The sequence below is a fragment of the Dermacentor silvarum genome, chromosome 1, assembly GCF_013339745.2.
Source record: "Dermacentor silvarum isolate Dsil-2018 chromosome 1, BIME_Dsil_1.4, whole genome shotgun sequence".
Lineage (NCBI taxonomy): Eukaryota > Metazoa > Arthropoda > Arachnida > Ixodida > Ixodidae > Dermacentor > Dermacentor silvarum.
Genome location: NC_051154.1, coordinates 46020494 through 46282735, shown reverse-complemented (window position 1 = coordinate 46282735; position 262242 = coordinate 46020494). Strand labels below are relative to the sequence as shown.

General features: G+C 45.9%; 2 protein-coding genes across 9 annotated transcripts; both read right to left on the bottom strand.

The window, feature by feature from the left end:
• Positions 1-108647: 108647 nt before the first annotated feature.
• Positions 108648-167627, bottom strand: LOC119462045 (armadillo segment polarity protein-like). Its single transcript, XM_037723400.2, has 15 exons — positions 167474-167627; positions 166597-166662; positions 166149-166270; positions 164434-164539; positions 163561-163748; positions 163178-163482; positions 160443-160644; positions 160036-160180; positions 141505-141815; positions 136935-137189; positions 133740-133907; positions 133515-133665; positions 123971-124095; positions 120203-120302; positions 108648-109775 (listed from the first exon to the last, which is right to left on the bottom strand). The coding sequence occupies exons 2-15, from the start codon at positions 166640-166642 to the stop codon at positions 109567-109569; spliced, it is 2433 nt and encodes an 810-aa protein (XP_037579328.1). The 5' UTR covers positions 166643-166662; positions 167474-167627; the 3' UTR covers positions 108648-109566.
• Positions 167628-179468: 11841 nt separating this feature from the next.
• On the bottom strand, positions 179469-223147 carry LOC119462014 (spermatogenesis-associated serine-rich protein 2-like). Of its 8 annotated transcripts, none has more exons than XM_049667428.1 (16): positions 223030-223147; positions 219266-219345; positions 218634-218742; positions 215383-215435; positions 214529-214703; positions 212725-212878; positions 212208-212335; positions 206164-206181; positions 205943-206072; positions 202307-202365; positions 197390-197499; positions 195365-195445; positions 191985-192006; positions 191777-191902; positions 190964-191013; positions 179469-181323 (listed from the first exon to the last, which is right to left on the bottom strand). In XM_049667428.1, exons 1-16 carry the CDS (start codon positions 223046-223048, stop codon positions 180952-180954), a joined length of 1686 nt encoding a protein of 561 aa, XP_049523385.1. In that variant the 5' UTR covers positions 223049-223147; the 3' UTR covers positions 179469-180951. The 8 variants fall into 8 exon arrangements, with proteins under 8 accessions (XP_049523385.1, XP_049523386.1, XP_049523399.1 ...); XM_049667429.1 differs by having other exon boundaries at positions 212208-212332; XM_049667442.1 differs by having other exon boundaries at positions 212208-212239.
• Between the last annotated feature and the right edge of the window lie 39095 nt (positions 223148-262242).

Genomic DNA, 262242 nt, shown 5'->3' with positions numbered 1-262242 from the left:
AATTGATAAATATTCCAATCAGCAAGCCGAGGTCTCTCTGTTCATTGTTATTGTTTTTCTATTTACGATCGTTGCTTACGTATGGCACCTCGTTGCCCCCACATAGAGTCGTGAGCTCTTTTCGACGAAGATGGCCAACTAGACGCCGAGCGCAGGAATTTAATACCGTTTTTTTTTAAATATCCTGCTGATAACTTTGGAAAATGTACGAAGTTAGCGCCAATGATACGAAATTGTATAATGCTCATTTATTATCCTGTAAATGTTAAAATCAAAGACGAGCATGGTCACAGTGCATTAATTAACTCTCGATTTTCAAGTGGTGTACGAGACACGTCCTGCTCAGCCGTTGCCTGTGTGTTGGTCATTGCAAGGCAATCAGGGGAGTTTGCCCAGCTAATACATTGTATTCTTGCTCAAGAAATGTGTCACTTTGGTCATGCTCACGCATGATACAGCCGGTGAAGTATATGCACGGAAGCCTGCGCAGTACTACAGCTCCATTTGAGCAGATAATTCGTACACTTTGTTTGGTTGGTTAATTAACTGATAGATCTTAATTAATTAGTCTATTTCTTGGTGTTATTGTTAGAAAACCACGTATTAAATTATTTGCGTACATCTTATGGTTCGTGCAGCGCTCACACGTACCAAAAGATGAACCCGCTCCGAATCGCTCAGTTTTCAATACTAATATGCAATTTGCATACATCTTTTACTGACGCTATCCTACCGCTTACAGGAACTGTTCAAGTTAATTTCAAAACTTGTTGCGCTGCAATGCATAAGGATGGCACAAAGTTTGCTATCGTGTTGTGTCGTCGTGACTTTAGTGTTCCACGTGTCATCCGTGCCACTGCAGCCCCCCCCCCCCCCCCCCCAAAAAAAAAAAAAATGGTTAGGCAACTTGTCCCTTGTTAGCGAGTTCAAGCAAGAAGTTACACATAAGAAGTATTTATTTCACATTATGTGCGACACGGCTTCAAGGAAAAACTAGCAAGGCGCTTTTACGGGTACTTCTTTTCTATTACTAAAGCCAGCGGCAATATGAAACAAGGTTCTCAAAGTTATAAGTTTGCAGCCAAATGCGTTATAAGTCCTAGAAAATTTTAATTCCACCTTTGAAAAGAATCGAGAAATAACACTTTTCACGTTTCGCTCACTTCTAGTCAGCCAAATTTATATATACCAATGAGATTCAGTGGTGTATAAGTGACCTCGCAATCGCACGGCAGAATTAGGTTATATTTTGGGTATTCTCGTCATTGCGCGTGTTTCTCTGAGAATAACAGATCGGTACAACGTCACGTGTCTGCCCTCTGTGCATTGAACTTTACGCATACGTTATACAATCCCAAGACAGCGTATAGAGTGACCTTGCGAATGATTCGTAGGTATTTTTCTTTTATTTTGATACAACTGGACATTCGCCAGCAATCTTATCGACCTGCGTACGTATGGATAATTAATAACCTGACGTTGGGTGGGCCTGTGTGGTCAACTTACTTCACACGGACACGCCCTCAAGCAAATGAAAGCTGGCTCACGTGAACCTTCGGCTTCACAATTAGCGCGAATTCGAAACGTAAAATTAGACGCAGACAAATCCATTTTCCACCAGCGTTAGCTCCAACGTTTCGTAACCTCAAAAGATATCGAAACTCTCTGAAGCAGCATAAGAACCGTTATTCGGTGAGTCAGTTATATCTCAAACTATACTGCAGGTAATAGTTGTTATTATTATTATATTATTATTATTTATTATTTTTTGTCAGCGAAATACTTTGTGAATCCAGCAATGTAGCTGAACACAACGGATAGCGATCGTGTTATTCAGCTAAAGTTCAGAAACAGTGTTCATACGAACCACTGAATATACGCAAAATCTTTCGATCAGAAAGCTGTGCATCGAAGAGACTGTATAGCGCTCTTGAGTACGAAATGATTGTACGTACATCCAGGTTGTGGTATCTCTTTCTGCACATTCTTCCTGCCCATTCCAGATTGCGGTATCTCCTTCTTTTTTTCTTTTTTTTTTATTTTTAATGCGGGCCGACATCGGTGTAGGTCAACAGGAATCGTTGCGATATTGTTCGTACGAGATCGGACTAGACGGATACTGCCACCGGGCGGCCAATGGCGAGTATAGCACGGGGGCGCTCGATGAGCAGAGCCGCAAGCGCGCGGATCGCAGGCCGCATTTTGGCCGCCTCTGAGACTTCATGCTCTGACCAACTAAAACAGTTCAGCTTCGTGGAAGCTGCAGCAGGCGTTGACTAATCACGTACTGACTTTGCAAAAGTGTTATCGCGTAAGAATGGTTCGCGATTGGACTGCGAGTCCTGGCTATTGCATTTCCGGCAATCACGGTACGCCAGCGCACAGGCGCCGACCGGCAACGAATCGCTATTACGCACTAAAAGCACGCGCGAATTCAGTGCCTGAGTGGCATGACGCCTGCCCGACATCGCATGCACGCGGTGAGCGCACGGCTCGTTCGGCCTGGGCAGATCCGTCTCCAGAAAGCGTCTGGTCAGAGTCTGCGCTTGGAGCACAATCTCGCGCCGACGAGCCTATAACTTGAAAGCGCTGTCATTTTCGGGGTTCTTTTTAGGAGCGAAACACCAACGCAAAAAAGCGTGTGCGGCCACACCGAGGCGCGGCTTTCCGGCTAGGAACAGACACGATCTGTGGCCGCCCTCTGAAACCCGACACGTCGTGCACCGCGGCTGTACCCTGCCGCGGGCCGTGGAATAGCCGCGGGCCCGTTGCTCGCGCGGCCGCTCTGCGCTCCTCCCGCGCACACAGTCCCACGCCATCGGCTCACTCACGGCCATTCCGAGAAGCGGTGTGGTGTGCGGCGGACACTCCTTGTTTCCCGCTTTGAAGCTGCGCAGCCGAGGACTGTCGTAGGCGGCGCGGTGCCGCTAAAGAAATTGGCTCCTCCAGTCCGGGGGTTTGTTGACCACTTTCAGTCACCGGAGACCAGCCCGCCTGTGTCCAATAAAGAGGAGACCCCTGGGGCTCTGCTATGCGGTCCACTTGTGTCAGGACCTGTTGCGTTGACTCGGTATCGATATGTGGCGAGTGACGAGCCTCTGGCAGCTTCGAATGCACTAACTGAGTGTAGTTTCGCTGGGCGCTGAGCGCAAAAACGCCGACGCTCTCTGAAGGCTTCAGCAGATGACACGAAAATCCAAAGCATCGACATTAATGCGAAGCTGTCCAGAACGGCAACTCAGAAATCGGCGAATTGATTAATCACCTTTTCTTTTTCTTCGCGCAGCGTCGAGATGTGACTACTAAACCGAAGGAGATATAGACACATACTAACCGCTGCAGCTTTTCGATCGGCTACACAGATGTAAACTTTCAGGACACAGTCCAACAGAATCATGCAATATATTAACTGCAAACTCCAATTATTTGTGTAATTTCAATCCCGTCTAGAAATTTTCAGTATGTTATATGCAGTACTAAGGTCATAATATTAATTACAGCTTACAATAAATATTTACCTCGTACGGTTATGTAGCATTTTGCATTTATACTGAAATTTTCAACGAAGATTCACTGACCTTGACGGTGAGGAGGTTAACGAAGTCAACCTGGCATTGTGTGGCTTGACGGCATGGACGAATATATTGAAGCCAAGATGCTGAAGAAGAAAGAAATCAGTATGACAGGACGAAAAAAAAATGTTATAGAGAAACAGTCACGTCATATAAGTATATATAAGAAGTGGACACAGCTGTTATCAATATTGTATTAATTAACAATGTATATGTTTATTATTCATTTCGGCCTTCGGCATTGTCGCGGGCCAAAGTTAAACAGCGAAAGAGCAGGAGCAATACTATAGCAACTCACCGCAAACTGACAGCCACTCTCGCTTCTATAAATCAAGCGACTTATAGTCCTGTAGTGTTGCCCCTGTGCAAACATGTGCCGTTAAAGTACCGCGCCATAATTTTTACCAGCTCAGTAATGTGCCACAGCACTGCGTGTTTCCAATGTTCCTAAAGGCTCCAGAAGTGCGCTAACAGCTCCAATCGAGATAAAGTATGTTCTATACTAATGTACACGGACGTAATTAATTGACCTTGTTTTCACACCAATACAGAGTCTGCCTTATGTGTGCATTGTAAAAGCAATAGCGTAGCGGGCATTGTGACTTTATTATTGTGTATAGTGGGGAATGAGGGAGTTCAACGAATTGTTTATTTCGTGATGTTGCTATGACAAAAACATAAAAAATCAGGAGGTATTCCGGCACCGAATTGGCTTTTCGTTACTGTGTGCTGTTCGCCATTGGCTGGCTACCTTCACTAATCATAAATAATACAGCCCGACGATTGGCTAGAATCTGCTCTTACGAACATTTATAGCGTAAGTTATTTTTTTGTGAATGCGGGCGCTGGCACCGAAACAAGGCCAATGGCCCCAGCCAATGGCGAATTACGAACCAAAAGCTTTGTGAATTCGGCCCTGAGCTCTGGATCAGGGGCCGAAGTCACAAGGGTTTCACAGCGAAACTGACTCCCGAGCAGGAGGCGTTGCCATATACGCAAAGGACAAGAGAGAAAGAACGAGAGAGGAAAGGCAGGGAGGTTAACCAGAGGTGAGTTTCCGGTTTGCTACCCTGCACTGGGGTGCGGGAAATAGGGGTTGGAAAGAGGGCAAAGAAAGAGAGAGAGAGAGAGAGAGCGAGAGAAAAAAAAAACAGAAGGAAAAACAGGAACAGGTAAGAGAAAAGGCGTGCCAATCAGAGGCGTTCACACAGGCCGGTCGATCGCAAGAAGCGTTTAGTAGCGCTTGCACGGTCTTATGATGCGATGTTAAGTCGTGTAGATGTTGCAGAATTCTTTCGATAGAGGCTGGTCGTCCAACTGGTTCAGTACCGGAAATCGATTGTCTCTGCACACTATGTTGTGGGCGCTGACAAAGAACATGCTGAATAGTTTCCGCGTCCCCGTAATCGACACATGTTGCGCTGTCGGCCATCCCTATGCGGAACGCGTAGGCATTGGTCAACGCGACGCCCAACCATATATAACCTACACAGAAGGGTCGCGTTTCTTCGGGGAAGTCTTGGTGGAAGTCGAAGGCTTAGAGTTGGATCAAATGTGTATAATCGGGCGTGAAAAGGACAAAATGTATGTACATCCATACACCCTTGACTCGCAAGAGGACAATGCCACCGACTTTGGGGATGTCTGTGCCGTATACAAACTAAACACGGAATTGTGATATCCACTGCGTATATATCTCCAGGCACACCCAAGTGTGATATCTCATGACCACGCACTTTGCATGGGTTAGCCGTGATGACACTGCCCCCGTGATCATCGTTGGAGACTTCATTGTGGACATTTCAAAACCAGACACGGTTGAACCAGAAATGGTTCACTTAGCTTGTGCTAGAAGAGTTTGGTTTGACGTGCTACACCAATGCAAGTCACTCAACTACTCAACATCGGTCGTGTATAGATTTAACTTTGGCCAAGAGTCTGTCTATGGTTGTAACCGAACGAATCAGTGCAACTACAGCTTTCAATTTATCTGCTGTACCTCGTTCCATATCTCAATGGAATGGTCTTCCCGATGAAATCGTCTCGATAACCGATCGTAAAATATTTTGTGAACGTCTGTGTGCGCTTTTTACTTAATCTCCTTTCTTTTATTTGCTGTTATGCTTGGGAATCCAGTGCTTGTTTGGTTTTTTAGTTCAGCCACTGTACAGTTGTGTTAGATTTATTTTTGAGTTGTTTCCATTGTACTTAAAAGCTCATTGTTATATTGCCCCCCTTAATGCCCGACAGGGACTGTAAGGTGTTTTCTAAATAAATAAATAAATAAATAAATAAATAAATAAATAAATAAATAAATAAATAAATAAATAAATAAATAAATAAATAAATAAATAAATAAATAAATAAATAAATAAATAAATAAATAAATATCACAGTAATCACAAAGCTATCGTCAGTCCCATGACCAAATGATGAAAATAAATACATGTACAATTGTATAACCCTGTGTGATGTGCTACAGCTTCGCTGGTCATCCACCTTCACATAGTGGAATAGCTCCTCAATTTCTGTTCGTAAGTTCTCTTCGCCAGTGACCGACCGCATTGGCTAGTAATATGTCCAGCAACACCATTTTATTAGATCTGCTCTTACGAGCAGTTTTAGCGTAAGAACGTTCTTGTGAATTCACAAATATTTTCGTTCGAAAGGGGTCTTTGAGATTGACCGGACGCTCAGCGTCGGGGTTTGTTGCAATTCGATCTTACGATAACTTCTAACGTAAGAGCTTTTTGTGAATACAGACCCAGTTTTGATAATATGCGTGGGGTTCGAAGATGCATCTCAGCAAAACGCAGCAGCGCGGCCACCGCGATATGCTGCAGTGCAAGCGACACATATTAAAAAATAATAATAATAAAGTACCGTTCAGCGCAGCAGAGCGCGTGATTGTTGAGCGAGCGCAAATATATATATATATATATATCGATTTCTATGGCTTTTAAATAATCGTAATAACAAGACATTTAATTTTACAGACTAGTGGCAACGACTGCGTTCTGGAGCAACTAAACACAGAAAATGTATTCCAAGTTCCGTGCAAGTGGCGAACTTCTCTCAAGAGAATTAACGTTTCTTTAGCGAAGATGGCTGATCACGCAATGTCACAGTTCTTAGGAAAGAGTATGCGATTTCAGGCTCATCTCCTTCAAGATTGTGTCAGTATACAGTCCATCAGAGGGCGCGACACGTCACCCACGACATCATATAAGAGTATATGCAGTACAATTCGGCGACAAAGCACGGTTGTCTTGAAGCGGGTCACGTTGATGAGACCTGCCTCTGGACCAGAGATTTACGGAATAAGCTAACCCTTGGGTGCTTATATAGAGTAAAGGGTTCGGTCCCTAAATTATGGCGATCCGTCCACGCCACCTCAGTAAGCGGTCGGCACCTAAATTTTCTGAACAGCCTATATACGTACGATGGGATCGATTCGGAAGTTTCAAATTGAACCCATTCCCCTTTCGATAATTTAAGGGGAGAAGTGGGTTTTAGAAAGAAAAAAGTTATTCTTCAAGATATGGTGCTGAAATATTGTACACAAATGGTATGAGCTTACTTTGAATATGCAGTCCACTTTTTTATTTTTTAATCTCCTCTTGTTCTAGCTTTATGCGAGCTTCCTTTAAATAATTTTGTGCAAAGATTTGCAAAATATCAGTTCCTGCAATTTCGCTAAACAGGGTATCAATGGCTTTTGTGTGATTTAAGGAATGCCGTAAGACCAACTTTATTGCTCTACCTTACCTAGAACAAGAGTTGCGAGATTTCAAAGTTATGCACCAGAAAAACACTATTCCGAGTTTCAACTTCAAAACCTCGCAACTCGTGTTCTAGGTAAGGCAGAGTGATAAGAATGGCTTTACGACATGTCTTGAATCATTCAGAAGCCATTGATACCCTATTTATAAAAATCTAAGGAACACATATTTTGCAAATCTACGCAAAAAAATAACTAAAGGAAGCTTGCGTAAAATTGCGTAACCAAAGTAGATAAACAAAAATGGACCTATATTCGAAATAAGCACATAACATTACACGTATATACAGGTTTTCAGCACCATACCTCAAAGAATAAAGATTTAAAAATATTTCATCTAAGACCTACATCTCCCCTTAATGATCCATCGCCTTCTGGAAGAACACACCGACTAGAGCATATTCAGACTGTAGTCTGTGGGGTCAGCCCGTGGCCATCAAGGGAGCAGCGATTGCTAGCACATTACTTCATGTACGTACTACACATTTTTTGTCAAAATTCAGAAACGTGCTGTAAGGATCATTGCATCAGTCACCAAGGACGCGCCTAATGCACAGCTTTTGCAGAGTTAGAAATAATGCCATTTATCCAAGTTCGGGACTACAACATAGCTGTCTTCATCTACAGAAGACTAACCGTGAACAAACCAGGTCTCACGTTCACAAAAAGCTCTTACGCTATAATTGAGCCCAAGTGCAAATTCCAGCCAATTCTGATGATGGACATGTTATTAGCGAAGGCGGCCAGCAATGGCGAAAGTCAATTACGAACGAAAAGCTTTGTGAATTATCCGCCCAGACCTTTCCTCAATGTTGTTTCTCATGCCTACACAAGATATTAGGCAAAATGAACTTAACAAATTCATCTTAGTAAAAGCTCACAACGCATACGATCAACGTTCCCAATCATTTGCCGGTGCAAAATTTGGAATGAAATACCTTGCTTAAAAAAGAAAGAAAAAAAAAAGACTGCCAAATATGGTATCATCACTAAAACATCGCTTTCAATCACGCATATACGATAATCAATTTCTTTTTTGCTTTGGATTGCATTTTATGCTGACATTTATGTTAGGAATCCAAAACTAGCCACATTGGCTATATATAGAATTCAGATGATACTGTCAACGAAATTATATTGCACTACGCCCGAATAAAGTGTATTCTTACCTAGAAATAACCATCTTAACCATCTACCTAGACATGTCAAGTAGTTAATAACTAATTGGTATCTCTAGGTAGACGATTAAGTGCAAATAAATTAAGTTAAATGTGGCAAAGACAACGTATGTTATTTTCCAGTCATGCAGCAAAAAAAAAAAAAAAAACTTACGCTCGAATTAAACATTGCTTCATGAGGGTACACCACTAAAAAGAGTTGCCAACCAGAAGTTCTTAAGAGCATGGTTGAACGAAGAGCATTCTTGCAACACGCATTTTAATAATGTTAGCCCTCGAGCTCTCCAAAACTACTTCTACTAGCACATACCTACTGCACTGTTAACTGTTTCCTCGACTTCTTCAGCCATCTATTGCGTGGTGAAGCCCACTCTGACTGTGAATTTCATTTATTTCTGTTTTTGAGGTGTTTTGAGCACTTGTGTACTTGGCAATGGGAGCCGCTGCGTAGTTTTTGATTTAGCAGTCGTCTCGGACTTGCTCGGTCGCTTGATTCAGCCGGACAATGGCAACGTAAGGAGCCCAGAATCGCTGCTCGCCGAGAACACCATTTGATCTCGAGACCGTCAACTCGAAGCTGGCGTGTACGTCAAGGTCTGCCTTTTCTTCTCTCGTCTGATGCGATGTCAGGGACAACAGTAGGCCGGATCAGACACCGCTGTCGCTCTGCGGACTTTGAATGGCCCGGATTGTTCGCGTTGACCTTAGGCGCCGACTCTGAGCGCTATACAAAACAGGGCGCGTCCCGAACGCGGAAGCAATTACGACGAAATACAGTGGCAAACATTTGGAACAGAACTCATGTCAACTCAAAGGGATACGTAATATGCTTGAAGGAATAAAAAAAATGCATGAGCAAAACATTTTGAACTTATGTGAACAAGAGGCTGTGTAATTTTAGGACACGTGCAATGTGTTCCACTAGTTTTTTTTTTTTCTTTTTTTTTTTTTTTGTATCCGTAAGCATTTCTATGGTTACCCAACGAGAAAACTGTTTGTGCGTGCTTCCGTCCGTCCATCCGTCCGCCCGTCCTTCGCGTAAGATGATCGCTTTCGAGATAGAGCCAGCATGTTAGCAGCAATTTTTTCGCCAGCTGTGGAAGAAGACGACGACGAACGTGCGAGCAGTGGCACGAGCGCCTCTCTGTGACCACGTGGCGTGTGCAATCAGGCACGCAATATATGCACACATTTAGTAAACCAGAACTGTGAAGCAGCCGTGACTTCGTATCGGAACGTCATCAGCGCACCTGGCGCCGCCGCCTGCAGTGGTTTGCTTGCCTCATCAGTTCACGTTGCGTCGTCTTCAGCAGCAGTTCGTGTCGCCGCAGCGCTGTCGCATTTACCGTAATGGCGCCAAGACAACCGCAGCCGCTGAGCAGTGCTAGAATTGCCAGCAGTGTTCGCTTACCCCCATTTTCTCGACAAGGGAAGGGCTGGTGATTTCTTTTTTTTTTAGCCACTCTCGAATGCGAAAGTAACTGGCAAAATCTTTCTTTTGATTGTTATTTTTGTGCTCTTAACGGCACATCATTTATCTCACAGAACGACCTTTGGTTAATGGGTGAAGAAGAAGAGTGTTTACAAAAGTTGTTCACCTCTGCACGCGGCGCTCCATTTAAGCATTTCCTCAACCAAAAGTTATGATGGTGTGCAGTCGCTCTGCCCCTACGGATAACGTTGGAGCCGGTGGCATCTGTCACGCGCCGGCACGTGACTTGGCTGGCGGTTTGCTGAAAACGACTCGCACACCATCAGAACTGTTCCTTGAGAAAGCTCTCGCTTGCAATCTCGCTTTTGATTAAATACCAAAGCTAAAGGATGCAGAAAACAGAAAGAAAATACACAGAACACGATGAGTTTCTTTTCTTTATTTTGTCTTTTTTATGTGACTGTAACGCTTGTCTTGAGTCCTTGCTTTTCGTCCCCGTCGTTTTTAGCACTTAATAGTTGGCTATAATATAGCGTGTAGCAGCCAAAACAAGGATTTAGATTTAGCAGTGCGCAGTCTCGCGAGTGACGTCACGGCCAGGACGCCGCTCGCTCGGCTGCCGGCCACGCTCGTTCGCTTCGTGTATGCTCGAGGTTTAGATCGCACCAACCGTAGTTACTGAAGGATATATTTACGCGATAGCGTTAGGGGCCTCGTGTCGCAGAAAATTCGGTGTCGGCGTCGTAGCCGGCGTAGACGGCCCCGTACCGTGAGCGAAAAATGTTCTTACGGCACTAAAGTTCTTCTAACACTTAAGCTGCTCATAGCTTGTCTTACATTCATTACAAAGTTATTCCTCGGAATTTTGAGAATGGCAACCCACAAACAAATGACATGAAACAAAACACCGACCGCGGATGCCTTCTCATATTGAAATATTAAACGTTCTAAACAATAACAGATGATCGGCTCACGCAAGAGGCCGCGTTTCTACCGGAACGCTCGCCTCCGTGCATAGCATTCGCCGTCAGCGTTTCACCGGTAAACATTACAGTTACATAAGTAGCAGTTGCCGGGAAGCGTGAGATGGATGGATGGAAAACTTTATTTGGTCCTGCAAGGCTATGGGGTGACCCATAGAAGGGCTAATCCCTCGTCGTGACCGGTAGACGGAGCTTCGCGCCGCATCGTGAGCTTGCTGGACTGCCCAAAGCTGTTCAACCAGATCCGGACTGCGAATGGCAGCCTCTAACCTGGCCAGGTCCTGAGTGTAATCGGCATTGGTGGTTCGGTCGCATGGCCGGAGCATATGTTTGAGGTCAGGTGGTTCCTTACAGTTCGCGCACTGTGTTAGGAGAATCGTTCCGCCATGTAGTAGTGTAGGCGTTTAGGTGGGGGGTATGTATTGGTTTGAAGTAGTCTCAAAGTGAGTGCTTGTGGTCTGTTGAGTGTGGGATGTGATGTGGCAAATTCTCTTCGGCTGAGGTAGAAGTGTTTAGTGAGCTCGTTATACGTGAGTGGGGCGTCCCTGTTCTCTCGGAGATGAACCGGACCCGTGAGGGCGGCTTTGCGGAGGGTTAGTTCTCACGCGCTCTTATGGACCATCTCGTTAAGAGGGAAGCGTGAGAAGCAGTCAGGGATCTTTGAATGCTATCGCGTTCCGCCCTTAAAGGCGAAGCTTAAAAGCGTCGTCAAATTTTTTTCGGCTGCTTTCTGCTGTCACGCCTAAACTGTTTCTTTTCGAAACTGCGGGAATCGTGCAAATTTGCGACTTGGATATCGCAAGCTATGTAAAGTTGAAGGGGTCTGTTGCTTTTGCACTGCAGAGGTGTGCCGTGTCTGATTTTAGGACACGCGGAATGTGCTGCACAATTTTTTTTTTTACAACGAAGCTGTTATAGGCTAGATTCCAAGAGATCGCGTCCGGCAACAGACGTAAGTAGATCAACAATTTCAGACGCGTCGCGTGGCGTCCTATGAAAACGTCGGGATGGCGGCGTTTTTAAACTTCGGGATCGCAAAAAAAAAAAAACACAAACTAGTGCACCACACCGCGCTTTCTGTAGGACCTTATGTTTTCTTCTTCATTACGTGATGCAGCTCACGCTGGCGGCCACGTGAGCGCGTCAGCGCTAGTACGCGCGCTGCGATTGGCATATCCGTCTTTAATAATAAAAAAAAAACGTCATGGTCTCTTCTATATCGTGCGTAGGTTCTTTGTCTTGCGTTAGCGCACATCGCTCCGGAGCGCCGCGCCCCCTTGCGGCGCCGGCTGAAAGTTGCATCGCTCCAAAGGTCGTGTCGTGCTAGTACGCTCGCCGCGATTGGGCAGCCGAACTGTAAAATAAAACTTAATCTCTCATCTACAATCCTGTGGGTGACTTTGTATGTGAAAGTTTGCGTTTAGCGCCGTTGTACATGATGATGATGGTGGTGGTGGTTTAATGGCATCCGCTTTGAAACGGGGCGGTGATAAATAGTCACCTAGCCTGCTTGATTTAATCAGGTATGCTATACATTCTCTTTATCTAGCATTTTTGTATACAGTCCAATAACGTTGGATTAACGTTGCAATAACTGGAGCGTAGGGCCACCTTGCTGCGTCGGCTGAAACGTACACGATGATTTAATGGCATCTCCTTTGAAATGGAGCGGTGACAAATAGTCACTTAGCCTGCTTGATTTAATCAGGTATACTATACATGTTCTTTATCTCGCATTTTTGTATACCTCTAATTAATTTTTTTGCTTTCCCCCCCCAAAATCTACCTTGTACCGCTACCTGTGATTTCAAGAGATCAGGTCGTATCAACCTCTTCCCGGCTTTTTTTTCCCACCCGTACATCGCTCCAAAGCGTAGCGCCACCTTGTGGAGCCCACTGAAATCTCCGGGGTTTCGCGGAGAAAAGAAAATGGGCGCGACGGCGGCGGAAGGAGACCAGCGACGACGAGCGGGCCGCGGACGCCAAGCGTAGTGTACTGCTCGCCAGGACCGCGAGGCGGAAAGAAATGCGAACCGTCCATGTGGCCCCGATTTCGTAAACTTGGAACGTTTCGCCGGAGCAATGGTCAATCACCACATGCACAGCTTCGCCGGTCATCCACCTTCACAGAATGGAATGGCACTGAATGTTTTTGTAGGCCTTTCGTGTGTGTGCGTTTTTAATTTTTTTAGAAACTGAGAGTTTGTTCGAATGAGTAAAGACGTCCACTATATATATACGCCTGTCAGTCAAGTCAGTCCAGTCAAAATAAGTCAAGGCAAGTCAAGTTAGGTCAAGTCAGCCAGTCAGTCCGTCAGTCAGTCCGTCAGTCCGTCCGTCGGTGCGTCCGTCGGTGCGTCCTATTATGCTGGTGCAGTGGACCAAGTTTTCTAGTAGCCTGGGGCCTGTCCCACTAGGTAAGTACTCGTGGTCGCTTCATCATTGTCATTCAAGAGTTTTGTGATCTGACTTTCGTCATGCCATCGTCGTCATGTAGTCATGATTTCGTTGTCACACCGCCGTCGTGATGCCATCGTGGTCATTCCATCGTCACTCCGCATCCGTCATCCGACTCTCGTCAAGCCATAGTTGTCTACAGGCTTCGCAATGCAGTCGTCATCACGTTAATGTCGTCATACACTCTTCGTCAACCCATTCCTCTCATACCGTTGTTGCATTCAGTTTATGACTGAATTTTTTATCAGCTATCAAAGATGTCGCAGAGTGTTCGAGTTGGGGGAGGCGCTATTACTTTTGCACACGCCTGTAAATTATTTCTGCTTGCGTTGCATCTGATTAGTATATTCTAGGGTGGCGTTGCCAAAGTAACCCAGTTTAGTCATTTTTGCGTAGTTCACAGCTCTCATGCACCCCACCGCCGTCACTAAATAGAAAGCATTAGCACGAGGACGGGTTTGAACGTTCTCTTTCATTCACGACATATGTCACTTTCTTCATCGACATATTTTTCTTCCCAACACAAACAGACCGATTTTTTTCTTCAAACAGACATATTTTCTGCCTGTTTCAAACCAATCCGCAAGAGGCATCTGTGATGATGTAGAAATTGCGACACAGATCGAAATGGTAACCTTTGCTTTGCTTGGCTGGAAAAGAACCAGACAGGCTTTATCCTTGTGGCACTTCCATGCATGTGGTTCAATTTGCTCACTGGTGATGACGACAATCCAAGCAGGAAAGGACCACAAGACATCAAATTTATAATTTTAGCCACTGTGCCACTTCTGTTGTTTCTATTATCAAGTGGATGCGCATTATCGATTACATATTTCCATTTAATTCACGTTTTCGTCCTTCTTATGGAGAATTGGTAATTGTCATTCGCGTGCGTGCGAGAGCTCCACGTGAGATGTGCGGTCGGGAGTAGAAAACGACGAAGTTTATTGGAACGCCGACGCTGGACTTATACCTATCCCCCTCAGTGGGTGCGAGCCATGATAAAGGATCATCATCATCATCATCATCATACAGATGGCTAGTAGGAGAGCGACGATCAATCCATGCCGTGACAGGAAGACTGATAATGAAAAGAGTAGTCGACAAACTTCCGGCCCGTCGCGTGGCTTCAAGCAAGAACTCCTACCCATTGGGAGCTATGAAAACGTTCGTGAACTTTCCGTCGTCTATCAAGGCACAGACTCAGCTGAATAAGTGGATGCTACAGGTTCAGAATCAGCGAATGGAAACAGCCAAGAGGGGAAGCCGAAGGCTGGTGACGCGTCCATCCTTCGTCACTGAAGAGCAGCGCCGTCCGCTCAACGCGGGAGACTTTCGGGTGAGAGCACAAGCGCCATGGTTGTCACTGTCGGTTCACTATCGGCACCGCCGTCAGCGCGGTCATCGTTAACGTGCATCAAGTCAGAACAGCTAGATGACTAACCGCAACCACAGGCAAGCATGACCTCACCTTCTGTAACACCGTTTTCACCGCTATCACCGATTCGAACCGTGTCGCATACCACAACATCAGAGGAGAAGAGGCGTAAGCCGAAACAGCAAGTGAGCAGCCCGGTGCCTGCTGTGTCAGCGCTACCAGCTTCTGTGCAGATTTTTGCAACACCAAGAGCGAGAACTACGACTTTCGCGTCTACTTCTGCATTTGCGGGGATTTCGCAGTTTTCTGCAGTGGCCTGCAGCGATGGATTGTCACTTCCTTCCGAGACGACTCCAGTTCCTCTAACCAGCATCATGAATCATGGCATGGGGAACCTTGTGGGGCAGCCGACAAACGCACAATCCTCGACGTGAGCAGTCATCTCTAAGCCCACTTTTCCGTTTGAAACGTCAGGACCAAGCACGATGACTTACGCGTCTACTACATCATTTCTGACTAATGCGCCATCGTCGCATGCAGCCGGCAACAATGAATCATCGCTCCTTTTCCAGAATGATCCACTTCCTCTAACCAGTATGATGGCTTCTATCATGGAGAGCATGGTGGGACTTCCAACATCAAACGCGCAAGCCCCGACGTCCGCGGTAATTTCCAGTTCCGAACCGCCCGTGATGCTGACGCAAGCCCCTACGTCAGCGTTCATCTCAAATCCTCATCCACCCTCGATGCCGTTAACAAACACCATACTTGCGACCAGTCCACTTCAACACCTAGTGAACAATCTAGCGCTCCAGTACCAGCAAGAGGATGCTATTCGGGCACGGATGTGGAACTAGACGAGAGCATCACTTCGACACTTGCCACTTTGCACGAGCTGAAGAGAGAGCGGGAAGAACTACACGTCAAAGAGACAGATACGAGGAAAAGGCGGCTGGAAATACTGCAGTGCCTTCAAGGGGCTACGTTCGGAGTGCAGGAAAGCCCTCCGGAGCTGATGCTGCCAGGACAAAATACTGCCTATGGCGCCATCCCGCCGTATGTCATGGCCAACGCAAATCCAGTCTTTGTGGCCCCACAACTTCCACAAGGCGCTCCCCCATTCGCTTTCGGTCAAGTGATCATAGTGCAACCCCAAGGCTCAGAATTATCCGCCAGTCTTGCCGCCGGAGCTCCAGCTACTCGGATGTAGTGTTACATTCGAGATATCCTACAGCAGCAATCCTACAACACCAATGATCAGGCCAGTGGTGCAGGTGGGAGTAGTGTCGTTAAAAGGGAGTTGCAGACCATCGAAAAGTAAGGTCAGAGGAAAGAAGAAAATCGCAAAGGGTGGAAACCTAACCTCATGAAAGAGAATCCAGTGGCAACTAGATCACTTACGGGTGGGGAAAGGCGACGCGTCAAGGCTGAATTAAATGCTGTCTTTTCAAGGAACTTCCGCCTATGACTCAACTACTACTGCCCTGAAATTCCGTTGGAACTTAATCTATGGCCTGTTGGGCATCGTGTTTCCAGTGTGGGATGAAGAATGGACTCGAAGTTTAATCGCTGAAAGTTTAAAGGTAGAAAAACCATTCTCCGGTGCTCTGCACCACATCTCCGGACGCATTCTTAAGTTTAATGCTGTGCTTTTCACCCTGCTGTCTTTCATGATGTTTTTGCTGTAATAAAAGTCAAGTAGACAAGTTTTACGAGAAAAGACCTTCATTCACTTACAGCAGATGCACCCATCGTCTCCTACCTGCCTTTCCCGTTTTCCTTTCCTCTCTCATCTTTCATGCAATTAGCATTCTTTGCGTCGTGTGTCTTGTCCGTCCGTCCGTCTGTCCGTCCGTCTGTCTGTCTGTCTGTCTGTCTGTCTGTCTGTCTGTCTGTCTGTCTGTCTGTCTGTCTGTCTGTCTGTCTGTCTGTCTGTCTGTCTGTCTGTCTGTCTGTCTGTCTGTCTGTTACATTTTGGGTGAGAGTCTTATCGCCTTCTGTGTGGTACGTACGGGGTGTAGTTCGCGCGAGAAGTGTGAAAGGTTGTGCTTACTCCGCGTTTTATTGCGATAGCAATTATATGGACACTTCAACCGGATTTCTGCCGTCGCCGTCGCCGTGAGGTTCCGTATAAAGTCCAAGGGCGATCAAATCGCCGCCGCGCGCCGTATGCGCGAGCGAAAGTGCGCGGGGGACGCGCGCTATCACGGAGAGCGAACGCACGGGGGAAACCCCGTGTTTCCCCGTGGGGAAACGACCGTCGCGCGAAAGGCCGTGGGTGTATGGGAGGGAGGGAGGCGGGGCGACGCTGTGCGGTGGCACCAAAGGCGTATCTTGCAACCGGGCTCAAGGGGAACTGGCCACTCAATCTCCCACGCGAAAGCATGAAAGCGGGAAGGCGGCGCGAGAGGGAGGGGGGGGGGCGCAGCTTCTACTCTGCCAACAATTTCGCTCGTACTTTGCCCGGCTATGGCGGTCGCCCGCACCGTCTCTTATCTCCACACGGCTCTGACCTTTGTATGCGCTGTGCATTCGCCGCTCAGTTTCCGTTGAAGCGATAGACCGCACGGACCTTCGCCCGCTGCGGCGGCTGCGCTTGCTGCCAGCGTTTCGACAGTCGTTGTCTGCGGTCATTCAGTGTGATATATTCATGTTTACTTGTGCGCGCTGACACCACGCTTGCCAATTCAGTTAGTAAGCGAATGTGTCCAAGTTTATGCAGCCGATAAAACTACTATCCCTACTCCGAATAGCTCTCTACTAATTTGCTATCGCAATTGATGCTTCGCCTTTCGGGCGCAACTGCGACATTTTTTTTCTTTTTCATATGCTCTTTATTTTTCTTCTGTTTCTTCTTTCTCTCTCTCTCTTGCCGAAACACCGCTGAATGGTATTGGATGAAGTTTTACGCCTAAAAGCAGCCCCAAGACTATATTTCAGATGTTGTAGTGCATGCCAGCTTAATTTAGACTGCATGGTGTTTAAGCTGTGCCGAAGTGTGGGTACACGCATGTTGTAACCAGTCGCTGCCGAACAGCTGGCTTTCTTATTATCGCAGTTACATAAGTTTAGGAGGGCAGAAAAAAATAAAACGAACCTGAGTGATTGTTTGCAAAGCCTGCACTGTCCTCGACTGCAGTGCTGTCTTCGCGAAACGGACTGTTTAACCGGTTATGGCGAGTATTGAAACATATCCTAGGTGGTCTCTTTCTCAGGTAACGTCCGAGCTAAATGCTGTATAGCTTCTGTAATTTGACGCAATATAATGTAATAATTCCGTTCGCTCGACTGTATTCTTTTCGTATCATGATCACCGTTCACGGCCGGGCTATCCCAGTGATAATGTTGCTGGAGCGCCACTCTAATCAATGGCGGTGCGCGAAAAGAATAGCGTTGAAATCGAATCGTTACTTTATCCCTCCCGAGAGAGATAATGTAACGATTCGGTGGCGTAAGTGTCGTCTAAAAGTTTAGGACGATATCTATACTTTTCTCTGAGAAAATCGTCGGGCACCTCCATGCTTTTGTAAACTTCTGCTCGTGCACTTGATGTCTCTTTCGTTTCAAGTGGAATCGCCAATCGTCCCGTGTCTCTACGAACACTTCATATAGTTAAGCCTGATTTCTTGACGAAGTTGGCCGCCGTGCATCATCACTGGCAAGCCGTAATTGAAAGTTAAGAACTGGACATTTTATCCGACCAAAATTGTGTCTATTTCATCCAACTTTTCCGAGCACAGTCAGCTCGATCCAGCAGTGGCGACTGACGACGGCCTGGAAGAGCACGGCCTCTGTGACACGTCGTGTTAAATAAACCAGGGGTTGAATTCACAAATGTTGCAATTAGTAAGTGCTTTTTGCTATTGGCCAGCTTATTTCGCCAATAATATGTCGAACGTCATGATAGGTTGGCATCTGCTCTTACGAACAATTCTATCGCAAGAACATTTTTGTGAATACTGGCCCACTGTCGGTTGGTGACAATGTTGAGCTCCTAATGAACGGAACAGGTACTTCTGCCTAAATGTTCCGTTTCTATGCTTGTCAAGCGATTTTTTATCCGCATACGGCTTCTTCGACGGGGATTATAAAATCGCATCCGATGCGCGCCTAGGAAAGATTGCAAATCCCGCTATGATTCGACGGAGTATTAGCGCCGAGGTTTTTTACTTGGAATTGCCTCAGAGACCACCATCATACACGCGTAAGCACAGCTGAGGAAAACTGGGGTAATTGCTCCTTTGCTTCCCACGTTCTATAGAACGCTGAGTGGGAAGTGCTAGCTTTCTCATACCAAAAGTGAGGGATGAAATAACGAAAGTGCGGGACGACGAAATAGGAGTGAATGGGAGGCTCTGTCTATCAACTGCAAGTGATATTGCACGGAAGCGGGTAATACACCTTGGACCAAGGCGTGATCAAAAAAAAAAAGTCGCAATTTCACCCGAAAGGCGAAGCATCGATTGCGATAGCAAATTAGTAGAGAGCTATTTGAAGCAAGGAATAGCAGTTTAATGGGCCGTATAAAGTTGTGAACATTCGCTTACTAACTAAATAGACAAGCACGGTGTCACGCGCGCAGAGGTAAACATGAACACATCTCGCTCGATGACCGCGGAAACTCGCTGTGGAAACGCCGGAGTGAGAAAGCGCGCCAGCAGCAGCGAGCAAATTGACCTTCGCGCTGGAACTCGCTTCAACGCGAACTAAACGTCGAAAGCACAGCGCATACGAAGCTACCGGCACTCGGCGCGTGGAGTTCGTCCCCATCGCAGATCGCTATGAAGGTGAGGCGCGCGCGGGCGCGCACTTCGCCCACATCGCAGATCGCTTTCAAGATACGGCGCCCGCGCGGCCGCACTGTGAGCATCAGCTGACGGAGCAGAACGCACCCCTCCCTCCGAGCTCTCTCTCTCTCCGTCGCCTCGCTCCCGTGCCTCGCGCGCGAAAGAACCCGCGCTTCCGGCCTGCCTTCCGCCGTCGCGTGCGGTGCATTGAGCCCCGATTGCCGGCTCACCCTCGTACGTACGCGTTCACTCGCATACACAACGTACGGCGCGCGGCGACGATTTTATCGCCGTTGGACTTTAAACAGAACCTCATGGCGGCGACGACGACGGCGACGACCACGGCAGAAATGCGCTTAGAGTGTCCATATAATTGATATCGCAATAAAATATTAAGCCTAACGTTAAGAGCCGCGAAGAGAGCGGTGTGGATCAGAAAACAAACGGGGATAGCCGATATTCTAATTGACATTAAGAGAAAAAGATGGAGCTGGGCAGGCCATGTTGTGCGTAGGATGGATAACCGGTGGACCATTAGAGAAGGGAAGCGCAGTCGAGGACGTCAGAAAACGAGGTGGGGTGATGAAGTTAGGAAATTTGGAATCGGCATGCGCACCACAGGGGTAATTGGAGATCGCGCATGCAGGGAGAGGCCTTCGTCCTGCAGTGGACATAAATATAGGCTGATGATGATGATGATTGCATTGTGGATGTGGTTTGATCCCGGGATTCATTCAATTAAAAAAGAAGTGCGTCTCTTTTCACAAGACAGCAGTAGCACGTAGCTACCACGGTCAGGAAAGCTCTCAAGGTTTCGCAAATAAAGCAAATTTTTGCGGCCGTCGATGATTGGAAGTTTTGTAGTGCCTCTCCGCCGAGTTATAGCATGGGCTGAACGCAGTCGACAAAGGTGCAGCTGTTGTCGAGCTGAAACCTGCTTGCAAAGGATCAAGTAATCTGAACGAACTCGGCTTGCTTGCGTAGGTGATGACTCCATGTGACAGGAATGAAGCGGCAGTGGTATTTCAGGCTCAATAACCGAGGCCGATAGAACTTCAGTGCAGACGCGCATTTCGTCTGAAATCGCCGAGTTACCGGATCCCGATGTAACGGCGGCACTATTAAGCCGCATTATGCGATCGCGCCATTCATATCGGAGGCAGCGCACGTCTATAGCTTCCAGCCGCGCTCAACGTGTGGGGGAGAGCGAACGCACAGGGGCCGCCGGCAATCCACCCAATTTCCCTGTATACCGAGAGCGAAAGTTTTGCGACGAGCACGGCCAACGCGCGCGGCCGATGCGCCCGCGGCCACGAGGGTTTCTCGCGCTTGGTTGCCGTCGGCGACTAATCCGCGCGGCTCCTCTTCGCACAGCTCGGCGATTCCGGAGTACTGGCCCATTTCAGAGAATTCTGCCGCGATGCGATGGCCGGAATGAAATAGCCTTGGGGAAGCCTGCTTGCCCGCAGGGCCGATAGGGCGTCGATAGAGCATGCAGCGCGCTGCACGTACCAGCAGCGAAGGCATGCGCGACAGATCTCTCGTAAGCGGGCGTGGATGAAAGAAAGAAAAGCGCCACCAGGCGAACTGATCAGATATCGGAAAACTAGGCAGTCCGTGCGACGGAACTGTAGTATCCATTTAGTGTAACAGGGAGGAAAAAGAGGAAGATTATCAGCGAAAGTTCCACGACGTTTGTAACAAGTCGATCGCGTTACGTCGATCGACCTTGACTCGTTCACGGCCGACGAAAGGCATTGGTAAAATTAGGTTAATGTGAAAAGATCTGTTATCCAACCCTTTCGTTATAGGAGAGCCTTTCGTTAGAAGCAGAGTTTGCCTAACGAATTGGGAATCCTGTCACGGGGCCTCTCCAACTTATACCCGGAATTATCTCCAAGCCCAGGGAGAGCGGTTGCCCCAAATTTTATAGTATGGTGTGCGTACGTGTGGCCGCCATTGCATTTTGCATATTTGTAGACTTAAGAATACCACGGGACCTATTTCTGCACCGGAGCCTGAATACCTAGCCTAAACCACCGGTGACCCTAATATATATAGGCGCTGGGAGTCGTGTCCTTTTTTCCGAACTTTACCTACTTCGTGTTGTAATGTGTCTAAGGGTTTGTTTTCTTTATTTATTATTCTTTTATTTGTGCCACTGTCATCACGTAGTGACAAAACCTCCGTTTTCGTGAGAAAAAAAAATACGAACGAAAAGAAAGAAAGAAAACGCGCAGCAATGCCGCTCAGAAGACGGCGACGCAACGGCAGCCAGTGAGCCACAACCCGCCAGCGCACAGATTGTGGCTCTTCATTGAAATGACAGTTTACGTGAAAGAGAACTGCACGTTGCGGAAACTTTGCCACAAGTGATGACACTTCAACCGCTCAATGCAGGGAAGCGGAGAAAAGAATGATGGCGTAGAAGGTATCACGACTAGAAATGAGGGTGTGATAAGCATCATTGAGTTTTGCTGTTGTTTATTCAGCGAGAGAAGCACAAGGGGCAAAGTTCACCAAAGTGCTGGCTACTACCCCTGCATCAGTAATGATACGCCAACACTGAGGAGCAAAAGAGACAAGAAAGAAAAATAAATTACGCAATCATTCGCATTGTAGGCGCGAATGAAGACATAGCTGGCGTTAGCCAACGTATACGACACCGCTCTGTTAGGACAGTGTGGCAACGTTTGACAAGAATCGGGAAACCTGTCCACTTAACTGAATGACTGACCCGTGCCCTCATCCGTACATCAGTCGACATAACTGAATGAATGGAGTTCGAAGTGAAATTAAGTGCTCGACGAATTATTGAGTGGGCGGCGTGGAGTAGATGTATAGAGCAAGGTGTTTCCGTACTCAATACAAGACCCTCCACAGCCACTATAGGTATTTTTTCAGGCTTTCCGGAAAAAAAGACTCCCGAGAGCTCGTGGGAGCGGATGAAGCATTGCCCTTGCAAACTTTTATACAGCGTAGAGTTGTTTCATGTCCTACTTCGGATATGCAGTTCGTAAGTCTTTTTTTGTAGTTGTTGGAACATGCTGGTCGTCTTTCATTATTCAAAATATTGTACACACTAGAATGCTGGCAGGGGCCAAAAGAAACTAGACTAACTTCATGTCTTCTGGCTACTTTCTTTTAATTGTGAGACAGCTCATGAATGAATGAACGAAGACATCAATTAATTAATTAATTAAAATCATCTTTTCACAAAAAATAAAGGGACTGCAGGCGAAAAACTTCAGTGTTGCAGCTTGAGTGTGCCTGTGGCCATATACATAAACTTGGCGCGACGGAATATATGCAAACACAATATCATAAATGAAGCAGCAGCCCCCCCCCCCCCTCCCCCCCTTCCCCACAAGTACACTTCTGATGTACACTTCTAATACACAATATGACAGAAAGCAAAGCGCGCAATCTATGAACTAGCGTTTACAAAGTGATTCTTAAATTCAGTTAGTTATAATGTAAGCGCATTGGATTTACTTCTGCAGTATTTATTTAAGAGAAGTGGAATGAGAAACTGTCAAGTTTGCTCACAATAATTGGTTCTGTTACGAGGGACTGCCCATTCCTCTGCGTTTTTTTTTCTTTTTTCTTAAGACAAGCCTTACTTTACGTTTAAGTCTTGCAACAGAATTGAAATAACTGGCCCCCTATTCAGTCCCCTTCAACCTAGGATGATATTTCAGAACAGAGATGATCTTATAGTGAAGAAAGAATTCATGTACATGTGCTGTGTAGGCAATTCTAGCGATAAGCCTGATTGCTTTCGTTTGAAGTACAAGTAGTCTATTCAGGTTTTGTTTTTGATGTTTGCTCTAAATCCGATGGCAGTAATTTAAGTAAGGGTTAAACAGCGCGTCGTAAGTAGTTCGAGACGCGTAGGGAAATCAGACCGGCATCTCGAGTGTAAACCGAGAAAGGTTAGTAACGATGTAATTTATATGCCCGTCCAATTTACATTTGCATTTGCATTTACATTCATGCACTCGTACCTTTTTCTTCTTGGCTTGTATGATTGCTGATGTTATTAAATTTTTGTATCACACACGGATGTGATATGAGAATTCGGATACCCAGCGTCTAATAGTCACCTTATCCGTGTCGTTAAATTACGCTCAAGCTGCTGCTCAGACGTTTTTTTTTTCTGTTTTCTGCTTCTTTTTTTTTTTTTTTTGTATGTGCTGCCTAAAGAAATTCTTCGTTTAATCGACTTGGAATGGGCACTGGCACAGGGGAGTATAACAGTCATTTTAGTTCTGGATTTATATGGCAAACGCACGTGTCTACTCGGAGAGAAAGGTAGATGAAGGTCTAGAAACTGAATTCTATTATTCTGTGGCATTTAGTGCGCGTACTTAAGGACCCCAAGAAAGGTTAGTGATGTTTGCCAGTTTATTAGCTATTAAGAGGTCAAAATAAATGTTTGATCTTGCCTTAGCCAGTAGTCATTTATGTGCTGGTACATACGAACAATTGTTAAGGCAAGCTTTCGCGGATTCGGCTGTGAAATAAGAATAAAAGGACAGTAGCATAAAATGGGAGGAGAAGGACGTAAGGAGAAGCAAGCTTTAATGAAGAGAAAGGAGAGAATATCGGCTGAAAGAGCACGTCCCTAGCCTTAAAATTAAATTATGGGGTTTTACGTGCCAAAACTATGATTTGATTATGAGGCACGCCGTAGTGGGGGAGTCTGGATTAATTTAGACCACTTGGGGTTCTTAACGTGGGCCTAAATCTAACCACACGGGTGTTCTCGCATTTCGCCCCCGTCGAAATGCGGCCGCCGTGGCCCGGATTCAATCCCGCGACCTCGTGCTTAGCAGCCCAACACCATAGCCACTAAGCAACCACTGTGGGTGTCCCTAGCCTGCTAATCCTCACCGGGGTAAGAGGAGAGACAGGGAAACGGGAGATGTAGGTGGCAGGAAACGATGCTATAGTACAATGCACTACATGCACATATTGTCCAATATCTACAGTGATAAAATTCAGGATACCGCACTTGACATCAACGATGGCTGTCGAACTTGCAGCTCTGCATGCAGCAATTCAACTGATCGATCGGAAAACGCCCCAGAAATGGTCCATCTTCTGCGATTCTAAGGCCGCCCTCTAGCGTTTGTTCTCTGCATTACGCCGTGAACCCCACGAACGACTTATCGAGGATCACACGGGAAATTCACCATCGCGGGCAGTTGACAAAGGACATGACATCGTATTTCAATGGTTGCCAAGTTATTGCGGTATCCTTGGAAACGAGCAAGCAGACGCAGCCGCTCGATCTTCACATACCAGTGCCGATTGCGTCGCTATCCCTATAGTATATGTGTCCAGAACAGACGCAGCGGGACAGCTCCGTGTGCTTGCTCACGAGCTTACGTTAGCCCACTGGAATTCAACGGACATTAAAAACCAGCGCCTCTGGATCCTAATCTGAAGCTCCGCCTTCCACATGGCTTACCACGACGGGAGGTAACTCTCATTTGTTGCCTATGGCTTGAAGTAGCTTTTACCAACGCGTACTCCTACCTTATCGGAATGGCCACAAGTCCGGATTGCGAAGTTTGCGGGTGCAAAGAGACGATAGAGCATCTTCTGTGTGAATGTCGTCGTTTTAGTGCACAAAGAAGAGTCCTCAGCACCACGTTCGACAAGATTGACAACCGTCCCCTTACGGAAGCCAGAATTCTTGCTCCCTGGTCCCAGCCGACGTCAGCACGAACTGCTTTAAAAGCGCTAGTACGCTTTTTAAAAGAAACAGTACTCATTGAAAAACTATAGAATGTGCGAACTGATGCGTTCCTTTTTTTTTAATCTTCTCTCGTTTTCTTATCTTTCCTGCCCTTACGCCATCCCCTGTGCAGAGTGGCCAACCGGATGCTTAACCTGGTGAACCTCTCCGCCTTTCACCTCTTGTTTTCCTGCTTCCTTCCTATATTGTCCAATACCGCGGTATTTGCACTATACGCACACTACACGCAGGCCTAATGCATCCACACGAAACGTTCTCACGCGAACACATTTTGCACATTCGCATTCACACCGCACAAAACGGGAGCTATGGAAGGACTTATGTAAATGCCAGACCGTTGGATGTAAAAGTGGCCGCCATGACTGATGACTCTTGATTGAAAGTAAAATTCTAAAGGAATCATGAAATTGTCAGAGCAGATGCCTCTCGAGTATTGAAAATATCGCTCTCCCATTCATTCTACTATATTTATTCGAGAACAGCGGGAAGAAGCCCGCCAGTGGTAAAAGAGTAACACAGATTTTCAACGTGTATATGCCGCGTGTATAGGACGCTGTCCATATATCTCATTGTACTGTTTTATTATATTGTCACGAGCGGCGATCCTGTGGTCGGTGCTTGGACGATGACGACGACGGGTGGTTTTTCTGGTGTGCACGCGCTCCCCTGAACGATTGCTGCAGCGTTGTGCGCCTTACCCTGTAAATATATCCATTCTATTTATATTCTCCCCGTAACAATATTATAAGCAAAGGCGACTCGTCAATGGCAAAAAACACTTGGGAACGGAGAGCTTTGTGGATTTGTCTTTTGCAGCAGAAAAACACTCAGGAAACCATTATTTGCTTTGTTTGTAAGATTTTTCAGTTGTTCGAGATTCGTGTCCTAGTGACAGTAAACAGCGCGAAAAAACACGGAGATGAAACGCAACCCACGGGACAAGTGCTAGAACAACTCAGCTAGAACGCTAGAAGTGTCTTAGAACAACTTGAGGGCAGTTTCCCTTTACTGTTCAGGGGTAAACTTGCCAGGTTTGAAATTCTTTGCACTTGTACGTTCTGTTTTCCTGCGCATAAGAGGTTGAGGCAGTACAACAAATTCCCGTTCTTTGTCCACTTGAACTATGTCAAGCCTTGGAGCCTCTTTGCTGCTCGCATTTCTTAAGAAACAGTTTACTGTTTTCAGTCTTGACAACTACAATTAGAGCTTCATCTTTACATGTACCTTTCCTCAACAACAATAGCAGATTGATATAAATAAATAAATAAATAAATAAATAAATAAATAAATAAATAAATAAATAAATAAATAAATAAATAAATAAATAAATAAATAAATAAATAAATCTATCTATCTATCTATCTATCTATCTGTCTATCTATCTATCAGTGAGTCAGTCAATGAGTCAGTCAGTCGGTCGGTTGGTCGGTCTGTCGGTCGGTCGGTCAGTGTCTGCATCATCTTGTTTCATTCGTAACGGGTTTTTATAGTTTCTAACTGCCTACGGATGTGCTGGACGATGGCAGTGTGGGAGTCGCAGTACGTCAGGCCGCTTCTCGAATATATATATGGACTGTGTGTCAGAGAGGTGAACACTTCGCATCGTTCTTTGCCTTCTTTGTGCGGATATTTAGTTTGCTTATAGACGGCGAGACCCGTTCGCGTCTATATGCAGCAGCGCGCTACTCAAGATTAGGTGCGCATACGCTACTGTGTTTCTTCTTCTTTTCTTCTTTCCCCATTCCGTGCAGTGTAAACCTTTAGGTTTGCGAGATCTATAAAATGTAAGTGATCGTAACGAGCATTTCTGTACAACACGATGTGCTTGTATAGACGTATAAATCTCTACACTGTACTCATCCTATATCTGAGTGCTTCCCATTCTAACACCAGTATAAAGCCGAAAGAAATAGTTCGTGCACACAATATGCATTCTTTCTTTTCCTTTTTGCACGTGACCGCATTCCAAGTTCTCGCAGTTCGCAAAGACTTAATTGTCTCTGCTGGGAGACCGAAAGCCTCATCGGGAAAACGAAACACGCCGCCGCACTTAGCGCTTTCTTTACTTCTATACATCTACTTTTTTTTTTCTGACCACGATACAAAAAAAAAAAAAAAATAATGCAACGGATTTCTCAGTTTGCGCTCATGGGAAAGAAAAAAACGTGAAGGCACGCTTTGTCCGACTGAGCTCGTCTCTAGCGCCTTTCTACGCATTTTCTTTTCTCACTCCGCAAACAACCTTGACTCAAACAGCGCTCTCAGTGTCGTGAACGGGGCGCGAAAAACGGCGCGAATGTCATTGTTTCGCTGAGCAGATATAGTGCGGTGGTGGCGGCTAATTTGGCTCTGCCTTTTTTTTCTGAAAGCGCAACGCCGGAAACTTGCGTAAACTGCTTTGTGGTTTCAGTCGTTTCTCTCCGTTTCTTTCCTTTTTTTGAAAGTCGCTTAAAGAACGTCGGAACAACTCTCACGATCGACAAACTCGGTGATCATCGGTACAGCGCGCGCCATGCACTGAAACAATAGGTGTCCCCCGTTTGTTTCCTGCGGTGACCTTGCGGAGAGCGCCACTGAATGGACGCAAAACAGCCCTTTCGGTTCTCGCTACAGATATCATTTGTCGGAGGTCTGTATGCGTTCAGGAGATATTTCTTCCCCTGCATGTCGAGTTTAACTTCCGCGGATGGAAGCCAAGGAGCGATCAATATATTTGCTATTCACGCAAATAAGCAAAAGCATGATTACATAGTTCCCTGCAAGCCTGACTTGGCGTTGATGATTGTTACACTTTAATCGCTATCAGCTTTGCAAGATCCTTCAGGTTGCATGTTTATAGGTTTATTTATTTTTTTTCTAAAGGCGTCTAGCGCTCCTTTGGAAATTGGAACCCCGGTTCCTACTTTTGAGATTTAAAATTCAGTGCATGCTGCGGAGAAAAACTATTGGTTAATTTTTACCGATCATAAAAAGGGTAACAAGGCCGAAAACGTCACTGCGCCTGTTCTGTCGGTGCAGTTATATTTAAGACTCTGTCCCGATTGCGTGCAACACGCCGTCCCTGACAGCTTTCATGGTGAGATCGACAATCTAAACATTACCGGAACTGCTGAATGATCTACAGGTTCTCACTTCTCGAGAAATGGGGGGTGCGCGACGCGTAGCGCAGTGACCATCACGGAGAAGAACGCGCATAAAGTCTATATTTGCCAGCAGCAGCCGACACTTGACAGCAGAAGTGAGCGCGGCGGGCACCTGCAGAGTGTGGCACATCTGACAGGCAGCTGTTATAAACAATGGCCCCGCCTCGGGGCGGCTGACCGCGCCGTGGGCAGCACCGTTGCAAGGGGTTGCAGAGGTCACTGGTGCGGCCTCGTTCGCGCCGGCCTTGACGGTGCTGCGCCCGGGCTCTGGGGACCCCGGCGGCGAAGGCTGGCCAGCCGCTTCGCGCCCCGATGAGCGAGCGAGCCTCCATTGTCTCCGCGCGCGCACGGGAGCCCGCGGTTAATTTGCCAGCTCCCGAGATCAAACGTAATCGCGCACTCCGGCCGCTTTTAATCGCGCTTTTGTCTCGCGGTGCCGAATCTGGGACGCTCGGGGGCCGGCCGGCCGGGCTTGGGGCCATTTTCACTCAGGCCTGGGAACATTCCGCGCACGGCCCTTGTCGCTTTTCAAAAGCGGCGGCGGCGGCGGCGACAAGGCGCGGAAGGACTTGTCCCACGCGCCGCGGCCGGCGGAAACAAAGGCCTCTTCCGTCTTCTTCTTCCAGGTGCCCAACAAGTGGCGGCTCCTCCCGGGACCGCGCGTTCCGCTTTCCGGCGTCCCGATCCTTGTCCGCCGCCGCATCCTCGCGAGGAACACCTCTCGCGGAAAGGCGGCCGCGTTGCAGAAACCGCACCATGTAGCGCGCCCGACACCGCCCGCCCCGCGTCGCTATTATATTGTTAATGGGCCGCGCTGCGGACCATTAGGTCCTCGGCGTATTACCCCCTTCGCGATGCTCTCGTGTTTTCCTGCAGCGCCTCATCGCACGGCTCCAATGCCGCGTTTCTCCTCCGGTGCTCTCTCAAGTTCACGCAACGGCGACTTCTCGTTTCACTTCTCGCGCGAGTTCCCAGCACCTCGCGGTGAAGTTGGCTTTTCCGGCTCACTCGCCGTTCGTGCGTAACGTGTCGCAAAAGCGGGAACGACGAGCTGAGCTCCGTATAGTTCCGCGTCGTTATGACGATAGCCCACACTTGTCACCGCAACTTAGGACCGCGCGCAAGCGAGACGCGACGCGAGTCTACTTAGGAAGACTGACTTGAAGCCATTTACTTGCCTTAACTTTGAATTGTGTTCTAAATCTCGAGACAGCTGGCTCTACCGTCTTCGCCAGCACTTAAGATGGTGGCCGCCTTCCACAGCCATCATCTAAAGTATACTGTTCTAATCCTGACGTGTATGGTGGCACGGAAAACGCTTTTGACTGTCTTGGCGCTCTTTGGCCATATCATGTCATTGCGCCATAAAAATCCTTACATCATTATCAAAATAGCTTAGAGGATACAACATCGAAGTCTACAACGATGCAGGCTACTTTGTTGTCTAGAGACTATACGAAATAGACGAACTACACAACGATGAGCTACGGGATGGAGTGATGTCACCTATAGCGTGTCAGAGGCGACAGATCTGAATGTTGTTGAAGCGAGATCACCAGACTTGGGAAAACGCCGGCTTCGGAAAACAACGTGCGCGAGCCGTCAAACAGTAGTAGACTGTAAGCAGTCATGTCGTGACACAGATTAAACAACACGAGCCTGAAATAAAATATGAGAATGATTAGCGAACTTCTTGTTTCAGTGATTTTTTTGAAGATGAATGGTCCCAAATGTCAAACTTTTGGATGCCAAGGGGTGAACGATGTCATGGTGGTCATAGTATGTTCAACATTCCAATACGCATAAATTTTGTCACTTCGGCGTCAAGTTAGACAGCTCTGACTTTTGAAACGAAGTGGAACAAGGCTTGGTTTTACTTCATCAGGTAATGCAAAGTAAGGTCACAGCAACGCCCGCAGATTATTGGACGTCGTAGCTTCTGTCTGTTGGCTTAACAATCATGACCCGCATTCACAAAACGCTCTTACGCTACGATTGTTCGTAAGAGCGAATTCCTGCCAATCCTGATGCTGTACATATCATTAGCGAAGGCGGCAGACCATATGGCAAAGACCACTTATGGACGAAAAGCCTTGTGAATTCGGCCCCATATATTTCAGATGCAAGAAGAAATACGGTTGTTGCACAATCATGTCGCGTATATACACATAATTTATACAAGTTATACAGCTGGCGTCAACCATTCAAGAGCGCGATCATTCGAATGCACGTGTCCCTACGCTCCTTGCCCCTTTCCACGTTATAATTGTCCTTTTCGGCATCAGACACACTATGAACACTCATGCAGTCTTTCGCAGTCACGAGCGCAGTATTTGGCGCCATGGCATGCTATATACGAGTATACTTCGCAGTTTTTTATTCAGTGCTCAATTGTCTAAAAGCATGTCTCAACTTGCCGTCAGTTTCATAAATGCTAAAAACCATACCGCATGGTCTGGTGTTAAGCAGGGTACGCACGGTAGGATTCAGAGTATGATCCGACATATACACGACTACGGCAAATCAGTTCTGCGGAATCCCGAAAGCTGGTGGAAGTGTCATGAAGGGGAAGAATTGTCATCCATCCGAATGTAGCACGAAACTACAAAGGCGTTCGACAAAGGCGCTCTTTCTGAGAAACCCGTATGGGTTTCCGTTGTAGTTTCGTGCTATATTCAGGTGGATGACAATTTTCCCCTTTCATATACACGACTGGTCGCTATACTAACCTCCGCGTCGGGAATTTTTAAAAAATCTTCTTCTTCTTTCTGGGGTTTTACGTACCAAAACCAGTTCTGATTATGCGGCACGCCGTAGTGGAGGGCTCCGGATTAGTTTTGACCACCTGGGGTTCTTTAACGTGCACTACAACGCAAGCACGCGGATGTTTTTGCATTTATCCTCCAATTTAATACGATTCAATAAATACCATCTCATTCCAACTGTTGAAGCAGCCACCTTTCAGACATGTCGCACGCCGTATCGGACGTTTTATCACGCCATATGTGCCGCTTGCTTTAGCCTTCCAGCGTGCGAAGTCTGCGGAAGATATTATCTTAGGCACGTTCCTCAGAGCAGGACCTGTTTCCTCAGTCGAGTCATAGCCAAGCGAAAACAATGCCAACTTCGCCCACAAACAAATTCTTGCATACTTAAACACTATGGCGTACAGCGTTACAAAAAAACAAGGACAATGCGAATAATACAATTAGGCGCTTGAGTTGTGCGTGCGGCTCTTGTCGATCAGTTGTCCAGATCTTAGCTGTACCACATCTTCAAGGACCATTGTCGTTCGCGCACAGTCAGTGCAGCATCATGATGTCGTGTTTGTCTCAAGGATCTCGCCGTGCAAACAGCTTTATTATATATATATATATATATATATATATATATATATATATAGATATATGTGTGTGTGTGTGTGTGTGTGTGTGTGTGTGAAAGAAGGAACATTCAGCATTGGCTGACACCATCTCTTATAAGGCTATCCTAATTTTTTTGCTTCATGCGTGGCCTATGCATTTGCCTCCTGCAGGTGAGACGCCATCTATCCGCCATGAACAAGTTTTACAAAAAGGAGCAAGCGCGACAAGCTTATACCCCTGTCAAGCGGGCAAGTTAAGTGCACTTACGGAGAGTGTCACTCGGTTTAAGTGCACTTTGCCCAATCTAAACGTCGCAAGTGGAGTGTCACTCACTGCAGAGTGTACTCCGGTCGAAGTGCGTTCACGGAACGCACTTTGCTGGCCGAGTGCGTAGCCTCGTCGCCAGCGGTTTCAATGGTATAAAATGTAATGCATAAAAAAAGGACAAAGAAGTTCATTTTAGTGGTTGAACAGCTCTTGCGCACAAATAATAGCCTAAAACGCGTTCATATTCTGTTCGAGCAGGATAAAATGCCGCCTCGTCGCACGCCGCTATGTCGTTCTGGATTGGCTAGGCATTTTTCTTGGCCGGCATTGACTTGCCACACTCTTAAATAAAAAACATTTTCGTTTTTTGTTGAAAAAACATAGATTAAGTTTGTTTTAATTAATTATACAACGTAAGACAATCACTTTTTAGAAGTACTTTTCTTTTTATCTACGTTTTCACAAAACGCGCTCGTAGTCTGTCGCCATGTTTTTTACTGCGAGTGCACTCTGTTTTCCCGTTTAGAACCGCGTAGCCTAAAGTGTCACTCAAGGTCCCGAAGTGCACTCCCCGTAAGTGCACTTAACTTGCCCGCTTGACAGGGTTATTATACTGGAGCACGCGAAAGCGCAGCTCAAGGTCTGCGCTATTCCATGTTACGAGTGTCGGCGGCAGCTTTGTTGAGAACACTTGACGAACTAGAAGTACGTGCAACAAGTTCTTTTTACAGTGAAGCTGTATATGCGGAGGCGAAATGCTCCTGCAGCCCGACCACAGAAACCCTCCGGCGGAAATAAACCTATCGAAAACCTACCGAAAACGCGAGTCTCGTTCACTTGGCATATACCAAAATTGGCATGGAAGGGTACGAATGTATGACTAACATGACTGGTATAGGTCATGACATCAATAACATCGCATGCTCGTCATTTACGTCAGAATTAACGGTAATAAAACCACGTGTGGCGCATACCCGCCTTGGATATGTGGGTATATGAGCCAGGGATATGCGGGCATAAGCCAGGCCTGTGTGTGCGGCCGGAAACAATAACTTAGCAGAACAGGAAATCAGAACGTTTGGAGTATAGCTTCGGGAAGCAGGCGACCCACTTGGGAAGGAAAGCTGATTTCTATTTGATGACGGTACGATGGTAGCGGTAGAAGAAGGTATACAACTTATTTCTTTCCGTACTCATCGGCTTACTGGAAAATTGTCAAGCGCGGTTAAACTTTATTTTTATGTATATGAGGTCTGCCAGAAAATTCCGCGCAGTATACGTTTAAAAAGGTTCATTTCGCAAAATTTCTACCTCTTCTTCCATTGCTGGAAGCACCCACTTGGACCTAATCAATACAGCTTCAGCAACGATGCCGTTTCCTTTTGAATTGTCATCACATCCCCAAAATGCCGCCTCCAGCTGATCAGTTTGCTTTTATGGTAGGAAAAAAAAAGAAACAAGCCGCAGGGGGCTAAACCCGTTGACTAGGAAGGATGTTCCGGCTCAGTGATGGAATCGCCTGCCAGAAATTCACGCAATATGAATGCACACTCCGCAGAGGCATTATCGTGGTGCAGAATCCACCACCCCTCTTCCAACAAATTTGGTCGCACGCGGCGCACACGATCTTTCAGATGTTTCTGGACCTCCAATTAGAAAGTTGCATTGACAGTTTGACCTTCAAGTACAAATTCATGGCAGTCAAAAAATACGATCAATATGAGTGATTTTTGGTATACTCTTCCACGCTTTCTTTCTTTCTTTTCTCTTTTTTTTTTTTTGCCTTGGCTGATCTTTCTTTTTTCATTCCTTGCTCTGCGACTTCAGCTGGATGTCGTATTTGTAAATTGAATTTTCGTCGTCGATGACGAGCCTTTGTTAGAATTCATCGCTGTTTATCCCCCGCCGTCGTATACATCTATAGTTTTGCTTACGTTCGTTTAAGTCTTAATGTCTGTTGCCATTTATATGGTTGAGTGCCGCCACACAGACACCACTCAGGTGCGAACGTTGCGCGTGTCCATCTGCCGCGTGCGTGCATGTGCCTGTCCACGTATCCACCTTTTGTACGTGTCCACATGCACGTGGAATTAACTTTCTGTTGCGAGCCAGTGCCCGTGTTGTATCCTCCTGTACTCAATACCGTCATTGAGTCTCTAAACATGTTCCTCCTCCTTACTGTACGTACAGCCTCCCCCATTTTTAGCTAAATCACGCGACCGTCCATCACGCGTGATTTTAGCGCCTTTAAGCGGCGATAATCAGCGGGACCGGCAGAAGTACTCTCAAATGAACTAAGCACTCTCCTGTGCAAGAGTCGTCTATGCGATGGTCCCTTCAGGGCGACGTACGACCGTATTATAGTGTTCTCGCGCAATATAGGTAAAAATGCGGGAGGCTGTTCATATTTATACCGAGGCCTGACAAAGTAGGGGCGAGTCGACTTGCCCGGCCGAAACTCACTTGCTGGGTTCGTGTAAACATGCTCGGATCAGCCTGCCTGGCTCACAGCCCGACTCCGGACTCGACCCGCTCACGTCGAATTCATTGTATTATTATTATTATTATTATTATTATTATTATTATTATTATTATTATTATTATTATTATTGCGATAGCAATTATATGGACACTTCCACCGGATTTCTGCCGTCGGCGTCGCCGTCGTCGTCGCCGTCGCCGTGAGGTTCCGTATAGATAAAATCTTCGCCGCGCGCCGTATGCCCGAGCGGAAGCGTGCGGGGACGCACGCTGTCACGGAGAGCGAACGCACTCAATCTTCCACGCGCAAGCAAGGAAGCGAGAAGCGAGCGCCGGAGGGAGCATAGGGGGGCGGGGGGGGGGGGGGGGGCGCATTTCTACTCTGCCAACAACCGCGCTCGTCGCTCGCTCGCACCGTCTCTTATCTCCACACGGCTCTGACCTTTACATTCGCCGCTCAGTTTCCGTTGAAGCGATAGACCGCACGTACCTTCCCCGTTGCGGCGTATATGCGCTTGCTGCCAGCGTTTTGACAGTCGTTGTCTGCAGTCATTCAGTGTGATCTATTCATGTTTGTTTGTGCGCGCTCACACCACAGTTAGTAATAGTCGGGCCACATTTTCCAACGCACGCTACACATGCAATGCTGCCCGGATCGGCAGTGCAGCGCTACAGGTGTGTCCCTTCGCACGCGCTGCCCACGGGCAGCGCTTCTCATCAACACCACCGTTTCACACGCGCCTTCTCGTGGTCATCGAGTCTCTCTTCATGTCGGTCTACTTACGCCGCAGCACACCTGCTATACTTAATCAGCTCATGTTTACTACAATTCACATTGCTACCAAAGCCGCTCACCTTACTTCGTATGACATTGATGTGTTGCTATCGCATTCATTGCTTCGCCCTTAGGGCGAAACTGTGACATTATTTTATTATTATTATTATTATTATTGTTGATGTTGTTGTTGTTGTTGCGATAGCAATTATATGGACACTTCAACCGGATTTCTGCCGTCGCCGTCGTCGTCGCCGTCGCCGTGAGGTTCCCTATAGATAAAATCTTCGCCGCGCGCCGTATGCCCGAGCGGCAGCGTGCGGGGACGCGCGCTATCACGGAGAGGAACGCACTCAATCATGACGCGCAAGCAAGGAAGCGGCCGGGAAGCCAGCGCCGGAGGGAGCGCGGGGGGGGGGGGGGGGGCACTTCTACTCTGCCAACAACCGCGCTCGTCGGTCGCTCGCCCGCACCGTCTCTTATCTCCACACGACTCTGACCTTTGTATGCGCCGTGCATTCGCCGCTAAGTTTCCGTTGTAGCGATAGACCGCACGTACCTTCGCCCGCGGCGGCGTATGCGCTCGCTGCCAGCGTTTTGACGGTCGTTGTCTGCAGTCATTCAATGTGATCTATTCATGTTTGTTTGTGCGCGCTCACACCACGCTTGTTCATTCAGTTAGTAATAGTCGGGCCACATTTTCCAACGCACGCTACACATGCAATGCTGCCCGGATCGGCAGTGCAGCACTACAGGTGTGTCCCTTCGCACGCGCTGCCCACGGGAAGCGCTTCTCATCAACACCACCGTTTCACACGCGCCTTCTCGTGGTCATCGAGTCTCTCTTCATGTCGGTCTACTTACGCCGCAGCACACCTGCTGCGGCGTAATCACAGCACACCTGCTCACCTGCTTAATCAGCTCATGTTTACTACAATTTATATTGCTACCAAAGCCGCTCACCTTACTTCGTATGACATTGCTGTGTTGCTATCGCATTCATTGCTTGGCCCTTAGGGCGAAACTGTGACATTATTATTATTATTATTATTATTATTATTATTATTATTATTATTATTATTATTATTATTATTATTATTATTATTATTATTATTATTATTATTATTGCGATAGCAATTATATGGACCCTTCAACCGGATTTCTGCCGTTGGCATCGCCGTCGCCGTCGCCGTGAGGTTCCCTATAGATAAAATCTTCGCCGCGCGCCGTATGCCCGAGCGGAAGCGTTCGGGGGCGCGCGCTATCACGGAGAGCGAACGCACTCATCTCCCACGCGCAAGCAAGGAAGCAGGAAGCCAGCGCCGGAGGGAGCGGGGGGGGGGGGGGGGGGGATGGCGCACTTCTATTCTGCCAACAACCGCGCTCGTCGCTCGTCCGCACCGTCTCTTATCTCTACACGGCTCTGACCTTTATGCGCCGTGCATTCGCCGCTCAGTTTCCGTTGAAGCGATAGACCGCACGTACCTTCGCCCGCTGCGGCGTATGCTTGCTGCCAGCGTTTTGACAGTCGTTGTCTGCAGTCATTCAGTGTGATCTATTCATGTTTGTTTGTGCGCGCTCACACCACGCTTGTTCATTCAGTTAGTAATAGTCGGGCCACATTTTCCAACGCACGCTACACATGCAATGCTGCCCGGATCGGCAGTGCAGCGCTCCAGGTGTGTCCCTTCGCACGCGCTGCCCACGGGAAGCGCTTCTCATCAACACCACCGTTTCACACGCGCCTTCTCGTGGTCATCGAGTCTCTCTTCATGTCGGTCTAACGCCGCAGCACACCTGCTTACTTAATCAGCTCATGTTTACTACAATTTATATTGCTACCAAAGCCGCTCACCTTACTTCGTATGACATTGCTGTGTTGCTATCGTATTCATTGCTTCGCCCTTAGGGCGAAACTGTGACATTTATTATTATTATTATTATTATTATTATTATTATTATTATTATTATTATTATTGCGATAGCAATTATAGGACACTGCAAGCGCATTTCTGCCATCACCGCCGTCAACGCCGTCGTCGTCGCCGTGAGGTTCCGTATAAAGTCCAACGGCGATAAAACCGTCGCCGCGCGCCGTATGCTGTGTGTGCGAGTGAAAGCGTGCGAGGGTGAGCCGGCAACTGAGCTTAATCTCGCGCACGCGAGTCAGGAAGGCGACCGGAAGCGCGCGCGGTCTTCGTTCGCATGGGGAGGAGGCGACGAAGACGGTAGGGGGGGGGGGTGCGTTCTACTCTTGCGGCTGCTGCTCACGGAGCTGCCGCGCGGGCGCCTGTCTTGAAAGCGATCTGCGACGCGGCTGAAGTGTGCGCCCGCGGAGCCTTCAAAGCGATCTGCGATGGGTACAAAGTGCGTGTGCCGAGTGCCGGTAGCTTCGTATGCGCAGTGCTTTCCACGTTTAGTTCGCGTTGAAGCGAGAGCCAGCGCGAAGCGAGAGCCAGCGCTCGCTGCCGCTGGCACACTTTCTCACTCCAGCGTTTTGACGAGTTGCCGCGGTCATCGAGCGAGATGTGTTCATGTTTACCTGCGCGCGTGACACCGTGCTTGTTTATTTAGTTAGTAAGCGAATGTTTACAACATTATACGGCCGATAAAACTATCCTGACTTCGTATAGCTGTCAACTAATTTCCCATCGCCATCGATACTTCTCCTTTGGGGCGAAACTGCGACTTTTCATTATGTTTATTATTATTATTGTTATTATTATTATTACACTCATCTCGTATGCTCAAGTTTTAGATGTCTCTCGTTCTGACATGTCCCTTGTGCGTCCCGATAAGTTTCATCCGCCACTAAAGATAACTGCCTCTGTGCCAGCCCTGAGGCGCAGCTCCTCTAGTGGCATAAATGAACCCTCTCGCTTTGCTTTCGAGTGTGGTGATTATCTTGGTTTATATAGTTTCTTGTCCACCACCGATAGGTCACTGGTTGCAGACAAAACCAATGTTGATGACCAAGTAGGTCAGTTTACGGAGCTTGTTTCGAGCAGTATGGGTAAATACATTCCCCAGTACAGACCTAAACGCTCTAAATATCCCCACTGGTTTTCATCTGAACTCATAATTGCTCTAAAGCATAAAGATCGCGCTCACCGAAAATCTAGAATTCCTGTGCCCAACGAATGCAGAGAAGCATTCCACTTTTTTGGGGCTCTCTGTAAACGCCTTTGTAAGTAGGCTCAAGACTCTCATATTGTATTCTTGAAAAAGAGCGCCTCCGACCGGCCGGCGGAATTTACTTTGGTTTCCGCAGAAGGCTACCAGGAAACATGGACCCTGCCACTTTCCTGCCTCTTTCAGCAGACCCTCGCCTCTCCACAGAATGAAAAGTCAATACAGCTCTCATTTTCTCCATCTTGATATCTTCAAAAACACGTTGTCTTCTTTCTGTTCCGAGCTTCGCACTTTCTCTTGGGCCTTCTTTCTCGCTGCACTCCTCTCCTGTCTTCTTATAGTTTATCTCTCCTTCTGCATATGTCACCTCATGGAATGTGCACTCCTGACTATCGACTGGTGTTCAAGCTCCGTCATTCGTTGTGTGACCTATTGTGTATGTCGGCACTCGGTCTGTCATTTTTGTATTATTGCAGCATTTTTGCTCACTAGGAACCTGTTTATCTTGTTCTTTTCTTTTCGTTATATTTTTGTGGTCGTAGTTGTTTTAATTTATTTTTATTTCTCTATGCACCAGTAGACCACCGGTTATTCCTGGGCACGTTGATTGATTGAATGATTGATTGGCGGAAACACGCAGGGCGTGCCGGCGACGGCAATACACGCCATGCCCGGCACGATCGCATCTGGCCAGTGCCTCTTCCGTTGCGGCCGGTGATCACGTGATAGCTTCGGTACTCGGTGCTCACTAGCTCTCTAAAGCGTACGCGCCTGCCGAGATGAAGACTGAACCTTCCACATCTTTCAGCTGTTCCACTCGGCTCTCATGCGCAGAAGGCAGTGGAGACAGAATAGCTTTTTCTTCTGCTCTAGCTTCGACAGAAAGCTGTAGCTCTTTCTACAGCCCTCCTCTTCTGCTGGAGTGACTCTCTTTGAGCGAAAGCTCCGTCGTTGAGAATTCCATCAACGCAATGCCTGCCCTCACAAATCTCATCACCCAAGAGGCTCTTCAAACTGCACTGCAATTTTTTGAAGACTGGAGCGATCAGATTTTGTCGAATTACACTGTTCAGTGCAATGCGCTGAAAGAAACTTTATTTGCAGCGCGTTTCCTTTTTTTTTCACCCTTTTTCCTAATAAATGTTCGTTGTTCTCCTTAGGATAGAATAGGAATAAAATTTATTTGTCCAACGGTTATTGCTCTTGGTGCCCGGGGATAGGCTGCCAGGGGTCCATCGCCCGAGGAAAATCTTCCGAGATCCTCAGCAATGGCACAGGCCCGCTGGACGGCCCACTCCTTAAAGATTCGTTATTATAGAGGTTTAATTGCTTTATTGACAGCGTTGGTCGAGAACCAAAGTGTATTAAAGGAACGACAGTAAACACCCCACAAAGAATACATATTGGCTAGCATATGCGTCCTAATAGGGAGACCACACCCACTCCGTTGGAGAGGAGGAAAGAGAGAAGACGAACAAGTACAGCACAACACATCACACATAGCTAGAGTAGGAGGACTACAGACGACAGCCGAATTCCACATAGCTGAAAAATAATTCTAGGGCAGCTTATGGACCTGGACATGAAGCTTGACCTTCTGAGTCACTGAGCGAAGATCGTGAAAGACCAAGCTACTGGAAGCATGGCTTCAGAACGGCGCAACAAGGAAGACGAAAAGGACGAAAGAACACACGAAGCTACTGGAACTTGCTGCAGCGGCACACAGGAACTGAACCGGAACCGAAGCAAGAAGGGCTCTGCAATAGTGATGCAAAACTATCGGTAAATTGACTATCGATAGCATCGATAGTTTTCTTTTTAAACTATCGATATTGTAAATAGAATATCAATAGTATTACTATCGACAAACTATAGATATTATTATCGATAGTATACTATCGATTGTGCAATCGATAGTGTTACCATCAATAGTGCAATCGGTGTTCCATCGGTAGTCCCTTGTACGTCCTTGCATGTACGTATATGTACATTCGTGAGCAGACTTGTTTAGACCGCTGAAGTGGTGTGCTGCCCAACAAGCAGTAGTGCGCATGCTGCTGTGACAAGGGCAACGTGCTCGTTCATTGCTTGTATGGCTATGCATCTTTCGATTCAGTTCAAGCACTGACCTTAAGACGCAGCAAGCATACGTGCTGAAGTAATTATTCCGCTCGAATGCAGCTCATAAGCAGGTGAGCCAAGCGGTGCACCTCGGGTCGCTGTGGCCAGCACAACAAGGACATTTGCGACACGTAACATTTTATCCAGCAGCTGTACGTAGGGCACATCTGCAGAGCTCGGTGACGGGTATAGACTGTGATAACGAAGAGTCCTGCCATAATTACCACCCCCACCATATACCACGCACACGGGGAACCAAGTTTATGCTGCAATGAGCTTGCGCGGTTGGTTTCATACTATCGCTAGTGCCATCGATAGTTTATTTTTACCATCGATATAGTTCGATAGTGACTCAATTATCGATATTATCGATAGTACTATCGATAGTTCTGCATCACTACTCTGCACACGTCCTTGCCGCCATGCCAGTAAATCAGTTCTGTAGCAATGCGCAAGGTTGAGCAAGTTTTATGAAAGGCAAAAACTCAAACTTTCAGCACCTTGCGGATTTCTGCAAAACCGATTTGTCATATTCTGCGTCCATGCGCTTCGAGTTGTCACTTAATTCGGCCTCGCCCAGCGATCTGCTAGCCTCCCGGTTAGCTAAGATGCTGGAGTCGCCTCCCCGGAAAGTCCCAAGTTCGATCCGACAATACGGGACGATTTTTTTGTTCTTTCGTTCTGATAAACCGGAGTAGGTTTCTCTTGTAGCTTCGTGGATGATAGTCCTTGCCGGTGCAGGCGATGGGCCACATTAATGCACGCTGCGTACGTTGAGCAGACATCTTGTGCGGCGGGTTAAAACACGGCTATGGATTGGTGCATAGGTATACGATCTCTTAGCGACGCCTTCATGTAAACGAAGCTGTTCTTCGCAGTTTCGCTTTCCTGGCAGTACTGTGCGCCGCATAGAGAAGCAAATCTCTGTTGCTTGACAAAAGAGGTTTTCCCTCCATTTCCTTGTTGCTATCGCACCTATATATATGCGAAGTTCACCGTGCACAAAGAATGCCAAGCCGCCAGTGCGCGCAGACCGCACTCCCGGAACCTCGGTCTTTTTAACCACGTTCTTTCTGAGCATGCGGGTCGCCTTTGTAAAAGAAAAATAGAAATACGTACAGGATGCTATAGCAAAAACGGACACTTCTTCAAACAATGAAACTGTGGGCGCTCGAGGAGGACGTCGCTGAGTGTCACGCAGACGAAAGCCAAGGATAGCGGCACCGTCCGAGGATCTAATCTCCGATCTTTGCGCATTGGACTTAAGCAGTAATTGGAAAGGAAAAGTTGGCGCAAGCCGTAACAATGGGACTATTCTCAGCCTTTATAGCCCTCAAGTAGCTCAAGAATTCTCAAGGCAATGCGTCAGTGCATGCTTGCCAAGAATATGTCGTTAAGAATGCGGCATCTGATTTACTGGTGCCGCCACTGTACGGTGCCTTAAGTTTCATCTCGTAGAATTTTGGGCTCAATTGCAAACTGATTTCCATCCAGCTCCAACGCGAGTAGCTCGCTCAGTGAAAACGTGTATGCGCTTGTGTAGATTAAGAAGTAAAATGAACGATAACGCAATTGGAACATTAGCTGTATGGTCATCGGGAAGTATAGCATTAAATAAGGCCGCCTCGTGACAGACTACGGCATGGCGCTGTATGCTTCTTCCTCCAGGACCGTCTTCTACACTATGCTATTATATATATATATATATATATATATATATATATATATGTTAACCAAGAGTTCAAAAATATACTATAAGTCCATCGAGAGAGCGCTAGAGAAAGCAAAGAGTCGAAAGGTGACATGACCATTAATCTTTTGCTGTATGAATTTTTATTTTCTCGTGAAAAAAATTGGGCCAGTCATTTGTTTAGGTGAGAAACACTCAAACAAACCTCAGTTTTTCAAGAAAACAGTATGGTTGTGGCTTCATAAGCCTAAATTATAACGTGTCAAATACGGTACACGATGCGCAGTTGCAGGTATACTTCATCATCATCATCATCAGCCTATATTTTATGTCTACTGCAGGACGAAGGCCTCTCCCTGCGATCTCCAATTACCCCTGTCTTGCGCTAGCGTATTCCAACTTGCGCCTGCAAATTTCCTAACTTCATCATCCCATCTGGTTTTCTGCCGACCTCGACAGCGCTTCCCTTTTCTTGGTGTCCATTCTGTAACCCTAATGGTCCACCGGTTATCCATCCTACCCATTACATAGCCTGCCCAGCTCCATTTCTTCCGCTTAATGTCAACTAGAATATCGGCTATCCCCGTTTGTTCTCTGATCCACACCGCTCTCTTCCTGCCTCTTAACGTTAGTCCTAAGATTTTATTGCGATAGCAATTATATGGACACTCGAAAGCAGATTTCTGCCGTCGCCGTCGCCGTGAGGTTCCGTATGACGTCAATGGAGATGAAGTCGTCGCCGCGCGCCGCCGAACGCTGTATGTGCGAGTGAAAGGGCGCGAGGGACGCGCGCTTTCACGGGGAGTGAACGCATGGCGGAGAACAAACGCGCGTTCTGTGCCGTGCTCCCTTAAGGGCTGCAGAAGTAGGCGTCTGTTTCCTCCTTTACAATCACCATATATGTAGAGCAAACGCGCCTTCTTCTGACGCACGAAAGGCCGTGAGGGGGGAGGGGGGGGGGGGGAGGCGACGTTTAGCTGCGGCACCAAGTGCCTATTTATATCAGAGGCTCCGGCAACAGTCACCAACGCCGCACGCATTTTGTGCGAACGCGGGCAAAACGCCGACGGCGTCAACAACAGTTCTGCGTGTTGCCGGTGCTGCTGCATGTCCAAGTTTATACAGCTCATAAAGCTACTATCATTACTCCGTATAGCTCTCTACAAATTTGCTATCGCAATTGACGCTTCGCCTTTCAGGTGAAACTGCGACTTTTTTTCGTTCCATCGCTCTTTGTGCGGTCCTTAACTTGTTCTCGAGCTTCTTTGTTAACCTCCAAGTTTCTGCCCCATATGTTAGCACCGGTAGAATGCAATGATTGTAAACTTTTCTTTTCAACGACAGTGGATAAGCTCCCGGTCAGGATTTTGTAATGCCTGCCGTATGCACTCCAACCCAATTTTATTTTTCTGTAAATTTCTTTCTCGTGATCAGGGTCTCCTGTGAGTAATTGACCTAGATAAGCGTACTCCTTTACAGACTCTAGAGGCTGACTGGCGATCCTGAATTCTTGTTCCCTTGCCAGGCTATTGAACATTATCTTTGTCTTCTGCATATTCATCTTCAACCCAATTCTTACACTTTCTCGATTAAGGTCCTCAATCATTTGTTGTAATTCCTCTCCATTGTTGCTGAATAGGACAATGTCATCTGCAAACCGAAGGTTGCTGAGATATTCGCCGTTGATCCTCACTCCTATGCCTTCCCAGTCTAAGAGCTTGAATACTTCTTCTAAGCATGCAGTGAATAGCATTGGAGAGATTGTGTCTCCTTGCCTGACCCCTTTCTTGATAGGTAACTTTCTACTTTTCTTGTGGAGAACCAAAGTAGCTGTGCAATCCTTGTAGATGTTTGCTAAGATATTCACGTATGCCTCCTGTACTCCTTGATTACGCAACGCCTCTATGGCTGCTGGTATCTCTACTGAATCAAATGTCTTTTCATAATCTATGAAAGCCATATAGAGAGATTGATTGTACTCCGCAGATTTCTCGATTACCTGATTTATGACATGGATATGATCCATCGTAGAATATCCCTTCCTGAAGCCATCCTGTTCTCTTGGTTGGCTGAAGTATACTTAATGAACGTGTAAAAAATACTTGAAGTTATATAACATGCGAAAAATATTCGCTATAAAGTATGAGAGGGGGAGGAATTTGTTTCTCACGGCTCAAGCTACTGAAAGGCTGTGAGCAATATGACGCGGCCACCCTTGCTTGCTTAGATGATGGCTTAAATATTAGAGCTGCGTCTCTCAACAAGTTTGCATTCGTGTGCCTTTCCTCCCATGCATATTCTTCTAGAAGGCTGGACACAGACAGAACGTATTTTGATGCGAAAGCATCAAATGGCCCAGGCCCAATGAGCGAAAAGGCCGGAGTCTGTCATCTGGACAAGCGAAAAACGGCACCTAAATTCCCATTGGCTACGACGCCAGATCAGGTGCGCGCCTCGACGGAGCAGAGCGGGCAAAAGGGAACACCTGCTGCCGCAATAGCGCGCCAGGTATTGCGGCGACGCCACGTCACCCACGCGTTCGCTCTCGGCAGCCTGTGTTAGCCAGTTCCTTGTCCGTGCAAGCTCTCGCCTGCGTTCTAACTGCATCTCGGTAATCGCTATAAAGAATTGAAGTATAAAAACACACAATAATTTCCCAAGGAAAAACCTTGACAGTATAGTGAGTTTCGAGCCTACGACCCCACGCTCAGAAGACGAGTGTTTTACCGACTGGGATACACCAGCGCCTCCTAGACAGCATGCCTGTGCACTCTGCTTGATGACATCATTCTACATGGACCGAAATTCCCATTGTCAAGCCCGGCGTGACGAAAGAGGTGACGTCAAAATCACCGCGGCTTACTCCGGAGCGTTCCTATTAGATTCTATGGCAGTAGAGCAAGGTAGCATGACGTCACGATTCCAAGTGCACCGGCCGTGTGCTATCTAGGAGGCGCTGGTCAAGCGTCTCAACTAAAGTCCCTATATAAGTACCGCCATCCTTTGATCAACGCCGCTTCTCTCTCTCTCTCCTGTATCTCCGATTGGACGATGATAGCGCGCGCTTTATATATATATATATATATATATATATATATATTTCCGCCTCAGAGCCATGTTGAAAGTCCTCTGCGCAGCCGCAGTCGCCGCCGGCGGCGGCAGCGCGCGCCCGGCGCTGAAAGCTTCAACGTGGACTTTCTCGGTGCGCCACCGTCGACTTGCTTTCGCAAGCAAAAAGTAAAGAAAAGAACAAACGCTTTAGGAGAGGAGACGGCGGAGGAAAGAGTAGATGGCGGTACATTTCTTATATAGGGACTTTAGTCTCAAAGCGCTCGCTTGCCCGCGAGGAGTTCATAACGCTAAGGACCGCTGAGCGTCGTTGAATTGGGCATTAATGCTTTCGCATTCACAATTAAGTCATAAGTGCTGTAGGTGTGCTCGGATTTTTTTAAAGTGAAGTTTTCTATGGCTCACTGAGTCGTCCGTGAACGCCGAAAACATACTGCAGGAAAGCCAACTTACACAATGGAACTATCTGCGCATCTGCGCACACAATCGTAGAACACTACAGTTTACATTCGCAATTGTACGGATAAGAACAATGGGAACTACAACGCCACGCTATCTAGACGAACTGTATATATCTGCATTGCATTACGCGCGTCACGCAATGCATTCCCGACCGTCACCATGGCTAGGCCGCGGGTGCAGCGCACGGCATAAGAAGAGGCTGCCGTACGCGAACGTAAGCGCGAGCGCGATCGTGCCCGTAAGGCCGATCCCGTGTATCGGCAACGGCATGCAGTCCGTGAAAGTGTGAGTGAGTGTGTGTAATCAACGGCTACATGATCTAAAATAACTTAACGAAATGTGTCTTCATTCAACTTCAGTGTTCAAGAAATATAATCCTAAACAAGCAATCAAATCACATATGAATCGCATTGGGTCGCTCAGCATTTCTTGGGTTAGTTGCGTGGTCCTTGGCTTTGGACATTGACTTTGATTCGGTTTGCATGGGCGAAAGCTTCGCGTTCAACCATCTTTCTTTAAAAGGGCTTTGATTTTTTCCCCTCTTCTTCTGTGCTGCTGTTATCAGGGCTTGGGATATTGGTCACACACACACATACACGCGCGCGCGCTCCGCGTGTTTCTGCGACGACAGTCTCAGATTATTAAATATAGAACATTTGAGACAATGTACAACCATTTTTACACTACACGCTTCACAGGAGCGACGGCAGGAGAGCCTCGACACGACGGGCGAAGGCAACGAAATCGCGCCTCATCACGGGCCTCCCGTTCGGAATTTCACGAGAGTGCGCGCACAAGTGACACGCGCGGGACCCGAAGGCTCTGACTGGTATCTTTATAGGCCAGACTCTAAAATAAAGTGCTAGAGGCATATTACCTCGGGTCCTTGCACAAATGGTGACTTGGGTGGGATTCTAACACGCAACCCCCTTATTATTAATTAAAAAATGTCGCAGTTTCGCATTTAAGTCTGGGCTAGCTGTTATAAATGCATCGTTACAAAAGTTAAAAAACAACAATAAGCAAAAGCTACCATTGTATTATAAAACAGTGAGCTACACGCAGGAGCCCCTCAAGTATACCGTATAAGAAGTGGCGTGCAAAACTGCAGCGAAGAGAGTTTGAGACTGAAAGCGAGACAAGCTCAATGAGGCCTCGTGAGACCCCCTTGCGCACAGTTGGTTCTCGATTCATATTGTGAACTTAATTGGTAGTGTTCAGAATGTCTTTCTCTTTATGTACACGCCCCCAGAATGGCCCTGATGGAGAAGGTATATATACTGCATCTAAATATATATGTAAAAAAAAGTCGATAAGACTAACTTTCTAGGCCAGAGTGGTCGTCAACATCATTTTATTTATTTATTTATTTCGTAAGGATATCAAGTTAATGAAATGCGAATGGGCACGCAGTCAGTTATATACCAATAGGTTTTTATTGAATTAGTGCTTTCGGCACCAAATTTTGCGCAAGCTAGAATCAATTCGGCAGTCTGCATTTTGATATACCGGGTGTTTCAGCGAACACTTTAAAAAAATTTTAAGTTTACCTGTGGCAAATAGCACAGTTCTAGTTCATGAGCTGGTCTACTCGAAGAGGCGGACATTACTTGCACAAAAAATCGAAATGCATAATCGACTAATTAACAAAGATTCACTAATTAAGTTTTGAATGCGTAAGCATTTCTATGGTTACGCAACGAGAAAACTGTCCGTGCGTCCGCCCGTCCTTCGCATAAGACGAACGCTTTCAAGATAGAGCCATCAGCAATGTTTTCGCCAGTGTGGAAGAAGACCACGACGAACGTGCGAGCAGTGGCCACGTGACGTGTGCATCAGGCACGCACTAGGCGCACCTATAGTGAACTAGAAGACTTCTAGTTCACTATAGGCGCACCTTAAGTAAGCGGGATCTGTGGAGCAGCCGTGGCTTCGGATCGGAACGTCATCAGCGCACCTGGCGCCGCCGCCTGCAGTGGTTTGCTTGCCTCATCAGTTCACGTTGCGTCGCCTTCAGCAGCAGTTCGTGTCGCCGCAGCGCTGTCGGATTTACCGTAATGGCGCCAAGACAACCGCAGCCGCTGAGCAGTGCTAGGATTGCCAGCAGTGTTCGCTTACCCCCATTTTCTCGACAAGGGAAGGGCTGGTGATTTTCTTTTTTTTTTTTTAGCCACTCTCGAATGCGAAAGCACGGCTGCTGGATAAAAAAAAAAAAAAAGGTGCGGCCTGCCGCGTGCACCGAAAACGGTGTGATCCACCGCGGCGCCACACGCCGGGGTCTGTTGTCTGGTATCGGCATAGCAAATGCGTCAGGAACGCGCTTGGAACGCCGTCGCACGCGCAAGCCGAAGCGTTCCATCCCCCTCATATGATGATGATGATGATTGATGATGATTTATTGGCATCCCCTTTGAAACGGGGTGGCGACAAATAGTCACCTAGCCTGCTTGATTTAATCAGGTATACTACACATGTTCTTTATCTCGCATTTTTGTATACCTTTTTCAAAAATTTAGCTTGTACCGCTGCCTATGATTTTAAGAGATCAGGTCGTATCCATCTTTTCCCTGCTTTTTTTCCACCAGTACTCTAATCGTCTCTTGCTGATCTCTACGGCTGATCTGTTTATGTTTCCTTCCACTTTAAACCCAAGCGCTTCTGGGAGTTGCACGTTATCTACGGTTCTCGCTGGGTGGATCCCGTCGCATTCCATTAGGATGTGCTCAGTGGTCTCTGGATCTTTACTGCAGCATACACATGTCTCATCTAGTTCCGAATATTTGTTCCGATATGTTTTCGTCCTTAGGCAACCGGCTCGAGCCTCAAATAGCAAGGCACTGCTAGCTAGCGCCGTTCGGCACAGCCAAGCGGCCGACAATGCAACTACGGCCGTCACGTTCGCTCCCATAGCAGCGGGAAGGGAGGGGACGTTTAGCTGCAGAACCAAGTGCCTATTTATATCTGAGCCGTGCTCCCTTCTGGGCAGCAGAAAAAAGCATCCTTTCCCCTCTATCTGAACCACTATATATATCAGAAGCTCCGGCAACAGTCACCAACGCCGCACGCGTTTCGTGCGAACGCGGGCAAAACGCCGACGGCGTCGACAACAGTTCTGCGTGTTGCCGGTGCTGCTGCATGTCCAAGTTTATACAGCTGATAAAGCTACTATCATTACTCCGTATATATCTCTACAAATTTGCTATCGCAATTGATGCTTCGCCTTTCAGGTGAAACTGCGACAACTTTTTTTTATCCAGCGGCCGTGGCGAAAGTAACTGGCAAAATCTTTCTTTTGATTCTTATTTTTGTGCTCTTAACGGTACATCATTTATCTCACAGAACGACCTTTGGTTAATAGGTGAAGAAGAAGAGTGTTTACAAAAGTTGTTCACCTCTGCACGCGGCGCTGCATTTAAGCATTTCCTCAACCAAAAGTTATGATGGTGTGCAGTCGCTCTGCCCCTACGGATAACGTTGGAGCCGGTGGCATCTGTCACGCGCCGGCACGTGACTTGGCTGGCGGTTTGCTGAAAACGACTCGCACACCATCAGAACTGTTCCCTGAGAAAGCTCTCGCTCGCAATCTCGCTTTTGATTAAATACCAAAGCTAAAGGATGCAGAAAAAAAATGCAGGCTGATCCCACGCACTGTGGGAATCGACGTTATGCGAAGCAGTGCAGGCAGCCAGCCTACGAAGTTAACGAAACGACCATGAGAGCACCAATACATAGGCGGCTCTTTCATGACATACATGACACGCATGTCATGATTCACGTCATGAGTCCCTTTAGCTACACCTGAGACCTTAGGGCAAAAGGCTTAGTCATACTCGTGACTATGACTTCTACCACTATCCTTTAGTGTTTACTTAGTGCCCGCGTCCGAAGGCATTTCAGTGTTCTTGGCTTGTTATTGTTATTTTTGTTGTTATTTATATATGATTGTTATTTTTGTGCTCTTAACGGTACATCATTTATCTCACAGAACGACCTTTGGTTAATAGGTGAAGAAGAAGAGTGTTTACAAAAGTTGTTCACCTCTGCACGCGGCGCTGCATTTAAGCATTTCCTCAACCAAAAGTTATGATGGTGTGCAGTCGCTCTGCCCCTACGGATAACGTTGGAGCCGGTGGCATCTGTCACGCGCCGGCACGTGACTTGGCTGGCGGTTTGCTGAAAACGACTCGCACACCATCAGAACTGTTCCCTGAGAATGCTCTCGCTCGCAATCTCGCTTTTGATTTAATACCAAAGCTAAAGGATGAAGAAAAAAAATGCAGGCTGATCCCACGCACTGTGGGAATCGACGTTATGCGAAGCAGTGTGCAGGGAGCGTACGAAGTTAAAGAAACGACCATGAGAGCACCAAGACGTAGGCGGCTCTTTCATGACATACATGACACGCATGTCATGATTCACGTCATGAGTCCTCAGAAGTCCCTTTAGCTACACCTAAGAGACCTTAGGGCAAAAGGCTTAGTCATACTCGTGACTATGACTTCTACCACTATCCTTTAGTGTTTACTTAGTGCCCGCGTCCGAAGGCATTTCAGTGTTTTGGGCTGTTAATGTTTTTTCGCTGAGTCATTGTGATTTTTGCTCAGTCATGGTCATGACTATGACTTCTACCACCATTTTTAAGCGTTTCCTTCACTTAGTACCGACGTCCGACGTCCACCATCTTTAAGTGTTTCCTTCACTTAGTACCGACGTCCAAGAATTGTACTAAATGGCTGCGAGAATTGTAACCGTAACCTCGGTGCTATGGTTTCTTGTCGCATAAAATTCAGTAGTTGGCGTATTTAAAAAAAAAAAAAAAAAACTTGTCGTTTCACTGAAAGGCAGGCATTTCTTTTGGACACAGGCCTCGATCTGCATGTCAAACTGATCAAATGTATACTACCTCAGCGTAAATGGCAAATATTTGACAAAATATAAATCGAACGCACCTGATTACACAATTAAATTTAACCCGGCTTATAGACGGCCACCCCTAACGGTATGCCGCGCAGCTGCGCGATATATATTGACACATATACATGTTTATCTTTCACCGGTGGCCGCCTTCCACCGGCTAACAAATGTTAAACGTTATCGCTCGGCGCAGGACGCGCCTGTATCGGAAGTTTCTAGAACGTTATCGATGCTTCTTTCCATTGCCTGTTTTCACCGACGCTTCTGTTATCTGATTGCATGACTGACGCGAATTGTCTAGAACTTTCTGGAAGACACGCGGGCATCAGGGATTAATCTAGAACCTTCGATGACTCAGGTATAAAAGCCGACGCGTTTCGCCGCTGATCAGATTTTCGACGATCGCCGACTGTGTTCGCCGCTATCGTTGTGCTTTGAGTGTACCTTGCTTTTGTGGGCACAGGTTCGCCCAATAAACAACCAGTTTCGTTGTACACAGTTTTACGACTGTTTTCTTCAGCGTCACTACTACGTGACATCTGTACCTTGCTTTTGTGGGCACAGGTTCGCCCAATAAACAACCAGTTTCGTTGTACACAGTTTTACGACTGTTTTCTTCAGCGTCACTACTACGTGACATCTGGTGGAGGTGCTAGTTCGTTCATGCACCGAACGCCCCCGCAAAGCCGCGACCCAAGCCCGAAACCGGAGAACGAGACCAACGTCGCCAAGGACCAGCGAGCTAGCCGTAGGCAGCAAGGACTTGTGCCGGAGTTCGGACTTCTTCCCGAAAAGACCACTGCAATCAAGGCCAAGTCAACGACCAAAATGGCAGCACCAGCGTCCCCCATCCTGCTGCAGCAACCTCGGGAGCCACCGACTTTTCGTGGATCATCCGCTGAAGACCCTGAAACCTGGCTGGAGACATACGAGAGGACCGCGACGTTCAACAAATGGAGCGACGACGACAAGCTGCGCCATGTTTATTTTTCATTGGATGATGCTGCTCGGACCTGGTTTGAGAACAGAGAGACCACCCTGGTGACGTGGGACCTATTTCGTGAGAACTTCATGAGGACTTTCACGAATGTCGTGCGAAAAGAAAGGGCCGAAGTTTTATTAGAAACCAGAGTGCAATTGCCGAACGAGAACATCGCAATCTTCACGGAGGAGATGACTCGCCTCTTCCGCCACGCCGACCCCGATATGTCCGAGGAAAAGAAAGTTCGGTTCTTGATGCGGGGCGTCAAAGAGCATCTATTCACTGGATTGATGCGCAACCCGCCCAAGACTGTGGCAGAATTTGTTTCGGAGGCCACAACGATCGAGAAGACGCTTGAAATGCGAGCCAGGCAATACAACCGCCGTGCACTGACAAACTACGCCGAAGCTCAAGCTCTAAGCGCCGACGACCTGCACGAGACGATCAGAGCGGTTGTACGGGAAGAACTACAGAAATTATTCCCGAGATCGCATCCTCAGGTGACTTCGATCGCTGACATAGTTAAAGAAGAGGTTCAGCGATCATAGGAAGTGCCACAAGTTCCGGCATCGCCTCAGCCACAGCCGCAAGCGATGACCTACGCCGCCGTCGCCCGTCGTCAAGGCCCCCCTCCGCGCTCGCGCCAGGGCCCCGTAACACCGCAGTTCCGTCGTCCACCGCCGCCGCCGCCAGCACGCCCGCCCGTCGCCCAGCGCAGCTCCCAGCGGAAGACAGACATTTGGCGCGCCCCCGACCACCGCCCGCTCTGCTATCACTGCGGGGAAGCCGGCCATGTCTACCGCCGATGCCCATACCGCGAGATGGGCCTACGAGGGTTCGCCGTCAACGCGCCGCGTCCACAGCTTGGCGAGAGACCACGTGACATCGCCGACTACCTCGCCGGAGCCCAGTGGCAACCACGACGACCCTCACGCTCGCCGTCACCGGGCCGCTACATCTCGCCGCATCGCCGTCAGTACACCGGTCCCACCCGGGACCGATCTCCGAGCCCTTACCCGGGAAACTAAAGGCAGCAACCGATGGAGGTGCGGTTGCTGTACGACGCAATGCCGAAGATCCTCCGCCGCCGACGACGACGACGATTCGCGAATCATCACGACGAGATATCAGCATGCCGCCTAGCAACAGCCTTGACAGCACTTCGCCGCAGAAAGAAGACCTGCCGACGCGACGTAGCAGCAGCAGAGCAAGCCGACGCAGCCGTGATCCGACGCCACGAATTAACCGCAACGCCAGACGCCGGTCTACCGATCTAGACGTGCTCATCGATGGCCATAACGTCACCGCTCTCGTCGACACTGGAGCCGACTATTCCGTCTTCAGTGGCCCGTTCGCCGCCAAGTTGAAGAAGGTGAAAACAGCCTGGCAAGGACCCGATATCCGGACAGCGGGAGGCCACCTAATAACGCCGACTGGAATCTGCACAGCGCGAGTCACGGTAAACAACCGCACTTACCCGGCGAGCTTCGTAATCCTGCAGCACTGCTCCAGGGATGTCATCCTAGGCATGGACTTTCTAAATCAACACGGTGCAGTCATCGACTTAAGGTCCAAGTCGATAACGCTTTCAACGCACAACGCGATACCACCGGATACAAGCATAAGTTACCATGCCTTGAATGTGCTTGAAGAACAAGTCACCGTTCCGCCTCGCTCCAGCGTAATCATTTCCGTCGGTACCGTAGTGCCTGCAGACATGGAGGGCGTCATCGAGGGCGATCATCACTTACTGCTCGACCGTGAAATTTGCGTCGCTAGAGGCATAGCTGAGCTACGTGCAGGGAAAGCAAGGGTGATGCTCACGAACTTCAGCCCCGAATACAAGCACATTAACAAAGGCACCACGGTCGCCTACATCGACGAAATAGTACAAGCCAGCAGTGCGTTCGCCTTCACGGATTCCAGTGCACCTGCAACGACGACTATAGTACCTGAACCAACTTTCGACGTCAATCAGAACCTTCCCAGGCACAAGAAAGAACAACTAAAAGCTCTGCTCCTGCAATACGAGGACTGCTTCTCGTCGTCGTCATATAGTGGTTATGACTTCGATCTCAGAATCGCACGCGGCGTGCTGAAAAAGTGTTCGAATGGTATTTCCTCCATAAGATACACGAAAACGTCTGGGAAGTGCACTAGCACTCAGCAGACACTGTACATGTGAAGTAACAAACTGGAACGTCGGTTCGGGTCCCGACGGCTCTGGGTTCTGCGTCACTACCGTTGTTTGTAATCCACGTGTTCGCATCTCTTCGCACAGAAATATTTGCGATGAGCCTTCTGTGTATAAACACTATCGCTGCAAATACCATCTACTTGAAGCCAAATCTCGCTGAACCTGGACCGCATGTTGTTTCATGCAACGTGCAGACTTTTCCGAACTTGACACGAACGTAATGAAACAAAATTACGCATATTTCTCTGGAATATGGTTAGCACAATAACCACGTACAGCAGTTGTAACTGAGGAGGAGACCCTCGGGTGATTCCTTTTTTTTTTTTTTTTAATGGTCTTGGTGGCATCGCAGTGTCGATACGCGCACAAAGTTCGGGGAATGAACTGCTTACTTTTAGAATTCGTATAGATTTAGAAACATTCAGAATACAATATGGCGTGCATTTGCTATGTATCATTCAAGTTTGAAGTTAATTCAATAGGGTAGAGCTCAGGCTGTCGCTGTGAGGGCAGAGTTTGTTGTTGCATCATCTATGATATACAATGCAGTTATGAGTGCCCTTGTGAGGTACAGCACAAATAAATTTCACTTCGAAAGAAGACATTTAGTGGCGCAATTTAATGTTTTTAGAAGCTGCAACGTTTCTAGCATAATGTGCCGTGAACTGCGTTGCTGTTCCAGGTAACAGTTTTCTTGCACTGCATATTTTCACAGTGCCGAAAGATATTAACTAGAACATCTATACATTCGCGGCAGATATTGAGTGCTTATTTCTCGAAACTGTGGGCAAGGCAGTGGTACAGAGATTTTAGAAAAACGTTATATGCACACTTTGAGAACCACTTGACCTAAATTCTGCAACTACAACATGCATATTTAAATGATTAATTAGAAGGGTTACTAGTGCAAATATTTGGTTGCGATAGCAATTATAGACACTCCAGGAGCATTTTGCCGTCGCCGTGAGGTTCCGTATAAAGTCCAAGGGCGATAATATTGTCGCCGCACGCCGTATGCTGTATGCTGTTCCAGTCGCGCTCAACGCTCCGGAGGGAGGGTAGGGAGAAGGGGGGGGGGGAGACGTTCTACTTCGGGCAGAGGGTGGGAGGAGGGGGGCGCGTTCTACGCCGTGCGCGCCCGCCTGGGCCGCAGTATCTTGAAAGCCATCTGCGGCGGGGACAGAGTCCGCCCTGCACTGTGTTTTCGCGGCTTAGTTCGCGTTGATGCGAGCGGCAGCAAGAAGGTCAATTCGCTCGGTGCTGCTGCCGCGCTTACGCACCCAGCGTTTTGACAGAGAGCTTCCGTGATCATCCAGTGAGATGCGTTCATGTTTGACTGTGCGCGCGGGACACCATGCTTCTTAATTTAGTTCGTATGCCTATGTTTACAAGTTTATACGACCGATAAAACTACTATCCTTACTTCGAATAGCTGTCCACTAATTTGTTATCGCAATCGAAATATTCTCACTAGTAAACTTTCTAATTAATCATTTAAAGATGCATGTTGTAGTTGCAGAATTTAGGTCAAACGGTTCTCAAAGTGTGCATATAACGTTTTTCTAAAATATCTGTGCCGCTGCCTTGCCCACAGTTTCGAGAAATAAGCACTCAATATCTGCCGCGAATGTATAGATGTTCTAGTTAATATCTTTCGGCACTGTGAAAATATGCAGTGCAATAAAACTGTTAACTGGAACAGCAATGCAGTTCACGGCACATTATGCTAGAAACGTTGCAGCTTCTAAAAACATTAAATTGCGCCACTAAATGTCTTCTTTCGAAGTGAAATTTATTTGTGCTCTACCTCACAAAGGCACTCATAACTGCATTGTATATCATAGATGAAGCAACAACAAACTCTTCCCTCACAGCGACAGCCTGAGCTCTACCCTATTGAATTAACTTCAGACTTAAAGGATACATAGCAAATGCACGCCATATTGTATTATATTGTATTCTGAATGTTTCTAAATGTATACGAATTCTAAAAGTAAGCAGTTCATTCCCAAACTTTGTGCGCGTATCGACACTGCGATGCCACCAAGACCATTAAAAAAAAATCACCCGAGGATCTCCTCCACAGTTACAACTGCTGTGGTTATTGTGCTAACCATATTCCAGAGAAATATGCGTAATTCTGTTTCATTACGTTCGTGTCAAGTTCGGAAAAGTCTGCATGATGCATGAAACAACATGCGGTCCAGGTTCAGCGAGATTGGGCTTCACGTAGAAGGTATTTGCAGCGATAGTGTTTATACACAGAAGGCTCATCGCAAATATTTGTGTGCGAAGAGATGCGAACACGTGGATTACAAACAACGGTAGTGACGCAGAACCCAGAGCCGTCGTGACCCAAACCGGCGTTCCAGTTTGTTACTTCACATGTACAGTGTCTGCTGAGTGCTACACTCTTAGAAAAAAGGTAGTAGTACTTGCTACCTTTGGGGTAGTAACTGCTTGTCACATATGTTACTACCCTGTTAGTAACTGCAGGTAGTAACGGCAAGGGTAGTAACCGTTACTACCCTTGCTATTACTAACTAGAGTAGTAACTGTTGCTGCCCTTGCTATTACTAACTACGGTAGTAACTGTTGCTACCCTTGCCGGTACTAACAGGGTAGTAACATGCGAGCAGTTACTACCCAAAAGCTAGCAAGTACTGCTACCTTTTTTTTCTGTTACCAACACAATGAGTTAGTAACAGTTACTACGACCTAACTGCAGTTAGTAATGGGAGGAATCAATGGATGCCTGCAGCAGATACCATATGGTGTCGTCTCCTTTCTGTCATCCGCTGGCACTAAATTTGCTTTTTAAGTCAGTTTACCCACACGTCCAAGAAATGGCAATGCAGATAGCATAGTCTTGCATGCCTCTTCAGCTGTATTATATACAAAAGTGGCCATATTTTGCTCAGAAGATAGCCGTAATCTAGATAATTAACAAAAATGCCGCTCTCTGAATTATGAACGTCATGAGCCCTCAGGAGTCCCTTTAGCTACACCTAAGAGACCTTAGGGCAAAAGCCTTAGTCATACTCGTGACTATGACTTCTACCACTATCCTTTAGTGTTTACTTAGTGCCCGCGTCCGAAGGCATTTCAGTGTTCTTGGCTTGTTATTGTTATTTTTGTTGTTATTTATATATGATTGTTATTTTTGTGCTCTTAACGGCACATCATTTATCTCAAAGAACGACCTTTGGTTAATAGGTGAAGAAGAAGAGTGCTTACAAAAGTTGTCCACCCTTGCGCGCGGCGCTCCATTTAGGCATTTCCTCAACCAAAAGTTATGATGGTGTGCAGTCGCTCTGCCCCTACGGATAACGTTGGAGCCGGTGGCATCTGTCACGCGCCGGCACGTGACTTGGCTGGCGGTTTGCTGAAAACGACTCGCACACCATCAGAACAGTTCCTTGAGAAAGCTCTCGCTCGCAATCTCGCTTTTGATTAAATACCAAAGCTAAAGGATGCAGAAAAAAAATGCAGGCTGATCCCACGCACTGTGGGAATCGACGTTATGCGAAGCAGTGCAGGCAGCCAGCCTACGAAGTTAACGAAACGACCATGAGAGCACCAAGACGTAGGCGGCTCTTTCATGACATACATGACACGCATGTCATGATTCACGTCATGAGTCCTCAGGAGTCCCTTTAGCTACACCTAAGAGACCTTAGGGCAAAAGGCTTAGTCATACTCGTGACTATGACTTCTACCACTATCCTTTAGTGTTTACTTAGTGCCCGCGTCCGAAGGCATTTCAGTGTTTTTGGCTTGTTATTGTTATTTTTGTTGTTATTTATATATGATTGTTATTTTTGTGCTCTTAACGGCACATCATTTATCTCAAAGAACGACCTTTGGTTAATAGGTGAAGAAGAAGAGTGCTTCCAAAAGTTGTTCACCTCTGCACGCGGCGCTGCATTTAAGCATTTCCTCAACCAAAAGTTATGATGGTGTGCAGTCGCTCTGCCCCTACGGATAACGTTGGAGCCGGTGGCATCTGTCACGCGCCGGCACGTGACTTGGCTGGCGGTTTGCTGAAAACGACTCGCACACCATCAGAACTGTTCCTTGAGAAAGCTCTCGCTCGCAATCTCGCTTTTGATTAAATACCAAAGCTAAAGGATGCAGAAAAAAAATGCAGGCTGATCCCACGCACTGTGGGAATCGACGTTATGCGAAGCAGTGCAGGCAGCCAGCCTACGAAGTTAACGAAACGACCATGAGAGCACCAAGACGTAGGCGGCTCTTTCATGACATACATGACACGCATGTCATGATTCACGTCATGAGCCCTCAGGAGTCCCTTTAGCGTGTTACACCTAAGAGACCTTAGGGCAAAAGCCTGAGTCATACTCGTGACTATGACTTCTACCACTATCCTTTAGTGTTTACTTAGTGCCCGCGTCCGAAGGCATTTCAGTGTTTTTGGCTGTTAATGTTTTTTCGCTGAGTCATTGTCATTTCTGCTCAGTCATGGTCATGACTACGACTTCTACCACCATTTTTAAGTGTTTCCTTCACTTAGTACCGACGTCCAAGAATTGTACTAAATGGCTGCGAGAATTGTAACCGTAACCCCGGTGCTATGGTTTCTTGTCGCATAGAATTTAGTAGTTGGCGTATTTAAAAAAAAAAAAAACAATTTGTCGTTTCACTGAAAGGCAGGCATTTCTTTTGGACACAGACCTCGATCTGCATGTCAAACTGATCAAATGTATACTACCTCAGCGTAAATGGCAAATATTTGACAAAATATAAATCGAACGCACCTGATTACACAATTAAATTTACCCCGGCTTATAGACGGCCACCCCTAGCGGTATTGCCGCGCAGCTGCGCGATATATATGGTGGTTATGACATAAGATACACGAAAACGTCTGGGAAGTGCACTGTGCACTTCCCAGATGTTTTCGTGTATCTTATGGAGGAAATACCATTCGAACACTTTTTCAGCATGCTGCGTGCGATTCTGAGATCGAAGTCATAACCATCATATATCGCGCAGCTGCGCGGCATACCGCTAGGGACCCCGCCCGTCTATAAGCCGGGTTAAATTTAATTTTGTAATCAGGTGCGTTCGATTTATATTTTGTCAAATATTTGCCATTTACGCTGAGGTAGTATACATTTGATCAGTTTGACATGCAGATCGAGGCCTGTGTCCAAAAGAAATGCCTGCCTTTCAGTGAAACGACAAATTGTTGTTGTTGTTTTTTTAAGTACGCCAACTACTGAATTCTATGCGACAAGAAACTATAGCACCGGGGTTACGGTTACAATTCTCGCAGCCATTTAGTACAATTCTTGGACGTCGGTACTAAGTGAAGGAAACACTTAAAAATGGTGGTAGAAGTCGTAGTCATGACCATGACTGAGCAGAAATGACAATGACTCAGCGAAAAAACATTAACAGCCAAAAACACTGAAATGCCTTCGGACGCGGGCACTATAGTAAACACTAAAGGATAGTGGTAGAAGTCATAGTCACGAGTATGACTAAGGCTTTTGCCCTAAGGTCTCTTAGGTGTAGCTAAAGGGACTCCTGAGGACTCATGACGTGAATCATGACATGCGTGTCATGTATGTCATGAAAGAGCCGCCTATGTATTGGGGCTCTCATGGTCGTTTCGTTAACTTCGTAGGCTCCCTGCACACTGCTTCGCATAACATCGATTCCCACAGTGCGTGGGATCAGCCTGCATTTTTTTTTCTGCATCCTTTAGCTTTGGTATTTAATCAAAAGCGAGATTGCAAGCGAGAGCTTTCTCAAGGAACTGTTCTGATGGTGTGCGAGTCGTTTTCAGCAAACCGCCAGCCAAGTCACGTGCCGGCGCGTGACAGATGCCACCGGCTCCAACGTTATCCGTAGGGGCAGAGCGACTGCACACCATCATAACTTTTGGTTGAGGAAATGCCTAAATGGAGCGCCGCGCGCAAGGGTGGACAACTTTTGGAAGCACTCTTCTTCTTCACCTATTAACCAAAGGTCGTTCTGTGAGATAAATGATGTGCCGTTAAGAGCACAAAAATAACAATCAAAAGAAAGATTTTGCCAGTTACTTTCGCATTCGAGAGTGGCTAAAAAAAAAAAAAAAAGAAAATCACCAGCCCTTCCCTTGTCGAGAAGATGGGGGTCAGCGAACACTGCTGGCAATCCTAGCACTGCTCAGCGGCTGCGGTTGTCTTGGCGCCATTACGGTAAATCCGACAGCGCTGCGGCCACACGAACTGCTGCGGAAGGCGACGCAACGTGAACTGATGAGGCAAGCAAACCACTGCAGGCGGCGGCGCCAGGTGCGCTGATGACGTTCCGATCCGAAGCCACGGCTGCTCCACAGATCCGGCTTACTAAAGGTGCGCCTAGTGCGTGCCTGATGCACACGTCACGTGGTCACAGAGAGGCGCTCGTGCCACTGCTCGCGCGTCGTCGTGCTCTTCTTCCACACTGGCGAAAACATTGCTGATGGCTCTATCTTGAAAGCGTTCGTCTTATGCGAAGGGCGGGCGGACGCACGGACGGTTTTCTCGTTGCGTAACCATAGAAATGCTTACGCATTCAAAACTTAATTAGTGAATCTTTGTTAATTAGTCGATTATGCATTTCGATTTTTTGTGCAAGTAATGTCCGCCTCTTCGAGTGGACCAGCTCATGAACTAGAACTGTGCGATTTGCCACAGGTAATCTTAACAATTTTTGAAAGTGTTCGCTGAAACACCCGGTATATGAAAATGCAGGCTGCCGAATTGATTCTAGCTTGCGCAAAATTTGGTGCCTAAAGCACTAAGTCAATGAAAAACGTATTGGTATATGACTGACTGCGCGCCCATTCGCATTCCATTAACTTGATATCCTTCCGAAATCAATAAATAAATAAAATGATGTTGACGACCACTCTGGCCAAGAAAGTTAGTCTTATTGACTTTTGTTTTACATATATATTTAGATGGAGTATATATACCTTCTCCATCAGGGCCATTCCGGGGGCGTGTACATAAAGAGAAAGACATTCTGAACACTACCAATTCAGTTCACAATATGAATCGAAAACCAACTGTGCTCAAGGAGGTCTCACGTGGCCTCATTGACCTTGTCTCGCTTTCAGTCTCAAACTCTCTCCGCTGCAGTTTTGCACGCCACTTCTTATACGGTATCCTTGAGGGGCTCCTGCGTGTAGCTCACTGTTTTAAAATACAATGGTAGCTTTAGCTTGTTGTTGTTTTTTAACTTCTGTGACGATGCATTTATAACAGCCCAGACTTAAATGGTCGAAAATTACGCTTATAATTACAACAAAGTACGGTGGGAACGAGGCGATATTTGTACGTTGGAACTTACAACTTTACAAATTGGCACATTGCCATAAAGAGGGCGTTATTTTTAAATGTATTAAAGATGTATGCCTCATTTTAAAAAAGTTATTAAATTCTGGGGTTTTACGTGCCAAAACCGTATGATTATGAGGCACGCCGTAGTAGGGGACTCCGGAAATTTCGACCAGCTTGGGATCATTACCATGCCGATGCACAATGCATGGGACGCGGGAGTTCTTGCATTTGTTCTTGCATTGTTCGTGCGCAGAGCGTGGCGTACCACGTGACTGACTCTACGCGCTGCCCGAGCGCGCTCGTTCCCTCCGCGGGCGCCCGTGAAGTGCCGTCAGGCGAGTCGCAGCGCAGCTCGGAAGCAATCATGAGTGGTGCATCGCAGCGTCAGCTCGCGCTTTTACTGCTTGCGGAGAGCGATGATTCTAGCTCTAGTTCTGAATCGACCGGTGAGGACTCAAGCAATGAAGAAGCTAGCGTATGCAAAAAGGTTTTCGACGTCATGTTTCGGCCGCCGGAGAAGAACGCGAAAGTTGCGCGCGAAAGTTGCGCCCTTGTTCTATGAGAAAAAAAAAAAAAAAAAAAAAACTATCCTTACAGATTTCATTCGCATGTACAGTCTGACCGCTTCTTTTGTTTTTCATTTCCACCCTCGTTACTTTCCTTTTTATTTTTGTATAACTGTCTGTGCAAGTACCGTGTGTATGAATGTACACCGCATTACGTGTAAAACATGTGTGAAACTTCCAAGTTTATATTGAAGCTGAAACAAATGTTTAATGAAATCAGTGTTTCAACTTCAACCATTGTTTAATAAAATCATTGCTCCCCGGTCCTCGTTATGCGCATTGTTTTATTGAGATTTTCCGCGCTGCGGACAAACATTTCCTTTTTATTTCTAAATTTTTTCATGGGTCCTACCTGGGGGAAAAATTGCGCATAATAATCAAGCATCAACTTCGTTTCGCCCGCCGTCCATTCGCAGGCTGCACCTGAAAAAGTTCAAGCCACAATTAGGTATGTCATATGAAAATTACCGGCAAATGAGCTTACTGCGGCGGCTGGTCCGCTGGCTTGGCCCCCTGGCTTCATGCAGCTGTAGATCGTCCCCACTGCTTCCAGGATCTCAGACTGAAAATTGAGATATGAAAATGGACGATAATTATGGCTTGACCGTACAGCACTGAGCCACCGGGGGAGACGAGACGACACCGTGACGGCTGCAATCGCAAAACGGCCTCCGTGCCGAGAAATTGCGCATTCACTGTGTACTCACGCCACTCTTCATTTTACTGTTAATAATTAAACAGTTCATTAGTAACCTGAAAAACCGCACCTGTGTTTATTTCAACGAACGTGAACGACAAATCATACATCCTTTTTGACAAACTCTGTATTTTTCGCTGGGGTATCAAGCAAAGTAATCGACTCATGAATATTTATTAATGCCTCGGTTGTTTTTACAGGCACTTGCAAATAAAATTAGAACAAAGCAGCTTCGGCAAGAGTATTGTTACCAGCGAATTACAGGGTACACATCTAAGGAAGGAAAATAAAACTTAAATTATGGGGTTAAATTATGTTTCTAGCTGTTATTCAACAAACGACGTAAAAGGGACTTAGAAGTAAGACAGGACGCATCCGTGCTACCGTTCCACGAACTTCACACACTGCGGCAGAAAGCAATGAAAAACATTGCATGGGCACGCGCACAGCAGGGCACATGCGAGAAAGTTATTTTACGATAGCCAAATCCACTCGCCTTCCGCGTCAGCATGTGCCGGGTTCACCATCGACGACAGGAGGACACTTAAACGCGGTGCGACTTCCATCGGAACACGATATTATCAGTTCAGGAGCACAAACATCTTGGCGTTTATTTCACACCTGTTCTTTCTTGGAGCCGTCACATTGATCATATCACAACTAAAGCATGCCGCGTTCTAGGTTTCCTGCGCAGAAATGCAAGAAAGTTGCCACTTGAGACAAAGGTATCATTGTACAAATCGAATGTCCGATCTGTTCTGGATTATGCTTGTGCTGTGTGGGATCCGTGGTCGGCACGCGACGTGAACAGTTTAGAAAGAATTCAAAGCATAGCCGTTCGTTTTGTTTGTTCAAATTACGCCAGGATTTTCAATGTTTCAACAGCAAAAGAAAGCCTCGGTTGGGAACCACTGCAGCAACGCAGGAAATATCTCAGAATTAAACTCTTTCACAACATATACCACTCTCGAACAGGTATAGACCCCGGGAAATATTTTTCCAAGCCTGATTACGTTTCTCAACGGCTGGACCATGAAAATAAGGTTAAATAAATAGCCTGCAAAACTGAAGCGTTTAAAATGTCATTTATTCCCAGAACCATAATCCAATGGAACAAGTTACCATCCGATGTCGCAACGATTTTCTCAAACGATGTATTTTCAAACTACATACTCCCACTGAAGTAAGATAGTGTTTTTGTGGGTATGTGCGAGTATGAAAGTGTTCCGGGAACATGTTTTGTTTTGCCTGCTTTATTTATTGGTTCTTTGTTTCCTACTCCCCCCCCCCCTTCCGCTGTAATGCCTAGGGGCGCTGTGGGTATTGTGATAAATAAATAAAAAAAAAAAATAACAGGGATGTGAACACCGTTTCATATCAGTTGTGATAACGGCTGTTCATCATTCGAAAACTATTCGATATTCGATTCGATTTGTGTCTGGCACTACTGGATTCTCATTCGATTCGGTCTCAAAAGTCACTATTCGCACACCCCTAGTAATCTCATTACTTTTAGACAGTAAAGTCTTTATGCAATTACTGTCAACGTGAGTCAATCTCTGATGTAATACGAGTTACATCTCGAAAGTACTTCTGCCGAATGTGCACTTCGCCATGGAGTTTCATTAGGTGGCAGGATGGGGACAGGAAACGAACATTACGGTGGCGGTAACAGCGCACAAAGAGGCCTTCATTGCGGCTCTGCCATATAGAACCCATCGTAGTAGAGGAAGGACACTCAATAGAGACAACTAATGGCTTTGCATCCGCTGCATCCACCACTTACATATGGGCACCGTAAATAGACAACAATTGTTATCGCACGCACGCACTCACCTACGCACACTTGGCAGGCATAGACGGACTCATTTTATCACTACCGTGTTTAAATTTACTGGCCATAATGAGAAGCGTGCTGAACGGACTTCCCAGCTACCAAAATATTCAGCAGGCGCTATCGCATTCTTTCGGAAAGAAAGAAAGAAAGAAAGAAAGAAAGAAAGAAAGAAAGAAAGAAAGAAAGAAAGAAAGAAAGAAAGAAAGAAAGAAAGAAAGAAAAGATGCCCACCACTGCCAATGTATATCCTAGTTCGTAGTTGGGATTCTTTCTGCAGGCATTTTAATAAATCATATGATTATCTTGTTTATTAGCTGTGAAAGTATGGAAAGTTTGGATACTAAAGTGTTAGCTGTCTATAAATATTAGCTATGAAAACGCAACTCTAAGGTAGGAGAGAAAAAAACAACCAAAGATAACGAAATAATATCGCAACAAGCACATAGACTACGAAAAAAAAATATTCGTATCAGGCTTGCACGTCAAACAATTACACGTAATTAATTACTCGTAATCAATTACACTTTCTCGCATTTTTGTAATTTAACGATTACTTTATTTACTCGGTAACGTTCGCTGTAATTCAATAACTTTTTTTTCGTTAACCAATTACATGACCACAGTTAAACTTTATTGACGAGACATGCTGTAACAGGCGACGCAGCTTTGAGAACCTGAATTAGGCGGGAACTACAGTAGAACGTCTGGGATCGTGCCAAGTGGCAGCCTCGCGGATGCGTATGTTCAGACAGGCAAACCCTGGAGCTCAGTATTTATTTTTATTTTATTTTATTATACCTCAAGGGTCCCGTTAGGGAAATTACATGAGGGGTGGGTACAGGGGACAGAACATAATTACAGTAAAAATTGGTGAATACAGGTCAAATGAATACAAATCAGTTAGCGAATACAAGGCAGGAATAAATAAAATAATAATGATGCGCAGCAGTGTACACGATAATCCTATGGGTTAGCGTCGATGCGTGTGATTTCTTCGACGGCGGATTTGAATGCTGCATGGTCGGTGATCGTAGCGATATGGCCGGGAAGGCGATTCCAGTCACGCGCAGTACGAATAAAGAATGATTGATGAAATGTTGCGGGTGTGGGCACGTGGAGGGATGACGGCGTTTGGATGGGTGTTGCGTGACATGGCGATGGACGGGAACGATGAGCTCGTTTTTAGGCGGCAAACAGTGAAAGAACTTGTGATAAAGATTTAGTCGAGAATTTCTGCGGCGATGAGCCAGGGCGGGTAGATCAAGTTGCGATTTCAGTGCTGTGATACTATAGAGTTGTAGGAATAATCACTCAAGATGAATCTAGTAGCTTGGTTCTGGACTCCTTCGAGTGTCATAATTAGGTTTAATTGGAAAGGGTCATATATTGCACTTGCATACTCAAGTTTTGGACGGACGAGTGTGTTGTATGCTAAGGGCGTAACAGAGGAAGGTGTAAGGGAGAGATTGCGACGGATGTAGCCCAAGACACGGTTTGCAGAATTAGTAGTTTGATTAACATGGTTGGCCCATGTTAAGTCGGGGGAGACATTAACCCCGAGGTATTTCAACGAGTGTCTGAGACTTGTAGGGCAGTTGTTAATGGTGTATTCAGGAGTTGAAAAGTTGCGACGACGGTGAAATGAAATTAGTATAGTTTTATTAACGTTGAGAGACATCAACCAAATTTTACACCACTCTTCTATATGATGAAGATCGTTCTGGAGGACAGAGATATCGGAAGAGTCTGTTATAGGGCGGTACAGAATACAATCATCGGTGAAGAGGCGCATTTTCGATGACACATGAAGGGGTAAGTCGTTAATATATATTAAAAACAGAAGTGGCCCGAGGACCGTGCCCTGGGGGACACCGGATAAGACTTGCGTAAACGAAGATGAACATGTATTTGCATAGACGAACTGATGACGGTCGGTTAAAAATGCGTGAATCCAATTAAGAACTGATTGGTGCAGATTTAATCGTGAGAGTTTGAGTAGTAAATGAGCATGAGGTACTTTATCGAACGATTTTTCGAAATCAAGGCCAAATGCATGGACTGGTACGTTACTATCAAGCGATTATTGAATGTCGTGCAAGAATAGAGCGAGCTGTGTCTCGCAGGAATGGCCTTTACGGAAACCGTGTTGGTTAGGATGAAAAAAAAAAAAAGTTGATGGACGATAGAAATTTCGCTACACTAGAGAAAATGACATGTTCTATTAATTTGGAGCAGACGCTTGTGATTGAAATAGGGCGATAGTTCTTGGGACAAGACTTAGTACCTTTTTTTAAAAACGGGGATTACCTTGCCAACGCACCAGTCAACATGTATAGTACCCGTGTTAAGTGATTGCTGGAAAATTTTGGAGACAATGATGCTGGAATGATGCTTAGTGTTTTTTTAGTACTTTAGCATTGATTCCATTAATTCCGGTTGACGATGAATTTTTTAGTGAATCAATTATTTTAACAATGCCAGGCGGGTCAAACGTAATGCTATTCATGTGGGCATCAGTGTATGGTAAGATGTCGGGCATATTGTCAGTGGATTGATTAGTAAAAACCGAAGAGAATGTCATGTTTAGGACATTAGCGACTTCGATTTCCGGTATAATACTGCCCATGTCATCACAAAATGAAATGATGCTCTCCTGGTGAGGGTTGATGGCTCGCCAGAAGCGTTTTGGATTGTTGTGTAACATCGAGGGTAGTGTAATGGAAAAGAAATAGCGTTTGGTTATGGTTGTAAGCGAGTTGTAATGCTTCGCTGCAGCGTGATACTTTTGCCATGCTAATGAGGATCTCAAGGATGAACCCAAGGCCTTAGCTGAGCGGAATAGACGTTTTTTCTTATTGTTTAATCTTTTCAAAGTGTTATTGAACCATGGAGAGTTTGCGCGCTCAGTTACTTTTATAGTGGGAATGTGTAGTTTTATCAGACGCAGCATTTCATATTTGAATAGTTGCCAATTTGACTCGACGGTCCGTGAGTGACCGTGAGTGTTTCCTGAACTTAACGGGGCTCCACCAGATGTTGGCCGATGAACTGAATTGGTGCTTGTATGTCTCGATAGCGACGACCACTTAGGACGTTAATGCCAGGAAATCACATACGGACGATTTTTCCAGCTTTTCATTGGCCCAACCGGGAGCGTCGTTTTCCAAGTCCCAGCAACAATGAAGTATGCACTGCACTTCACAGAGGACCCAGATGCTGCATAACGACAATCTCTTGCGTAACATGTCCGTACGTTACGACCACGCCCTACACCCCAGCGCACATATCGAGCGAGTTTTCAGTGTCACTGCTGATGTCTTCACAACAAAAACGAAGAAAGACGACCGACGAATTTTTTTAAAAAAACAATTGTTGTACAGCAATGTGTGAAGGGCTGCAGAGGACGCACTGGAAGGGTCAGGCCAGCTCGTTATGTTTACTGTACGTATCTGTTCAATGGTAATAAAGATGAAAGTAACGTGGAAGTAGTCGATTACTTTTGATTTCTTAGTTACTTTCGTGGGTCAGTAATTGGTAAATGTAATCAATTAAGGGTGCAAGTCTGATTCGTATGCATAAGCATAAAAAACGAGACCACATATCACTCGCGCCAAAACAAACCAGTTCTGTATACCTGCGGTTACGACCTGTTTGTGCCTCTCGGAGTCTGTGTTACTTAAGGGACACCCTTTTATCGCCACTGTGCGCACTCTCTGTTTGACGCATGTTACAATCTAGCGTCTTGTACAAAACACGCGGACACCCACATAAGATTTCGAAATGTTGCGTCTGAGGCTAAGTATTACGCCAGTCGCAGACGCATGTATCCACAAAAAGACAGCGGCCTCCATCGCTTCGATGGGGAAAGCCACCGCCCGCCAGGACTTCATGCGCGACGATTTCCTGCACAGCCTCGCCGGGCAGACGAACCTAGCTGTCAGGAACGACTTCTGAGCGACAGGCACGGAACGACCGTCTTTTCCTGCGCAGCTATACACGGAGAAAGTACGCTGTGCGCTAGCTGCGCTTCGGTCCGGTGCCCCCGAGTGCTGGCCATAGAACACGCTGCTGCGGCTACCTGCTGGCTCCTTTAATCGGTAGTCGTAACGCAGGCCGTACAGCTGCAACTCGCAGCCGTGATGCGTGGTACAGATGCGGAAAATGTGAAGCAGCCAAGGGTACAGAAGGCAAGTTACCGACGAAGAGACAGCTCGCGTAATTATGTGAAGTATGAAATTTATTTCTTTATTTTGAACAAAAACAAAGAGCACACCGAAGCAAAAGGCTGTCGCCTGACGAGGCCTCGGCGCCCTCTATACAGTTGGCGTTGTAAGGACAAAAGATAGTAACATCACACAATCATGTACAAAGTCATAAGATTGAATGAAGTTACAATACCAAATGAATTAAATTACAATCTAAAACAAGTTACATTACATAATTTGTGAGCATGTTAAACAATGAACTTTTTGTGGCGTTAAATAATGAATGTCCTAAATGAACCTAAAGGACCCTGCAACAGGTGCACGTGAGAAGAGCGAACGGAGACCGATAGATTTCAAATGAAGGCCCTCTGGTTACGCCGCGCCATAACTCGCGTTCAACCTCCGATAATGCCCAAGACTCCAAAGCACTAGCGTATACAGCGTAGAGGAACCGCCAATCTGCTTCTGCTTCCAGCAGTCTTTAATGCACGTGTTTTGACGTCAGAATGTAATCATATTAAGAAAGCATCAGCGTAGGAAAGGGTCACACGTAGTCGGAAATATTGTGCTAGACTATTCAGCGGCACATCATACGAATGGCTACATGACTGAAAAACCCCTCTTTTATTTAATAATTCTCCACTGCAAATGTGCACAAGCGATGACGTGAGCTCCATTATTTTTTTTCCGGAAGTTAGCGGAAGACTTAGTCATACAAAACGCTGGAGGAACGGGATCCGCAGTTGCTTTGTGCCATCGTCTGCACTTCGCGCTACGTTTTCATAATGACTAATGACGAGCATCGTTAAACACGCGGTGACGGACTTGACAGCAAACGTTGCAAACTGCTTCGTCTGACTCGATGTGCTACTGGCTTCAACCACCTCAGTTATTATTTTAGCGCAGCATAGAACCTTCATCTGCTCCGTTTCCAAGTGTATAAACAAGCTAGCAAGCAAGCATATACAGTATAGATGAAACGCCTCTCCATGTCTGGAAGCATTCCTTTACGTACGGCTGAAGACTGATTGATAGCGCTTAACTGCTGCCAATGTTATAGCATAGCGACGCGCATGAGAATTGAAATGCCCTCCTGTCAACGCGTTAGATGCGTAAAGGGAAGTAATGCTCCGAATAAAGCCACCCTGAGCTGGACAAAGTAACATGCAGCATACTCACGCCGCTTCTTGTAGTCGCGCAAGTATTACGTGCGCGGCTGCTTTCTGTTCCTCCTAATTCCTCACTCAACACAATTTATATTGCACAAAAATGTAGAGAGCGAGAAAAAATTATCTTTTTGTGAATACATTACAGCTTTCGTGTGTCGTGTTTTTCGATTTGTTCTTTTGTTATGGACCTACGCACGAATATCTACACACCAAATAAAAGTGACAGAGGGAAATGTAAAAGTAGTTAGGACGATGGGAGGGGGGGGGGGGGGGCAGAGAACTTCTGTAACAACTTCGATTTGCATGCAGCGGCGACCTAAAGTCACTGCCAGTGTAAGTTAAAGAATTATAGTATAGATGAGCATGTTTAAGAATGCGTCCCACTTCTTATTAAGCACGCTCTACAAACGCGATTCTTGAGTCAGAACAAGTTTAGCAAACTACTACTGGTTCTTTACATATATAAAGGTCCATATATGCACATATATACCTATGATCGTTGCATATATAAAGACTTTGGAGCAACAACACTTATCTTTTCTTGCTCCTTTGCTTTATTTCTTACTTGTTTCATCACATATGGAGAACTAACTTATTGACGGAAAGGCAGATGGTTGTTCCGTCCAGCACCTACAGCGAAATCCGAAATCGGTTTCGGGTGGCGTCTGCCGGCGGCTCGGGGGAGCGGAAGTAAGCCGATACTGCGTCTACGACAGGCGCCTTCGAGTGTACGGGTGCATGCGCAAACACAACGATCCCAACAGCACGCGTGTGTATGCGGTTGCCCGACGCGCTTCGCCGTATAGACCGCCGCTCGCGCACGGCTTCCGTCAGGCTCGTTTGCGTATACCACAGGAGCACGGCTCGCATTCCTCGAAGCGAAGAATGCCACTATAGCAGCTCAGCAGGAAAAGCCAAAGAAGCGGTCGTCGCGCGCTCTGCATGTTACAGCGACGAGCCAACGACATAATGAAGAGGACCTCATTTGCGGTTCAACTCTCATGAATGGTCTTGCGCGGACACACGGAGAATAGACGACGAACGGACCGCACATATGGCGGCGTATACGCACAAAGGAACTCGAGCGCCTTTGAGGCCACTGCAGCGTGCGAGATAACGGGCCACAAAGCGAGGCTTCTCTCTTTCACCGTTTGAACCCTTTCTTATCTTGAAGAACGGCATGCGAGGAGCAGGAAAAGTTTGCTCCCCGAAAAAAAAGAAAAAAGACTGTCCGTGCACGAGCGCCAAGTGCGGCAAACGGAACATGGGATACGACCAAGAAACCATGCTGAATCTTGAGCCTCCGAACGTGCCGACGTCTTTGTGGAGTAGGGATGGTCGATTAAATATTTTAATCGATTAACGATTAATCGTTCGTCGGTTTAGCCTATAATCGATTAATCGCTTTCGATGCGGGGATTTTCGTCGATTAATCGATTAATCGACTTTTTTTCGGGTGCTTTAAAAAGGCTGAAACACAGTTATCTACTCACGTAAGTACCCATTATAACGTTTGGAAGGTGGAACCAGGATAAGAAATACAAGGGTATAACCTTTGATGAAGAATAATGTTTTTTAACTTCTTAAAGGCCAACTATAATTGCCACTAGGGACTAGTGAAGGAATAAACAATGTACAGGGTGTTCATATTTAAGTTTTACGGAAATGTTCAAAATTGCCTGTGGCAGGGGGGAGAGTCTAACGCTGTGTGTACTTGCAACCATGCGACTGCAAAAAGAAAGTTGCCCGATTACGGGATGAGACATTACGCGGTGTACGTACATACGTGTAGCGAGCGATACGGGGCACGCAAGATGACATGAGAAGGCGAACTTATCTGTCACTTAGCGTGCCCAGTTTGAGCTACATATCGCTTCACTTAAGTTCGTAATCTCCTTGGAACGGTTGGAACTATAGGTACTATTGACCAAGAACATGTGGCAGTCCATCAATGACTTGCGCGTTTAATGTGTATCGTTCACTTATGGCTTGCACATGAGTTCCATGTGTCTTCACACTCCACATTTTAAATTTCACACAATTTTCTCAAGAAGAGACACAAAGTGCTGCTTTGCATGTAGTTCAATAGACAGTGCACGAACTTCAAAATATTCACGATTTATAGACAATACGGTTTTCGGCGCACCACTCCACGACAACGGACGAAAACAGCGAAATGTTTGGGGAGTAACTGTTGAGCATAATTCTTATCGTTGAGCTGGGTTATTCGAAGAGGCGGACATTAGTAGCACGAAAAAATCGAAATACATATTTGACTAATTAACAAACATTGAGTAATGAACTTCTTAGTTAATTACTTTACGACACATATTACAATTTATGAATTGTAGCCGATGAGTTTGGAAGACCAACTTAAAAGGAATTTATAGGATGACACCAGTTTCGAGATATTTCGCAAAGTGTGGGACGAAATACATGGGCGTTCCAGTTACTTTTGTTCTTCAATGCATTTCTTTACGCGTTTCTTTACGGCGAGTTTGATGGTGCATATCTTCAAACTGGTGTCATTCTGGAAATTCAGGAAGTTCTTGATGAGGGATAGTTGGTTCATAATTTGGAACTGAGATTTGAACAGCGCGAAGAAAACAAGGACACGAAGAAAGAAATACCCCAAACAAGCGCTTGTTTGTGGTATTTGTTTCTTCGTGTCCTTGTTTTCTTCGCGCATTTCAAACCTCAGTTCCAAAATCGGGAAATTCATTCCAAGTGAATACGCCTGACAAGTGGATACGCCTGTTTTCTAATGTACCAGCAGGTGTTCCTCAAGGCTCAGTCCACGGTCCACTTCTCTTTTACAACGAAAGCTGCATATGGCTAGGCGAAACGATAAACCGTTCGTTCCATGTTTCGATAAACGTCTCCATTGGCTGCGCCGTCAGTTACGTTGTTCTCTACGTCGCACCCAAGCGCGCGCGCCATTGGCAGCTAGCGCCGTTAGTGACATTGTTAGCGAACGCGTTCCCGCCATTGCTACGTTGACGCTGCTGTGCCCGAAACGCCTTCTCCTCGGCTCGCCGTTGTCGCATGCGTTCGATATCTCGAGTTAGCTCGTGTCGTGGTTAGCAGCATCCGCCCGCCATTGGCGCGTGCGTTCCACTTCGTGATTTCAACGTGGACGTTTCGTCGCAGCCGAAGCCAAAGTGCCGCTCGAGAAACTCCTGCCGAAAGCGGGCGTTGCCCCGGCGAACGCGTTCCCGCCAATGCCACGTTGACGCTGCTCTGCCCGCAACGCCGCCTCCTCGGCTCGCCGTTGTCGCATGCGTTCGATATCTCGAGTTAGCTCCGCGTAGTGGTTAGCAGCATCCACCCGCCATTGGCGCTTGCGTTCCACTAGAAACACAAACATGTAGCCAATATTTGAGAAACGCTTCAATACAGCGTCGGGATTAACCACTGCTAAACACCGGGGCCGCACGTTTCAGCTTCGCTGGTTAACCATCTGTACGGAGTGCTTGGGCGGTGTTTTTTTAATCTATATTAACGATCTTCCGAACTGCGTTCCTTGTTCTTCCATTGAGCTATTCGCAGATGACTGTGTTCTCTACTGTAAAATTACGAATCCTTCCGATTCCCAAGAACTGCAGGACGACCTTAACCGCGTAACTGAGTGGTGTTCTAATTGGTGCGTGCAACTAAAATCAAATAAATGCAAGGTCATGCGAATATCTCGTAACACTGTCATGCACACGTACTTTATTAATGGTGCACCTGTGACGTCAGTTACTTCTTACAAGTATCTCGGCCTTCACATATCAAATAACCTTTCTTAGCATTCGCATATTGACTATGTTGCTAATAACGCTAACCGTATGGTTGATTACTCGCGCCGTAAATTTAGCTCTGCCCATTCGTCCCTGAAGCTAACTCTTTACAAAACTTTAGTTCGCTCCAAATTGGAGTATGCTTCAGCCATTTGGGATCCGACTCAGTCTTCATTAGTTTCTACTCTAGAAAGTATTCAAAACCGCGGTGCACGCTTTGTCTTATCTAATTATTCTCGCTATGCAAGTATTTCATCAATGAAATGAACTCTTAACTTACCTGATCTTTCGTCACGCCGCAAATGTTCCCGTCTTTCCCTTTTTCAAAAAGTTTTTTTTATTTGAACCCCCTTTTAAAGGAAACCGGTCTTGCCCCTCCGTCTTATATTTCGTCTCGCACTGACTACAGCCTTAAAGTCGGGGTACCATTGTGCCGCACAAACCGGTACAGTGACTCATTCATCCCTAGGACAAGCACGGACTGGAATCGCCTTACCGCGTCAGTCGCACTCATCACCGACTCTATAGAGTCGGTGATGCATTCGAACAGCATGCATTCGAACAGCATTCGAATGCATTCGAACAGCAGTCTTGAAGTTGGTATACCAACTTCAAGACTGCTGTTCGAATGCATTTTGTTAATATTTTTGGTTTGTACTTTTGCTGCATTATTTTTTGTTTTTGACTCCACTCCTTTCTGTAACGCCTTCGGGCCTGGAAAGTACGTTCAATAAACAAATAACTTCACCGGCTACAATTGGTAAATTACAATATGCGTCGTAAATTATTTAACTACGAAGTTAATTAGTAATTTTTATTAATTAGTTGAATATGTGTTTCGATTTCTCGTACTAATGTCCGCCTCATCAATGATAAGAATTGTGCTACCTGCCACAGGCGATTTCTAAAAATTCTATAAAACTTAAAAATGAACACCCTGTATGTTAAAAATGGCACTTACTGAGGAGGGTGGGCGTGGAGGAAGAAGAAATTAGAAGAGAGCATCGCAGCACGACTGACATCAAGAAGTCGTAGGTTCACCTTGCATAGAAAACGACTTCTAGAAGGTCAGCTTTGCCAACTTGGATTGACCATTACGTTACCTATCATTCTATCTCTGGGGGCGTCGGCACTAGGACACTGTAATAGGAACGTATGTGATGCCATATTTAATTTTGTAATGGAAACAAGGAGACTGCCATGCTAATTTTTTTCACAAGACAACAAAAATATTTGCTTCAAATTTTAAGATGATTAGCATGAAAATTAATATTAACGATTATAATTCATTTATTATCTCATTCTTAAGTAAGAAAATCCCATTTAGGAATCCTTCATTTTTCTTCCCATGGCCGCCCGATTCATGGCCAATCCCCCATAGTGGGTTGTGCTATATCTACAGGCACCAAACCAAATCAAATCAAGAAGTAACGGCGCAACACGTGATCGCCACATCAGAGCGCGCGGTCGGTTAATTTAATGCTACCGGGTGCAGGGCAGCAGCGCAGCTGAACGGGTGCGCACCGATTTGAAACTACTGCGAACCAAACATTATCGGCCAATACGTTGTCTCCCAGGGTCACGTGCTGACCCTATACTGCGAGGTAAACAGCGAAGGAAATGGCTTGTCGATGAGTTCGCTTTCCAAGACTTGCTGCCTCACGTAATGCTCTCTCCTAGTTTATTTGTTCCTCCACGGGGGCGGCCTCTCTCCGGCCCCAGACAGCCTGCGTGACGTGTGCGTAAAGCGGGGAAACGTTTGGCAATCTCGGCAGGACTCGGGGAAAAGAGTTGACAGTCGCTCTCGGTCTTCGCAGCCGCGCTGTCGTTGCTCGTGCTCCGCATTCCATAGTACGATTTCAAAATTTTCACGCCACTTTAGTCACTGTCTGGAAAACGATTAATCGAAGCGGTTTAATCGATTAAACCGATTAAATTAAAGGTAGACATCGATGACGATTAATCGTTTTGCGGCGTACTTTTCGTCGATTAATCGATTAATCGTTCATCGATATTACCATCCCTATTGTGGAGTTGAGAGAGGGCATCTGGCATATGGACGTGAGCATAACGTAGTCGACAGTATTTCGTGGTGGCGTAGTGGTAACATCCATGCAGGTGCCCTGTTGCCGGAGAAGAACAGCAGATCCCGCCGTGCAGGACACATGGTGGGGCGTATAGGTCACAAATATAGGAAGCGGCTGTGCGTATGCATGCCGAGTGCACGGCTCTGATCTCTTGCAACACGAAGCACAGTGACAGGAATTATACGGTCTGTTACCTTAAACACCTTAGCCTGGCGAGGTAACGAGAAGTCATGAACCCTTTACAAAAGAAGAAAAATTGCTTGAAGCGCGTATTGCAGGCATTATACCAAGTCCTGACCGGCAGCCCACCGTTTTCCTTGAAAAGTGCACAATCATCGCATTCTACCAGTCTAACATATGGGGCAAGAACTTTGACGTTAACAAAGAAGCTTGAGAAGAAGTCCACTCTTTTCTTAACGGGCCTATATATATATATATATATATATATATATATATATATCGATCCATTTGATCGATCATGTTGTTAAACATTTTCGTTGGAATACTTCTACTATAGCAACGACCATCTCAGATGATGACTGAACTTTAACTATTGCTCAGATTAGACAAGTTCTGGTAGATTGAGAAATCTGGAAGAATAAAACTTCGACAGAAGATATCATGGAAAGTAGTGTCTAGCATATAGGCACCCACTCCAAGAAGGAGGGGGGTGGGGAAAGCGAGCCCCCCCCCCCCCCCTCGAAAAAAAAAAACAGAAAAAAAAACGGATAGAGAAAAAGATAAGGACAGTTAGAAAGCGCTCAATTTTCTCAGCGCTTCATTTTTTGTGTCCATGTTTTTCCAAGTGCGCTGCTTTTAACTATAAGACACATTTAGAGGCAGTGTTAGGGGCGACGCACAGAAAACATTTTAAGTGTGTCAGTTAATTAAAGCTTAATGACGGTTGCTAAGCCTTCGTTTATTGGCTGTTTAGGGACGTTATTAAAACACTCACAAAATTTCCGCGCTGCACTTAAAGGACCTAAGGGGGCAGCAAATCTATATTTTCAAAGAATAAGGACCATGTGATTTGTACCGAAAGCTTTCCAAGCGTATTTTAGGAACCCCAGCGGAAGTTTGCTTAATGTCCTCAAAGAACTCAACGTGTACACAAAGTTGACATTCTGAGGAATAGGGGGCATCTTATTCGTCAAAGTTTCAAGAGCGTCAGTTAATTGCAGTTTCCGCGAAGCTCTTTCAGCTATAGGTTTCACAGGGCCCCGAGAGAAGTGTAGGTCACATCACGTTTACATTTGGTGTAAATATGGACCATGTTTGGTGTAACATGTGCCGAAACAGCGTTTCTGGCTTAATTATGAGCTTTGGAAATAATTACTGAGCACTCATTTTCTCCCCATTACATGCGTTATACAAGGGTGGGGAGGGTGGTAGACTTTGTATACAATGAGCATGCCGAGTCAAGTCTGCATGCATAAATTACAGGCTTTGTAAAAAGAGGTTTCCACGAATGTGTTATACGGCTCTTATCCGCTGTTTCCGAATATCCAGAGAGAACTCTGCTTCACACTGTGTTCATATTTGGTAAAAAGTGGGAGCGTGTTATATGCAATCTGTGCCTAAACTTGAACGTTTCTGGATTAATTGCGAGCTTTGCAAAAATTATGCGTGGCTCTGCTATCGCAAACACCAGAGACCAGCGGAGCTGGGGAAAGTCTAGCAAAGTAGTGGCAAACCACACACTTAGTCTAACTTTTGCTGGGCTTCCCCCATCTCCGGTCTCTGGCGTTTGCGATAGCAGAGCCACGCATAATTTTTTTTTTTTTTTTTGACAAGCCAGTGCAGATGGAGAATGCTAAGATGTTATCTTCTGTGAAGCTTGGTTTCAGCTTCCCTAGCTCTCGCTTCAGTCTTTCGGAAGCCACGAATGTCCAGTTCTGTGGTCGTAACCTGCCGAGCCGCCGCCAGAAGCATCGGCTGCAGTCACGGACACCGGGCGCGTTCGGCGCGAACGCGGGGAAACGCGGTCGGCGTCGGAAGCAGCTCTACGCGTCCCACTACCACCTGCCTCACTCCTCCTCTCCACCTCGCAGCCGCTATGCTGCGCGATGCTATTTTTATACTCTGCTTTCACTCTCTCTCAGCTCTCTCTCCTCCAGCTCGGCGAAGCTGCGCACGACGGAACTCCCCTCTCCCTCGCCACACGTTCCATAGCTGTTGCTTCCCTTTTCGTCTCACCTAGAATTCCTCCTCTCCACTTCGCTCGGCATTTTCCGATACACGCCTGGCACAGCTGGAGCTCAAGCTTAAACAGCTCCGCTGTTAACAATTACTGAACCGTCGTTTTCTCCATGTTTTCATGCGTTATGTGATACGCCCTGTGGTGTACTCAATGAACTAAACGAGTCGCCTTGTTTATATTTCGTGGATATAGGGGGAAATTTGCTGTGGGTAATGTGTAGGCGAAGTTCAAAGTGTGTCATTCAATCGCAGCGTAGAGTTCAGCCCGCCGCCGTTGAGAAGTATAAACCACCAAGATCAAATTAGGCGAAAAAAGGGGGAACATTATCGCTGACGTACAGGATAAGTTAAGCGAGGGTGCAGTACAGCCTTGGCTAAAAATTTCGTAAGCAACAGTAAGAACAGCTGGGCGAGCTGGTGCGACAACATAATGAAAGCATCGACTTACATAAGAGATCGATGTGAATTAACTGTGTGACTGCTGTTTGTTTTATGCTCCCCGATGGAGATTATGTATGAAAACGTTCCATTCATCAAGCACGTAATTAACTACTGTTCACTAATTAAGCTTGTAAACAACAATATTTTGGGGTATGAAATAGAGAGAGAGAGAGAGAGCTCTTTATTGAAAAGTAGGGAGGTTTGCCCGCGTAGGAGTATTTGCCTACATATGTTATACTCTGCAATGCAAGGGCAGAAGGGAGAAAATGGCCCTAGAAGGACGATGTTGTCATGCAAAATTGAAGCCATCTAGGGCACAAAGTATATCCATTCGCTAGAAATCTCGCTAGCAAGGAAGGGGAGAGAGAAAAGTTCGTAACCCCCCCTCCCCCGCCTGGAAAAATGAAAATTCTCCGCTTATGGCCTGTATAATGCTCTTGGCACTTCCTAAAAAAATGACTTAATATTTGCGCTTTCGTCGACTCGTTGGCGGCATAATTTTTAAATGATAGCAGCAGTGAAGGCACAGAAGCTTCTGTCAGGTTGTCTAATTTTTCGATCCGACGTCTATACGTCAAGGCTGTTTTAACGATGTCTTAAACAACGGTAGTTGGTCATGAGTGCGTGCTATTTTGAAAATTGTGTTGGAGTAATATCAAGTGCAACATTATTTTTCCCACCGTAGGTAGCTTTTATCGATCAGCGTTTCGACAGCGTATGTACAAGTTATTATGAGCAATCTTTCTTGCCATGTCGGATTTTCACTCACACAAGAGCACGCAGTCGATTTCAGAACGACCTCCAACCGAAGCTTGACTAGAAGTCTAATTTCTCTTACATTTTGAACACCGACTGTGCAAGTACCCTTATTCATTACTGTACAATATTGTGCAACACTCCACGTCAATGTGCCGTACTGTACAGGAACTGGACAAAGCACGTGTAGGCTCCAGTGCCAGTTGAACGCACAGTAGACCAGCTCCCACAGAAAAGCTGATTGAGCGCAATATACAAGGATGAGGAGGCTTCTGCGTGGTCCTTCATCTGACAACCATTGCTTCGCGAGCCTAAAGAATGCAGTAAAAAACGAACCCAGGTGCCTGCTGCCATTGCCAAAAACAAGTTCTTCCTGCGCCATAGCAACTTACCGTCTTCACATTTACGAAGGTACTGCTTTCCCGCATAGCATGGGCATCACTATGGCTAGTATTCACGCCAACAAATCGGCATTTTTTTTTTTTTTTTTTTGGGGGGGGGGGGGGGGTCTAACTTACAAAAGTTGGGAACTAAAAGGCAGTCGCATATTTTGTATATTTCATTTTTTTTTTTCAATTCTCAGTACTTATACTCAAAATAGCAAATTATTACTTTCCTTCAGGTTTCTTGAGGTGGTGCATAGAAGTTTCACATAAGAACTCTCAAAAACTGTCAGATCATTTAGTACTGCTTCGCATCCATTCAATACACGTACCACTGATGAGGCTGTAATTTTATGTATCACGGTATATGTCGCGACTATTATGTCTTCAAATAAAACGTCAGAAATTAAAAGGACCGCACACGCGCACATTTCTAGCGGTAAGGAAAGATTTAAGGACCGCGCAACGAGCGATGGAACGAAAAATGTTAGGCGTAACATTAAGAGACAAGAAGAAGCGGAGTGGATCAGAGAGTAAACTGAGATCGCCGATATTCTAGTTAAAAAAAATTGAGCTGGGCGGGCCAGGTAATGCGCAGAGTAGATAACCGGTGGACCATGAGAGTTACAGAATGGGAGAGGCCTTCATCCTTCAGTGGACATAAATATGCTGCTGCTGTTGATAATGATGATGATGAGGACGAGGAGGAGGAGGGGGAGGCCTTAGTCCTCTAGCGGAAATAAATAATCTGATGATGATAACTATGACCTTAAACACAGCCCAGGAGGTGCATTTCACAAAGCACAGCGATGTGTATTTCCGAGGTATAACTGCACCGCGCACGTACCACATTCAGCCAGATGAAAACGCAGTGTGTGGTGCGACTTGCCTTCGCCTTTCATATTTGTATATGTTCGTGTGGGTATGGGACTGTGTGCTGTGGATTATTGGCCCTATGACGTTGTGCCTTTTCTTACTACACAGACACACACACACACACACACACACACACACACACACACACACACACACACACACACACACACACACACACACACACACACACACACACACACACACACACACACACACACACACACACATATATATATATATATATATATATATATATATATATATATCGCTTATGTTCTTGCGAAAAGGAGTAGGCGTCGCCATTATAGGGTGACTATATACATCTCTTTATTTTATTTTCATTTCAATAAAAATAAAGAAAAGGCAAACATTGCTCGGTTTTGTAAGATGAAGATATAAAAAGATGTTAACATGTAGAAAGAATCCACTGCGATGGCTCAGAAGCTAAGCCATTTTGTTGCTTGGCATCAGCACGAAGAAGCGGGAAACCACGTAGACCGGCCTCACACGACGCCTCCCGGAGCCTGCTTGTGGCTTCGGAACGTAAAACCCAACAATTGAGCAAGACTAAAGAAAAAAGGAAACGGTTGCGTCATCAACAACAGCGAAAGAAAAATTACGGCATATCCGTGTTAACGGAATTGCGGAATCAACGTTAAGCGAAGCTTTCTTGACACGCTTCAATTAAATGCCATGCGAGGACACACCCAAAGTACTCGCAATAAACTGTTCAGGTTCCGCTTCCATCGCAGAAGTATTGTGTTCTTTGGCTTGATCATAACGAATACATGCCTGCCCGGCAGGATGTCAAGAGGCGGATACCCCCACCACGCGACTGCGGATTTCAGTGTCTGGGATCGGCCCACTTTACTCGTCGAGAATTAAAGCGACTGAACAGAGGTGCGAAACACCGGGCGAGGGGGAAAGAAAGCTTCTCTTTAATAAAGGAATTGTACATTTGAAGACGTCTACTTGTTGGAGTAAGACTATTTAGGTACCTTGTGTTGTTTCATTCCGCAATTCCGTAGAGAACATGCCGAGGCGGTCACCGGCACAACTGTAGGGGCAGTGCAGACGGCTGTGAAACCTATTCGTTATTATATCTGCTGTCCTGCCTGAGCTGAGCTATTTAGCAAGACAGCAGCAGCCACGGTCAAGCAGCAAAGTCCGGGACGGTTCGCAAGGAAAGCTTGCCTTTAATAAGGACACACGGATCATCTTTCACGTGCGGCTTTTCCGCTCAGCGAAGCGACTGCGAAACCAACGCTAGCCGTGCCAGGGGAAACCTGCGCTTCCTCGTGCGCGGACATCTCGCGAGCGGCGTCCGGAAGCAACGCACAAGCGGGCACGCAGGGCCATCGAGGGGGCGGCCATCAGCGGCGACTCCCGCGTAAACACACAACCGCGCGGACTACCGCAGCGTGAAAGAGGAGCTGGCACCGCGCGGTCCCGGCCAGTCCTCGAGGCAATTATACACAACGCGGCCGCTGATTGCGGCCGGCCATTAGTGCGACGCGCGAGTCGCGAGCGGTCAGGTGAAAGCGTCGGTCCACCGGGCATTGTATTTCGAATCGGGGAAAATGGAACAGAGCCAGCCGAGCGCTCGTCTTCACCCGGAGTTCAGCGCGGCAAACACCGCGGCGTCCCACTCTTGAAAACAAAGGGGGGTTCTCGGGTCGCTGTTTCGTGACACGCATGTGCAGAGTCACTGCGTGCGGGTGTTCTTTTCTCTTTTTCTTTCTCTCTCTTTTTTTTTTTTCACTTCCGTATTTAGAGCCCCTTCGCATCGTTCACGTTCGGGCCCAATCTCGAAACTCAACTTGTGCTCGCCTCTTCCTTTCCTTAGCTGCCATTGTGGCGTTAAATGGACAAAAGAAGAAAAAATGTCGGTGGGAGCAAGAAGGACAGTCGCAAAAGCGCCACTTTTCGCGAGCACGAGGAAGTCGCACGAGGAGCTGAGCTTCTGGTTTCTAATCGTGACAACGTCCGCTGCCAAACGACTCGCTGCCAATAGCCCGTGCACCGCGACACGCCAGACAATGGGGGCGGCGAAGAGAAAAGGGCAGCCAAGAAAGTCAGCCGCTCCAAGAACAAACTGCGCCGAATGAAAGAAGAAGAAGAAGAAGGCGAAATTGTGCGGTCCGGCCGTGTGGGCTTGCGCGATCGAGAAAGCCACAGCCGGCCAGAAACGTACCCGGCACGCACGCCCGCGCGGAGCTATTTTCGAGATTTGAATACCGCGTTAGGGGAATTTGCGCGCAACAGGTCCTCGTTGCCAGCGGCGTATATATATACACCAACGGCGAACGCATTTACTGATCGGGACGGCGATACGAGGCCCACTCGGGACCGTTACACGCCCCTTCTTAATCTGAAAACATTGCGCACTGCATAGTATTGTCGTACGAAAGTTAGCTGTTGAAAGTAACTTGGTCTCTCAAGGCACGTGGCTGTATGCGAAGGAGTCGAATAAATAGGGGCAAAATATGTTCCTTTTTCTTAGACCCAATTTAAAGTAGATATGATAATAATTTCTCGAACTTAAAAAAGAAAAAAGAAACAAAAGAAAACTCATGCGCGATACACAAAACAAAGCTTCTACATTTTTTTTTTTTTTTACGAAGCAGACCCTTCGAACGGCGCAAGCTTACCCGTATACACGCAAATCAGCGTGTTGCCGCGTATCGTGCCCAACATCGTTCTCATATCCGCGGGCCGCCCTTTTCGTTTTCTTCTTCGCGGCGAGTCTGTTAACAGGCGCTACGAGGGTTGAACACAAGCTTTTTATACGCTTTTTTAATTACACATGTGGCTTAGAATCTTCCTGTTTGTATGTAAGCAATCTAGAATTTTTCTTTTACCGTCGTACGTGAATAACGGAGCCGAGGTAAAAGTAACATTCTATCGTGCAGCTTATAAGGAGAAGACGCACACCCACAGGAGGCTACACGGGCTACATAATCGTTGTGGAGACGGCAACCGCTGACTTAAGTGATGTTCGCGGGGACGGATGAAGAAGTTCAGTGAAGAAGAAAGTTTCATAGTGGCAGACGATTAACTGCACCCTCATTGGCAGAACTAAATCGTCAGCAATGGCGAGGCAGACTAATTCGCGGATTTGAAAAATAAATGTACTTACAATGTACTTACAAATAGACAGAGGAAAATGCAAGGCGTAAGCTGGCAGATGCCTCCGGAACGGGCACAACACCTGCCTACTCCGAGTTAAGAAAGTTGGGGGTAGAAACATAGAAACTGAACATAAGGGAAAGGGGAAAGGAAGATAAAAGAAACAAGATGACAGATCATAACGACTGAAGTAATACAACGACAAAGAATAGAGCACGGCAGCACTAACAGAATATGTATATATATATATATATATATATATATATATATATATATATATAAAGCCAACAGACAATGATGCCAAGGAAAGCATTGGGGTAATTGGCTGTGGTTGAAATTGAAATGTAGAAAATGATAAAGAGAAGGGAAATGAAAGTGGACTAAAAGATAACGTGTCGCCGATGGGAGCCGAACCCACAACATCGGCATTACGCGTGCGTTGCACTTGTGCTATACGGCGACGGCTATGAATCCTTCCACTAACTTGGCCGTTTATTTTTCACGAGATCTAGCTCTGGCCCCTGGGAGTGTTAACCAGCGCCACTCAAATACATGGTGGGCGGATGTGGAACATCCTTCTCACCAAATAGCGTCACGTAACACGTGAACTTATAAGGAAAGCAGGCACGTGGCTAAGAAACCCTCGTATGCTACCTATTGACACCACGGCTGCCAGATTCGAGGCCCTCGCTATGAATGAACGAGAGAAGGGAAACCGAGGGGCTCGATTTCGCCCACTTTCATTTTACTTTTCTTTATTATTTCCTACACTCCAATTTCAACCACAGCTAATTTCCCCGATGCTTTCCTTGGCATCTTTGTCTGATGGTTTTATATGGACATGATTGACAAAATCGAGCCCCTCGGTTTCCCTTCTTCTCGCACTAATGCGAAAGCTCTAGTTGAAGGATCGACATCGGCTGTGGACATGCATCAACGTGCGAAGTCAGTACACAGTAATGCGGCGCCAAATTTGGAGCAACTTGTCTCTTAGGATTTGCTGCAACTGTTACAATTAAATTAAATGTTGGATTTTTACGCGTCAGAGACACCATATAATTATGCGGCATGCCGGATTTATTTTGACCACCTGCGGTTCTTTAACGTGCACGCAATACACGGCGTATGCCGTATACGCCGTATGCGCGAGTGAAAGCACGCGGAGGACGCGCGCTATCACGGAGAGCGAACGCACGGCGGAAAGCAAACGCGACTGCCGTCGCGCGATAGGCCGTGGGGATATGGGAGGGAGGGAGGCGGGGCGACGCTGTGCGGCGGCACCAAATGCGTATCTTGCAACCGGGCGCAAGGGGAACTGGCCACTCAACTTCCCACGCGAAAGGAGGAAAGCAGGAGGGAAGGCAGCGCGGGATGGAGGGGGGGGGGGGGGGGGCACAGCGTCTACTCTGCCAACAATGCGGTTGTACTTTGCCCGGCTGTGGCGGTCGCCCGCACCGTCTCTTATCTCCACACGACTCTGATCTTTGTATGCGCTGTGCATTCGCCGCTCAGTTTCCGTTGAAGCGATAGAGCGCACGAACCTTCGCTCGCTGCGGCGGCTGCGCTTGCTGCCAGCGTTTTGAAAGTGGTTGTCTGCGGTTTATTCTTGTGCGCGCTGACACCATGCTTGTTAATTCAGTTAGTAAGCGAACGTGTCCAAGTTATGCAGCCTATAAAACTACTATCCCTACTCCGAAGAGCTCTCTACTAATTTGCTATCGCAATTGATGCTTCGCCTTTCGGGCGAAACTGCGACATTTTTTTGCGACATTTTTTTGCACTTGATCTCAACCCCCACTGCTCTCTGCGCATGCGCTGCGTTGCTATAGCGACGGAGGCGCGAGGTCTGCGGCGGAAGGGCCTGCGACGGTTAGACCAGCTGTTCGGCGCTCCGTCGGCTTAACCTAACCTAACCTAACCTAACTCCGTCGATGCGTACTAAATAAATGATGATGATGATAATAATAATAATAATAATAATAATAATAATAATAATAATAATAATAATAATAAAAGCAAAACAAATAAGCGCAAAAATCTCTCCAACAACGGGAATCGAACCCGGGCTTCCTGGGTGGGAGCCAGGTATCCGAACCGCTAAACCATGCCGCAACGTTTTTTTTTTTTTTCGTTATTACAATGAAGCAGAATCTCAAGAAAAACAAGAAAAACAAAGCGCTACAGAAATGTAAGGTTATAGAAAACACATTCAAAAGTCAGGCAAGCACGTGCAAGCGTCCAATAAAGTCATCCAGTCCGGCGCTGTTTCTTGTGCAGCGTACACACTGCAAACGTATGCAGCAGATTCCCCTAAAAACGACCGAGTGCTTCGGGGTGGTTTAGCGTGCCTGTCACACATTCTACTGCGCCAATGGCTATGTAGGCCTAGTACCACGAACATGTCATATGGAGGGTCACAGGGATCTTTAAAAGGTAGGAAATGAATTGTGTATGGTGTAATATCCAAATATTTTTAAGTGTTCTTTGGAGAATGTCCCAGAAGAACACGGCATCCCTAAAATCTACAAAAGAGTTATCAATCGTTTCAGTATGCCATGGACACAAACGGCAGTTTGTCGACCACGGCACGAAACAGCCCCCTTTTTTCTAACCAGGTTTTGACAGGAAGGGTTGCCGAATGTAACTTTAAAAAATTTTGATCCCTGGAGGAATGGTCATTCGACGGACACGCTTAAGTACATCTAGATAATAACATTCCAAATAAGGCGCACGATAATGGGGAACAGGAAAAAATGGGTCTATGAGTGCAGCAGAAATTTCTTTGCGGGAGGCAGTGAAAATATAATCCATGCTAAAGCGAGCCTTAAGAAAGTGAAAGCTTTCGACAACCTCCTTTAAGAAGCCCCAAAGAGCCAGTGGTGCACCTCTGACAGATGACGACACAACTATTTCATGGAAGGTAATTGATTAATCGAAGTCGTAACACCTCTCTTATAGAAATGGACTGTTTACATCACGAAAGAAGAATAACCAGGAGAAAAGTTGCCTAACAAAAAGAGGGGAAAAAAAAAAAAAAGGTTATCACGCCACATGGCCTCAACACTTGAGCTCCATGCAGAGGTAGCAAGCACACGGTGGAAAGCTTGCAGCCTAAGCCGCGATCAGTGTAACACCTGCAGGACATGCATAAGTGGAGCTGCTATGAACACATTGCAAGCTTCAGCTTGGCTAAATATGACCATGTCGGAGACAAGTCCTGCCGTTTCGTAGGCCCCTCAAATAGGATAACAGCGCCTTAGAATACAACACGGCGCATGCGCAGAGAGCAGTCGGGTGAGATCAAGTGCAAAAACCTCTCCCGAAAGAGCTTTCTTCTTCTCCTTCTTTTTTTTAAAAATAAAGTATTGCAGTCGAGATTAATGATATCTTTATTGCGGCAACAAATCACCAAGGGCGGCGGACATCGGTAATATGTGCTAATCAATGATTATCTAAATAACTAAACAAAATTCGATAACCAACCTTTCAATGAATTACTCTATTGCACATGTTGCACTATAGCAAGATTGAAACTGTCAGTACACACAGCATATACATAGCAGAAATTGTTGCTGTAAAATTAGAATTTTCTAGCGATTAATAGAATATTAGAAGCAACAATTCAAGCCTACAGGAACTGCAATTTCGACAGCTTACATGAACAGTTATATAGTAACATAATTCACTGTTCGAAGGACCGTCTTAAAGGCTTCAACGACAATTGGGAAATGCACTCGTGCTCCCACGACACCCACACAATTGAAGTTTCTCCATCATGTCCCTCCCAACGCATACACTTTATTCCGACAAAGTTTTGTCTCGATACGCCTAGTAGTTCGCAAACGGCAAACATTTTCTTCCTCTAGCTGGCAAGCAACGAAGAGTTCTAATTAGCACGTATTTGATCATTTCTAGAGGCGCCACCGAAGCACGTATACCACATTAAAATATCTCCATCGACACATTTTACTCCTGCCAAGTTTCCTCTTGATGCCCCATATATCTGAAACAAAGTGCTGTTGAGAGTACCAAAGCACAATTAACAAGATTTGGGTAACTTGCCATAACACGCGCCCAATTAAATCCCGCACTTCTAACTTTGCCCACATATCGCTATTGACATACCTAGCATCCCCTCTAAATTTTATTGCGCGAGCTCCAATGGCTCGCTCAGTGAATTTTGGTAGACACTTGGAGCGTCACCCACCGTGGTTGCTTAGTGGCTACAGCGTTACGCTGGAAAGCGCGAGGTCGCGGGATCGAATCCCGGCCACGGAGGCCGCATTTCAATGGGGACGAAATGAAGAAACGCCCGGCCGTGTACCGTGCTTTGGGTGCATGTTAAAGAACCCCAGGTGGTCGAAATTAATCCGGAGCCCCCAGATACGGCGTGCCTCATAATCCTATCGTGGTTTCGGCACGCAAAACCACACGATTTAATTAATTTTAACATTTAGAGCAAACACTCTTCATCGCACCGATATAGTATAATTCACAATAACAGCTTCGATATAATATAGCCCTCAACCGAAGGTTAGAAGTTTGGAAACTTGTTCGCACGAGGAAGGGGCACGAAATGTTTGTTATTAAATCACATGATAAATTGGTCGAACGGAACGCTACATTATTGACTCTGATAAGCAAAAGCACTTTGCATGTCATTGCTTGTTAACTGTATAAGTTGTAGGTCGCTGTCAGTACCCAGAATTCAAACGGTGAATGTCAGGAGCTAAGTGAATAGGCAAAGTGACAGCAACATGTACAATGCTCAAATGCTTTGTAGAGAAATCTTTATTCCACTTTAAGTCAGTAGTCGACAAATTGGGATTATGCTCGTGACTACGTGCGCCAGCCTCCCAATGCGACATGTGCGCGCCACAAGATCGCAAATAAAACACAGGTGTTTGCAGCAGCGCACGAGGGTGCACATCACGTGTACACACTTCACGGAGTGGCCTCCCTCCCATCTTGACGACGACGGTGCTTCTTTATCGAACGTGGACCGTAGCGTGGGACGGGCGAAGAAGACGCCTACGCGGAAAGATTGAGCCCCGGTATTTCCGCTAACTGCGCACATTGTTGGCGGTGAACGGTGCTCGACCAACGCAGTGTGCGCAGATCGGGTCGTTGAGATGAACGGCGCGCTCAGCCAACGCACTGCACTCTGAACGGGTCGTTTGAGAGGACAGGGCTTTTAGGAATAGGTGTGCCCTTGCTGGACATCCCACGGTCGAGAGACGCCTCCATACGACCGCCAGGAACTCATGGGGCAGGCGCAACAGCTGTGCTGAGACAAATGCCAGAGTGAAACGAAAACGCGCGAAGAACAAGATAACTTTAGCAGATCTATATATATATATATATATATATATATATATATATATATATATATATATATATATATGCAAATGCAAACTGATGTGCCCTGATTCGAATATAACCAGGGCAACATTTGACTTCAATCGACCAAGAGAACAGGCTGGCTTCAGGGAAGGATGTTCTACAATGGATCGCGTTCATGCCATCAATCAGGTAATTGAGAAATTTACGAAGTACACTCAACCCGTTTGTATGGCTTTCATAGATTATGAAAAGGCATTTGATTCAGTAGATATACCAGCAGTCATGGAGACATTGATAATCATGGAGTACAGGAGATATTCGTGAATATCTTGGCAAATATTATCAAGATACCACAGCTACCTTGCATCTCCACAATAAAGTATAAAATTACCTATGAAGAAAGGGGTCAGGCAAGGAGACAATCTTTTCATTGCTTCGCTTCACTGTATGGTTATAAGAATTATCCAAGCTATTAGATTGGGAGGGCTTAAGAGTGAGGATCAACGGCGAATATCCCAACAACAGTCTGGAATTCATGATCGCCAGTCAGTCTGTAGAGCATGTGCAGAAATGCGTTCATCTAGGTCAATTACTCACGGGAGACCCTGATCACAAGAATGAAATTTACAGAAGAATAAAAATGGGTTGGAGTGCATATTACAGGCATTACCAAATCCTGACTGGGAGCTTATCACTGACGTTGAAAAGAAAAGTGTACAATCACTGAATTCTACTGGTGCTGATATATCTGGGACAGAAACTTGGGAGATAAACAAAGAAGCTCATGAACAAGTTAAGGACCGCGCAAAGGGCGATGGAAAGAAAAATGTTAGGCGTAACGCTAAAAGACAGGAAGAGATGTGGATCAGAGAGCAAACGGGCATAGCCGATATTCTAGTCGACATTAAGAGGATGCTTTAGCTCCGGCCCAACTCCGATGCCGCCTATTCTAATACATGTAAAACGCAGAGACGCTTTTCTGAGATAACCACTTGGCCGATCTTAATGAAATGTGTTGCGCGAGAGAAAGGTAAAATTGTAGTGACTGTTGAAAGCGGAATTTCGATTTAGGGCCTGAATGTTTTAAAAATAATTTTCAGAAATGGGTAAGTTTGAAAAAAAAAAACAATAGAAGCGCGAAGTTTACAAATTCGTAGCTCTGCACCAAGAACGGATATCGCAGTTCTGTAAACTGCATCCGTTAGAGCATCGAAAGCGGAAAATTTTGATACGTCAATTTATATCTTACGCGGATTTGTTACATAGCTTACAGAGGTTTTGCAAAAGTTCTATTCACATATTAGTAGTGTATTTTAGCGCCATATATAGTATATCAGTTTTGTGCGCTTTAGATGTACTATTAAGTTCAACTTACAGAATTGTGATATCGTTTTTCATTGCTGAGTTACAGAGTTGTAAATTTGATAGTTTCGTTTTCTGAAAGTTTGCGATTTTTGCCAATTTTTACGAGGGAAAGTCAAAAAAGTAAAGGGACTTTTGCAATTTTTCGCACTAGGGCTTGGTAACACTGCTAGTATCCAGCGCTGTGTCGTCTGCAACACTTCTATGGAACGTGTCACTCTTATTTTCTGCGTGAGTCGTTAGAGTGTAGCAGACCGTTAAACATGGCAGCTCCGTTGTCGATCTGCACCATGCAAGGAGGAAATGAGGGCAGTGATTCGCTTTTTGTTTGCGGAAGGTGTTAAACCTGCGGAAATTATACGTTGAATGCAAGCGCAGTATGGCGACAGTAGTTTATCGCGAAGCAAGATCTATGAAAGGATAGAGCGTTTCAAAGAGGGAAGACCTTCTTTATGGGACGAGAAAAGATCGGGCAGGCCGTCGACGTCAACGACTAATGACAATGTCAAAGTCATTGAGGGTATGGTGATGGAAAACAGATGAATCACAGTGGACGAAATCGCCAATACTTTACATATAAGTCACGGTTCAGCGTATTCCATCTTACACGACAGGCTAAATTTTCGGAAAGTGTGTGCAAGGTGGGTCCCGAAAGAATTGTCAGCGCAGCATAAGGCACAAAGGTAGGACATCTCTCGTAAACATTTGGCCCGTTATCGTCGCGAGGGAGATGGTTTTTTACAGCAAATTGTTACTGTAGATGAAACTTTGGTGCATCATCACGAACCGGAAAGAAAGGCTGAGAGCACGGTTTGGAAACACTCATCCTCACCAGAAGTTAAGAAATTTAAACGTCAACCATCAGCTGGCAAGATTATGCTAACACTATTCTGGGACATGGAAGGTGTGGTAGCCGTTCATTTCACCCCAAGAGGCGAAACTGTAAACAGTGAAAACTATGGTGATGTGTTGAGAACTAAACTGAAACCTGCAATCAGATCCAAACGTGGTGGAAAACTACGAAAAGGTGTCATATTGTAGCAAGGTAAGGCTAATCCACATTCTGCCAAACGGACAGCCGAAGCAATAAAGGAGTTGGGATTCGAATTGATGGAACACCCGCCATACAGTCCAGACCTGGCTCCAAGCGATTTTCATATGTTTGGACCATTGAAGGAAGCGCTCAGGGGAAGAAGATTTGCAACCGATGCAGTAGTCATTGATGCGGTGCGAAATTGGTTACAGGTGCAAAAAAAAAAAAAAAAAAAAACTTTTTTTTTCCCGAAGGAATAAAAAAACTTGTGGAACGTCGGGCAAAGTGCGTTGAAGTGCAGGGAGATTATGTAGAAAAATAATGTATGTTTCAGTTCTCTATCATTAGAATAAATGTACCTTTTCTCAAAAGTCCCTTTACTTATTGACTTCCCCTCTTATTTAAAAAAAATGACAACCTAAATCAACAATGCGCCACAAATAGTCACTAGGTGTGATGAAGTTAGGAAATTTGCAGGCGCAAGTTGGATCAGCTAGTGCAAGACAGGGGTAACTGGAGATATGTGGTAGTGGCCTTCGTCCTGCAGTGGACATAAAATATGATGATGATGATGATGATGATGATGATGATGATGATGATGATGATGTGTAACCTATAAGTAGGCATACAACAAGACAAGCTTCAGCTGTAAAGAGCGAATCGTTAAAATCCCGCAAGGATAACCAAACGCAATCTTCAGCTGATGCTGGGGACTACACAGAAATAACTGAAGTCTGTGGTAAATTGAACGAAGACTGTCAGAGAGAGAGAGAGAGAGAGAAAGAGCTCTGCCCCGACTGCCGCGCGGCACCCGCCCACTTAACTAATCTTTCTTGCAACATTGATAATCATAACTACGGCCTTTACGAATTTTTTACAGGACAGTTTACGCTTCTGCAGTGCCAGCCTGCGCTACCAAGGTTCCTTGCAACTTCGTTAATTATGGGCTTTAGGGTTTTACTAGACAGTCTTTGTGTGCCTATACACTGGTTCTACGGGTAACATTATGTTCGAAGTGTGACCTTATTTCACCTTGATACTTCTACTGAACTGCTGTGGAGGTTCGGGCATCACCGGATTGTGTTAATCCGAATGCACCGCATATACCGGGATTCAAAATTAAGCTTTACGGAATTTTTAAAAATCGCCTGTGGCAGGTAGCATAATTCTTATCGTTGAGCTGGGCTATTCGAAGAGGCGGACATTAGTAGCACGAGAAATCGAAAGACATATTCAACTAATTAAGAAAAATTGACTAATGAACTTCTTAGTTGAATACTTTACGACACATATTGCAATTTACGAATTGCAGCCGGCGAGTTTGCAGGACGCATCCACTTGAAATGAATTTCCAGGATGTCACCAGTTTCGAGATATTATTTCCCAATGTGTGGGACGAAATACATGGGCGTTCCAGTTACTTGTGTGCTTCAATGTATAAAACAGCATTCTGGTAAAAAAGTAAGCGGAACAAGAGTACATTTTTACGGCGAGTTTGATGGCGCATATCTCCAAACTTGTGTCATTCTGGAAATTCATTCCGAGTGGATAGGCCTGACAAGCTCACCGGCTACAATTCGTAAATTGCGATATGTGTCGTACAGTAATTAACTAAGAAGTTTATTAGCCAATTTTTGATAATTAGTTGAATATGTGTTTCGATTTCTCGTGCCACTAATGTCCGCCTCTTCGAATAATCCAGCTCAACGATGAGAATTATGTTACCTGCCACGTGCAATTTTCAAAAATTCCTTGAAGCTTAATTTTGAACACTCGGTATAGAAAGACGCGTAAAGGGCTGATGTGTAATATAAACGCGTAGATAGGCTATCATGCATTAGGATTCAGGAAGGCTTATGACAGGGCGAGCTCGATAAGCCCTGCCTCCCACAGCGTGCGCCTACGGTCAATTTGGTTAATTGGTTGACTCATTGAAGTATTGCAATGTGTGCGCATCTGCTTGATTTCTTTCTACTGCTTACCTTTTTTCGTGCTTGTGGAGGATGGCATAGTAAATTTTGTAAGTTGCACGTAGTGCAACATTATACCTTTGTCGAATGTGAGCACTTATGTGTGTTCCTTCTTTGCGCTCTAAGCCTTTTTTGAGGACAGTGGCGTCGACTATAGACACTTTAGCTATATTTGTTACTGTGTGCGCGTGTATATGTTGTGTGCGTGTGTATTACGTATGAATGCGTCACTTTATATGTCACCCTCGTTATCTAGTATAGCATGCTACAGCATGCTACACATAGCAGGCCGAGAGGCCGTGCGGCCAGGAAAACATCTCCAGCATGCATCCATTGATAACAAAGTGTTTCTCCCTTTGTCGTTTGTTTCCGTGTGCTGGTTTTGCCACCTGCTATATTACTGCAATAAATGTCTGTGCGAAATGTGTATCAAGCATTTGTTTTTCTAAGCTTCAACAATCCCTTATATATATATATATATATATATATATATATATATATATATATATATCATACGGAGCGAAATAAAATATAGTGGTTGCGTTCCAAGCCAATGCCTCTGCTCTGACTTCTACTCCAGTTGTACAGCGTGACCATTCGAATACAGAAGGATGTTCAACAGACACTGATATTCAGCAAACCAGAATTTTGGATATATCCCACGATGACCTCTCTCTTACCTTTGCATTTATTTTTCGGGTATTTGTCACGGATAACCCTGAAACATCCCCACCTCCCAGGCTGGACGAGCCTGGGTGAGTGTAAAGGGTATCAGCGCGTTGTCTGGGCAATTAAGTCAAGTGGTGCATGGGTGTTCTCCAAGATGCCGATGCGATGGGACAGTCAATGCAATTTTTAATTTTTTCCTGCATAATGCAATCCTCTCTTCTCTTACTCTACTTCCCGACAATTCGTTGGTAATGAGCCAACGATTAACACCTCCCGCGAAACATCGCAAGCGTTATCGCTCACTCAAAACATCTTAGTCGGAGTGAGCCGTTTCAGACCGCCACTTTGCATTCTCGCGAATGGTGCAATAACGATGGAAAGCCGAAGCCGCAACGGGCTCACTAGCACAGGAAGCGCCAATCGGGCGACTCGCCTCGTTCTTATTTTTGTTTCCTCTATTTCCAGCAGTCTGCAGGGCTGCCGGTTGTGTCGGGCGTTCGCGCCGGTTCGGCGTTTCCGTATGCGCTTCTCAATTTTCACCATCCATCATCTTCGTGAGGGAGCCAAGGCGCCACTAGGATGACACGTAAGGATACGTCGTCGATCACGTGTAGCAACACGAGAAACCAGAACGACTATGTGATCGAGACGCTCCGCGCGGGCGCTTTGGAAGCGCGGCGGAGAGCCAGGACGGCGATGAAGGAAGCCGCGATGCGGCTCCCAGCCGGCACTTCGAACAATGCGGTTCGCCACGAGGAAGAGCTGAGAAAAGCTCGGAGACTTGGAGCGACCGCGCAGAGTGCTGCTGATGTGTACCTGAGAGCGCCGTTCCAGTATACAGACGGACGAGAGCAGCCGCCGAGTATATCCGAAACGTCGAGTTAGAAAACCGAAAAATACACGTGGTGTAGAACACACGGTTGCGCCACCGCGCATATGACTGACGCTCCAGCCAGCGTGGCATGAATAATTGCGTAACGATCGTCCAGTTTCCAACTTCAAGACGTGTTTTAAAGCGGCATGTATATAAGTAACAGCATCAGAGAGGGCGTGTGTTATGCAGCATGCTGTAAGCGCGAAAAAAAAAATAATAATAATAGCGGCACGCATTCTAATGTCAGAGGCCTGTGAAAATAATTGCAGGACACAGCCTGAAAATGATCGACCCTTCGTGATGACTGATGAGCAGTCAATGGCGTCAGAGCTTTACCAGCACTCCATGACGAAATGTACAAATTAGACGCCGACGCAACTCGCTGTCCACGGTACGAATCTATATGTGGCACGAGTTGGGTGCCTGTCTGGCCACAACGCATGCACAAATTTTAAGGACTTTGCCGACAGAATCATGCAGTCACGTTTGTTTTCTCCAATTTTGCCATTGGGTCCAAGATAAAATCGCCTTTTGCTCCACAGAGCAGCAGCGCACTTTTTTTATTTTATTTATTTGTACATACTGCAGCCCTATCGGGCTATGGCAGGAGTGGGTGTGAAAAGCAGAGGAATGACAAATAATAAACAATAAAGGCAATACGAACAATACAAATCAAAACTATTCAATGGCTGCTAAGAATAAGTTTAAAGGAAGAGAACGAGTAGGACCAGGCAAACAATTCCAGTATTCAATTACACGGGGAAATAAACTGTATTTAAAAGTGTCCGTACGGGCAAAATAAGGCGCGATGTTTAGGTGAAGGTAACTTCTAGTGCGAGATGGTTTTGCAGGAGGTAGATAATTATCTGAAGATATACGGCAAGAGGAGTTAATAATGCAATGCAAAAACTTCAGTGATTCCGTGCGTCGGCGGTCTGAGAGCGGTTGCACGGCGGTGATGATTAAACTGAAGCTTCATTTAAATAACTCTACCGGGTTTGCTTGGCGACGGTTGTCTGACGCCTCTCGGAGTGCAGCGCATACAACGCTTACAAAAAAAAAGTAATAATAAATAATAAAAAAAGAAATAAACAACAATATCGAGCATTATTACATCAAACGTGGCGATTCCGGAATGAAGCCGACGGCACTGTTCTTCACCGCACGGTCTACCCCAGACAACTTTAGTCCACGTCCGCAAGCAATAAAAGAAAGAAAATAAAATGAATGACAGAGAGAGAGAGAGAGAGAGAGAGAAAAGAAGAAAAAAATAAAAAAGGAAGCACGCGTCACCAGTTTTGCATCGCGTAATTTATACATACACTGATGTTCTCCGGCACACAATACTACTAATTTGGCTGACAATATGATTGTGGAGGTTCGCGGGAAAAAAAAAATGGCTGTGGCTTAACTCAGTTATGCCTGGGTGTGCATAGCGAGAAGTACGGTTACATCTTTATCGTTTAGCTTCGTACGTCTGAGTGCTTAGGTTTGGTTGTTACCTCTCGTTAAGTTATGGTTATATTAAAGACTAGACATTTTTAAAGTGTAACGCATTTATTTTGAAAGGCTTCATCCTGTTGTTTCTCAATTGCCACAAAGACGGCCCGATGGTCGGTGAGGCGGGAGGATAAGGGGTTGTCGTCCAGTGACTTGAACACGTTTCGGGTGCTATCCTCATGTGAATCCACTCGCCTGGCCGCTTCGTACTTACGACGCTTCTCGAGGCGTGCGGCTCGTTCTTCCTCCGTCTCCTCGGCTCGCTGCCTCCTCTTGGTTTCGTTCCGACGACGAAGCCTGGCTTCTTTCTCCGACTCACTTTCTATATCTGCCGACGAATCCCACCGAGCGGCTCCTTCTATATATATACGAAGCAACACCGGCTCCTCCTCTGACGTCATGACAGATGGCGCGGCGAGCGGCGCTGCCAGCTGCGGCTGTTGCTACGCAACGGCTCAGCTCGTGGTGCGGCCACCGGCCACAGCGAAACGGCGAGAATACGGCCAATGTAGCTCTCGCTACAATAAAGGCGTCCACGTAGCGCTCACTCAAACCAAGCACCGCGCGACTGCATCCCGCGGAGAGCCGGCGGTGGTTGCGTTGTGTCAACCAGGGGCACTGTACGAGCACCGGTGACGTCACCGGCGCTGTGTGACGTGATTCAGGAGAGGTATAGACATTGTTGGCCTCGCAATGCAGGCAGAATTGCAAGTATGGGTGTATGAACTGTGGAGATGGGTTTGGACGAGGCTCACCCAGCGAGAGACGGTTAGAAAAGGGCACGACGCTCCTCTACTCCGCAGCTCTCGAAGGACGCTACGGTTTGTGTACGTTGACTATCCTACACGGCACAGAGAAGGCGCCAGCGTCCAGAGTCAGATCACCATCAAAAGCGGGTTTATTAACCCAAGGTACACCACAGTACGATATTCACGGCTTGCGGGCTTAATGCTCTCGTAAGACCTTCGAGTACGCACGGCCGCTGCTCCAGGCTAACCGGGTCCAGCGAACACGAGAAGTCGCAGGAGCGAAGGTCGTTCATCCAATTGGTAGCGGGCCGGTGGAGCATCTGCCACGGCAAGGAAGCGCTCAGCGGTTCCGAGTTCGGGGACGATCGCAAGGAGGCCACTCAGGGTTCGCCCCTGTGACGTATACGCCCGTGCAATGAGCACGAGAAGTTGAAGGAGCACAGGTGTTCCGTAAAACTCGTGACCGCATTTCTATGGGGGATAAATGCAATAACGCTCATGTACTTACTTACCTCTAGGTGCTTGTGAAAGAACCCCAGGTGGTCGAAATTATTCCGGAGCCCTTCACTACGGCATCCCTCGCAACCCGCTGAGCAGTTTCGGGATGATAAACTCCATAACTTAATGCGAAATCCCAGTGGCAAAATTTAAAGAACGCAAATAGTATATGTACGAAATAATTTCTCAACAACAAATGCAGGCAGGCATGCGCTGTTACGGGCCGGGGTTTGGGGAACCTTCAACAGCGTCTGCTTGGGGCTCGAACCAGGTTGACCATCGGAAAGGGTCCGGAAGGGAAGACGACGCGACGTAAAATCAAGTAACAGAAGTTTAATACATGGTTACGGGTGAGCGGAGTGCTCCAAAGAAAACATACAAGAAACGTTCAGCGTGTATGCACCTACACGCTAGGGCAAATGAAAAGTTTTTCACGTGGCTGCTGGCTGGCCTTCTTATACCCTCCACCATCCGGGCACTTCCTTCCTCCATCTCCCCTACTGCAGGCTAGGGCAATCCAAAGGTTAGCATAAATGGTAGGCAACCGAAGCCGGGTGAACGTCCTCGGCGGGGTAGCAAGGTTGAGGGCTGGACGACAGCTTTTGTCTCTGACCCTCGCGACTGACACGTCTATTCATGTTGACGAGCGAGATCGTTAGGTACGCGATCACCGTGCGTTTGCACGTGGTCCGAGCATGGTCGCTCAACGCAAATCGGAATTCACCACACGTGGTCCGGGCATCGCAGCTCTAAGGGAATCGTAACAGACTGCCCCGCCGCCGAAGGAGATCCCGATGGGCAGGGGACGGCATCCGCTGGCCAGAGGGATGACGCAGGTCGATGCTTGCAGTCGTCGTCGGTTGTCGCACAGCAATCTTGAGCACGAAACACTGTGATGTTCTCCAACGTAGCTCAATGTCCCGGTCAGAGTCTAGATGCCTCAGAAAGGTCCGCAGCAGTTTCTCGTTCCCGCATGCGTCTACAGAACTTCACCGAGACTCAGCCGCTCAGTCAGCAAGCGCGAGACAAATGTCCACTGAGTTCTGAGAGGCTTATTTCCCCGCTCAAAAGTGACAGTTTTACCAACTTACAGCAGCACTAAATACATGCATAAATTTGTTATATGCTTCACAAGACATAATTTAACCCAACTGCGGAAACAAAAATAAAACCATAAAACCCTTCCAATCCTACGTCAGTTAAAAAAAAAAAAAAACGATTTTGCTGAAGCGATCGAGGCTGATTCTTGATCTAGGGGCTTCGACTTAAGCCATCGGCATTGCCATTGAGACTGCAGATGCTTCTTATGCAACAAAAGAACGCGTTCCCGGGTTAGTTCATACTTTGCTCTTGAAACGAGAGTACTGCAACAGGAAAAGACAGAACATACGAGGAGAAATTTAAAAATATTGATAGTCGAGGCTGCCCACCTCGTGAAAGCTAAATGGATGTATACGTAACCGCCTGTAGTGTCCATATCACTATCACCAGCCTATTTTATTGCGATAGCAATTATATGGACACTCCAGGCGCATTTTGCCGTCGTCGTCGTCGCCGTGATGTTCCGTACAAAGTCCAAGGGCCTTAACACCGTCGCCGCACGCCGTATTCTGCATGTGCGAGTGAAAGCGTGCAAAGGGAGCCGACGATAGCGGCTCGATGTCGCGCGTGCAAGGCAGGAAAATGGGGAGGGAGCGCCGTCTTCCGTCGCACGCAAGGCACCGGGAGGAGGGGGCGGGGGGGGGGGGGGCGTTGTACTCGGGCAGCAACTGCGTATTGCGCGCCCTCGCGCTCTCCATCTTGAAAGCGATCTGCCTTGAGGGTAGATTCTCGTACGGCTCGTACCTTTGCGCGTGCTGCGCTCTCGTCGCTCAGTTTGCGTTGAAGACAGCACGACCGGGCGTGCGTCAGCTGCGCTCCGGCGATATGCTGGCGAACAGCGCCGCGAACGGCAGCTGTCAGAGCACTGGCATGTGCAGCAGACTACGGGACGAAGGCGCTCGGTGCTTCCAGTGATTTGGAACTGCGGGTTTTAAGGGTTGACGCATCGGAAAACGCATTTTCGTGTGTCTGCTTTTGAGAAAGGTCGTCATTTGTACGAGGCAGATCACATTCGTGGCATCAGGTAGTATATAAAGCAGAAAACTATCGCGAATTGCGATGCAAATGCACCACGCGAACGGAGCTCACCGCGGCAAGCTAAGACGTGGAACTTCGGCAGTTATATTCCAGATGTTATTTTGCTGTGCGCGTTAACATTCTCGCGTATTTAATCATGCAAATAGGCGAAGAACAAAAAAAAATTATGGACAGAAAAAAAAAGGAGACATACGTCTTCCTTATTCTGTTTCTTGAGCTGCTTCGCCGATCGCACATGTGTCAGTAAGTTCCCGTTCTCTGTCCGTTGTAGTTATTTTATCGTTGCAATGCTTCCCCATTCTTAATTGCGTATAAACTAGGCCAATCTTCAGTCACGGCCCATTTTATAAAGCTTAGCGCGACGGGAGCCGTCGGTGGTGGCGAGTGTGAATACGCCACTACGTTGGCGTTCGCCGTCGATGCGTAGCACGGTCATGTGCCGGACGCAACCAGAGTTGGGAATTGCTAGGAAGGGAAACGCACATTAAAAGGAAGACTGATTCACTGATAAGACGGCAAAATGACTACAAATCTGAGTGTTCGCCTTCGGTGCCCAAGCTCCGGAGCCGTTACACTGGGGAGGCGAAGACAGACAAATGGGACACGAAGCTCTTGCGTATGAACGGCTGTTTTATTAACGTTAGAACAACTAGACCATAGCAAATCAGCGTCGGAAATGTACAGTGCCCAGCGATTGAAGCGCTGGCAGCGCGCGGCTGCCGCCCTTTTTTTTCTTCTTTTCGTGCCACAGGTGAGCGCCATGGGACCAAATGCAGTCATAATGCGTTACGAAGGTTCTCGCTTTCACTCTACACCACAATGCATCAGTTTGGTGTCCCCAGCGCTTACAGTCAGTGCAAAAAGCGCTGGCGACCATGCGATTCGAGTATCGCGTTTCAATTGCTGAGCACTGTACGCGCTGTTGCCTACAGACCGCACATATACAGACCTTCCGCCTGAAAAACGCGATGCCGCGATGAACGATTGAATTAAATGGCCTAAACAGCTTCAGTCATGTTTCAGTAACTGTTGGTGCACCCAAAAAATGTCGCCGTTTCGCCCGAAAGGCGAAGCATCAATTGCGATAGCAAATTAGTAGAGAGCTACTCGGAGTAGGGACAGTTTTATCGGCTGCATAAACTTGGACACATTGGCTTACTAACTGAATGAACAATCGTGGTGTCAGCGCGCACAAGCAAACATGAAAAGATCACACTGAATGACCGCAGCCAACGACTGTCAAAACGCTGGCAGCAAGCGCAGGTTCGCGCGGTCCATCGCTGCAACGGAAACCAGAGCCGTGTGGAGATAAGAGACGGTGCGGGCGACGGGCACCACCGGGCAAACTGCGAAGGAGAAGTTGTTGGCAGAGGAGAAGCTGCCCCCCCCCCCCCCCCCTCTTCCCGCTTTGTTGCTTTCGCGTGGGAGATTGAGTGGCAAGATACGCCTTTGGTGCCGGAGCACAGCGCCGCCCCGCATCCCTCCCTCCCATACCCCCACGCGACGGTCGCGTTTGCTCTCCGCCGAGCGTTCGCTCTCCGTGATAGCGCGCGTCCCCCCGCGCGCTTTCATACGGCGCGCGGCGACGATTTTATCGCCCTTGGAATCTATACGGAACCTCACGGCGACGGCGACGGCAGAAATCCGGTTGAAGTGTCCATATAATTGTTATCGCAATAAAACGCAACATGTTTGATGCAGTGCTTCACGCCAACGTTTTGACAGCGACTGTCCGCGGTCATCGAGTGTGATGTGTTCAAGTTTGCCTGTAAGCGCTGACGCAATGCTTGTTAATTTAGTTAGTAAGCGAATGTTTGCAAGTTACTATGCTTACTTTGTATAGCTGTCTACTAATTTGCTAGCGCAATGCTGCTTCGCCTTAAGGGCGGAACTGCAACTTTATTGCGATAGCAATTATATGGACACTTCAACCGGATTTCTGCCGTCAGCGTCGCCGTCGTCGTGAGGTTCCCTATAGATAAAATCTTCGCCGCGCGCCGTATGCCCGAGCGGAAGCGTGCGGGGACGCCCGCTATCACGGAGAGCGAACGCACTCAATCTCCCACGCGCAAGCAAGGAAGCGGGAAGCCAGCGCCAGAGGGAGCAGGGGGGGGGGGGCGCACTTCTACTCTGCCAACAACCGCGCTGGTCGCTCCGCCCCCGCACCGTCTTGTCTCCCCAGGGCTCTGACCTTTATGCGCCGTGCATTCGCCGCTCAGTTTCCGTTGAAGCGATAGACCGCACGTACCTTCGCCGCTGCGGCGTATGCGCTTGCTGCCACCGTTTTGACCGTCGTTGTCTGCAGTCATTCAGTGTGATCTATTCATGTTTGTTTGTGCGCGCTCACATCACGCTTGTTCATTCAGTTAGTAATAGTCGGGCCACATTTTCCAACGCACGCTACACATGCAATGCTGCCCGGATCGGCAGTGCAGCGCTACAGGTGTGTCCCTTCGCACGCGCTGCCCACGGGAAGCGCTTCTCATCAACACCACCGTTTCACACGCGCCTTCTCGTGGTCATCGAGTCTCTCTCCATGTCGGTCTACTTACGCCGCACACCTGCTTACTTAATCAGCTCATGTTTACTACAATTCATATTGCTACCAAAGACGCTCACCTTACTTCGTATGACATTGCTGTGTTGCTATCGCATTCATTGCTTCGCCCTTAGGGCGAAACTGTGACATTTTTTTGAACACACCTCGTACTTCAGTATAGTGTTGCTAGTGTGGTCATTTTATTTCTGTGATAAAGAAATTAAGTTCTGGTTTTTCACGTGCCAAAACCACGATCTGATATATTCCGAATAATTTCGACTTCCTGGGGTCTGTTTACGTGCGCGCAATAGAATGCAACGTTTGTTTGCATTCCGCCCCAATCGGAATGCGGCCGCCGCGGCAGGGATCGAACGTACGACCTCGTGCTCAACCAGCGCAACGCCATATAGTAGGATACAACTTTTTAAAAAGTTGTCGCAGTTTCACCTGAAAGGCGAAGCATCAATTGCGATAGCAAATTTGTAGAGAGCTATACGGAGTAATGATATTAGCTTTATCAGCTGTATAAACTTGGACATGCAGCAGCACCGGCAACGCGCAGAACTGTTGTCGACGCCGTCGGCGTTTTGCCCGCGTTCGCTCAAAATGCCTGCGGCGTTGGTGACTGTTGCCAGAGCCTCTGATATAAATAGGCACTTGGTGCCGCAGCTAAACGTCGCCTCCCTTCCCTCCCCCTCCCCTCCCCCACGGCCTCTCGCGCGTTGGAAGAAGGCGCGTTTGCTCTACATATATGGTGATTGTAAAGGAGGAAAGAGACGCCTACTTCTGCAGCCCTTAAGGGAAACACGGCGCAGAACGCGCGTTTGTTCACCGCCGTGCGTTCACTCCCCGTGAAAGAGCGCGTCCCTCGCGCCCTTTCACTTGCACATACAGCGTTCGGCGGAGCGCGGCGACGATTTCATCTCCATTGACGTCATACGGAACCTCACGGCGACGGCGACGCCGACGGCAGAAATCTGCTTTTGAGTGTCCATATAATTGCTATCGCAATAAAAAATCAGCAGTTGGCAACAAAGGCATACGGACCGCGCACGGTTGTGTTACTCCGCCAGCCAATCACAGAAGCAAACAAAATCTTCATGCGACCTTTTCAAATAGCGTCGTACTTGTACGTTCCGCTATAATAGACGGGGGAAAAAGTATAAAATTTCGCGCTTATTATTTTATTTTTGTGCTTTCCGCCTTATTTAGGTTAGGTAACAGGGAAAGTTTGAAGTATGAACTCTTTGCAGCTTCGCGGCGGAACAGTGGCTAGCGGTTATCCGACTGTAGCCACTGAGCAATGATATCGGCGGAATACAAACATTCTCGTGCAAGGCGCATTGGGTGCAAGCTGAAATTAACCACACACACACACACACACACACACACACACACACACACACACACACACACACACACACACACACACACACACACACACACACACACACAGGTGGTCGAAATTAATCCGACGTTCCCCCCTAGGCGTGCCTTACAATCAAACGTGGTCTTGGCGCGTAATACACCATATTTTAATTTAAATTGTCTTTTTATTACAGCAAACGCCTTAGAACAAAAAACAACAAAAAAGCGGTACTCCCCTCGAAACAATGGCTCTTACCAACTACAGGGGATAGGCCAAGCAAGTGGTTCACCGTTGTTGTAGCCGTCATGTTGCGCTCCGTGCGCCGTACGCTATGGGTGAGCCGAGGATCTTGATGCGCGCCGTATTACCGGTATTACTGCGCGTCCAATGTTGATCACTTGATCAAGCGCGCGCTAGGAGGGTGCAGGTGCGTATCTCCTACTCGAACCCAGCAATGGCTGCGCATGGCTGTCCGCGCGGCTGAGCGCATACGCGGCGCACGCGCAGTGTTTTCGAGGTAATCTGCGGCGGGTGCAAACGCCGTGGGCTGCCGAGATGGCTGGCGACTTCAAACGCGCTCTGTTCCCGCGCGCCTAGTGTAGGAGGTCACGCAATCTCACGTTTCCGAGACACCGCGGTAAAGGGACAGGCAGCACGAAGGGTTCGCTCGCCGTTACCGGCGCTCATCACCCCAGCGTTGCGACAGCCAGCGTTCGTGCTCATTGGTCCTTTGTCCGAACACTACCTTTTGAGGAATTTTATTTGTCTTTTAATCGAACACTACCTTTTGATGTATTTATTCTTTTCTGCCCTATCCTGTATAAGCTTTATCGAGGCCTGGAGTATTGATAAATAAATGATCCAGCGAGATCTGGTCATGTTGCCCTGTGCACGCGACACCATCCTTGTTAATCATAAAGCAAATGTTTACAATTTATACGTCCAATAAAACTACGGACATTACTTCGTCGAATTCTCTAACACATTGCTTTCATCGCGTTTCGGACGAAGCTAAGATTTCTTTTATGAATATATCCAAATTGAATCTTAGAATATGGGTGAGAGATAAAAATGTCACAGTTTCGCCCGAAATGTGAAGCATCAATTGCGATAGCAAATTAGTAGAGAGCTATTAATTCGGAGTAGGGATAGTAGTTTTATCGGCTGCATAAACTTGGACACATTCGCTAACTGAATTAACAAGCGTGGTGTCAGCGCGCACAAGCAAACATGAATAGATCCCACTGAATGACCGCAGACAGCCGCCGCAGCGGGCGAAGGTTCGTGCGGTTTATCGCTTCAACGGAAACTGAGCAGCGAATGCACAGCACATACAAAGGTCAGAGTCGTGCGGAGATAAGAGACGGTGCGGGCGACCGCCACAGCCAGGCAAAGTACAAGCGCAGTTGTTGGCAGAGTAGAAGCTGCCCCCCTCTCCCTCCCGCGCTGCCTTCCCGCTTTCTTGCTTTGGCGTGGGAGATTGAGTGGCCAGTTCCCCTTGCGCCCGGCTGCAAGATACGCATTTCGTGCCGCAGCACAGCGTCGCCCCGCCTCCCTCCCATAGCCCCACGGCCTCTCGCGCGACGGTCGCGTTTGCTTTCCGCCGTGCATTCGCTCTCCGTGAGAGCACGCGTCCCCCGTGCGCTTTCACTCGCGCATACGGCGCGCGGCGACGATTTTATCGCCCTTTATACGGAACCTCACGGCGACGGCAGAAATCCGGTTGCAGTGTCCATATAATTGCTATCGCAATAAAATGCAGGAATGAGAAGCTACACACAAGTTCGAGATAAAGTAACTTCATTAAGAAATAAAAGAAGCAATAGGCAGTTATGGAATTTTAACAAGGTAGTCTTTATGTGCGCCTAATAAAAGTCAGTTTCGCCCAAAAGGCAAAGCATCGATTGCGATAGCAAATTAGTGGACAGCTATACAAAGTAACGATAGTAGTTTTATTGCACTTATAAACACGTTCAAGACGACCAGCGCTCGCCAAAAATCTCACGGTTTAGCTACGTATACAGTTCAATTCTTTTATGATTTGCGAAGCAGATACTCTTAAAATGCTACTAGGAACGCTGACTGGGAAACAAAAAGTGACTAAATAGAAGTTACCAACACTGATACAGGGCTGAAGCAGAGTGGCCTAGCCGATGCCCAAGAAGACGCCTCAAGGGAGACAATGGCGGGCGAAGTTTGTGAAAGCCCGAGCTATACACAAGCTGAGGAAATATGATGTATGGGGTTTAATGACACAAGGGCCAATAATGCCCAAAGAGCGCTAGAAGACTTGCACCTCGCAGCTGCGCTACGCTGGAGTATCACTTTCGCGTCACACACTCCGATACCGCGTCACGCTAGGGCTTCGTCAAGGCCGGCCATTGAGTAAAGATCAGCTGAGGTTGGCGCACCGCTGTAGTGCCTAAAATATCATCAGCCTATATTTATGTCCACAGCAAGACGAAGGCCTCTCCCTGCGATCTCCAATTACCCCCGTCTTGCGCTAGCCGATTCCAACTTGCATCTACAAATTTCCAAACTTCATCACCACACCTATAGCTTTCTGCCGTCCACGACTGCGCTTCCTTTGGTATCCATTCTGTAACTCTAATGGTCCACCGGTTATCCATCCTGCGCATTACATGGCCTGCCCAGCTCCATTTTTTTTCCTCTTAATGTCCACTAGAATATCGGCTATCCCGTTTGCTCTCCGATCCACACCACTCTCTTCCAGTATTTTAACGTCGTACCTAACATGTTTCATTTTATCGCTCTTTGTGCAGTCCTAACTTGTTCTCGAGCTTCTTTGTTAACCTCCAAGTTTCTGCACCATATGTTAGCACTGGTAGAATGCAATGATTGTACACTTTTCTTTTTAACGACAGTGGTAAGCTCCCAGTCAGGATTTGGCGATGCCTGCCACATGCACTCCAACACAATATTATTCTTCTGAAAATTGCCTGAATATACTTATATATACAGGGTGTTTCAGCGAACAATTTCAAAAATTCTTAAAGGTTGCGTGTGGCAGATAGCACAATTATACTTAATGAGCTGGTCTACTCGAAGAGGCGGACATTACTTGCACAAGACATTGAAATGCACAATTGAATAATTAACAAAAATTCACTAATTAAGTCTAACTAATTACCTGATGGCCCATATTGCTATTTAGAAATTGTAGCCGTGGAGTTCGCAAGACGATCCGGATCCACTTGGAACGAATTCTCGGGATGACACCAGTTTTGAGATAATTCCCGAACTTTGCGGAGAAATGCGTTGACGTTCCAGTTAGTTCCTTAAGAAAACGTTGCTTTATGCATTGAAGCACAAAATTAACTGGAACGCCAATGCATTTCTCCACAAAGTTTGGGAATTATCTAGAAACTGGTGTCATCCTGAGAATTAATTTCAAGTGGATCCGCCTTGCGAACTCCATGGCTACAATTTGTAAATTGCAATAAGGGCCATCAGGTAATTAGTTAAAAACTTAATTAGTGAATTTTTGTTGATTAATCGATTATGCATTTCAATTTTTTGTGCACGTAATGCCCGCCTCTTCAAGTAGACCAGCTCATTAACTAGAATTGGGCTGTCCAACACTTGCAACCTTAAATAAATTTTGAAAGTGTTCGCTGAAACACCCTATATATATTCTAGGCACTATAGCGCTGCTTTCGTGCGTGCGCTGAAGGATGACAACACGCATGCGCATTCAGATGCACTTCACCGACTTTGCTCTACTCCCTCCAGTGGTGTTCCGTCCCTTGCAGAATTCCCATTCCTATGCCCAAAAATTCCCTATTTGAGACAATTTTCCCCACATTACTCTAAAAAAGATCCCGGTAAATTTTCTTGCACATAGACACACACAGGTTAAGTGTGTGTGTAAAGGTGCCTTAGCAACTGCCTGTGAAGTCGTGTTCAAAACATTACCCAGTTTATTCAACATCACGGTCGGACAGCAATATAATGAGAACATTTTGAATTTCGGTTCCTGACGTATCTTTCGTGTAGACATAGCTCTAGCATCAACTAGCACTGGTAGCTCACAGCTTTTGAGAGATTCTGAGCAGGCAAATATCAAATATTGACGCAACAAACTGCAGTTTAAGTTTTACACCCAACAGCACTCACTTTTCAACCAACAAAGACTATTAGAACTTTAAGCTGACCAACTCCAAGTTCTGTCCGTGCACTTAGAAGGATGCGCTGCGAGTTGTCAAAGCGATCTTGCTCACGGCATATTTCTAATATTTACTTCATCAATCTTAAAGGTAACTGCAATATCGCAATGATTCCTTTTTTTCCCTTTCGTCCAAAATTGTGGCAGAATATTTCCTGAGAAAGGGAAAGTTCCCTACACAGAACATCACAGACTTCTTCCCTTGGGCGCCTCGATGCACGTGCCCTCCCCATTACCATGTGCTGCAGTGCACGCACAAAGAGGCACCCTATTCAACTCTAATTCAACTCGGACACTCCATGCCAACTGGTGTAGGGAACTGCAGTTAGGTTAGCTGGGACTTGGTGGCGGCACGAGAGAGGGTGACAGCGACACAGACTTGCTCCCCGCCTGTTTACAGCTACGTGTTTATATTATATTCTTAGTTGCTCACTATTACTACATATTCTTGGCATTATGAGGTATCCAATTAATACCACTGCCACTTTTATACATCTACAAGTCATCTAACCAACTGTTGCTTTCTAGAAGTGGTTACAAGATGCCTAAATACACCAAAACTGCCTGAAGTTGGCTAAAAACACGTCTTCAAAAGAGACTCCCAGCTCACCCTTCCTGCATGAGGCTAAGCAACCAAGCAAGCACACGCGAGTGGTGATAGATGAAAAGGGGAGAAAGATAAGCAAGGAGCAAGGCCCGGCACAGTGTCTGGCTCTGTTAGCAACCTGCTGCCGTGTAAAAAGCGAGTGCAAGCAATGCTGCAGACACTGCCCCATTACCTTTTTCCAGGTATTTTCGAAGTCGAGATTTCAAGATATCCGGATTCCGGCGCATGGGTTAAAACCTTGGCGGGAAAAAAAAAATTAGGACAACCGATATTTGAGATATCAGAGTGAGTTAACGATGGTTTACTGTATGTATTTGCAGTAAGAACTGAAAATACAGGAATGAAACAGAAATGCAGATGTACTGACTGCCTAAACTAAGAGGTTATTTCAGCAGCATACAAATACAATGGACAAGTTTATGCTGTCTACTTTATTCAATACAGTGCACAGACACATACAGAAAATGACATTTCAAGTATACCCACACTGCCTTATGCCACCTAATACAAATGAAAACTTGTTCTATTTTCATGTGGATGTCTCACCAATACATACATGCTGGATAGTAAATACAAGTATGTCTTAGGTAAAGAGTAAAAATGTATCACCTGGTTGATATAAACGTCCGAAATACAAACAATTGGTGGCAAGATTTTGATATTGCAACACAACAGCCACAGCACTTGTGGCAGAAGGAACACAAACGGAATACTACACATTCCTTGTAACTCGACCGTAACAAATGTCAGCATAATTGCCATCTTGAAGGACATTGAATATGAAAAAGTACAAACGCCAAACATGGCACTTAAAGAAACGATGATGCACACTGAACTAAGCCTACACTGCTTCATGAAGCAGCGAAGCACAAATAGATTGGCACAGCATAGACTGCCCAGAACAGGAAAACAAAAAAAGTGGGGAGGACTAACTGCATTACTTAAAAACACAAATGGAGGTAAAGGCAGACCAAGACAAAAATAAAAGCTGCCACCAACCACAGTTAGGGAGATCCCATACGTGTGCCACTATTATGATTAGGGACCTTGGCAGAAACAGTGGCCTTAAATGTTTGACACAGCCAGCATACTCAACTTCTTTGCCTCTACTAGGTGCCTCCTGAACCAAGAGCATTAGGAGCAAAGATTCTCCGCAAAAATTGTCCCCCCTGTGCACCACTCTTAGAGGGATCAAAATCTATGCTTGCCCCAAACGCATGGTTCATGGGAAAAGCACACTCCAGCTGCTCAAGAAATGCATAAAAAAATTTGAGAATGAGGAGGAGGAGAGCCAAAGTTGGCCAAGCCTATGGCCAGCAGCTCCTGGAATCCTATAGATCAGTGTCATACCAAGCTGCCAGCTGGCCACTGGTGTCCTGCTGAGCTGGTGCAGGAAGGGAAGGGTCAAGAGGGTCAAAATTGAGGTCACCCGGGGCATCAAGGTCCATGCCTGTGTCCATCGGGGTGTAATTATGTCCACCTTGTGATGGCCCCAAGTCAAGTCCTTGCATAGAGTCTATGGGGACTTGGTTGTCATAACCTGCACATTTGACATAGCCAAAAGTTAAACAAGCCACATAATCGAGCAATAGCTGCAGCCACACAATACAGGGTGTTTCAGCGAACACTCAAAAATTCTTAAAGGTTGCCTGTGGCAGATAGCACAATTCTAGTTCATGAGCTGGTCTACTCGAAGAGGCGGACATTACTTGCACAAGAAATTGAAATGCATAATCGAATAATTACCAAAAGTTCACTAATTAAGTTTTTAACTAATTGCCTGATAGCCCATATTGCAATTTAGAAATTGTAGCCATGGAGTTCGCAGGGTGGATCCACTTGGAACGAATTCTCGGGATGACACCAGTTTCGGGATATTAATTCCCAAACTTTGCGGAGAAATGCATTGGAGTTCCAGTTAGTTTCTTAACAAAATGTCGCTTTATGCATTGAAGCACAAAATTAACTGGAACGTCAATGCATTTCTCCGCAAAGTTGGGGAATTAATATCTCGAAACTGCTGTCATCCTGAGAATTAATTCCAAGTGGATCCGTCTTGCGAACTCCACGGCTACAATTTGTAAATTGCAATATGCGCCATCAGGTAATTACTTAAAAACTTATTTAGTAAATTTTTGTTAATTATTCGATTATGCATTTCAATTTCTTGAGCTGGTCTACTGGAAGAAGCGGACATTACTTGCACAATAACTAGAATTGAGCTATCTGCCACAGGCAACCTTAAATAAATTTTGAAAGTGTTCGCTGAAACACCCTGTATAGTGGAGTCCACTTATAACAATATATCAATCATAATAATAAGAAACCAGCCACTTTTGCGTTAACTCTTTACACAACAAAACTACATAATATGTAGTGTCTCATCATCGTAACATGAGATACTGAAGCCTTTCCATAGTGTTTTCAACCAAGCCAGGTTAAGTTTCTTTCTCTGATTCTGGCATAGAACAGGTAGCACGTACCTCGTACAGAAGCAGATCTGGCTACAGCTACAACTGCTTCAGATTGTAGAATTGTGCTACTTTTCAAAGCTACTCGTAAAGGTGCCAATGAAGGACTGCTGGACTGCTGTCAGCACATGTGTAGTGCCTGAATCGCGAGGTCCCACCTGCCACAGCATTTTTTCTTTTGCAGTGTGCATAATGCTGAACATGCAATTTTAGCTGCACCTCACATTTTCTATTCAGCGGCTTCCTCTGTTTAAGGATAGAGGGGGGAAAAAAGACTACAGCCCAGATAATGATAATTCGAATTTCTTGTGACTATATTGTGATAAGTGGACTACACTGTACTGTTCAAACACAATCCAGCAGCAGTGCATTGCAGGGTGTTCTGCCCCCATGTGAATTCAGTAGCCTAAAACATGCAGAATCAATAACACTTGCTACATGCTTAACTGAAATCAAGAAATGCAATGAATTCACGCACCTACATAACAAAGACAGGTAGGATTGTATGCCGTAGATGTACATAAAAAACGTGATACGGGCACATACAAACAGAAATAGCATTATAGGAAAGGAACTGAAAACACATGCTTAATGTAGGTATAATTATATACATAATATTCCACCATTCTTAACATACAGTGTGATATTAGTGATACAGTTATGTTAGTGATAGAACCATGGCGAGCTGAACAAATGAAAGCTTGACTTAGATTAAGCTAAATCTGTCAAAAAAAAAAAAAGGCTCCCTTGCTTAGGTTGCCGCCGTTATTGAACACAAAATTAAATATCTTGTCATGCTCAGTAGCTGGTGCCTTTTATTGGGGTACAACAATACTACGCTGATAATCTTTCACGCCAAACTAATGTTTTTACTTTGCTGGCTAATAGCACAAATACATTTAGTAATCCCATATAGTAATTCAGGTATGAGTAAGCTTCCGGACTTTTTTTACTTTAAGCTAAAAAGGCAGGGAACCACCAGCAAAATCAGTGGGGGGATACTATTGGCTATCGTAGCATTACGCACATCCTTGCCATGAGTGTGATGCACCACGGCCATTGCAGCAGATGTGTTTTCTAACACAGAAAAGAAATTATTTTGCTCTCGCGTATCTTTTATGCAAAGTTGCTGAAAGCAGTTCTTATTGTCTGTTTTATATCCAGAGAAATCAGAAAAGCAGAGAAACATTATCAGCTTTTTGATTCTTGAAGAATGCACCTCTTTTTATAATGCAATGAGGTGACTATGTCATAGGCCATCTCATTTACAGCTAAGTATGAGAGGTCAGTTGAGGTAGATCGCTCAAGATGGTGGCCTTTCACTAACTTTCTTTATCGCTAATTTCAGAATTTAAAGAGGGCACCATACCAAAATACACTCGTTCTTGAAAAACAAATATGGAAAAATGTCTGCTAATACCTGCTGAAAGGAAACACTACTTTATCAGAAGCCTAACTAGTTGAAGGCAAACATACCGTTGTACTTTGTAGATATCGGAATGCAATATCATCTTCTCACACATACTACCCAAGGTAATCTCAGCGTCAAATCCAACTACATGAGTCTATTCATTTGAAGTAAGACTGTCCTTATGGACTTTGCATGTTGTGTAGAGAGTTATGTCCACAACTTTGACGTACACCGATGAACATGCCATAACAAAATAACAGTGCCTCAAGCCTTACCTCCAAGTGTTATTAGCATATCTATATTATGTTTAAAGGGTAACGCAAAAACCTAGACAGGACAATAGGTTTCTGCACTACCCTTTAAACATGGATCAGTACTCAACTTGCCAAATTGACTATTCTCTTTAATATGTTACGTGCAAAATGAGACAAAACATACAATAAAAAGCAAGACGCTTGCTACAGTCGAGCCCAAATATATCGAATTCCAAGGGGGATCAAAATAGTTTGGCCTATCAATAATCCAACAAGCCAAATATGAAGAAGTGAAGCAACCTTTATAAGCCTCCTGCCATTCCAAATAACTACCTGTTTGCAGCAGGCTGCATTTTCACTAACACCAATGTCTTGAGTGGTGAAAGTGGATGCACGTCATTTTTTAAAATATACGTCGGCTCTGGGTGCTTGTGAATGCCACGCTGAATGAACCATAATCTGTGTGCCATGTGCACGGTGAATGCCATGTGTACCCAACATGCAGTGGAGAGACATATATGCATAGGCAACTTAGGTGCTCTATTTTTCGATGTCTGCCAAAAAAAAGGAAGAGGCCATCTAGATAGAATGAAAGCATGAAGCATTGATTTTAAGCATGTACAGTAGAACCTTGTTATAATGAAGTTGAAGGGGAGCCAAAATTCCTTCATTACATACGTTACATTGTCAGTGATGCTACTGCGGACTTATGATTTGGCGCAATTTTTGGAGCATCAGAAATTTCATTTTGGAGCATTTTGGAGCAGCTTGGAGCAGCTGATTTTTCACATCCTGAAGTATTTCGAAAAAGCGAGTTGCAATTTGCATTCAATTACCTGAATAATTCTTATGTTCGCACGAGAAGCTTCGTAAACATTTCCATCTATTGCAGATCTCGTGGAGAAAAAAATGCACTTGTGTGCATGCGACACACACAGACACAAATTGATATCATTTCATATATTGCTAGTGTTCCCAGATGTCATCGGTAATATCCAGAAACAGAAATGATGGACACATTGGCGGCACGCAGTTATTATAACCACGTCATGCTGCGCTTCAAACAAGCTACTAGCTGCGTTTCCGGAGTAGATAACGTCCGCCGATGAATCGCCAATTAAGCTTGAAGCCGCGAGCCTCGGCAGAAACCGCACTTTGCCGTCGAGCCGCCTTGCAAGGCAGACGCCGTGTCGGCGCCGTGCGTGGCACTGCTAAAGTCACTGGAACCTGGAACTTTGAAAGTACCACAACCGTCTGAGCGAGCGCAGGCAACACTGCGCGGAAAAGACGAGCAGCTCTTCCTCGGGTTTTCTAGGCTTGCTACAGTGAAGAACAGCACGATGGCTGCCGCAGTGGGCCCTGTGAAATCCACAAACAAAACCGCATTTCGTTTAGCTAGATACGATGTAAATTACAAGTACAGTCGCCGACGGATTTTTCAGACTTCATAGATGTACCGGCAGGATTCCCATAGAGCTAATGCATTTTCGCGAGCAATTTTTCGGACGAATCTAGGAGCCAATGTTCGATTTTCCGGACTAAATCGCTCGCTCCGAGCCACGCTACCCGATCTTGGAGGCCGCCATGTTGGATTTTCCGCTGGCTTGGCTTCCAGTGCCCCCCTGTATAGCCTTCAAGATCAGTAGACGCACGCTATCCCCTCGTCTCCGAGGCCATGCCCGCTCTTCCTTGGCCGACAAAACGTTCTAAAAAGCTGCACTTGCTTTTCTTGTCTTTTTTTTTTTGTTCGGTCCGTACGCTGTGTGCGGGTGAAAGCTTGCGAGGGTCAGCCAGCAACCGCAATATATTCTCACGCACGCGAGAGAGGAAGGCGGCCGGAGGCGCGCTGCGGACGGACTTGGTGCGCTCGCGGGGCACGGGGAGAAGGCGGCGGAGACGGTGGGGAGTTCTGCTCTTGCGGCTGCCGACGGAGCTGCGGCGCAGGCACCGTATCCTGAAAGCGATCTGCTATGTGGCCGAAGTGTGCGCCCGCGATCTGCGATGGGTACAAAGGGCGTGTGCCGAGTGCCACTAGCTTCGTATGCGCCGTTTTTTTTTTTTCATTTTTTTTTTCAATGTTCGCGTTGAAGCGATAGAATAGACAGCGCGAAGGTCAATATGCCCGCGGGCATCGAGCGAGATGTGTTCATGTAACCTGTGCGCGCGTGACACGGTGCTTATTTAGTTAGTAAGCGCATATTTACAACTTTATACGGCCGATAAAACCAACATCCTTACTTCATATCGCTGTCTATTAATTGGCTATCGCAATCGATGCTCCGCCTTTTCGGCAAAAGTGCGACATTTTTCTTAAGCCGCTCTAAGCCTCACAATTTTTTTCTCTTAGGGGGGGGGGGCAAGTTTTTCGGACTGTTCGGTTGTGCGGACTGCTCGATTTTTCAGTCCCCACGAAGTCCGGAAAATCGGTCGGCTACTGCACTCGGAAAGTGAAGCATTCAACTGTGCGCCACCCGTTCTAAATGCAAAGCGATCCCGATGCTCGTGTGTCACACAAGATTTTTTTCTTTTTCAGATGACTAGGCATCAAGCGCTGCCAGAAAATCGTTTATACGCGTGGATATTAGACAGTTTTAGTTACACGCACGTAGAGGCTTTGCGTACGTAGAGCTTCTACGTGTAAGCAGTACGCATCACCGGCACGCATCAATGCACATCACTGGCTTCGCTAAAATACTCATCTTTAATTGAATTGTTCATATTTCCCGATAGATGTAGCTACGTGGTGCGTCGCGTACGTGTAGCTAAAAGCGTTTCAGATGGCGTGCACGTAAGGTACGTAGACTGTTCACGTTTGCGTACGTGAAGTCTCCACGTACGTGTAACTAAAACTGTCCACTATCGCTTTCTAACGTGGCTACTGATTTAACCGCGCACGAAATGTTTCATACAGATCTATTTCTACGAAAATAAACGGTCCCTGACTGCACTACAAGAAAAGGGATGCTAAAACAGAATTAACCAGGTCATATTCGTGTTGTTTTAAACAACACACGAGAAAATCTATATTTTAATTTTCAACATTGACAGGTCGATCGATCTTTATTGCAGTGGTTTTCTCACTACACTTTGTTATTTTTGACACAGCCGCCCGTATTCCGTCGCTCTTCGGGCCACATTTTGCTCGGTTCTGCATATTTCTGAGCATTTCCTCGCTTTGTTTACTCAAGGCAAACCGCAGTCTTCAAAGCAAATGCGCGAAGAAGCTTTTCCATCACATTATGGCATTTAGGGAGTTCGATGAAATACCGGAAGGAGCTTCTCAGCTTTGCGATATCAACAAGTTCACCAAGCGGGAGTGAACTTGTCGCTCTTTCTGCTTAACTGGTATCGCGAAAAGCGCTTTCCCGGACTCCCGGCGGTTGCTGCACCCGAACGTGCAGCACCCGGGCATTCCCTTTCGTTTTGTTTTAAGTCTACGAACGTTACATATACACTAAATTATACAAAATGCAAAATCTGACCTCGTTGATGACTCGTACGCGCGGCGTGTGCGAGCGATGTCTGTCTCCTTATCTCCTCCGGCGCGGCTTAGATCCGCCATCTATAGTGGAAAGTGATCACCTGACGGCAACTGACCAATCGGCGGCGCGGCGGCTAATTAGAGAAAAGGGCTGCGGTACTTTCCAGTGACCTTAATTGGGACGTACGCGCTACAGCTTTCTCGTCTCCTGTTTGCAGCTAAGGTTGCAACTAAGGCTCGCCTTATCGTCACATTGAACGTTTTAATTCCCCGGTGGTGCAATTGGCGATAGACGTCGTCAAATCCGAGACTGTTTGGCGCAGTTAGGCGCAATATTCGTCGATTGTATCAGGATGGCGCAGTAAATCCCAATTGGCACACTTTGGCGCAGTTGGCGCAGGAGTGGAATCACTGCATTGTTATATTCATTATTGCCATTTACTGCAATATATGCCCAATGGGGTGCACAATTTTAAACACGCATAGAAGAAGCCTGCTCTTAGCAGCCTGCATAACTGCTACATGGCCATGTATGCTATGAAATTTTAATAAAGCAGCAAAAGAATCCACGGTGTGCACAGCCCACGACTTCTGGCACCTGACAACTGTTTTTATGATAGCTTCCTTCTGTTCCAATGTTTCCACTTTCGTTTCCACCTCACTCATCTACGGCGTTGCGAAACCGGCAAAATGGCGACGCGGTCGAAGAAACGCTCTACCACACTGCGACACAAACTCCATGGTCAAGCAGCACGAGGTGCACAACACGGTGCGCTAACACAACTGATGCAGGCTTATCCGCAGCTTTCACAGGACTCCACTGTAAATGAAGGCAACGAACCTCGCCACGCTGACTAAGATTGGCAGACTCACGGCCTCCGAGATTGCACCTGCCCCAATGCGATCTCAGTGGCCACGCACACCTAGCTGCAGCCTGCCCAGCGCAAGTGGATGCAGATGCACTGGTCTTTCAGACCATCATGCGCAAGCAGTGGCTCACTGAACTAGGTGCACTACTCTTTCATAGTGAGCTCATCGCACTATTCTTTAATAGTGAGGAGAGCCACGCAGGCTGGCACAGGTGTGCAAGTTGAGCATGGATTCCGAGATTGCCCCTATGCAATCTCAGAGGCTGCACTTAGCCACAGCAACTTACACAGCACCGCAGTGAGCAAGACCAGTGTTACTCGAAGCTCATTAATGCGAGGATTCAAGAGTTTTCAACTTTTGCACTACATGTGTGCCAAACCCTATAGAAAGTGCTACATTTAGTGTGTGAGGGTCACTTTTTTGGGTTTCAGTGACAAATCTAGTACGTTATTCCATTGGCAGGACATCTTTTGTTAAAATCAGGTTTTATACATAAGTAGATTTCTATGGGGATAGCAAGGGGAATTTTATTTACTTCATTAAATCAATTATATCCTTATAATGAGGTTTTACTGTAGACGGCACAGTCAGTTGCGATGCCCATGGCATGTTTCAAGACAACCTTCAATCCCGGATTGCAATGCCTATTCAGGTCGTCGAGTGATTTAGGGAGTTTGACGTCCAAAAGCAGCACCTGGGCTTTGATAGACACAGTAGTGGAGGGCTCCAGATTAAATTTTCATCACGTGGTGATTGACAAGCACCTTTGTCGAGATTGAAACAGCGTCTATCTGTCCACTTGTTTCCTTTCCTAATGTTTTGTTCTTTGTCACTGGAAATTCTCATAATGCACTTATTGTAGAACCAACTAACCCAACTTTCAGCTCAAAAAGAGCACTTTGAAGCAAGTCTCCTCACACAAGTGTTTGTGGCCAATTGAGGCACAACCAGAGCAGTTGTGAGGGGAGTGGCACCTCACTGTGGCAGGGCACTTGCATCACTCAATCCATCACATGTATTTGTCCTAAATATACAGGGTGTTTTTTTTAGCTGCACCAACCTTTTAAGATTAGAAAAATGTAAATCTTGGTCACGTTATGTTTACCATTCGAGTGTACGGATTGGGAGCCTCTAGATACAGTGCAACTTCGGCACTTACATGCATAATTAGCGAAGTTACGCTAATTAACTTTCTAATTATCAACAATAGGTGACTACAGCAAATGAGTATTTTGGGGCTCATCCTCGACACTACCTATCCCAACAATCAAATTTTTAATAGCGGAGTTCATGTGGGAGCTACGCGAACAATTAGTTCCCCTTAGCAGGCTCCTTGAAACCGAAACTGGCCGCAAACAGAGCGTCTGTGTCATCGATGTCGCCGCCCTTCGTCACGTCTCAGACGTCACCGCCGCTTTGGCCCAACGAGCAGCTTGCGTTATCTCCTTGCTGTCTGCGGCGTTGGCCTAGCGCTTCAATGCCAGCGGGCCACCAAATTTACTTCGTCATTCCGTCGGGCGCCACGTTGTGCTATAGCGCCAACACCGCTCCTTGGTCTTTTAGATACTGCAGGCACGGCGTCATATCAGTATGTAGCGTCGACTGCGAACACCGCTGACAGCAAGGAGATAATGCTAGCTGCTTGCGCGGCCGGACTGGCACTTACCTCGGAGACGTGACGAAAGGCAGGGGGCGGCGACATCGACGACACGGACGCTCTTCTTGCGGCCAGTTTCAGTTTCAAGGAGCCTGCCAAGGGGAACTAATTGTTCGCGTAGCTCCCACATGAACTCCGCTATTCAAAATTTGATCGTTGGGATAGGTAGTGTCGAGGACGAGCCTCAAAGTACTCATTTGCTGTCGCCACCTATTGTTGATAATTATAAAGATAATTAGCGTAACTTCGCTAATTACGCACTTAAGTGCTGAAATTGCTCTGTATCTAGAGGCCGCCAATCCGTACACCCGAATGGTAAAGATAAAGAGACCCAAGATATATTTTTCTAATTTTAAAAATTTGGTGCAGGTAAAAAAAAAAAAACGCCCTGTATAGGCACAAAATTGGAGACAGCCCTGAATGTGACTAAGGATGAGGAAGAAGATATAGGCCCACAACTTCCACATACCTTTGCCAATGAATTTCAAGTCACTGTTCGATATAGGCAATTATACGAATTTGATATAAGTGGACTCGGCGGCATAGATAACTTGGCACGTCTAAACTAGCATGCACTAACATGCAGCACACAGGCAGGCATCAGAGTGTGCCTGTTATGCAGGTGATCAGACAAGGCATGCACTGTGCTGCATGCTTAGAGAAGCGAAGTTCATACCACTGCATGATCCTTCCAGATAAAGGACAGCTCAGAGGAAAAGAATGTTTTTGAAGTGATCAGTATCAGACACTCCAACAATAGTTCTTTGAGCTCCAAGGAAAAACAAGTGCATTAAGCACAAAGGCTGTGCGCATGATTTCGTTGGCCTTGAGACCCATGTCGCAGATGTTACGACCAAAACAGCTGTGGTTAACTTGGTTAGTTGAAAACGTGACAAACGCTGAACTATAAGCATAACGCATGCGGTTTCGCATTCGAAACACTGTGCGATGAGCTGCGCACATTTTACGCTTGTCGCGTTCTCGCGAGAAATGTGTTCATGGCTGGGGATGCGCTCACATTAATACACTCACATTTTTAAAATACTGCTCGCTGAGCCCAGCCTGAACCTTGTGGTCTCAAAACCAAGCTCATTCATTTCAGCAAAATTATTCATCATAGGAACTAAAAATCTTTGTTTTAACAAAACTAATGTTGCGGAGCACACAGCATTTGTATACATATACTCAAAAACATCTTACTGTAAACTCTTAAAAGAAGATCACAAATTAAATGTGAGACGTGCCTGCTGTAAATGCTTTTGACAAATTTATCTTTCATAAGGTCTCCCAGAATAACAAAAGTTTACATCAAATAGTTGTGGGAATGTTTAATGATCAAGCCAGCTTGTAAGCCTAACAACATGTGGAAGCAAAAAACTGGCATGTACTCCAGTGTTTAAAGTCCTAACACAGTGATTTGCAAAAGGCTTTGCAATGCATAGCACATTTTAATTAACTTCCTTTTGATCGACTTATTTTATTAAATCATACATATGTATGTTTTTATAAGAAAAACAGCAGCACAACTGTCTTTAGTTACATAAGCCAATTTTCTTGCTTCTAAATACAGGCAACTGTCAGTCAATGTTTTGCACAGTGCAACTTCGGCACATTCAAGAAAGAGCAAGTACATCTGCAGAACTACTGTCGCAAGTGAAGGCAATGTTTCCACACATTCCATCTAAGTACAAGAAGACCGAAGCTCAACCTGTGAACAAAAGCTGTAAAGTCATTTAATTATGGGCGCCTAGCCAAGCTCGTATTCTCTTTGGGCTCAGAGCTCCTGTGGCCTCAAAGGTTGTTGCTGAGCACAAAGGCCTCACCCTGCTGGGAGTAGGGATTGTGACGCCCGCTAGGAGGACCTTGGCTTCCCGAGTACATTTGTTCATGATAGGCATCCAGGTTCATGTCCATGTCTGGCCCCTGAAAGCAACAAGCAGTTGCAGACAAATTACAACAGACAATATGGGCACAATCGCACAGCTTATCAGGGGTACAACTTAAAGAAACAGGAGAGGCCCCCGCCCAGATGACCGAAGCGCAACAGCTGATTGCCTACGCGACTAAAGAAATAGACCCGCTGACGCGACTCGGCCCAGCTCGAAGCGTGGGCTGCTGTCGGCGGGGTCATCAGCCGTCTGGCTCATGACGTCAGTCTAGAGTGCGCGCCCATTGGTGGAAGCTCGTGATCATCCGCCCTTGAGGGCCAAATGCCACTGAGTTCTATAGTTGCACCCGACTATAGTAAACCTGTCTTATTTTTTTAATGACGTAAGCAACAACACTGAAAACTACAAGTTCACTTCAGTACAATTCACACAGCAGAACTCTTGCAACACCAGCAAAATATTCAATTCATAAACATTGGAAAAAAAAATCAGTTTTGAGTGCCAAAACCCTAATCTGATCATAGTGGGACACCCCAGACGAATTTTGAAGGCTTGGGGTTCTTAGTGTGAACTGAAACACATGAACACAAGTGTGTTTGCATTTCAGTTTTACAGTAGCCGACGGATTTTTCGGACTGCAAAAATTCGGACTTGTTGGATATTCCGGACTTCATAGATGCACGATCAGGATTCCCATAGAGCTAATGCATTTTCGCGACCGATTTTTCGGACGAATCTAGGTGCCAATGTTCGATTTTGCGGACTAAATCGCTCGCTCTGAGCCACGCTACCCGATCTTGGGGGCCGCCATGTTGGATTTTCCGCTGGCTTGGCTTCCAGTGCCCCTTTGTATAGCCTTCAAGATTAGTACACGCATGCTATCCTCCAGTCTGAGGCCATGCCAGCTCTTCCTTGGCCGACAAAACATTCCAAAAAGCGGCACTTTCTTTGGGTTTTTTTTTTTTCGGTCAGCTCAGCACCATTATCATAATCACTTAAGCGGAATCCGGGTTTTTTTTTTTTTTTTTTTAAAGTTAGGTTGCGCCGTACGTGCGGGTGAAAGCTTGCGAGGGTCAGCCGGCAACCGCAATTTAATCTCGCGCACGCGGGAGAGGAAGGCGCCCGGAGGCGCAGGCGCGCGGACTTCGTTCGCTCGCGGGTCACGGGGAGAAGGCGACGGAGACGGTGGGGAGTTGCGTTCAGCTCTTGCGGCTGCTGCCAACGGAGCTGCCCCGCAGGCACCGTATCTTGAAAGTGATCTGCGATGGGTACAAAGGGCGTGCGGCCGAGTGCCAATAGCTTGGTATGCGCTGTGTGTGTGTGTGTGTGTGTGTGTGTGTGTGTGTTTGTTTTTCGTTCGCGTTGAAGCGAGAGAATAGACAGCGGGAAGGTCAATTTACCCGCGGTCATCGAGCGAGATGTGTTCATGTAACCTGTGCGCTCGTGACACCGTGCTTTTTTAGTTAGTAAGCGCATATTTACAACTTTATACGGCCGATAAAACTAACATCCTTACTTCGTATCGCTGTCTATTAATTTGCTATCGCAATCGATGCTCCGCCTTTTGGGCGAAACTGCGACATCTTGCCTCAATTTTTTTCTTTGGGAGGGGGGGGGGGGGGGGGCGAGTTTTCCGGGCTGTTCGGTTTTTCGGACTGCTCGATTTTTCGGACTATTTTTCAGTCCCCGCGAAGTCCGGAAAATCGGTCGGCTATTGTATTGAAATGTGACCACCACTGCCAGAATCAAACCCCAAACCTCGAGCTCAGCAGTGCAATGCCACAGCCACCAAGCTACCGCAACAGGTTCGTAAAAAACTTTTTTCGCTCTCCAAACTTTTCTTGCTCACAAAATTGAATGCTACAAACTGTGGGCAAGAAAATTCGGTACTGCACATACTTGAGAGTCTCCTAGCATTGCATAGCAACAATGTAACTAGCTATCAGCAACTTAGGTACACAGAAATCAAGATATACAGTATGACCTACACTTATTAAAGGGAACACCAAATTAGTATGCGAGCACCGACTACAGCTCAGTTCTAGTACATATGAAGGTCTCAAAAATATATTTTTTTGCAATATAATTTCTCTTGAATAGAATCAAGTGCTTTTCTTCCTAGTGAAACTAATGAATTAGCGACTTTCTGTTGAACTGAATACCAATGAGGTTCTCAGTTTAACAGAAGACCTGTGTTTTGCAGCACTCTTATTTATTGCATAGAAAGTTTTGCTTTCAAGTTTTTCTCCAAAATATAGAAGGGCTATCATAACTTTATGGCAGGTGGGTTATCGTAAGGCCAATCTGCCCGACAGACGAAAGGCCCACGCATCACGTGACTCGATCACCGCTACGCGGGTAGCCGGCGCAGATGGTAAAGAGCAGGCGCTATTGCATTGTCAGGTTCGGCATGATTTGCCACCTGTCAAAAATTCTGAAATGTGGAGGGTCATGGGAAGTTCACAGCAGGTTCGCACGACGCTCACTTTCACATCAGCCAGCGCCGAATTTTCATCACGGCCTTATTCATCCACCGTCCGCCTAACTGCATGCAACCGGGACATGACAATGTTGGGCCCGTCATTTGGTGAGCTCGCCTCATCAGTGCTCTCCCAAAGGTAGCTGTCCTTTAATGCTGTCCATTACTATTTGAGATTCCCTTCATATTGAAGCTCTTGACAGCCTTGAATGAAGCCACACACCACGTGTTCAAGATCCACGTGCACACGCCTTGCAGCAATGCCCTGTTAATGAACTCAAAAGCTCTACAGAGCTAAGCCTTCCAAATAATGTGCCTCTGCACAGCCAGGCAGATCCCAGCATGCTGGATCTCTGCCCCGTGACCACACTCTGGCAGGCTATGTTGATAATGACGATGCCATCATCAACAGGACAGTAACCATTGCCATCTAGTAGCGGCTTACTCAAATTAACCAGCCTCCGACTGTGGTCTCTCGAGATCGCCGCGATGGCTCACCGATGCCATCTTGGAGGCTACGCATGGATCCACTACGCCACCTCATTGGGTAACATATAATGAAATGTCGCAATGAACCAAATTCAGATTTTCATTCAATGAGCACACAGGTGCTACATCCGTATTTAATGTCAAACAATACCCACTACAGTACGACACTATTGGCATTCCCTAGTCACGTTGCTTGCTCTCGTCATGTTAACGCTACAGTTATTGCTCCAAGTAGGAAACAAATAGCCCAACAACAAATTTTGACCTCCCGCCTAAAGTTTTAAACTTGTCACATGTGCACAGTAACCAAATTAATGACAAGTGGGTCATAGCTAATGCAAACCTCGGCTGCTATGGCACAGACTTGCCAAGGTTTCTCTAAAATTGCTTGCAAGTGCTGCAGTTCATCACAAATCATGCAGCCCACATTCACGATCATTTTCATAATTCTTGTACAAAATTTTCTGTCCCTAGGGCGATTTTTTTCATTACATTCTAAATGAGTTGATTTTTGCATTGTCCTATTAGACTGCAGTAGCAATTTGCATACTTTTTCCACCTTGCTGTCATGTCAGGTAAGGTCTCATGAGGTTCCACTGCACTTTTTTGCAACTGGTACTTATGAGCAAAGTAACAATGTCATTATGCAAATAAGAAAAACACTGACTAATGTTAAACGGTATGCACTGCACTGATATCAGAAGTGAATTTTGCTTAAAGCACATCATACTTACAGTGCCTCCCCACGGTCCGGCATCCTCGCGGAACAGCGAATTGGTCAGCTCCATCGAGAGCCGCTTCTTATAGTCCTGTGGCTTGTCTTCTGACATGCGGAAGAGGACTGCAGCCGCATATGTGGCTGCAACACAAACGGTAAATTCTCACCACCAGAACAACTTGAACCTAGCATGGTCACCCTGCACCAGCTGGCACCTCTGTGCTTTCCAAATAATACTGTACTTTTATGCGAGCGAGATAATATTCTCCCATTTACGTTCACGAGTTTTGTCCAAGTGAACAGGCAACACGAATAATTGATGCCAATGCAATAAAATACGACACAGCAGTTATTCATGCTAGCATGAAATCTGAGATATGTGACAGGCCAGACACAAATCTCAGAGGCCATAGCCATATGCAACGCACATAGACTACACAAAACAATGTTTTCCTCTTTTCTCCAATAAGAAAACAAGCTACACTTGCAACATGCTAACTTGAACTATGCACCTAAGTGTGGAGTCTATTGGCGTGACGCTTTTGACACTAGCCATACTAAGGGTGCTTGATTAGATCGAAAATGGACAAGATCACACTAACTGTGACAACCTATCTCGCATGTACAGCTCGTTTCACTTCAGCAAAGCAGCAAGTACATAGTTGAAGTTTGCACAAAAAACAAAGGCAATCGTCATCAAGTTTATACAGCAGAACTTTGTTGATATGATCCCATTTCATATAATTTCCCGGCGCCAACGTTTGCGATTGAGAATGAAAAAAATGAGCCAATACAGCTGTGCTTCCCTTTCTACCACTTAATACGAACACCACTGCTTTTGCAGCACTAATGTTCAGTATATCGCCAAATTGCGACTGTATCACATGTTTTCGGGGTGCTAGATCCCACGTGAGCAAGAAAACGCGCAAGGCACGTGCGATCGATAGCAGGAGGTGCCCGCAACGGCAGCTTCCCCGCAGTACTCGCCCACTCGTGTCCCATTAAAATGCCACCACGCACTCCATTTCCTCTTCCGGTACCAGCAAATCTCCTTGCGTGTTATTGCACGTTGCCAGTCACAGCTACCATTGCCAACTCTATTTCACAACTGCAAGTAATTGCTCACCACCTAGTGGCCGTGCCAAGAAGCAGCCGATCAAAGTTTAGACATGAAGCGAAAGAGGGTCTCCTATAACGGTGTACTCTGAATGCCTTGCAGTTTTCAAATTGTCATGGTGCTGTGGTGCACAAGCCCGAAAAAGAAAACAGATGTAGAAAGCTTGTTTCTGTATACCATTGTGCGTGTCATCACGGTGGAAAGACAGCGGTGTATCATTTCATTGTTTCCTGAAAAAGCAGACGCGCATTGGAGAGCTACATGTATAAGAAACTTGCACATTGGGCGAAGGTGACTGACACTATGCTGGTTTGTCCGAAGCATATCACTCGGGACGGCTTCTTTCTTGGTGAGTAGACCATTGTTGTCTTTATATATATATATATATATATATATATATATATATATATATATATATACTGTATATATATACATACATACATACATACATACATACATACAGGGTGTCCCAGCTATCACGCAGCACGCTTTAAAAAAGAGGAACGGCATTATGCGAAGCAAACTTAGTGCGTATTGATTCCAGTGCAGTGGAGTAGCCGCCCGTAACTTTTTCGTTACTGAGATTTAATTAGCTAATTATAATTAATTATCTAACTCGAGAAGTACTGTCCTAATTATCAAAGTGTCAATGAGAAATTGTAGAGCAACAAGAAAAACACCCGATACAGCTTTCTGTTGCTCAATATGTGCTACATAAATTTGTTGTTTTTTTTTTTAGCGTGAAAGAAGCCCGAGAATACATGCAAAGTGCCTCGAGCGACCAGTCACGCGGCAAGCAACCAAGCCAAGCGAGATGAAAAGTCAAAATGGCCGCTCGAGCCGGCGCGGGGTGGCAGTTCACAATGTATGACGCGGGAACGGTCCTACAGTTGCAACGTAACAGCGGGGTTACCAATGCATTGGGTTCTACGGGAGCTGTGCCGGGACCGGCCGAAAACGACGTAACAGCCGGGAAAACGCAGCACCCGGGAACGTAACAGCGGGGTTCTACTGTAGCTAGGCGGATACCAGTCCCTGGTGATATGCTCAGACAAAAAGCAGAGACACTGGCCCTGCACATGAATGCTACCGGCTTTAAACTCAGCATTGGCTGGCTGTGGAACTTCAAAAAAAGGTACGACCTGGCACCTAAACGAATGTGTGGCGAGAGTGGGGTTGTTTACCAAACCTTTGTGTCGAACTACTGTGCTGACAAGCTGTGTGCACTGCTGTGCCAGTACTCTCCAGACAATGTCTTTAACTGCGATGAGACGGGTCTCTTTTATAAGATGTTGCCTGAGAAAACGCTTGCTTTGTCCGGGGAACCCTGCCACGGGGCAAAGCATAGCAAGGAGCGTCTGACAGTTGTCGTGGGAGGCAACATGTCAGGAACGGAGACGCTTCCGCTCCTCGTTATAGGCAAGTCAAAACATCCGAGATGTTTTATAGGGGCGAAGTCACCCGCCTGCCTCGTATGAGGCAAACTCTAAGGCGTGGATAACCCAGGATCTTTTCGAAAAGTACGTACGGAAGCTTCACCGGAAATACGAGCTTCAGAACCACAAGGTGCTCCTGTTCAACAACTGCTATGACCACAGACACACAAACAACCTGACGGCTATTGATTTAGAGTTTTTGCCGCCAAATACTGTACAAGGGTATTGCACCTCATGAACCAGGGCATGATTAGGAACTTGAAGGTTCACTACCGATCGCGCCTTTTGAATTGTGCGCTCTTGCATGTGGACCGCGGAAAGAACTACATTGTGGATGTGCTCTCGGCCATCAGCCTCCAGTGTGATGCCTGGAAGGCAGTGGGCTTCGATTTTCCACCTCTGGCTACCTGCGGGCTACCAGAGCGCCTTCGTTTTTTTCGGGTTGCTCCGCACACCGCATGACGCACTTCCGCCGTGCGTTCGTTGTACTCGGGCTGGAAGCTTCTGGCTACCCGCAGGCTGCCAGAACCAGCCAGGACAATTTCAGTCTGGAAGCTCTCTGGAAGTTCTCTGGTTAGCAGACGACAAAGAAAAGGCGATGAGCGCTCGCCGTGGTCTTTGTGGGAACTTGACAGATTGCAACGCGGGCGCTTGAGGACTTTTACCTTGCTCAGCCAACTGGCTTGCGTTGAACGCTAGCACTCGCCGCCCCTGGCTAGCGTACTTGTCAGAGCGATTCCCGATGTCGGCACAGTGCGTGGATCGCTGATTGCATTACAGTCGAAACCCGCGATAACGAAATCCCGAGGGAACGAAATTCTCACCGCAACGAAATATTTTCGGAGCACCGGCGAACGCCCATAGGAGTCAATGCATTTCGTAACTCGCGACTACGAAAGATATTCGTACCGCAGTCCCTCATTAACGAAATTTTTGAAACACGAGTGCGCAAATAATTTACTCTCGCAACATTAACTACATTCCAAAACTGCTGAAATGCATTCATGCTACACTTAAACTGTGCAAAACTACCGCTACAGCGCACTTGAGAAGCAGCCGCCATCATTGTTTACAAAAAAAAACAAAGCTGGCGACAATGATGATGATAGCTTGCCGAAACACCTGCTCGTTATCGCGGAGTACGTAGCCAAATCGAGGGGAAAATCCACATTCCTTGGCTTGGCTCTGTGCTTGGCTTTGTCGGCTTTGCGCGCACATGGTCGCGTGTGTGGAGCCATTTGTCGAGCGTTTGCTTGGTCGCTTGGTGGCTTGGTGCAACGTGAACTGTGTCTTGCGATTGCTTTGTCCGATTTCGCTGCCTGCGACGATGCCGCCTCCAACGAAAAAGCGGAAGTTCATCACGCTGGAAGATAAGGCTGCAATCATCGGTGAGGTGGAAAAGGGCAGGAAAAAAATGGACATCGCCGAAGAATTCGGCATTGCTTGCAGCTCGCTGTCCACGATTCTCAAGAACAAGGCCTCCATTCTTGGTGCGCTTGAAAACGGCGCGAGTGCAAGAAACAAAACCGTGGCGGCTGCAGCGTTCCCGGACGTGGACAAGGCGGTGTTTGCGTGGTTTTGTGAACAGCGTGCCAACAAGGTGCCTTTATCTGGCAGGATCCTGCAACAGAAGGCGCTGGACTTCGCTTGTATGCTCAGCCACGACAACTTTAAGGCGAGTCCCGGCTGGCTGAGCCGTTTCAAAGCTCGCCACGACATCGTAGCCAAAGTCATCTCCGGGGAGGCAGCAGCCGTCGACTCGGTGACAACGTCGTCGTGGCTGCTGAGCAACAAGGAACTGCTCAGCCAGTACAAGCCCTCAGACATCTATAATGCCGATGAAACGGCACTATTTTATGAAATGCTACCATCCAAGACCTTGGACTTCAAAGGCCAGAAGTGCCATGGTGGCAAACGCAGCAAGCGGCGCGTGACGATTTTATTGTGCGCCAATATGGATGGCACAGATAAACGGCCGCTGCTCGTTATTGGCAGAAGCAAGAAGCCCCGCTGTTTCAAGGGGAATCGCAGGCTGCCAGTAAGCTACACCGCGAACTTGAAGTCATGGATGACGCGGGCCATTTTTAGCAGCTGGCTCCAGTCCTTCGATGCCGACATGCGGAAGGCAAACAGGTCGGTCTGCCTTCTTCTCGACAACTGTAGCGCCCATCACGTCGACGTGCAGCTCGGAAACGTGCGCCTCGTTTTCTTTCCACCAAACTGCACTTCGGTGTTGCAGCCCCTCGATCAGGGTGTTATTCGCAGCGTGAAGTGCGCTTACAGAGAGAGGCTGATTCAGCGTTTGCTGCTAAATCTACAGATGAAGCGCCCCACTGACGTGGACATGTTCATGGCGCTAGAGATGATCGCCGCCGCATGGATTGCGACGAGTCCAGCCGTGATAACCAATTGCTTCACACACGCCGGCCTTGTCACACCGCAGGCATCGTGCGCTGATCCAGCGGAGCCGGAAGAAGGTTCGCCTGTAGGCGCACTTGATGACGGTGACAGCGCAGTGCCGCCGTCACTGACCAGTGCATGGGGCGAACTTTGTGCCGTGGCAAACGAGATTCCCGATGGCCTCAGCGTCCATGAGTTCGTTTACGCGGACGAAGGCGTCGTCGTGCACGAGGAAGTGACTGATGAAGCCATCGTCAGTAGCGTGTGCGAGGCGGGCGATCCCGATGAGCAACGACCGGAGCAGCCAGAGAAAACAACAAGCCCGCAGGATGTGCTGAATGCCTTCGACACAATTCGCTCGTTTTTCGGCGAGCACGACGACGACGTGGCGATGGACCATTTCTTACAGTGTGAGTCGAGAGGCATGAAATTGCTGCATGGTAAGGCCCGCCAAAGCAAACTAACTGACTTTTGGAAATAAAATGTGTTTTTTGTAAATTCCGTGTCTTTTCTGCCGCATTCTCGCGCCAACGAAATTCCCGCAATAGCGAACATTTATGCTTTCCCCGCCGATTTCGTTATTGCGGGTTTCAACTGTACTTGTAGCGTTATCTTACTAGGATTGTAACGCACCGTTTCGCCTTGCGAGGCGGTGAACCCTTTGAAGCTTTCTTTTGTTTGCGTCTCGTGAATGCTTCTTCTCGGATGTGAACAGCGCGCTGCGCTCTCGATCATGCTTGCATGGTATCTTCATCGTGTTCTGCGCAAGTTGTCGAAGTTAATTGTAGACGCTCATTCCCGCATATTGCGGTGCCTTTTCGGTTCATGTCTTTTTCTGGTGGCATCCGTTTTCACATTGCTATGTGGTGATATGTCTTCTTTCTGCAGTTAGCGTAGGCATCGCAGCTAACCCGTGTTCGCTCTGTCTCTCCGTCGTATCTTGGGTGGCAGCTCTAAACCGATGCGTTCTAACCATATATAGGCACTGTTAAAGGAATGCACTGAGTGAGATGAGTAATGACCACACGTACATTAGCTTTATTATTGCTCTCATGATCGACCGATACTATTTTTCGTGTGAAGACATACCCGATATCCTGCTTTTTCGTGTCTTGTCAAATGATGTCAAATGTCGCCCGGTGGCCAACGTGATCGTTATACGAGCAGGCATCCCCGAGCGAGCGATCACTTAGATGCGATTTCGTATCTTGGAATCGGACGCGTCGCACGCCGTTCGTTGCGCTGTGCCAAGTAAGCTGCACAGTGTGTGTACTGTGCCGAGTTGCACGAAATCTTGCAAAAGTGATGGTATTCCTGAATGCAACTATATACTTCCAAGGTGGCAATGCAGAAATTGGCCGACTACGCCTAGCGCGCGCCGCCCACGCTGGTTACTGCTATGCTGGTAGCATGTTTACATATTTCTCCCGCGGCCAGGCAGTCCCGGCGCTCGATTTTGCAAACTTTGGGCAGCTCCGGGTTGTCTTGGGATCCCAGCCCGCGTACGCGACTTCCTATCAGAAGCGGAACTAGCTGGCTGCCGTCTGGCTACCAGCAGGCTGCCAGAACTCCGAAAATCGAAGCCCAGTGACGGTGGACACAATTCGCAACTGCTTTCACCATGTAGAATTTGCCCTTGATAGTGAGGACAATGCCACAGGCCAGGACCCCGCGGCTGAGATGCCGCCTGACGCGGACATTATCGACAACCTCCGTACCAGTGGGGTCGATATCCCCGCTGTTACGTTCGAACAGTTTGCAAACTTCGACAGTGCCGTCCTGCCCTGCGCCGAGTTGGATGAGGAGATCGTCTGTCAGGTTCTGGAGCCGTCGCAAGTGGACAGCGACACTGATGACGCACTGCCCACACCACAGCCATCGAGTGCAGAATTAGCGCAGGCTTTAACGACGCTCTTGTCTACCCATAGCGAAGGTCAGACACTGTCGGATATACAGGCTGACCTGACCGCACGTAAGCGTGCATGTGTACAGTCGCGCATTGATAATTTTTTCATAAAGGTACTTTCAAAAAGGTACCATAAAGGTACTTTTTTCTGGCAAATCCTTTTTTTTCAGACTCTCGATTATTCTGATCTTTGGGGGTTCCCGTGGAGTCCAAATAAACGGTTGGCGAATGTATTGCATTATAAGAATAAAGGAAATGCTACTTGTCCAGTTCTACTTCATTTTTAGAAAAAAGAACTCATTGACATTACCCTTGACAACGACACGGGCAGTAAAAAAGTTTCGTTTTTCCTCGACTGTGCGCCGCCCGCGCTTTTGAGTCTAAGTAGTTTCTTTATTGCATAGTGCTGCGTTGGTTTTGTTGGCTCGCGAAACCCACACAAATTGCAAGTAGCAGAGAATTCCACTTCCATGTGATCTCACAGGATGCCCGAACGGTCTACGCCACTTGACCAAAAGAAGCTGCCGCGGCGAATCCACAGCCCTTGTCTTGGCTTGGTTTCTCCATGGCTGCACAATGGTGCTTTGTGCAAAAAACCGCACCGCCGTCTGTCGGGCACCGTTTTACACTCACTGACGGCAGCAAAGGGCAGTGATAGCGTATGCAACATAACCACTCCCCGGTTGGGTGGTGGGAGATTTGAATTGCGATAAAGGTATTCGGACCCTTCAAATGCAATTTTCTCTAAACTACGAATTTAATCTAATCTAACACGCACTTTTTTTCCAACAAAACAGGTCCAAAAATTGCGTGCACGTTAGAATCGAGTATGACCCTAAATCTGCATTACCATATAGCCGTCGGCATTTCAAAATGGCCGCCTCGCGCGCGCTTTGAGCCTAGCTAAACTCTAGCCTAGCTGTCGTAGCTTCCGCCATGTGCAAGCGCTTCCCGTGGGCAGCGCGTGCGAAGGGACACACCTGTAGCGCTGCACTGCCGATCCGGGCAGCATTGCATGTGTAGCGTGCGTTGGAAAATGTGACCCGACTATTACTAACTGAATGAACAAGCGTGGTGTGAGCGCACACAAACAAACACGAATAGATCACACTGAATGACTGCAGACAACGACTGTCAGAACGCTGGCAGCAAGCATACGCCGCAGCGGCGGAAGGTACGTGCGGTCTATCGCTTCAACGGAAACTGAGCGGCGAATGCATGGCGCATAAAGGTCAGAGCCGTGTGGAGATAAGAGACGGTGCGGATGAGCGACGAGCGCGGTTGTTGGCGGAGTACAAGTGTAGTACACATGCTAAGGCATTAGTCTACCGTCTGTCTTCATATTTTCTGCGTCTGCTCTATCAGCATGAAGTGCTGAGTTCATGATGCTGCATTTAAACGCAAAGTGATCATGTGTGCGGAGACGGATAGAAATCGGGCCGCATCACAGGCGTTCGGAGAATCCGAAACTTGCATGCGGGATTGGTGCAAACAGAAGGAAAGGTTTTTCGCCAGTAAAGAAACGCGAAAGGGTTTCAGTGGACTGAAGCAGGACGTACTCTGCGACAATCCACTTCGGCGATACGATAGTCTTGGCCCAATCTTGAAAGCGATCTGCGACGGGGAAAGTCCGCCGTGCGCCGTGTTTCGCCGAGTCGCGGTTAAGCGAGAGGCATGCTAGCACGAAGGTCAATTCGCTAGCTGCGCTTCGTCACTCCAGCGTTTTGACAGCAAGTTTCCACGGTCAACGAGCGAGAGAGCGAGATGTGTTCATGTTTGCTTGCACGTGCGTGACACCGTGCTTGTTAATTTATTTAGTAAGCGAATGTTTGCAAGTTTATACGGCCGATAAAACTGCTATCCTTACTTCATATAGCGGTCTACTAATTTGCTATCGCAATCGATGCTTTGCCTTTCGGGCGAAACTGACTTTTTTTATTCGTCGCAACTTTAGTGCATTGGGAGTAAATCTTTGTTTTTCCAAACGAGAGAAAGTTGCATTTCTGTATGAAAGCACGAGGTGCACTGTACTGTAAAGGATGTTTTTTTTTGGAAGGGGTCACAAAAGAAGGGTGCGCGTTACAATCGAGGGCACGTTAGAATCGAGTAAATACGGTAAATACGGCACGAAACAAGCGTTGAGAGATTTCTGGAATGGTATTCAAACAGTCCATGTTGACTTAGCATTTGCCTTTAATGTCCCTTTAAGTGTGGCAGCAGCTATCTGTGCAAGGCTGCTACTGCGGATCGAAAACTGGTGGGCTGCGTATTTTATGCACCAACTTTTCAAACGAAATAACGAGTTTGTTTACCCATAGACGCCTATGCTGCGTGGCCGGACCACAACAGTCAGTTCGAATTATCCAAAAGTTCGAATTAATGAAGTGCGAACGAACTAGCTTTTACTGTAGTTTCCGGGCATAAATGAAGGACTCGCAAACAACACATAAATGTTGCATAATGAGTTTGTGCACATAGTGTACTTTCGTGGTGACCTAAACTAAAAAATAGTTTGACTGGATCCATCACAGAGTGATAAGTTTATGACAGCAAAATGTCAATATATAATGCGGCTCGACATATGAATACCATGCATACTAAAGGACCCTGTGCTGAAGAATGGCTCTGCGTTGCTGCAACTGCATTTCACACATTTGTAGCGCAAGGTGGGCACGAAAATAAAGAAAAGACAAAAGCTCACCAACTCCCTCATTTCTGGAATGCAGAAGATCCGTGAGCGGAGCGGTAGCACCGTCTGCTTCAATCATCTCGGCACCTTCTTTGTCGGCTGCCAGCTCACACAGGACTCCAGCGGCAACACGCTGTATATTCTCGATGTCGCTGTACAGGAGCTGAAAACATACCCCCGCAATTTATGCTTCTTACCAGAGTAGACAACATACTGCAGCAGAAGGAAAATACTGACCTGCACAAACACTGGAATGACGTTGAGGCCGCGGATGATGGCTCGGTTATGCGTTTCTCGCGCTAGGATGTGCAGAGCCCCAACCGTGCCTTCTACAATTTCTTCCATGCGCACCCCATCCGAGTACGCTCCCTGCTGACTGCCGTTTGAAGCCACACTGGAACGTTGCTGCACAGAAAATGTCAAGAAACTTGGCACCCTGCAATGTCATTAGTAGACTGGTAATTTGCTCAAACTAAAGGGTCATTTGAGTGCACTCATTCAGAGGAATAGGCGCTCTGTACTGGCCGGCATACAATAACCATTCGTAAAAATGCAATTGTGTAATGGCGATAGATACGGTGATAATGGCGATACGAAACCACTAAGAAAAACGAACTTGTGAAGAATCTGTTACCATTCATTCTGTTTTACAGGAAACTTGCACAAAACTGCACTTTTCTTCATCATTTGCAGATAATAACCATTTGCACTATGCCGAGAGAACATGCGTAAAGGCGGTGGAAAAGGAAGGAAGGAACGTGCATATTATGAAACAGTATTGCGATTTTTTTCACAGAGTGGTGGTGGAAGCAGCAATGACACAAATTTTCATACAAAAACAGTACACTCCCTTTAAATGAAACTCGACGGGGACAAGGAAATGTGTTTCATTTATTAGTAGTTTTATTCAGGGCTCATGACCCCCGAAGTAACTGTACAATGTAGTTTGCTTGAGCTTGGCATGGCACTGCTTCACTAAGTAGGCATTCATCCTGTTTAGGCTGCACACATGCTCCAAGCAGCCCTCTTTCTGGACGTACTGCTGGAGTACTTCTACTGCCTGGCTTGCCTCTTTAGTCGACAGTGGGGGGGCTCTGGTTGTCATGGTAGATCGCCTGTTCACTCATTACCGGTGGCTTCTTCAACTTCCTTCAATATGTCAGCTAAAGTGCCCTCACGGCAGGTGACGTCGTCAATAGCTTCATATAATTTACAGTCCACTGTCACAGTACCAGTGCTGCACCTCTGAGCCACCAGACCAAAAACAGCTTGTGCTTCAGCACCATCGGCGTCAGATTCCTCTTGGTTCGTGGCCACCTCCTTGGAGAAGGCCGCATGACAGAAGCATCTTTGAATTGTCAACGTCATCCCACGAGTGGGCCAAGATGTGAATGGCAGAAAGGTCTATGGCGTACTCTTCGTCCCTGTCCATACACAGCAACATCCTTCCCGAGATGTGGCGACAGAAGAACACTGTTAAATTTTGAATGACACCCTCGATCCATTGGCTGGAGTATTGCTGTTGTATTCGCAGGGAGGAACTCCAGCTGAATTCAGCTCTCGCACGTCACCATGCGTGGGGTAATTGTCCACAATAAACACAACCTTCCTGCCTTTTCTAGTGAAATCTACATCCCTCTGCCTCAACCAGGTTTCAAAAATGGCCTGCATCCAGGCCTTGGTATTCGCTTCGTACAAATACTGGCAGCCCTTTGACATGGTGATTAGAGTTACCCTTACCTATTTTTGAACCAAACTTGATAAAAGTTGGCATGCTTGTTTCATTTCTTCTCCCACCTAAAAATGCATTTAATTTTCTTGTAGGTTATTTCATTACATGATTGGGTCAATATTTATTACTTTATAGTACACTGAACTCCATTGCTTTGAACATAGCCATGCATTGATAATACAAAAGACAAACTTGAAAAACAAACAATAGAAACTTGAAAAGTGCTTCCTATGTTGTGTGCTGCAAACATCTAGCTTCATGCTGCAAAAAGAATTATTCTATCTGTGATAGTTACTGATCTATCTGTTACTATCTGTGATAGTTACCTCCCTCCCCTTTGACGGTCTCTGTGCGCGCGCACCCATCGCCCGGTGCCCCCCCCATCCGGCGCCGTCCGCTCCCTGAAAGTTCATTTGCTACCGTTATAGGGAACCGAGCGTTGGCCGGCGGGGGTGGTTGCGCGCCACGATATTTCACGACTCGCACCGTTCGTGCATTGTGCTATGGTGCTCAAATACTTCAACAATACGTCCTTTCTTTAATTCGAATTTCTTTTAATTCAAACAAATTTCCGGGCCCCTTCGAGTTCGAATTACCGAGATTCGACTGTAGCTTTTTGTGATGTTTTTCACCATCACATGCTTTTCACTAAATCAAAACAGAACAATTGCTTGCTGCAATTGCTACTGTAATCACCACAACGGGTGCAACGGGAACACAGGCATGCTGATAACACTGCATCAGGTACAACGCAAAACACATGGGGATAGAAAGTGCACACATACAAAAAACTGCTCCTGCTGACTCCCCATTATCTCATTCCAAGTGATGATTGCGATAATGTGTACTGCATTTTAATGGGATGGTAGCATCTTTTTTATTCACACATTGGAGTACTCCAGGGCTTTCCAAATTCCATCGATGTGCAGCCAAGTACTTCAATTTTCGCAACAAGCATTTGATGCCAGTGAATAATGTGTGCATTTGCTGGAAGAATAAGGCAAACCACCAATTCTATTTTCAATTAATGGTAATTGAAGTATTCAGCTATTCTACTGTATTATGCTTTGATTCAACCAAACTCCTTCATGGCATTGAGATTCCAAACACGGCCTTGCTGCCATGGCAGCCCCAGTGGAATGCTACCTTGAATGCTACCCAGTGGAATGCTACCCAGTGGAATGCTACCCAGTGGAATGCTACCCAGTGGAATGCTACCCAGTGGAATGCTACCCAGTGGAATGCTACCCAGTGGAATGCTACCCAGTGGAATGCTACCTTGAATGCTACCCAGTGAATGCTACCTTGAATGCTACCTTGAATGCTACACAGGTCATGACCACAAGAAAGTCCACATGCGAACTTTCACTGTACCGTTCACTGCCAAGGTGGCTCTTCCCATCATCAAGGCAAGATCCTAGGCCTTTCAGACAAGCCATTCCACTAGTGAATTTTCTATAAAAAAAAGTGTTTTAGTTGATTGTAGTACTATGCAACAATCAGCTGGAAGGCAACATTTGCTTTCAGAATATTAAGAGCTCCATCTTAACGCACAATTCAGCTGCAACCATACAGCTTGAGCTTTCCAATAGGAGCCCTCTGGGCACTGTCACAAGCTAACCATTGTTAGAGATTGCAAAGTATGTGTTCTAATGCCCAAATTTTACAGTGGGGAGGTCTTTACACCAGCTTTTGCTTACCCTTTGAGTGTCCTGATAGGATTTGTGCAACAGCTGGACAAGACGGGGAATGGCCCCATGCTCGCGCAGCGGTGCATGATTGGCCGGGCACAGGGCCAAGTTACGGATCAACCCAATGACAGCCTTGACCAGGGGCCAGCGGCTTGGAGGGTGCAGAAGCTTGACTATCACTTGCAGGCCATAGTTGAGCCGCACAGAGTTTTGCGCTAGCTCGGCCTCCGGGTGCCTGCATGTCAAGTGCCGCAACGCACACACCTGCAACAATAAAGGAACGCGCTCAATGGCAGAAACATCCACTTCACACTGAGTATCCACAAAGTTGATCTGTAAAAATAAAATGAACAGTATGCCAGTGGTGCTCACCCAGCACCATTGGCTCTTTACCACTGGTTTTAAGCAAGATAAGCTAGCTCCATGGTTCACTTGTGACAGCAGCCAATGCACATAAACAAGAGCCAATCAAGACATGATCATTTGGCTAACGGAAGGCAGTTGACCTCACTTAAAGTTGCCAGGAAATGCAGATATAGCACAAACACTGACCAAACTTTCATCTGGCTACAGTGACTGCATGACCATGGCTGAAGTACATACTGGCTACTTTGCATGAAAGTATGTGTATGCAGCAATGCACTGACGCTTTCCTGGCCAATTGCGGGATGACACTTCTTTCCTGGCAATTTCATTTTGTTTGTTTTTTGGCCTCCAAATTATTTAGATTGTTAGGCTATTCCGGCCAAGTAGAAATATGTCAGCAACAGAACATATTACTCATTAGTACGCTGTGCTTTTCAGCAAACGTTATTTCTTTACCACTAATAAATCTTTTGAATCTTCATATTTCTTTCTTGAACAAATAAAAAAATGACAGTTAAAGGCGAAGTATAGATTGCGATGGCAAATTAGTGGACAGCTATACAAAGTACGGCGAGTAGTTTTATCAGCCGTATAAACTTGTAAACATAGGCATACTAACTAAATTAACAAGCATGGTGTCACGCGTGCACAAGCAAACACGAAGGCCGCGGAAACTGGCTGTCAAAATGCTGGAATGAGTCAAGAGCAGCAGCAGCAGCAGCAGCAGCAGCAGCAGCAGAAGCGAGCGAATTGAGCTTCGTGCCGGCGCTCGCATCAACGCAATCTTAGCCACAAAAAGACAGGGGGGGCAGACTCTGACCCGCCACAGATGGCTTTCAAGAACACCCACACCCCCCAAAGCGTTCCGGCCCGGCAGGAGCACGCAGCCGCAGTAAAGAGTGAAATTCTCGATATGAAATTCTCGATATAATCAAGTATTTCTCTTTTTATAACTTATTCATCCATAGAACACCATGTATTTAGAAACCTCAATATAACTAAGCGTGTTTATACATGATTTCGATATAACGAAATTACACTGCTGTCGCAAAGGAATACCAAGACAAATGGAAACTTCCATGGATGCAGATGGTTCAATTACAAATGGCTGCTTGCAAACACACCTCTCAAATCGCACAGCCGACCACCAAAGTGGCACAGAGTCATGTTCTGTCCAAGTGTGATAAGATCCTATCGCACCCAATGCACTTTGGGTGCCCACAAAAGTGTGCGAGGGTGAGCCAAAGAAGGATGGTAGCTTGACGAATGCAGTCTTCCCACACGAGCAAGAGGAAAGAGGGAGTGAGTGAGAGGCAGGTTGGTGCGAGTCCTTTTCTAGCATGGCCGTGGTTGTACATGGCCGTCAGCGGACGCAATCCTCGTTCTAGAGGCAATGCAATCAGTGGGCGTGCCGAGATGGCATGGCATCATGTGCGCTGCCTTCCCACATGTTTAGCACTCAAGCTTGTGTAATCTTGAGTTTCGGAGACCCGTTAAAGCGTGAAGCAAGCATTGCTCCCCGGTACGGGCGACACTATCAGTCACGGGAGCGAAGTCAACGCGAAAGCGTTGCTACTTTCACTTCACACCGCCGATGTGAAGATATCGACATGACAGGAAACCGCATCTTTCATTGCCGACTCAAATTTAACAAAATGAATTTTTTTTTCTTATCAAATTTTCTGATAACTCGGAAAATTCTGCGGCCCCTTCCATGCAAGAAAAATTGATCGGCTATTATTTGCATAAAAAGTCACATTTTAATACTATAAAGAAATTTAAATACGAGGCAAGCTGCCAATTTTACCGACTGTTATATCGAGGTCTAACTATTTTATGTAGAGAACACAACCAAAAATATTTCATTTAAAAAATTGGCTTTGCTGGACTGCTTGCTATCAATATTTGGAACACTAATGAAGGAAAAGAGAAAGATGTGATTACTGTAATTATCCAATTCTAACACGCACCCTTTTTTCAAGAAAAATAGGCCTAAATATCGCATGCATGTTAGAATAGAGTACAAACCAAAACTTGCCCCATAACTTCCCGTCAAACCATTACAAGGCGGTGGCACCTCCACTCGTTGCTGGCAATCATGGTAGCACGTTTCCACATTTTCCGCAGTTGCAGCAGCCATTTTCAATCTGTTACAGTGCGGCCTTTGTTACAGTGAGCTGCACCTGTGTGAACTACCTGTGTATTCGTTCCAAAGATTTCCGGGTAAATAGATGCAGCGGCCACGAAGATGAGTGTTTCTACTAAGAGAAGGGCAGAAAATATTCCTATGCGTGGAAGAGAGTGGAAACAGAGCTGCAGCATGCAATTTTGGCATCCCAGAGATTTGCGTTCGCGACTAGCCAAAACTGAAGAAGTCCATTTTTGACAACAAAGCATCAAGTAAAGGCCACCACGGTCCATGAACAGAGAGGTTCCCGGATCCTGAAGATATTTCGGAAGATATTTTGGAAGATAGATTTCTGAATAAACAGTTGTGAGTGTAGCGCTCGTCTTTCCTTTCCTCTCGCCTCTTACTGTTATCCTTTATTTCGAGTTTTTGGGCTACAAAGTATCATGGTAAATAAAATATCTAGGATGGTTTCTCGATATATAGTGGTCTCGTCTCCGCAGAACTGACCTGATGCCACCTGATCTACGAGCAAGAATCCATGTGAACCCCATCCCACGTCACACGAACCCTCACTTCCACGTGAAACGGTGACAAGCCCGAGCAGCCATCCTGCGCAAAAGGCAGGAGGACGCAGACACATACTTTACTGACGCGGGCTTATACCCCAGAGGTGAGACAGCGACTCCTACTTATGTGGCTGTCGTGACAAACCGGGGGAGACCGATCGTAGCAGCGTTCGTACGCACGACTTCAAGCACCGCGGCGGAATCCACGGTCATAGCCCTAGCCATCCGAGATGCTAAGGCCAAGAGCCAGTCGGCTTATGTACTCACAGACTCGCAAGACGCCTGCCGGCTCTTCCTCCGGGGAGTTCTACCAGCCGGGGTCCTTCGCATACTAGGACCAAGCCTCCAAATTAACCACGGGATAACCTGGTGCCCCGCGCACACCGGAGTGGAAGGCAACGATTGGGCGGATCGTCTGGTTCGAGGTATAACAGGCCGAGCCGCGATACATACCGCTCGAACGGACGCCTCTCCGACACCCGGCAGCACACCGAGAGACATACTTGAGGCACAACGACTAGGAAGACGAACCAAAGCTCCACCTCACCCCAAGCTCAACAGGCGACAGGCAAGGGACTGGCGCCGAATACAAACACCTACCCACATTTACATAGACCTGCACAAAATATTTCCTAACAAACACAGCGACAGATGTCCATGGTGTGACTCCACCCTGACACTAGAACACATCACTTACCAATGCACACAGCGAGACGCCGTCTCGCTGCTTCTTAACGATACACTTAGCAATTGGTCGTGGGAGGAGCGACTCTCCTAACTGGACTTGGGAAGCCAATTGGCGACCCTCGACCAGGCCCGGCGCGCCGCAATAGCCAGTGGGGCCCTGGAAGAGGGGCTAAACCCAGTGACCAAGCACAATCTTAATTTAAATAAAGTTGTTTCTCTCTCTATATATATATATAGTGTCCATGGCATAGCCCCTATGCTGAGTTTGTTGCACTGATTGTTCAGAAGTCACCCCCAACCCCAGTTTTCAAGGAATTCAAGGAGGAAATTTAATTTCAAGGAGCTTTCAAGGTCCTTGAATCCTTTTATTTTATCAAGTTCAAGGATTTTCAAGGATTTCAAGGAGGTGCACCAACCCCGAAATAATGGTGCTTACAAGAGCTAAAATTACTCCATCTGGTTAAGATTGCGGTGGTAACAATATGGACAGGACCCTTCTACCTGCTGGCAATACCATCGATGCAGGAAGCAAGTCAACTGCTGACACAGGGCAAGTATTCACAATGTGGCAGACTTCCACAGACTAATACACAAGTTTCACAGTGGTTAATATGTATTCTCCTACTCATGTTGGTGAAGAGGGAAGGCACTGAAAGTTGGTGCCTTCCCTCTAAAAATTTCCAGTGACCACACAAATGCCTTTATATGTGACAACAGTGAGGTCTTCCTTAGTGATAGCTTATGGCATGCTGGTGAACACATCGCAGTCAACTGTCATCTCACAATTTAACTGCAAACATGGGTTGTAAACATCAAAAAAGGCACTCACAGCAGGCTCTGTGATCTCCTCTCTGTCTCCTGCCTGGATAACTGTGCGTACAAGGGCCTCAATGCCCCCTACGTGACATAAGGTCACTTTGTTGCGGTGGTTGTTGCAGGTCAAGTTGGAAAGGATGCCCGCAGCGCAAGTCACCACGTTGATGTCACCACTTGCCAGCAGCTGGACCAGACTGGCCAGCAAAGGCTCTAGGCTCTCCTGCTTTAGTGCAGCATCCGAAAGGTTGCGCAACGTCCACAGGCAATTCAGCACCAGCCGCTGGCTTTGATGCCCCAGGTGCATCGACGTGGCCTGCACTCCACCTAATTGGACAACCCCCCCAGAACACCATACAATGAACAAAACCAGAACCCTACAAGGGGTAACAAAGAAAACAAGGCAAATTTTGCAATTAAGGAACACTGGCCATGTCCCGCGACAGTGAAGCCGTTCCACTCTTCATATGCTTCACCACAATATTTTGCTTATGCGTCTTCGCATAAAGCTGCTGTACTTTGGCAAAGCCGACTTGCAAAAAAGAAACAGCCATAACGCAACGCATATTAGACCCTTGCTACATGCGCACTCCTCAACACATTTCTTAAGATGAAGTGAACACAGTTGGACTAGTTAGGCCTACACTGCCCGCCCACAAATGGCTCGTATTTACATCTGATGTCGGCTGCTACCTAGCATATAATTGCAATTATGTTGTTGGGGTGCTGCACGATGCATTTTTTTTTTAAATTGAATACTTTTTAAATATAAATACTATTGGTTTTGCAAAAATGCAACTTCATCACCAACTAGAGGTATGAAAAAAAAAGTATTACACAGCCAACAACATATAGGAAAATGATGCTTTGCAGTAAACAAAATTATCTTGTCAGTAAAACCTTGCTGAATCAACCCTCATTAATTCGGAAAATGAGATAATTCGGGCTTGTCCTCTGGTCCCAGCAGGCTTATGCATTAATTAATGGCAATCAAATTCGGACATATTTGGGAGCACACCAGTTAATTCGGACAACCCTCGGAACACTGGAGATGTGACACACAAAAGAGCAAAAGCGGCACTAGCGTCCAACCGAAACCAAGCGGCGGAGTTCGCATCACCATAGTCATCAGCGAAAACTGTATGGGAGCATCAGGAACAAACACTTCGTGCCCATCTGTGACTCTAAGCGCTTATCGCCGCACATAACACTGCATTGGCCACATGCTTTCAGAACTGCATGGTCACCATCCATGCTCGCGTCAATAGCGACCACGGTTTTGTTCGCAGCGGTTGCGGCAAACAGTAGCTTCGTTTTGACTCGGTGCAGTGCATGCACAAGAAGTTACTGAGGATGAAGAGCGATTCTACCACGACCCGCAGGCTACCCACCGGCTAAATTGTGACGCATGGACGATCTGCTGCCAACCAGCTCAATGGCGAAAAAATAACAGGAATGCACGCATGGTAGTGAAAAGCACGACTACTCAGATGAAAACACCGGTCTCGCACCACGGCCGAACAGGGCGCACTGCGAAGGAAGTTGCAAGGCCCTCACCGCTGCTAGCAATAACCAGTTACAAGATGATAACTACAGCTTCTGCAATGATTACGCACTAAATACCAGTAAGGGTTGGAGATTTATTTATTAAATAAAAGCGGTTTGGTGTAGTAAGCATTTATTGTTTTCTTGATACCCTCGATAATTTGACATTCGGTTAATTGCATCATTTTTTCCAGTCCCGTAAAATCTATGGTTCTACAAGTTCTACTGTACAACACTTTTGCTCGACAGTATAATAACTGCAGTTATTTTATGTTCTCATGAAGGAAGGATAGCTGCTCGACATGTTCGGGGAGCAGCAACGCCCTCCCGCACGTGAATTCTTGCGAACAGCAAAAAGAGCTGCTCACCGGACATACTAGTGTATAGTATCAGTAGGTATCTCTTCGCAAGCCAAGCCAACAATGGGCACCATGCTTACACCACCATTCACATGGATCTTCTTTTTGGACCAAACTTTCATCATGCACATATCTTTCAACCTGTGTGTGTGGCAATGAAAGCTGCAGTCACAAACAAGTGAAAATTACTGCTGGTTGATGAGCTTATCAAAGTATTTCCACTGTACTGATGTGAAAGGAGCCTTTTCATAAGTTTTCATTGAGGACATATCTGGGTTCCTTAGTGTTGAAGTTTTCCTTGCTTCTTCTAAAGCCAGGTTTTCAATCCAGTTTGCCATTTAAGCATCCTGGTAGTACTCAACTACTTTATAACAAGCTGGTTACTTGGTCAAATTTGTAGTTTGGAAACGGTCTTTTTAGGCGCTTAGCCAAATTACTAGCACACAGAGGTTTCTACCTTGTGGCTGGTGTTGTCCACATGTACAAAGAGGCAGCATATTTTGGGTACTTGAGCAGATAGTGTCAAGTAGCCATAAGCACCCAGCAGAGGCCCAGTGACAGAGCTCCCTTCTAACTTTTAATATGCCTCATTGCAATACAGAGTATGCTTTGCCACAAAGGCCAACCTCGATGGAGTGAAAAAGCAACAAACTTTCGGTGTCCGCCGCTCGGCGACAGCCGACCGCTGCCCGAAGTCCAAAAACTGGTCATCTCCAACTTCTCTCCAAATATTCACTGCCCAGCGAACGCTGCCACCGAAAGTGGTTGCACATGCCAATGCGATTGTCACAGCCGTTGGCTTCCGTCGGTCACCCTAGTCGAGCTCGTCTGGCCACAATGATTCCTTGCGGGCTGTGTTGGAGGCGTTCTCCCACTCTTGCTCGCGTGGGGTGTGGGGTGACGAATACGTGGCAGCGCTACACGCTGTATTAGGCGAAGTTGACTTCAAGAACCAACAGCAGCAATTTTTTAGGCTTCGACTATTTCAAAGTAAATGTGTTTTTCTAATCAAAAGTGAATACCAACAGATTCGAATCAAATATTCGAAGTTTTGAATATTCGCACACCACTACCAATAACAAACTTGTGCAGAGTATACCATAAAACCTAACTATAACGAAAATGAAGACGTGGCCCCGAAATTGCTTCATTGTAACTTGGTTTGTGTGAAGATCCAGAAATGTGGCCCATATTGAGTTATATTTTCAATAATCCTATTCAATTCGAAAACTAGGTATTTGAAAATTTTCGAATATTCGGTTGGATACGATATTCAAAACATCTCGAATATACTGCTGGCTGTACAGGAGCAAGCACGGTTCTTAGCGTTTACTTTTATTGAATCTAAGAATGCGTGTCCGATTCTGTGATAAATTTTGTGATAATTGTGTGCTGCTGGCAATATTTCGCCTGTAAAGCACGCTTAGCCACTGGACGTCTAAGCATTGCGGGAAAGCCAGCCTCAGTAGCAAGGCGCACAGGTTTGTGGTTAGCGAGGGTGCACTCTTGCAGCGCCAACCCCAATCCAAGCTAAAAAATGTGATGAGTGACAGCTGTCACAGGGTCAAATGCCTCTTACAGTGATGCTACTAGCCCATGCCATTTTGGAGCAGCTTTTAGAGCAGCCAAAAATGCATTTTGGAGCAGTTTTATAAAAGCTTTTAGAGTGGGCAAGCCATGTATGTAAAAGCAATAAGTAGTCGCTTGTTCATGAACTCAACCTAAGCAATAAAAGTGACCACCCCTCCTTATTGTATGGACTGCGATGAAGCTGTGTTGTGCTAAGATGTGCTTAAAAAGCACGTCACTAGCTTTGAAAAGAACGGAAGCACTCGGACATGCTGCGTGCAGGCTTCGGAAGCTTCTTGAGAACGTTCAGTGTAATCTCGCTGCTAGTATGAATATATCCTTTAACACAGAACTCTGTGAAAAAAAGTTATCTTAATATAGCAGAACCTAATGTAATGGCACTCTCCTTCTTCACTTCCTTAAATGCAATTGCCGATCCTATATATTTTCTCACTTTTGCGTTGGTCTCTCAACGCCATTATCTGCAGATCATACAAGTCCTCTAAAGTTGAAGTATCGGTAATCTTGATAAAACTAATGCTATCTACACAAATAGTTGCTTGATTAGGTAGTTTCAAATATTTGTTATTTCACGATTTAGGGTATACAGTTAAACCTGCTTATAACGAACCTCCATATAACAAATTCCTGGATATAACGTCCGGAAATCTCCAGCCTTACTCTTTCAGCTTGTCCTTGATTGTCTGTACCATCCGTTCGGCTGCACCGTTTGAAGCAGGGTGGTACGGCGGAACCATCATCCGGCAAATTCCGTTCTTTGTCAGCCAGGCCAGGTACTCTGTGCTGGCGAAAGCGGGGCCATTGTCGGACACGATGACGTCCGGTAACCCCTGGGCGGCGAAGACCTGTCGCAGCACCGCAATGGTCGGGTGTGACGATCGTGTGACGTCACCCCAGCCATATTTTTTTTGTTGGCCCGCCGAAGCTCGGTGGGCAACATTGGTTCACCGCATCTAAAAAACATCGCGAGCACAGCTGCTCGGCGATCAGTCATTGTTCACCATCACCGCGTTGCGCGTCGTATCTGGGACGGGGGTTCCTCGGCCCTCCCTTCGTTCACACTGGCGACGAGGATGATGGTTCCGCCGTACCACCCTGCTTCAAATGGCACAGCCGAGCGGGTGGTACAGACAATCAAGGACAAGCTGAAAAAGAGTAAGGCTGGAGATTTCCGGACGCAGGTTGCCCGGGACGGCACCCTCGGTCAGCAGCCAGCTTCTGCTTCAACTGTTTCAGGAGCGCTGTGGACTGGCTTAAGCGTCCAGACTGGTGCACCAGTCTGGATGCAGGACGTCCAAGGGTGTCTTGATCATCCGACCCAGCTGGAGCTCACAGGGGGCCCGGCCAGTGACATCGTGGGGCATGGTCCGGTACTGAAACAGTGCCCGGGCAACCTGCGTCCGGAAATCTCCAGCGTTACTCTTTTCCAGCTTGTCGTTGATTGTCTGTACCAGCCGCTCGGCTGCACCGTTTGAAGCAGGGTGGTACGGCGGAACCATCATCCGGCGAATTCCGTTCTTTGTCAGCCAGGCCAGGTACTCTGTGCTGGCAAAAGCGGGGCCATTGTCGGACACGATGACGTCCGGCAACCCCTGGCCGGCGAAGACCTGTCGCAGCACCGCAATGGTTGCGCCTGCTGAAGGAGTGGCGACACGTAGGACCTCCACCCACTTCGAAAAGGCGTCCACCACTACCAGGAAGTAATAGCCCTTGAAGGGACTCCATAAATCCACATGCAAGCGGGACCAGGGTCTCTTTGGGAACGGCCAGGGGGTAATCTCCACATGACATGAGGCCCGCTGGTGCTCCTGGCAGACCTGGCAGCTCTGCACCATGCAAGTGATGTCCTGGTCCAGGACAGGCCACCAAACGTGGGACCGGGCCACCATCTTCATCTGTTCTACACCAGCATGACCCGCGTGCAGCAACTGCAGGACCCTGGACCGGAGACTTTGAGGGATCACCACCCTGGAACCCCACAGTAGGCAGCTGCTGCAGGCTCAGCTCGGCAGCCTTGTGGCTGTAAGCCTACTGCCCCAACTCCTCCCCTTGGGGCACCGCCTCGACCACCCGGGACAGGACTGGGTCCCAGCTGGTCGCCAGTGACACCGCAGATCTGGAGAGTACCTCCGGGTACGCGTGCTCTAGCATGAACAGTTCTGGAGCAGCAGCTGGCACCACCGGCAGGGGCAGGTGGCTAAGGGCATCAGCAGGTCGCAGGTCCTTTCCCGGATGGTAGACCAGCCGGTAGCTGTAGGCCGCAAGCCTCAAGGCCCAGCGTACCACTCGAGGCGATGCCTGCACGGGAACCGCCTTGTCCGGCCCCACCAGACCCAGCAGCGGCTTGTGGTTCGTGATCGCCTCAAATTCTCTGCCCCACAGGTACTGGTGAAAGTGCTCCACCCCAAACATGAGGGCCAGGCCTTTCTTATCCAGCTGGCTGTAACGTTGCTCTGCAGCAAGAAGCCGACGGGAAGCAAACGACACAGGGCGTTCCTGGCCATCCTTGTCCCGGTGCGCCAGGATGGCTCCCACGCCGTACGGCAACGCATCTACTGTAAGGACGACAGGCTTGTCCGGATTGAAGTGCACCAGCACTGGAGCCTTGGTAATTAGCTCCTTGCTGCGCTGGAATGCCACTTCATGCTCCTTCTTCCAGGTCCACTGCTGACCATCTTGAAGTAGAAGATGGAGGGGCTGTAGATGCGCCGACAGGTTCGGTAAGAAACTCCTGTAGAAGTTGATGAGGCCGAGGTAGCTCTGCAACTCCTTGTTGTGGGGCTTTGGCACCTTGAGCACAGCATCAACTTTGCGGGGGGCTGGGGACAGGCCCCAGCTTGGGAAATGACGTGTCCCAGATACTCAACGCTGGGGGCCAGGAAAATGCACTTTTCCAGCTTGAGCTTGAGACCGGCGTCCTGCAATCGTGCCAGGACGTTGTGCAGGTTCTGCAGGTGGTCCTCGTCGTCGGTGCTAGTAACCAGGATGTCGTCCAAATACACCGCCACGTGCCTCATGCCCCTTAAGAGGTTGTCCATCTCCCTCTGAAAGATGGCCGGGGCTGAGGCCACGCCAAACGGTAAGCACATGTACTGGAAGAGCCCCAATGTTGTCGATATCGTGACATACTTCCGGGAGGCATCCTGGAGCACCAGCTGCTGGTAAGCATCTCTGAGGTCGAGCTTTGTGAACTTCTGTCCCCCGGACAACGCTGACCGGAGATCTTCAATCTGGGGCAGCGGGTACTTCTCGACGGTAGTGACAGGGTTGATGGTAAGGTCTTGATGAGGGCTAGTTGGTTCATGATTTGGTTCACGGGGTTGATGGTAACCTTGAAATCCCCGCAGATCCTGACACTGCCATCTCGCTTGAGGACTGGAACTATGGGAGCGGCCCAATCAGACGTCTTGATGGGCACCAGGATGCCCTCTCGCTGTAACCGTTGCAGCCTGGGTGACCCCGTCCTTCAGGGCGAACGACAGTGGGCGAGGGTTGAAAAAACGAGGCCGGGCTTCCTCAGGAACGTAAATGCTAGCCGTAGTGCCGGCAAATGTGCCCACCCCCGGTTGGAACAGGGACTTGAAATCGGTCAGGAAGCTTGGGACGTCTTTAACCACATGTAAGACGGCCTGGAAACTGAACCTGGCAACGTTCAACACGCGCACCCTCTCTAGTGAGGCTAGTTTAGGAGGACTATTTGAAGAATTATCAGGCATTGCCTGGGATATTATTGGCCTTAGTCAGGTTAGAACTGGTGAGGCTTAAACAGTGCTGACTAATGGCCACGTCCTCTGCTACAGAGGTCTTCCAGATAAGAGAATCCGGGGTAGGATTTCTAGTCCATAACAACATAGCGGGCAACATTGATGAATTCTACAGAATTAATGAGAGGGTAGCAGTCGTCGTAATAAAGCTGAATAGGAGGTACAAAATGAAGGTAGTACAAGCCTACGCCCCAACCTCTAGTCACAAAGAAATAGAACAGTTTTATGAAGATGTTGAATTAGCAATGAGAAAGGTGCAAACTGATACTGTAGTCATGGGCGACTTCAATGCAAAAGTGGGAAAAAAGCAGGATGGTGAGCAAGCAATTGGCAACTACGGCATCGATTCTAGGAATGCAAGAGGAGAGATGTTAGTGGAATTCGCGGAAAGGAATAGGCTCCGAATAATCAATACCTTCTTCAGGAAGCGCAGCAACAGGAAGTGGACCTGGAAAAGCCCTAATGGAGAAACAAGGAATGAAATAGATTTCATACTCTCTGCCGATCCAAGCATAGTGCAGGATGTAGAAGTGTTAGGTAAGGTAAAGTGCAGTGACCATAGGTTAGTGAGGTCTAGGATTTCTCTCAATTTGAAGAGAGAAAGAGCGAAATTAGTCAAGAGGAAACAATCCAACCTAGAGGCAGTAAGGGTAAAAGCAGACCAATTCAGGCTGGTGCTCGCAAACAAATATGCAGCTTTAGAAAAGGATGATGACAACATAGAGGTAATGAATGAAACTAACTAGGTTGATCACAGAAGCAGCAATTGAAGTCGGAGGTAAGGCACCAAGGCAATCAGTAAGTAAGCTCTCCCAGGAAACAAAGGACCTAATAAATAAATGACAAAACATGAAAATGTCCAACTCAAAAGATGAGATAGAATTTGCTGAACTGTCAAAACTGATCAACAAGAAGAAAGTAAGGGATATTCGAAATTATAACGTGGGAAAGATTGAGGAAGCCGTAAAATATGGACGCAGCATTAAATCTGTAAGAAGAAAGCTTGGCATAGGACAAGGCAAGATCAGCAATTTCGATGACATAGTGAAAGCAGCGGAAGAATTCTATACTGACCTGTACAGTTCCCCAGAACAGCCAAGCTACTTTCATTCGAAATAGTGATGAACCGGATACAGAGTCTCCTTCTATAACTAGCGATGAAGTTAGAAGGGCTTTGAAAGACATGACCAGGGGAAAAGCTGCTGGAGAAGATGGAATAACAGTAGATTTAAAATCAAAGATGCAGGAGATATCATGCTTGAAAAGCTTGCGGCCCTTTATACACAATGCCTCACAACTTCAAGTGTACCAGAGAGCTGGAAGACCGCCAACATTATACTAATCCATAAGAAGGGAGACATTAAAGAATTAAAGAATTATAGACCCATTAGCTTGCTTTCAGTATTGTATAAAATATTCACCAAGATAATTTCCAATAGAATCAGGGCAACATTTGACTTCAGCCAACCAAGAGAACAGGCTGGCTTCAGGAAGGGATATTCTACGATGGATCATATCCATGTCATCAACCAGGTAATAGAGAAATCTACAGAGTAAATCAACCTCTCTATATGGCTTTCATAGATTATGAAAAGGCATTTGATTCAGTAGAGATACCAGCAGTCATAGAGGCAATGCGTAATCAAGGAGTACAGGAGGCATACGTGAATATCTTAGCAAACATCTACAAGGATTCCACAGCTACCTTGATCCTCCAGAAGAAAAGTAGAAAGTTACCTATCAAGAAAGGGGTCAGGCAAGGAGACAATCTCTCCAATGCTATTCACTGCATGCTTAGAAGAAGTACTCAAGCTCTTAGACTGGGAAGGCTTAGGAGTGAGGATCAACGGCGAATATCTCGGCAACCTTCGGTTTGCAGATGACATTGTCCTATTCAGCAACAATGGAGACGAATTACAGCAAATGATTGAGGACCTTAATCGAGAAAGTGTAAGAATTGGGTTGAAGATGAATATACAGAAGACATAATGTTCAATAACCTGGCAAGGGAACAAGAATTCAGGATCGCCAGTCAGCCTCTACAGTCTGTAAAGGAGTATGTTTACCTAGGTCAATTATTCACAGGGGACCCTGATCACGAGAAAGAAATTTACAGAAGAATAAAATTGGGTTGGAGTGCATACGGCTGGCATTGCCAAATCCCGACTGGGAGCTTACCACTGTCGTTGAAAAGAAAAGTGTACAATCATTGCATTCTACCGGTGCTAACATACGGGGCAGAAACTTGGAGGTTAACAAAGAAGCTCGAGAACAAGTTAAGGATCGCACAAAGAGCGATGGAACGAAAAATCTTAGGACTGACGTTACAAGACAGGAAGAGAGCGGTGTGGATCAGAGAACAAATGGGGATAGCCGATATTCTAGTTGACATTAAGCGCAAGAAATGGAGCTGGGCAGGCCATGTAATGCGTAGGATGGATAACCGGTGGACCATTAGGGTTACAGAATGGATACCAAGAGAAGGGAAGCGCAGTCGAGGTCGGCAGAAAACCAGATGGGATGATGAAGTTAGGAAATTTGCAGGCGCAAGTTGGAATACGCCAGCGCAAGACAGGGGTAATTGGAGATTGCAGGGAGAGGCCTTCGTCCTGCAGTGGACATAAAATATAGGCTGATGATGATGATGAGGACGGCCTCTTGGTAATCCGGCAACCGAACGCCCAGTGCGTGAATCCAGTTATGGCCCAGCAGCGTCGGTGACGACCCCTTGGTTAAATAACGGGGAAGGGTTGCCTGCCTGTCACCAAAGCGAACGCTGACCTGGCATTGGCTGATATTTTTCGTTGGCCCGCTAGGCTCAGTGGCCCGCCGAAGCTCGGTGGGCAACATTGGTTCAGCGCATCTAATAAACATTGCGAGCATAGCTGCTCGGCGATCAGTCATCGTTCACCACCACCGCGCTGCGCGTCGTATCTGGGACGGGGGTTCCTCGGTCCCCCCTTTGTTCACGGTCTGGGGTGGATCGTGACAACGAAGTTTTTCTATTCGCCGCCGTTACTCCATAGAAGCACGTGTAATTGAGACCTCTACGTAACGAAGTGGCAGCAAATCTTCCCCGCAAACAACCTAGAGATTTTGCCCCAAAATTTGTTATATTTACGCGAGCAGCAACCGGAAGCACTTTCTCCGCCGCGAGGAAATGCGAAGCGGCGGCGTTGCGCTTGGCGCGCTCGAATTCACGGCGACTGCGAGGCGAGAGTAAGTGCACGTGTGCGAGGCAGGCCTGCATCCCTCGACCCGGCGATTTTGCCGCCGCGGGCGTGCCCTTTCCCCCTCCCTCCATTCAAACCTGATCCCGCCGCTTGCTGCAGCTGGCCTAGCCCGCCAAGCCGGCACTCTCCTTTTCCAGTTGATGTTGCCGAAGGGAAAAAAATGTTTTTTTAACGTTCTGGCAGCGACATTCTTTGGTTACTGCGCAAGCCTCTGCGATTCACTTCACTAACCTGACACTAGGTGACACTATACGACGCCATCCTGTCGCTCGCTCTTCGTTTCCGACGCCTCGCGCTTGTGCGAAACGACATGCGTCCACGCATCCAGTACCTGGTGTGACATTCCAAGGATGAGTGCTTCGACCAGAACGGAAAACGGGTGCGCGTTACAATTGAGGGCGCATTAGAATCGAGTAAATACGGTAAGCATTTCTTTTTGGAATTTTCGTGCCGAACCTGCATCTAACGAAATCCTCTCTATAACGAAGTTTTTCGGGAATTTGTCAATTTCTTTATATCCAGGTTTAAATGTATATGTTTATATTAAAAACTTCAGCGATGAATTCGAAGAGAACTTCATAGTGCTTGATTCTTCAAGAATGCTTCCGTTCCAAGATATTCATCATTCAATTTGATACTCTGAAGGATCATTTCACATTCATAGGTAGAAGTCTAAATAGAGCCCCTCCGCCGGCATCCAATTGAGATGCTTACTGCAGAGAAATAGCAGCCAACAGAGGGCATTAGCCCAGCTGTTGCAAGCTTTGCCAGGCGTTTAAGTTGGCATGCTACATAATCACCTACATTCCACGGTGAGTTCCATCTTTCTTGTCGGGTGTTTCGCCTCCGAATGTGAAATTAGCATACCGATCGAGGGTCAAACTTGATGAAAACAGTCACCGACCAGTTTTTCTAATGTCTCACAATAACGTCCAAACAATCGTGCAGACAGTCCAAAAATGCGAGCTTTAGCAGTAAAATAAATTTCAATGCTTTTTACAACACCAGCAGTATGAAAAAATTAATTTTGCCCTGTGCTGTGCTGATATACCATCTACTTGAAATAACGTAATGGTAGACACTGCGGGAGCGATTTGCTTTCATTTGTAGCGTAGCTTGATGTGCGTCACACGCCGCTGTGAAATGCAGGTATATGCACGTCGCGACCTTTGACTGTGCAACGCAGTCAGATTAGGATGTGATGCGTGAATTCAGTTTGGAGCTTTCTGCCTACACACGAGCTTTCGCCATTCCGTCCAGCAAGTGCAAAAACAAACTTTGCGAAAGCATTCGTGGCAGTAGCCGGCATGTCGCCCACGAACCCAATCTCTGCTTTCATCTACCAGTCTATATACAGTGCAGTCCACTTGTGCAACGATATCAAGAAGAACGAAAAATCCTATCTTTATAACCGATCGCTATATCCGGACTGCCGTAAAAAAACTGCCGAATATACCTTTTGTAGTTCCGAAACCAAATTTGCCACTTGCGATAAAAAATGACGTAGAAAGTAGGCTGTGAAAAATGAAAATTTATCTATAGTACTTCTAAACAGCGTTTCAATCGTTAGGCGCGCTGAAATAGAAATCTGCAGTTGCTTTCGCAGAAGTTTCAGGTTCACAACCACGGTGTGCATCGTGTCCAGCTACTGCGCGAATACTGGCGGCTATAATTTACTGTGCATGAAATCAATGAGCGACTCGATTGATGACATCGCATTTTTGTTGAACATCGGGGTCGGTGTCAAAGACGGGCCATTGTCAATCTCGTCGTCACTGCCGCTGCTGTCGTCACCGTCTGTCACGACAACTATCTCTTCACAGAATGAGGCAGCAATATCTGCACTTAGAAACTCCTCCATCGAAGCACCACCTATTTCATCAGTAGCGACGTGCTCCCAGAGTTCAGTAATGTCAGCGGCTTCCACCGTGTTAGTTTATCCCCATGGGGGTTTCGTGCTGGCGCACGAAGCCCGCCTTTTCCGATTATCGGCATGGCCACTGCTTCTAGCCTAAACGATCGTGGCGTTCCCGGTTTTCATAATCGCCGATATCATTGACTGCGCAAGCTCATAGTTCTTGCAAAATTTGCAGCTTCGTCTCCAGCGACACAGCTTTGCGCTTTGTCGGCGCACCTCCCTCTGCTTCCGCGGCGCATTTCCACGCTCGCTGAGAGAGAGAGGACTTCTTAAGGGAGCGCAGGTGCCGCTCGCTTATCGCTTGTGGACGCTCGCACGACCACCAGCGACGCGGACATGAAGCAGCTGGCGCTGTCTTGTCTTATTCGGACTGAACAGTCCGAATAACTGAACAGTCCGAATAACTGAACAGTCCAAATAACTGAACAGTCCAAATAACTGAACAGTCCAAATAACTGAACAGTCTGAAAAACTCACGCCCCTCGCCCCCCAAGAAAAAAAAAAAATTACGAGGCTTAGAGCGGCTTAAGAAAAATGGCGCAGTTTCGCCAAAAAGGCGGAGTATCGATTGCGATAGCAAATTAATAGACAGCTATACGAAGTAAGCATGTTAGTTTTGTTGGCCGTATAAAGTTGTAAATATGTGCTTACTAAGTAAATAAGCACAGTGTCCTGCGCGCACAGGTTACATGACCACATCTCGCTCAACGACTGCGGAAACTCATTGAAACGATAAAGTTAGGAAGCACGCCAGAAGCAGCGGGCAAATTGACCTTCGCGCTGTCTATTCTCTCGCTTCAACGCGAACCATCGAAGAAAAAAAAAACAGTGCATACGAAGCTACTGGCACTCAGCGCAAGCCCTTTGTACCCATCGCAGACCGCTTTGAAGTTGAGTCCCCTGCGGGCGCACACTTCGGCCACATAGCAGACCGCTTTCAAGAGACGGTGCCTGTGTGGCAGCTCCGTCGGCAGCAGCCACAAGAGCTGAACGCAGCTCCCCACCGTCTCCGTCGCATTCTCCCTCGCTCTGCCCCGCGAGCGTTGCCGGCTCACCCTTGCAAGCCTTCACAAGTTTCAGTTGTGTCGCTGTGTAGTAGTAGTAGTGATTTTATTGAAGAAGAAAATGACGCTTATTTTCTTCTTCAATAAAATCACTACTACTACACAACGTACGGCGCAACCGATAGTTTTAAAAAATCAACAAAAAAAAAACTGATTCCGCTTAAGTGACTATGACGATACTGCTGAGCTGACCGATAAAAAAAAAAAGCAAGTGCTTCTTTTTGTAACGTTTTGTCGGCCAAGGCAGAGCGGGCATGGCCTCTGAGACAGGAGGATAGCGTGAGTCTACTAATCTTGAAGGCTATGCAGGGGGCCACTGGAAGCCAAGCTCGGCCAAGCCAGCGGAAAATCCAACATGGCGGCCCCAAGATAGGGTAGTGTGGCTCGGAGCGAGCGATTTAGTCCGGAAAATCGAACACTGGCACCTAGATTCGTCCGAAAAATCGGTCGCGAAAATGCATTAGCTCAATGGGAACCCTAACGGTACATCTATGAAGTCCGGACTATCCAACAAGTCCATTTTTTGGAGTCCAAAAAATCTGTCGGCTAGTGTATCATTATATCATTATATGTGGTATCGTTAAAAGTGGACTGCACTGTCCCCCATGATCTCACACCCATTCACCAATGCAGTTTACTGGTCCGAACATATTGGAGGCCACCTTGCCGCAACAACCTGCTGCCCATCGCGTTGGCTGGCAGTGAATTTTTGTCACGGCCGTACAATGCAGGTAGGTCTAACTAATGGCGTTTCATCAGTATCCAGCGGTGAAAGTTGTTATGGCGCAGAGCTGACCAAAATCTTATATTAGTGACCATACATCATTCTTAAAGCCATGAAATCAAGTGCGATATAGGCGACAAATTGAATATGGAAATAAAATTTGAAAAGTGATAATGCAACAGCCTGCCCCTACTGTCAAAGCACCGCCAAAGAAATTTAAGAGGCCCTGAACCACTCCTTGGGCTTCGCGAAATAACATAGTATGCAGGTAGCATACGCTGCTGTGAACACCTCAGCCAAATTTTGCTGTCGTACGACGTGCGTGAAGCTCGCAAGCCGGAGCGCGAAGTCACCTTTCTCTCAAACGCTCTTTTTTCAAACAGAAGCCTGCTCCTCACTCTCTTCTGGACACTTTATTTCGGAATAAAGCGGATTCCCATACGCGGCTGCGATTGGTAGCTGCAATTAGCTACGCAGCGTAGATACCGCAGCCACCGCGGGGTGCCGCCACAAGTCCGCTAGCTAAGCCCACTGTGGCTTACTGACGATAACTGCGTTTGCCTTACGTTTAGCGCATCGTAGGCACCAAAATCGGAAGTCGTGGCAACATCCAAAATAAAATTTGAACTGCGCACCACGGTGACATTTAGAAGGCGGAGCGTTGTGACCATGCCCCACTCCGCCGTAGCCTTCGCAGTGCAAGGCATTGAAGAAGGAACGGGAGAACAGCGGAGGCCGTGTTTGATCGCCAATAACTCTGCTTCTGCTGAACGCATTGAAGTACTTTTGGCAGCAAAGTATTTCTGAAATAGCTTATTTTCACTTCAAATGCCTTTCTCCACTTCGAAAAAAAGTGATTCGGGCCCCTTTAAAAAGTAGACGTGTCACTTATTCTTCCGGCTAACACCGATAAGCTGATTGCTGTGCTTAGCATTTTATGACTGTGCTGACAAACCAATGGAATCCTACAATTTCGTACCCTTGTCGCTGAATGGGAGTGAATGCACCTAAACAAAAATTTTTTATACTGAAGTTCAGCGATGAGCATTGTAAGAGACTTGCAGTACTCTGCCAGTACAAGGGGGCTTAATTTAGCTCAGGGGTTCTTAACTATATAGGAACGGAGAAATTGTTTTTCTTGGCAACCACCACACAGATTTTGATGATATTTGCTTGCACTGTAAAGACGAACATAAAATGTAATGACTGTAGGAATCAGACTTCTTTTTATGCGGGTCGTCATTTCTAAATTGGAAATTGAAAACAATTCAAATAGGTACTAGTACCAACTTTCTAACTTAGTCTAAGTCAGCAATGAATACAGTCATGACCGATTTTCCTGACACCCGCTTTTTCAGACGTGCCCGATAATTCGGACGCCTTCGCGGCACACCGCCACGTACCCTATAGAGTGAATGTATAAAAACAACAAATTTCAGACGCAAACTTGCTGACGTGACCGCAGGTCCAAAACGGCGTTACCGAAGTCACCACCGCCGCCATTTGATTATATCGCTGCCTCGAAAAGGCGCTCTCGCATGCAGATCTGTAGGCACCACCGCAGCAACGCTAGTTGCTTTGCTTGCTTGCTTGCTAGGCCTACCTGCTTCGGCGTTTGCTAGCAAGCTACTTGCTGTTTAGTGGCATGTTTTTCATTGAAACAATTCGCTGCTGTCAGCAATGGCGCAGACTCCGCATTTGTAATCTTCACCAACGGCTTCGAAGCTCGGAAGATGTGTGCACACGTCTCCTGTCACAGTAGGAGCACCGATACAACTAGAAAGTGTACTGGCAGACCTTCAAAGCTATTTCAGACGTGCCTGCAACAATTTGAGCTCTTGGGGGCAGTAAAAGGCATGCATTCATTTTTTCGGACGTTTTTGCAACCCCTAGGGAGTCCGAAAAATCCGACGTCAACTATATTAATGCAGTCACATCTGAGTAAATCGAACTTCAAGGGGCCTGAAAATTATTACGACTCAAATGAAGTTTGAAGTAAAGAAAGCTTATTGAATGGAGAACTTTCATGCAGGTACTGCATGTGCACTGAGCTAACACTGGTGACGAGTGCTGAAACTGCTCGTGTATACGGCAGCATGGCGCGTGCTGCCACAAAGCCACACGGCAAAATTTTCACTACTGTGAAGCCACACCAGCTCAAGGCGAAATTCGCATATACAGTGGAATCTTGATGATACGATCACGGCTAATACGAATTTCCGGATGATACGAATTTTTCTGCAGTCCCGGCCGAGCATTACTTTGCAACGTGCTAGAAAACGGGTGTTACGAATCGATTTTCGACCCCGCGTTGGTTGATACGAATAAACGCCGCCCCACCAACGGCCGCAAAAGAGAACAGCGCACAGTCACGGACGCGACGCCGTACAGTGCGGAGGCCGTGACTGGGCACTAAGAGTTCGAAGCGGTGGCACTTTTGTTGATTTTGTGCTTTTCCTCCTTTTCCACGTGCCATCGGACGGCGTGGCTGCCGTGCTTCGGGTCGCATTATTTGTGTTTGCGCCATTTTGCCTAGTCGCAGCGAGCTATCTCTACCGAGATACGATCTCGGCTGATTCGCGCGGCTGTACACCGAGGCGCGGGAGCCTCCGTTGGCGCGTCTTCCGTCGGCTGCGTTATCGGTGCCGATGGCACAGGGCGATTGTCGGTTTCGCTGCTGGAGTCACACGGTGCAAGATAGCGCGGCACGTAATCCACGGTGCAAGGTTGCGCTCGTTCAGTCCGGTGCTCCTCCGCTTCTCCCGCTAATCACCGTATTTTTCTTGCCGTAGGAGCGCTTCCGTATTCCGAAGGCGTGCTTCGTCCAAAGTTTATTCGCCATCGTCGCTCCATCACTAACCTTGGAGCTCTCAGTAATCCGAATTCTGTGTGTCAAGTGAAGACGCCGGCGTGGTTTACGAAGCAGACAACTGCGGTTGCCATCTCGCCCCTGTCAGAGCAGTAACCAATGGAGAGACCCTTTCAGCACGACAGCCAATCGGAGGCCCACTTTCATCGGAGGGCCCGTGTGACTACCTATCGCAGACCCGCGCTTATTTTGTGTTTGTGCGTTTGTTACAAGATGGCGACGACAGACGAATTGAGAAGCGGAACGGCGAAACTTTGAGCTTTCGAACGATGCCAAGATGGCGGCGCTCGGTGGCGGGAAATACGATATGGCTCCGTGAACTGCAGTGATTTTGCGCAATTTAAAGCTGTTTTCTCAGCCTGCGCACTGACGAATTAAACTTTTTCGGGCACTTTTAGTGCATTTTCAGCCGTACCATTTTGATGCAGCGTAGATTAGGCGTTGCAGATACCCAAACGCGTGGTTTTCAAAAATCTATTTTTCTCGCGATTTTCGCGATCTGATCCCCGCGTCCCCCCTTAATTTAGCTAGATTTAATTGTGTTTCGATGATACGAATTTCGGCTAATACGAATATTTTTTGTGACCCCGTGAGATTCGGATCATCGAGATTCTACTGTAACCCACACTTTTGCTTTACAACAAAATTTTTTCAATTTTTGGTGTGCCAAAATACGGTACTTGCAATAGGAGACTGCTGGGTCATGGGCACCGCGGCGCGACTTCGCGCTGCTGAGAGCACGGTTGGCAGCGCAATATGTTTGAATTAACTGTCGTAAACCGCTTACGCATTCGAATTACCAGGTGTTATCACACAATAAAATATAATTTTGACAGGTACACAGCATCAGTTTGAACCGGAAACTCAGATTAAGAGAGTTCGAATCAATAAAATTACTATATCACAAATGGGTAAACTGCACTCATTCAGACATCTAAAAAAGACAAAATTAATGTATTATACACTGCTCTGAAATACACCATTAATTTGCGAGTGGATCTTCTGCAAAACCTTCGTAAACATTGTAACAATTTCACGTAAGCTGGAAATTCATCCAACAAATTTGCCCAGTTTAGACGCCCTAATCGATTTTCATAGAACCACGATATCCATTTTTCTTGCGGAGTTGCCGATCTGTAAACTTCATTATGAAAACTTTTTGAAACGTACCAATTTTAAGAACTTTTTCTAAAAATTTCAGGCACTAACTTTTTCAAATTGATCCAGCAGTTGCCTCAAAAAAAGTTTTTGCGTATTACATGTATTTGAACAGGAAAATCGGAGTTGGCCCCGAGCTAATGCTTCCTTTTATATTAAAAAATATAAAACATTTGCTAATTAACTTCTCAGTTTTCAATATTAAAGTTAATTATTTTATTTCAGAGCAGTGCGTCAGTTACATGCTTAAACTGCATGCCAAAATTTTCTGAGTCTGAATGGTGTAAGTTGCAAGCCTGTCATACAACTGCCCAGTTATGTACCTGCTTCAACAATGGCCGGCTTGTTGCTAGAACACACGGACAACACCTTGAGCACCCTTGAAGTGGTCCAAAGAAGTTTTTCATAGGTGTAGGAACGCATGATGCGGACCAATTCTGCTGGTCCACCACTGGCCAGAATGATCAGCTGCACAGAGAACATGCAACCAAACATGAGCCATGCTTTACAATACAAGCAAAATGCTCACAAAATATTCAAAGTTCCAACACTTCTTCCTCCAATACTTGATTTAATCACTTAAGCTCACTTTAATTAAAATTAACATGTCCCCATCACAAGGTTTCATGTAGCGCCTATACTAAATGTAGACTCAGCGCTCACATGTTCCTTTTCATGAAGGCACTGTGTACACTGACAGCAAGGACACTGCGAAGGAGAAAAGCTTTACCTTGCTTTCTTGGTTTCCGTAGGCAAGAATCTGCAAGCAGTCCGTGACAATGGCCAGAAACTTTACATTGTTTCTCTGAAGAAGGGACACCATTTTTTGAAGACCACCGGCAAGACGAACAGCCATTTTGGAGCCTTCTTGATGCAGCAACAAGTTGTGCAAAGTGGTGATCGCATAGAAAAGCACTGACTCCACTGGTGAGCTGCAGATTGAATAAAGCCGAATAGCTCAATTATAAAGCTTGGCCCTAACATGTCATCAATTTCTCTTTGCATAATATGCAAAAGTGGTACACTTATACACAGGAGGAGGTCCCAATGTTAATCCCCACATTTAAATAATGCACATTTACTACAGAATTCTGAGGGAAGTAATAATACAGTTTTATGTATTTAAATGTGGAAGTGCACAAGAACGGGTATTCGTGGCACAGTGGAACCAGAGTTATATAGATACCCCCGATTTTGTGACGTCCCCGATTTTAAGACTGATTAGTACAGTCCTGGCAAACTCCCCATAGAGACAATGCATTAATAAGCTCTATTATACGACGCGGGATAACGCAAGTCCTGTGTCGTACAACAACCCGCACAAAACTACGAACCCAACAGCGAACACGTGAGCACCGTCGCCAGCAACTTTCTCACGGCGCTGTCCCCTCTACATGTAGAACGCTCTGACAGGAGTCCCTAGATATTTTTTCTACAAAAAATGTCTAGGGGCTTTAGCTTCCACTGGTTTTCAGGCTCCCTCCTCGCCTTCTTTATGTGCTCTCATCGTTTGTTTCACCGCCTGCCTTTGTTCTTCGTTGTCTCACTGCACCTTCTCAAATTTGTGTGTTGACTGCCCCTGCCCACGCACCTCCACGTTTTCATTGGAGAGTTTTGCTTTCGCATGACTCTGCATCGGACGCATCCATGTATGCAACGGCAGTGTTTGTGCCACTGTGCAAAGCTCTTTATCTTCATACAGTGCCAGCCTCAATTCTAAGCCGACCCCCAAAATTTGGAAGGTCAGAAAATAAAAGTTTCGTTGAATGCGAGCCAATTGAGATAAACAGTTAACAGCCACAAAACGCAAATAGCAGTTATTACCAGTATCCGGTGCCAGCCACGGAATTCTCATCTCACTCACCGTCGTCGTTACTGAGCTATTTGTTTTGCTTCATGCAGCCTCGCAAATGTGAGGCTATCTGCGAAAGTGATCGCCCAAGAATACCGCCCTAGCACGTATAGAAAGTGCGAAAGGATGTGCAAAGATCGAACCAATTAGCCACCAGAAGGCTTGCATATCGTATCAGATACAGCGAACGTCTGATTTTTCGCACTCCCTAGGGGCCACGAAAACGTCCGAAAAAATGAATGTATGCCTTTTACCGCCTTTAATGGCTCAAATTGCCAGAGGCACGCCCGGAATTGCTATGAAGGTCTGCCAATACACTTATTAGGCGTATCGTAGTTCGTACTGTGCTAGGAGATGGCAGGTGCATGCGTGTATAATTAAGGAATACATACCGTGTCCCGTGACAACTGCCCCTTCCCACTCTTGGTATGCTTCACCATAGTACTTTGCATATGCTTCACTGCGTAACACTGCTGTATTGAGGCGAAGCTGACTTTCGAGAACGGGCATTATGTGATGTGCCATGTTTTCGAGCTTCAAAGCCATTGGCGGGGATTAAAAAGGCGGAGTGGCGGCACCATTGCTAACAACGGCGAATTATTTCAATGAAAAACACGGCACCGAACAGCAAGAAGCTTGGTAGTGAACGTCTTAGTAGCTAGGCCTAGCACTGCCACAGTGGTGGCAACGGCTGCCAGCGGATATGCGTGCGAGAGCACCGCTTCAAGGAGGCGAGATAACATGGCGGCGGTGGTGGTGGCTTCGATTAATGTCATCTCGGGCCTGCGGTCATGACAAAAAGTCTGGAAAATGGGAGGGTGAAGGTTTTTTACGTCCGAAATTTCAGACGTTTTTATACATTCACTCTATGGGATATGTGGTGGTGCCCGAAGGTGTCCGAATTATCGGGCTTGTCCAAAAAAATCGTGCTTCCGGAAAATCGGTCGTTGACTGAAAGCGTGTTTACGCACACAGCTTGGAGCTTGGTTTACGCGTGAGCACTCAAGACTTCCCACGTGTCTGTTTTTGGGTTTTATGTTTCGCGCGGGTCGTCACATGCTGACACTGGTGGCTGTCATCTCGAACGAGGACGACACTGCACCTACGTTCGCAGATGTGCTGCATAGCATCAACAACGTTCAGATATTCGTCTGTGCAGGAAAAGATGCAGTAGGTGACCTCCTTGAGAATGTTGCAGTGCTTGAAAGGCAGCTATTGCTGCGTGGTTAAAAGGGAGTCTAAGTAATTGAGATTTTTTTTTTTAAAGTCAGTAAATGAGATAAGTACGTTTTAGCATGCTGGCGAGAGCGGATCGTGGTACACGGTATGCTAAATTCTTTCAAAAACGTGATAGCGTGCATTAACTTTTTTGGTGGTATTTTTGGTTTACGGGTCCCTGAGAGCGTTACCCTATAACCTAAACTGACGCTCCTCGCAACTCTTTTGTGCAATACAACATATAGTATTCTACAGTCTAACCCGGATATATCGAACCCACATATAACGAATAGCAGTAAAGACACACTAGCTTTTTAAAATGAAGAAACCCAGACAGTCAGCAGGACTGACTAATATTTAGATACATTCATGACACAATCATGAAGCATGCTCACCTGAGCAATTTCACCAGAGCCGGTATCCCTCCAGATTTGAAGATGGCTAATAAACCTTGGCGGTGATGGGACAAGTTGTGCAAGGTCCCTGCAGCGCATCGAGTGGTCTCCAGGTCATTGGACGTGGACATGGCCCTTACCAAAGCCGCTACCATCTGCGGAGAATTCATGATAGCGTGGCGAGAGGCCTCCTTCTTCGACAGCTGGTGGACCATCATCGCTGCTTGACTAACAACAACTTGGTCTTCATCGTTCAGCAATTTTATTAGCTCTGGAATGGCTCGGGTAGCCAGGTCGGCATCATCCTATAAAAGTGTCACAAATTTGATCACTTAGCGCATACACAAAGTGCAGCGCTCAATGCTCAACATACAACATTTTACCTGGTAGTTGATGAGGTTCACGACAGCATGCTTCAACATCTGCGACGGCTCAGACAAACGCTGTACAGCAGTTGGCTGTGCAGGGTCATACTGAGTCGACGGTATCTCGATTCCTTCGTCCAGTGTTTCGGGAAACATTGCGGCGCGCACCCTCTGCGATCGAGTCTGGCTCAGCTGTTGATTCATCTCTGAAACAGGCAAAGAAACACATCGTTAAAATCTTAATTTGACAACTACCATTCATGAATATTAACTATCACGCATGATAGTAGTTCTCGGAAAATGTGTGGGGCCTCCTAGCATGTGGATGAATGTACTAATGATGGACAACAGGAAAATGAGTACAGCGTTTAACCAGGTAATTCATATGCTATGCAGTGGCACTATGTAAAGAAATTTTTCATCACCTGTTTTTCAAACAAGAATATGTGACGATATAGTTTCATGTGTAATGGATTCATAGGTAACACACTATTGGGCCTCTGTACAACCCAAATCTTAGCTTTAAATATGCTTACTGTGATTTAGCGTGAGTTTTCACAGAGTCCTCATACATTACATGCATCCACTGGGGGAAGTGCAATGGTGAGGGAGAGAGAAGACCCTGGTGCGACAGTTAAATCTGCAAATGTCCACTGTAAATATGGATAGTTAGCATAAGCAAAAACCCACTGTAGCACCTGCTGCCTCTGTGCGACACAATGGAATCATAGCTGTGCTACATCGTTTCTGCTACATAAGGCACACTATGTCATGTGCACTACATGTGGCAGCAGCTGTCTGCACATATGTAGCAACATGATATAGCTTCCCATGCAGCATGGCGTAAGTGTACAGAGAGAGTGGAAAAGGCCAATTGCAAACCACACTCACCATCTACTTGGTCAGGCGTAAACCCTTGGCCAAAGCCAGGCTGCTCCCAGTCAAACACCATTTGCTCATCACCCAAGTCATCCTCCTTGCCACTTATGGAGGGTGCCTGCATAAAAATTGTTAGGAATACTTTCTACAACCCAGACAACACAAATACAGACCCATGAAACAAGCTGTGTTGCCAGTCAAAAACAGTGTGAAGAGAAATGACTAATAAACCTACCTTATGATAGTCAATGTTAGAATGAGAAAAAGTGCATACCATCCACACGGACAAGCCCACTGCTAGCTTCAAGCCAGCATATGATGCAGATGTTAAGATGTGTCAGACAAACCTGGCTGCAAATGCTGGCTTAATGCACAGTAGGCTTCTCACAAACACACGCATGTTAAGCAGTATTCCCTATCTTGCAGTCAATGCTAGAATGAGAAAAAGTGCACACCAACTGCACTGGCAAGCCCATTGCTAGCTTCAAGCCAGCATATGAAGCAGCTGTTAGATGTGCCAGACAAAGCTGGCCGCAAATGCTGGCTTAATGTACAGTAGGCTTCTGAGCAGACACACACATGAACGTTAAGCAGTATTCACACGGGGGTCTTCTCGCCATTTATTATGTTTCCGGGGAGCCTCCTCGCCCTCCCCAGCGAGCACCACGGTCGCGTGCCGGCGCCTTACAGATGCAAGCATGAAGGCTGGGCACTTCTGCCTCCCTGGGGGATAGCGGAGCATCTGCAGCTATCAAGCAAACGCTCTGCCATCCCTGCGAAGAGCTGTGAGGAGCTGCACCGCCTGGCGAAAGCGTAACATAGTGGTCACATGGCATGCTATCCATGCCGCAGGGAGGTGGATTTCTCCCTTGTACTATTACCGCTTAACATATGCACAAAACTTTCTGATACAGAAATGGTAATGAATGCAATGGAAGAAAAAAAAATTTTTTTTTCTTTACTATGAAGTCCTAATAATCAAGTAAGCTTGCTTTATAAGAATCAGGGAACAACTGGTACTCATAGTAGAACAATCAATACCGGTGTCACGTGTGCACTTTCAATCGAAATGCAGCCCGATCAGAATTGAATTTCTTCACCATGATTGCACCTCTCCCGCAACTTGCGCAAAGGAGCCAAGTGCCATCAAGATATTCTATGCCAATTGGGCTTGACCGCGATCGAAAGTCCACTGTGTGACACCCGCCATAGCACTGGCCATCCTTTTCTGTCATTATGCTAAAATTTTAATGAACATCAAATGAAAAAAAAAAACTGCAAAGTGCATGGAATTTAACGTGCAATTGCGACAACAATGGCCTTACTTTCTAATGCTGCAGAATTCTGAACCATAGTACTGCTTTTCTGCATGCACAAAGCTTCAGTCACTCGTGTGATGCTGGGCTAGATTGTTGATAATTGGCCAAAAATATTCCAGAATGCAAAGAAGGCCACCGATAATTCTCAAAAGTGCACAAATGTTTATCCTTGCATTATGTTAAAAGGCTACAAGTGCTGCTAACTATGACACTGCAAAAGTAACTCCACAAATATAACAGCACACTCAAACATTGCAATATGCATTACCAATCCTGAATGAGTTCTCACTCTAAAAGTTTGCACTGAATTATACAACACACTTGAAAACACACAATTGAACAGGAAAATGCCCTGTCATTGTATAAATATGCCGAATCATTTGCTATCAATATCTTCAGCAATATCACCTGAGTTGTAACACCGGAGTGAATGCCAGAATCTGCCAGATAATTTCCTTGTTGCCAGAGAATGGTCTGTTCTTTGGGGTTGACAGGCACATCACCAGGATTGGAGTAATTGCCATGGCTCACTGCAAAAGGGCGTCGCAAAGTAGAAATTTGGCATTGGTAATAAAGCGTTACTCAGGCGCTCTTAGGAAACATGCAGGTTAAAAGAAGTCCTTAGAAGCACGACTTTAATGAAATAGAGCACCGAAGACTCATGTGTATGCGCTACAACTTTGCCCTTCATTCATCTAAAACTTCGGTGAACGATGTTACGACTGAACTCAAGAACGCACTCTATGTTTCACGTCGCACGACACTAGTGCTAACCTTTAAACCATCATCGCCATGCACACAAACTTCTGAGCAGGTCGCCACATGAACAAGGAAGCCATTACGTTTCTCAACTTACTTGACCGCGCAGCAGGTTGTGCCCCCGACTGCATTTGGTAGCTCATTCCGGTCGTTCAGCTATCGCCTGTAATAAACAGATAAGAACATTAGCAATGATCTTGAAAATATCTGCCTAGGTAAGCAACAAGTTTCATCGAAGTGAACCACTCTGATCGGATAGTCCTCACCGAACGTATACTTTCACACAACCGCACGAAGCTAGCTGCTTCGAAAGGCAGTGGATGCATAAGCAAGCACATCAAGCAGTCTTGCGGCTGTACTTGTGTATTAGTGTGCGTGCGCGCAATTCAAATTTTAAACAGTATTGAGGAAGAACGCTCTCCTAGTAATGCATTTTTTTTCTTTTGCTATGCACAACGCTGACAAAAACAAAACAAAAAAATGCATGCATAAGCTCCGAACGCATCACCGCTCGGCGGCGGCCAGGCACACAAAGTTGAAGCTTGCCACAGGAATGTAAAATGAAAACAAAGGCAAATAGAGTGAGCGTAGAACTACCGGTAACAGTGCAAGGTTAAGACATAACACTTGAGCAAACGTATTCTATACAGGTAAGTAAACGACTTCACAAACACATAAAAATGTTTGAAGCTATCCACATTACACTGGCGGCTGTCAAATAACCTGTTTATCAGGTCCGCAACATTTAATGTTTAAACGTTATAATTACAGCGCATATAAATACCTGACTTGTAATACACTTCGGTAAGCGTCAAGCCGCCGGCAACAGCAAGTTGACCAACGAAAAAGCCAGTTTACGTGCGGCGAGTGTAAGCCTACTGAAGGTATTTAGCCACAGTATCGAAACGTGTACAACCCACGCGAACGAAAACAGGCACATAAGTTGGAAACAGCAAACGGTAACTTCAACTTACCAGAGTTGAGGCAGCACAGCCTGAGGTTGCGCCTGAATGTTCGAAAAAGTCGATTATCGTTGGCGTTTCCGTTCAGCCAAAAATGGCGTCACGAAACCATCGCACACCAAAACTTGAACACGTGACCAAAAATATAAACGTAGCCAGCGCGCTCTAGCAGAGAAGTCTGTGCCCCTGTGGTGAGCAGTTGCGCGAGCGAAGAGAGTCCCGCATAACGCTTCTCTCTGCTACTACTAATGGGCAAATCAGAAGCTTTTGCTGGTCAAACATTCTTGCAACAGCTATATAACTCGTATTTCGCTCATTTATTTTCACACCAAAAGCACAAGAAAGCATTTCCGGTTAGTAAACATTGGACTGGCGTCCTGCGAGGAGCGGCTCTCCTGTGGTTCAAACTAGTTCAAACAAAATGTTTGAAGGCGTGCGTGTCGTTCACCGTGGTCTCGCCCCTTGCGATCCGCTCATGATAAAAACAATCGTGCGGAATGCACCGAAAGCTATGAATATGGCTAATTAATTCTAATTAGAATACAAAGAAGTATTCAGAGTTGCGCATATATATTATCCATACAGGCTACGTTTACATAAACCCGACGTGACCGCGTTTACATGGACTCCTGTGCACGCTGACGAGCCTCGACAACGACGGCACACAGCGTTGAGCCGAGACATGCGGTTCCCGCTGCCGTTTGCAGCAGCTCTATTTCGTTGGTCTTATCGTCGGGCTGCGTCAGCCCGACCGGCAAGCGTATGATTGAACTCGACAGGCATATTCCAGCCCGACAAGCCGACTCGACCCACTTCTGTCGGGTTCATGTAAACGCCCAGACTGCTACGTTTTTTTTTTTTTTTTTTTTCCTCAAAACTTTGTTTAACAGCACGTAGAGGGAACTCTGGCTGACAGCTGGGCTTTCACGTGACGTCACGCACCCACCTTATCACCGTTTTGGGGCACCAACATGGCGACTACGAGCACTTCAGTCCAATCCATCTTATTGAAAGCTTTCACGTGACGTTACGGACCCAGCTTATCATCGTGTCGGTGCACCAACATGGCGGCTACAATGACGTCAGTGCGAGCCATCTTAGATTTCAAGAACCGTAATTAATAAAACGGTCAATTCAAGATAATTTTTGCTGGCCAAGATACATAGCACAGCTGCATCACACCATCATAAATTCTTTGATAATTGCCTGTAGGTTTTTTCTATTAGGTTCACAAAATTTTTAATATCCGGCAGTGTTCAAATTAAGTGTGTCCTCTATAGCTAGACATCCTGAAACTGGCACCAGCTAGCTGTCTCCATAAAACAATCCTAAACCTTGCAGTGATATTCCCCATATAGTCAAGCCAAAATGCAAACTGCTTTGTGACACAAGTGTTTGTTGTGCAGCTTTTGAGGTAGCGAACAATCTAGCCGCAAAGAGTAACACATGATTAACATTCAAAGAAAATATTGCACACGGTGATTTTTGTGCCACAAGTACATATTGGAGTATGAATACTTAAATGATGATGATAAAAATGTATTTATTGTAGGATGGCTCGAAGGCCTATAATACTTAGATAAAATCCTAAACCTTGCAGTGATATTCCCCATATAGTCAAGCCAAAATGCAAACTGCTTTGTGACACAAGTGTTTGTTGTGCAGCTTTTGAGGTAGCGAACGAGCTAGCCGCAAGATTAACACATCATTAACATTTAAAGAAAATATTACACACGGTAATTTTTGTGCCACAAGTACATATATGGAGTATGAATACTTAAATAATGGTCACTGAATGATTTCACTCTCAAAGTTCATAGATGCTTGTTGCAAGTAGCTTTGCATGTCACCTTCGCAACACTGTATGTGTGGTGTGCGCTATTTTATTTTATTTTAGTTCCATTTCCCACTCGCATTCGAAGTCAGTTCTGTCTTCGACAGCCTGGTGCATGCAGGCAGCCACACATGTATCCTCTCTAAATAAATTCAGCATTGGAACGCTTGGCACAAAATAATTGCAACGTTGAAAACTGAAGTAGCTCACAACGCTGTGTTAAACACTTATTGCCTGTGCATAATTAAAACACGCTCTAGGACCAATTTTTTCGGTTCTAAAGATAAACTAGCAAGGCTTCCTTTACACCTCTTTGTTTACAAGTGTGTGGCCAATACTCTGTAGGAGTATTTCTTGTAGGGCTAGTTGGTGAAACAGCGTTTAGAAGAGGGTTGTAAATTGTCACACAAATACACAGACAATTAAGGGCAGTCGTGCAAGACGGGCACAATATTCTCTGTCCTTCAATTTGCACCCCTCTTCTAAGCACTATATTATACACAGTGCACCGATAAAGAGTAGGGGGTGGCAGTTGTATCCCCTCTTAGAGCTAGGTTTCCATATCCAGCTCTGCGCCCCCCCACTTCCCCAAAATTGACCATGGTAACCGAGCAGAAGGTATAGCCATGAGAGCTTCTGTTAACATTTTCATGCCAATTTGTTTAAACGGTATTTAAAATGAAGGAGAGAGGGAGCACAATTAAGGTGAAGTTTGCCGGGATGTTATTTAATTTATCTCAAATTATAACCTGGACAAAAAATGTTCAAGTTTTACGGTGCATATGGTACAGGCAATTGTAAGGATATGCCGAACCCTTCCAAAATATTCTCATTACTTTAATTATCTCAAAGCATAGTCGCTGTCCATCACAGGAAGAGGTCAGACCATTAATTTATTTGTTATGTCCCTGTGCTTCGATGTAAAAACCTATAATTTGCATAGTAACTTGCATATCCATTAAAATCATCATTTGTGTGGCAGAAATATTTTAATTTTGCACTAATAAATTCATTTAGTGTGCACTCCCTCAAATCAACGCTAGCATAGTATCTTGGACTGGTTGCCTCCATCCTCCAAGTCAGAGTCGGGCAGATCAGGCATTCCTCGAACTCGGAGCTTGAGGACAAGCATGCAAGTCAAACGTGCAACTCACTTTCAGAGGAGGAAATGGCAGATGCGAAACGACGTGACTACAGCAAACGTCTGATTTTGCCTAGCCAAAGATCCCAGTGCTGCAGGGAAAAATGGCAGATGTTCCGTTGAGACAGTGTTGGTTGAGATGGGGCCAGCATATGCAGTAACCTCGGTTGCCTAGGTTCCGGTAGGCCGTCGCCAACAGCAGCGACGCTCTGCTGTGATGATGTGGCGGGAAACGCTCATCTTGATGACTGTTGGTGTGATAGCGCTCGGGCCTGCTGGTGGGCAAACTCATTGCCCTCCACTGCGGAGTGGGCCGGAACCCAGATTAATTCTATCTCCTCCCCTTTTGGGGGTTCCTTGCCATTGAGTGCCCGAAGCACCAACCAGGGCACCCAGCCCGACTGGAAGCTCCTATACGCTTGTTGCGAGTGTGTGACCACTCTGTCGCAGCCGCGGAGAGGGAAGAGGAGGACGCGAAGAGCCAACCACTGGTCACGTACAAAGACATAGTGGAATATTACAGAAACGGGAGACAGAGCTTCCCCGAGCCACACCTCACGTTAACGAGGGAGCAGCAGACTACATATAGGCAGATCCAGACAGAGTTGTTTCCCCACCCCCGATTACTAAACCGCATATACCCGAGCCAGTACAGGCAAGAATGCCCCGTGTGTCACGAGCCAGGTACACTGCAACACATGATTGCAGAATGTAAATTTAGCCAACAACACCCACCACTCCTCACCAATCCTAACCCCAACATGATCCCCCTACCCATCCAACCCCTTAGAGAGCGATGGAAGATCTTGCTGTCCAGCCCCGCCCTGGAAGACCAGCTTTGGCTCGTAACCAGGGGCCAGGCGGCGAGAGCAGCATATGGATTCCCGTGAAGTGGGAACCACTTCCATCCGGCGCATGCGCTGAAAAGCTCGTGAAATAAAGTTTTTCATTCATTCATTGATGACTGTTCTGATGACAGGGTCGGAGCGCCTGAGAGTGCTTGATGCAGGAGGAGAGCGATAGAAAAAAACTAGCCAAACACAAGGCGCACACTCTCTTTTGACCAGTCAAAGAGAGTTTAAACTGCGTTTAGATAAACTGTTTATGGAGAGCAAAATCTTTGTCTACGACAGCAGAGAAAATAAGGTGACCGATATGAAGAGATAAGCTGCCCCGTAACAAGCATCCCTTAAAACCAAAAGCTTTGCGTACGAGTTCGCGACGTGACTCTTCTTGTGACCTTGACCTTTGTTTTTCTATCTTCCTAGTTAACTGCCGTAGCTTGAAACATGAGGTAGATGAGTTTGCTGCTTTGCTTCCCTCTGTCCAACCTCACATCTTGGCTGCATGAATCTATTGCAAATTCCGAAATCTTTCCACGTGGTTACAATGTTTACTAATGTGACAGAAACACACATGGTGGTGGCGCTCTTAATTTGGTTAATGAATGTCTTCAGAGTAGTGAACTTCCTACTACTCTATATCATTCTGAACCTGTTTTGTGCAACATTAAACTTAACAATGGTAGCTACTGCGCTATTGGATCATATTACCGTCCTCCAAGTTCTACTAATCTGGAATTATTTAACGAGCTGTCAAGTTTCTTAACTACCATAAGTTGTGACTATATTCTTGCTGGAGATATTAATATGCCTGCCGTTCACTGTGTAGATAGAAAATGGGTGCTATCGGACTCGACCTCCCTATCTTTATCATTTTCTGAGTTTATTACAACTAATGACTTGACCCAATTTGTGTCTGAGAGCACAAGACAAGACCGCTCTTCCGCTAGCACTTTGTATTTGTTTTTCTCTAACTCTGAGTCATTGATCAAAAATACAGTCGTCATCCCCGGTTTCAGCGATCATGATTGCATTGTGGCCACTTGCTCTAACACTTCAGTTAGAACAGCCCACAAATATCCTAGGAAGGTGTTTTTTTATGACCGAATGACCGCAGTGACTGTGACTCATTATCACGTGAACTTTCTAATTTCTATCCAGATTTTTGTGAAGTGACCCAGTCACTAGAAATAAATAAAGCTTGGCTTCTTTTCAGAGATAAACTAATGGTTTAATAGAGCAACGCACCTTTTCAAAACTCTTAACATGTAAACACCTGAATGAGAAACCCTGGGTAAATAAAGAAATCCGAGCTCTAATAAACAAGAAACAGCGCCTGTATGCTACACTTTTAAGAAATTGCAAGCAATGCATTTTGAGAGAAATGCGCCACATAGGCTACAAAATTAAATAAGAGATCAAAATAAACAAACAAAATTAAATTTTTTCTCTTGATACAAGACTAAAAGAAAACCCTAAAGAATTTTGGAAATTTGTTAAGATTAGCAGCAAAGAAATGACCACAGTTCCTAATTTATTAGTTGATGATATAACAGTGTCTGACGATTATGAGAAGGCTTGCTCTCTTAATTCCTATTTTAAATCCATTTTTTCTTCCGCATGAAATGCATGAAGTACCTTACGAGGATATGCCCATGATTACTGTTGCTTATAACAAGGTTCTGAAGCTGCTCTCTAATCTAAAAAACAAATCTGCTGGAGATCCTGATGGTATCCCGGCCCAGGTAATCAAAGCTTGCTCTCAAGAAATTGCTTATTTGTTAGTTGTCTTGTTTAATAAATCACATCTGTTCAATTCCAGCACAATAGAAAGTAGCTGATGTAGTGCCCATTCATAAAAGTGGTCTCACAAATACAGTACAGAACTACAGGCCCATCTCTCTAACATAAGCGTGTGCTGCAAAATAATCAAACACATCATCTACAGTGCTGTGATGAAACGCCTTCAAAGCAATAGTTTCTTTTCAAATGCCCAACATGGATTCAGGCCTGGCTTAATGTACAACTCAGTTGGTAGAATTCTGCCATGATCTCTTTGACTTTTTTGACTTAGGTTAGTTACCAGGTAGACTGTGTATTTTTAGACTTCTGAAAGGCCTTTGATACTGTTCATCATGCCTTGCTGTTACATAAATTATCGTGTCTCTGCATTCATGCTGCTATAGTTGATAGGATCAGTAATTATTTGACCAGGCAAACGCAGCATGTCTTGATCAACAGAACTAAATCAACTGGTGTCACCGTAACTTCTGGCCCAAGGGTCTGTTTTGGAGCCGTTATTATTTTTAGTTTATATAAATGATATTGTCCAAAGACTTCAGTGCAAAGTCCGATTGTATGCAGACGACTGTGTTATTTATAGAGACACACAAAGTGATGATGATATTAGCTGCCTACAAAGTGATTTACAATTTAAGGTTGGTGCTTGAAGTTTTGCATGTCTTTAAACAGTGAAAAATATCAACTCGTGTCTTTCGCCCGTAAACGCCACCCTGTGATATCCATTTATAATTTGGATGGACTGCTTCTTGAACTGGTTGAACATTACAAATATCTTGCAATGGGGTCTAGCTTTCAGTAAATCTGACCGAAATAAACCTATTGAATATCTCATCTTAAGGTCACCAAGAATGCTAAACCTCATTAGACATAATTTTCATAAAGCACCCAAAGGTGTGAAGAGCAGCTTTACAACATAAATGTTCGCACAATACTCAAGTACAATACTCAAGCTTGGGACCCTCACACCTCATATCTTATAGACAAACTTGAACTCATTCAAAACCACCCTGCCAGGTTTGTTTCGGGAAATAACAACTTCCACAGCAGTATTACATTAATTAAAGAAAACCTAGGCTGGCAAACACTAGCACAATGCTGCTTAGCAGTGAAATTAGAACTTTTTTTTTTCCAAATTTACCCTGGTCTCACAGGAATAAACAAGAACTTATGCATTTTCCCACCTCATTTTATTTCTTTGCGATGTGATCACAACTTTACAGTTCTTGAAACACGCTGTCACACTAATGTTTTCCGCAAATAATTTTTCCAGATTACTTCAACACACTGAAATAAGCTTCTTAAGAATATTGTTTAATGTGAAACGTGCTCCGAGTTACAATCGTTTTTATCATCTAACCGGTCGTAAGTGCATTATCATGGCGCTTCGTGCGATAAACCATCCTTTCCTTTTCTATGACGTGAATGCACCTGTCAGCCTGTTGCTACGCTTTTTCTTCTCTCTTTCTTTTTTCCTTTTTTTTGTGTATTTGTACCTTGCTGTCTGCTTTTTGAATCAGCTCATTTTATTATTATGTTTTTCTTTCGCTACAAATGTCCCTCCCTGCAACAATGACCTTGTGGCGCTGCAGGTACTTTTATAAATCAATAAAAAAAGATAATGCTGCTCACGAGAGTGCTCTAGAGCGCTCCGAAACGACCAGCCAAAGATGTCATAAATTTCTCCACCCAATAGAAGTGTTCGTTTGAGAAGTTTCATTGACTGCTAACGAAGCACAACGAACGGGAACTCAGAATTGCTTTCAACATCGTTGAACATATATATATATATATCAGGCAGTATAAGGTTTCACTTGCGTGGTTATGTGAATAAGTTGATTTCCTAACACTTTGAGCTGCACCTGCTAGACCAGCCTTTCTGATGATTCTACAGCTGAAACTGTTGGCAAAATAAAGTAGAATCAATTTAAAACCTATGATAGTCCTTGCGCTGCAGTTTATCGCAGTTTATATATATATATACCACAGTTCATTCCATTTGTTGTAACATAGCTGGCATAGTGTTCAGGTTGTTGAAGTGGGCAATGCTCTATATAAAGGTCACAAGCTGAACAGGCAAAAGTCTACTAAAAGCAACAAGTTTAAGCACCATGAGAAACAAAAATAAATAAAGAAACACCGATATACTTGCCAATTTCTGAGACAAATAGCCTTGTTCATCTGGAGAAACAGGCCTTGTTACTGTGTTTAGGAGTAAATACATTTGTTGAAAATAATGTTTGTATCTGGAATCCAGAATTTATACTCTTATTGCAACTTAGTTTTGATTGTTGACTGGTACAAGCATTTCTAAGTGTATGCTCACCAGAATGGCTGCTTGGCTCATTGGTATTCCATATGAATGACTAATTGTGTGTGTGTGTGTACATGCCTTTTTATGTCTGTCCAGTTTGTGCTTTGGCTCTTTGGTTTGCACTGGCCTCAATTCCACACACCTAAAATTATTTCGCTACAAACTCTGCTCTATCCATTGAACATTCAAATTTGTGAGAAAACTTCTATTTGCTACAATATTATTTCCATTCAGATTCAGTTTGGAATTTTTCCTAGTAATGCAGAAGCTCCCATCTTACCATATGTTAAATGCCAATAACCTACAAGGTTACTTTATGAATATATGCCGACTAATGTTATGTTAGAGCTACAGAAAATAGTGTCTCTTTCTCTCCACAATCCCCCCCCCCCTCTCTCTCTCTCTCTGCAAAATTTTGGCAGTAGTTCTAGCCCCCCATAGATTAAAGCCATCAGCAGATCCCACAGTGGTTGGCACAGATTCGCTGTTTTCCTTCTTCACTGATTCTAGTGATTTGCAGATTTTTCAAGTGTTCAAATTGTTAGAGTGCCTCACCGCTTAAATTTTATTGGTCTGGGCACCTGGGCATAAGGGCTTACTAACAAAATGGCAGATTCATTGGCAAAAGCGTCGCTAAGTGATCCAGTAATTGCGATTCTCCGTTCATCAGCTTTCATCACAGCATCTGGATTTTGGAGACAAGTATGATGCCGCATAATCTAATTCTGTCCAGTCTCCTGAAAAAAACCCGATTTTTAGCATCTATTCCATTCCTGAAAAAGTATAAACTTGCCGTCACTAGGTTATCGTATACCATCTCTATAAACCTTTATTTACACAGGACTAATCTGGTGTGCCCTCACTGCTGGTTCCCTCTTCGAGGGAAAGGTGAGGCCATATAGATTGTAGTTTAGCTTCTTGTTGACTAGGTATTTTCTGCTTTACAATACTCCTTGAAACATCGCTTCACCTTGAACTTGATTTAACCATTTCCGTTCTGGTATTCTTGGGTGCCGCTCTTCAGCACAGTGCCGGGAATGTTTGCTCAACCATTCAGGAATTTTTTTAGGCTCTATGCAATTTTAGGGCTAAATGAAATATTTTTTGCTAAGTTTAGACGAACTCATTTTTCGCGTTTTTATTTCTTTATTTTTTTTAATCACTCTCTAATTTTTTTTTCACTAACAAACTTATGCTAAAATCCCATTTCATTTTTATATTTAATATAATGCAGATCCAATGCACGTCGTTGGTATCTACTATATGCAGTTAATTAAATGCTATAAGCAAAAAATATGCACCAAATACACTGTCTTTATTGTCAGCCTATGCAATGTGTATAATCTCATCGAATGTTTTAAAATCTCATCGAATGTTTAAAAACTATAAATTGTTCACAAGCTATGCCGAAATGCCGACAGCAGTTCATGCGCATGAACACTGCCATACATTGATGCAGTGATGCCACAAGGATGAATTCAATATTTTGTTTGTCGAGAGAAGAATGGTGAGGAGAGGTATTCGCAGAGAGAAGAACAATGTCCATTTCATGCATAATTAAAACAAGTGACATAAAAAGCAGTTAGTACATGACTATAATTCACCCATTTCATTCCAGTTTCTGTGGCCAAATGTAAACTGGCATGCGCACATGTGCTTTTGAGTAAACATACTCTCACATACACAAGCTGCGCAGTGTGATGCATGCGGCAATCATCCAAGAGAGCTACTGGTGTTGGCACATGAGAAGTATGTGTGTGGTTGTGGCCTAATGGTTAGCATTGGACTCTTACGCCGGAAGATAGAGGTTCGATCCTATCTTCAGGCACATATTAATCCTTTACTTTCTGTGTGTGAGCTATTCGACAGGACAATAACAGCAGCAGCCACAGTCAGCCGAGTCTGGGAGGATTCACCTAGAAAGCTTCATTTCAACTTTTCAAATTTTTGCTACCCTTATTCAGCCAATTCTCCAGAATTCCGTACATGCACGCATTGATCACTGCCACCATAAGTGACTACAGTAGAACCTCATTGATACAATCCTGCTTTGTACGATTTCCCGGCACCAACGTTCGTGATAGAGAACACAAAGGATGGCCCCATACGGTCACGCTTTTTTACTGGTTAATACGCTCCTGGAAAACACGATTTTCGGTCCCAACGTTCAGTACATCACCAAACTGCGATTGTATGATATGTTTTTCGGTCACTAGATCACAAGTGAAAAAGAAAAGGCACGAGTCACACACGATATAGGGCAGTAGGCACATGTGCACAGCAGCTTCCCCGCAGCTGGTACTCGCCCGCCCGTGTCACGTGAGAATGCTGGCACACACTGTTTCCTCTTCAGGTACCAGCAAATTTCACGGGCCGTCGCATGCACTCTATTGTGATAAGCATCTTCACCTATCCACAGCGCGTGTGCAGCGTGCAGGCTGCACAAAGTGAGCGCCATATGTTTCGGTCTGGCGGCATCGTATACCAGCATTGCCCACTAGCTCGTTTTCGTTTCGGTTTCCCGTCGCCGTCTGTAACATAGTGTAATATTAAAATGACTAAGCGCCTCTCGAGGCCCTAGCGGCTTCATGTGCGTCGGCGTTTCCTGCCGCAATGATTCTCACTGAATGGGCACGTCAAAAAAAACTTCTCGCCAAGATAACCCGCCCGAAGAAACTGCTGACACAGGCCGAATACGAGAAGTGCAAACGTCAGCTTATCGAAGCCGCAAAAAGTGAGAGGCGACAACGCGCGCTTCAGACCCCACCAGCTCGGCGCGCGTCGGCGTCTCGTGCTGCAACGATTTGCGCAACACTTCGCATTTTGTAGATTCCAACTATAATAGAGTCTGCCAAATCTTAAGACTTTGCATCGTATGTTTTCCCGGTTAGTATGTATGTACGAGGTTCTACAACTGCTATCCTGAAAGTACTTCGTCTCAAGATTCCTAAAGATGAACATGGCCAGCTACATTGACCGAACTTCATTCTATATATGCTAAAGTTATTTAGAAGCGATGTTATTAGAGCTAGGGAAACTCTTAACCATGCACAGCTTACTGACAATCTTCACACAATTTGACTGCTGCTACAATGAATTTTGCAGGCAAGAATTGCCAATTCTTATTGTAGATGTCACTACATATCCCACATATATTTGTAATGTGCAACAAGTTTTATATTCATTCATGTAATGTTAAGAAAATGGTATTTTAATACGTCATTTTTTAACGAGCACTGAAAGGTCAACAGGTACTATCACGATGGAAAGAAACGCGAACAGCGGAGCGCGTGGCCGAAGCATAACTGAAGGTATAGTGCGCGCCGTCCTGTCATCACCATTGACAGGCAGGCACATCCGGTTTGATCGCGCTGTGCGATGGTGCACGCCCTATCCTGCAATATTTTTGTTTATGTTCTGCTTCTGTTTTATTTGAAAACGAGGAAAGGTGATGGCACAGTAATGATGACAGCGCAAACTGTACTATCGCGATGAAAAGAAACGCGAAATGCGGAATGCGTCGCTTTTAGCACGGAATATTGGCAAGGAAAGCTTATCATCTAGCAGTCATATCTGACACTCCGAACGCACACACGGTGCCGGAACAAGATTCTAGCGCTACGGTGGCGCCGACTGAAAACAGCGACAGCCAAAGCATATGGGAGTTGGACCCATAATCTCGCACTAGCACTGACTGTGCCAAAAGCCACGCTTTCCGTGGTTCCTGTTTCTTTTCATCGCGATAGTACAGTTTGCGCTGTCATCATTACTGTGCAGTCACCTTTCATTATTTTCGAATAAAAGAGAAGCAGAGGAGAAACGAAAATTTTGCAGGAAAGGGGGCGCACCATCGCACAGCGCGATCAAACCGGATGTGCCCGCCTGTCAATGGTGATCACAGGACAGCGCGCACTATACTTTCAGTTATGCTTCGGCCACGCGCTCCGCTGTTGGAGTTTCTTTCAATCGCCATAGTACATTGCTTGCCGTTTCTTTACAGGGCATTTTTCTCTACTGTCAATTGCATTGCAAACTGTTGCATGTAAATAAAAAAATACACAGTAGACCAGGCAGACTCAGGCACCAAGCAACTTTTATTTTGTTCAGTGGACAGAGTACCAAAATGCAACACTTTACTTTGTTTGCTGGGCAAGGTTAACTGCCTTGCAAAAAAAAGTGCTTGCAAGGAAGAGACTGCTTCCATGTCAATATACAGACATATAACATTCTAGGTAAAAGTGTATTAAATAAAACTTGGACAATAGTGCGCGTTCACAGGAAATATATGTGGAAATGATTGCTCAAAACATTTGCAACACAGAAATAAGACAGGGCAGCTTAACCCTTATTGTAACCTAAATGAGTATCGACAGCCATATCCAGGAATGGATGTAAAGTACATAAAAACACAAAAAAGCTGCTAAAGGCACTCCATAGTGTATAAAGTCATAACTAGTGTCCTGTTCAGTGGCTCAAGACAGAATTAAAACAAGTGACATAAAAAGCAGTTAGTCTACTCGACTATAACAACATAGTTTGTAGCACACATTGCGGAATATACAAAAGCTCAGTAAAATAACGCTTGCTACAACTTAGGCTGAGTAAATTGCGCACATCCTGAAAAGTTTAGATGTTAGGTATAAAGGGTTAGCGTTACACTTGTAACGTGCACACAATTCCTCCCCAATTTTAATTATGTACACAACCTTCATATAATATTTATGTATATACAGATGTACATGCCAGAGAGAATTAAATATTTCTAACAAAGGAAGACTTGTAGACCTACAACAGAACAAAGTAAAAATATATATATATATATTTATATATATAAAAATAACACTCGAGAGAGGCCAGCAACCAAACTCAGGAATTTTATCTGTGCATGCAAAAACATAGGTGAAACAACAAAGTGTAGAAAGAGTTCCTTGAGACGCTGACCTATCAGGAAAAACCTCTGCACAGAACATGGCAACTAACGTTCCTGTTGCCACTTAACAGAGCACATGAGCCAATGGAGGTAGGGTTACTGTGCAGCTCTTGTAAGTGAAGGAAACAGCTTTTCATCAAATGGAATAGCACTATTTCAGAATCTGCAGTGGGGGCTCTGGGCAGGAACAGGAAGGATTGGGGGGTACACTACCGTGCACTTCTAAAAAAAGAAAAAAAAAAAAAGAAAAAAAAAATCATGTGAGACTGGGCACACATCTAAACCTCAGACCATGCCAGTGTGCTGATGAACTACAAGAATGCCAGCACACTTCAAGCCCTTACAGCACTCTCAGGAGGTCCCACATCAAACAGTGTTAAGGCACACTACAAGAAACCCAAGGTTATGCCTTTTTGTTGTTTGGCACAAGCCATAGAGAACCAGGCACAAACAAGTGCAAGAAATAAAATGGGAGGGGGGGGGGGGGGGGGGCACACATGTACACTTCCTGGTGCCTGGACACGATATTGCACTGCCACAGAAAAAAAAAAAAAGAAAAAAATTTGGGACACCCAGAGTGGGGAAACAGGACAGTGGTGCTCCGAGGGCAAAAACAAAAGATTAATGGCCTAAAATTGGCCATTCAATCCATCCGGTGAAGGCTTGCTAGTGCTGTCCTCATCCCATGAATGGCGGCCCAACTCAGTAGCATGGCAGCCCAAGTCAGCCGTGTGGCGGCCGAAGTCAGCCGTGTAGCGGCCCCGGCCTGTGGCACTTGTGTTGTAGCGGTGAGGGCGACCTCCGCCTCCATATCCGCCCCGGCCGCCGCCACGATCTGAACCTCCATAGCGTGTGTCATCTGGCCGGCGGCCACGGCCTCCACGTGAGTAGCCGCCTGAACGAGGGCCACCAGGGGAAGAGCCAGTGAAGGTGCTGCGGTGGCTATTGGTGTACACCTTGGCGGAACGACCATCTGAGGGACGATTATAGCCGCCAGTTCCCTGTAAAAGAGACAAGCATTTTATCAAGAGGCCTAGCCATCAACACCAAAATGTTAAATTTTTTTCTATATTTAATGATGGGGCATTGCATTCTGAAGCTACACCTGGGCTAATAGACCTCTCCCAGGGGCACACAAAGAGCACCAATGATGCTGTAACGTCACTGGCAAACATGCAGTGGGGCCCTGGTTGTAAAAACACAGGCAGTCCTCGGTGCAGGTGTGCGCCACATGGATGCATGTACTTTCTTTTTTTGTGAACCTCCACAATCACCTTGACAGATAGATAAGTAGTAGTATGTGCTGGAAAACATCAGTGTGTAGCAAACTGCACAATGAGAATCTAGCGAAGCTGGCTTTTCTACTAGTGGAAGTGGACTGCACTGTTGTCTGTGGTGGACTGTGCAATGAAGAACGGTATAAGCACGCTTTTTGTGGCACGATGAAATGTGTGACTAAAAACAGCAGCAATATCGACTCAAGCTTGCTTAGGGAAATGGACCACGTTGTTGCATGTGGTGTACTCATTGTACTGCACTATGAGCAGCTCATCTTGTTTGCAAAAATGTGGACATGCACTGCGTGTAACAGGGACAGTCGCATTAATCAGGAGACAATGAAACTTTAGTGCCTACAAAATTCTGGTAACCGTCATACGGTCGAATTACGATAATTTGAACTCAAAGGGGCCCCCAAATGTTTTCTTAAACGGAGTTCAAATTAAAGGAAGCTCACTGAACGGAGGACTCTTATATGCAGCACTGTGTTAGGTGGCGCATGTGCACTGAGCTAACACGAGCGACTAGTTCCAGAAGCATGGCTTCACGGCAGCGCAATGCGTGCCGCCGTGAAGACACATTTCTAGGCAAAATTCACATATAAATTGCACCCCGACCTTATCGTGCAATTTCATGCATTTTTGGTGCGGGTTATACATGGCAAAATACGGTATGTGCAACGCAAGATGGGAGCAGCCGGCGCGCGGCCACACTGCAGGATCAGAAGTGCCGCTGCATAAGTTGGTGCGTTGCTGAAAACACAGTCAGCGGCGTGATATGTTTAAAGTACCCGTCACAATTGCTTACACGTTCGAATTACCAGGCGCTTTCACACATTGAATCATACACAATTTTGACAGGGCCACAGTGTCAGTTCGAATTAGGCAGGTTTGAATTAAGAGACCCACTGTATATGCACAAGTGAAAATGAATGAGATGTGATTATCAGTGGGTCCATAAATCTATGTGCCATCTGCACCGTGTGCTGAAAAAGTTTTCGGAAGTATAATCTATGGCAACTCCAGAATCCGTTACTTGTGCTGGCAACACTGTCCAAATAAACAAAGATGGCTACGACATCCAGGTTCATGGCGGCTTTTTTGCTTGGTGCTCTGCTCAAGTTTCTTGTTTGTGACGTAGAATCGTGGTGTTTTGTCGAAGCCAAAAGGGTCTTTGCTGCCGATTACCTTATTTTGATTGGTTTCAAAGATTTCAGTGACGAAACCGTGGAAATCGTTGCGCTGTGCATTTAAACGTCCGGTCTGCCTAGCGAGTCGCATCAGTCTTTTTTAAAGACAAAGAGCCTTTCAAGCAAGCCGGAGGTAAAAGGAAAATGTTTGTGCGTAGCGGGCCTACAAAAGGTGCAAACACTTATTCGTGGCGTTGCTCCACTGCTACAGGTAACATACTAGATTGTTTTTGAGCTTCAGAGGCAATTCCGCATTGTGACTCATGTTGCAATATATCACATAGCATTCCACAATATATAGGCAGTAACGTCTGTCATGCTTTCGGAAGGTAAATACCGATATTGTGCACTGATATAACAAGGCTAAAAAACTTAAGTTACCTGGTCAATATGTTTTCAGATAAAAACAAATGAGTATCCGTTTGTGAGTTGGGGTGCACCTTTCTCTTTATAGTTAGCTGATCTGTATAATAAGGTAGTCTGTGTCTGATGACTGGAGCTTGTTCGCGTTTGCACGTCCATTATTCAATGCATGTCTCGATCTGAAGCGAACTCAGTTAGGCCGACACTGCCCTAAACACAAATGGCTTGGATTTCAATCTGACTTGGGCTAGCTATTTAGCATATAATGGCAATTACGATGCGGCTGTGCTAAATAATGCGGAATCTTTGTGTGTGTTCTTTTTCACGGTGGAGCTGGGGCAGTTTTTCAAGATATTTATGGCCGTGTCCGTACAATTTGGGAGGATTCGTCGGAATTCAGGAGTCTCCTGGTCAAATCGGGAGAATTGCCAGGCATGCATGTGACTGCCTCCTCCCCTTTCGGTGGCATGAATAGTCTCCTTTTTTGTGTCCGAAGCCGCGCTGAACTTGCCAGGAATTTTGAACAAGTCGAATAAAAGATGCTGTAATTAATTACTCATGGTGTTCTCGAGGAATGAAGGCTTCATATCATAATTATAGAGCCAACAGCTACCTAAAAAAGTCAGTACTCCTTTGACAACACTTTAATAGGGAGTGAAGTTGCTGCACATGAGTTTTTACAGATAAGGTTACCAAGTAAAGAAGTACAAAAAAAAAAAAAAAAAAAAAAGAAGGAAGAAAGGACTGAACAGTATTATCTTATGTCTTATTTCACAAAAATAAAAAGTGCTAGAATGAATGGAAGTTGCAAAAGTTTACTGAATGTCATGAAAGATGGAATGGGGAATTAAGCAATTTTTTTTCTTCCATTGTGGGTTCTTGATTAATAATAATTCACTGTTTCTACAATTTTTCGGGACAAATGCCAGATGTAATGAACCGTCAGTGAAGTCTTTTTAGCAGGAAGTTAAAGAAAATTCAGTAGGCACCTTACTGAAGCATTTGTCATCAGTGCAAACAGACTTGTGCGTCATGCACTACGGCAGATGAACGTTATACTCAGCTGCTGAAGGCAGTCACAACATTTAAGCCTGTTTAACAAAATGAATCGCAAAACACAAACTGAATGAGACAGTTGCACCTGTTGTCATACGGTAATCAAATTAGGCAAATGAAACTAAACAATCAAGCCACTTTTTCCCAGAGCTCTTAAACATTGCTGCTCTCTTTTTTTGTTTAATGCCACTTGGCAAATATTCATAAAACAATGTACTGCAGTAAAAGCTCATTAATATGAAAAAATAATTTAACTGGAAGATCATCCACACTCAGGACGGTGTGTACATAATTCTATGCTCATTAATTTGGATGCATTTGGCGCCACATCATGCACGTTCTACAGCACAGATTGCCACAAGAACGATGACAATGGTTGTAGGAAATGAGTATAGTAAATGCAGTGCTAGCATTAGGTCAAAATGAAATGGAGAAGTAGACAGGTAAACACTGATATGATCATCAATTGAAAAGATTGATGGGATGCCTTTTGTTTATATTCTGCATGAATGTGGTGTAATCCATGCTGCAATCAGTTATTTTTTTTGGCCAGTGCAAGGCCACTGATAACGAGACATACCCTAAAAACTGACAACAACAACAACAACAACAACAACAACAACAACAACAACAACAACAACAACAACAACAACAACAACAACAACAACAACAACAACAACAAAAAGATCAAGGCCACTTAGAGTTTGTCTTGCCTACTATTGTTCAACTTGACTACACAGTGAGTAATGACATGGCTGTTGCTGGACAAGTGTGATGAAATAGCGGAGATGCACTCAATCGGGGAAAGTAATCTTGAAATGACGAAGTGTGTGATGAGATGTCATCATATAGCACTCACCTGCCTGCATGCCCCACATCAATTACATAGACTAAGAAAAAACCGTTTCTACACAGGTTTTGTGCAGGAAAACAAAAGTGTATAATCAACTAAATTCAATAAATGAAGGTATCTTTTGCACAGTAAGCATTTGTAAATGGAATTCATTAAAATTAAAAAATAAATTATGAGGTTTTACGTGCCGAAACCATGATCTGATTATGAGGCACGCCGTTGTGGGGGACTCCGGAAATTTGGACCACCTGGGGTTCTTTAACGTGCACTTACATCTAAGTACACGGGTGTTTTCGCATTTCGCCCCCATCGAAATGCGGCTGCCGTGGCCGGGATTCGATCCCGCGAACTCGTACTCAGCAGCCCAACACCATAGCCACTGAGCAACCACGGCGGGTCTGGAATTCATTGGCCTGTTGTCTTCTTCGGTATTTCAAACAAAATTTGGGCCTTTTGTTCCACCCCATGAAATAATTATGATCTATGAACAGTGTCTCACTGTAACTGAACCAGAATAAAGTTTCAATGATCCTCATTGTCCTTTGCAGGTGTCTGACCACCCGCACTATACAGGGTGTCCCAACTATCATGCACCAAGATTTAAAAATATGCAAATGCCACGTAGCTGGAAAAAAACCAAGGTAATGTTTGCTGTCACTTGAAGATACTCAGATTTTTTTTGCATTCTGCCCAATTACATAATTAGTCTTAATCAACTTCTCAAATGTTATAATTAGAGGAAAGTGTCAATGAGAAAATTGTAGAGCAACATCAAAAACTCCCGATACAGCTTTCTGTTACTCAATACGTGCTACATAAGTGTTTTTCCGAGCGTGAAAGAAGCCCGCGAATACATGCAAAGTGTCTCGAGCGGCCAGTCGCGTGGCAATTTGTGCGTATTCCATTTATTAACCAGATTTTGACTGAAAATTTGGAAATGAAAAACGTTTGTGTCAAGATAGGGCCAAAGTTGTGATGTAAAGAATGTTGCATTGATTGCAACACTTGAGATGACAGAGATGAATTCTTGGAAAGGGTCATCACCAGTGATGGAACTTCAGATTTAGAAATGCAACATCAAGCTGAAGTATCAGAGCAAGGAGCGAAAAAAAAAAAAAAAAATAAATGAACAAAGGCAAAAATAAAAAAGCGCAGAACAACAATTCAAAAAATCAGTCATGTTGATCATGCTTTTGACTGCCATAGAATTGTAAACCACGAATTGGTACCGAGTGTGGTGCGAGACTCAATATGTCGAAATGTCGAAAGAGGGGCACTGGATTACGCACCTCAATAATGTCAATAATGCATCACGTTCATTTTCTGACGTTCGCTCGTTATTATGAAACGAGGCATACGTAACACAATGTTGCACTTTTAGCGTTTCATTTATTTTGGTTTGTCTTGCTTTTTGACCGCATATATTTCTCACATACCCTTTACCTACACGCCGTGGTAGCTTAGTGGCTTTGGTAGGTTGGACTGCTAAGCTCGAGGACGCGGGTTCGATTCCTGGCCACGGCAGCTTATATTTCGATAGAGGCGAAATGCAAAAAACATCCGCATACATAGATTTAGGTGCACGTGGATTTAGGTGAACCCCAGGTGGTCGAAATTACCGGAGCCCTCCACTACGGTGTTTCTCATAGCCATATTGTGATTTTTGGATGTTATCATTACTGTTATTACCCTTACCTGTGCTGTCAGTTCAGGATATATGGGTAAGTTCGACACGTTGAGATCGAAATTGGCATTCAACACCTTCTTACCATGACACCCACACCATAAGATGGATTACGGACCGAAAAATTCGGGTTTGCAATATTGTTGTCGTTAATCGCGACGTGAATGCGAGTACATCAAGTTACTAACGCCATGAGGCATCAGTCATCGTAGTCACACATTTGTGCCTTTCCCCGCTATGCTTTGGTATATATACCGAGTGAACCAGACATGAGAGTTACGCGGTTTGTATTTATTTTTGGTACCGCTGCTCCGCGACGGACACATTCCGGTTCCCAAGGACCAGTTAAGGATTTTGCCTTAATAAAGAAACAGCAGAGCGCGGGAGGCAGTCTTGTAAAACAAATCGAATGCATAAAATAAAAAACAAGAAACAATAGGGTGTAAAAGCGTTAGCATGAGCTAGCCATATCTGCTACGTTTTCCTGGTTATCATCGCGATCTCCAGCTTATTTTCTTCTGCAGCACGTTCACGTGGCTCATTCCACGCATAACTAAATGAAGTAAGCGCGCGGATTGCGTTACTCAAACAGCCGTGTAAGCTCGCACCAAGCGAGCCAGAAGGATATAAATAAAATACCCGTATTTGCAGCCGGCAAATGCGTTCTTTGTGCAGTGAGTCACTGTGGTATTACCTTGCGGTGATGTGGTATTTAATATATCCCAAATTATCGCTATGTTGGCTAATAGCAACCAAAATATCAGGCTCGTAATAGAAGCCTGCCGCCTTGGCGTGGCTTGCGCGACGGAGAAAGCCCACAGGTCCGGTACAGCAGCGCCGAAGTGCGGGAGTTCCCAAGAAAAGTTCTCGCTCCTCGCATGCATTCGTGCGGCGCTTTGGACACTCCCCAGTCTTTTAGGTCACTCTAGCTTCAGCTATCTCCTCCATACAAAAACAACCGCACCAAAAGCAAATGACTGAAGGTCGTTCCGGAGTCTCCGATTGGCCGCGCCCGCCACGCGACTCCATCGCGGTTCGCCATTGGCCCGGTGCTCGCTCCGTGGTGGCGTCATCTGCTGGGCTCTTTGCAGTCTTTGCACCTTGCGAGCTTTGGACAGTCTCCGTAATCTCGACGAGTGTCAAAAGAGGCGCTATGCAGACATCGCAGTAGCGTGGCAGATCCCTCCGTTTGTGGACGTCTCAGACCCGTGGCTAAGCATTCCGAGCATCGGCGGCGTGGACTTCGCACACGGAATCCTCGGACACACGGCTAAGCCTTTCAGCACTCGTGTTTCGGAATTCGCGACCAAGCACATCGCATACGCAATCCTCGGACCCGCGGCTAAGCATTTTGCGCACAGGCGACTCCTAGTTGGCGATCAAGCACATCACGCGCGGACTTCTCGAATCCTTGCTTAAGCATTACATGCATCGGCGTCTCCGACTGCGCAACTAAGCACACCGAGCGTCAATTCCTCGAGCCCGCCGTGTGCTAGGCATTTCGCGCATCAGCACCTCAGACTGCACGACTAAGCACATCAACATCGACTTCTCGTATCCGCGGCTAGGCATTTCGCGCATCGGCACCTCGGACCCGCGACCAAGCACACCGCGCGCCGACTCTATTATCCTATTGTCACGATATCTCATAACATTAACTATCATACCACCCCTTCATAAGGAGAACCTAATCATGAGCTCAGTTCACTAGGCACCTTGGAATGACATAGACACCTGGCTGCAGAAGTGAAGCACATCATACAAAAGTACAAGCTGCAAAGCATTACTGCCTATCTATCAGTGGCTCTCTGATCTCAAGCTCCACAGCCACTGTCAATAGATGATGACTCGGAAGGCTGCTGAGAGCCTTCATTCAGTAACGTAGTCGATTGTACCAAAAGAAAACAATGCCTTAGTGATTGCACTGGAGACTGCTATCAATGAGGTAGTCTGCAGGCACAACACTGGAACTATATTCATGCCCCCACACAGTTCTGCACCTCACTTGGTTTGAAACCGAGTTACCATGCTCTTTGAAGAGCAGCAGTAAAGAATGCCATACAAAAAAAAGGGGGGGGGGGGGGATGAAGGCACACTAGACAAGAGGCCACATGTTCAAGAAGCCCCACAACACATAACACACCAAACACTACAAATTTGGAGCCTTTTCTCAAAACAGTTTTTTTTTTTTGTCTTTCCGCTCAGTTTCTGGAGCTGATTTCTTTGGTACCGTTAAGCCTATTTGACTTTTTTTTTTTTCTCACGTTCCTTGGGCTACAGTGCAGGTCGTGAGAGTTGTTTTTTAACGCGAGAGCATTAAATGCCCCGTGTCGCAGAAAATCCGGCGTCGGTTTCGGCTTCGGCATAAGCATCGGCATCCGAGGCATCCATGGCGGTGAAATTCATACCAAACCACCCCGACCACACCGGCCCTCCACATGGCGCAAGGAGTTAGTGGACAAAAATTGAGCTTCTCAAAGTAAAATCCCTCAGAAAAAATCGTAACGTCCGACTTAACTACAACCTACAGACCTGCTAGCAGACAACGGAAGTCGTAGGTTCTTGTTCGACCAATCGACATCGTCACCCCTGCTGACATCACCAGATGCACCCTGGTGACATCACGACGACCGCTGGGGATACCAGAAAGGCTTGGAGAGGAGCATGGCATAGTTTTTTTTATTTTGTGGCGTGCCTGCGGCACGTAGCGCTGCAGTGTTTGGCATCGTTGATCGTGACGGCATTCTGAACTCGACGCGCGTGTTTACTTGAAATCTTTAAAAAATATCGGAGATGGTTTAGGGGCCCTTTAAAGGCAAAGCTTAAGCGTCCTCCAATTCTGATGGTGCTGGATGAGTCGCTCACTGCTCGGGTTATTTATCTTGACTTTTTATAAATTTGTGATGTGGCTATTCGTTCAGCCCGAAAGTGTGCTTGATGCGAAGGTAACATAAAAAATGCCACTCCAAAAAATTTCTGTTGCGAAAAAAAAAAAAAAAGAAAAGCAAAACTGTCACGACCTTCAGCATGCATTTAATTATGAAGTCAATACTCAGTGAGCCTTCCACCGCGTTTTTTAAGCTCCCCAGGTCCTCCAGAAAGTTCCAGAATGTTCAAGGGAGAAAAATTCTGCCCAATATAATGTTCTCAAGGTATCACTCTGAAATTTTTATGGAAGCATCAGGGAGACATTCTAAACATGTGTGCCAATTTTCATCAAAATCCATGAAGAAATAAGGAAGTTGATTTTCAAAGTCACGTCCCCCATTAACAGAAGAGAACTGCCAAGGGTGCTTCCAGCAATGGAACCAGTGGAACCAGTGTATTGTGTCTAATGGGGAGTATTTTTGGAAGGTGACAACATTGATGCATCTGAAAGCCTGTGAAATACATTTTTTTAAGTGTACTGCACAAACCTTTGGGACAGACCTTGTACCTTCGTCCATTTCATAATCTCTAATTATAACTAAAGCAGCAAGCATCACGTTAATGAAAAGGTCTCTTGAACTACCTTCCCTCGTTTCTCAACGTAAAATTTTACGACTAAACCACCTTCAGAAAATTTTTCATCATCCTGACGTGTGCGATCATCTAGCATCGGTTATATTTCACAGGTCAGCATTCCAACTTTCAAACCAATTTATGCCTGTAGTCAAGCTTACAGCACACATCTAAAGATTGGAAGTGCCTCCACGAGCTATTGTGACAATTCAAGATCATAAAAAATGTTAAATAAGCATTAGCTGATAACTTGTAATGCTTATATTTTTGCAATTTCTTTTGACTACTGTATTTACTTGTAAACCTAAAATTAAATTCTGGGGTTTTACGTGCCAAAATCGGTGTGATTATAAGGCATGCCGTAGTGGGGGGCTTCGGATTGATTCTGACCCCCTGGGGTTCTTTAACGTGCACCCAATGCATGATACATGGGTGTTTTTGCATTACGCCCCCATCGATATGTGGCTGCGGTGGCTGCGATTTGATTCCGTGACCACGTACTTAGCAGCGCAACGCCACAGCCACTAAGCAACCACAGTGGGTTTATTTCCCTAACATTTTATAATTAGGGACAATTTGTGGCTTCTTCCTAAAACAAATTTTTTGTACTGTATAACTCACTACCACTCCACTCAGTAATCTGAACCTGAGGATATATTAATAAATAAAAACAATGTCCGATGCCCAAAAAGAAGTCAAAAAGTAAATCCAAAATACCTCAAACTTTCTTCCTCTGTACTCCTCTTCTTTCATTGTATCATATGAATCTGAAAAATAATATAAAGAGTAAATAGAACCATGTCAGGCCAACAACACACCCTTTGGTAAGGGAAGCCAGTCAAGCTATAATGACAACATGGAAATTACTATGGTAACTCGAGCACAAAAACCTGTGTACATCCTGGTGAATGGGACGTCAAGGTTAATCTTTGAAATACAACACAAGGAATGTTTGCTAGCGTCTACCATCATGAGTTTCCAGCAAACCTGCAGCAAGTCTGTATTTGCAAGAAGTAATTAACTTATACAAATATTCATTCTTTCCACATACAATTACAGAGTGGAATTCATTACCATCAACTTCAGCCATACTACGTAATACTTTGCGATTTAATAACATGCACGTTTTTTTTTTTTTTGTTAGCATCCTCTCCTGTTTGAACTACTGTCTGCAATATTGTACACCCCCCCCCCCCCAAAAAAAAAACCTTGACATCATTGTTTTGTTTCTACAAATGATATGAGCTTCTCTCTTACGCAGTTCTTATAATACTTCTAGGTCATCCCACATACATGGCACCAACAAGCGTTGACAATGACCAACAATGAAAACACCTTCCACTAACTATAGAAAAAGAAAAGGCCTATAGGTGCTGGCTGAAGAAAATAAAAGTATTAGCGGAAAACACACACACACAGTAAAGTTAGAAGAGTAACTATAAAAATTCAAGATACACATAAACAGGAAGCTTGGCATGGTTGTGAACAATATTATTTCGGGGCCCTACAAGAGCTTCAAATGCAACTTACAATACTGACTCCTGTAAACTGGACTGGATGTGGCTGACGGGTGGTAACCAGAATCATGGTAGCTTGAACTGGCCACAGAAGACATTGACAGTCGCCGAGATGTGTACGGATCCCTCACGTGAACCACTGCACAAGGAAGAAGAGAACAGTTGTAGAGCACCAATTCAAGTGGACATTGATTGCCTTACGGAGTAGAAGAGAAACTCACCTTGGCCAAAATCCTTGATTTCCTAAAGAAATTAATGAAAGTGCAAAGAAAATGAATACTTTCATGAACTTGACCTTTATCAATGGTATCACACTGTTCACAGCATTGGATTGAAAATTTCACATGCTCAAGTAGTCTTTCCCAGAATAACGAATCATGCATGAGCATATTGAGACCTTTAGTCTACTTGGCACAAAAAGCAGACGATTGCCTGCAAAGTGGCCAACCCACAACTGCAGCAGTGCACCTTAAAGGGTCCCTCCACCAGGCTCAGTCAAAAGTTTCGATTATACACGGGAAGTTGTAAGGAGCCATCCAGAAAGTGTTCTACCACAAGATCTTTTGAAGAAGGGTTTAGTAATACAGGAGATAGGAGCCAACAAAATGTAGCGAGACGATGGTGCAATGACACAAGCTACCTTCCCCGCAGCAGAGGCTCTCCCCCATAGGTGGTGTACAAATCACACCACCAGTGACTGCTCCCTCGGTGTAATGGAAGTCAATCTTGAAGGCCATGCTTTTGTGTACTGCAAGAGCTGGAAGCGATTGTAAGAGCCGGAAACTAGGGGTGTGCAAATTTCAAATTTTCAATTTTGAAGCAAATTCTAATAATAAAAACGAAGTGTGAATCGAATCAAATATTTTTCGGATATGTGTACCATCGGCTTTGCAAAAATGCAATGCTTTTCATCGACCAGAAGTACGAGGGAAAAAAAACAAAAAACTTTATTGGCACAGCAAATAATGTACAGGAAAATTATGCTTTGTGGTCAACAAAATTCTCTAGTAAAACACTTTTGCTTGACAGTATCACAACTGCAGTTATTTAATGTTGCCATGAAGGAAGGATAGCTGCTCAATAGGTTCAGGGAGCAGGGACACCCTCCATTATGTCACAATTCCTTCACAGACTGAAAAGAGCCGCTCACTCGACACATTGTCTGGTATTGGCAGGTATCTCTATGCAATCAGAGCCGACTGTTGGCACAATGGTTACACCACAACACACACGGATCTTCTTTTTTGCACAAAATTCATGCACATATCTTTCAACCTGTGCTCGTGGCAATGAAAATTGCTGCTGGTTGATGAGCTTATCAAGTCTTTCCACAGTGCTGATGTGGAAGGAGCCTCTTCAAGAGCTTTCGTTGTTGAGGACATATCTGGGTTCCCTGGTGTTGAAATTTTCCTTGCTTCTTCTAAAGCCAGGTTTTTAACCCAGTTTGCCATCGAAGCACCCTGGTGGTACTCAGCTGTTTAGAGTGAGGGTCTAAAAACACTGCCAAGCTTTCTAATTGGTCAAATTTCTAGTTGAGAAATCACATTAAGCCAACAGACAACGAAGCCAAGGAAAGCATCGGGGAAATTAAGTGTAGTGTAGTAATTAATTAAAATCGAGCCCCTTGGTTCACCTTCTTTCGTAGTTCAGAAATCGTGTCTTTAGGCACTTAGCCAGATTAGTAGCAGACAGAGGTTTCCACCTGGCAGCTGGTGTTGTCCAGAAGCATGAAGAGGAAGTACAGGGTGGGTACCCGAGTTGATGTCGGGTAACCATAAACACCAGTAGTGGCCCCATGACAGTAAACCCTTTTTAACTTTTGATATGCTTCACAGCTATACACTGTATGCTTCGCCACATGAGATCGCTGTACTGCAGTGAAGCTAAACATCATCATCATCATCATCAGCCTATTTTTATGTTCACTGCAGGACGAAGGCCTCTCCCTGCGATCTCCAATTACCCCTGTCTTGCGCTAGCGTATTCCAACTTGCGCCTGCAAATTTCCTAACTTGCAAGCGCAGAAGCTAAACATATATATGTACATATAAAAACTAACAGAAACTTTCTGGGTTTCGATTATTTACAATAGCAAAAGTGTCTTTTGAATCTAAGCGAACACCAACCAATTCGAATTGAATATTCGAAGTTTCGAATATTTGCACACCATTACGAAAAAAAACTTCGCGGCTGCCATATCTTAGATGGCACCTATTGCCTCAACCCGCATGTGCAAGTAATATTTCTCCTTTGCCTTCTCCCATACTGAACCGAGGGTCCAAAGTGACATTTATATCACAACCACGGCTCCTTTTTTGATGCGAAAGCGTCAAATGGCCTATTGAGCGAAAAAGTCGCAACCTGCCGTCTGTAGCAGCAAAACGACAGGTAAATTCCTATTGGCTGCGATGCCACGTCATGAGCGCTCCTCAATGGAGCAGAGCGGGCGCAAGGGAACACCTGCTGCAGCACTAGCGTGCTAGGTGTTGCGTGAGGGGAGAGAGCATTCCTGCAATGCTACGTCACCTTTGCTCTCGGAAGCCTGCGTTATCCGTGCGTTCCTTGTCCGCACAAGCTCTCGCCTGCATACTAACTGCGCCTCGGTAAGGCTAAATCAAAACGCACCAAGCGTCTCAACGCACTCGCTTGCCCGCAAGGTGTTCATAACTCGAAGAACTGCTCAGTGTCATTCAATTGGACATTAATGCTTTCGCATTCACAACTTGTAAGTGCTTAGGTGCCCTCGGATTTTTTTTTCTTACATCTTTTCTTGCTGCACGGCACATTTCTGGTGGCGATTTCGTGCGCTCTGCATTTCACAGGAAACAAGTTGTTTGTGTTGCTGATAGCTATTTGCATGCTACAGACGGTATGCATGTGACATCTTTACTGGCAGGTAGAACAGCTCCTCACTAAGAAGGATGGAAAGGCTTCATTTGAATTTACAGCTGTTTTTGCAACGTACAATGGTGCAATACTCTGCTGAAACAATCGTCACCGTTGGTCTACACAGAGTATTCTCTCTTTGAAATGGCCAAACCTGGTGAGGGGCCCTTTAAGAGCACATAAAAATTTTAAAATCCATGCGCAACAGTGAAACATAACCCAATTTCTGCATTCTAATGCCATCGACAAGCACATTGCTAAAGTGAACAGTGACTTGTAAGGATGCTGCAATACCAGTTGACCACTACTAACTCCAACCTTAAAGTGAACCTTAACAATAAATTGGCGCAACACACAAAAAAGCAAGAAGTGCACGACGATAATCAAAAGCAAGAATTATTGCCATATATGCACTGTTTGGAGTGCAGGACATTGCTTGGTCAAATTATTGCTTGGTCAAATTACTTTTACAAAGAGTATGAAGTTTTGTAGCCATTGTACAGTGCTGTCCCACTGATAAGGGAACACACAAGTCTAGAGCATGTGCAGATTTTACCTTCTGGCAAGTGTTCACTTTAACAGTGGGCGTACATACCACTTCGACAGCCAAGCTCAACACATAATTTCACGTAAGCGCATGCAGTCGGAGACGAAGTATGACAGGCACTGAGCTCTACAGGCTGAGAGAGGCAAGTCCCCTAGAATACTTTCTCACCTTTTCAATCTTCTCCTTTGTGCAGACAAACCTTGCAGTTTTACCCAGCTCTTCATCGTATTTACGTTCAACTACAAAATGCTGAAAGAAAATTTTCTCATGAATAACTTGAATGCTACAACACAGTAATACTTCACGCAAGAAACTTGCTAGAATGTGAGAAAAGCAATGCGAATCAATGAGAGTAGGTTTTTGATGCATCAGCACACTGCATGAATGACAGGACACATCTATGAACAACATATTCAACTGCATAATGATAATGCTCAGAAAACTCTAAATTGACAAGTTTATTCTCCATGCAAAAAAAGTGAAGAACAAACCACGCTGGTTTGAGCCTGCATCAAAAACTGCATGACCAAGAAATTTTAGCTAGATTTTGAGTGCACTACAATGCACACATTGAAAGAAGCTGCAACAATGTAGATACGGTGGTGTCCAAACTCTGGGAGCACGTCGCTACTGAGGAGCTGAGTGCAAATCGTGCTGCCTCGCTCTGCGAAGAGAACTCCAACGGGGCGATCGTTGTCGCGACAGACGGCGGCGTTGTGCGACGGAGACGACGACAGCAGCAGCAGTGACGACGAGATTGACAATGGCCCGTCTTTGACACTGACCCCGAGGTTCAACCAAAGTGCAACGTTGTCGATCAAGTCGCTCATTGAATTTATGTACGCTAAGTTATAGCCGCCAGTGTTCATGCAGCAGATGGACGCGATGCACACGGTGGTTGTGAATCCGAAACTTCCGCGAAAGCAAGTGCAGATTTCTATTTCAGCGTGCCTAACGATTCAGATGCTATTTAGAGATATAAATAAAAGTTTTATTTTTCACGGCCTACTTTCTACAACGTCGATTTTTTTATTGCAAGTGGCAGTTTCGGTTTCAGGATTGCAAAGGTATATTCGGCATTTTTTTTTCGGCAGTCCAGATATAGCGATGGTCGGTTATAATGATCGGGTTTCTCGTTTTTCGAGATATTGTTATAAGTGGACTGCACTAATTTCGTGTCAACGAAGTTCCGCCACAACGAATTTTTTCGTGTGTCCCGTGAATTTCGTTGTAGGGGACTCGACTGTAGTCTAATTTGACTTCAAATGCACTCCTCGACTTTGAAAAAGGTTCAGGTACCCCTTTAACAATCGGTACAAGATTTTTAATAGTCATACATCATAGGCAGATGTTCTGAATGGTAGAATATTCCAGCGCTCGCGGTTGTTCATTCTGTGTTATGTCTTTGTTTCGAAGTGCGCTGCCATATTTCATCAAGAATATTCCAAGCATCTTGAGCAAGGCAGCATGTTTTGTGCAGCGTTAGTGCACCTTTTAAGTGGGTTTTTAATGAATGAAGGCTCCTTATTAGCAATAAAGAAACAAATATACGTTTCATCTTTTGCATCCAGCCTACTGCTTATAAATTTTTTATTAGATGTTTTCAATGTTGAAAACGATGTTGCTGATTTGGGTTGCTTGTTTGCACTACAGCTTTTCCTGCTCACTTTATTCCAAGTGCCAGCTGAAATAATCTAAGTGCAATGGAAATAATCCGAGCACCAGACTAAATATAAATAATCCAAGTCCCAAGGTATTTAAAATCTCAGCACCAGCACAAATACACCACATGCCAGCGAATTTAATCGAAGCGCCAACATGTTTAATCCTAGTGCCAGCGGTTTTATTCTAAGTGCCAGTCAATTTAATGCAGGCAAGGAAAACAACATGATTGTGAGTTAAAATAGCTGAAATGGTGAAAAACACTTGTAGGCTCTATGCTGCATGCAGCCCAATATTTGGCTCACATGTTCACAGCAGCATTATGCAGATATTGGGAACATTTTATATTAACGGATTCAAAAAGTGTTTTCAGTGTGTCTAAATATGTGCACTTGTGGCTACATTTAAATTACAAGTACACAATTCTATGCAGCCATTTCACAAAATAAACTTGTTTTGCACAAATATGGTATGCCTTTAATGTTATGTAACTAGTTTGGCACAGCCAGACATATATGCCAGTGCACATACCTTGATATCATCTCGCAACTCGGTCAAGCTCTGTTCTGAGAGAGAGGAAGCTGTTTCACTGCGTGACTTCAGCTCGGCAGCTAATTTCTGGCGTTGCAGCAGCATCAAACCTGTAAAGGGCAAAGGGAGAAGAGAGAATGAACGTTAATGAAAAGGATGGCTCAGTGGCCTAAGCAGGGGTAAGGGTCAATGGCGGGGTTCACAATGAAAAAACACATTCATAACCTGCCGGTCAAGCCGGCCTCGCATACAAACTCCCATAAAGAGTTGATAGTTCGCCGGGCATAGGCCTGAGGGGGTCGCGTGGTCCATGCCTCCTGTGAGGTAATACCGCGTCCCTTGTGTTTCTGTCTTACTGTCGCGAGAGCGGGACAGTCCCACAATAGATACCAGACTGTCGGTCGAGCACCGATGTCGCACGTACTGCACGTCACTGGTGTTGACATCACGTTCACCTCCGTCTCTTCCTCCTCCTCGTTGTCCAAACCAGTGTTGCGGAATGGGCGCTCCGATTCCATTCCAATTCCATTACGGGGAATTAGAACTTGCGCAATTCCATTCCTTTCAATTCCTCGGAATGAAAAAACTTAGCCCATTCCCACTCTGGGAATGGCCAGGCAGTTCAATTCCATTCCTGTAATTCCTCAACGTAGGAAAGACACCTTGATAGTTTTATTGAGTTACCGATGAACGCACCATAATGCTGATGTCATCAGACATATTAAGAACTGTAAAAATACGCAAAACACGTTACCAAGGTCGAGGGAAAGTAGCTTGGTGACATACCTGGTACCCAGTACAACCACCCTACTAATTACCATAGGGGCAGTTCTCCCGCTACCTACAGTAAAAGCTCGATGATACGATCACGGCTAATACGAATTTCCGGATGATACGAATTTTTCTGTGGTCCCGGCCGAGCCCCATTACTTTGCAACGTGCTAGAGAACGGTTGTTACGAATCGATTTTCAGCCTGCGTCGGTTGATACGAATAAACGCCGCCCCACCGACGGCCGCGAAAGAGAACAGCGTGAGGTCACGCGCTTTCTCTCCTTCTCTTTTGGTGCGGAGGCGCAGCGCCGGACAGCGCGGACTCCGCGAGTGGGCGTGAAGATTTTGAAGCGGTGGCGCTTTTGGTGCTTTTGTACTTCTCCTCCTTTTCTGCGAGCCGTTAGATGGAGTGGCTGCTGCGCTTCGGGCCGCGTTCTTCGTGTTTGCGCCATTTTGCCTAGTCGCAGCGAGCTATGTCTCGCAAGCGGAAAGCACTCTCTTTTAAAGAGAAATTAGACATTCTTCGAAAGGTCGATCAGGATCCCAAGAGGAAGCATACGGAGTTGGCTAAGGAGCTAGGCCTCGCAACGTCAACACTGAGCACAATTGTTGCACAGCGAGACTATCATGAAAAACGTGCTTTCGTTCAACGTCAACGCGAAGCAAGCGAATTCGAACGCGCTAATTTCGAACATACCGCGCACCGACAATGCTCTTAGCAGCGCGCCAAATCACGCGGCGACGCCTCCGACCGGCATTGCTCCGACACCGCCATAGAGCAAAAGCTCAGGAGAGACCCCTCAATGCCGCGCGCGAAGGAACGGGGGAAAAAAAAAAAAAACCCGCGGCGGAAATTTCACCCTCTCTCAAATTGCAAGGTCGCCGTTTCTGCATCGCGCCGGAACAAGCGTGTACGTGCCGACTAGAGTGTTCTAGACAACCGTATTCTAGCACACAATAGTGCCGACGTCTCAGCCACGCGGATAAAATGGCAGTGAACCCCTCTCTATTTTCTAGTCACATGTTGACCTTGCACGCTGTGGCAGCAGCGCAGAGGGGAGCAGCGGCGGAGGCACAGTCGGGCCAACGAAACTGCCACGCCCGCAAACGCTCGCTTCTCGATAACGGCAGAAAACGAAACTTCAGGGGGCGGCTAAAATAAGCTGGCGCCAGCACGGCGGCGGGCGCGCACGGAGATGTGTGCACGGAGTCGAAGGTGAGAGAGCTACGAGGGAGTTGAGAGGGAGGGCGAGGGGAGCCACCGAAGCGGCGGAGTTGACGCGGCCAAATCGGCTTCCCTGCCGCCCTCCTCCCTCACCTTCGACGGTCTCCGCGCGCACCCGTGTGCCGGCGCCGCCCGCTCGCTCCCTGAAGCTTGTTTTCTGTCGTTATCGGGAAGCGACCGTTAGCCGGCGTGGGCAGTTTCGTGGCCCGCGCTTGCTATGCGCTTGCGCGCCGCGATATTTCACGACTCGCACCGTTCGTGCATCGTGCTATGGTGCACGAATACTTCAAAAATACGTCCTTTTAATTCGAACAAATTGTCGGGCCTCTTCGAGTTCGAATTATCGAGATTCGACAGTAGTTTTAATTGTGTTTCGATGATACGAATTCCAGCTAATACGAATATTTTTCGTGACCCCGTGAGATTCGTATCATCGAGCTTTTACTGTATAGCATTTGCATCGTCAGCATGTTTTAATGGCTTGTGATGTTGTAATATTGTTTAGGCTTAAATGTGTTAATGCTAAAATGACGACATAGCATATTTTTATGCTGAGAAAAGTACTGTTCATGGAGACTTTATATTATGGCGTCGTCAAGAGCAGCCTTTCGATGAAGGCAGAGCTGCACCCAGCGATGAAGGCTGACGTTATCTTCGGCTGGCTTGCCAGCCCTTTCTCTTGGTGTGTACTCACGTTTGTGCTTTCTTTTTAGGTGCTGAATCAAATTAGATGAAACTCCGACTACAGCACGTATAGTTTCGCAGCAAAGCTTGCAGCGTACAGCTTGTTTGTTTTCTTAACGGGTAATTTCAAAAGATTGTCTCCAATGTGCCATGTTGGCGGACTTATTGCGTGCGTGAGCCGCTGGGCACAGGAGCCTGTGTGGTAGTGCGTTATGGAAGCGATTTTTATTTGTAATAGAAGGCTGGAAAGGAGGGTGGGGGTGGTGCACAGAAAGCTGAGGGGATGCTTTGAATCACTGTCTAGCATTCACAGCATCAGCAAACTGCTAAATGAACCGTTGGGCTTCCCTAGCCGCCAACAGGCGCCAGCGCGGTGGGGGCGACTGTGTGCTGCGCTGTCCTGCAGACCTTTGTCGACAGAGTTTCGGGCAAAGGCGTCGGTTGTCTAGACAGGGGGGACAGTATTGCAAAAGGGTTGGGGGTGGGGGGAGGAGTACGAGGTGAGACGGCGCGCAAGCTGGTATGCGAAAGCTTGCAGTGAACACAAGCGTCGCGCCAGCGTCAATATGCATGACAACTTAGAATCGCCGACGGGGAAAGAAGCAAATACAAAAAAGTAATAGGGGGGGGGGGGGGGGGAAGCAGTCTGTCTATATGTGTGTCGTCATTTTCGCACCTATTACATAGATGAGCAAAACCAACATGCCGGAATTTTTATCCTAATGTCCTATAGGCATGTTACGATGATTACAGCGAGATTACACATATAGACAGACGCACACAAGGTGTGTGTGTGTTGGTCTATATGTGTGTTGTTTTCGTGCCTGTTCCATAGATATGCCTATAGGGCACTGTCAAGGGTGTTTCCAAAAGTATGAATGTGCACGAACTGCAGTTCATTACAGGGGTTGCACATCAAAGTATGCTACAGAATGGCAATTAGATGACAGGTATCAACGGAGCTCATGTCCTATAAAGAATGCAGCCTTGTTATTACTGATACCTGCAGCTGTTAGTCTTGTTAGGACATGTTCTTTTTAAGAATTGCAAGGTATGTATCTTCGCCTGTGAGCAGTGTTGCTGCAATTTAAAACTGTTGTGGAGCAAATTGTCATGAACTTCAGTGTCCTTCCCCATATGTTCCCTGCAATGCTGTGGCCTTGCGCTGCCCTTTGTCCATGTACAGCTCTCATACAAGGCAATGCAACAAAAATAATCTATAGGACTTTACATGCCAGAGTTGTGTTGGGGCTACGGGTGTTCCCAAAAGCGGAAGGTGACAGACTATACATTGACCGGCTCGGTTTCTAGAATATGCACCTAAGTCGAAGCGTAAATGTTCTTGCAATCGGCCCCATTGAACCACAGCCACAACAGCATTGTCATTGTTGCTGAGCAACTGCAGCATTCCCTACTCTGTTCCGCTGGGTTGTCCCTTGCCTGTATGTGCATAAACAACTGATGCATACCACATTTTAGATAAGATTTGCAAGATTTGCCTGAGCAGTAAGGGCCAGTAACTTGTTTATACATTTGCAACCTCCAAACAATGTTGAGCCTAACCAGTTTTTTTTTTTTTTTTTTGTAAAATTCCACCTAGTGGACTGTCCATTTCAGCTGTCGCGATGGCTCCAGCTGCACAAGCAAGAAGGAGCCAGCGAGTCTCCTTCTCGCTCATGTAGCTGGAGCCAATCGGCGACAGCCGAAATGGACAGTCCACTAGGTAGATTCTTAAAGAATACCCCCCCCAGGGCTAGATCAGAATACACAGGAGAGCCCATTTAGGTGTACACAAGACGAGCCTTTTATTACTAAAACGTGTATTTTCAAGGACACTGCTTCCGGTATATGGCAATAAAAGTGATGACCACTGAATACTTAGAGTCTCCGTCATATTGCTGGGCCACGTTAAAAAATGCAGGCACGCTGCTACATTTGAACTAGCTCTCATGCAATGTTATCAACTTGTTAGCCGCCAACTACAAATATCTGCACTGAAGACGTTCCAAGGGCACATGCAACCAATAGTCAGAAGTGTGATCTGTGATTGTTTTGAGTACTAGTTGAGAGCAGCAATATCCCAAAGCACACATGTGGAAAGCACACAAGCAATACAATGCTTGCTGAATTCACTGTTTTCTGCAAGAAATTTGTGCGAAGGTTAAAACCATGACGGGAAAGCAAGCCAACTTGAAAAATTTTATGCTTGTGCGAAAAAGGACTCCAAAGTACTCACGAGCATCAGTTTTCACTTTTTCCATTTCCTCTTCTAATTGAGCCTGACGGTCGTTCAAGCTGCACAAAATTTGTAACAAGAAACATCACCATTTGCTACCTAAAGGGCCTAAAAATAATTCACCTTTAGTATAGAGCAATATGTTTAAGTTCACTGTGCATTACCGGCTTTTGTGCTAAACACAAGCTAAATACATAATCTATGGGTGTGATGTTTTCCATGAACATAGCTACTCAGAACATGACAATAACCAGCTGAAATGTTTATACTAATGAGTTCTCCAGAAAAAGAAAGCCCTTGAGGGTCTACTGAAACCAACAGAAACACACAAGATGAATGTCGTGTATAAATAGGGTCTTCTTGCCACTGGCAAAAATATGTGAAAGCACAAGTTTCCACTTCTGACACTACCCCATGCACCGGTGAAATTATGACAACTGCTGCGTATGGTTATAACAGAGAAACCTAGAACGTTCCTGCATCCATTAGCACTGGCCTTTATGCACCCAATAATAAGTTCGTCACATAGCAAACTATATAACACAAACAAAAGAAATGAGAGAAATGTTCTCATCTATGACAACACATACAAGCAATAACCACATGTTCTTATTCTGCATTAAATTATTTATTATTAAGCCCTAGCTTCAATCAGGAGAGACCCCACTCTTTGGAATAAACCCTCTGGTTAGTAGTTATTACATGTTTCCTGTCTTAACACTAGCTTCTCAATAGTGCTACAAACATATCCGAGGAATGTATCCATCATTCAACACAAGTTCAATCAGCATTCATTTGTACAGCACCTTCATAGCCTCTAACTATTGTAGAGTTCACAATTACCAATGTAAAACAGAGCGCTAAAAAAACGTTACGTCTACAACATTCTTGCCATGTGGTTTGACAACGTATGTGTCCCTTAAGTTTATTAAGTAGTGCTGATTGATGCCTCTGTCCGGGCAAATTTGGTGTCACTTTGAGCGAGTGCACTTTGTCGTTAGTGTCACTCGCAGGTTGTCACACATAAAGGCTTACTGACACTCGCAGTAGAACACACTCGTCAACTACTGCATTCATCGAACTCGCTTCGCTGCATCAAAGTGTGATGCCTCGATAGCAGTGCTTCAAAAAATAAATACAATAATACTGAATGAAGAGTCTGCACTATGTCTGAAACCACATTTCTTTTTCAAACTTAATATGTTATAAGCATCCCTATGCCATTTGCAATGGAAACCACCCACGCTTTGCCACTCTCAGCACTTCATTTCCAAATGCACAGCATGTCACGCAGGTGTGCGGTGGAATGCCGTCTTGTATAGACTCGTGATGACTGGTAATTTTGTTATTTTGCAAATACATTATTTTCCTGTGCACCCAGTTTGGTTGTGCTTCCATACTTCTGAACTTCGCGTACGCCCTCCTTTTACAGCGACCGGGTTTGAAGTGTTTGTCGTAACGGTACGGCACTTTTGAACATGTTCGTTATATCTGGATGCAGTTTCAATAGGCAGGGTCGGAAAATCATAAATGCTGTGAAATGTGGTCATTACATAGATCATTTTATCTGGGATCATTATAAGTGGGTTCGACTATAATGCCTAAAACAACAAACATACAATGTGCTGGATGATTTACCCATCGACCCTGACATCAGTTCCATAAAAATTATGTCACTTTTCTTTACCGTATACAGTGAAACTTCGATATAACAAAGTTGTACTCGCACCTAGAAACTTTGTTAAATCGTGAATTTCGTTAATTCAAAGTTTTAAAGTTTCAGCAGTAAAAAAAACATCGCAAATTTCCAAACCATTCTTGCTGGATATTATCTTGTCAGGAAGCACTTATAAACAAATTGCAAGAAGGTCAGACCATAAGAGCGGGGTTATCAATAGCAGGGTTATTATATGCAGATCCCGCAGAGAGCAATGAATTAATGTGGCTCGCAGCGTCTGAGATCTGTGTGTGTTGCATCGTAAGGCGCCATAAATAAATTTTGGGTGCCATGGCTGACTGTGCTTAGTGCCTGCAGCCGTCATCAGATGGCACCCACGAGACAACTACATGAAGTAATGTTCGTAGTTTTGTTGGTGTCAGGCACACTCAGGAAAACATGAACAGATCTCACTCGTTGACCATGAACTTGCTGTGACAATGGGAGCGAATGCTTTGCACCGTGTCTCAGAAACTTTAGATTAGGCAACCACCAACACTAGATGCGTGGGAACACAATGCATATCAAAGCACCAACCGTCTCGGCTCGACCTTTGCACTTGCCACAGATTACCTCCAAGATACGGCATGCAGCAGTGTGAGGAGATGCACGAGCAATGGGGGAGAGGGCAGATAGGCGCGCCTTCCACTCTGGGTAAATTTGCCTTTTTGACTGGGGTATCAGATGGAAACCTTTAGTCACACGTGCTGTAGAATGTACTTGCAGGTGAGTCTGTTCGTCACTTACTTTGCTGCATCAAAGTGTATAGCCTCGATAGCAGTGCTTGAAAATTAAAATACTCAATGCAGGGTCAGCTCTAATTACGAAAACACTTTTTTTGTGATTTCAAATGTCATAATCATCCCTTGCCTATGGGACTGCCATTCTCCCTCTGCTAACGAAAGGCATCTTGTTTTTTAGGTGCTAATGCTTCGCCAATCTCTGCACATCCAAACGAGCAGCACGTCACTTGGGTGTTACATGCAGTGCCATCTTGTCCTCGCTTGTGACGAATGATTGTGTTGACATTATTTTGAAAATATTGCCTAGAATAACAAGTACATAATTTGCCAGCTGATTTACTTATCGACACAGCCATCAGTTCGAAATGACATTTTCATATCCCATATAGCAGTGCACTACCAAAGTGACAATCACTGTGCACTGGCAAAGTGCCACTAAACTTGCCTGCACTTTTTTGTGGTGCAGAACTAGTCATATTCACAAAGTTTAAGCTTGTGGTACATGACTAGCACATTAGACAATGTGATAAATTAAGCAATGAAAGCAGCAGTTAGGCAATGCAAGAAGTTAGTAGTCAATTTTTATGGCACAAGGGCAACTGTGGCCAAAGAGGCAATGCAAGAAGACTCCACATTGCTTACAGGCCGAGTTTGCATAGCATGGCAACAGGTTCATTTGCTTCGCCTGCAATTCCTTATGGTAGAACAAGGTACTAACACTTTACCATTAACTTTTAAAAATCTGCATGGTGGCATCGGCCATAACACCATTACTTCCACATGAGTGCACGCTTCACGAAGGCCGAGTTGACATGTCCGCCGCTTGAACTTGTGGGAGAGGTAGCGAATACATTCTTTAGGAGATGGCCAGGCTTGTTTTGTATAAGCACAACATTGGTACTGAAAATGCATGAACAAGTTCAAGCAGTGCATGAAAAAAAAAAAAAAAAAAGCTTTCTCTGATTTGTAGAAATTAATGGAAACTGAATTGCACCGAGTGTTTTTTTTTGTGGTTCCCGGGACTTCTGCGCTTGAATAACGCATGTGAGATGAATGAATTCCCACAAGCAAGTTTAAAGGCATCCACTATGATTGAGGATGAATTGGATCAAGAAGATACTGCATAACACTCATGTAGAAATGTGCAGAGGGGGATAATCAAAATGGGAAGCTTACGCTTTTTGTACTTCCAAGAAAGCAACTTTGATTGCTTTTTCAGCTTTTGTGAGCTGCTCTTCCAGAAGAACTTGCACCCTCTGGAGTGCTACTGTCTGGCGAGAAAGATCCTTTAATGATTTCTCAAGGCCTGCAATAAAGAACATAGGCAATGACCCTAGAGTTAGATTCCTGACACTTCCTGAATGCTCAAAAGAAGCACAAGCTCAAAAGCGTCCTACCGAGTCCATCCTGGATGGCTTGTGTGCAAAAGCAAAGAAAGCAGCAATTAACCAACAATACGCAACAAATCACACATACAATAAGGCATTTCTTTTTTTGAGCATGCTTGTAAACAAATGGCACGGTAGTTTTGCAGTTCAAGGAAAGCAGTTTCAATTTTGTGAGGAACTGCTTTCATATGAGCAGGGGAAATCACAGAAGGAGAAAGTCTCAACAAGGATCGGAACTACAGGGGTTTCACAAAGCAATTATTTGACCTGGAGCTTCTACAGATTCAGATGACTTTAAAATCGATAATTAATACAAAAAAGTCGCAGTTTCGCCCGAAAGGTGAAGCATCGTTTGCAATAGCAAATTAGTGGATATGAAGTAAGGACAGTAGTTTCATTGGCAGTATTAACTTATAAACATAGATATACGAACTAAATAAGCATGGTGTCACATGCGCACAAGCAAACATGAACGCATCTCACTCGATGACCGCGGAAACTCGCTGTGAAAACGCTGGAGTGAGTAAGCGTGGCGGCAGCAGCGAGCAAAGTGACCTTCATGCCGCCGCTCGCATCAACGTGAACTAAGCGGCGAAAACACAGCATAGGGCGGACTCTGTCCCCGCCACAGATAGCTTTCAAAATACAGCGGCTGGAACGGATGCGTGCAGCATAGGCACTCTTGTCTCCTTTTGTAGACATCTGACAAGAGTTCGCTGTTGTAGATTGTGTAAATGGAACTGGTAAAAAAAAAAAAAAAAGTAAGGAGCTAAACATAACCTACACAACTCTTAGAGCTCTGTTAGGTGCCAGCAGGCACTTCTCTGCCTAGACTAGCATTTCTACACAATAAAACGAGCGCTTTCAATTTTTTGTCAGCCAAGTACATAACACACCTAAGCATCCAATGAATCCATGTCTTCTTACACTGCTATAACTGACAAGGCATATTGACTTGCCAAGTTGACAATATGATGCATAGAAGCGCAGTACAATGCAATCCAAGTAAAAAAATAATTCTAGGGTTTGATGTGCCAAACCCATGATCTGATTATAAGGCATGCCATAGTGGGGGGGGGGGGGGGGGGAAGCTCTGGAGTAATTTTAATCACAAGGGTTTCTTTAACATACACATAAAGCATGGTACGTGGCCATTTCTGAAATGCGCCCGTCGTAGCCAAGATCGTGCTTAGCAGCAAAACGCCATAGCCACTAAGCAACCACAATGGGTTGCAATCCACTTATCACAATGATGAAAAAGTAGGAAAATCTGTTGCAACCATGTATCGTTACAGCCGTGTTGTCTATATACACTTTCAATATATGATGTAGCAGGCAATGCCCATCATTACCAATAATTATAAGTGGTAGCATTACGAGTGCATTCATTATCAGAGCTATACTACATATCCTTTCATAGTTAAGCTTATGCAGACAATTTTAGCAGCTCTCTGAAAGAAGATATCAATCGTTTCTAAGAACAGTTGACACTCGTCAGCTCATGAACCGTTTAAGTGCAGAGCATTCACCATTCGCATGTACATGAATGCCATGTTGCAAGCTATGGAGGAGGAGGAGAGAAAGCTGGACCACTTGTTAAGCATTCATCGCAGATGAAAACAGTATGAACCACAAAAAGAAAAAGACGGGCATTGGCAACTACTCTATTTTATTGTGTTAGCGCGTGTCCAGAATAAAAAATAAAGTGACTATACATAAAAAAAAAGCATCTAAAATTAGCTGAGCACTGCACACAATATCATAAAATAATGTGGGATACTTGAGTGGCAGCTGAAATGACACACACTGCACCTCCTAGTGGTGGGCTTTGGCTGTCGAGACAGATGTATTATGTGCTAATCCCATTGTACTAGCAGCCATGCCTATATTCTTTCTTCCGCTGAACAAGTCAGCGATATCTCAGGCTAATACAAGGTGCCGCTTTTCCAGCTGCCATGCCATGTGCGCATTTCAGTGGTGGACGAGGGGTGAGAAAAGCTGCAGAATCCTTTGACTAGTCTAAGATATTGCTGACATATTCAAAACAAGCATGAAAATGCATGGCTGCACACATAAATGTACCCACATGCAATAATGTGGGTCTCAACAGCAAAAGTGCTCTGCCGGAAAGTGCAGTGTGACACAGTCAACTTCCTTTAATTCAATCTTGACAGGACCAACAAAATTGATCTAATTATCCAGCACGTAAATTAAGAAAAGAGAAAGAAAGAACTGTCCAAACACACCGCTGAATAACTTCGCAGTACTTACCCGATTCTAGTGCACTCCGAATATAACGCTCACTCAGTAGTTTCTATGGGTGCATAGCAGAAAACAATGTGCACCCAAATATAATGCGCACCTGATTTTTTACACACACACACACACACACACACACACACACACACACACACACACACACACACACACACACAATATATATATATATAATATATATATATAAGTATTGCAAGCCCTCGATTCTGGCTACCAGAAATAAGATACCTGCAGAGTTTACCTCCAGAGGATAGAAATTTATTTACATTATTATTAGGGGTGGACAAATATTCTATGTTTCGAATAGAATCGAATACTACACACTAACTATTCATATTCAAAAAGGAACTAATATTCGGTATTTTCAAATATTCGAAGCTAACCAAAATATTTCGCAACAACTGAATGTTAAACTTTGGTTACTGTTCTCCTTATGCTAAACTAAGAGTCTCAAATTATCAGAAGCAAGACAATGACAGAAGTTTTCAAAGCAATGCTGAAACAAAACGGGTAATGCAAGCTTCGTTCGTGGTTTCGCAGCGAAAGCCTACATTACAACCTATGATTTTTGCTTGCAGTCTGTCATTTTGTATTTTTGTCAGTCTAGTCCTGTAACAGTTTTATCTTTTATGTTACAATCCGCAATGTTTTCTTGCAACGGGCCCTTTTACATGTGTGCCCTCTTATGGCACAAGCGTCCTTTATGATTATTTCTTTTTGAAGAACTTACCCTTTTTTCGGAAAGGTAGTCACACAGCTGCCATTCTTTCTTGAAAAGCTTGTTTGCAACCAGGCTATACATGTGTGTTTATTCATGCAGTTTTATTTAATGACAATCGGTGATCTTGTTTAAAATAATCCAGGGCCGGTATTTTGTAGCGATGCCTTTCCAATGCTAACACCTTTTCGCACTTGGGTCAGTGGTCAGAGCGACGGTCTGCTCACGTTATCAAGGGGATCAGCCGGCCGTGAGCGGTGGATGATAAGACTAGTATAGAATAAAGCATAACGCATCGCTACAAAATACCGGCCCTGTTCTTGATATTGTTTCAAGTGATCTTGTTTAAAATTTGAGGGGGGATCAAGCGCGCTTGGTCGCGTTACCATGAGCTCGCTCCCCTACCAATCTTTCCCCTTGCTCACATAGGAAGACAATGCTCATCAAGCCATCATCCTTCTTGGCTCACCCTCGCATGCTTTCAGTTGCACCTAAAGCATACAGCAAGTGGGGTACGTTAGAATCTTGTCGCACTTGGACTTTATACAAAACGTGACACTGCTCCCCTTCTGGTCAGTGCGTGATTTGAGAGGTAAGTTCACAAGCAGCGGCTTGTATTTCAACCATTTGACCATCTGTGTCCGCAAAAGTTTCCGTTTATTGTCTCGGCATTCCTTCGCCGCAGCAGTGAAATTTCGTTATAGTGAAATCGTGTATAAAAACACTTCATTATACTGAGGTTCTAAATACACAAGTGTTCTTGGAACAAAAAATTATAAAAAGCTAAATACTTTGTTACAGTATTGAGAATATCAAGGTTTAACTGTATTCATATTCGAAATAGTTAATATTTGCCCACCTCCATTTAATATTCATCGTGAAGAATCTCAGGCCAACTTTCATCACTGTCTTGCAATCCATTGGGCTTGATATTGCGAATGTATCGAACCCCTCTGCTACAATTGCAAACAGGATGGTCTCCTAAGCCAAGATTAACCATTTTGGAAGCTAGCCCTGTGACACATCCAAGTGTCTGGAGCACCAAAAGCACACAATGTGACTTTACTGCCATAGCTTAGCACGTAAAATAATGTATCTTGAAATAACTTTCTTAATTAAAGCCTGAAAACAGTGTATTGTCGTTGCCATCCTAGACAACTTGTTCTACTGCCATCTTGTGACAACAATGGAGACACTGGCTCTGACGGCAGACCAGACTGGCGCTAATGCTGTGAACACACAGGCACTTTTGGGGACAACTGGACAACTAAAGAAAAAGGATAAATACCAAAACCATCCATTGTGAGCTGCTGATTTCACTTCGGAATCTACTGAGCAGGCAAAAATTGGCGTTTTGGGTGGGAGATAACACGTCTTAGATGAATGACCGCCACCAAGACAGACACTGCAGCCATTCAGGTCACAATTGGGGTTACCATTGCAGTCAGGCACGTGTGGGCTGACCAGTCAAGTTCAAAATTATCTGGCAAGGACCAATTTCAGGACCGAAATAACTAGTTTTGGCCCATGGAAATGCATGGGTGCTGGCCAGCACCTTTGGTTGCGATTGAATTCAGAAAAAAATTTAATTAACCAGTCTAATTTACTGAAGTCTATCGCATTGCACTGCTGCTTGCGTGCCCCACTATATCATGTCGCCAGGGGTCCATATTGTGTAACGATCCATTTCATTTTCCAGTCTTACTGTCTTTTATCAATGGCTCAGATGCTGCCGTGCTGCTGCTATCGCCGGGATCAGTGACTCAGTGCAACGAATGACAACGAAGAAAATGCAAAATGTAATGAACCATTGAAGATATGGCCCCTAGTGTACATTCAGCACTGAACCACAGGAAGTCCATCTAAATTAGTGAAGAAAATGTACTTTTGAGATAACAGCATAACAACTTATGTTTGGCAGAAGGGGATGCTTCTATCATCTCTCTCCACAGTAATCTAGACAGACAATCAAAAATATCAATTTTTTAGATTGAAAGGTTAAAAGTAAGAAAATGTTCCCACGTCATTTTCACTATTGCACATAAGGGGGGGGGGGGGGGGGAAGCAGAGGCATTGCATGTACAGCTTTGTATTTTTACAAGGCAACCATGCTTTGTTTTGAGCATGACACCTATGAACTGCTGTCTACAGAAGCAAGGCAGAGCACAAGAGAACTAAAACAAACAAATAAATAAATAATGCAGCAATTCCATACACCTGCCAAATGTGTTGTATAATAAAAAGATTTTCAGAAGAGACAGTAGTAATGCGGTAATAGCTACAGCCAAATACTGATGTACTTGCTCCTGCTAGAATAAGTTGCCATAATGCGAAGACAATGTCAAAAAGCAACAATAAATACACAAGGAGGCATAAAGGTAGTCTGCAATGCGCAATACTTCAGTGGTGTACAATTACTGTATCTTTTAATGCTATGTCAGGCAAACATTTTAACACAATGCAAGTATTTTCTACAGGCTTTGTACACACGCCTGCCACACACAGCTTTAACTGCAGCTGCACGTGTGAGAAAAGAATGAAATTATTTATTGTCCAACCATCGAGAGATCTACACAAAGGTGGACATTTCCTATTGCTAAGCATGTGCTTCTTTCTGGTGCTCTACTCACAGTTATAGTATGTGTGCAGTGCTCAGCAAGTGTGAACTTGAGCAAAAGCAAATACACTTAGATTTTGTGTATTTTGTGAGTTAATCTGGGTAGGTTGAGGCATTACTCCAGCCTTTTCCATTTTTTCCCCCTCTGTTAATGCCAGCCTGAAACAACGAGCAACAGGGCAAAGAAAGGGGCATGAAGACTGAGACAAAGCGCTGTCTGCCTTCTCGAAGACAGACAAAGTGCTGTCTCAGTCTGCACGTCCCGTTCTTTGAGCTGTTATTCATTTTTTCAGACACGTACCAACTGGCCCAAGTTAGCACTTTATTACAGTCTGAAACATTTTTCAAATGCCATAAATGCAAAAAATGATGTTGAATTATTGCTGCATATTGTGGAACCTCAACCTATTACATCATGAATACCATAATTATAATACTTACATGTTTTTTTGGGAAGGGTGCTATTGCTGCTGCTGGAAGGAAGAGAACTTGCTTCATTACTGTCCGCGCATTTGATATCAGGGCTACTTTTAGAGCGCCCACTGCTATGCGAATGCACTGGTCTGCTGCTGAAAAAAAAAAAGCAGCGCAAAAATCCTGCAGCTGTTGTTTTCAAGTATCTCGGCAATCCCCAAATGCATAAAAAAAAAAAGTGAATGCACTGCACATAAACCTAATGTACTCAACTAAAGAAATAGACCAACCAAAGGACTTTTGATACACCCGACATGTAATTTACGAAATAGATCTATTACACAAGACTTCCTGCAACTATGTGGCACACATAATATTAAAGCATTTTTCTAAGCCAATGCCTTCTCAGGTACCTCAACCTAATCTGATAATTACAGGTGTTTAAAGCCGAACAAACTGAACAAAAACTCAGATCTAAAACCCATATGAACGAAGAAAACAATCTGCTACAAACAAAAACGAGGGGCACCAGCAGCAAACACACCTGCTTTTGGTTTCATACTCTGCGAATTCCTCTGGTTTATCGTCGTCTTCCTGCGAGGGCTCCTCTGGAGGTGGGTCATCACCCCAGCCATAGGACACCTTGGGATACTTATCAGGTTCACTACCATTTTGCTTGTAAGAGCTCACTGGTGCTTCTGGAACAAAGGAAATGTAATAATCAGGGTGCATATGGAACATTTGATTTAAAATTCAAGGAGTTCGAAACAACGAAAAATAGTGAAATCTCCTTCTCGGCTGCAATCTTGCAGCTAAGCAGCTGCTGAGTTGTACACACCCTTCAAGCTCTTCAGGTCGCTTTTCTAAGTTGACTTTCCCGTTGTAATGATGTCAATCACTTTCGGGCATGATGGTTAGTAGTGTCCAAGTCCGACCAAAGATACCCGTCGTGTTAAAGCCAAATGGCTCAAAATTACTTTCCACCAGGCATTTCTAGAAACTTGGGCTCGAAAATCGAGTTGCGATAGCTGCGACATGAACCAACTAGCAAAACAACAAAATGGTGGCACGGTTTGGTCACTTGATCTGGCTTTGTCTAGCTCAACGATTGCAACAGTGATTTAAACAAGCCTGTCGTTGGTGGCTGTGGACATGCCACATTGCAATCATTTAGCGACGTTCTGAAAGGAAATATCTAGAATTGTTTCCCCGATAGAGAGTGTCCATGGCTCAGCACTATGCGGAGTTCATTATTCTTGAGTGTTCAAAAGTTGCCCCCAACACTAGTTTGAGGAGCACATTTAACTTCAAGAAGTTTTTATGAGACATTGAATCTATTTTTCTATATTAAAGGGTTTTCAAGGATTTCACGCAGTCGGACGAACCCTGAGAATCAAGGAGAAAATACAGCACTGACTTTTCCGTTTACGTGGCAACAACCATATATTAAAGCACCCTTCATCATCTGTTCTGTGTTGTACAGATCGTGTTACTTTCTATGAAGTCTTAAAAAAGTGCTCAGAGTTTGTAAAGCTAACAAGTGATCTCACAAAAGGAAGAGTGACTTTTTAAAACTCTTAGGTAAGTAATTGCCAAAAGTGCATTCGAAGTCTAAAGCATTACTGAAGAATCAAGCTAGCAGTGTTAGTGGCCATCTCATGCAAGTATAGGCTAACTTGCGTACCTTGACTGGGCTGTATTACTAAAAACTAATGAACAAAGAGACCTTAGAATCAAAGCCTTGCACATCTGCAAAGAATATAGAACAATGAAAGAAATGAAAACACATGCTGACTACTCTGACAGTGCAATTGATGACAATAACACATTATTCGTATTGTTAAGTTAAAGGAGCACCTAGAACAAAGTAGCATTCTCGAACACTGCAGCACGTAGTCATTCACCACTTTCTCATCCATTACACTGAGATGAACCATTAGTTAGATCATTCATGACTGATGGACATAAATATATGCTCTATGACAAGCCATCATGTTTTTCCAACAATGAACTAGAATGCAGTCTCCAGGCCACTCGTGCACTCCCCTCCACTCCGTTTCTTAATTTCTAGGTCAAACAATCCATTTCCAACGAGGGATTACGTTTACTTACTACTACTTCACTAGTTTAGGATCACAGCACAACCAAATGAGTTCTGTGAAAATCGACAAGGTGAAGGAGAATTCATAAAAGGGAAAGTTGGTGTCGACCTGAATGCCAGCTTCCAAAAAGTATTTGTCTTTCATGCAACCACCAGCTATGCTCAAGCGAAATTTCAGTTCATTACAGCTTGAATTGACGAGAGAGCACGCAGTGAAAGAATTATGCACTTCAGCTCAGCTGCCTACCTTCAGGGGAGGCAGAAGTAAGCTGTCCTTCCAGTTTTTCCTTGTCCTCCTCCACTTTCCCAAAGGCCACATCCTTACCATCGCCTCCGGCACCAGCCTCCTGGTTTTCCCCAACAGAGCCGGCAGCTGGTTCTTTCTTGGGCTTCTTTTTCCTCTTCCTGTTCTTGTTTGTCGGCTTGCAGAGAGAGAGATTCTATGTTTCAGCACCTAGCACATGTTTGTCTACATTTAAATTCTACACCGTACTAGACATACTCTGTTTGTACATTTATTGTGCATTATACAATTTTAGCTTAATACCGTATTTACTCAAACCTAGGCCGACTACGATTATAAGCCATAGGTAACATAGTGTTATAAGGTAACATAGTGTGTCACGGAAGCAACAAGAAAATGGGATGCCGCCACATTAAAGCTCAGCTTCAATTGTTTGTATGAAACCGCTGAAACTAAATGATTTCCAGGTGGACCAAAATGTCCAATCTTATCTAGAAAACGTCTGTTCCTGCTGAAAAATAATCTAGCTGGACAGAATTTCCGGTTCAAGATTCTAGCTGGAACAGAAATTTATTATACAAACTTAAAAATAAGGAAAATAAAAGTGTGAAAAAATTATGGCATTATGAAAACTGAATGTTTTAAAATAGAACCAAAATTATTTGCATATGAAGGTTTTGCCATATGACACTGAAAATCTTAAATTAATTTTGCACCAATTCAAGAATATGATGCATGAGAAAAAGATACATATAGCAGTCACAATGTTAAATTCAGAACAGTACAAATCATGACAGGGCTATGCAAGCAAAGCACGCTGACAGCCCACACAAGACCAACATGTGTGAATTTATTACCTTGACTTTGTTTCCTGCACAGTTCCATTCCCGTAAAGCCTCTTCAGGTCCATCTAGCAGAAAGATTCAAGATGTCAGAGCAATTTATTTGATGTAAAATTATAAAAATGTTTTTGATCAACACACTCAATGCGATGAGAGGAATAAAGGTGACTTCAATTAATTTGGCCTAAACTATTTCTGTTACTATACGTTGGGCGTGTTGGTAGACTGAAAGCATATTTAGTGCCAGCGGACAAGGACAGGAGGGAGACGACGACACAAGGCGCTATTTCTGTTGCTCCAGCATTTGCTTACTCATCTAGGCATTGTGTCTAGGCATCAGCTGACATAGCTGAGATAGCTGTCAAAGTGCATCGACAAATAAGTGCAGTGTAAAATGTCAAGGATGCTGAGTCTGTTATGCTATTTTGAAGCATATGTGAGCATGACAGGACCTCATCAGAAGTGTTCTGATTATGCCAATAACATCATCAACAAGCTGAGCAGAGCTGAGCTGAGCAGGCCTGGTAACAACAGAGTGCCAGCTTCTGCTGCATAACACCGATGCTCTGCTGCTATTGGGCACAACAGTGCAACAAAGCAAAGTGTGGATCCAATGCTGCGAAAATTTTGAGTTAGGAGTAATTCTAATTTTATTATACAAGGGAATGCCAGAAAACAAGGAAACCAGGAAAAACCATAAAGAAGACAGACAAAGGACCAGGAAGGATGCTGGACCAACAACTGACTATTTTGTAGAAACAATGTTCCCCAAGACCAAACAAACATGCGTGACAGCACTGCAAGTCACTTCAAGGTAATTGACCTTGACTACAAATGACAATGTTTATCCAGAAACTGAAGCCCTTTGCTCACTGCATTGAAGTGACTTGCAGTGGTGTAGTGCATACTGTTTGGTCTTGGGGGGATGTCATTTCTACAAAATAAAGCCAGTTGTTAGTCTAGCACCCTTCTGTTCCTTTGTCTTCTTTATGGTTTTTTTTTCTGGTTTCCTACCTGTATGGTGGCATTCCCCTACCCATAATACCATGTACCAACTCACCCAAACTCCCATTTTGCTTGGATTTTGAAGTTTCTACATCTGATAACTTAAGTTTGTGTGCATTATTATAATTTTTCTCTTGATTTGACACACTGTGACTAGATTGAGAGCAAAAATGCTGGCCTTAATATGTGTTGCAGAGACCCTTAATATCAGCTTAGCCTTCCACAATTACATAGAGGCTACTAAGAGTTTAGAAGGAATTACGATACAGGGTCTGCCAGGGAAGCCTGCTTAGAAATGTTTACATCTGTTGGCATGCCAGTGACCTCAAGTCGTAGAACAGAATATTGCCATACTCGGCAAGTGCACTTGCAGGTGTGAGAAATCACACTTCTCTGCACACTGTGTGGTAATGCTATATTCAGTGTCCTCTTCACTTTCCTTGATGTCAAAAACACAGTTGTGCAAGTAGCAGCTTTTTAACTGTTTAACGCTTAAAAGAGCCACTTAAATACTGTAAATTGATTAAAAGTACAGCAAAATATGCTCGTGTAATGTGTTCTGTATTTCTAATTCGAACTTGTTTTCTTCACATGCCACAGATGAAATCCCCACCACTGGTGGTGCTGTTAACTAAATCACAGGTGGTGCCATACAATGGCTGCCCAGAGCCTACAGTCTGCTGCATTAGTGATGCCGTTCCCTGCTCACAGAGAGGTGGAGGTGCAAGCAGGATAGTGTCACAAATAGAAGTTCGTAACAAAGGAGCAACTGTGAATTTCTATATATGATGCACATCTAGACATAAGAACTGTTAACAATGCAACCATATTCTGCTGTTAACAGTTCTGAACTCTGTACACTTTCTTAACTCTAACACGCATGTGCCTTCCCGGCTTAGTTTTTGTCTGTGGATTGTTCTTCCTCCCTTTAGCCTCTCTAATGCCATAAGCAATTTCCTCCATTAAATACAAGTTAATAGCAAGAAACAGAATGAAGCAGCATGTAGTGTTTGCAACGGCTAACAAATGTGAACATTGCTGTTAATCGTTCTGAGCTTTGTACAACTTTAAATTGGCTTAAAACACAATGTTGTCATGGCTTGTCATTGGTGACTCTAGCGCTCAATTCTTTCTACACACTATGGTCTTCATTCAAGCTCCTTTTGGTCACTTTAGCTAGTCAGAGAAGTGCACCAACCAGTGATTGCAAAAGGCCATTTGCCAGTCAATTACTGGTCAGATACCACACTATCTGACAGCTAGGTAATGGTAACTTTCTAATGGCGAATTCCATTGGGAGAAGAGGAGCAGGGCGCCGCGCAGTGCGGAGTCGGGTGACAGCGCAGTGAGAGCAGGCACACTCGACCCGCCACTGGAATACGGCGTGCATTCGGAGAGCAGGTGGGAGGGGGACTTGTGAGGAGAAATGTACCATGTGACTAAAGCAATCGACGTCCCACCATTCTCTGCAGGAGAGCAGCAAAACACGCCTGATCATCTTGTAATCTGTCGGGCTTAACGCTGTCACCGTTTGCGGCCACGTACTACATACTTTTGTGCAGCGCAGACGCATTCCTCAACGTTTCCGCCTGCGAAGATCATCTCAAGTTGAGCTCTAGCAGCTTTCGCTGCTGTCACCGTCGAGCGTCTCAAGCACTTCAGCAAGGCGAAGACGCTTTGCTGCCGCTGTCCCCCGCGCATCCGACGAGAAGCAAGGCGGACTAGAAATGCCAGGATCTGTCGCTAAATCGCTGCGAAGCTCGCTCGTATCACCGACGTCAAAATCAGCGGTGTCAAAACACAAACCACGCTAGGCTGCCATTGCCGCCGCGCGCGCCGGCTGAAGCAAAATAAAAAGAAATGAGGAGGATATGACGGTTTAAGCCACGTGACTTCCTCCGTACTCCGCTTTTCAAGCGAGAGCAGTCCGGACTGCTCCCAGCTGCTCTCGGCGCCGCGAAACTGCTCTTGTTCTACCACTGGATGACGGCGCTCCCACTCCTGTTCGACCACTGAAACACGTCGCCTCTGGAACGAGCACTTTCAGCGTGCTTTTGAGTGCTCCTGTTCTCCCAATGGAATTCGCCATAAGCACCAACTAAATTTAACACTTAATACCACTTTTATTTTTATGGACAACATAACCAAAAGTCATGTTGTGCATGATATAAAGTTTCCTTGACAAGTCTACACTGGCTTCTTCTGCAAAGAGATCAGTCTATAATAGCAAGTAAACACCAATATTGACAACAGATACCTACTTTCTGATATTGCAGTAATAGTAGCATTGACATCATAGTCGTAAGTCCTCAGAGCCATGCATATCTGGTCCTTGCTCATGCTTGGCACAACCTCCCTGACTTTGCTGAGCTGCAAGTGAAAAGATCCAGTCGCTAAGCGCCATTCTCTAAATTGGAGAACAAGTGCACAGAAACTGTGTGTTGCTACATGGTGCAACGTGAACCAATGAGAGGTCGATTCATTGGGTCATGCTGCACCATTTTCAAACAATCAGTAACATGGCATGCCACCTTCAGTGCTAACAGTCAGGATGGGCACCATGTCACCAGTCATCACACCAGTCAAGGCAACCATCCACACAAAATGGGCAGACTACACTGTACAGCTCTGTGGCCCACATTTGGACTAAAGCATGTATCTGTTCACATACATTTCCTACATTCCTATATATGGGGGGCGAATTAGAGGGATGAAAATAAAAATGCTCCCAATGAGCTTTAACCAACTTTTTTTATCGAATGCTGCGATAATGAAAAGGAATTGAGAACAATGCTGTGGTCATCACGTTACCAGATAGTGAAGTGTTGAACTAAAATCAGCAGTGGACATAACTACAATTAAGCACACAGTCTATAATAATGGCCAAACTTGCCTTCTCTTTGAGGTCTTCAGGACCATGTTGTTCACCGTCAGCCAGAGCAACATTGTTATGCGTGTCATAAATTGAGCGTACTGCAATAGCAGAGAAAAAAAAAAGACAATAAGAATCAACTTACGCAGCTGCAGGCATCAAATTCCAAAGACATGTGCCCACAAGAGCAAAAATCTCACATCAGATGACCATTTTCAATGAACAATGGAACATTTTCAAGGCATAACAAAGGCGGAACAAGTTGTCTAAATAACATACGTGTGAGCAATCAAAGAAGGACTTGAGCAAGATAAAATATAATGTTTAAGTTATAATGTTTAAGTTAGCCTCCAATGAATATGAGTGAAAAGTACACACACTTCCTTCTTGACTTGCTGAACAAGCCCCTCCTAACCTGAGGCTGTGGAAAGTTCTCAGAAAGCGCTCAACCACTACTCAAGTAGTTACGCTTTTTATATAAAGAGGTAAATAACAAAAGCTGTCACTAGCCAAAACAATAGGTGTTACTGCATTTCTGAAGTTTCAAGCAGCTGTGACCAATAAGATTGTATAGTTGTGCAACACATATCAGTGCCCAATGCCCAATGGCCTGCACAGACACAAATTCACTGGCACATTTCTGCTTAAAGAAGCACTGACATGTTTGAAACTGTACCACACATTTCTTGAATGTAAAAAGATGACAAGAAGCAAGTATGAAGGTTTTCGGAAGCATTGGGAAGATATTTTGATACTAAACTGAAGTAAAGTATGAGTGGGCTAGTTGGTGATCCATGACAAATTCATAGCTCAGAAACAAGACCAGAATGGGATGAACGTTACTGAGGACAATCACTGACTTCTAACTCAGCACTATGAAACTGCACCATTGATGCACCAAAGTTGACCTCGAACTGCCAGACCTGGTGTCAACATTATTGTAATTTTATGACAGAGCAAACTTCGCTGATATTGTGCAGCAATAAGGATAAGTACAATAATGTTGCTCATACAAACATTTTTAAAAGTGCCTCGCATGTTTCTTCTGGCTACACTCATGTGTGGCAGCCACAGTAATTGCAGGAATGAATCAAGCCACTGTTTCACGACGTCATGACGCATCGACCTAGTGGGTACCAAAACCGAAACTGGTTCGTAGAAACAAGTATCACAATCGGTAAATTTCTTAGCATGCTCCGATGCTTGTCAGTATCTCTATCCACGGTTTAGAGGCTTTGAATCTTCATTTAACACAAAAAAATGACAGGCCACAAAATCCCATGTCAGTACTCCTTTAAAGGAGTACTGATATGGCATTTTTGACTTAATTTCTTACATTAAAATGCAGGTCCGGGACCTGGAAACTTTAGAAAAAATACTGGCAAACCTCAGAGCACCTTTAATAATTTAATATAATAGCTTTTTTACAGCCAGTTTTAGTTTCGCTTCCCGGGAGGTTATCGTGTTGTGATGTCATGACACAAAAGATGGTCACACGGGTGCAAGACATTGCAACTTTTCGACACTCGCTCTGGCATGTTAAGCCATCTGCTATGCTGCTACATAGGACCTTACAACAAGTAGCAGCACCGGAGGCAGCTGAGCAAGCCAAAAAGAGTGACAACACAGTAACCCCCTGGGAAACGAAACCAAGACAGGCTGTAGAAAAGCTATTATATTAAATTATTTAGGGCACTCTGAGGGTCGCAAGCATTTTTTCTAGGGTTTAGAGGTACAGGACCTTCATTTCGCACAAAAAAATAAACAATGAAAAATATCATGTCAGTACTCCTTTAAAGGACACTGGCAAGTGTTTGTGTAGTCACTGATAATGTGCAAAGCAAGCAAGTGCCCAACTTGGCTTTTCTCACCATTTCAAATACTCGGAACCTCCGAAAATACAACCTTGAAACATCAAAGTTCTCTAGTCACCCACTAAATATATGCAATTATTACGAGAACAACCTCCATAGTCAACAATATGTAACAAACACAAAATATGCAATTATTACGAGAACAACCTCCATAGTCAACAATATGTAACAAACACAAAAAGCTTTATAAGTGGTCATCTTCATTGCATCTAGTTCTCCATAAATGGGCATCATGTACGTTCAGGTGTTCATTTAATTGAATAATGAATAAGACTTGTTCATCTGCAAATCTGAAAACTATACATAAACCAGCACTCATCCAAGAGAAATCTTGAACGAGTACTAGAAAAATAATTACAACAAAAATAAATAATTCCCGAGCATTGCTTTTCATCATTCAGGCACTGGCTCAAGCAGTAGTTTGTCATTTTATCACCAGGGTTAGCCAGTTAGCGAAAAGAAACTTAAATTTCATTGTAGTTAGCTCTTGAACCCGTTTATTCTATACGACAAAACCGCGCATTTTTTAAATATTTTTTTTTTATAAACACACAAGCTGCAGCACACATCTTTTATCATCATTTAAGCAATTAAATGACAATGCATATGTACCTGTTTTCATTCACACTTGTGCTTTGTCCAAACGCGCGCAAAAATACCGGCTTGCTAAATTTTATTGCGCTGTGAGAACTTTTACTGAGAGATGGCCCATCTATGCAGAATTCATGCTAATTAACTAACCAGGCAATAGAATAAAACACGTCTTAAAAAAAAAAGTATTGAACTAGCAAATTATACACGCTCACAGGCAAAAAAATTGAATATTTTCCATGAATATAATGGGAGGAAACACAAATGCATGCAGGCAAACGTAGGCAATGCAACGTTCTCTGTGACGGATAGCTTTGGTGCTCTGCACAAGTTAATTGAAAAACACTCGCATGTCTACACCACGCATAAAGTGTAATATACTCTCACTGAAGTTAAATGCCTATTGCGTGAAGAACCAGATGACTCGACAGCAAGTTCGCACATGCGGTTCACGACTGCCTCGCTTTTAAATATTAATTAAAACGGTCAGGCACTTGTGGATAAGGAACGCATCACACACAGTAGTTACGCGGCTGCGTGAATTAAATAATACAGCGAATCCTTTTCTGCGTTTTAGCGCAACAAAGCAAATCCTATTTTTCCTGTCACACCTCTTCCGTTTCTAGCCTTTAGTTAAAATTCACACGGCAAGACCTGATACACAAAAGTAAGGTTGCAGCTTTCCTCAGCTTTCTTAGCAAAGGGCGGTAGCCGGTGACCATCAGACAGACGCGCACGGCTATGTTAACCAAAGCGCGGAAAGCCGAGGATCAAGTGCAGAAACTGGTTGCTTAGACGTCACTAAAACAGTTCTAAACGATCGTCCGCGCAAAATTCGATAATCGGCGTTGCAAACGCAAAAACCGCGCTAATTATTTCTACTGATTACTCCCGAATATTCATAACGGCTACATTGGTGAAAGCAGACAAGTGAAAGTTGCAGAGCAGCGCCAAGCGCACTCGCCTTCTGTGATTGCTTCGCACATGAGGTCAACGCCCACACTACAACGTAAACTCCGCGAAACCGAAACCTTGAAGTCAAACGACGCCTGATTCCTACGTTGCAAATCCATAGCGCGAAGAACCGCGGCCTAACTGCGCACGTATCACCAGTGTGGCAAAGAAACAGTGCACGAAATTTCCCTCGAAAAAACGTGGATCGAAGTTACTAGAATCTCTAGGCCTAGTCTTCACAATATCGGGATCAGAGTGAAATGTTAGAGCGAAATAGATCCTTAATTACTGAAACGGGCAGGCAATCAATACCGTTTCGATAATTAGCTGCAAGAGCAATCTGTGATGACGGCTTCATCGACTTACCTCCTATTTTTCTCGCCATAACATGCAGAACGTTCCTCGACCGTGAACAGCGTTCCTGACAGATAGACGGAACCGGAAGAATCCGCTTGTCGCCAGCCGCCTTGCGGAGACGAAGCAAATGAAACTGAAACGATAGCGCCAATGCCTCCTGCGTGACAGCATGCTGAACTAAAGCTCTTCAAAAAAATAAAAATAAGCAAAAGCTTGCACTATTTTGAAGGTTATTTTGTTCTCTAAATATAATCGTCACCTGTCTTGCTTGCGATTCGTTCTTTGAAAGCTCTACGCTCATTACTTTCTCGTCAGGAATGCTATGTCCCGCCGATAACGCGCATATGCCGTTGGCATAGAAGACGATGATGGTTAGGGGACAAGAGAAGCTTCAGAGCGTGGGCACTTCTTTAGAGTGCAGAAGTAATGTAATTTGTACGCTACCGTCTCCTATGCCAAAATCTCGTGCTTTGCGCACAGTAAACAATCAAATGTGCCTCTTCTGTATTATTACGTGACGCCAAATAGCATATGTTAGGAGATATAATTAAATTACATAATTATTTAATCGTGTTTTGTTAATACTGAAACAGCTGATGCAGTGACAACACGTAGGCCATGAACACTCGCATGCTGATCTTTGCTTGCCTAAAATATGAGCCAATGATGACCATAAATAAATTATCTGGAGTCAATTCACTATTTAGTTACCAGCATGAACGCCACTTGCCTCTTACCTCTCTCTTTATATACAGGGTGTCCCAGCTATCACGCAGCACGATTTAAATAAAGAGGAACGGCGTTACGCGAAGCAAACCTATAACCTATAGTGCGTATTGTTTCCAGTACAATGGAGTAGCCGCCAGTAATTTTCTCGTTACTGAGATTTAATCAGGTAATTGTAATTAATTATCTAACTCGAGAAGTACTGCCCTAGTTATCAAAGTGTCAATATGAAAAACTCCCTATACAGCTTTCTGTTGTTCAATACGTGCTACATAAAAGTGTATATATATATATATATATATATATATATATATATATATATATATATATATATATATATATATATATATATATATGCCAAAGTCACAGTCAAAGCATAATAGACCACGGCCGGACGAAATGGTAGTGGCTTAGTAAAAAAAAAAAAAAAACTGTTTAAAAATAATGTAATTTCGCGACGTGCGTTCTGTGAGGAATTGAAAATTCGTATCATAGCTGGTAATCTGTATATTTAAGCCGGCTGTACTGCCTAGTGGAATGCAGCTCGCCGTATTTGAGCGGTACACCAGTACCATTGAAGATATAAGTGACGACAGCAAAAACTTTTCCGCTGTTGCCTGCCATGGTGAAGCGATGTTCCAGAGTACGGTGAAGTCATCGAACTTCATTCCAATTTTGGGAAATGCCGAACACGCCACATCCGCGATGCGTTTCGGTGGTTGCGGGATGCGCCTTCCGTTAGGGCGTTCCATCACCGACCCAAATGCCACCGATCTCTGAGGGAACATGCACTTCACGTCTAGCAACATAGATAAGCAGTCAATGAGTTGATGACGAGTGATGAGGGGTTATATGGATCTCATCTCGGTTTATAATGATTCGACGCGGATGGATAAGGTGCTAAAAGCGATAAGGGCTTATATTGGTCGGAGCAATTCTGACAAGGTTAATAAGCACGGATAAGGGTTGATAAGGTTCGAATCATGTCCGATAATGGTAGATGAGGATCAGATTAATTATGATAAAGTTGATACCGACAGATAATGGTTGATAAGGGTCGGATCTAGACCGATAAGGTTGACAACGACCGACAAAGGTTGATAAGGACCTATACTGGTCGGATCAAGTTTCATAACATCGACAATGACACGGGGCTGCGTGGAGATGAGCAAGTACCACAATGCTGCGTGAATCTTTTCCCTTCCTCTATGCCCACACGCCTCATTATGACTAGCCAATAGAGGTATAACCAATAAGTGTCCTCAGCAGCATATCTCAACAGATCTACCGGGAACCTATTCTCTTTGACAAAAATAGAATACGTTCCAAGGTCGTTCTTGGTCATTTTTGGTCAACAACCGGTCAGTCCACGGTCGTTTTTGCAGATTTTAGAGCGAAGCTTTTAGGCGCCCGTTCCTGCGTTGCTCGTCAGCGTTCTCGGCGTCCCTCGGCGTAACCGAGCGAAAGAGCATAGCGAAGGATGAAAGAGCGAACGCGGAGCGCAGCGGGAGATGAAAAACGGCCCGCGGTCAGCGGTCCCAGGCTTAGCAGCGCCGGCGGCTTGACATTGCTCTGCCTCCCCTAAATTTTCGTTCGTAGTGGAGTGAGTAAAACTCAAAGTGCGAAGTAAATTCGTTATTTCAGATTAAAGGATAAGTATATCAGGCTTAATGCTTCGCTAACATGATCGAAGGTTCCTTGTGCAGGGCGTGAATGACGTGAACACGGATCGATCGGGCAGCACTCAAAGCCCACTCAAGTTACGCTCGCGCGCACAATTTGTTTCGTCCGGTCTAGCCGTTTATCCAAGCATAAAAAAAAATAATAAAAAATAAAAGCGCTAGCCCAAGTGCTATCCCTCGATCAGAAGAAAATAGTGACTGCACCGGAAAATGTTGTATTTCAAGCTTATCGCTGCTTCCATTCACACTGAGAAAACCGTTCATCATCGTTGCGCGAATTCAGTGTGGCCGCGATATAAATTGAGAAATGAAACGGCTCAAGCTTGCGATATGCAACGAACTAGAGCAAAGTGACTGTTGATGGCTAGAACTTATGATGAGAATGCACATCAGCTATGTAAAAACTCTTTCAAATAAAAATTTATTAGGCAGGACGAAGGCAGGCGTCTTATCTTGGATTACAGCATCACTAATACAGTTTACTGATGAAAACCTGATCAAATGTAGTTTTTATTCCAATTCCACTTAACATAGATCGTGTATATTATTAATGTGGCTTTCGTCCATTGAGGACTGAGTGGCTCTTGCAAGATCTAAAAAAAGAGGTGACTTTCTTGTTTCTTAAATTGCATATGAAAATGTGTCAATGTAAGCGTATTTGACAATGCATGCTACAGCCTGTCCACAAATACACTTACACCCACCACACAATAATCTCATAGACCTTTTATTTTTATTTTATTTTGTAAAGACACAATACGAAAAAAATCGTGCATGAAGCAGCTCGATAATTTTAATAAGGATAACAATCCCAGAAGCTTACGCTCTCATACACTCCCACAATGAAAAAAATGTTGACTAAAAACATGCAAGCGCGTAATATACACCACACGCGCATGTAAAAAAAAATACAGTAGCCAGGATGCTACAAATTGGAAAATCGGGCACACATCTGCACAGAAAACAGCAGTATTATACAGGGTGCATAAAGATTTAAAAATATGCAAATGTCACATAGCTGGACAGAACCATAGTAATGTTGCTGCCGTCCTTTCGAGATACTCCGATTATTTTTTACACTCCGCCTAATTACATTATTAGTCTTAATTAATTAATCAACTTTTCAAATATTATAATTAAATTAAAAGTGCCATGAGAAAATTGTAGAGCAACATGAAAGACTCGCGATACAGCTTTTTATTGCGCAATACGCGCTACGTATAAGTGTTTTTCCGAGTGTGAAAGAAGCCCACGTATACACGCAAAGTGCCTCGAGCGGCCAGTCGCGCGGCAATTTTGCGTGTATTCGCGGGTTTCTGTCACGCTCGGAAAACACTTTTATGTATCAGGTATTGAGCAACAGAAAGCTGTATCGGGAGTTTTCCATGTTGCTGTACAATTCTCTCGTTCACACTTTTTATCCGATTATAGCATTAGAAAAGTTGATTAATCAATTATCCAAATAATAATGCAATTAGGCGGAATGCAAAAAAAAATAATTTGAGTATCTTCAAGCGACGGCAGACAACAATACCTTGGTTCTGTCCAGCTATGTGACATTTGCTTATTTTTAAATCTTGGTGCATGATATATTTAAGACACCCAGTATACATGTATATCTTCTACATGCAGGCGCGGATCCATGGAGGGGGATGTCCGGATGTCCTGACCCCCCCCTCAGATTTCTGCATCGCCCCCTCGCTGACAGGGGGACGGCCCTGTCGCAAAAAAAAAAAAAAAAAAAAAAAAGGCCACCAGCATTCTTCAAAAGTATTTTTCGCGAGTACCATTGGTATCAGCCATGTAGACGTAAAGCTATAGCTCGCTCACAAACTTAGTTGTATTCGGTAGGGGTGTGGTGTCGCGAAATTCATGAACACCTTGGACCTCCTGGCGTGGCGGCGCCGGCCGTGCCTCGGTGGCGTCGAATGAGCGAGGAGACGTCCCTTTTGCCAAGCACGCCGATGTCCGCGCGAGCGCCTTCGCGCCTGATCAACTTAGTTCCCCCTTGGGGTGTCATCGGTTGCCTCAATGGCTGTCATCGGTTCCGCGACAAACCTGCTTAATGAAAGAGATCTCTCGCTGAAGTGTTCATATATAAATAATAACAACTAACAGCTAAACTAAGAACTACGCATAGGCAACTTTTTTTTAAAACTGTAGCACTCGTGATCACATTTACACGTTGACAATATCCACTACGAGCACAGTACCGGTCGTACGCTACAAGTTTTTCATTGTAACTTCGCAGTTTTATTGTCGTACATTAAGCATAGGAGGCTCAAAGCCGCCGGATCCGTTTATCTGAGTGGGCGTTCTCGCGGAGTGGGGCAAAGCCTCGAGCAGCGGCTGCGAAGTGGGGGAGCGTGACATCAGCGGCCAACGCCAGCGCGCAGGAGGATGGCGTCGCGTGGTTAGAGAAACGGGAGCAGATGCGTGCCTTGTGTAAAAGGATGACGTCGCGTGGGAAACAAAACATGAAGACGCTGGCTCACGCTCTCGGCTACTACGCCACATCGTTCTTCTTGTAGGTGGCGTCGTGAGTCTTCATACGCGGTGATCTGCATATCGTAACAACCAGCGTAGTGGTTGCCGCGTTGGAGCGGAGCGTTAGTCCTCCAAAGCAAACGAAGGTGTCTCAGCCGAACACAAAAAATCTTCTTAAGGAAATAAAGGTGTCCCAACAGAAATCCAAAGACGGACCCGTGCTTACGCATTTATAACGAACCTGCAACAGATCATCCCAAATTTTATTTTAATAAACAATACAGGCAAGATATACGTGTGTTCAAAGTTAAGCTTTATGGTTTTCTAAAAATTAGGCACTGGGAGGCACGTGAAGACCACCCGCGAAAATAAGTTATGTGGCCAGGGGGACACAAAGTGAGATGATAATTATCGCTGTCAGCAGCCGAATGAACTAAAATTGAATAACTTTTCATTGACTGCAGTAAGTGTGTATGTTTGTATTCAAAAGTTAGAGGCAGTCGTGTTTATGCACAGTTTCACTTGGAAGAATTCTTCTAGCATGTCTGTGCTCCGAGACATCCAACTCCAAATTTTAATTGTCGTTCGCATGATTATGCATGCAAGAGAGTGAGGATCGTCGCAAAGCTCCTCCCTGATGTGACGCGGCTGTTGCGTGCGGCGTTTAGTCTGACAACGGGGCTGAGGCATTGGCAAAGATAATAACTGCCCCCTTCCCCTCACGGCTGACAAAATGAAAAAAATCAAAGAACCCGTAACCGCTGTCGTGACACGCGACCGCGCAGCCTGTAAAGATGGCGGCAGCTGCCATGCGGAGATAATGGCGCGAGCGGAGAAGCCGGAGGGCAGTGCGCGTGCATAATGGTGACTATAGACGACCGGGCATGGTCCTTGCCTGGGCTACGCAAATAAAGTGACTGCTGATTTCCAAATATTGTAAGTTTTATTGAAATCAAGAGCAACAACTGCACCATCAACAGCAGAAACCTAGCTATATGCTAACGAATATTTCATACTGCCGCTTTAAGTTTGGTGTTGTCATGCCCAAATCTCATGACAACACTTCACCCATCAAGATGTCAATGCCCTAAATATGTTCAAAATGCCTCCCTTCCACAGCAACGCAAAGCATAAACCACTCTCGCGTCGACTCGATAACTCTGCGCAGTACGACAATTGAAATTTGGAGTCGGGTATCTCGGAGCACGAACACGCTAGAATAAATTTTCCGACAGATACTGTGTAGAAACACGACTGCCTCTAAGTTTTCAATATGCAAACATACCAACTTACTGCAGTTGACAAAAATAATTGTTCTATTTTAGTTAATTGGGCTGCTCACAGCGATAATTACCATCTGACTTTGTGCCCCCCTGGCCACATAACTTATTTGCACAGGTGGTCTTCGCGTGCCTCCCAGTGCCTAATTTTAAGAAAACCATAAAGCTTAGTTTTGAACACCCCGTATTATCAGGCACAGCCGCCAAGCACATGGCTGTATTGGGTAACGTCCTTTTCCTATAAGCTCGGAGAAACCGATACCTCTCTTCGCTACAGGTCTTCTTCCTCTTTCTGGGGTTTTACGTGTCAAAACCAATTCTGATTATGAGGCACGCCGTATAGTGGAAGGCTCCGGATTAATTTTGACCGCCTGGGGTTCTTTAACGTGCACTACAACGCAAGCACACGGGCGTTTTTGCATTTCGCCTCCATCGAAATGCGGCCGCCGCGGCCGGGATTCGATCCCGCGTTCTCGTGCTCAGCAGCGCAACGCCTGAGCTGACTGAGCCACCACGGCAGGCTACAGGTGTTGCTCTAGCCATATAAAACGCGGGTTTATCGTGAGCAGAAATGGTGAATTTCGGTAAATAAGAAAGGCTACTATCATCATCATCATCATCATCATCATCCTTGACAGAACCTAGCCCCCCCTCCCTCGGAAAAAACTTGGATCCGCCCCTGCGTACATGCAGCAAAATTTGCACAAACTACTGTGGCACACAGGAGGTTCTCTCTTCCGCAGCGGTTTTCGAGGTTTATTTGACCGTGTGTTGTTCTTTGGACAATTCGGAAATAAGGTGGGAACTGCATTTGCAAAAGAACCCGGCTCTTTGGCGCGTCAAGTAGCACCCTTTTATCGAGCTCCGCGTACTATGCCGTGGATATCATATCTTCTAGACATGGTCGGTAGGCCCTCAGATTTGCACGGCGCCACTGCTCTAGACGACCGCGGTCGGACGGCGCTTTGAACAAAGGCACACGCTCCGCACAAGTGCGGTATCCAGAATTACAGTTCGGAACGAAGCATTTTCTACCCATTTCAAACGCCCTTCACAAGGCCGCTGCCGCCTTTGTCGAGGGCCCGTGGCGACAATACCCAAGCACAAGCTCATGAAACGCACGCGAACAAAAAGCGTGCCTTCGAAACAGCGCGGTCGCTCATGCAAGCAGGAAAACGAAGCAGCGGCAGCACGCGCCTTGCTGCCGAGGCTGGGACCGCATTCCGCAGCGCCCTCTACGACGGCGTCGACCGAGCTGTAACCGAGCCGAACATAATCTGGACGCGAGCGGGCGGCGCTTTCGCGCGCGTTGTGGGCAGAGTGTCAGCACCTCTATTGCTTATTCTTATTACACCTGCGCACGAGACGTGCGCCTCTTCCTCTTCACAATCACTCTCTCTCAAGACAGCAAACAGGCATGCGGCGAGCGCGTCCACAGATATCATATATTGGAACCAAAGCCATAGAATAAAGACAAAGCGCTGGCGTGGGCTTCGCACCAACTGCGCATGCGCTACTTCGTCTTCGCCGCCGCCGCTAGAGAATGCGCTCCGCGCGAGCCACGCGTTCCCGGGTTCACGCTTTCTCTCGGAACAATGAGCGACGCAACCGGTCTAAATGCTTTCGTCTGCCACTGCTGCTAAACGAGCTGCCTGAGCAGAGGCTCAGCGCCGCCGCCGAGATGACCCTGTTGTTCAGAATCAAATTCTTTGCCACAATATATATCGCGAATTGAAAACAACCAAACAGCTGCGCTCAAAATTTGCATTAGGGAGTATTGTAACCATCGATTGTTTTGTTTTTGTGTTTTTGTAATGCCAAATGAAATGGATCTTACAGCATACGCATTTATTTTATTTATTAAAGGCCCGTTAGGGCATTATATAGGGGGGGGGGATGGAAAAGGTCAAATGGACGTGCACTGTGTAGAATATAAATAATATGGCAAGCTATTAGGTACAGTAAAATTATGAAAACGTGGCACAGATACAAAGAAACGAAAACAACAAAAACGATGTTTATACAATATCTGGTAGCGTAAAAAAAACGCAAGAGAACTGAAAACGCGAAGAGGACGATCAGTCCCCGTCAAAACATTAGTAAAAAAATAGTCGGTAGAATAATTTGGCGTCGGCCATCGGCGTCTCTAATTAAATTAAATTATGGGGTTTTACGTGCCAAAACCAGTTCTGATTATGAGGCACGCCGTAGAGGGGGACTCCGGAAATTCGGACCACCTGGGGTTCTTTAACGTGCACCTAAATCTAAGTACACGGGTGTTTTCGCATTTCGCCCCCATCGAAATGCGGCCGCCGTGGCCGGGATTCGATCCCGCAACCTCGTGCTCAGCAGCCCAACACTCATAGCCACTGAGCAACCACGGCGGGTTCGGCGTCCCTGGCAAACAATCAAACGAGCACAGCGAATGATGAAAGAGCGAACGTGAAGCGCAGCGGCGGATGAAAGACGGCGATAGCGAAGAGAGCGCGAGGAGGAGGGTATGACGAAAGCGCGAGAAGAAAAGCGCAGTGCCGCGCAAGACGGGCTCTGCGGCGACGATAACTACGAGATGGCGCCAGAGTAGCGCGCGTCGTCTATTCACCGATGACGCCAACGATATCATATATGGAAACAAAGCACTGCATGAGCGAAGGTCTGTCTTCGGCGGCAGCTGCGAATCGCGCCCACGCGTCACCCACGCGCTGCCTCTCGCGATCTCCCGATCAGCGAGGCAGTCACGCCACACTTCGCTCCGTTTACAACGTGCCGCACGAGACAGATTGTCCGCGGCAGTCTATATATATCGCCAAATGAAAACACCTATTGAGCTGCGCTGAAATTTCGGATTACGGAGTATCGAAATCGTCGGTGAATTTTTTTTGTTCCTTCTACCACCTAGCTATTATAATACCAATAATATTTCTGGTTCTCATTCAAAATTTGTATGCCTCAGACACCGTCTAGTTTTTTACTGACAGTCTTATCTGCTCATCCTTACAAATAAGCAAGAGTTCGTGAGCATAGGTCGGCATACTCACTCACGAGTACACTGACTCATACTCGTTCCGTACTCATTTCACAGGCGTGAAGAGCGTTAGCGAGTGAAGTGTGTGAGTGTACGTGAGTATGAACGGTAGTGAGTGCCGGCGAGTTTGAATGGACGTTAGTATGAATGAGTGAGTGAGTGAGTGAGTGAGTGAGTGAGTGAGTGAGTGAGTGAGTGAGTGAGTGAGTGAGTGAGTGTTGACGCGAGTATGAGCGTGAGTTCGTGCCGGTAAATGTAAGTCACTATGAACGTGAGTGAGTGTGGTGAGCATGTGTATAGGAGCGCGAGTGAGTGCCGACGAGTGTGAGTGCACTTGAGAATGATTGTGTACATAGCTTACAAAAATATTGGTGAATGAGCATAAGTGAGTATCCGCTCATCGACAGATCCCACGGGCTTTGAACATAACGCCGATTTCTATCGATCGATTGCGCTAATGGGAATCTCAGAGGCCGGCATGGATATACCCTTATAGCTTTGTATGCGTCGGCTAGATGGCGGGACCAGTATTGCGAATATGACAATACTCTGGCTGGTGAGCTTCGTCAACTCGCGCGGTTACGTGGCATAAACAGTGAGGTAATGCTATGGTGAGGTGACTGATGTAGTTGCTGTGACATAGTTACTGGCGCGAACAAGACTAACGGAAAAAAATGGGACAGGACAGGTGTGATGTGCTGTGTCGGCCGTGTTGCAAAGAGGACGCAGCTATTAATAGTAGTAATATTAGTAATATTCTTTATTTGAAGTGAATACACTCCAGGAAGGAGGCCAAAAGGCACAATGCCTGACGAGGGCCTTCTCCCCATTGTAGGCATGTTGCACTCGGAGGGGTTACAAACAAAATGAAAAGTAAATCAATCAATACATTAGCAACGTAGCATATGCGGCAACACTTGTTGGCATAATAACAAAACAAAAGCAAAAATCAATATATGGTCATAAAGAAAAGCAAAGCTCAGAGCCACTCCCATGTCAGGTGCCCGAGGGAGTACAATGGCGCCCGACACAGGAAAAAAAAAAAAAAAAAAAAAGAACAACAAAAATTGAACTGCATAACAGAGGCACTTGCTAAAACTTTGTGCGGAAAAAAAAAAAACACAGGGTTAACAACATAAGGTAGGCATAAACAAAAATAAGCAGCCTCCTTGACACAGCACACGTACCCACCAAGGGACAAGACCCATTATGTCATTAATAGTTGTATAATTTTCCTCTTGTAGGCTGTCGGATTTTTATAGTCATAGATAAGATGCTGAAAAACGTTATTTTCATTCAAAAAGGCAATCATCTGATGTTTAAGGGTCTTGAAGCCGTAATTTGTTCTTACTTTTGGTGTTTTTATTGCGATATGTCGAAGGTTGTATGGGTTTAGGGAAGTCTCTGTGGGAAGAAAATTAGGATCATTATGAATTGCATGATATGTCTCGAGCGCTAGCCGCAAAGTCTTTAACTGAAATATAGATAATATCCTGAAATCATTCCAATACTGGCCTGTACTTTCTAAGTAACCTAGGTTCGCAATTGCTCTAATGGCTGTCTTCTGCAAGAGAAACAAAGAGTTTAAATTTTTTTTGTTGTATCGCCCCATATTAACAAACAATAATGAAGATGAGATTGTATAAGAGAGAAGTACAATTGTCTTTTAAGCCATGTTGGTAGTAAAACTCTAAATTTATTAATTAGACCAATTGATCGTGAAACTTTCTTTCTTACGTGGTCTACATGGTCGTTCCATAACAAGTTCTCATTAAATATAACTCCAAGGAAGCATATCGACTGAACGCGTTGAATGGGGCTTGTGTTATATGATATTGTTGGCTCATATTCTAATGCTTTGTTTTTTGCTCTGTATATTACATACTTCGTCTTTTTAACGTTTAATTCTAAGCGGTTAGCACATAGCCATAGTGTTAATTTATCTAACCAATAATTTGCTTTATTTTCTACTGCTTGCAAACTCGCGCCATTGAAGAAAACATTGGTGTCATCAGCATATAAGGCTATTTCGCAGCTGGGAGAAATATTAACAATATCGTTGATGTGAACAAGAAACAGAATTGGGCCTAATATAGAGCCTTGAGGTACGCCAGTACGTATAAGGCCATAGCTGGAAGATATATTATTAATGTTTGTGAATTGCACTCTGGACGACAGGTAGCTTCGAATAAGACACAGGGCGCAGCCTCGGATCCCATAAAACTCTAATTTACGTAGCAAGACTTCATGACTAACCGAGTCAAAAGCTTTTCGAAAGTCTAAGAATAATCCCAGTGTGACCATTTTGTTTTCTATGTTGTTGATTATTTTGTCTTTTATGTGAAGTAAAGCCTTTTCCGTGGATTTTCCTTTTTGGAAACCGTATTGTTGCTCTGCGATAGCTCCTGTCTTAGTAAAATATGAAATCAGGCGAGTGTTGATAACTTGTTCAGCGATTTTCGAGAAAATGGGCAAAATAGATATGGGGCGATAATTATTAGGATCGTTATAATTTCCAGATTTATGGATCACGCAGACTCTTGCAATCTTCAGTTTCTCTGGAAATCTACCTTCTTTGAGCATTTGGTTGCATATGTGCGATAACAAAGGTGCGATAATATCGCAGACACTTTTTACTACCACAGCTTTAATATTATCAGCTCCAGTGGCGCAATTGTTTTTCAGAAGCATTACATACGTTGCGATTTCAGCATTAGTTGTTGGGGAAAGAAATATCGTAGGTTTTGGATTGCCTTTGAGGTAAGACACAGGGTCAATGCCAATTCCTTGCATAGGTTGGTTTTCTCCGACTGATAAAAAATACTCATTAAACTTATCTGATAAAGAACGGCCTTTATAGGTAACACCTTCAATCACAATCTCTGTTGGAGTGGCTTGAGCTCGTTTCGATACTAAACTATTATACGACATCCAAATTTGATTCGGTGAACACTTATTATCAAACGCTTTTGCATAATATTCATGTTTGGCAAATTTTAAATCGGAGTTTAGTTTATTCCTTACAGCTTTGTACGAGTTGAATATATTGATGTCCTTATGTTTCAAAAAGTCCGCAAAGAGCTTATGTTTATGCCTTATTCTTTTGTACAGATCTTTGGTGATCCATGGTTTTTTAGACTTTTTGTATCTAGTGTAAGGGACAAGAGGAAAGGCGATCTCATAAGCATTTCGAAATTTCTCTTCAAAAATATCGTAAGAGCGACTGGGCTCCTCTTCATTGAGGACATCTGACCAGTCCAGTTCTGAAATAATGCATTGGAAGCGGTTTACTGTTTCATCATTAATTTTCCTGTATAAAGAGTGGCGTTTACTACTTGAAGACTTTTTTTTTGGGATGCGGCACAGAAATAAAGAAAGGAAGATGGTCACTAATATCACAAGCCATCACACCCGATTGAACGTCATTTGGTGAAAAGTCAGTAAAGCATAAATCAAGAGCAGTTTCTGTGTGCGCAGTTATTCTTGTAGGCAGGTTTATAACATTTGTGCAACTAAAACTGGACATGATATCAATCAAATTTTTGGATGCAGTACTCTCAGATAATAGATCTATATTAAAGTCCCCTAGCACGACAATCGATTTGCAATGTCCTGTTAATGAGCGAAGTACATTGTCAAGGTAGGCGAAAAACATTTCCGTGTTACCAGATGGGGGTCGATAAACGAGAAGTATAATAACACCACAAGAATCAACAACAAGTATCTCGTAATCACTGTGAACAATGGAAAATGTCTCTAGGAATACGTGCGAGATACCCTCATGAAAATACAAAGAGATACCTCCCCCTTTTCTGTTATCTCTGTACAAGGACACATGAGAATATTCTTCAAAATGAACAACATCAGACGTACCAGTGAACCAAGTTTCAGTGAATGCTAGAACATCAAACTTATGGAATAGGGAGTTGAGGTAGGTGCCACCGTCGTCACCTTTGTTTCTAAGGCTTCGTGCGTTTAGACAGAACAAAGAAAGGGATTTACTTTGATGATACTGTAAGCTCCCTACTGCTTTGTTAAATTCTTCTATTCCATAGAACCCTTGGCGTTGCGTTGATCCGTCGTGATCCATAGTGCCAAAAGCTGTCAGTGGTTATCTGAACAAAAATTAGCGATTTAACGCTCACAGGCTCTCATCTCGTTTATCGCTGTCGACACTTCCTGTTCCCTTAATCTTGGCCAAATCTGCCTTGCACGTAATACGCAAAATTGGTTCTCCTGGGCCCTTACGGACCAGCACCTTTCCGTTTTTCTGCCATGTGAAGCGAAAGCATGTAGTCCTCCGGTGTGAGGGAATCGGGACACCGATTAGGGGGTAACCTGGAAGCAGTGCTTGGCTTTGAGAACCGTGACAGTGGAGGCGAAAGTGCAAGTAACTCTGGTGCAGACAGAGCGGTGTCCACATTAGTCGCGTGGACGAAAAAGCGCCTCGAGTGCTAGGGACGTATTCTCGGACGATCACTTTCGGCGATACTATCGCCTTCGCGTGACGCTCCAATCAGCTCATCCTGCTCATCCTATTTTGCTCATACAGCCAATCAGCGCGCGCCTGATAGCCGCGGCGAGAGTATCACCGAAAGTAATCGTCCCAGAATACGTCCCCTCGAGAGCAGCAACTGCGAAAAGACGCAAGCGACTGGTTTCCCGCCGTCGTCCTATTGTACGATACAACTTAAAAAGAAAAAAGAACAGCAGTTGGCAACAAAGGCCCACGGACCGCGCGGGGTTGTGTCACTCCGCCAGCCAATCACAGAAGCAAACAAAATCGTCGTCACGCGACCTTTTCAAAAAGGCGTCGCACTTGATACAACTGCACTTGTACGTTCCACTATATATAGTAGACGAGTGAAAACGTATAAAATTACGCGCTTATAATTTTATTTTTGTGGTGACCGCCTTATTTAGGTAACAGAGAAAGCTTTGAAGTACGAACTATTTGCAGCCTCGTTGAGGAACAGTGGCTGGCGGTTATGAGGGCGTGGGCGGGGCTTCACTGCAGACTAAAGTTGTATCCGACTAGAGTTCGGTCTCCCACGCGGCTCCAGAAACTTCAGCATGCGAACTTGAAACGTCATTGCAGTGTAGTCGTTTGTTCCAGCGTTATTATTTTTTTTATGCGAAAGCGTGAAATGGCCCATTGAGCGAAAAGCCCGCGACGTATGTAGCAGCGAGACTTCCCGCGCTCGTGACGTGGCGTCGCGATCCAATGGCTCTCCAAACGCTGGCTCGCGCTTACTGAGAGAGATTGTGGTTGTGAAGAGGAAGAGGCGCTATTTTCTGCATCCCTTTAGGGAGCACGGCTCAGCGCCACTCGCGCTTACTGGCTCGGCCCTCGACGGAGCAGAACGGGCGAAAGGGAAAACCTCCTACCGTGGCAATGTGAGAGGGGAGAGGGCATCGCCGCGACGCCACGTATCCCTCGCTCTCGCAAGCCTGCGGTACCCGCGCGTTCCTTGTCCGCGCAAGCTCTCGCCTGCGTTCTATAACTGCGTCTCGGTAAGGCCAAATTAAAACGCGCTCGCTTGCCCGTGAGGAGTTCACTACTTGAAGGACCGCTCAGCGACGTTCAACTGGACATTATTGCTTTCGCATTCACAATTCATAAGTGCTTCGGTATCCTCGGTTGTTCCAGTGTTAACAGAATTTTTAAATATAACACAGAACTACTCATTGAGCTTGATGACTCGGAAAGGTGGACATTATTATTGTGCAAATCAAAATGCATAAGTGTCTAACTAACAAAATTTCCCTAATCAACAAACTAATTAATTTAGCTCACGTATTGCAATATACAAATTGAAGCCCGTGATTTCACAAGGTACGTTTACTTGGAGTGAATTTTCAAACGAACACCAGTTTTGAGATAAGCGCTGCTCAGTTTGCGGTAAAAATGCACTGTTCTACTTACTTTTTTTCAAAACTACCTCTTGTGCTTTGTTTTTGTAGGTCGCAGGGCGTCATTTTGACTAGAGTGTGGTAACGATGTCCATTCGGTACTAAGGGACACTCAACTAAGGGTTGTGCACATCACATCATCATCATCAAAGAAACGGGCTTACGCGAAAAAATTGACAGTATGCATGGAGCAAGTATGCAAGATATACATATATATAAATGGACTCGTACACTTTAAGAAAAGTTAGCGCCCCTTGGGGGTCATCTTCTCCCACAACAATAATCGTCGTCTATGTAGCACGCCTTTTCTTTAAGCTCGGTACTTCCAAGTCACGAACGGCATAAGCGTTATCAACGTGAAATATAGCACTATTCTTGACAGAAGAGTAGCGAGCGCAGAGTTTTCAAGAACGGAAACGCAAGCAAGGCAGATGACGATTATTGTTGTGGGACAAGATAAGTCCCAAAGGTTCCAAACTTTTTTTAAGAGTGTAGATTTCCTAACCCCATGACTCATAGCTAACACCGGCACGTGGCATGGTTTGACGGACTAAAAATTCCTGGATGCATTACTTTTTTCAAAAAGTTTATATAGGGTGTTGAGTCGGACGGGGTTGTTATTATGTGCTCTGTGGCCTGTTGTTTGAAGGATGCAAGCAGATCTCCGAGGAGGCATTGGCTTTCCGAGAGAGGTTGGAAGGTTTCCTACTAGACGCTCGGTAACTCTCTCTATACCATGTCGGTGTCCGGAACCTCCAACGCTATCCGGCCCTCAGTTTTCGTAAACATGTGCACAGGTTGCTGAAGCTGAATGGTGTGCAGTGCGACAGCGTTAGGGCAACAATGCCCACCATCTAGCACTAAAGCTTTGGAATGTGCATGCAAGCAAACGAAATCGACCGGAGCGATTTAGAACTACGCTCTAAGTCGCGGCAAGTTAACAAGTTGTAATTTTCAGATCGGGTTCAATTAAACACATTCCAGAATGGTTGACTCAAGTTGTTGAACTTCAACACGCTTGATTCAAACGGTATGATTTGGGTAAATTCCAACTCGCCTTTCCGGTAAAGCAGTGCAAGCTATCCGTCTGTAGAGTGACATAGGCAGTCTCGAGAAAGTTTAGTGGGCAGTGAAAAAAAGAAAAAAAAAATTCTCTGCTGCCGTCGGATGAGGCATCGAAGACTTGGAGATTTGAAACGTTCCAATTAATTCATCTCGAGAGTGACCTCATTTTGTGGACGTTTACGAGTGCATACGACGCATCACGTTCCTCGGAGCCCTTCACTTAGGTCGTAAATGAGCCAGCTGATGTTTCTTGCAGGTCATTTCGTAGGACTCACTTAAATCGCGATATCACCTCTTGTCACGGAAATGATTCATGTTTTAATTAAAACGACACTGAGATTTACAAAAGTTATTATACGGCGATCACTCACTGCAAATAGGCTGCAACATTTTCGAGCATTAAGTTAAATAATCTCCCATTTTCGGGAACACGCGAAGAATCTCTTTTACCGATAAACGGTTGAAAGAATCGTGTTCAGCTTTTTCAGATTTTATTATTCAACAATTCAGCGTGCGTTTACCGCCTTTAAAAGACCCCCCGGTCTCTTCGTTTCATCGTTCATTTGTGCTCATTTTTGCTACCTCCTGTTGTCGCAGTATGACGGATCATATTTGGGAACGATTGTTTGCATGAAAGTACACACATTTTTGAAGCATTATTTGCGGTACTTCTTTTACGGCTACCGTTGCATTTGTTTACCGGTGTACAGTGCTTGCGCTTGTTAGACTGAAAATATATTTTTTTTTATTGGGATAGCACTTATATGGACCCTCCAGGCAAATTTCCGCCGTCGTCGGCGTCGACGTGAGGTTCCATATAGACCTTTTTCGCGGAGTACGCTCTATAGGCACCCTGCAATGCAGTTTGGCTGTACATGTCGCGCCACCTAGCAGCGGCGGTGAGCACCCGCGAGTAGGCCCTCACTGCCATTTCACCTTGGTCCGTACTGCGCTCAGGCGCGCCTAAAAGCTTCCTTTTCCAATTTTTCAATGGATTCACCGCGACCACTCGGCAGCTCCTCCGTAAGAAGTGTGAACAAACAGAACATGCGCATATACTGCTGTTTTAGGTATTTTGACAACCGTGAAGGGGATGTCGGCATCAAATTGTGCCGCTTCCCTTCAAGACTGTGGGGAGAAACCCGGCGGCTGAAGGTGGATCGTCGCGGTTCGGCATGTCAAGAGTCGCTCTTGCGAATTTCTGATGAACTAAGACGCAAACGCAAACTTAAAAAAAGGATAAAAAGAAAAAAAACACAAGGCAGCATCCGTGAAAACGCACAATAAAGCGACAACTGCATAAACACGCGTGATCTGATTCCCGCTCTTGTAAATTGGTTTGGATAATTGTTGAGCTATTCTCGCTCCGAAACAAATGCGCAGTCGTTGTTATGTGTCAAATCTAGCTTCGTAAGCACTCCGCGTTGGGCCTTTGTACGCACTGTAGTTCTTGTTGTGCATTAATAAGTTAACGTGCAGCTCCTTTCTGCGCCTGGATCAAGACGCGACTGCTGAAAACGGGCTCATTCATGCCGATGCTCTCTCGCGTTTAGAACAGAACTAAGGCTGGAGTGCACCGCAGCACACATCGAGTATTCGCAAATTAGCACTTCTCTCGCGCACGCTAGCACACATATTTATTCAGTCTTGGTGTTGAGTGTCAGCTGATTGCTCTCTGTTATGTTTCAGCAGTGATGACCTCTCACACTGGAGCTCGAATGACAACACCAGACTATGTTCGAGGTACTTTGTCAACGGAGAAAAAAGCTCCATAATCATTCAAGTGACCTTCCAACTCGCCAAAATCTCGACAAATGTGATGAACAAGGCACACTCGAAGTACACTGAAGCTACAAATGATAGTTGAAAAACGTTTACGGCCGTATTTGCCCACTTAAGCGGAATAAATTATTTATTTGTTAACTTACTTTGAGTTCGACGTCGTGAATGTGCTTTATTTGGTGTGACAAGAACTTTGCTGCGATGTCCGTCCGGTTTACTTTTTTGACACGATATATATGGTTGTCGTAAAGTTGACGTCCTTTCTCGAGTGTCGGTGGTCGAAAATGGGCCTCAATGTTTTCAATTGCCTTAAAAACCACAGTTTTGAACGCCCGACTTGTTTCAAACGAGCGCCGCAGAAGCATGCCTTCGTAGAAGTGGCCGCCTCGGTGTTTCGCGGAACTGACACGGCGGCGCTGATGGCTGAGCCGATCGCTGCGCCGCCTGACCATTGAAGGGAGCCTATAGAGGAATGAGGTGGTGGTTTCAACAGCGCGCCGCACGTTGCCTCAGGCGAAAGCGCGAATGCGAAACCATTACCGCTTCTATACACTGCTACTGTGCGATCAGCTGTCGGAAGTGCAACTGGGTCATGCATGGCTAATTCTATGTGCTTCATACACGTTGCAAAATTTGGGACGGTCTATAGAGGGAACACGTGCGCAGTAGTCGGCTGCAAAAATAGTGAAAGGAGCAGACTGAATCTGTGTGGTCAAGTTCACGGACCGCTGCTGCACAAGGACTGCCTTTGTTGCCGGCCCTTCTCAATGCACAGCGTTCCTCGATGATAAAGAAGTTCACTCATCCGCTAGCGCGTTATATCGCTAACCTCCAAATAGAGGAATTCAACCTCGGAACGTGGGCAAGTGAGTACCGCTCGTTACACGGTAACAAATTAAGGGAGTGGTCCCGCTGCCTGGCATAGTAAGTTTCGAGCACGTAATCTACACCCATTCACCCTAACTCGCACTCAAACTTGCGCCCGCTCTATCGATCACCTCTCAAGAATACAATAAAATTCACAGGGTCTCTTATGTTATCCCTAAGACGACTTGAAGGCGAAAGCCCAAGTGGCGACGCATTAAAAACGGACGCATGACATACACAGCCCCCTTAATTCGCTTAGTCTACTTCGCTTAGTCATCCTCGTAAATCGCTTAGTCACCAATTTTAATTCTGTTGCCTTTAACTCGCCTGAGTCATCCCTCTTATTTCACTTAGTCACCCACTTAAATTCTCTTTATCATCCAACTTGCTTGCTTACGGGGGTATGAGCCATTGATGATGATAGTTTTTGTACCTTTCGCGTTGTCGACGCGTTTTGGCTCAAGGACTGTGAAGGTCGACAGAACAATGAGACATATAAGGCTTTCGCCTTAATAAGTGAATGGGCGCACTCATGAATCAATGCGCCGAAACATGGGTGACCACAACACCGACAGCACACGAATGTTCGAAGCTGAACGTTTCGTGACGATGCAGTGACTAGCGATAATACGTCTTTGCTACATGCTATTACAAAGTACAGAACATCTACGTTCCCAGCCTTGGGCGCATCAAGAAAAAATTCACCGCAACTGAGCACATCCGCGAGCGATTAGGCATAAAAATAAACAATCAAATATAGTGACCGCACTGAGGAACATTACTGAATCAGAAACATTTGGCACGCGGTGGCTCAGTCAGCTAAGGCGTTGCGCTACTGAGCACGAGATCGCGGGATCGAATCCCGGCCGCGGCGGCCGAATTTCGATGGACGCGAAATGCAAAAACGCCCGTGTGCTTGCGTTCTAGTGCACGTTAAAGAACCCCAGGTGGTCAAAATTAATCCGGAGCCCTCCACTACGGCGTGCCTCTTAACCAGAACTGCTTTTGACACGTAAAACCCCAGAAAGAAGAAGAACAGAAACATATGGCAAGCCACTGCTTCAAAGTTATTGTCGAACAAAGAGTAATGGACACTGATCCTGATTTAATTCAGAAGCGGAAAGCTTGGACAGCTTGGAATACATTTCTAGCGCCGCTCCTCGTACAAGCACCATATAAATACGCTGCATGCTTACACCGTTTGGACAAGGCTTAGCTCAGAAAGTGCTTACATGTCCTCTGAAGCTGTGGCCAAAGCTTCGTGTTGTCCACCAACTCACCGTTTACGATATCCGCCGAAACAAAGGTTTACGGAGCCGCTGCGGCGTCATGCACATACATAATATAAGCACGGAGGAAACTAAGGCTACCAATGGACGAGTCACCATGTGATCAAACACCGCCATGAAAAGGGTCTATGAAGTCATGAATAGGGTCTATAAAGGGCATGCAGGCTGGCGCTACTGAGCGCGCCCTATCGTGGAGGTAATCTGCGTTGGGTGCAAAGGTTGGCGACCTGAGATGACTTGGCTGTCCTCGCGCGCCTAGTTCGCGTTGAAGCGAGAGGCAGCACGCGGCCGTAGCGTTTTCCCCGCATGGCTCTCACGTCTCCTGAAATCTGCTGGCTTCCTGGCGTTGCGTGCGCGCCGCTGGTAGTCAGTATAATGGCGCAGTCGTTCGACAGGTGGCGCTGGTGTTTCGAGACTAGCGCCACCTGACTACATGTAGTGTACTACTCTAACCTGACGGCGTGGATACTCGGACGCAAAGGGAGCGAGCTTCCTTCTCTTGGGCTTGGGGACGGCGGCAAGGTCGATCTAAATAGCGAAGCTTGGAAAGAAAAGCGTGCCAAAAGCCTATTTCCAGAGACATCATGTAGTACAACACGATTGAAGCACGACTAGGTGAGGGGGGCACAAACACTGAAGGAAGAAAACCCCTATGTGAAAAAAAAAAGTTTTATCAGAATAGCACCAATAGATCAACAATTCCTTTTCAAATAAGTTTAGTGTACTAAAACAGCAAATGTTCATTTTTTTCTACATCGCAATGTAATATTTAGTTCTTGGCATTGACATATTTGATTCGCTCGACATTTTTGATGAAAGGTGTGAGTGTAGACGCACTGTGTTTCGTCCTGACGATAATTGCGGAGCTCTACGCGAAGAAACGTCGTGCTGTATTCGTTCACTTTCCGTAACACAGACTCGAGTGCCCTACAGGACGCAAAATTGGTAGGTTGAAATGTTTTCACAAAATGATAATATGTTGCAACGCTGTGTTGTCTGATAACTGTGGGATACGAATACATGGTGACTAAAGGTGGGTAATTGAGCGCAGGGAAACAAGGACAAAAGAAGACACATTGGATGCTCAGGAACGCACAAGCGCCTGTGCCTCCAATGTGTCGTCTTTTGTCCTCGTGTTTCTCTTCGCTCAACCACCTTTAGTCAATATGTACCAACAAGCCCACATCGCCACCCTGGTCGAATACATGGTGTCCCACGGAATTGTGAAAGCTGCAAAGATTCTGTGAAAAGGTTTCGCAAATGTTGTCATATATTGTGACTGTGTGCTGGTGTGCTGGCCAGAGTATTTTTCATCAATTGAAATATATGTTTTGTTTGGTCATGTATATTGGGTGCATACTTCTAGGCGAATAACATAACAGTGAACTTACTCTTGAAAACTCTCTTACACTGTCATTCATGCCCATCCTATCCTCTCAAGTTCTCAAGGAACCTACAGAGACAATTGCCGTCAATAAAACCTAATTATGTTCATCTTACGATACAGGCCACTCCTATAGTTTAATGACACGCTGGCGCGTCAGCTGAGGCGAGTCGCAAGTTCAGAGAAGAAAAATAACTGCTTGCGTAGCGGTCGGAATGCCGAACCCTATAAAGAAATTCAAACATGCGCGCCAAACAGCATAAAAATCTCGACTTCACTTCCATTGATAGGTGTGTCGTCATACTTTTTTTTTACAGCGAAGCTGTTGAGGGCTCAGTCTCCGATGGTCGTGTCCGCTTGTAGAAAAAAACTCTCATTGGCCGTATGTTGTATGTGTGAGTGAAAGCGCGCGAGGGACGCGCACTTTCACGGGGAGCGAACGCACGGCGGAGAGCAAACGCGACTTCTTCTGTCGCGCGAAAGGCCGTGGGGGTCCGGGAGGGAGCGAGGGGAGGCGACGTTTAGCTGCGGCACCAAATGCGTATCTTGCGACCGGGCGCAAGGGGAACTGGCGACTCAATCACCCACGCGAAAGGAGGAAAGCGGGAAGGCAGCGCGGGAGGGAGAGAGTGCGGCTTTTGCTCTGCGAGCAATTAAAGCAATTAACTGCATACTTGTACTTTGCGCGGCGCCGGGCGGTCGCGCGCACCGTATCTTGAAAGCGATCTGCAACACGGCTCCTACCTTTGTATGCGCTGTGCTTTCGCCGCTCAGTTTCCGATGAAGCGATAGACCGCATGAACCTTCGCTCGCTGCTGCTGGCGCGCTTGCTCACGCCAGCGTTTTGACAGCGGTTGTGTGCGGTCATCGAGTGTGATCTATTCATGTTTGCGTGTGCGCGCTGATACCATCCGTGTTAATTCAGTTAGTAAGCGAATGTTTCCAAGTTTATACAGCCAATAAAACTACTATCCTTATTCGGTATAGCTCGCTACTAATTTGCTATCGCAATTGATGCGTCGCCTTTCGGGCGAAACTGCGTCTTTTTTGTTTCGCACTTTTAATATTTCAATCTGAGGAGATTTAACATAAAAGGCATGCGCTGCCGGTGTTTTGTTTCATGACATTTGTATTGGGCTGTCATTCTCAAAATTCTGAGGCGCTGTATAAACTTGGACATGTAGCAGCACCAGCAATGTTCAGAACTGTTTTCGACGGCGGCGGCGTTTTGCCCGCGTTCGCACAGAACGCTCGCGGCATTGGTGACGTGTTTATGAAGAACGTGCCAACCTTTGCCGTACACCCTATGGTGGTGTACCGTAGCGACCATAAGGTCATGGTCCCTGTGGCCACTAAATAAATGAAAACCACCGGATCATATATATTTCTCATTCTTTAATAGTTCAAATAACCAATTAAACCATCACATCTTAACAATCATAATTGGAAATACATAATTCCCACCATAGTACAGCTTCGTTGGTATTCCATCTCCACCCCAGTGGAAGGGCTGACAGTTGTGTTTTGCAGAAGTTGGCCCCACGACGCACAGAGGGCGACGGTTGCAACACGCCGCCACTTTCTAGACATGTGGACTCATGTGGAAGCTTCGCTACCAGTTTACATATACCTTGGCGGCGGCGCGCAGACGTCTTGCGCGCCCGGCAGCACGATTCGCGGGACCGTCCCGCGAAAGACTTCGAAGCAGGTCTCCGGGATGGACGAACACGATCGTTCGAACTGGCCACCGTTAGCGTGATAGTAAACGCGAACGATTAGGCGTTGGTGACCAGCACGGGGGCGAACATATTCGCTCAATACCCTGTCGCGGTGAGTCCGACTTCCTCGACAAGCACTTTGCAATTTGTGACGTCACAAGTTTTCAAAGTATTTTGTCCTATACTTGAGTCGTATGAGCACAGAAAAAGTGATAGAAACTTGCCATTTTTAGTAGAATTAATTTCTATAGAATGCAGTGCGTAGTCCTCCTTTATTGATAAACAGTAACTAATCCCGCGAGTAGTCGCGGTCAAAATGCATGACGTCACGGCGAGCTGGTGCAGGAACGTCAGGGCGGCGTCGCACCTGCCTTTCGCTTTTGCACCCAGGATGGCTTACCAAGCCTATACCGTCTGTCACAGTTAACGTTAGGCTGTTCAACGAAAGAAAAAAAATGAGAGAATTATGGTGCAAGATACAATTTATAAGACCTACGGTGTTCGGTCGACGGAGGTCTGACGACCGAACACCGGCCGTAGTTCTTATAATATTCTACCGTGACTTTTAAATCTTTTTTCCTTTCTTTTTCGCTTTTTTTTCTTTGTTGAAGAGCTTGACTAACGTTAGCTGGCACACCCCATATACACTTTCGGTAAGAGAGGCCATTTTGACTTAACATTCATTTTAAGTGTTCCTTTGACGTACCGCGCCTCTTGGACGCTCACATTTCAGCTCTGAAAGGCGGATATATTTTAGGCTAAAATTATCCCGCATTCCTCGGCTAAGCGTGGCACAGTGGTCGCTTGCCTGTCGTGCCTCAGCTGCACCTCGGGAAGGCCGTGGAGCTGCCCGGCTCTCAGACAGTCGCGGCAGTTTGTCCCGAGCCAGCGCACGCGGTGGCCATCGACGGACGGAGCTGCAGGTAACGGGACGCAGTGGCCGACCACCGGTCGGCGCGGCGTTCCGACGCGCGACTCGCGGTCACCCGCGAAGTTGGGGAAGCGGCCCGCGGGGTCAACTCTTTCGGCTGACCTCCCATTAGGCTGAATGGGCCGCGGCTAATTCAGCGGCCGGGAAACGCCACGGAGGTTCCTCCAAAATTAGCCGCTGGCGCGCGGCACTTTCGCCCCTCGGGAGCGTGGAATACATTAGTGCCCGGCGCCCTGACCTGCGCATTACGTGGACTGACCCTTCCGCCGGGGCCCTATTAATTTTAAGAAGAGCACGCTCGGCGAACCAATTGTGGCCGACGTCACGATCTATTCTCACTTCTCGCCGTGACCCTTCGAGATCAAAGACGTGCTGAACCCGGATCAATAACAATGCTAACGCCACGCCGACCCCGCGGCCGCCCTTCTGCGCGGCGCGGTCACGCGCGTCCCCTTCCTCTCGCGATCGGAACCAGAGGCCCGCGCTGGTAATTATTGTTATTCCCCGTGGAACCGCGGTGCGATATTTTCGCCTCGTGGCCGACGCGCACGATCCGGCGCTCATTTCCATCCTAATTCGCTTTCTTCGGCCAGAAAGCGCGCGTGGTCGACGCCCGCCCTTCTTCTGCTGCAGGCATGCGGCGGCGGCTGCAGCGCGCTCTTGATCTGCAGCGCGCTGTCGCACACGCCGCGCTCTGTACTCCCAGCAGGCACTTCCCATGCACGACACCGCCGTCCGTGGCGCCTTCCAGACACTTGAGCCGGGAACGTCGCAGTTCAAAACAGTGTGACGCCTGGTTCAACCCAGGTGTCGTTATATCATCATCATCATCATCATCATCATCATCATCATCATCATCATCATCATCATCATCATCATCATCATCATCATCATCATCATCAGCCTATATTTATGTCCACTGCAGGACGAAGGCCTCTCCCTGCGATCTCCAATTACCCCTGTCTTGCGCTAGCGTTTTCCAACTTGCGCCTGCGCATTTCCTAACTTCATCATCCCACCTGGAATGATGAAGGGATGATGACGCGCCTACCACCTGGGATGATCATCCCACCAGGTCGTTATATATATATCGGTGGCCACGGGAAGTGCGAAACACAATAGTAGGTAACACTGTTGTGTGTATGAAACGATTATTAATGCGACGTCGTTCTTTCTCTTGTCATATATCAGAGAGAGAGAGAGAGAGAAAGCGAAGAGAGGAAAGGCAGGGAGGTCAACCAGACGAACGTCCGGTTTGCTACCCCACACTGGGGGTAAGGGAAACGGGGAATAAAATGAGGAGGGTGGTGCTTGGTCATGGTGCTTCGCTGCACACTGTGTGTGCAGCGAAGCACCATGACACCAAAGTCCCATAGCTGGTGATGTGCGTTGACGACATCTGACATGAACCAAGGGCCAGTGGTCGTTGCGTGAATAGGAGGCTGCGGGTGGGCCATGGGGCCTACTCGAGACTTGCAAGCACTGGATTAAGAGCACCCAGTACTTGCACTGCACTTCGCGCTGACGGAGTATGCAGCTTGCTTAACACGAAGGGTAGTTATAAGGGACCGAAGCATCACAACCACTTGCCGGTCTTCTTCGGGCAATTTATCAGGAGTCGGCATTGTGGACTCTAGCGCGGTGCACTGTATCCTTTGATGTGACTGTGGTTCCGGCTGTGGCATCGGCTATGGCATCGGCTGTGGCATCGGTTGTGGCTCTGGCTGTGGTCTCGGCTGTGGCTTCAACTGTGGCGTCGGCAGGGCGAGAATATTCGTAGCCAAAACGAGAACGAGAAGCATGCAGTGAGCAAAATGACAGCCTAACAGCTGCTATGTAAAAGCACGACGTGCTCCTCTCTCCCTGTTCCCAACCCCACACCCACTTGCAGGCCGATGTTTAATTGTCCGCAGATGTAGCTGGATAGTTTCAGTGCCGTCAGCAGTAATCTTCTTTTTTTAACCTTCATTTTAAAGTAAAAAAAAAAAACAGCCATTTACTACTACAAACAGACAATAACAAAATATATAAATATGAAAATAAAATAATTAAGACATCTGCTCTCAGAAGACTCCTCGGGGCGCATAAAAAGTAAACAAACGTCGGAGACTATAATGACTCAGTCACGTCTGCTTTGAGCGTGCAACAGTGTGTATATATATATATATATATATATATATATATATATATATATATATATATATAGAGAGAGAGAGAGAGAGAGAGAGAAATGATGTGCACGTAACCTAAAGACAATACAACGACCGAATATGACGCGAAATTTATTTGCCTTACTTGTTTGGGCGCAAAAATCACACGTGGTAGGAATAGGAAATCGTAATAGGTGCGCCTATTCGTATACACATACCAGAGGGAGCCGGGGTACATTAATTATGCGTCATTTGTATGATAACAATGTGCAAGGTAGCCCTGAGTGCGATGAGTAAACAACGGGTGGGAGAAAAGAGAAAGAAAGCAGCACGCCTTTGGACGATTACAACGGAGGCGAGAAGACAAGAAAAGAAACGAACACTTCCGATCGTGTTGTCGGCGGTAGCCCAACGCATATTAGCGGGTGCTAAGCGCCTGTTGCCGTTCACTCTCCCGGCGGCTTTGTTTAGCTTCAAACGACCCTGCGAAGCCCATCAACGCGCGCGCGCGGAGTTGGCGCAGTCGCCAGGCCGAAAGGGCAGCAGCGCTGCGACGTGACAAGGCGCGCGTGTCGAAACTGCGCGCGCTGGAACAAAGCGGCCGGACGCCACAATGCGCGCGACATCGAAGGGCCCCCCTCCCCCAGTCCCTTTTCCGAAGGCGACAAAACAATGGTCGCTACAGCCGCCACCGTGAGCTCGACGCTGTCGGCAGCGCGCCTGCCCGCCAAGGCCGCTTTCACCCGGCCGGTCGAGCGCCACCCTTGACCTTCCCGCAGGTTTCTCCGGCCAGCCGTGACACGGGCGCCTTGGCCTCCGTCCAGGGCCGCGGGCCCGCTCGCGCGACAGTCCGGACACAACAACAAAAGAGCATGCCCTCCGAAGGGACCACCGTCCCCGACCGCGTCTATCGCGCTCGCTGCCACCCGGGCTCTCTGCAGGGTGAGCCGCCAACGCAGAGCGACAAGGCCGCGCAGCGAATGTGCTGGCCCGGCGCCCGTCTATGGTGGGAGCCGCGCGCCTGCGAATCCCGCATTTGACATGCGGCGCGCGTGCGCCGTCCTCCCGCGGTCTTCGAGCGCAACCTCGACCCTGTAGACGTACCGAGAGCCATGCGCGTTGTCAGATGAGGGATATTGTTACAAGCCCGAGCGAGGGGAGTAGAAGCTGTGCTCGTAAATCATCTTCTGCATGCTACACGGACCAGCTGTCCTGTAAAAAAAGCCTGCATGGCAACAGTGTTGCAGCGAAGACGGATTTTAGCCGAAAGTGGCCAAACAGAAAATACTACACGTGGAAGCGAACGATGGAGAGAGATAATTGATTTTAGCATTCGGGAACGTCTCCTGGTCCTCTTCGAATTCGCGAAAGAGATGGGAATCTTACAACTTGTTTGACACTGCATGACCGGTTCCCCCTCCCACCACCTAGATATTCTCAGTGACCCGATTTTTTTTTCTTTATGCTCCTGTCTCCACTTTCCCGCGCTCATGCTAATGATCTATCCTGACAAGTAAATTGTCTATTCAACCATTCATTATCCGCGTAATCTCCAATTACCCCTGTCTTGTGGCAGCTGACCCCACCTTATACCTGCAAATTTCCTAATTCAATGCAGCACCTAGCTCTCTGCGGTCCTCGACTACTCTTTCCTTTTCTTGGCACTCATTCAGTAACTCTAATAAACCACCAGCGCTATCCTCCTGCTTCTTAACCTTACGCCTTACATTTTTGTTCCTTCGTTCGTTGCGCGGTCCTCAACTTCTTCTCAAGCTTCTTTGTTAACCTCAAAGTTTCTGCCCCACATGTATAGTACAGTTAGAATGCAACGGTTATACACTTTTTTTTTTTTTTTTCACGGTAAGCTGCCAGTCATGACTTGGCCTGCCGTTCCACTGGCAGGGGGGTTCCAGTGCCTGCCGTATGCACTGGAACCCCCTTTTCATTCCTCTGTAAATTTCCTTCTCATGATCGAGATCCCCTGTGAGTAATTAATTGCCCTAGATAAAAGTAACCTTGCACAGATTCTAGGGGCTGACTGCCAATCCCGAATTCGCGTTCTCTTGTCAAACCCATTCAGCATTACCTTTGTTTTCTGAATATCAATCTTCAACCCTACTCTTAGACTTTGTAGGATAAAGATAATCATTTGTTGCAAGTCACCTACAACGTTGCTGATCAGGACAATGTCATATCTGCAAACCGCAGGTTGCTGAGATATTCACCATTGATCCTTACTTATAATCCTTCCCAGTCTAATAGCTTGAATGCTTCTTCTAAGCATGCGTGCAGTGAACAGAATTAGAGAGACTGTGTCTTCTTGCTTGGCCCGATTTTCATGTGAAGAGTTAAGGTAGCTGTGGATGATGATCTATGGGGTTTTTATGGCGCAAGGGCCAGAGATGACCAGAGGTAGCTGTGGAATCTTTATAGATATTTCAATAATCCAATTAGTTTATTTCAGTTTTATTACAAAAGAAACTACGGTATGTCCCTACATGTATACTCCTTGACTACGCAAAGCCTCAATGACTGCTGGAATGCCGAATGCCTTTTCGTAATTATGAAAGCCACATAGACTGGTTATACTCCGCAGATTTCTCAATTAGCTGATTGATGACACGAATGCGATCCACTGTTGAATACCCCTTCCGGAACTCAGCCCGGCCGTTCTCTGGGTTGATTGAAGTCAAGAGTTGCCTCGATTCCATCGGAAATTAGTTCACAATATGCAATACGCCGATGCATTGCGCGTAGTCTAAACCAGTGGAAGTGAATTATTACCGCCTCCGTCAACGTTCCTGCCAGGTGGACGGAACAATCAAGCACATATTAGAGAAAGGAGATTTTCTGGCTCCGTATAGCTAATAGGACACTTAAAAGTGAAGCAGGAGAGCATGTTAGTGGACTTGGTACATATAAGTAAACGACTGCAAAACGAACGGTGTGAGGAGGAAAGCCAAGCAGCACTGTCTCTCGAGTCGCCTGCTATGTTTTCTTTGTATTGTCCGTGTGCACACGAACAGGGACAGTGGTACAGCGGGCACGTGGCCCCCTACCGATTATCCTCCTCCTCCTCCTCCTCCTCCTCCTCCTCCTCCTCCTCCCCGCTTTGCGAAAGAAAGCTGTTGATCCTTATACACGTGAAGGGTGAATTTGCGCGCACGAGGATGAAACTTGGCAAATCTGTCAGCACAGAGGCACCATGTTTTGCACAATGCCGGGCCATGTGCATATCACAAAACGTTTATTTTTAATTATGGGGTTTTATGTGCCAAAACCACTTTCTGATTATGAGGCACGCCGTAGTGGAGGACTCCGGATTAATTTGGACCACCTGGGGTTCTTTAACGTGCACCTAAATCTAAGTACACGGGTGTGTTCTGCATTTCGCCCCCATCAAAATGTGGCCGCCGTAGTACCACAAAACGTTGAGTAAACTGTTTCGAGCCATACCGGCAGCTGTACGTGCATATATGTATGTAGAGCTCACTAATCTTGATGTATAAGTGGAATCACTCGTATGCAGTGATCAAAATGCACGAACTCAGCCTCACAAAGGTGCGCTACCGTAAAATGTAGAAGACGTGTGTCACTGTTATGTTTATACATTATGTTTATAGATTATGTTTGTACATTTGATTTGATTTGCTGGATACCCGGCAGGGCAACACCGCAAGTGGCGACGCACACTCGCGTCCGATGTTTGGAATATGTGTAGCTCGTCGAACGGTTCAGCTGAATGCGTGCTTTTCTGCAGGCACGCATGACGCGTCTCTTCGTCAGTTCACGCCTTGGCAGTCCTGCACCCTCGAGGTCGGGATGGCAGGCTCCCGTCGGGGTCGTGCACGTGGTCCGGTGGCTCGTTGGCCCCCTTTGACGGGCAGTCTTGCGGCGCGCGGCTCAAGGGACGCGGCGCGTGAAATCAGCCTAATCAAAGCGTCGGATTAGGACTGCTTTCCGAAGGGCGCATGCCATCCGTGTAGCAAACGGATCGCTTTCCGGTGAGCGAACCGAAGCGAGGGTCGTGACGCGCGGTCGGGGCGCACGGGGGGAGAAGCCGACCGTAAGCCGCTACATGCGCTAACTAACCCGCGCTCGGCCACCTACGAAGGTGAGCAACGCGAGCGAGGGATCAGTGACCTGTAGTGCGAGCGGCGCTGCTCCCGCGGGGCGGATGGCGGCGCGCTCTCCCGTCTGCACTCCTTCAAACACATCGGGCCCGAAAAACAGTCTGACACATCAGTGCCTGGTGCGGTCACGATCGTCACGCTTAACTAGGTCCTAAACTTAGGCCGGTTAGTTTGTGCAACTATAAAAGACTGCCCGAAATGTAACCGGCCGAGCAAACAAGACGCTCTGGATGCCTCCGCTGTGCGCCCCCGCTCGACTCCCCCGCGCCCCAACTTGCAAGTCGTCCGCCGAACAGTCAGAATCGGGCAAAGATTTGCCTGCCTCGATTGTGGCGCGCGCGGCTAAGCCGCAACGTGACTGGGCCGGATTAAAGGTGCCACGAGCCGGGCTCGCTGCCACCGGAGCCTGACGGATGGCTGCGATAACCGCAACGAGATACGAGCCTCGGAGTGTTCCGCCACTGACGACCTCGTCCACTCATCCGTGCGCGGCAGCATTCGGCCACTGACGCTCGCATGCAGACGAGCCAGCCAAGGGTGAAAGTTCGCCGCTCTCCGGGCGCGTTCACACTTGCGATGGAAGCGACGTAATCACTTCTCGCATGGCGATCATATGTAGCGGCCGGAGAGCCGCGACAGACTCCAGCGTCGACACTGCCGACAATATGCGCCCTTCTCGTCCCAAAGACGTGCACCCTCCGATAAAAGACGACGGCCACTAATGCTTCAGTTTGCGCAGAAAGTGGATGCATGGCGTGCTTTGTCTTCTTTTCAGTGTTTTTTTTTTTTAATTGTTTTGAAGGTAAATTGCCAAACACACGCGGTATCGTTTCCTTCACCACTGCGGATCGGTGGACAAAATTGCCGTTGTCAATACATGTCAACACATGGTTCCTTGGAACTTCACCGAGTCCGGCGCTCCGGCTTATTCACAGAGCCGGCCCCGCGACCGACATATATACGGAGCGTATACATATATGCGCGCGACTCCTGAGTCACGCGTATATATGTCCTAGACCGGCAGCATTTGCCGCGGGCTTCTGTCGGCGGCACGCTGAAAACTACCGATTATAACAGACAGCAGCGCCGCGACTCTCCTGACAAGCATTTATTGCTATGGATATGAACCGGTTCGAAGCATTTTTTACAGTTTCTTTTACTCTGCGTTTTTTTTTTATATATAGCCCTGTAAGGAGTGTTTTGCTATGGGATGTGCATACACATTGAACTACGTGAATGCAATTATATTTGACGGTTAACATATTTTTTACCGTCATCATCTTATTTCATCATGAAAGTCCGGTGGGTGCCATGGCATCGTCACGACCACTATAATTATGTAGACGACGAGACTGTCTCATTTTACACCTGCCAGCTCACCTATTTCCCTTTGGTCCCCGTTCCATCCTTGTAGCCCGAAAATATCTTCTCCGACGGGACATACGCTCTCTAATCCACCCGTACGTGTGTCTGCTTCCTTCAACATAATCTCACTTCGGGATGTGCGCGGATGCGGATGTGCACTACCTTCGGGATCGGCTCAGGAAAGAGGTTTGAAACATACCCAATACGGAAAAGTGGGGATAAAGTCGCTAAGAAAGACGGTGGCTTTAGTTAATAAACATAGATGAGATTGTCCGATGACAGGATTCAAACAGAGGACTCCTAACACAACAGCTCGTTTTTACTTAGTCAGCTTAAGTTTAATTAAATTCATACTGCCACTACAGCTACGAGTCTTACACTTGGTGTAATATTTTAACATGTTGCTATCGCCGTCATTGCTTCGCCATTATGGCGAAACTATGATTTTTTTTTTCATTTTATGTCATGTCCTTTATCAGCAACACAATGGCGAATTTCGTTGATTTGGGACACCAATCGATCACAATTTCAGCGTCTCAAACTTCGAACACCTTGAAGGGCTGCGTTAGAGTAGCAGAATATTGCCCATTTGCAAGGTGATTCCTTTTTAATATATTCAACAGCGGTGCGAACAGCGGCGAGTTCAGAACCTGTAGATGTCGTGACGTGTGAAGTCTTGAAATTGACGACCGATCAATATGGAAGGGAGCCCTTCGAGCTTCCCGAAACCAAACCGTCCGCGTGAACATGGATTCAGTTCGTGTACGAAACATATAATAGCTAGAATGTGATATGCTTTACAGCCGCAGAGGACATTCGCAAAAAAAAAAAAAAAAAGTTGGTGTTTTATTGCGGGCAAGAATGTCAATGACGTAGAGTGGTGGTTAGCCGCATTTGCTCTGGAAAAAGGCTGCCTTGGGGTGGATCTGTTCTCTGGCAAGCGAGCGAGTCAGGAACTCTGGAAATATGGCGAATATGGGCCTAGAGTGCGTCGAAGGTTATACTATATGTCGCTAATGGGTGAACTCTGGCGATGGCAATTGTTGCTACGGTTGAAGCACACCGAGGTAGCTCCAGGCATGTTCGAAGGGTTTGGCCTTGAATGCTCTGTAGCGCGGGGATGTTATTTTGGCATTGCTGGACAGCACTAGTGAGCTATATCGCAAGTATCCTAGGAAGAGCGTTCTGTATAGTTGGAGCATAGATGTCACGGATGTGCCCCACGTTTCACCTGCGAGAAACCTTAGTATGTGGGCGTTATAGGGGTGAGGCTCTTCTTCAAGTATGAGATGTGGGGGCTCCACGAAAGGCCTCTGTCGATAATAACGCCTATGAGTCGGTGAGATTCTATGGTGAGAAAAACCTGTATGTTGCTATATATCATATATGGGGCATGCCCACATATAAGGTATGGGAACATACGGATTTTTGCGTTTTTGTATGTTCAAATGGGATTATTGGATATGGGGCCGATGTTTTTGTTTAACGTTTTTTTGTTCGTTTTTTTTTTCGCTAGGGAAGACTCTCTCCCGAAAATTTGGGCTGGGGACACCTTCTGTAACCTGGGCCACGGGGCCCTGCCCCTGAAGCTCCCATGGACAGCCCAAAGCTTTCTGCCCAATGTCTGCAGCGGATGCTCGCAATTCTGCTGTGGCTGTGTCCAGCTAAGGAAAAAGGGGCCACTCGGGAGAAATCGCTTATAGGTGCCGGGATACGGACAGACCAGTGACTACATGCGGTTAATCATGGACAATAAGTTTACCGATGCACTTGTGCAGTTTCCTCGCGAATAATATACCTGGACCCCCCCCCCCCCCCCAAATAAAAAAAAATAAAAAAGAAAGAAATGACAAAAAAAGGAAACAGTGATCAATATATAATAACGAAGGAATCCGTTATATGCTATTTCTTCAGTTTATCTCTCAGAAGAGGAAATATGAAGTCGCATTTTCAGCACCAAGCGGTGACACGTGTTCTTGGCATACACCTGCACCGTGCACTAAGAGCGAGTTAGTAGTATACTATACGGTCATTCCTGGTTTTTATACCGAGGTGGCGAGCCCGATTCTATGGAGCCCACTCCGGCATATATCTAAATGCAAATTATCGTGCCCGAGGGACGCCGCGCTGTTGGTGATCTAGAGCCACACGACGCGGCCCCACTGCATGGCAGCCGCGGTGCGGAGCGCCGCAGGGCGTGCGAGAGCAGAAGAAACGGCAGAAAGAAGAAAGAGTAGCGCCGTGCCGACTGTTTCGCGAACGCGAAATGGCATGGCTCGCTCTTCTTGGCACGCGAGAGAAAATTAAAAACAAATATATACGGAGGAGTGACTTTCGCCCGTGCCCAGGAAGAGCGGGGTTCCTGCGAGCCGTTCGTCGGCCGAGCAGCGGGCGAACCCGTGGCAGAGTCGGCGTTGCGTGTGCTCCGCTTGCGCGCACCAAGGGAGTCTCGTCGGGGCGGGGGAGGCGGTGCCGGGATCACGATCTCGGCGTGGCACGACTCTCGGCGGCCGATCACGACGCTGGCCTTCCCGGGGCGCGCACGAGGCGCCTCCCTGAATGGCCCCGAGTCCGGTTACCGCCTCGCGGGACGCCAATTTGTGCGCCCCACCGCCGGAAAAGCCGCACTTCCGGCTACACGCCGCGCTATGCAAATACGCGCGCGCCGCCGGAGAAGTGCGACCGCAACCCGGTGCGCGCGTGGCGGCCCGAGGGGTGGCACGTGCAGCAGCCATGGCGAGCACTCTCCGCCAGCAGCTGTGACGGGAGCCGCGCCAATTCGCTCTACTGGCATCCAGGAGTATTCGGTTCAAAGTGCAAATTCTGTGACGAGGCAGCAAAGGCTGGCTCACATGGTGTGGACATGTTCGTCTAAGCATGATAGCTCGCGCACTCTAGAATCATGGGAGGCTTTGTTCCGCAGCCCAGACCCCAACGTCCAGCAGGACATCATCGGTCAAGCCCTTGCTGCTGCTGTGTCTCAAGGTATTCCGGCCGACGGCTAGGGGCGATGGGGGAGAAGGATTTCTCTGCTGACGTTCACTGACTGGTGTTTCTAATAAATTTGTCCCTCCTCCTATACAGAATGGGTGATGTCCTGTGACTCCTCCCAGGTGGCATTCGGATCCCTGCGCACGCCCTCAGTGGTGGCTCAGTGACTGGCGTTCGGCTGCTGAGCCCGAGGTCGCGACATTGAATCGCAGCTGAGGCGGTGGCATTTCGATGGGACCGGAATGCAAAGCACGATCGTGTATACTTAAATTTAGGCGCAGCTTAAAGAACTACAGGTGGTCTTAATTCTTCCCCCACGCCGCCTCTCATATGGCCCGTGTGATGCTTTTGCTCATTAAACTTATTAGTTGTCATATTGAGATCTCTCGAGACTGTACGCTTTGTGAATGCATGATATGATGATGTTCTCAAAAGCTCATGGAGAATTAATGTGCACCGCATAGCATACGAAGCTTCTCACTGCAGATATCTGTAGGCGCCTTCGTGCACATTGCAACAGCACCCTAAAAATAGCTCACGTATAGCACGATTAATCACGTTAGCAGCGGCCTATATGTCTTCGCTCGTAGAAAAACAATCCTTAGAATTCAGAATGTTATGATCTCTTTGAAGCTCAACTTTACATCCCATTGGCTCAAGACGGCTATCAATTATCTGCCACGTGCGGGTGTGTGTTCATGGTACATGTGTCGTCTTCAGCCAGATTGCCTACAGCTTTTCATTTAAGCAACACGAGATGGTTCTGTATAACTAAACGCTGGCTGAATGGCAAAGTAGATACTCCCACTTTAAAAGAACTAAAGTGTGGGGCTTAACGTTCTGAAACTGTAGAATGGGTTATGAGGAATGCCGTAGTGCACGGCACGCGAGCGCTTTAATGAGATTAGAATTCTTAGGGAAGTTCCCCCCCGTTGCGGTATGTATGTATGTATGTATGTATGTATGTATGTATGTAGTATGTATGTATGTATGTTATGTATGTATGTATGTATGTATGTATGTATGTATGTATGTATGTATGTATGTATGTATGTATGTATGTATGTATGTATGTATGTATGTATGTATGTATGTATGTATGTATGTATGTTTATGTATGTATGTATGTATGTATGTATGTATGTATGTATGTATGTATGTAGTATGTATGTATGTATGTATGTATGTATGTATGTATGTAACCGCGGCTTTTCAATGAAAAAAAAAATGCTTTAAAATTTATCCGGTGCTCGGCGAGATCGCCCCCGCGTTACACGGGTTCTTCAAGCACAGCTGCCCGAAGCTTTAGCCCGGGGGTCCGAAGCTAGAGTGCTTCTTTCTTCACCAGGAGGCCTTGGGTGAAGAAAGAAGCACTCTTTCTCACCGGTTCGTATTAATAAACTTTAATTTGTTTTATCTCTCTCTCTCTCTTGGTAGAATGTGTAGACGGGGTTGTAAACAAAGTAGCCCTTGAAAGCGTATGGTTGCGCCAGGAAAAGCGTTAGGAAGCAGAGATGCACCAACTAGGAAGCAGAGACGCGGTGGCATGGGCGATGCTGGCTACTCCTTTCCCCTTAGCCATACAATACATTGCAAATATATGCCGGATCAATAAAGAATCAGGCAAGTTTGCACTCGGTCGCACAAAGCTTAGGCACAGCGAAGCTTACTGGCTGCTACTGCTAGGTATGAACTTGGTTGCTGCTAGGTCTTAACTTGGTTTAACTTAACTACGCATGTAGCAAGGTATTCTCGAGCGATCATTTTCGGAGGTACCTTCCCTTTCGCGACATTTCGCGTGACTAGCGCTGGACACGGGGGTGCCTACGAGCGACAGCGCTCCTGGCATGCCACAAACGCAGGCAGGCTAACCAAGGTTGGCACAGTGCCAAGAACGCTGCTGCTTGCCGACGCCGAACGCGTTGGAGGCTAGCCGCTCGATATCAATCGGCCAGCTTCGCTGTGTCTTGAGCTCTGCGCGGCCTAGTGCAAGCTTTCGCCTTTTTTTTTTCCCCCCCTCCTGGCTCAGCGCTCCGCGGAGAGGAGAGGCAGGGGTCGGGAAGGCAGGGAGCTGGCGAGGAGGAGACCGCGTGCGCATGCACGCGGTCTCCCCCTTTTTTTCCGGCTTGTCATGACTACCACGGTAGGGTGGCCACCCTAACCATGGCTACGCACCACAAATTACGGCTGGCTTAAACAGCTTCGCTGTTAATAAATAAATAAATAAATAAATAAATAAATAAATAAATAAATAAATAAATAAATAAATAAATCCTGCGTAATTGAACCATATAATAACTAAAATGTAAACACGACTCGGAATGCGCTTACGGATTGTTCACAGAAATTTTGAACAGCTTCATCGTACGCCACGACACATACAATTTATACACCAAGTGCTAAGTACGTGATAAAAAGTAAATAAATAAATAAATAAATAAATAAATAAATAAATAAATAAATAAATAAATAAATAAATAGAAATAAAATTGGATTACAGTGACGGGCAGTCAGCATTCATTCAAGAACTCACTTTGATCACTCTCGAGAGAAACATTTACGGTGCCGCAGATTTTTAATAGCGCGACACAGGACACAGAAGAAAAAAACCACAGGACATGTGCCGTGGTGTTAAAAATCCGCGGACGATTTCACAAAGCTTTTCATTGATAAGAACTGTTTGTTATTGTTCGACTACCTTTGCTAATAACATGCCGGACATCACGATTCGCTGATATTTTCTCGATACAAACTGTTCATAGGGTAACAAATTTTTTGTAAATTCTGGTATAGTACAGTTTTACAAGATGTGTACCAACCAGCCCAACTGCCCACGCTGTTGACGTTCAAGGTTCCCTGCGACGCCTCTCGCCGACGCAGCTGTTTCAATGATTTTGCTCTGTGCCTCTGCGTTTCCTCTCCTCTCATCAGTGCAGACGCGCTCGCAAGATCGATCAGACCCGGGTCGGTTATCGGCCATGCCTGCACATTACGCCCGTGTTCGTCAGATGCATTTTGGCATCGGTCGGAAGGGAGACCACCTGGAGGGCAGTGCCGATGAGTCACCTCCTAGCGCGCTGCATTTCAGGTGTCCGCCGGCAGGGAATTCCCCGACTGTCCTGCATGGTTCCGGCGCAGCACGTTTGGCGGCCCACGGTACTCACCCGTACAGAGCGCAACTGTGCTATACGTCCTTCCTTTATTCTCGTTTTCCTCTCAAGCGAATAGCTATCTTTGCATTTTTCGCTCATTTTCGTGGTCGGTGCACGGTCGGTGGTCGCTGGTCGGACTTGCGATAAGGCGCCGGTGCAAAGGTCCCGTGCTCTCGCGCAATCGAGTTGCGGAGCGCGTTCGCCTCTGAACAGCAACTATATAGATGTTTGATATAGAAACGTGCTATTGCGCGTGTGCTTTGATGCGTGTGAAAGTTTAGATGTGGTATAGTGGAGCACTTGGCAGGAAAGCGTTCGTTCGTCCGTTCGTTCGTCCGCTCGCTGGTTCGTTCCAGACTTGTAGACATTACAACAGAAAAAAAAAGCAACCAATTATAATTACTTCATTCAAAAGTGCAATTATTGTAGTTATCAATTAGTGCCTCAGGAATGTTATTAGGCAATTATTAAAATGTAATCGGTAACTATAGTACGTTACTTTCCTTCCAGCTTGTATTAACGAGGGAACAAATCCTGGCCGCGGCGGCCACATTTCCACGGGGGCGAAATGCAATAACGCCCGTGTACCGTGCTTTGGGTGCGCATTAAAGAAGGTGGTAAAAATTAATCCGGAGTCCCCTACTACGGCGCGCCTCATCCTATGAGAATTGAACGAAATTGAATGTCGCATGAAGATCTACACCTATATCAAGTCCTTTCTAACCAATCGCACAGTCACCATCGGCCTTGGTCAGACGAGATCTAACACAGTTGAAATGCCGAACAAAGGCACAACGCAAGGCGCAATACTATCCCCCCTCCTATTCCATATAGGTATGAGGAAGCTCGCGAAAAGCTTAGACCAAATGTCCAACCTAGGGTATGCTAGATACGCCGATGACATTACGCCGTGGACAACATCCGGCTCCCCCGGCCAAAAGTAACAGACACTGCAAAAGGCAGCCGACGTAGTCTCGCTCTTCGCCCGGGGCAGCGGTATGAAATACGCCCTGGACAAGTCCGAGATTAATTGTAAGACGACATGGACGGAGATGCAAAACTAACGAGGTCGTAGACTTTTTTCTGGATAATCAACGCATCAGCGAAGTCCAGAAAGCGAGCATTCTCGGCTTCTGGCTACAAAGCAATGGCAAAGCTGATCACACAATCAAGACCTTAAGAACAACGATAAAAGAAATATCCCGTATGGTACATATATAGGGTCACCTTCAATAGGAAAGGCTTTCGAGAAATCGAGACGCTTAGACTCACACAGCCCTCG

What these genes read in the sequence shown, in the direction of transcription:
- LOC119462045 (XM_037723400.2), bottom strand. Translation starts at nt 166,642, where the DNA reads ATGAGCTACCAAATGCAGTCGGGGGCACAACCTGCTGCGCGGTCAA. An exon ending in ACTCCGGTGTTACAACTCAG is followed by an intron (nt 164,540 to 166,148) that starts GTGATATTGCTG and finishes ATTTTTATGCAG; the next exon opens with GCACCCTCCATAAGTGGCAA. An exon ending in CAATCCCTACTCCCAGCAGG is followed by an intron (nt 109,776 to 120,202) that starts GTGAGGCCTTTG and finishes TCAAATGTGCAG; the next exon opens with GTTATGACAACCAAGTCCCC.
- LOC119462014 (XM_049667428.1), bottom strand. An exon ending in AGTTGCGAGATGATATCAAG is followed by an intron (nt 195,446 to 197,389) that starts GTATGTGCACTG and finishes ATTTTCTTTCAG; the next exon opens with CATTTTGTAGTTGAACGTAA. An exon ending in CAAAGGAGAAGATTGAAAAG is followed by an intron (nt 192,007 to 195,364) that starts GTGAGAAAGTAT and finishes TAATTTCTTTAG; the next exon opens with GAAATCAAGGATTTTGGCCA.